The following is a 288,358-nucleotide window of genomic DNA, read 5'->3' on the forward strand; positions in this document are numbered from 1 at the left end:
CCAATGCAGCCAAAAATAAATAAATTAATCAACTAAAAAAAAAACACAGGTGTGAATTTTCATGACTTTGGATTTGGCAATGGAGTCTTAGATATAAAATCCAAAGCATGAGCAACAAAAGAAAATAAGCTAGACTTCATCAACATTAAAAAAAAAGAATAAAGTTTGGGTTTCAGCATTCATTCAATACCTCCTCTGGTGGGGAGGGAGATAAAGAAGGGTAGTTCATAGTCCCTCAAGAAGTGGTAAAGAGAGGTGCGTAAAATGAATGAATTCTAAAGCAAAGAAGAAAAGAATAAGCTTTATGGAAATCTAATGGAAATCACAGAAAAGGTGGCTTTTGAAATGGGCCCAAAGGATGTAGATTTGAGCTGTGGGTGAAGGTAGGAGGCTTTCTAGGCTGAGAAGAGCTGGTTATGGACATAAAGTGGTCACACCTACAGAGACATGTGAAAATGTATTTGGAGTTGGAATGGGAAGCATTCTAGAGCAGTTTGGGAAAAGGGCTGGAAGCATGAGGTGTGCCACCTCCTAGTGGCTTTTATAGTGTGCACAGTGGGACATTAACCCAGATCTGAGCCTGGGGTTTCAGGACAATAATTCTTGCAAGTAGATGAAGGGTGGACTGTATAAACATGTCATTGGAGGAATGGACATCCCATCAGGAGGCTTCCAGGCAGAAGATGAGCACCTGAATTTAGGCAGCAGTTGGAAAGGAGCAGCCCATTTGTCAACAACCAGTGTATAATTGCTTCTTTGTAATTCTGAAATCTAAGAAGCTGAAAACCAAAAGTTTCAAGTTTGCAGAAAATGTATTTGGTAGAAACATACGACTTAACCTGGTGTGAAGTTATGCTGTGAAGTTATTCATTGTCTTTTTTTATCCCACTTAATGGATTAAAAAATGAAAGGCCGTGGATTAAAAGCAAAGGCCACAGTCCTTTGCTGCTTCTCTCATCCAGACATGGTGTCTATTTCCCCTCTGTTTGAATCAGGCTGCCCTTATCACTGGCTTTGACCAATAGAATGTGGCAGAAATTTCAAGGCTGGATCTTAAGAGATCTGCAGCTTCTGCTTATTTTTCCCCTCTTGGAAGCCAACTACTGTGTAGAAGTCCAACTACTCTGAACCCACCATGCTATGAGGAAGCCTAATAAGCTTCATGGAGAGAGAGAGAGGCCAGGTAGAGGGGCACTGAAGTGCCAGAAAGGGAGTGAACAGAATGTGAGTGAAGGCTTTTCAGCCTTTCCACACCTGCCCTGCCACCGGCCGAAAACAGCTGAGTTAATGACTCCAACCAACACCCTGCGGAGCAGAAGACTCTGCCAGCCAAGCCCCGCCCAAATTCCTGACCCACAGATTCATGAGTAAGATGGTTGCTATTTTATTATTTTTATTTTTTTTGCGGTACGCGGGCCTCTCACTGCTGTGGCCTCTCCTGTTGCGGAGCACAGGCTCCGGACGCGCAGGCTCAGCGGCCATGGCTCACGGGCCCAGCCGCTCCGCGGCATGTGGGATCCTCCCAGACCGGGGCACGAACCCGTGTCCCCTGCATCGGCAGGCGGACTCTCAACCACTGCGCCACCAGGGAAGCCCTATATGTACATTTTTACCTTTCTAAATTAAAGATCTGAGTTTTGAAATCCATTTGGCCTCTGAGAAGGGCTTGCCCTTTGTAATACAGAAATAGAGCTGTTTCGACTTCCTTCCTGCCTTCGGTAAATGTCCTGCATGATGCCACAGACAGCTTCTCCAGCCATTCCATGTGTGTATCTTATTTCCACAGCTGCAAAATTGGTTTCTCTAAACCAGTAGCTCTCAAACTTCAGTATGTATCAGAGTCTCCTGGAAGGCTGGTTCAAAAACAGCTTCCTGGCGTCTGCCCTCAGAGTTTCTGATTCAGTGGGTCTAGGGGCTTGAGAACTTGCATTTCTGAGAGTTCCTGGTTGATACTGATGCTGCTGGTCCGGGTACCACACGTTGGGAACCGTTGCTCTCGGAGAAAGGGCTATATTTCTTATTCTCTTCACCCACCAGCCCAAGATGCTTAGCAAATGCTCATAGATGGAATTTCTCTAAATCGTCGTCTTTGTAATGCTTTTGAAGCCTTAACTTTTTACTCCCTGAGGTCCTCCTGAGTAGGCCCTAGACTAAAAGAAACGAATTCCTTGTTTTGTTTTATTAGATCGTATGCAATAGTTTTTGCTTTCTCTGCTCAGCTGATAGGACATTGTGGCAAAAAATGTCCCTTCTGATCTTTTTTAAACGTGTCTTGGGACGGATAAGACAGATGCGGTGACTCCAGAGCGACGCTTTATTTGTGAACAAGGATTATTTCCTTTCCTTTTGGGGGTTTCTGAATAAAATAGAACGTTTCTTGCCATCCTTTCACAATGCAAAAGGAGAGAGCGCCATGAAGATGCTTTTGTTGGCAAGGCGCCCATGTACGCATTTTACAGATGGCACCACTGAGGCACAGAGAGGTGGAGGCCCTTGCTCCTGGTCACACAGCTGAGAAATGCAAGTGCCGGTGTTGGAGCTCGGGTCAGCCCGACCCTCTAACAAGCTGCCTCACTGTGTGGGGCTCCCTCATCCTCTCCCGCACCCCAGGAAAATACAGCCCGTTAGTCAGAAACTTCAGTTTGCACAACACACACACCGTTCAAGCTTTCCTCCAACATTTCCTCCCGAGGGTTATGGGACACTGATTCATCATGACCAGGGATCCCAAATATCTCCCCGCTCTTATCTCCGGGCCAGGTGCCGGCCCCGAGGCTCCACGGATCCCGGCGATCGAGCCACTGCGAGCGCCAAGAAGCATCTCGCTTTCCAAACCCGGCGAAAAAGTTGGTTCCTCAAATTTGTTCCTGGCAGGAGGGGCAAGAAATCACGCCGGGCTTCGGCAGCGGAAGCGGCGGCAGGGGGAGAAGCTCTGGTTGGACCGTCCCGGCGGCCTCGCATCGATCTCGGGTCTAAGGTCCGGCCGGATCGTAATTCCAGCCGCTCTTACGCCCCTAGAGTCACCGCCCCTCCCCACACCCTCCATTCCCGGAGCCGCAGGGCCCGGAGGCCTGGCTCTCCCCGGGGTCCAAGGACCCAGGGCTGGCCGCCGCCAGGTGGAAGGAGACAGGTTAACGGCAGCCCGCCCCCGGGAGGCGGGGCCTGGCGGAGCGGCCGCGACCCCCGCCCTCCCTTCCCCCACTCCCCGCGCCCTCCCTCCCTCCCGCAACTCCCCGCGCCCTCCTGCTCCAACTCTCCGTGCAGCCTGCCGCCCCGCGCGCGCTAGCGCGCCCTCCGTCCGTGAGCCCCGCAACAGGTGAAGCGGCCGCCGCTCCTCGGCGCCTCCGCGGGGCGGTCTCTCCCCGCCACCGCGCGCCCGCCCCTCTCCACGCCCCCTCCCCTCCGCCCGGCCTTCGCCGCCTCCCTTGGCTGCTGGCGGCCTCCCCTCGCCCGGTCTCCTGCTCCGGGGCCCCCGCGCAGGCCGAGAGCCCGCGCGCCTAGGAGCAGGGGAGGCCGCGCACTCTACGGACACGCACTGCGGCCGGACGGATCCAGGCGGTGCCCCCTGCGCGCCCTGGGCCCCGCGCTGCCGCGCTCCCCTCCCCCCCCCGCCGGTGTCCCGGGCTCAGGGCCGCGCGGCCAGCCCCGACGCGCCGGGGGTCCCCGAGGCGGGGCCGGCCCGGCCGGGGCGCGACGATGGAGGAGCCGCAGCGCGCCCGCTCGCACACTGTCACCACCACCGCCAGCTCCTTCGCGGAGAACTTCTCCACCACCAGCAGCAGCTTCGCCTACGACCGCGAGTTCCTCCGCACCCTGCCCGGACTCCTCATCGTGGCGGAGATCGTGAGTGCCTCCGGGCGGGCTGGGCTGGGGGCAGGGGCGCAGGTGGGCCCCGCGCCGTGCTCCTCGCCTGGGAGCTTGTTCACATGCTCGGGAGGGCTTCGAAGGAATCATTTTTGCTCAGCCTCTTCTTCATCCCCAGGTGCCGAACTCAGAGACCCCCTCTCTGAACGAGGTCTCATCACCTTGGGCTCTTTTGGGGGAGACGGTCGTGACCCTTGGGAGGTCCGTTGGAGAGAAACTCGACTTGCTGGGTCCTCTCTGTGGTCGTGGTGTGTTCTGAGAGCAGGATGCTTGGTGGGCATTGAGTTTGTGTTAATGAGTGTCAGGGACACCTGGCGCCTCCCTTATCTGCTCTCTACCTGGGTGGCCTTTTCCCTAAAAGAAAAACTTTACGAAGATCAGAGGAGAGGAGAAGACTTTTTCTTTTTTTAAATTTATCTCCCTGGTAGTAAAATCGAGGTGAATCAGGAGACATTTACTGAATAAAATCTGAGGGTCTCCTGTCTGGTGCTCTTTGAAGACCAAAGGGTCTCCTGTTTGGTGCTGTGCACATCCTGGTTTAAGACTCAGAACGTTCCTGGGGAGGAGGCCGGACATGTGCCTTCTCCTCTCCATAGGAAGACATGGAGGCTGAGAGGTGGAGTGATCGCCCCTTAGGTCCCATCGTGGCCGAGAAAGGACGCCGGCCGTGTTAACAGCTAGTGGTTGCCACTATTGTCTTCATCCTGTGCCAGGGTCTCGCTTTAGATGCCTTCGTGCTCTCATGTACCACACAACAACCCTATCCTGTGAATGTAGCTTTAATTATTATCTCATTTTACATGTGAAGAGACTGAGACTCGTAGGTCGCACCTGGGGGTGGTGGAGGTGGGATTCAAACCCAGGCCTGCCTTACTCCAGAGTCCTGCCCTTAACTGCCAAGGGGCATCCCTTGCAGCTGTCTAAGCAGCGCCCCTTTTGCTGTATCTCGTATGCTTTCACTTAAACATTTGTGGGATTGAAATCTAGCCTATATGGGGCCATGATGGTGCCGAAGTGACTGAGGACCCCAGTGGTTCCTCTGAGAAACCTTCAGCAAAACCTGTGCACATCAAGTAGCTTGCTTGCTCCTCCGGAGCCTCAGAGCCCAACCCAGACCAACTGAATCAATCCCAGGTGTATCCAGTGCACGAGGAGTTTGAAGTGTTGGCTTAGCCCATGCCCCAGCTGGTTCCCCCAGCTGGCATTGAGGCCTTCAGGAGATCCAAAAAAAAGCTGGGTATTGGAATCACTGTGCAGGGCCTGGCTTATAGGAATTCAACAAATATTTGCTGTGTGAATGAAGGAGTTGGCAGGCTCCCCTGCTCCAGCAGAAAGAGCAGAAGCTAAAATGACAGAGATGGGGCTTCTACCCTGTGGTGGATGTGGACCAGGCTTAAAGTAAAACACCTCTTGTTTTCTGATTTATGGTCAATAAACTCCATGTTACATACTTTTTCCGAAAGTTGGAAAGTGAAAGAAAAAATGTAAATGGTCCACAATCGCGTTACTAGAAATAACCACTGTTGATATGTTGGCATGTATAATTTACGATTTCAATACTTTTTTTAAAATTTGTTTGTTTTTTGCGGTACGCGGGCCTCTCACTGTTGTGGGCTCTCCCGTTGCGGAGCACAGGCTCCGGACACGCAGGCCCAGTGGCCATGGCTCACGGGCCCAGCCGCTCCGCGGGATGTGGGATCTTCCCGGACCGGGGCACGAACCCGTGTCCCCTGCATCGGCAGGTGGACTCTCAACCACTGCGCCACCAGGGAAGCCCCTCAATACGTTTTTTGAAAAAAATGGAAAAATATGTAAGAAAAATTGTCCTTATTACTACTAGAGTTGGGTTTTTATTTATTTTTATTTTTTTATTTTTTATTTTTTTTGCGGTACGCGGGCCTCTCACTGCTGTGGCCTCTCCTGTTGAGGAGCACAGGCTCCGGACGCGCAAGCTCAGCGGCCATGGCTCACGGGCCCAGCCACTCCGCGGCATGTGGGATCTTCCCGGACCGGGGCACGAACCCGTGTCCCCAGCATCGGCAGGCGGACTCTCAACCACTGCGCCACCAGGGAAGCCCGGGTTTTTATTTTTAACACGTCTATATATGCACAAGTTTTAAAGAGTCATGGTTCTACGGGTAAAAATGTAAGTTTCCCCCACCATCGCTGGTTCTTGATTCCCCCCGCCCCCCCCAAATTGTAGATGTTATTCAGTGGCTTCCCATTCTGAAAGATGAGGCTTTAGCTCTCTTGGACCACCTCTTCCCCACCCCCATTATACATACACCTTTCCTGTCTTTGGGTTACATCACTAACCAGTGCTACCTTAGGATACAGGAAACACTGTTCACGGAGCCACTGAGTGGTCTGTGAGTGCTTTTCCTTTTCTGCCCAATTTCTTGTTTTCCCTGCAGTTTGTAATTCTATTTCCGTGTTTTAGTTCTCTAGATATTTAGACACTAACTTTACCTTAGTTGTTTGAATCCCCTCTCTGGAACCTGAGACACAGCAGGTACTCAGTCAGGGTCATCCTTCTGACCAATCCTCTCTGGGAGCTACTCACCTCCTCCCACCCAGCCTGCTCACCTGGGCACAGCTAATGGCCTGGGATCTCCTGCGTGTCACCCTGGAGATTCTCTTCCCCTCTCTCCTGGGTTGGACCCCCTCCTTCCCATGACCTGTGCCCTTCTCTGTCTTGACTCACTGCCGCTGGGGGAATACACAGCCTCTGGTAGTCTCCTGAGAAAGGATGCGTGTGTAAATCGAGATTTGCATCTTTCAAAATATCTTGATTCCACTGTTACACATAATTAATAGGTTGACTATGTAAAGAATGGTAGATTGGAAATTGTTTTCCCTCAGAATTTTGAAAGTATTCCTCTGTTATCTTCTAGCTCTTATACTTCTTTAAAAAAAATTCCAATTCTTGATCCCCACCCCCCCACCCTTTCTGGAAGCTTGTAGAATCTTCTTTCTCCCCAGAGATCTGTAACATAATGATGTGCCTTCATAGGAGGCACTAAGGACCTGGTGTGTTCTCTCAATCAGGAAAACTCATGGACGTTTAAGGAGATTTTTTTAAATTTGATTTTTTATCTTTCCATTTTCTTAGTTTTTTTTCTGAAATTCCTTTTATACTTTTTTTCCCCTACGCATGTATTTTCTTATAATTTTTCTCATGGATTTGTTAACTGCTGTGTTTACTTACCATGAACATTTTTCAGGGTCTTGGATTTCTTGCATTATTACAGTTTTCTGTCATATAGAAGTACTATATTTGATTTCCTCAGCTTTCTGTTTTAAAACTGACATGTTCTAGGTTTTACTAGTATAGCCAGTGGTGTAGCAATCTTCCCGTTTTTCCCTCTCTTTCCACACCTTTCCAGTGACTTTCTTTTCTTTTTTTTAATTAATTAATTTTATTTATGTATTTATTTTTGGCTGTGTTGGATCTTCGTTGCTGTGCACGGGCTTTCTCTAGCTGCAGCGAGCGGTTGCTACTCTTCATTGCGGTGCGTGGGCTTCTCATTGCGGTGGCTTCTCGTTGCAGAGCATGGGCTCTAGGCACGCAGGCTTCAGTAGTTGTGGCACATGGGCTCAGTAGTTGTGGCTCGCGGGCTCTAGAGTTCAGGCTCAGTAGTTGTGATGCACAGGTTAGCTGCTCCGCGGCATGTGGGATCTTCCCAGACCAGGGCTCAAACCCTTGTCCCCTGCATTGGCAGGCGGATTCTTAACCACTGTGCCACCAGGGAAACCCTCCAGTTGACTTTATTGAGGGAAAGTTCCTTAAAGTATATATTGATGTGTCAAAGGGTATACAAATTTACATATTCTGTTTTGATATATATCCTGAAGTTATCTTTCCCCAAAGCTGTATTAATTTAAACTGTCATCAGTAATGTGAGCCCATTAAACTAAAAATATTTTTTTACGTTAGAAGAACTTTTAAAATTAAAAATGCTAAGGATCACCCTAAATGGTATACTATGTTTTATTGACCCAAGATCGTTTTTTGTTCATCTTTTAATATCTGGGTCAGGATGCAGCTTACAATGGATGGTTTCTTGAACTTAGTGAAAAATTGTACCACTGCTTCTTTATCCCAGGATGGCGGCAGGGCGGTTTCAAACTATTACTCTTCCAGCCCTGAGATTAAGTTAGACCTGCCCCCAGAAGAATGCTACTTTCTGCCTTGAAAATACAAAATACTGAGACAAAGAATTGCTAAGAACCTGACTCCCTGCTTGAGCCTGGGGGAAGTAATAGAGAACAAAACACAATGTTTCCCCAAATCTGTTGTCAAAATCCCTTGCCCTGGCTTTCTCACAGGGGTGAGTGGTAATAGGTAAACCTGCTAAAATACTCTAGGCTGTGCCAATGTAGCATCGTGTAGAAACCAAATTGTAATGGTTTCCTTCCTTTTAAAGTTTTATAACAAGCTGGAAGCAATCTAGTACTTGACCTGTGACTCGTAGGACGCTGTGATCTCATAACAGTTATGAGTATATGAAGAATAAAAGTGATTTGTCAGAAGGTGAGTTAATCTCACCCTTCCTATTATTGGTGACTTCAAAATGAGTTATGTCATCCGTGTAATAATGTCAGATCGCCTTTCATTTACTTACTGTCATGAGCAAAGTTAGGGGAAGGACAAAATAGGGTTTCCCGAGAGCTGGAATCTAAATTATTCTATCCTGTTGAGTTCTTTTTAAAGAATAGTGAACATATTTTTTTCTGCTTCACAAAAACAATACCTAGTCTTGGTAGAAAAATTATAAAAATGCAGGTAAGAAAAAAAAAACACCCTTTAATTCTCACCCTCACGGTGGTTACTATCAGGCATGGTACCAACCCATGTCTGGGAGGGGGGAGGCTTTTCAAAAAGTTTTGGTTATTGTAATGCCTGAGGTTTCTATTGGTGTTTAGTGCCCTGGGGGCCAGGGAGGCTAATGTCCTAAAGTGCCTGGGGCAGTACCCAACCATGAAGAATTGCTTTGCCAGCTGCCAACAGCACCACCGTTGAGGAACTCTGGGTGAACCACTGTTTACCCCTTGGAGTAAGCCATTCTAGAGTTTCTTAAGTGGTTGTATGTTACTTATCTTTATTTTTTTTTAAATGTAGTCACTTGTAAACTACTCCTTGTTTACTGCTGTGACCATCTGTGCTGGACATCTTCCATTTGTCACTTGGATGCACTCTCCACCCGGCTCTCCACCCTGCAGGCTGACTTGCACGGATCGTGTCCAGGGTCCCCTCTGATGTCCCACTGGATTCCGATGTCCTCCGGGCACCCGCAGGAGGCTGTAAGGTGGGAGGGGAGCAGGTTCCTGGGATTCCTCCCTGCTGGGGCTCAGCAGCCTGGCTGTGTCCCTCCGTGCTGGGCGGGCCGTCTGGCAGCCCTCTGCACTCGGCTGTTTTCCCTGGCTCTGATGACTGGTCACTCCCAGCCGCTTCCTCTTGCCAGGCACTGCGCTATGGCTTGTGGTCTTCTGCACCCTGCTTTCTAAATAAGACCTTTATTAAACTCTGCTCAGATTACCCAATCTAAATGTGCCAGTTTCTGGGGAGACCTGATAAGTTACCTTTCCCCATCAGTGATTAATTTCTTCTGGCATTCTTTTTTTTTTTTTTTAATTTATTTATTTTTGGCTGATTGGGTCTTTGTTGCTGCACCGCAGACTTTCTTCTAGTTGCGGCGAGTGGGGGCTGCTCTTCATTGCGGTGCACGGGCTTCTCTTGTTGTGGAACATGGGTTGTAGGCGCGCAGGCTTCAGTAGTTGTGGCGCACGGACTTAGTTTCTCTGCGGCATGTGGGATCTTCCTGGACCAGGGCTCAAACCTGTGTCCCCTGCATTGGCAGGTGAATTCTTAACCACTGCGCCACCAGGGAAGCTCTCTTCTAGCATTCTTAAAGACCACCTAGTATTCCATAAATATCCAGGTTCCTGCTGCTCAGTTTAGGTTTCTTTCTTTTCTGTGACAGTGTTGTAACAAACATTCTTTAAGCTACATCTTTCTGGGTGGTCTTTAATATTTTCTACAGATGAGTACTTAGAATTGAGTAACAGGGTATATGAATCTTCTTTAAAGTCAAATTTATAGAGGTATACAGTAACATTTACCTTTTTTAGTGTAGAGTTCTATGAGTTTGGGCATAGCCGTGTTTAAAAAGCAGCTTTTTATTTTTCTTTTTTTTGACGATGTTGGGGGTAGGAGTTAATTAATTAATTAATTAATTAATTATTGCTGTGTTGGGTCTTCGTTTCTGTGCGAGGGCTTTCTGTAGTTGTGGCAGGCAGGGGCCACTCTTCATCGCCATGCGCGGGCCTCTCACTATCGCGGCCTCTCTTGTTTCGGAGCACAGGCTCCAGACGCGCAGGCTCAGTAGTTGTGGCTCACGGGCCTTGTGGCTCACGGGCCTAGTTGCTCCGCGGCATGTGGGATCCTCCCAGACCAGGGCTCGAACCCGTGTCCCCTGCATTAGCAGGCAGATTCTCAACCACTGCGCCACCAGGGAAGCCCTAAAAAGCAGCTTTATTGAGATATCATTCACGAAAAGTTGATCTTTTAAAAGTGTACAGTTTAGGGATTTTTAGGATATTCACATTTGTACAGCTTTCACTTCTGATTTTAGAACATTTCTGTCACTGCAAAAAGAAACCTCTACCTGTTAGCAGTCACTCCTTGGTCTCCCCTGGCCTCAGCCCTTGGTGACCACTAATCTACTTTCTACCTCTATGGATTTGTCTATCCTGGTCATTTCTTTATAAATGGAATCCTACAATATGTGGCCCTTTCTGTCTGGCTTCTTTTACTTAGCATAATGTTTTCAAGGGTCATCCAGGCTGTAGTATGTCTCGGTACTTCATTCCTTTAGTTGCCAAATAATATTTCATTGTATTATATATATATAACATTTTGTTTATTCATTTGTCAGTTGATGGACATTTGGGTTGTTTCCACATTTTGACTATTACGAATATGCTACTGTGAACCTTCACGTATAAGTTTTTCTGTGGACATAGTTTTCAGTTCTCTTGGGCATTTACCTAGGAAGGGATGGCTGGATCATATGGTAACTCTTTGTTTAATATTTCGAGGCACTGCTAGACTGCTTCCAAAGTGGCTGCACTGATTTACAATCCCAACAGCAATATGAGTGTTCCAGTTTCTCCACATCCTCACCAAGATTTAGTTTCTTTTTGATTCTAATCATCCTACAAGGTATGAAGTGGTATCTCATAGTGGTTTTGGTTTGTATTCCCAAATACAAGCCCTTGAATTTTAGTATCACGTTGCCAATTTCTGCAAAAAGGGCGGCTGGGATTTTTTTTTAACAAATTTTTCTTTTTTTATATATATAAATTTATTTTATTTATTTATTTTTGGCTGCATTGGGTCTTTGTTGCTGTGCGCGGGCTTTCTCTAGTTGTGGTGAGTGAGGGCTACTCTTTGTTGAGGTGCGTAGGCTTCTTATTGCGGTGGCTTCTCTTTTTGCGGCGCGTGGACTCTAGGCGTGCGGGCTTCAGTAGTTGTGGCACACAGGCTCAGTAGTTGTGGCTTGCAGGCTTTAGAGCACAGGCTCAGTAGTTGTGGCACACGGGCTTAGTTGCTCCGTGGCATGTGGGATCATCCCGGACCAGGGCTCAAACCCGTGTCCCCTGCATTGGCAGGCAGATTCTTAACCACTGCGCCACCAGGGAAGCCCTGGCAGCTGGGATTTTAATACAGATTGTGTTCAACCTGTAGATCAATTTGAGGAGTATTGCCGCCTTAAAAAAATTGTTTTCCGATTCATGAACATGGGATGTCTTTCCATTTATTTAGATCTTCTCTAATTTCTTTACCAATGTTTTATAGTCTTCTGCATACATGTCTTGCATTTCTTTTGTTAAATTTATTCCTAAGTATTTTATTCTTTTTGATGCTATTGAAGATGGAATTATTTTCTTAATTTCATTTTCAAATTGTTCATTGCTAGATCATAGAAATCCAACTGAGTTCTGTATCCTTGACCTTGTATCCTACAACTTTGCTGACCTCATTTATTAGTTCTAATAGTTTTGTGTGTGTTTGTGTGTGTGTAGGGGGTGGGGTGGGGTTGGCCTATGTGTGTTTAAGGCTTTTGTTATTACTGCCAAGTTGTACAGAAAGGTTTAAACTGATTTGCATTCCCTCTAGTGGTGTTTCAGTGTTTGACAGGGTTTGTTTCTGCAAATGCTCAAACTTTTAATATTTGCCCGTTTTCTTGGGGTGGGAGATGTTCAGATTCATAAAAACTGACTTGGCATAAACACCCACCAGGCAGACCATCAGCTAATATTCAGGGGAGCCCTGCACATGTGTAAAAAAGCAAACTTTAAAAAAAAATTTTATTGGAGTAGAGTTGATTTACAATGTTGTGTTAATTTCCGGTGTACAACCAAGTGAATCAGTTATACATATCTCCACTCTTTTTTAGATTCTTTTCCCATATAAGTCATTAGAGAGTATTGAGTAGAGTTGGCTGTGCTACACAGTAGGTCCTTATTAGTTACCTATTTTATATATAGTAGTGCATATATGTCAATCCTAAACTCCCAATTTATACCCCACCCCAACCATAAGTTTGTTTTCTACATCTGTGACTCTATTTCTGTTTTGTAAATAAGTTCATTTGTACTATTTTTTTAGATTCCACATATAAGTGATATCATATATTTGTCTTTGTCTGATTTCACACAGAAAGCAAATGGTTTTTGTTTGTGTTCCTGTGATTATTAAAATTGAACATTTTAAATATGCTTATTAGCCATTTATTTTTTCTTTTAGTAACTACCTGTTGTTTTTTTTTTCCTTCACCCATTTAAAAAAATAGGGCTTTTTTTTTTTTTTTTGGCCGGCTGCATGGCTTCTGGGATCTTAGTTTCCTGACCAGGGATTGAACCCAGCCCCTTGGCAGTGAAAGCCTGGAGTCCTAACTACTGGACCACCAGGGAAATCCCGGGGCTCTTTCTTTCTTTAAAAAATGTTTTTAGAGGGCTTCTCTGGTGGCACAGTTGTTGGGAGTCCGCCTGCCGATGCAGGGGACACGAGTTCGTGCCCCGGTCTGGGAGGATCCCACATGCCGCGGAGCGGCTGGGCCCGTGAGCCATGGCCGCTGAGCCTGCGCTTCCGGAGCCTGTGCTCCGCAACGGGAGAGGCCACAACAGTGAGAGGTCCGCGTACCGCAAAAAAAAAAAATGTTTTAGAGATATAAAAGGGAGCAAAGACGTTAATGAAAATTACTTCCAGGAGGGAAATAAGATTGGTTTGGGGGATGTGTTTGAATAGGGAGTTTTGCTTTTTAACTCCTTATCTTTTGTATGGTTTAAATTTTTTATAGTGAATATATTTATACATTAATGTAATTAGAGAAGCTTAAAGCAGTGTGTTCGTTGTACAAATAAATTTAAAATCATGTATCTATAGAGTGAAAACTGAATGTCTCTGGTCTCCGCTAACCTACCTCCTTCACTCCACATTTCTTTCTTTTTCTTTTTTTTCGCTGCGCCCTGCGGCGTGCAGGATCTTAGTTCCCTGACCAGGGATAGAATCCGGGCCCCCTGCAGTGGAAGCACCGAGTCCTAACCACTGGACTGCCAGGGAAGTCCCTACCATTCACATTTTTGTGTACATTTGTTCTGTACACTTGCAAATACACATGTAGTATAAAACAAATACACACGAATGAGTGTATTACATATTCTGCAATTTATTTTTCATTTAATAATATCTTGATATTTTTCCATATCGATTTTTGTTGATTTATGTTTCCTGTGTGTTATGAGTATTAATTTTCTTTAGTCATTTGTTATTAGTATCATTCATGACATTTTTCCTCAAAATAAGTTTCTAATTTGCATGAAATCTAGAGTGTTACCTTTATTTAGCCTTGCGGGGTTTAGTTTGCTTAAACACGGCTTCCTTATCCCCAGGATTATACAAATATTTGAAGAAAATATAGTTTCTTTAAATGCTAAAAATATTTACCAGTGGGAGTTCTCTGGTGCTCCAGTGGTTAGGATTCAGTGCTTTCACTGCCATGGCCTGGGTTCAATCCCTGGTTGGGGAACTGAGATCCCGCACGCCGCACAGGGTGTATTGATAAATACAAATTATACAATAAATACATAAATTAAAAAAATACTTTTTTAAAAAAGTTTCCATCTAATGCTTTAAGTTCTTTCTGTGTGGATAAGAATGTAATCTCACTGTTTTCCCCCAAATGCATAGCTAGTTGTCTCACCATTAATCATATTATATTCCCACATACGTGAAACTATTTCTTGACCCTGTTCTATTTCTGAGTCATTCCAAATTGACTATAGCTTTATCATGCATTTTAATATTCAGTAGGGTAAATCATACAAATTTTTCTCTTTCTTGCTGTGCTTGTATACTTACACTAACACTTAGAGGTGTTTTTTTTTTTAAACATCTTTATTGGGGTATAATTGCTTTACAATGGTGTGTTAGTTTCTGCTTTATAACAAAGTGAATCAGTTATACATATACATATGTTCCCATATCTCTTCCCTCTCGCGTCTCCCTCCCTCCCACCCAGAGGTGATTTTTAAAATCAGTGTTCCTTACATTCCACTACAACTTTGATTGAGATTGCATTAAATTTATAAATTAATTTGAAGAGATGTCCTTATAATATTGACTCTTATCACCTAGGGATATTGTATCTCTCTATTTATTTAAGGTCATTTTATGCTCTTGAAGTCATAAGTTTTTTCCAGATGAGTTGTATGTACTTCTTACTATATTTGATAAATAGGATTTATAAAAAATGAATTGGATTTGGCAATTTCTGACTATTTGTGGTTTGTAAGAAAGCTGTTGATTATCTTGTTTTACTCTTGTGTGTAGCCATTTTGTTTGAGTAATTAGTTCTAATAGTTTTATTATTTAATAAGTAAATTATAGTAATATCTGTGAAACAATGATGATCTTCTTTTCCTTTTTATATTTATACTTTTTTTTTTCATTATTACATAGGTTAGGACTGCCGGTGTAATGTTGAATGATTGGGATGAGATGGGTATCCTTGGTGGACTCATAACTTTAATTGTGGTGTTTCTAATGCTTTAATGATAATACAGGTTTTACTGTAGGTTCTGGTAGATATTCTTTATTGAATTAAGGAAGGTAGGTTTAACGGTGTAACTAGTTTAATCAGGAATGGTTGTTGAATTGGGGAGATAGGATTTGGCTGGGGGGGTGCCTTTTTATTAGGTGATCATATAGGTTTTTGTTTTTTTCTATTTGCTAATGGAGTGAGTTGTATTAGGAGATCTAATGTTGAATCATTCTTGTACTCCTAGGATAATCTCTATTTAGTTATAAGGTATTCTTTTAATAAACTAGTGGATTTTAAGACTTTTTTTTAACTCTTGGGTTTGATTTGTTAGTATCATATCTGAGGGTTTTGTGTCTATGTTCATATGTAAGACCAGCCTTGTAGATCACTTTGCTGTGTTCTATTTTGTCTGATTTTAATACTGCCACTCACCCCAGCTTTTTTTGGCTAGCATTTATCTGATGTGTTCTTGTCCTTTTTTAATTGAAGTGAGATTCACATAACATACCTCAGAGATATTGTGGTTTCAGACCACCACAATAAAGCAAATATCAAAGCTACTCACATGAATTCTTGGGTTTCCAAGTGCATATAAAAGTTATGTTTACATTATACTGTATGCTATTATGTGTATAACAACATTACATCTCAAAAAACAAATGTACATACCTGAACTAAAAATACCTTGTTGCTAAAAAATGCTACCCATCACCTGAGCCTTCAGTGAGTCCTAATCTTTTCGCTGGTGGAGGGTCTTGCCTGGATGTTGATGCTGCTGACTGATCAGGGCAGTGGCTGCTGAAGGTTGGGGAGGCTGCGGCAGTTTCCTAAAACAAGACAGCAGTGAAGTCTGCCACCCAAATTGACTCTTCCTTTCATGAATGATTTCTCTATAGCATGCAGTGCTGTTTGATAGCATTTGACCCACAGTAGAACTTCTTTCAAAATTGGAGTCAATCCTCACAAACACCGCCACTGCTTTATCAACTAAGTTTATGTAATATTCTAAATCCTCTGTTGTCATTTCAGCAGTCGATTAAGTTCACCATCTTACATGGACCAGGTTCATGGCGCCCCAAAGCAATTAAAATAGTATCATCAGAGATCACTGATCACAGATGACCATAACAAATGTAGTAATAATGAAAAAGATTGGGACTTCCCTGGTGGTGCAGTGGTTAAGAATATGCCTGCCAATGCAGGGGACACGGGTTCGAACCCTGGTCTGGGAAGATCCCACATGCCATGGAGCAACTAAGCCCGTGTGCCACAACTACTGAGCCTGCGCTCTAGAGCCTGCGAGCCACAACTACTGAGCCCACATGCTGCAACTACTGAAGCCTGCGTACCTACAGCCCATGCTCCACAACAAGAGAAGCCACCACAATGAGAAGTCCGCGCACTGCAATGAAGAGTATCCCCTGTTCGCCACAACTAGAAAAAAGCCCTCGCGCAGCAACAAAGATCCAATGCAGCCAAAAAAATAAAATTAATTAATTAATTAAAAAAAAAACCCAGAAAATACCCTACTTAACATAATGAAAAAGTTTGAAACATTGTGAGAATTAACAAATGTGACAGACACAAAGTGAGCAAATGCTATTAGAAAAATGGTGCCAATAAGACTTTTTTGATGCAGGGTTGCCCCAAGCCTTCAATTTGTAAAAAACACAATATCATTGAAGTGCATTAAATCAAAGTGCAATGAAATGAGGTATGTCTATAAAATTAACTATTTTAAAATGAACAATTGAATGGCATTTAGTACATTCACAATGTTGTGTGATCACTTCTTTCTAGTTCTGGAACATTTTTATCTCCTCAAAGGAAACCCTACCTTTAATTTTCTTCCTTTTTGTCATCTGGTTATATCTTCTGTATTGATCATATAACTAGATTTTAGTTCTATACTGAGTCTGAGAATTTGTCTTTCGATGTGGAAATTTTTAACACATATTTATTGTGATAACTTATTTAGAATTTTTGATTTTCCTTATTTTTTCCTCTAGTGATTGAAAGTTATAAATTCCATTTCTATTTTGTTTGGAGTTACTTTTAAAAATCTACCCAAAATATTTATACATATTTTTCTAACTACCCAGAGAATTAAGATGTGTAACCACATTCCATTCAAGAGATAACACTTAACCTATTCCTCACCATGCACTTTGTGTTAGACAATTTTTTGTTTTTTTAATAACCTTTATTGAGATATAATTCGTATACCATACAGTTTACCCACTTAAAGTGTACAACTCAGTGGCTTTTGGAATATTCACAGAGTTGTGCAACCATCACCATAATCAATTTTAGAATATTTTCATTGTCCCAGAAAGAAACCCCATACCCATTAGCAGTCATTCTCCATTTCCCCACAACTCTCCCTATGCTATCACTAATTCTGCATTCTGTCTCTATAAAATTTGCCTATTTTGGACATCTCATATAAATGGAATCCCACAATATGTGATCTTTTGTGACTCTCTTCTTTCACTTAGCCTAATATTTTCAAGGTTCATCCATGTTGAAGCATGAATCAGTACTTCATTTCTTTTTATTGCCAAATATTATTTCATTGTATGGCTACATTTTATCTATCCATTCATGAGTTCATGGACATTTGGGTTGTTTTCACCTTTTAGCTATTGGTAATGCTGTTAAGAACATTTATGTACAAGTTTTTATGTAGACATATATTTTCGTTTCTCTTGGATGTATTCCTAGGAGTGGAATTGCTGGATTGTGTGATAACTTTATATTTAACTGTACGAGGAACTACCAGACTGGTTTCCAAAGTGAATGCATCATTTTACAATCCCTGGGCTACTTTTTTAAAAAATGATTTCTTAGGAATAATTACGTGCCAGTTGTCTGAAGCTTTCCACCCATATTACCAAACAACTATTTTGACGACTACAGGTTTAATTTTTTTCATGCCGTTTTTTGTGTTATTTGCTTTCTTGGTTTATTTTTCACTTTTGAAGTACCTCCTTGAGTAATTCTTTTAGCAAGGGTTTGAAGGTGTTGAATTTTTTGAATCCTTGCACATTTAATAACATCTTTCTTTTACCTTTATACTTGAATAATTTGGTTGGTATAAAATTGTAGGTCTTAAAATTTCTTTTCATTAATTCTTTGAAGATGTTGCTTCATTGTCTTCTAGCATCCAGTGGTGTTAATAAGAGACCTGATGGTCTGGTAGTCCCTGGACAGGCCTGTAAGGTTCAGTCCCCCCCCCACCCCCCTTGGTCTCATGATTGCCATTCCCACAGATTTAGTTGCAGTACAACCTTACATGAATGATGCCTTGCACATTAAATTACCTATGAGAATGTAGAAAGCTGGTGTTGATGGTGTAGCAAGAAATTGTAGGTGGAATGTGGTTACTGTATCAGGGTGAAATGGCTCATGAAAGGCAGTTTTGCAACCATATGAGGTAATTATACTGGAGCATCAGGTTGATGTGGTTGGGAGTAAAAGATTGTTAAGCTTCCACCTGGAGTTTCCTGAGTCCTGGTGGGATCTGTGCCTGGGCAGGCTGAACGCCCTCATTCCAGCCTGGGAGAAATCAGGAAGACCTTGAAACCCCTCTCTCAGGACAGCTCTAGCCAGATGTTCCCGGCTGAGAACATGTCCTTTGCATCAGTTGCAGTAAACTGTGAGCTTTATAGTATTTAAGTCAAAGGCTTGTTTTACTAGGCTTCAAACCCACTCTTCTGGGGGAATTAGGTTCTCACTTCCTTTTTTTTTTTTTTTAATTTCCTTTTAAGTAACCAAATTAAAGAAAAAATCTCCCTGAATGCTTTTGGAATTTTCTCCCCTTCCTTAGAAATCATATGCTTTACCACTATGAATCCAGAAGGGCATTTTAAAATTCATCTTTCCCAGTACTCGTTGGGCCCTTTATAACTAATATTCAAATCTGTCTTCAGTGCAGGGAAATTCCTTGTATTTCCTGCATCTTTTTTTTTTCTGTTTTTTCTTTCAAAAAATAATCTTCATTCAAAAGAAGTTCCAGAAGAGATTAAACTGTCTTCAGTATCTCCTAACTTTTCTTTTATACTTTCCGTTTCTTTGTTCTTTTGCAGAATTCCAGGACAATAACACTTCCAGCCCAAATTCAGGTGGTTTTCAGTTGAGTATGTTCTGCTCTTCAGCCCAACTGCTGAATTTTTATTTTGGCTTTGATAGTTTTTTTTTTTTTTTTCCGGTACGCGGGCTTCTTACTGTTGTGGCCTCCCCCGTTGCGGATCACAGGCTCCGGACGCACAGGTTCAGCGGCCATGGCTCATGGGCCCAGCCACTCCGCGGCATGTGGGATCTTCCCGGACCGGGGCACGAACCCGTGTCCCCTGCATCGGCAGGCGGACTCTCAACCACTGCGCCACCAGGGAAGCCTGGCTTTGATAGTTTTAATTCCCAACATTTTGTCATTCTTTTACTTTGTAGTCTGATTGCTTTTTTACTGAACCACTTTAAGACTCGGGTATACAGTTGACCCTTGAACAACACAGGTTTGAATTGCCTGGTTCCATTTACAGGTGGGTTATTTTCAATAGCAAATACTGCAGTATCACATGATCCGAGGTTGGCTGACTATAAGTTATACTCGGATTTTCAACCGCAGAGGTTCAGAGGTGGTCCTAACCCCTGGGTTGTTCAGAGGTCAATCGTATTTAAGCTTCTCTTAGTTTACAAAGGGACCACTTCTGCTTGTTGAGTCTGTTGCTTCTATACGGCTGTTTTCCTCAGTCATTTGGTGATTCATGATTGTCGATTTGTAATTGTAGATGAGATGGTTGGAGACTGTTTGCTCAGCTTAAGTGAGAATCCCTGTGCCCCCAGCAGCGAATGCAGGTTTTCACCACATGACCTGCATCTAGTGTCTTTTTCTCAGAGGAAAGGAATTATTAATGGGGTAGAAGGGGCACTGGGGGCAGTGTGGCTGCTCGGGCTTTGTTATGAGGTGTCCACATAGCTTCTTGAAGCATCTGGAAGTCTTGAAGCTTTATCTTGGAGACTGTTTCCAGAAGTAACTGCTAGAGGGGATGTGGAGAGAATGACTGACAGCTCTCTAAGTATTTAAATTTAGTCCTTATCAGATTACCCTTGGCTCATTCCTTTTCCCACTTCTGCTGTTACCTTTAATCTTTGAATTTTTCTGAGCGTCTGCTTGGAAATTTCCCTTTTTGATGGTCCTCTGTTTTCCTCTCCAGGGCTGAAGACTGGAAAGCCCATTGCTTACCCTTAGTTTGTTCCCACATGCCTCCCAGGAATCCCTCATGGCTACAGATTGCTGCTGTTGCTCTTTGCAGCTTCTCAGCACTACTGTGTATTTTAAAATTATTTGCATGTGTGTGGTGTTTTTTGTTTTTGGTCATTTCAGTGGAATTTGGGAAGGATGGAGAGATAAACATACAGGTCTGGTCAGCTGCCTTGAGAGAGAAGTTCTGCTATTTTGTTGTTCATATAAAGGCATTTTTTATGTATATAGAGTATTGACCTCTTTTCTGTGTTGCAGACATTTTTTCTAGCTTTTCATGCCTTGACTTTATTTACACAATGTAAAGCTTATCTTTAAATTTATCCGTCATGTTTTTTCCTCATGTCTGGTTCATTAGAAAATTCTACTTCTCTAACAAAACTAAATATAATTAATTATACATTAATTTTTAACCTGTGTTTTTCTTATAGTACTTTTTAATGTTTAACCTTAATTATTTTAGCTGAAGGTAGAAAGTTGGGCTCTAACTTTGCTGTTAGATATTTTCTCGGTCGTCCCAATATGATATAATGATAATCTATAAATCTATTTTTCATTCAGTCATCTGGGTTGCTCTCTTTTTTCATTTATTTGGTTCTTGTATCGACTTGGGCTCAATTCTGTACTTTCTAGTCTATTTCCAGTCTTTGTTCCCAAGTTTTAAAATCTGTCATTCTAGGATACATTTTACCATCTGATAACGTAAATCACCCCAGCCATAAGTTTTAGAATTTTTTAAAGAGTCATTCACTGCTGTGTCCCCTCTCCTCTGTCAAATTATCTTGGCTTTTGATTGGGCTATTATGTAATACATAGATTAATTTTTGGAAAAGGGATTTATACTACTTTATAGTTCCTAAGAAGAAGACTCCTCAGCTGTTCCCTTGTCTTCTGTTACATCTTCTTATTGATTCTTAAGCTCCTCAAGGTCTTTTCCAGTCTATAATGCTGTGAGTTTTACAGTGTAAATTAATAATGCTTATCTTATTTATTCAGTCATCAAATATGTGTTGAATAGTTATTGTGTTCCAGAAGCTTTGTCTAGCATTTAAAATATAGTGGTATAGCACCTTTTTTTTTTTTTTTTTTTTTTGCGTTTCGCGGACCTCTCACTGTTGTGGCCTCTCCCGTCGCGGAGCACAGGCTCTGGACGCGCAGACTCAGTGGCCATGGCTCACGGGTCCAGCCGCTCCGCGGCATGTGGGATCTTCCCGGACCGGGGCACGAACCCGTGTCCCCTGTATCGGCAGGCGGACTCTCAACCACTGCACCACCAGGGAAGCCCGCACCTTTCTATTTTTATTTAAAGGAATGATCAATGATAGGATGTAAGACATGAAAAGAAAAATATGCTTAGGATGATATCGAAGGGTAGTTTTTTAAAAATCCTCAAATTTTCAAATTTGAGCAGAAACTCAAGAGGCATTTATTCCTTGCTGGCCTTTGGTCTTTTATTCGTCTCAAGGACTTAAATCTGAAATTTAACACATGCAGAATACAATTTATTTCCTTTTTTTGCTAAGATTTATGGCTAGAGTTATTCCCAGGAAGGTAGTAGTACTTTTCCTTAGATGAGCATTTTACCATTCATTTTCATTTAAAAGTAAATGAATTTCCATGTTTATTATCTCACTTGATATGAAGCCAGCCCCAGGTTTTGGGGAATCCGTTCTTTCATTCCCATTTCTAGTTGAGCCATGATTTGAGGAAACAGTTCTCAAATTATATGTGAATGAGTCAACCACACCTTTGTGGGATGCAAGGTGAAACAGTTCCATTGGTTGCTTCTCCCTCTTCCATACCTACCCATGAGATTCATGGTAACCAGCCCAGTGGAATCTCCCTTCTGCGGGAACGTACTATATGCACTGTCTCGGTCAAGGTTCAGTTGCAGACGACAGCATCCACTTTAGCTAGTGGGAGCATCAGGAGACTTATTATAAATCACTAGATGGCTTCCAAGGTTTTTGATAGGGCTGGGGGAGCAGGCTCTAGGCTGAGCTTCCAGCAACACCTCCCAGTATAACACCACAGAACTGGCCTATCCTAGGAAGGCAAGGAAGCAGGATCTCCTCACTGCTGCTGGATCTTGGACCTCCATTGTGACACACGGCCCCACGTGCCCCCTGACTTATCTGTCAACACTCTGAAGCTAGGGATGGGACACTGGGGTTTCAGTTACGGCTGCCACCAAAAAACAAACGCTGCCTCGGCTGCGTCTGCCAGTGGGAATGCAGAAGCTGCTGAATCCTGTCTCCTGGCCCCACGATGTGGTCTTTGGCTTCTAAATCCTGCATGGGTGTGTCTGCCAGAGCTCCATCATGTGTGGGACCTGAGCTGCAGCGGTCTGGCTTTCCAGCATCTCGTGAGAGTAAGCAGCGCTGCGAGGGGAGGGGAGGGGAGTGGAGCTGAGTGGCTCCACGTGCAGTGCTTGCTACAGCCACCTTCACTGGATTCTACCAGGGTCACTGTGTTGGAGGTGGAAGACCTCCTGTGATTTATCACACTTCTAGAAGATTCTAAGGACTTGCCCTTTTTCCATTTAGATGTGCATTTTCTTTTCTTTTTTTTTCTTTTTTTGGACATGCGGCTTGCGGGATCTTTGTTCCCCGACCAGGGATTGAACCTGTCCGTTCTGCCAGAGAATTCCCTCTAGATGTGTGTTTGATTTCTAGCTCTGTGACCTTGCATGACCAACCTAAGATTTCTTAAACTTCCATTTATAATAATGAGAAGGGTGATGATGACTTCACAGGTTAGCAGATGAAGTGAGCTAAAATATACGTAAGCCCTGTCTCAGATGGAAATATTAGTTTATTTCTTGGGTAAATGTAGGTTCATTTCTTCCCTCAGTAGGTCCAGACTCTGTAGATTAATCCTCCTTGAACAGGGCTGCGTTTAGAATGAGTGGCCGAATCTTAGTTTCTTGTGAGTTCTCATGCACCCAGCAATGAGCATGAATATAGAATTTAGCCTCTGTGGTGTGTAGTGGGGTTAGGGTTAGGATTAGAATTTTAACTAAAGAAAGCTTAAAAGTTACATTGAGAACCACAAAGACCTGCTTATTTTAACTTTCAACACAATTAGTTCATTTAGACTGTGAAAGATTAGTAGAGTGATCTAGCCACAATTATGAGTGATGCCAGGTTTGTAGGTGCAGTGGAAAGATTTCATCTATTTGTGTTCCTGTGTAGACTTTACTCAGAGAAGGTCTAAAAAGCCACGGGGCGGGTCTGTTTTCCAAAAGTCTGAGTTTAATGCGGTGTTTTGGAAAACATGCAAGGCATTGACCTTGCTTCTTCTCTTGCCTCCCCCTTTTCCTTCATCTATCCCACATCTAATTATCAGAAGTGCCACTTTCTGGGGGAAAAATAATTCAGAGGAGAAAGACATGTTTATCGTTGATTTATAACCTGCCTTGTTTCCAGAAAGGACTTGAGGCAGGACAAAAATCTTTGAATTGAGGTTTTTAAAGGATGCAACAAGAAATCTATATCAGTCATGGATTGGTAGGCATCAAAGATCACTTTAGAAAAAGAAACACTTTATCTGAAGCACTAAACTTTGAACAGACTCTAAGGGACATTCTTGAATAAGACTTTTGGAGGCACAAAGCCACTGTGTTGCCCGACACCGTGTGCGGCCGTCGAGGGGAGAAAGTATGGAAGATTTGTCAGCCAATCTTCCTTCAGCTTTAGGTTTACTTTAGGGAGAACAAAGTCTGTGTGCTTTGAGGCCCTGCCTTTCTTCGGATTTCACAGGCCCAGAAGTTTCTTTAGAGATGGATGTTTGAGGAGATCTAAAGTAGCTGTATTTAATATTCTCCTAGCTTATAGTTTGGAAGTCATGGCTAAGGTTCCTTTAACTGTGACATGAATCTTGAGCGGTTTTCCTTTTCATTCACATTTCAAATCATGAGCTGATGTTCACACTGCCCTGGGAGGCAAATGTTGGATTTTTTAACTTCCCTTTATGTGATTAGGTTGATTTAGCGACAGGTGCAAGACCAGAGCTCAGGTTAACTAGGCCACTCGTTAAGATCAGGCTGGCTTAAATGCCAGCTGTGGAACGAAGCTCGGGTGGGAGTTGGCGCTCGCATTTCCCAGCTCCCAAGGCACTTAAAAAAGGTGGAGCCACAGTCTTTTCATGGCTGACATATAATTGAGAAGTGGGGAGGTGTGTCCTCTGCAGACTTTATCATGCCCCCAGAACTAAGATTCCTTCAAACTTTTTTGTGTGAAATAACATACATCACTAAACCCATATATAATTTAAAGAATAATAAAACAAGTAATCATATGCTATCCACTCAGTGTAAGAAATAGAACATGACCTTATCGTAGAGGCTCCTGGTGTGCCCTGCCCACTTCCCCAGAGGTAACCCACCGTCCTGGCTTTGTATTCTGTAAAGTTCATGGTCCGGCCATTCTTTAGCCTTGACTTATTTTGACCGTTAACAGAATATAGTATCACGTGATATTTTCTTCTACGACTTGCTACTTTCATTCATCACTCAGCATCTTCCACGTTGCTACATGTGTATTCACTCGCTTTCCAAGTTGTAGTCCATTATATCAATGTACTGTCATCTGCCTCTTCTGTGTTGGTGGCCGCCTGGACTGCCATGTTTTAGACGGATTAAATTCTCTTTTTTGTGTTTCTCTTTTTTTTTTTCCTTTCTCCTGTTTGTTTGGAAGTTATGCTGTGTCTGTTAGTTAGGTAGATTCTCTACCTATTGCAACAAGCAGGCTTAGTCTGTCATCCAGGTTAAAATGAATCCGTATTTTCCCCTTTTTCTTACACAGAAACAGAGACCTTGGAACTCTAACTCAGATGACGTCCCTCACAATTTAAAATATGGTTTAGCCATTTAGTTCTGTCCTCTTTTCTACCTACAAGATAGGCATGACACTTGTTGTATGTAATCAACAATTTAGTTTTATCCACAGCCCACGTGGTTGCCTGACATCTTTGCTCACTGTTCCTTCTTCCATCTCAGACCTCCCATCTGTTTTTGTTTTTCTGAAAATCTTTTTCTTCCTCATTCTTGAAAGATTATTAGGCCAAATTCCAAACTGACGGTCATTTTTGTCTCAGTCCATTGAAGGTATTGTTATTTTGTCTTACTGGTTTCCATGGTTGCTGTCAGAGTTGGCAGTCAAAGCGTAATTCATCATTCCTTTTTTTTTTAAAATGAATTTATTTATTTATTTATTTTTGGCTGCGTTGGGTCTTCGTTGCTGCATGTGGGCTTTTCTCTAGCTGCGGCGAGCAGGGGCTACTCTTTGTTGTGGTGCGCAAGCTTCTCATTGCGGTGGCTTCTTTTGTTGCGGAGCACGGGATCTAGGCATGCGGGCTTCAGTACTTGTGGCACGTGGCCTCAGTAGTTGTGGCTCGTGGGCTCTAGAGCATAGGCTCCGTAGCTGTGGCACACGCACTTAGTTGCTCCGTGGCATGTGGGATCTTCCCGGACCAGGGCTCGAACCCGTGTTCCCTGCATTGGCAGGCGGATTCTTAACCACTGCGCCACCAGGGAAGTCCCCATCATTCCTTTTTAACTGAACTGCTTTTGCTTTTAAACTTGTCTTTGTATGTACAGCAATCTCATTATAATAGGTCAAGCTGAGGATTTCTTTTTATATATCTTTGGGTTTAATTGGGATTCGTGAATCCAGTGATTGATCTTTCAACAATATTGGAAAACCCTCAGCCATTATCTCTTGAAATGTTGAAAGTATTACCTTTCTCATTTTATTTCATCTCCTTCTGAAACTCTAACTAAATATGTGTTAGATCCTCAGACTCTATCTGCCATGTCTTTTATTTATTTATTTATTTTTTCTGGCCACACTGCGAGGCTTGTGGGATTTCAGTTCCCTGACCAGGGATTGAACTCAGGCCCTCGGCGGTGAGAGTGCCGAGTCCTAACCCAGGACCACCAGGGAATTCCTTGCCATGTCTTTTAAATTAATAATTTCCAACTCTGTGTTCTGATATACATATGTATCAATGTTATTGCTGTATCTTCCATTTTAATAATTCTTTCTTTAGTTTAATTCATATACTCAAATTTTAATTTCAATTCTCTTACGTTTCTAGAAATTCTTTACCTTTTTCCTATCTACTATGCCTATCACAGTCTTCACAGACTCGGACCCAACCCAAAGGAGAGACTGCATATGGCTCTAAATTGAAAGGCAGATTTTCCCCCTCTACCATTGCCAAGGGTATTGGTGAAATGGCTCAGAACCTCAGTATCCCTGTAGATGGAGCCTAAAGGCCCCCTGCCAGTGTTCTCTTGGTCTCCTGCCTCCTCCCCCATCTCCCCTGCCCTTCGTTGTTGCCCGTCTCCCGTGTCCATAAGAAGCCCACCCGCCCAAGTGCTGGGTTTTGGGCACTGACCAGTGATGGGGGCTGGAGCTTGGCCAGTGCAAACTGACCTCTGCCTCCATTCTAGTGTTCTTGTGTCACCCTTCCTTCCTGGCTTAGTCGCCCTCCTCGACTCCAAATCCGTCTGCCTCTGTTATGCATCTTAATCCGGTGAGGGCGCCACAGAACAAGGGTTCTGCAGCAAGCTAGGAACCAGCTCCCCAGAGGGCAGATGGCACTATAAATAGGAACTACTTCTTCTATAACGTGATTGGTTTTGTTTTGTTCATTGTGCTCCTTGAGCAACAGTAATGCCCTGGTATTTCTCCTGTCGTTACATCGGCTCGCGAGGATGTCACGTGGTCTGCACCTGTCTGAGCACCTTGATGGGCGTCATCGCCTCTGGGCAGTGAGAGGAGTTGCCTCTGGTTAACCGTGGACCTTTGTGTGGGTGATTCCCCTGCATTCCTGGGCAGAAGGAGGGCTCAACTGAAGTTGCGTCACCAGGAGGTTACTTTTTAGAAGGATCACTTGGGGCCCTGACCGGCACCGATACCACTCAGTTGGTGGATGAGCAGTGGATGTCATACCTTCTAGGTCTTCTGCCACCTCCCACTCCTTCTCCAGGGAGCTGTCTGTCTGGGTGAACCTGTTCGGTGAGGCTCCCAGCCCTTCCATAAGAAACTGAGGGATGCCTTTCTCACCACCTATTTTTTTTGCACAAATGGGTGACATCTCCAGACACTGCTGTCAATCCCTGTCTCATGAGAAATTGTTTAATCTTGAAAAGAAGGGGGAAGGGAGAGAAAGAAAGGGAAGCATTCACCCTGGCAGAGGCCACTGGTATCCAGGGAGGCCCTGCATGGTGGGCTGCAGGCGGCCCTGCATGGTGGGCTGCTGCTGCTGCTCTGGGGCTTGGACAGCTGGTGCTCTGGAGGCGGAGTTGCCCTGAGGCCTGTACTGAGTGATAAGAGCTTGTACGAACTCTCTTGTGTGGCCCAAACATTCAGGACTCTGAATGTCTTGTCACTGTTGTCACCCTAAATTGTTATTTATTCTAATGACAAGTCTTTGTTTCAGAGAAGCCCATGGAACAGAAATGAGCCTGTATAGTGTTGAAAATCAGAATTCATTGCCAATATGTAAAAATCAGCTATTTTAAGAAAATTTAGATTTCCCAGGACTTCCCTGGTGATCCAGTGGTTAGGACTCTGCGCTTCCACTGCAGGGGGCATGGGTTTGATCCCTGGTCGGGGCACTAAGATCCCGCATGCCACACAGCAGCATGGCCAAAAAAAGAAAGAAAGAAAAAAGGAAAAGAAAATCTAGATTTCCCTGTTCTCTTGGAAAATTGGATCAAGGCACAACCTGGGGCCTACAGCCCCTCATGGCAGTCATCCTCTGGAACCAAAAGGTGGCTGGCCTCTAAGAGTACTGGTTAAATGCATGTTTGACTGTTGTGACAAAGACCAAGATACGGAGCTTAAACCAGGCAGGAATGTGTTATTCTTGCATTCAGCAGCCAAAAGGCTAGTTTCCCAGAGCAGATAGGACGGCTCCAAGGTGCCAGGGATCCAGCTGCTTCTGTCTTGTTTTCTCCCTGCCCTGAACAGTGGGTTCATCTGTGGTCCCAGATCCTACTTTGTTTCCCACCGTCACGTCTGCACCAGGCTCCAGTAGGAGGGCAAAGTGGAGGCTGCACCCCTTCAAGACCCAACCTGGAAGTTGCATGTGTCATTTCTTCTCTGTTGGCATGTCCTGTTGGTTTAGCCACATCTGGCTGCAGCTAAGGCTGGGGAAATGTGGTTTCTGTCTCTATGGCCGTGTGAATAACTAAAACCCATTTCTTCATAAAGAGAGAAGGTGAGAGTGGGTCCTGTTTTATGCTACTGCAGGCCCTGTGTTCACCTCGATGCAGCCCTCCACCCCATCCAGATTGCTCACAGCTGAGCCCAAGAGTCATAGCTGTTCATTGCCTTATACGTCATGGGTTTCACTCATTTTGTTACCTGCTTGGTCCCAGTAGACATTTGAGGTTGCTTGCTCAGCTGTACCCTGATCATATCTTTCAACACACCTTCAGGCTTTTATACTTCCGTTACCTCTGTTTAGAGTTCCCTTCCCTCCCTTTCAGGCCTGGCAAACTCCTTCTCAGGATAACTCAACCCCTTCTTCCTTTCCCAAGTTGAGTTCTCTCTGCTTTGTCCCATCCTAATACACAAACTGCTAATTCTACACGATACCTGTTACTTACCTTTATATCCTCGATGCCTGGCAAAGCACCTAGTGCATAACAGGGTAATGATCAGTACCATTTATTGAGTGTTTACTCAGAGAAAGACACTTCGTAGAACTTGTATAAACATTTTTAATGTACCACAATGAAATAGCATGTTAATCGTGGCCTTTCTAGTTGGAGATGATGGAAACTTGACCCAAACCGACTTGAACAACAGCAGAAAGGAGAAGTGCTTATTGGTTCATGTATCTGAGAAATGGAGGTATGGGTTTAGCTTCAGGTATGGCTGGACCTAGGAGCACAAATGATAGCAGAACTCAGTCTTTCTGCATCTCTTGGCCATGCTTTTCTCTGTGTAGAATTTGTTCTCAGGAAGGCTTTCTTTACATGATGACAAAGATGCCACCCACAGTTCAGTATTATTTTTATAGTTACGGATTCCAGGGAAAAAAAAAGAACATGAATCTTTTTCTTCATAGTGGTAACCAAGTGCTGGAGGAGGTCTCGCATTGGCCTACCTTAAGTCGTATGGCCATTCCTGGTCCAGTCAGTATGGACAAGGAGATAGAACACACTGGCCACACCTGGGTCATCTGTCTACTTCTGGTACCAGGAGATGGAGTCATCCCCTCTCAAATTACATTGCAGAAAAGGTAGCTCTCCAAGGAGAGAGAAAACAGGCAAAAGCATGAGCCCACTATATCTGGAACTACCCTTATCCCGTTTCACAGTTGAGGCTAAAAGAAGTTATGGGGATCTGAGATCACAACCAGGAAGTGGCAGAAGTGGGATTCAAACCAGGTCTTTCTGACTCCAAATGGTGGGTGTCTAGTTCACTGCACCCAACTGTTTGGAGAGTGAATGACCCTGGAACTCCTGTCTTTGTTTGGGGAAAACTGAGGTTTGATGCCTTTATGTATGACTGTCAGAATATGGAATTATCTAGTATCCCCACCACAGGAGGATTTTGTGTAGAAGTACACATGTAGCTAGCTATAAGCTCTGCTTTCCCTGGAATACATCTGATGGCTATACCTGAAAACACTTTCCTTGGCTAGCAAAGAACTCATTTTACATTAATGGAAGTAGGAGGAGTCAGGTAGCTGGATTCTTCTCTTGGAACATTTTGGTTACTTTAGCACATGCATTCCCAACGGAGGCAATATTATCTGCAAGGGAGCGAAAACTGGTTCCCAGTGGGGGGGAACAAAAAAAAAATCTTACTCTTTTCATGTATAAGTGCATATATACGTACAGTACACAAATAGATATATGGTTTATCTGTGGTATTTTAAAAAATAGTTTTATTTAGGTATAATTTACATACCATAAAATTCACCTGTTTTGGGCTTCCCTGGTGGCACAGTGGTTGAGAGTCCACCTGCCGATGCAGGGGACACGGGTTCGTGCCCTGGTCCGGGAAGATCCATCCCACATGCCGCAGAGCGGCTGGGCCCGTGAGCCATGGCTGCTGAGCCTGCGCGTCCGGAGCCTGTGCTCCGCAACGGGACAGGCCACAACAGTGAGAGGCCCGCGTACCGCCAAAAAAAAATAAAATAATAAAATTCACCTGTTTTTAAGTGTACAGTTCATTGTTTTTTAGTAAATTTACAGTTTTTTAAAAATAAATATAGTTAATTTGCAGTATTGTGTTAGTTTCAGGTATACAGTAATGTGATTCGTATATGTGTGTATATATATACACATATATATATTAGATTCTGTTCCATTATAGATTATTATAAGTTATTAAATATGGCCCCCTATGCTGTACAGTAGGTCCTTGTTGGTTATCTGTTTTGTGTACAGTATATACATATGTGTATATGTTAGTCCCAAACTCCTAATTTCTCCCTGCCCCCCATTTCCCCTTTGCTTACCATAAGTTTGTTTTCTATGTCTGGGAGTGATTTGTCTGTGCTATTAAAATTGCATGAGGAGACTGTGCTCTCGTGGGACCCCTCTCGAAAACAACAGCAAATTTCTTCAAGATCATATGCACCTCGCGTTATCACTCTTTTCTCTGTTCCTCTTTGCAGTAAAACTTTCTTGCGGATCTCAGTTCCCCGACCAGGGATCAAACCCAGGCCACGGCAGTGACAGCGCTGAATACTAACCACTAGACCACTAGGGAACTCTGCAGCAAAACTTCTTGAAAGACTTGTCTTTATTTCCTAATTCCTCTCATCCCCTTTGCTCTTTTTAAAAACTGAATTATAATTGATACGCAGTATTATATTAGCTTCAGGTGTACCATAGTGATCACCACCGTAAGTCTAGTAACCATCTGTCACCGTACAAAGTTATTACATTATTATTGACTGTATTCCCTGTGCTGTACATTACATCCCTGTGCCTTATTTATTTTATAACTGGAAGTTTATACTTCTTAATCCCCTTTGCCTATTTTGCCCGTCGCCTCTGGCAACCACCAGTTTGTTCTCTGTATCTGTGAGTCTTTTTCTGTTTTGTTTTGTACGTTCATTTGTTTTGTTTGTTATTCCACATATGAGTGAAGTCATATGGCATTTGTATTTCTCTGTCTGACTTATTTCACTTAGCATAACGCTATCTAGATCCATCCATATTGTCACAAAGGGCAAGATTTCATTATTTTATTTATTTTATTTTTTATAAATTTATTTATTTTTATTATTTATTTTTGGCTGCATTGGGTCTTCGTTGCTGCGCATGGGCTTTCTTTACTTGCGGCGAGTAGGGGCTACTCTTCGTTGCAGTGCACGGGCTTCTCATTGCGGTGGCTTCTGTTGTTGTGGATCCCGGGCTCTAGGTGCTCAGGCTTCAGTAGTTGTGGCATGCGGGCTCAGTAGTTGTGGCTTGCAGGCTCTAGAGCACAGGCTCAGTAGTTGTGGCTCACGGGCTTAGTTGCTACACGGCATGTGAGATCTTCCTGGACCAGGGCTCAAACCCGTGTCCCCTGCATTGGCAGGCAGATTCTTAACCACTGTGTCACCAGGGAAGCCCTATTTTATTTTATTTTAAATTCAATTTAATTTATCGCCATGCTGCGCGGCTTGTGGGATCTCAGTTCCCAGACGAGAGGTTGAACCTGGGCCATGGCAGTGAAAGCGCCGAATCCTAACCACTAAGCCACTAGGGAACTCCCAAGATTTCATTCTTTGTATGGCTAATACTCCACTGTATATGTGTGTATATATGTATATAGACACCACATTTTCTTTATCCATTCATCTGTTGATGGACACTTAGGTTGCTTCCATATGTTGGCTATTTTTTAAAAAATCTATCTATTTATTTATGGCTGTGTTGGATCTTTGTTGCTGCTCACGGACTTTCTCTAGTTGCAGAAAGTGGAGGATACTCTTCATTGCAGTGCACGGGCTTCTTATTGCAGTGGCTTCTCTTGTTGCAGAGCACGGGCTCTAGGCGCGCAGGCTTCAGTAGTTGTGGCGTGCAGGCTCAGTAGTTGTGGTGCGCAGGCTCTAGAGTGCAGGCTCAGTAGTTGTGGCGCATGGGCTTAGTTGCTCCGCGGCATGTGAGATCTTCCTGGGCCAGGGATCGAACCCATGTCCTCTGCATTGGCAGGCAGATTCTTAACCACTGCACCAGTGAAGTCCCTATATGTTGGCTATTGCAATGAACGTAGGGGTACATATATCTTTTCTAATTAGTGTTTTTATTTTTCTTTGCTTAAATACCCATAATTTGAATGCTGGACCATGTGGTAACTCTATTTTTAATTTTTTGGGAAACCTCCATACTGTTTTCCACAGTAGCTGCACCAATTTACATTCCCACCAACAGTGCACAGGGGTTCCTTTTTCTCCATATCCTGGCCAACACTTGTTATTGCTTGTCCTTTTGATGATGGCCATTCTGACAGGTGTGAGGTGATATCTCATTGTGGTTTTGATTTGCATTTCCCTGATGGTTAGTGATGTTGAGCATCTTTTCATGTGCCTATTGGTATTCCATATGTCCTCTTTGCAAAAATGTCTATTCAGGTCTTAGCTCATTTTTAAAATTGTTTGTTTGTTTTTTTGATGTTCAGTTGTATGAGTTCTTTGTATATTTTGGGTATCAACCCCTTACTGGATACATCATTTGTAAATACCTTCTCCCATTCAGTAGATTGCCTTTCCATTTTGTTGGTGGTTTCCTGTGCTGTGCAAAAGCTTTTTAGTTCAGTTTAGACCCCCCCCCCCTTTTTTTTTTTTGTATTTTTGCTTTTGTTGTCCTTGCCTGAGGAGACATATCCAAAAAGATATTGCTAAGACTGATGTCAAAGAGCTTTATTGAGAGTTATCATAAATGGATGTTGAATTTTGTCAAATGCTTCTTCTGCATCTACTGACATGATTTTTATCCTTCATCATAATGTGGTATATCATGTTGATTGATTTGCAGATGTTAAACCATCCTTGCATCCCTGAAATGAATCCTACTAGATCATGGTGTATGATCCCTTTTGTGTATTCTTGAATTTGGTTTGCTAATATTTTATTGAGGATTTTTTGCATCTGTGTTCATCAGGGATCTTGGCCTGTACTTTTCTCATCCCATTCACTCTTGAACCCACTCCAGTCAGCCTGTCACTACCCCACCCAGCCAGCTGTGGTCACCACTGGCATCCACTTTGCCAAACCCAACAGTAAACTTTCAGTCCTCATCTTACTGAAGCTGTGTAATACATTGACACAGTTGACTACTCCTTTTTTCTTTAAATACCTTCTTTTCTTGGATTTGGGGTCATTGTCCTACATTCATTCTCTTTTATCTCCTTGGATGTGCTCCTCATCTCCCCAACTCTAAACATGGGAGTGCGGGGATTCAGGCCTTACAACATTTTTCTTGTCTGTCTGCGCTTATTGATCTCCAGAATCATGCTTTAAACGCTCTCTCTCAATGTCTGTGACTCCCACTTCCTTTTTTTCTTTTTTGGCCGCACCACGCGGCATGCAGGATCTTAGTTCCCTGACCAGGGATCAAACCCCGTGCCCCCTGCAGTGAAGCGCAGGTTCTTAACCACTGTACCGCCAGGGAAGTCCCTATGATTCCCAATTTCTGTCTCCAGCTTGGACCTCTCCCCTGAATCTTCCCAGATTTGTATAGGTCTCTTCTTGTATGTTTCATTGGCAACTCAGTGCTAAGTACCAATTTTCGGGAAATATGGGGGTCAGAGAAACATGTTAAAAGAACTCACAAGAATGCAGTTAGTGGGGGCTTCCCTGGTGGCGCAGTGGTTAAGAATCTGCCTGCCAGTGCAGGGTACACGGGTTCAATCCTTGGTCTGGGAAGATCCCACGTGCCGTGGAGCAACTAAGCCCGTCCGCCACAACTACTGAGCCTGTGCTCTAGAGCCCGCGAGCCACAACTACTGAAGCCCGCGTGCCTAGAGTCCGTGCTCCGCAACAAGAGAAGCCACCGCAATGAGAAGCTTGCGCACTGCAACGAAGAGTAGCCCCCGCTCGCCACAACTAGAGAAAGCTCGTGCGCAGCAACGAAGACCCAACGCAGCCAAAAATATACAAATAAATTAATTAATTTAAAAAAAAAAAGGGGGCTTCCCTGGTGGCACAGTGGTTGAGAATCTGCCTGCTAATGCAGGAGACATGAGTTCGAGCCCTGGTCTGGGAGGATCCCACATGCCGTGGAGCAACTAGGCCCGTGAGCCACAACTACTGAGCCTGCGTGTCTGGATCCTATGCTCCGCAACAAGAGAGCCCACGATAGTGAGAGGCCCGCGCACCGCGATGAAGAGTGGCCCCCGTTTGCCACAACTAGAGAAAGCCCTCGCACAGAAACGAAGACGCAACACGGCAAAAATAAAAATTAATTAATTAATAAACTCCTACCCCCAACATCTGAAAAAAAAAAAGAATGCAGTTAGCAAAATCCAGACTGTGTTTATAGGACAAATTACCCAATTTCTTCAAAATACAAATTTTAAAGAAAAAATAAAGTGAGTAATGGGAGAGAAACCTTATAGATTAAGAAAGACTTAAGAGGTAAATGTTCGTGAGTTACATTATAGGGACCTTATTTGGATACTGATTAAACAAGCCAATGGTAAAAACAATTATGAGATAATCAGGGATATTTGAATATTGACTGAGTATTGGTATTAAATAATCACTGTTAATTTTTTTAGCTGTGATGATGGTGATTTGGTTATACTAGAAAAGAAAGTTAAAATCTACCCAGAATGTTACCAGTTCTCCCCACCTCCAGTATTACCACCCTCAGCCAAACCAGCATCCTTTCTTGTCTTATTTTTACAGTTGCCTCTTAACTGATCTCCTTGCTTCTGCCACCCCAGCCCCAGTCTGTTTTCAGCAAAGCAGCCACGGAGATCCTGCTAAGATGTGTCATGTTATGCCCCGTCCATTTCATTTGGAGTAAGAGCCAAAATCTGTTCAGTCTACAAGACCCCACGTCCCACTCCGCTCCCGGGTCAGCCTCTCCAGCTACTCGGCTTCCTTGTACCTGCCTTATTTTTCTCCATAACATGTATCACCATCTGACGATCTGACGTACGTACTTTTGTGGGGCTGATACTCCCACTAGAATGAGCGCGATGTGAGAGTAGGGACTGTTTATATTGCTCACTGCTATACCCCCAGGGCTTGAAATATCTCGTTACACATCATAGGCACTAAATAAATGTTTGTTAAAAGAAAAATGTGTTAGGGAAAAAACGTTTACAAAGGTTCCTTGGGAATGAGGGACAATCATGAAAAAAGGTTGAGAAATGGGCCTTAGCCCAGGTCGTGGGAAAGCTCGTGATGACCTAGGAACTGCCATTACCCTCCTTACTGTATTGTTCTTTGCTCTTTTCCCATGTGGGACAATCTGTGTCATTTTATCCGTGACAGCTACATGTCATGGAGCAGAACTTGGCTCTAATTGACTCTAACAGGGAAAAGCCCACTTGAATTTCTTCTTTCTGGACTGAACCACAATCTCTTGAGCTCATCCTATGTGGCTAATGTTGACCATTGCTTGGGACTCTTCCCCCGTGATAAGATGTTTACTGCCTCTGGCTCCCAGGATTGATCTTGACACCAAAACCATCTTCAGTACATTTCACACACGTGCACATACCCCCATTTGAGAACTGGGGCACAGAGAGCCTTTGAGGAGGAATAACAAAGAAATGAGGCAATCCATGCAGAGACTCCAGTGCACTGTTAGTTTCTGGCCAGAAAATGATGCTCTGGATATTCAGAATGCCTTTGGTGTCTTCTCTGAAACTCCGTTTATAATTATCCACTGGGTATTTTATTTGTAGCCCACTTGTTTCTAAAAAGGATTTGAAGTAGCTTTAGGAGTATATATAAACCCCCACGCAAATATACACTTAAATTTAACAAAAGAAAATGGGAAAAACTCTAGCCCGGGAGAGCAGGAGGAAGCAGGTGAGTGAGCACTGTGGTGGTGGCGGGTAGGAGGGACCCACTATAGGTGGGGGTGTCACCTGCGCCCCGTGCTCTCTGCTGCCCACCCACCAGGAGCTGGGGAGGTGCGCTGCCCCCCACGACTGCCGCACTCTGCTTTGTCACTCATAATTTTTTATTCCTTTTAGTCATCATGTTGTGTTTTTAATTGAAAAATCTAAGTAACTGATTCTATAGCATCATCGAAAAAAGTGTATTTAGGACTTAGAGTAGACATTCTAGATGATTCGTGTGTGCCTCCACCTCTGGCCAAGATCACAGCTCAGAGAGGTCGTGAACTGTGCCTGTTCATCTTGGAACCCTGGTACCTGGAAAGCAGGAGGAACTCGATAAATATTTTATTGAGTAAATGAATGGTACTACAGTTCTCCTTACTGGAACAGAAGCAGCCAGTCAATTGTTTGAGCGATAGTTTGTTTGGTTGCTTGGTTTTCTTCCTGGCTCATTTTGTTTTGTTTCTCTCTTTTTATAAAATTAATTAATTTATTTATTTATTTATTTTTGGCTGCATTGGGTCTTTGTTGCTATATTTTGTCCTCTCCCGTTGCGGAGCACAGACTCCGGACGCGCAGGCTCAGCGGCCGTGGCTCACGGGCCCAGCCACTCCGCGGCATGTAGGATCTTCCCGAACCGGGGCACGAACCCGCGTCCCCTGCATCAGCAGGCGGACTCTCAACCACTGTGCCACCAGGGAAGCCCTTCTTTTCTTTTTTTAATTGAAGTATACTTGATTTACAGTGTCGTGTTAGTTTCAGGTATACAGCACAGTGATTCAGTTATACATATATATATTCTTTTTTTCAGATTCTTTCCCCTTATGAATTATTACAAAGCATTGAATATAGCTCCCTGTGCTGTACAATAAGTTCTTGTTGGTTATCTACTTTATATATACTAGTGTGTATATGTTAATCCCAAACTCCTAATTTATCCCTGCCCCCCTTCCTGGCTCTTTTTGAGAGTTCTCTCATGTGGGCAGTTATATCAGGAATGTTGAGTGGTGTCCTGGATCTTGTCCTCAGAGAAGCTTGGGAGAAACTTCTGACGCAGGGTCCATGCGGCCTTTCCTCGTAGAGGGAAGTTGCAGGTCTGGCATCACAGGGCATTTGAATGAGGGAGCGTTTCAGAGTCTCCAGCGATGCAGTCTAGGCACATCTGACCTGACCCAAGAAGGAAGCTTAGGACCCTCAGGGCACATGGAGAGCAGCCCCTAAATGTTACTGCTTCCGGGGCAGCAGCGGGTACATGCTGGAGGCGGTTCGGTTGGAAGTTAGGTAATATAGTAGTAAAAAGCAGGGACTTTGCACAGAATTATACATAAGCGTATACCCCAAAAAAGTATTTGCAGAAATGGATGAAATCCACATAATTTCTGTAGACTAGTTAAATGTATTGTGCCTGTCTCAATGTATCAGTGTCCTGGTTTTAATAAAGTACTACAGTTAATGTAAGATGGCACTATTGGGAGAAGCTGGGTGATGGGTACCCAAGACCTTTCTGTACTGTTTATGAGTCTATAATTTAAAATAAAAGGTTTGTGTTTTTGGGGTTTTTTTTTTTTGGTTTTTATAGCAGGGACTGGCAACAGAACTGGCTTCCGCCTCACACTACCCTGTGCTGATCGGTGACTTTTCCGTATCCCTTATCCCGACTGATAACTACATACTGCTCTTTGCCTTTCACCCCTTGCGAATATAAAGTCCTTGAAAGCAGAAGCTGCATCCGTTTTGTTCACTGCTAAATTCCCCCCTACTTAGCACAGTGCCTGGCACCTGTTTTTTGTACTCAAATGTTTGAATGAAGGTAGCACAGGTGACTTTGAAGTTGAGGCTGTTCTGGTTTTCTGACAAGGAGAACAATGCCACCTCCTTCGGGCATTGGGAGAATTAAATGTCTGTGATGTGGGTGGAACTCAGGGCCTGCCTGAGAGCAAACACTCAACTCAGGGCTTGGCGCACTTTCCATAAAGAGCCAGAGAAAATGTTTGGGGCTTTGCAGGCCATGCAGCTCTGCACTGCAGTGAGGCAGCCATGGGCAGCCTGTAGCTGAGTGAGCCTGCGTGTGCTCCAGTGCAATTTTATTTGCAGACATTGAAACTTGAATTTCTTTTTTTTTTTTAATTTTATTTATTTTTATTTTTGGCTGTGTTAGTCTGTTACTGTGCACAGGCTTTCTCTAGTTTTGGCGAGCAGGGGCTACTCTTCATTGTGGTGCATGGGCTTCTCATTGCGGTGGCTTCTCTTGCTGTGGAGCACAGGCTCTAGGCGCACGGGCTTCAGTAGTTGTGGCACGTGGACTCAGTAGTTGTGGCACGTGGACTCAGTAGTTGTGGCTCGTGGGCTCTAGAGCTCAGGCTCAGTAGTTGTGGTGCATGGGCTTAGTTGCTCCGCGGCATGTGGGATCTTCCCGGACCAGGGCTCGAACCTATATCCCCTGCATTGGCAGGCGGATTCTTAACCAGTGTGCCACCAGGGAAGCCCTGAAACTTGAATTTCATGTAGTTTTCACTTTATGAAGTATTTGTCTTCTTATTTTCCCCCAACCATTTAAAAATACAGAAATCACCCTTAGCTCATGGGCCTGTGGGCCCTGCCTTTTTCCCAAGCTCATTCTCCATGTCACTGGCTACAGGCACACACAGAAACTCTGGAAGCTCAAGCCTTTGGGGCAGAGTCAGTGTTCCCCCACACAAGGGGTTAAGTGTAACCGTCCCTCTCTGGGATGGGAGGAAGGCCGCTCCTGGGGCCTCAGCCTGCATTGTCCAGGAAGCCCCATTTCCCGTGTGCAGATTTCACAAAAATCCCGTCAGCCCCAGGCACCTCGCTGTGGACTGTTCTCCAGGTGAACTTGTCTCCTGGAAGGTCAGATTTGAGCTCAGCCTGCCTGAAGAGCCTCTCAGCTCCGGGAGGGCGGCAGGTCCCTCAGTCCCTCTGAAACCCAGTTGCCTCCACGTTAGAATTGGAGTTGTGATGTGCAGTGGAGTCAGATTTGTGGTGCTTCCCATCTTTTATTTTGAGCTGGCTAACATCCACTGAATCCCCTTTTCTGCTTAAGTAGTTACCCTCACCCAATAAATAACGTCAACATGTTGCTTTGAGAACTGACACACAACAATATGTAAGATCCCCAGCACGTAACCACTGTATTTTTTTTCAGTTTTAATATTTTTTTATTGAAGTAGAATTGATTTAGAATGCTGTGTTAATTTCTATTGTCCAGCAAAGTGATTTCAGTTATACGTATATACCTACATTCTTTTTTTTTCAAACAATTTCGAGTTGGGTTTTTTTTCTATTAGTGCATTTTTAAAATATTTATCTTTGCCTGTTATTTGATTTTATTATTTATTTATTTATTTATGGCTGCATTGGGTCTTTTTTGCTGTGCACGGGCTTTCTTTAGTTGCGGCAAGCAGGGGCTACTCTTCGATGCGGTGTGCGGGCTTCTCATTGCGGTGACTTCTCTTGTTGTGGAGCATGGGCTCTAGGCATGCGGGCTTCAGTAGTTGTGGCATGTGGGCTCAGTAGTTGTGGCTTGCGGGCTCTAGAGCGCAGGCTCAGTAGTTGTGGCACATGGGCTTAGTTGCTCCACGCCATGTGGGGCCTTCCCGGACCAGGGCTCGAACCCGTGTCCCCTGCATTTGCAGGCGGGTTCTTAACCACTGCACCACCAGGGAAGTCCCAACCTTCTTGTTTACTATTTTATATATATTAGTGTGTATGTGTTAATCTCAACCTCCTAATTTATCCTTCTCCCCCCACCTTTCCCCTTTAGTAACCATAAGTTTTCTAAGTCTGTTTCTGTTTTGTAAATTAGTTCATTTGAATAGATTTTTAGAAAGTGATATCATGATATTTGTCTTTGCCTGACTTTCTTCATTTAGTGTCATAATCTCTAGTTCTATCCGCGTTGCTACAAATGGCATTATTTCATTATTTTTTATGGCTGAGTACTATTCCATTGTATATAGGTACCACATCTTCTTTATCCACTCCTCTGTTGATGGACATTTGGGTTGCTTCCATGACCTGGCTATTGTAAATAGTGCTGCAGTGAACATTGGGGTGCATGTGTCCTTTTGAGTTATGTTTTTCTCAGGGTATTCGCCCAGGAGTGGGATTGCTGGATTATATGGTAATCCTATTTTTAGTTTTCTGAGGAACCTCCATACTGTTTTCCATGGTGGCTCCACCAATTTACATTCCCACCAACAACATAAGAGGGTTCCCTTTTCTCCATACCCTCTCCAGCACTTGTTATTTGTAGACTTTTTAATGATGGCCATTCTGACCAGGGTGAGGCGGTACCTCATTGTAGTTTTGATTTGCATTTCTCCAGTAATTAGCAATGTTGAGCATCTTTTCATGTGCCTGTTGGCCATCTGTTTTTCTTCTTTGAGGAAATGTCTGTTTAGGTCGTCTGCCCATTTTTTGATTGGGTTGTTTGTTTTTTTTGTCCTTGAGTTGTATGAGCTGTTTGCATATTTTAGAAATTAATCCCTTGCGCATAACTACCATTTTTATTGGGTACCTTCTGTGATATTTGAACCCAGATGAGATAAGGAAGTTCCCAGCTAGAAAGGAATACAGTAAGATTGCCACGATTTTCTTAGACACACACACACACACACACACACACACACACCTGCTCAGTTCTCTCGATTTGAAGTTTTTCTTCAATATTTTATCTTTATCAGAATTAGCATGACACATAGTCATGAATTTTTTTTTTCAAAGTTTTACTTAAACTTCCCAGATATTTTGTTCCTAACCAGGTTGAGGACCAATGTGATCATTACTTTTACTCTTAAAATCATGAAATACTTCAGCTGCTAATACTATTAAACTATTACTAGGTGAATTATTTTCTTAGTGTTCAAATAAATTTCAGTGTTAGATTTATTGGGTGCTAGTAAAGTTTTATATTTTGTCATTGTGTATGATAGGAACTACAGTTATTCTACCAAATCAGAATACACTTAAATTAGAACATTGGATTTAGTGTGATATAAGTTTAGTAGAATATATAATGCATCTTGGGAGGCTTTTAAAGGTTGATTAGATTGATAGAATCTGAATAAATACTTAAGAAAATTAGTCTTTGTATAGAAATCCTCATTGGGCTTCCCTGGTGGTGCAGTGGTTGGGAGTCCGCCTGCCGATGCGGGGGACACGGGTTCGTGCCCTGGTCCGGGAGGATCCCACATGCCGTGGAGCGGCTGGGCCTGTGAGCCATGGCCGCTGAGCCTGCACGTCCGGAGCCTGTGCTCCGCAACGGGAGAGGCCACAACAGTGAGAGGCCCCTGTACCGCAAAAAAAAAAAATCCTCATTATTTCATGTATCCTCCAACTGTATAGAGATGGCCAAGTCAATTCCATTTCTGTACACAAGCAATAAACAGTTTGCAAATATAATTTTTAAAACTTACTATGTATGACCTTTATAGAACAGAGCTATGAAAGATGAAGATCTAAAAAAATGGAAAGCTATACTGTGTTCGTGAATGGGGAAGCATCAGTATTGTACAGATGTCAACTCTTTCCCAAATAAATTCATTCAAAATAATTACAGTCCAAATCACAAAACCTTTGTGTGGGTAAGTGTAAGGTATGTGTAACTTAAGCTGCTTTTAAAATGTGTTCCTATGTGAAGCAGGATAGTCTGGGGCCAAATTTCGAGTACTTTGGTGCTAGATTATGGAGTTTAGATGTGATCTAATATGGCAGTGTTTCTTAGGCTGGAGTCAGTGTTTGTGTTTTCAGAAATTAAAAAAATGTTTGAGTAACTGTAGTGTTACAAGCAAATTCTGGACATTCTGAGTTTGCCCAAGGGTTGCCAGGCATCTTCAGGGCAGACACTTGTGTTTGTGTTTGCATCACCTTGATGCTGAGCTGTAGTCATCCATCATGGGCTAATGACAAAAGAACAAACAGACTGATTATATAGGGGTCTGATTAGACCAAGTGAGGCCAAGTAATGCCACAGTTCATGAAGGGGCTTGCAGCAGCTGGAGTAAAGTGACTGGAGAATTGTATGTCCACACAGGATATGACATGGCTAGTAAACACAAAACAACTGACACACTTTCAGTACCGTATCTCAGTTACAAAGAGTGTCTGGTTTCATAAAATGTTGCTACTGAAAAATAACTAGTGTTGTTGATTAGAAGTTTATTGGATTTATGGTTTTGTATTCTATTTAATTGCAAGTTTGGTTTGGTTTATCAGTGTGGAGGAACCTACAAGTAAAAGATGTGTGTTTGGGAATTCCCTGGCGGTCCAGTGGTTAGGACTCCATGCTGTCACTGCTGGGGCCCAGGTTCAATCCCTGGTCAGGGAACTAAAATCCTACAAGCCGCGAGGTGTGGCCAAAAAGAAATAAAAGAAAGGATGTACGATTAGTTCTCATTTATAGTGACATTACATGGCTTAGCCGTCACTGAGGGTTGTTGTAAGAATTATGTTCACTTTAAAGAGGCCCATGTACTATTGAAGATTGAGAAATACTAAAACAGGCTGAGTAGGGCTGGAATATGATGTAGATCTTATTTTCTTTCTCTGCTGGCAATCTCATGGGAGATGAGAGGCAAGGATGAGTTTGGGTGGAGAAGCGTATTTGTTGTAGGTCAACTGTTGACAAGTCTTTAGGCGTTTCACTTAATCACATGAAGAAATGGAGAAAAGTTAAGTGACTTATCGAAAGCCACGTAGCTGGAAGTGAAACAGGGAGGACACCAGTTCAGCCCGCATCCCCTTCTACCAAGCTGTCATGCAGGGATGAGTGGTGGCCTCACTGGGATGGTCACAGTTGGATCCAGGAAAGGAAGAAATCTGGAAACCTTATTTCTTGAATTTTCCTTTTCCCACCTAAAGGTCTGAGGTACCTGGCACCCACCTGGTTTGTGATGAGTTAAGCCAGTGACCTGGGCACAAGTCCTGGGCCCTACATCCTGCCCCCTTACACCTAGTTCCTCCCGTGTGAATTTATTTTTTAGAGGAGGAGGTGGCCTTTGCCGCCACTCTGTGGATGGCTAGTGGGATTTATTTTCCCAGCCTGTATGACTTGGTAATTGAACATATAGGCTATGAATTAGGTGAGATTATATCTCCTTAAATCCCTCCCATGATCTGTAGCTCTCATTTTCTTCTGTCCAGGCTTACCTCGTGGCTTGATTTTTAACAACGTGCTCTGGAAACAGAGAATGTTTCGTGTTTTTCAAGGCGATTATTGGAGAAAATATTCAGAAAAAAAGATCTGAGCATTCCTGAGTTTGAGTTTGTGTGTGGGAGAAATGTCTGCCCCGTCATTCAACCCACATCACCTTGGGTTGTGACCTCCTTGTGGTGCAGGGCAGCTTGGAATTGGAGGAGATTCCCAAGGGACGTGGAGCTCCTCTTACAGAGGTGCCTCGTTTCACAGATGAGGAGACTGGGGTGTGGCAGAGCTGGGCCCCGAGTCCCAGTGTGGAGCCTCTCTTGTTTCACACACATCACGACTTTGTGTTTCTGTTTTCTTAATTGCACTTAGTTTCCAAACAGGCATATACTAGGTAATATGTCTACATGGTTCAAAAGGCAAAATTACGAAAAGCTGTGCACAGAAATATTGCCCCACACCCCGTCATTAACCCCGCCTCTTACACAGGACAGCCTTAGGCTTCTTATTTATCCTTCTGTCATTTCTTTAGGCTGGGGTTCCTCAGCCTCAGCACTGTTGACGTCTGGGGCTGGGTAGTTCCTTGTTGGGGGGCAGGGGGCTGTCCTGTGCATATGCACTAGATGCCAGAAGCACCCACCTGCCTCATGACAATCAGGAATGTCTCCAGACGTCATCAGATGCCTCCAGGGGCAAAACTGTTTCAAAGTTGAGAACTGCTTCTTCAGGCAGATACGAGCAAGTATCTTTATTTCCCACCCCTTTTTACCTTAACAAGCTCTATGCACAGCTCCTCTTCCTGTGATATCTGTCTGCCTGTCTTTCTGTCTGTCTGCCTATTTTTACTTTTCTGTGTACAGACATCCCAGCCACCCCCCGGGTCCGCACACCTGGGCAGCTGCTCGCATCCTTGGTGGTGGCGCCGTGGTGGAGTCAGCGAGTCCCCTGTCGTTGGGCCCTGGCTTGTAGGCTGCTGCTGGTCAGCCGCTTGTTCATGGCCATGGTCCCCTTGTGCAGGTGTATCTGTGGGATAGGTCCCCAGAAGTGGGGCTCCTGGATCAGGGGTAAACTCCTCTCATTTTGGTGGCTCTTGCCAGCTTTCCCCTCCACGAGGGCCGTGCCCTTTGGCAGTCCCGTCAGCTCTTTCCCCACTGCCACACCATCGGTGTTGTAGAAGCTTCGGATTCTTGCTGGCTCTGTAGGTGAGCAACGCCACGTGTTTCCTCATCAGCCGGCATTACATCTGTTTAAAAAAATTTTTTTTTAATTTTCTATTTTTTTGGCTGCGCCGCACAGCACGTGGGATCTTAGTTCCCCGACCAGGGATGGTACACGTGCCCCCTGCAGTGGAAGCTCGGAGTGTTAACCGCTGGACCGCCAGGGAAGTCCCAACATCTATTTTAATAACCTTACTCATGTTGAACAAGGCGCTCAGTGAAATGCAGCCTCATCTGCTCTCCCGAGTGGCACGTGTCCTGCACTTGTCCATTTCTGGGTCTTTGCTCTTGCCGTTCCTCCCCCAAGAATGCTATTCCTCCTCGCTTTCAGAATTTTCACTGTCCTTTGAGGCTTCCAAACGCCATCTCCTCTGAGGTAGTTGAAGCATAGGACAGACTGTGGACGCTTGTTCTTGTGTGGCTTTATTCAACCTGGCCCAGTTGGAACCTGTTTTCCTTTGTAGGAATCTGGTTTCCCTTTGCCACTCCCTTGAGACAAGCCTCGTGTTCTGCTTCTGGCCCCATTACTGGCCCAATGACCCTGGGGAGATCACTTGTTCTTCTAGAGCATTTATTAAATGACCTGCTGGGGCTGCAGTGTTGCTTCACTCTGAGGGCTCTGTCGACGTTATTCCATGGGAATGGCGCCCGTAGGGTTGCATAATGTGCTGTGTTGCTTCAGATGTTCCTGCTGGATTTGAGATTCCGTGGGTTGCAGCCTCCGCCTTGCTTACCCAGGTTTTTCTTGGGAAGAGCAGTGCCTCATTCGACCCCAGAGGCACAGGAGGGGTGTGTGTGTGCCCACGTTTGCGTGGGTGCCTTTGTGTGTTGTTGATCCTTGGCCCCGCCGGTACAGGGCAGCAGAGCAGCCCACCTAATGTCCATGTTTTTATCATTTTAATAAGCCTCAGGAGGTTACCTTTTCAGCTCATTCCCTATGTGGTTGCTCTCAAAAGATGGTTGTTTTTCTGGGAGATGGGTGTCCTAGCCCCTGGACAAAGAATCAATCCCCGTATTACGTGTTAGTGTAAAAAGATGGTTTTAGGGAAATTGCCCTCTACTTTGGAAGAGGGATCACACCATTTCCTTGCCTTGAATGGACACAATCTGAGCTTGAACTTTTAACCAGGCTTTTCTCTTCTATGAAGCAACATTTGTGACTCAAACTCCCCTTGTGGAATAAATGGTTGCCTCACCCAGACAACCCCACAGCTGGTCTCAGCCCTGTCACTGCTGGAGTGGGTGCTCCAGGTTGCTTTGTCTGCCTGAAGTCCCAGTAGTGTCGTTACAGCATCTTGCACAAAATGGTGGTTAAAGATCACTTCTTCTATTGTTCACCGGCCTTATCTGGAGGAATATTTCATCACCAGCTTGTGGTAGTTAAAGAAAATAAAGTTCTTAAACTCAGGGGGCCTTGGCAGTTTAAGATAGGAAAAGAAGATCTGTATGTGGGAAGAATTTGGGGGATAGTTTCGGTACTAATTTAAGGACTTGGAGTGTTTGCTTATGAGGGAGCCCTGGATGAGAATAGCCAGGGAGAAGTCAGAGATGCCAAGGAACCCCAGGGCGAAGGCAAGGAGGCCTGGTCTGTGTTCCCCAGCACATTTCATGGTCATTGGCAGTGTTCCTTGTTCATAGAATCCCACACACTCTCGATAATCTCCTAACTAAACACTTTGAGTATTGGAAGATCTAAAATATGAGACATGCAATTGGCATGTGACTCATTGCTTTTTGAAATCTTTCCTTAAAAATTTTTTTCAGAATTCTTAGCCTCTTTCCAGAGAAACCTGAGCGGGAATTTTTCTTTACATCCAGCTTTGCTTATAAAATGAAAACAGTCCTGATTTTATATTTCATTTGCTGTCCCCTATCAGCCAGCCCCTCATCACATGGCTAGTTTAAACCCATCGTGGTTGGGTTCATTTTTCAAAGAGTCTGGTGTATTTCCACGGAGAATCCGAAGTCCTAGACAAACAGCCCGAGGTCAGAGGATGTTGTGGCACCATTTTCAAATGTGAGTGTCTCTTCCTTCTACTCCTCCTTTTGGAGATGTGTTCAGAAGGGAGCATTGGTTTAAATCAATGAAAACGTTGGCTTAGGTTACCCTGTATTTTGTAAACACGTTGGAGTACTTCGGTTTAACCATAAGAATGCCAGGATTCTATCTAGCTTGGCTGTTCCTACACTAGACATAGGTTTTTCTTCTACAGGAGTCATTTACTCAAGGGGAGAAACATCAAAAACTGGTGGAAAGATTTAAGAAAAATTTATCCAGAACTTAAAAATACGGCGAAAAGAGATGACCGAGTGCCCTTTCTGTATCCTACTAGAATGTTGTCTAACAAGCCTCCTGAAGATCATCTGATGTTCTAGGGCAGAAGTCAGCAATTTTTTTCTGTAAAGTGCCACATAGTAAATAGTTTAGGCTTTACAGGCTGTTTGATCTCTGTGGTAACTATTGAACTCGTTGTATTGTGAACACAGCCATAAACAATGCATTCAACTGTGTTCCAATAAACCTTTATTTATGAGTGTTGATATTTGAATTTCATGTAATTTTCATGTGTCATAAAATATTTTTCTTTTGATTTTTTTCAATCATTTGAAAATATAAAAATCATTTTTCACTCACAAGCCCTATAAAAACAGGCTGATGTTAATAAGTTGCAAATGATTTTTGTCCAATTAAGATGTGAGTGATTTCTCCCAGGTAGGAAAGGCCCATCAAGGCTAAAGCTTTATGCCCTGTAGGACATTAATCAGTTTTTGGGTTTTTTGTTTTGTTTTGTTTTGTTTGGCCACGCCACGCAACTTGTGGGATGTTAGTTCCCTGACCAGGGATCGAAACTGGGACGTCAATAGTGAAAGTACGGAGTCCTAACCACTGGACAGCCAGGGAATTTCCTAACTAGTTTTGTATCAGAATTTCTAGTCTATTCCAGAGTTCGTTTTTTCCATAGATTTTTTTCCTCCACTTCGGTTTTTGTGCCCTCCTTTGAGCCAGCTTTGTCATCCTACTGATTCCTTCATCAATGAGTTAAATCTTTGGCATGTCTCCTCTATATTTACATGAGAGGCAAGTGTTTAACTTTTCAAAAAGTATACTTTGACAGCCACATGGATAAAAAGCAGCGTGGTACCTTTTAAATAACAACGTAGAAATTTCTGTTCATTTCTGTTTAAAACTAAGAACAAGGCAATTCAATAAATCATTCAATATAAGAGTAAAAGATTTATGCCTTATCTTCCAACCTGCCAGCTGAGTGCAGGAAATGGTCAAGGTAGGGCGGAGGTGGGTGAAGAGGGGCAGAGGGGAGACACAGCTGGGGGGGGAATCTCTTGTGCCCACTTGGGCTCAGGGGAGCTGTAGCATTGCTTCTCCAGGCACAGTGGTGACATTGTACTGGAGATTCCTGACAGCTCACACAGTTTTCCAAGAATGCTTTTTGGCTCCAGCCAGAGGTTCTTATTATTGATAGTCTAAAACAAAGAAGGAGGAAAAATATTTTTTTCAGGAGGCATTAATGTGGAGAAGCCAGGTGGTATTCCAGAGAACATTGGACTGACTTTAGAGGTTCTGAGTTTTGAGTTTGTAGCCAGCTAGCTGTGTGACATTGGATAAATCAGGGTACTTTTGTTTTTGCATATCATATGTAAAATGGAAACCTGGGACTCTCTAGTCATTAATATTCCTTCTGGTGCTGAAAATTTTGTCACAAAAATAGACTCATTCCTTTGGTGGAATTAAGAGTAGTCACTAATTTCTAATTTTTTTCCTACATAAGAATAACATACTCTGTAAACAACAAGGACCTACTGTATAGCACAGGAAACTATACTCAATATCTTATAATAACGTATAATGGAAAAGAATCTGAAAAAGAATATATATGTGTGTGTGTATATATATATATATACACACACACACACATATAAAATGAATCACTTTGCTCTGAACACTTGAAACTAACACAACATTGTAAACTAACTATACTTCAATTTAAAAATCAATTAAAAAAAGAATAGCATAGTCTATTTAGAATCTAGACTTCTAGTTTAGACTTCTTATATACAGCATAAAATAATCACTTATAATAAAATAACCTATAAAAGATAAAGATAACCACTTTCAAGTTAATTCTCTCCTTGGAACAAATAATGGTGGAAAAGTACAAAGTGGAATTGTGTTGCCTTTGTTTGCTGTTCAGTTTATGGTGCCAAGTGCCTTTAACAGGATCTTTCTGTTCCCTATACCTTAGGGCCACTTCTGTGTTCAAAGTCAGTTTTTAAGTCTGAGAGCAAAGATTTCCTGGGCCAAGGGAGGAAAAGATGAAACAAAGCTTCAAAAAGGCAGTTTGGCATCCTGACAAGCCAGAACCTTGGGGAGAGAGATGGAAACAGAAAATAAGGAATCAGAGGCTCTTTTGAATTAAAAAGTACTCTTGTGGGGTGCTTGAAGCTCCTTGGGTATTTCAAGCCCAGAGAAGGGATTATAGCAGATCTCAGAAGGCGTTGGCCCTTAACCTTTTGCGGAGGTCAGGGGTCTGTGGAGAACCAGGGAAATCTAAGCTTCCTTTCCTCATAAATGTGTGCACACACACACCGAGTTTTGCCTGTAGCTTCAGGGTCTTTTGAGATCCCAGACAGGAAGATGTTGACTCGCTAAGTTTGAACAAAGGAACCAGGGCATTTGGTGCAGAAATTTGTCATCTTTGAAGAAGGAGTTGGTCTTAATATCCAAGCGGCCCTATTAAACGATTTAAAGTAAGGACTTCCCTGGTGGTCCAGGGGTTAAGACTCTGTGCTTCCACTGCAGGGGGCACGGGTTCGATCCCTGGTTGGGGAACTAAGATCCCATATCCCGTGTGCAGGGGTGCGACCAAAAAAAAAATGATTAATTTTCTCTCTCTAACCCCCAGCCCTTACAAACAACCATGTGCCCAACTGGGCAGCCTCCTCCTTTTCTCAGCAAATTGTTCTTGGTCACCATTATATGAACTCTCTACTGACTGTCCAAACTGTACGGGTCTCAGAGTCCAAAGTAAATAAATTTGGGTTGTAAATAAGTAAGGTTTTTTAAAGAAAATCTTCGTTGACTTATTCTAAGTTGCTGAGAGTGCACTGCTTGATGGGAAGTGGAGGCCTTTCCTGGCAAGATTTCTATATATTCAGTTTGTTAACATGTTACAAAGATTACTTTAATCTTTGCTTGGGATTCACAATCTTGAAGCCCATTATTGTATCCATGAGAAATTTCTAGGCTTTTTGAGAACTCTGATGCATCAAAACTACTGATTTCAGATCATTCTTTTTTTTTTTTTTTTGCGGTACGCGGGCCTCTCACTGTTGTGGCTTCTCCCATTGCGGAGCACAGGCTCCGGACGCGCAGGCTCAGCGGCCATGGCTCATGGGCCCAGCCGCTCCGCGGCATGTGGGATCTTCCCAGACCGGGGCACGAACCCGTGTCCCCTGCATCGGCAGGCGGACTCTCAACCACTGCGCCACCAGAGAAGCCCCAGATCATTCTTTTTATTTATTGATTGATTGATTGATTTCTGCATTGGGTTTTCGTTGCTGCGCGCGGGCTTTCTCTAGTTGCGGTGAGCAGGGGCTACTCTTTATTGTGGTGCATGTGCTTCTCGTTGTGGTGGCTTCTCTTGTTGTGGAGCACAGGCTCCAGGCACGCTGTAGTTGTGGCACGCATGCTCAGTAGTTGTGGCTCACGGGGCTCTAGAGTGCAGGCTCAGTAGCTGTGGCACATGGGCTTAGTTGCTCCGTGGCATGTGGGATCTTTCTAGACCAGAGATCAAACCCGTGTCCCCTGCATTGGCAGGCGGATTCTTAACCACTGCACCACCAGGGAAGTCCCTAGACTCCTTCATTTAAATTTCCCATTTAACATTTTGCCACACTTGCTGTATCTCTTTGTGTGTGTGTTTTTTTAAAAAAATACATCTTTATTGGAGTATAATTGCTTTACAATGATGTGTTAGTTTCTGCTTGTGTATTTTATTTTTTGTTCAGTCACCCTGAAGTTGCAGATACGACAGTCCCTAAATACTCCAGTGTATCTCCCAAGAACAAAGATGCTCTTTTCTATAATTGCAATCCCTTTATCACACTGAAGGAATTTAGCATCAGTTCAATACTATATAGTTAATGCAGCCCATATTCGCATTCCCAAGATGTTCTTTAATGTCCCAGTATGTCCCTCTAATGTCCTTTCCCTCCACGTTTTCTGTTCAAGGATTCAATCAGGATCACAAATTGCATTTGGTGGCCATGTCTCTTTAGTCACTTTTAATCTAGGAACGTCCTCAGCCTTTTGTTGTCTTAGGACACTGACATTTTAGGAGTCCAGGCCATTTTCTTCTGGAGTGTTCCACGGCCTGGTTTGTCTGTTTCCTCATGATAAGGTTCAGGTTAAACCGTGTGGGCAAGAATACAAGGTAGGTGGTGCTGTATGTTTCTGACCAGGTCACATCAGGAGGCACATGATCATGGCTTGTTTCCACAGCAGCGTTGCTGAGTGTGGTCTCTGGGTTACAGGGGTATCTGCCAGATCTTGTAAAATGGGGCGCTCTTGTCATAAGTCTGTAGGGGCCTCTTCTGAGACCATGTGAGTGTACTCCTCCCCAAAAGACTTTCACCCACTGATGTTCTTCTTAGCCCTGTTTGATTTGTTGTTGGAGGCTGCAAGGGAAAAAGAAGTAAAAGGAAGGGCGTCCAGTCAGATCTTTGTAGAACCATCCCTGTTGCTCCTTTATTTGTATAATTGCAAGAAATGAATGATGTGAGTGCTCTGTAGTTTCCAGATTGTTTCACTCAGTCTATATGAACAAAAGAAGCTTAGTTGAGCTCTGTCTCCCCATAGAGAGGCCTCCAAGGCAAATATTTGTCTGGAGTCAGTAGCCTGCAGTGATTTCTGAAGGTCTGGGTGAGGTTATTGAAATGCCTGGTGTTTGCCCTGGTGGCGCACACAAGACAAATGAGGCAGAATTATGTGAGCGTGGTTACGCATTGGTTTTCATGTTTAGTTAATAGGACAGAACAGGGATGTCTGCTTCAGCAGCGCTGGCTTAGATAAACAGCCTCTGCAGTGTCATGAGAAAAATCTGCAGCATCTACCGCTGGCTTAAAGGGACATTTAAACTTTGTAAATAAAAAGTTTGACTGTAAAATGGATAACCAACAAGGACCTACTGTATAGCACAGGGAACTACACTCAATATTTTGTAATAACCTATAAGGGAAAAGAATCTGAAAAAAATACGTATAACTGAATCAGTGTGCTGTACACCTAAAACTAACATGATACTATAAATCAACTATACTTTAATTAAAAAGAAAAGAAAAGGTTTGACTAAAAACTTAGAAATATTTCTGCATGGACGTGAAAACTCAAGTGCATTTTGTATTGAATATTTCATCTCTCCCCTTAGGGTAGTAAGCGAAGACACTAGTTTTGGGCTACTGGATGAGAACCATCTAAGAAGGAAAAATGTTGGCAATCTGAATCCTCCTGGAGAAGTATTCTGTAGAGTGTGGTATAATTTAGTCATCTTAGATGTTATTTATTTCAAACATGTTCACTGTTTGTAAAGTGCCGGCTCAGAATCGTAGCATCGTGTAGCCCAATCCTTTATGGCAGTGGTCCTCAACCAGGGGGTGGTTTTGATCTGTAAGGAATGTATAGCAACATCTGGAGACTTTCTTTTTTTTTTTCTTTGGCTGCACCTCATGGTTTGAGGGATCTTAGTTCCCCAACCAGGGATGGAACCTGTGCCCCCTGCATTGGGAGCGTGGAGTCTTAACCACTGGACCACCAGGGAAGTCCCTGGAGACATTTTTGATTGTCACAACCGGGAGGGTGCTATTTGGCATCTACTAAGTAGAAGCAGGGGTGCTGCTAAAATACCCTGCAGTAAACAGGACACCGTCCACCACCACACATACACACTACCAACAACAAAGAAATATCAGGTCCAAAATGTCAGTAGTACCAAGGTGGAAAAGCTCCTTTTTACAGGATAAAAGAGTTCTGTTATCAACAAATGTTTGCAGTGTGTGAGGCACTGGGTGTTCCAAGAAAATTAAGACACTGCGCTCAAAGCTGATCATCTCATTAGGAAAACAGACCAGTAGACAATCACCAAACTCTGGTAAATGCACGTTCTTAGTTTACAGGCCACCTTAACTGTTGGAGAGGAACTGGTGCATTAGGCTGAGAACAGGCGCTTCCTCCGAGCTGGAGTTTACAGGATGAGTCAGCGTGGAGGGTTGCAAAATCACTCTTCTGTTCCTACATTAGCATTGACCTCTTCGAGGCCTCTTATTGTTTCCCCTTTATCCTCCTTTTCCTCTACACCATGGCAACCATACTTAGGGTTTAAATATAAGTCTTTGATTTTGCATGTCTTCTTTTTTTGCATAAAATGCGTTTTATTGACTTGTGTGAATATCTTAACACAATTGCATTTGCACAAATCATCTCACTCACCTTTTTTTCCAGTTAGCTCTATGCTGTTAGAGTCAGTTCATTTTGCTACACACCCATCTGTTCTGTTGCTTCTAGTTGCTGCGTAGTACTGCTTGGAGTGTGTGTTATCAGTTAGTTATGCTTAGCGCCAATCCACCACAAACTTAGTGACTTGAAACAACAGTCGTTGAGTTTTCCTGAGTCTGAGTGATTGGTTGAGTGGTTTGGCTGATCTGTGCCTGGCCCTGCCCCTCTCAGCTGGGATCACTCATTCATCTGGGGTCTGCTGGGGACTGGGTAGTTTCAGAGGTCTTGGGTATATTGTGGTCGTCCTCTGTGAGGCTAGCCCAAGCTTGGTCACGTGGTGGCAGGACAGGAGTCCAAGAGAGGGAAATGCACAAGGCCTAGACTTGGAACTTGCACACACTCATTGCCATCATATTCTGTTGGCTAAACCAAGTTGCAAGTTCAACCCGTATTCAAAGTGTGGGGAAATGCTCTACCTCTTGAAGGAAGGAGCGGAAAAGTCATATTGCAAAGGGCATGGTAATAGGTTAATTGGGGCCATCAATGCGATTAGTCAACCAGAGTGTGCGTCCATTACCTTTTACCTATCCTGTCTCCCAGGGATGCTTGGCCAAGTTGCTTCCAACCCTGGATGCTGTGATAACCATCCTTGTATATGTCACCCGTGGACCTATGTGAGAATATGGGGGACACAGTCCCAGGAATAAGATTGCTGAGACACAGCATATGCCTACACTTAGTTTGACTACATGCAGACATTCTTCAAGACGCTTGCTTTAGGCCTCACTCAGACCAGCCGTGCTCAGTGTTCTTGTAGTCCCACGCTGCCGCCAACTCTTTGGAAGCACCCCAGGTTAGGCCAGCTGAGACATGATAGGACCAGATGTAAGGCCCTAGAAATGGAGAGAAGAGGTAGAATTGACCTGGCCTGGTAGCCGATTGGATGGGGAAGGTGAGGGAACAGCAGGAGTCTGCGGTGTCACCTGCCCGGCTCGTCCAGGCAGGTGGGGATGTGGTATTGGGGTATGGGAAGAAGGGACCCTGGGGGAGAGAAGAAGTCCTTGGGGTCAGTGTTAGCACACCTGCATGTGTGGATGTGCAGCTGGAAAGAAGTTGAGGTTAGAGGTGAGGATCTGGGCACACACGATGAGGGGAGGTGACTGTGGGCTGGAATTGTCGGGGGCAGCGGCTCTCAAACCTTAGGACCACCAGGAAGATCGCTAAATCTCAACTCGCTGATCCCCCCGCAGGGTTTCTGACTCAGTATGTCTGGAGTGGAGCTTCCAGGTGATGCTGCTCCTGGTCTGGGGACCGCCAGTGTAGGACAAGAGGACAAGTGGAGAAGGCCCTGGAGGACCACGTTCAGGGAATGAGCAAAGGAAAACAAAGCAGCACAAGAATCTGGCAGAGCGTAAGCTCTTAGAAGACAAGATGATACTGCTTTAAGAAGAAACCGAGGTGCAAGTTAAGGCCATTCCCGTTAGGAGCACAATGCAGAAAGAAAAGAGAAAAAAGGGAGATGGAGAGAAGCATATTTTTTTTCTTTTATTATTAGTAGTACTATTATTAACATTAGTATTATTACTATTATTATTATTCCTAATGTTACTACTTCAGGATGGAAGAGACATAAGCTTCCTTTTCAGAAAAATAGAAGAGGAGCCATGGCTCCCTCAGACTCCACCCACCGCTTGTCTCTAATTTGGCCTGGGTAGGAGGATGCCTTCAGGCTAAAGGGTCCTGCTCTCGGCAGCATCAGACAACACAGAAGCAGGTTCATGTCTACAGACTGTTAGGGACCTTAGTGATGTGAAGAAAAAAACAAGCAAGCTGCAGAGTAATCTGTTGAGTTTTCTATATGGGGAGAAACAAACGTATAAAGTTGTCTGCCCATCTCTGTGTGTATATGTGCTCGGAAGAAAACAGACGATTGGCAGGAATGCCCCTTAGCACACACCTGGGCCCCTCCACTGCCCAGGTCCTTCTCCAGAGCCTTGGAGTGTTGGGTGGGACAGTGGGAAGGACACTGATATAGGACACAAGGAGATTGGGCTCTGTCTTTGTTCACGACCTTGGCGTTACTTAACCTCTCTGTGCCTTGGTTCTCCCGTCTGCAGAGCCCGGGCCCCCTGCATTGGGAGTGTGGAGGCTTATCCGCTGTGCCACCAGGGAAATCCCCTAAGTTCAATTCTTATTTATTTATTTATTTATTTGGCTGCGTTGGGTCTTCGTTGCTGCACGCGGGCTTTCTCTAGTTGCGGCGAGCGGGAGCTACTCTTCGTTGTGGTGCTCAGGCTTCTCACTGTGGTGGCTTCTCTTGTTGTGGAGCACGGGCTCTAGGCGCACGGGCTTCAGTAGTTGTGGCTCGTGGGCTCCAGAGCGCAGGCTCAGTAGTTGTGGCGCACGGGCTTAGTTGGCTCCGCGGCATGTGGGATCTTCCTGGATCAGGGCTCAAACCCATGTCCCCTGCATTGACAGGCGATTCTTAACCACTGCGCCACTAGGGAAGTCCCAATTCTCTCTCTCTCTCTTTTTTTTTCCCCCTAAGTCATAGAATATATGGACTGCTGTGGTTTTTTTTTTTTAATGTCAAACATTTTCCATTTATAAATATTTCAGGGCTCCACGCTCAGCTCACATCCGACTGGTTGTGAGCACAGATTTGGAAGTCTGTTTGCCAATATGGTGGACATTTTCCTCTGATAAGAAAATGCTTTTGTGTATAATTTATTCCCAAAAATGCAGGACAAGCCACTGTTTGAAAACGGAACACCAGACTTACATGTTACTGTTAGAGACCTGGATATTGGGAAGTGGCCTGGAATCTGAATTTATAAGTTTTTCTAACCATCAGAGTGGTGGAGGGAGAGGTGGGGGACCCCTGACATCACCTGTCACTCCCAAGCTGTGTGACCTGGGACGGTCACTCAGTCCGGGCTTCTCTCCTCATCTGAACTGAGACTGGTGATAGAATTGACCTCAAAACTATACAGTGTCTAAGTGTGTGGGTCCACGGAAAGGGCTCGAAGCACCTCCTGGCTCTTAGGGGCTGCTCAGTAAATGTTAGCTTATTTTTTATGTAAGGACTTAAAACATAGATTAAACAGTAAGCATGGACAATTGTGATTACTTCTTTAAAGTAAACTCTTCACGTCTGGCCTGGTCCATCTCAACTGAAATGACATTTAGTAGGAAAACAAGCATTCATGTCGGAGGAAAGACAATGCTAAAGGGAAGGAGGAAAGAGATGCTCGGAACTTTGTCTGGGTTTTATTTTGAAATTCACATATTGTTGGTGGGAAAGTAACTAAAAGTAAATGGAAGTCTAACCTTTATGAAGGGCAGTTTAACAGCAGGTATTGTAAGGACAGGCACAGGTACTCTTTGACTCAGGAGTTACACTGCTGTATAAATCTACCCCACAGCGAACCCTAACACATACAAAATGGTATTTGTACAAGGTGAGCCTTTGCAGCGCTGTTTGCAGAGCAGGAGACCAGAAACAAACCGAAATGTCCACCAATATGGAACTAGCAGAGACTCTACACTCGGGAACATTATGTAGCAGTTTAATGAGACATAAGGATGCTTTCTAAGTTCTTGGAAAAGAGCTCCAAAACATATTAAGTCAGGACAGCAAGGGGAGGCGGAGGGGGAGGGTTAAGTGTAATTTCGGAAGGATGCGCAAGAAACTAATAACAACGTTTGCCTCTGGGCGGAGGGAGGGAGTGGGTGAAGCTGTGGTAGGAGAGACCCAAGAGGGATCCGGTGACCTGGAGACGCCTTGCTCTCTGACTCTTTATACTTTTCCATTTCCGAGCCATGTCAGTACATTACCTGTTTGATGAATTAAAATAATCAGAAGGAATTTCCACCACAACCTTCCACTTTTGATAAAGGTGACAGCAAACTGTTGCCGAACAGTGCTGAGACCCTGGGAATTTCTCTCCGTATTTAGGTCTCGGGAATGTGTAGTTTTATTTTAATTTTATTATGGGAAATTTCAAACTAAGGGTAATAAACTCCCATCTACCCACCGCACAGCTTCAGTCCTTTTTTTTCCTTGCTTTTTATTTATTTTATTCTTTTATACAGCAGGTTCTTATTAGTCATCCATTTTATACACATCAGTGTATACATGTCAATCCCAATCTCCCAATTCATCCCACCGCCACCCCCAGCACCCGCCACTTTCCCCACTTGATGTCCATACGTTTGTTCTCTACACCTGTGTCTCAGTTTCTGCCCTGCAAACCGGTTCATCTGTACCATTTTTCTAGGTTCCACATATATGCGTTAATATACGATATTTGTTTCTCTTTTTCTGACTTACTTCACTCTGTATGACAGTCTCTGGATCCATCCACGTCTCTACAAGTGACCCAATTTCGTTCCTTTTTATGGCTGAGTAATATTACATTGTATATAGGTACCACATCTTCTTTATCCATTCGTCTGTTGATGGGCATTTAGGTTGCTTCCATGACGTGGCTATTGTAAATAGTGCTGCAGTGAACACTGGGGTGCATGTGTCTTTTTGAATTATGGTTTTCTCTGGGTATATGCCCAGTAATGGGATTGCTGGGTCATATGGTAATTCTATTTTTAGTTTTTTAAGGAACCTCTATAGTATTCTCCATAGTGGCTGTATCAATCTACATTCCCACCAACAGTGCAAGAGGGTTCCCTTTTCTCCACACCCTCTTCAGCATTTGTTGTTTGTAGAGTTTCTGATGATGTCCATTCTAACTGGTGTGAGGTGATACCTCATTGTACTTTTGATTTGCATTTTATATAATGATTAGTGATGTTGAGCATCTTTTCATGTGCCTCTTGGCCATCTGTATATCTTCTTTGGAGAAATGTCTATTTAGGTCTTCTGCCCGTTTTTGGATTGGGTTGTTTGTTTTTTTAATATTGAGCTGCATGAACTATTTATAGATTTTCGAGATTAATCCTTTGTCCGTTGATTCATTTGCAAATATTTTCTCCCATTCTGAGGGTTTTTTCGTCTTGTTTATGGTTTCCTTTGCTGTGCAAAAGAATTTAAGTTTCATTAGGTCCCAGTTGTTTATTTTTGTTTTTATTTCCATTTCTCTAGGAGGTGGATCAAAAAATATCTTGCTGTGATTTATGTCATAGAGTGTTCTTCCTATGTTTTCCTCTAAGAGTTTTATAGTGTCCGGCCTTACATTTAGTTCTCTAATCCATTTTGAGGGTTTTTTGAGGGTTTTGGTGTTAGGGAGTGTTCTAATTTCATTCTTTTACATGTAGCTGTCCAGTTTTCCCAACACCACTTATTGAAGAGACTGTCTTTTCTCCATTGTATATCCTTGCCTCCTTTGTCATAGATTAGTTGACCATAGATGCGTGGGTTTATCTCTGGGCTTTCTATCTTGTTCCATTGATCTATATTTCTGTTTTTGTGCCAGTACCATATTGTCTTGATTACTGTAGCTTTGTAGTATAGTCTGAAGTCAGGGAGTCAGATTCCTCAAGCTCTGTTTTTTTCGCTCAAGACTGCTTTGGCTATTTGGGGTCTTTTGTGTCTGCATACAAATTTTAAGATTTTTTGTTCTAGTTCTGTAAAAAATGTCATTGGTAATTTGATAGGGATTGCATTGAATCTGTAGATTGCTTTGGGTAGTGTAGTCATTTTCACAATGTTGATTCTTCCAATCCAAGAACATGGTATATGTCTCCATCTGTTGGTATCTTTAATTTCTTTCATCACTGTCTTACAGTTTTCTGCATACAGGTCTTTTGTCTCCCTAAGTAGGTTTATTCCTAGGTATTTTATTCTTTTTGTTGCAGTGGTAAATGTTTCCTTAATTTCTCTTTCAGATTTTTCATCATTAGTGTATAGGAATGCCAGAGATTTCTGTGCATTAATTTTGTATCCTGCAACTTTACCAGATTCATTGATTAGCTCTAGTAGTTTTCTGCTGGCATCTTTCAGATTCTCTGTGTATAGTATCATGTCATCTGCAAACAGTGACAGTTTTACTTCTTCTTTTCCGATTTGGATTCCTTTTATTTCTTTTTCTTCTCTGGTTGCCGTGGTTAGGACTTCCAACACTATGTTGAATAACAGTGGTGAGAGTGGACATCTTTGTCTTGTTCCTGATCTTAGAGGAAATGCTTTCAGTTTTTCACCACTGAGAATGATGTTTGCTGTGGGTTTGTCATATATGGCCTTTATTATGTTGAGGTAGGTTCCCTCTATGCCCACTTTCTGGAGAGTTTTTATTATAAATGGGTGTTGAATTTTGTTAAAAGCTTTTTCTGCATCTATTGAGATGATCATATGGTTTTGCTTCTTCAATTTGTTAATATGGTGTATCACATTGATTGATTTGCATATACTGAAGAATCCTTGCATCCCTGGGATAAATCCCACTTGATCATGGTGTATGATCCTTTTAATGTGTTGTTGGATTCTGTTTGCTAGTATTTTGTTGAGGATTTTTGCATCTATATTCATGAGTGATGTTGGTCTGTAATTTTCTTTCTTTGTAGTATCTTTGTCTGGTTTTGGTATCAGGGTGATGGTGGCCTTATAGAATGAGTTTGGGAGTGTTCCTTCCTCTGCAATTTTTTGGAAGAGTTTGAGAAGGATGGGTGTTAGCTCTTCTCTAAATGTTTGATAGAATTCACCTGTGAAGCCATCTGGTCCTGGACTTCTGTTTGTTGGAAGATTTTGAGTCACAGTTTCAATTTCATTACTTGTGATTGGTCTGTTCCTATTTTCTATTTCTTCCTGGTTCAGTCTTGGAAGGTTATACCTCTCTACGAATTTGTCCATTTCTTCCAGGTTGTCAATTTTTTTGGCATAGAGTTGCTTGTATAGTCTCTTAGGATGCTTTTGTATTTCTGCGGTGTCTGTTGTAACTTCTTTTTCATTTCTAATTTTATTGATTTGAGTCCTCTCCCTCTTTTCTTGATGAGTCTGGCTAATGGTGTATCAATTTTGTTTGTTTCCTCAAAGAACCAGCTTTTAGTTTTATTGATCTTTGCTGTTGTTTTATTGTTTCCATTTCATTTATTTCTGCTCTGATCTCTATGATTTCTTTCCTTCTGCTAACTTTGGGTTTTGTTTGTTCTTCTTTCTCTAGTTCCTTTAGGTGTAAGGTTAGATTGTTTACTTGAGATTTTTCTTGTTTTTGAGGTAGGCTTGTATAGCTATAAACTTCCCTCTTAGAACTTTAGCTGCACTTTAGCTGCACCCCATAGGTTTGGATCATCGTGTTTTCACTGTCAATTGTCTCTAGGTATTTTTTGATTTCCTCTTTGATTTCTTCAGTGATCTCTTGGTTATTTAGTAACGTAGTGTTTAGCCTCCATGTGTTTGTGTTTTTTATGTTTTTTTCCTTGTAATTGATTTCTAATCTCATAGCATTGTCGTCAGAAAAGATGCTTGATATGATTTCAGTTTTCTTAAATTTACTGAGGCTTGATTTGTGACCCAAGATGTGATCTATCCTGGAGAATGTTCTGTGCGCACTTAAGAAGAAAGTGTAATCTGCTGTTTTGGATGGAATGTCCTATAAATATCAATTAAATCTATCTGGTCTATTATGTCATTTAAAGCTTGTGTTTCCTTGTTAATTTTCTCTCTGGATGATCTGTCCATTGGTGTAAGTGAGGTGTTAAAATCCCCCAGTATTATCATGTTACTGTCGATTTCCCCGTTTATAGCTGTTAGCAGTTGCCTTATGTATTGAGGTGCTCCTATATTGTGTGCATATATATTTAGAATTGTTATATGTTCTTCTTGGATTGATCCCTTGATCATTATGTAGTGTCCTTCCTTGTCTCTTTTAACATTCTTTATTTTAAAGTCTATTTTATCTGCTATGAGTATTGCTACTCCAGCTTTCTTTTGATATCCATTTGCATGGGATATCTTTTTCCATCCCTTTACTTTCAGTCTGCATGTGTCCCTAGGTTTGAAGTGGGTCTCTTGTAGATAGCATATATATGGGTCTTGTTTTTGTATCCATTCAGCAAGCCTGTGTCTTTTGGTTGGAGCATTTAACCCATTCACATTTAAGGTAATTATCAATATGTATGTTCCTATTACAATTTTCTTAATTGTTTTGGGTTTGTTTTTGTAGATCCTTTTCTTCTCTTGTGTTTCCCACTTAGAGAAGTTAGCATTTGTTGTAGAGCTGGTTTGGTGATGCTGATTCTCTTAGCTTGTGCTTGTCTGTAAAACTTTTGATTTCTCCATTGATTCTGAATGAGATCCTTGCTGGGTAGAGTAACCTTGGTTGTAGGTTCTTCCCTTTCATTACTTTAAGTATATCATGCCATTCCCTTCTGGGTTGTAGCGTTTCTGCTGAGAAATCAGCTGTTAACCTTATGGGAGTTCCTTGTATGTTATTTGTCATTTTTCCCTTGCTGCTTTCAGTAATTTTTCTTTGTCTTTAATTTTTGCCAATTTGATTACTGTGTGTCTTGGTGTGTTTCTCCTTGGGTTTATCCTGTATGGGACTCACTGCGCTTCCTGGACTTGGGTGGCTATTTCCTTTCCCGTGTTAGGGAAGTTTTCGAGTATAATCTCTTCATATATTTTCTCTGGTCCTTTCTCTCTCTCTTCTCCTTCTGGGACTGCTATAATGCAAATGTTTTTGTGTTTAATGTTGTCCCAGAGGTCTCTTAGGTTGTCTTCATTTCTTTTCATTCTTTTTTCTTTATTCTGTTCTGCAGCAGTGAATTCCACTATTCTGTCTTCCAGGTGTCTTATCCATTCTTCTGCCTCAGTTATTCTGCTATTGATTCCTTCTGTTTGTTTGTTCTTTAATTCTTCTAGGTCTTTGTTAAACATTTGTTGCATCTTGTCAATCTTTGACTCCATTCTTTTTCCGAGGTCCTGGATCATCTTCACTATCATTATTCTGAATTATTTTTCTGGAAGGTTGCCTATCTCCACTTCATTTAGTTGTTTTTCTGGGGTTTTATCTTGTTCCTTCATCTGGTACATAGTCCTCTGCCTTTTCATCTTGTCTGTCTTTCTGTGAATGTGGTTTTTGTTCCACAGGCTGAAGGATTGTAGTTCTTGCTTCTGCTGTCTGCCCTCTGGTGGATTAGGCTATCTAAGAAGCTTTTGCAAGTTTCCTGATGGGAGGGACTGGTGATGGGTAGAGCTGGCTGTTGCTCTGGTGGGCAGAGCTCAGTAAAACTTTAATCCTCTTGTCTGCTGATGTGTGGGGCTGGGTTCCCTCCCTGTTGGTTGTTTTGCCTGAGGCGACCCAATGCTGGAGCCTACTCGGGCTCTTTGGTGGGGCTAATGACGGACTCTGGGAGGCCATGCCAAGGAATACTTCCCAGAACTTCTGCTGCCAGTGTCTTTGTCCTTACGGTGAGACAAAGCCACCCCTTGTCTCTACAGCTGACCCTCCAACACTATCAGGTAGGTCTGGCTTATTCTCCCATGGGGTCACCACTCCTTCCCCTGGGTCCCGATGCACACACTACTCTGCGTGTACCCTCCAAGAGTGGAGTCTCTGTTTCCCCCATTCCTGTCGACGTCCTGCAATCAAATGCTGCCAGCCTTCAAAGTCTGATTCTCTAGGAATTCCTCCTCCTGTTGCCGGACCCCCAGGTTTGGAAGCCTGACGTGGGGCTCAGAACCTTCACTCCAGTGGGTGGACTTCTGTGGTATAAGTGTTCTCCAGTTTGTGAGTCACCCACCCAGATGTTATGGGATTTGATTTTATTGTGATTGCGCCCCTCCTACTGTCTCATTGTGGCTTCTCCTTTGTCTTTGGATGTGGGGTATCTTTTTTGGTGAGTTCCAGTGACTTCCTGTTGATGATTGTTCAGCAGTTAGTTGTGATTCTGGTGTTCTCGCAAGAGGGAGTGAGAACACGTCCTTCTACTCCATCAACTTGAACCAATCCCAGTCATTATTAATTTATGGTCAGTATTGTTTCCTCCGTATTCCTACCCATTCTTCCTCCAGGAAGATGTTGAAGGAAATGTCATTTCATCCATAAACATTGTGGTGAGTAGCTCTAAAAGATAGGAATTAACTCAATATTTTTTGAAAATATTATATTTTAAAATAGAAAAAAAATTTAAGTCAGCTTCTCTCTACTCCCCCACCCACCATCACAATACTGTCTCATTTGAAAATTGACCATGGTGGGGTTTTTTTGAAATGTTAATTCTCAGTCCGTACTTTAAAAGGTTTTACCACTTCACCCATCACTTCACCTTGCGTTTTAGGTGCTCTCCAGAGAGCTACTTCCAGCATTTTCTATGTGTGAAGTTTGTTCTTCTCAGTTGGATGGTCTACTGACTTCCATCCTGTGAACACATAGTTAACGATGCTGTCGCCTGCATCGGTGCTTCCACTGTTCCATTTAACACTCGCTCTAATGAGCTAAGAAGGGGAAAACGCCACAAAATATTCAGATATTGGTGCAAACTAGCTCTGCTGAGAAGGGAGGCATGGCAGAGCTGTCAAAACCATCCTCGAAAAAAACAACCCTTGGTGGAAATAGTGGTTTGTCAGTTTACGTTGGGATACTTGATATAAAAGGCTTTGGGAGCTGCAATCAGCAATGTGCAGAGTGGACTTGAAAGTCAAGGCCCCTGTGGACGTCCTCCTGCACGCGTGCTCCGCTGGAGCAGCTGTGTCGGAGAGGGAGTGCCCCGAGAAACTTCTTCTTCTCACCCGAGATCTGTGAGTCTGTTGTTGAAAACCTAAACTGACCCCAAACGGTGCCACTCCCTCAGGTCCTTAGTCGGTTTCCCTCGTACATCTGAAATCAAATCAGACTTCAAAGAAATGAAAATGTATGTCCACACAAACATTATGATAGTGAATCATAAAAGCCAAAAAGTGGAAAGAACCCAAATTTCCATCAGCTGATAAACAGACAAACACCATGTGGTGTGGTATACAATGGAATGTTATTCAGCCATTGAAAAAAATACATGCTGCAACAAGGAAGCCAGACACAAGGGCTGGGTATCGCATGATTCCATTTATATGAAATGTCCAGAGTAGGCAGCTGTGTAGAGACAGTAGATCAGTGCTTGCTCAGGGCTGAGGGTGGTGATGGTGGGAGGAAAGGGGGAGGGATTGCTGATGGGGAGGGGGTTTCTTTAGGGTGATGAAAATGTTCGAAAATGATGGTGACAGGTATACAGTTCTGTGAATACACTAAAATGCATTCATTGCATTGTGCACTTTAAATGGGTGGGGTTTATAGTGTGTAAATTACATCTCAATAAAACTGTTATTAAATAGCATTGGATTAACTTACAATGCCTCAAGATGTACCTGAACCTCTTCCTTGGCATCTGTTTTTGCTTTTTGTCCTGGACTTGGGGTGTGGTGGGTGAGATGAGGGAGGAAGGCGATGTGGTTTCCTTTCATCTCTGAAACTCCACGTAAACTTAGTTTCTCTCCCCGCAAAATCATTGGAAAACAGAAGTGACTTTATTTGACCCTGTGATCTTATTTTACTTCCCGTCCTTCATTCGGGGTTAGGACAGTGGTTCCTTTAGCAGCTAATGGCTTCCTTCCTTCTCTACCCAAGACCCCCCCAAACTTATTTTAAAGCATTGTTGTACTTCTTGGGCAATAGTCGGTGACTTTCCTTTTCTGGAGTTTTCCTATGTCGGCAGTTACTTTGGTCTTGAGAAGTCAGTGCTGGTATCGGCTAACGACCAGCTGTTTTATTTATATGACCCACAAGGAGACAGGGTTTAAATACAACACCCAAGGGGATTCCCTGGCGGTCCAGTGGTTAGGACTCTGCATTTCTCCTGCTGGGGGCCTGGGTTCAATCCCTGGTCGGGAAACTAAGATCCCGAAAGCCAAGTGGTGGGGCCAAAACATTAAAAAAATAAATATAAATAAAAGCAACACCCAAGTCAGAGGTGTATTTTCCTGCTGGTGTAAAAGCCATGCCAGCATGCCTCCCAGGGAAACGTGGCGCTATTTAAACGGCATTGGGGACCTAAGTGAGGCTTGGGTCTTGCACCAGCTTGTTCACTTGACAATCTGCTGAAAATAGAAAATTGTATGGGGAGAGGGGGAGGACCACACAGTTGGTGAAAGTGTGCCTGTGGGCCTGCGTGTGCGTGTGTGTGGACTGACTCCTCGGGCCTCCCTCCTGGGACACAAGAGGGAGAGGCACATCCTGTCCTGACATCTTCAGGGGGATGTTCTGGTGAGCAGCAGCGTGCCTCACAGGTAGGGGAGCCCCACCATAGTATCCCAAACCGCTTTTTAGGTGCAGGGAAATTGTGTCTGTCATCTGCTAGATCAGGAGTTGGCAGACTACAGCCTGGGGGCCAAATCTGTGCTGCTGCCAGTTTTCAGGAATCTTGGTTCAAACACAGCCGTGCCTATTTGTTTGCGTATCAGCTGCTCCCAGGCCTCAGCCATAGAGATGAGCTACTGCAACTGTCTGTCCTGCAAAGCCTAAAATATTTACTCTCTGGCCCTTTACAGAAAACGTTTGCTGACTTCAGTGCTCAGTGATGAATTCCCTTCCCATGGGAGTCCGGAAACAGGCCTATATCCATGGTACTTGGAACTTGAGCACTATGTGTGTTTGAGAGGAAAAACCACAGGTCCCAGAGCTAAACTACAGAAGCCAAGTTAGCAGGCAGTTCAATCCAGATTATTCTGCACGGCATGTTAGCTCTGTCTTAATCAGATGGCTCGCTCTTTTTTTTTTCCCTTGGAGTTATCAGGTAGGTCATTATTTTTGGTCATCTTGCAAGTGTTCTTTAGTGGTGGGTTTATAACTTATTAGGAGCATTTAAAGTCATTGAGGAGCTGGCATGAAGCTAATTTACATTTTGCATGACATTAAGTTTAATATTTTATCCATGAGGGTTTTAATGTCCTCGTGGATTGGTAACCCAGGTAGCTTGCTTACTGGGCCACTTTTAATGCTGTCCTGGTCCCAGACACCTGTTGAGTTCTTTGCTGACAGAGTTTCTAGGAATTTCCTTCTCTCTACAAATGGTGGCAGTGGAAGAGGCAATGGTGGCAGCCACCTCCCCCCAAACCCAGCCATGGCTACAGTTGGGTGGTCTGGGGATAGGCAGCTGACCCAAGTCGGCCCATCAGTGGTGTTGCCGGATTAGTTTTTTTAAAAAAAATATTTATTTATTTTGGTTGCGCCGGGTATTAGTCGCGGCACGCAGGATCTTCACTGCGGCATGCAAACTCTTAGTTGTGGCATGCATGAGGGATCTAGTTCCCCAACCAGGGATCGAACCCTGGCCCTCTGCATTGGGAGCGGGGAGTCTTACCCACTTGACCACCAAGGAAGTCCCTCCCCAGGAAGTTAGACTTGAGACTTGAGTTGCTGTCATCTCTCCCTAAGTGGCCAGAGCACTGACACTGGCAACATGGGTGGCCTTTTTCTTCTTCGTGGCTGGGTTACAGAGAAATCCAGAGGTGGAGACAGCAGAGGGAGCTTCTTGCCTTCCCCACGGCATCTTGGTTGATCTCGGTTCCAGTTTCTGCCAAGTGGGTGTTTTAGGGGCGGGTGGGGTTGGACCTCCTGGAGAACCACTTGAGCTCTCACCATAAACGCTGGCCCAGGTGCCAGCCCTGGGGCCTGACCTTTCCCATAAGCAGGGAGGCAGTGAGGTCCAGCATAGTGGTTGTCAAACAGCCTGAGGTTGCTGGAGCAGATTCAGGCGGTTTGGTTGGAAGAGGTTTGGTCCTCCCGACTGCACTCTGACAGCTGCTAAGCTCCCGAGGCCGGCAGGGCTGGGGGCAGAGACGGGACTGCGGGCTGGATGTTGTGGACCTGCCCAAGTTCGCTTCCTTGGGATGCATTCATGGGTTTCTGGGAGCGAGCATCAGCAGTAAAACAGCCATTTCCGCTTCTTCCCCTGACTCTCCATCTTCGTCTTAAGTCGTTTACACACACAAGCTCTATGTATAAAAAGTGTGTTTTAAAATTTACACCAGCAGGGCCAGACTTTGACTCTCAAACTTGGTCACTTTCACCCATAATGTAGCTCTGTGGTTTCTACCCCTAATAATCCTCCCACATAAATAGTTCCCTGTAGCTCCTGAACCAGAGGCCGAGTCATCACAAGCTTTTCCTAGTATCCGAGAGACTCCCAAGAGCTCTGAGGCTCTGTCACAGAGCGGTGTCTGTCATCCAAGGGGTCTGACCTGCTACATCGCTTTCCGGCTTTTTGAGCATAACTCCAAAGAGGCGGCCCAAGATCTTCTAAGTGACCACAGCCTCTAGAATCAGAAAAGCAGGTGCAGATCCTACACCTGCTGCTGGCTTTGGGCAGATTGCCATCCTCACTTCTGTTTCTGCATTTTAAAATGTGGACAAAATCACCAACATTGTCAAGTTGTTGCCTTGATAGGTGGTGATACTTAGGAATCCCCTAGCCCATAATATGGACTCAAGGAATGCTAGTTGTTTCTTTTTTTTCCCCCCGTGTAAAACGATGCAGACCCAGCCCAAGGCCGATCAGTTCTGCTAGTTGCCAACACATTTGGGTAGACGCAGCAATGAATGGCTTTGCAACTGGCCAAGTGAATTTGGGGTATTTCTGGTGAACTTTGACTCGGATGCCAGCCCCACGTTTCTACAACTCAGTTGGCTGGGCTTTATTTTGCCATCAGGGCCCTTCCCTTCATTTCTGTGTGTTCACTATGATGAGACTTTTCACTGGTGGCTTGCAACACGATCTATTGGATCATTTACTTAAGAACAGTAAAGTGTGGTGTCGGGGTCCTGGTCGTGAAGCTGTTTGCTTGTAACGTGAAAACATTTCTCCCGTCTAGGAGCCCTACCTTGTGAGTGGTGGAAACGTTCTTCCATCCACAAATACCTTCTAGTTATCCCCTGTGAAAGATGTTCTCTAGGCTCTCCTTTCCAAAAACAACATGGACTTGTTATAAATATTATAAATGCCTATTTGTTAAAATGTTCTGCCCCCAGTGGGCTGCTGCCAATTTAGTGTAATCATCTCAGGTTTATTGGCCTGTGTGTCCTCCTCTTAATGCGAAGCTCTGCCAGGCCTCTCTGCGAGAGCACAGGAAATAGCGGGTGGATGTTTTTTTCTCATTTAAGGAATTATTACTGTTAAGCTCGTCTAAGGGAAAAGGAGGCTGGGGTCTGTCACATCATCTTGCCCAGGAAGGAGCTTGGTGAACTGTTTAAAATTTCAGCTCCTTTGGCAGCAGCATCTTATTCCAGTTTTAATGGGAGCACTGGTTTGTGACCATGCCCGGTGGAGCATCGCCTGCCTAGTTAAATTGTGAAATAAACTAAGGGGTTTCTAGGTGTAACTCAGCTGCAGGGAAGAAGTTCCAGTAATAGAGATGCATTGTTATTGGCAGCCTTAAAAAAACCTCCATGGTCGCCTGTTCTTCAGAGAAAAGTCCAAGCTGAGCCACGGATAATTAGCTTCTCCCAGGGGAGGGGGGGGGCTTGTCATTTTTAGACGCTCAGTGGAAGGAAAATGTGACAGTAAGTATGCAAATTAACAAGTCTTGTTTCTATAAGCCTGGGCTTATCAAATTTTTCAACCAAAAAATCTCCCCAACCTCTGAGAGTGAACTCAGGGATCTGAGGGTGAGGCTTGATGCTGCCCAGGTGGATTTTTCTTTTTTTTTGGAGTTTTATATTGTATTTTTAAAATTCCTGTGAGCCTTCTCCTCTGTGATATTTCTGGTTTTGATTTTCAGTGAAAAGGTACTGTCTTAGTCCGTTCGGCTGCTTTAACAGCATACCGTAGACTGGGTGGCTTGTAAACCTCAGAGATTTCTCTGTCACGGTTCTGGAGGCGGGAGGTCCAAGGTCAAGGTGCTGGCAGATTTGGTGTCTGGTGAGAGCCTATTTCCTAGTTCATAATTGGCTGATTTCTCACTGTGTCCTCGATGGCAGAAGGGAAGAGGGAACTTTCTGATGACTTTTTTATTTATTTATTTATTTATATTTATTTATTTATTTATTTATTTATTTATTTTCAGTACGCGGGCCCCTCACTGCTGTGGTCTCTCCAGTTGCAGAGCACAGGCTCCGGACGCGCAGGCTCAGCAGCCATGGCTCATGGGCCCAGCCGCTCCGCGGCATGCGGGATCCTTCCGGACCGGGGCACGAACCCGTGTCCCCTGCATCGGCAGGCTGACTCTCAACCACTGCACCACCAGGGAAGCCCCCTGATGACTTTTTTAGAAGGGGCCTAACCCCATTCATGCACTGGCCTTGTGCAAGCTCCACCCTCATGACCTAATCATCTGCCAAAGGCCCCACCTCCAAATACCGTCACATTGGGGGTTAGGTTTCAGCATATGAATTTTGAGGGGACACAAACTTTCAGTCTATAGCAGGTATTAAGTTATTTATCTGTGATAGCACTTTTGCCCTAACTTACCCCCAAATCTTTGGATAAAATTGATGCTAAGATAATGTGGCTTCCCATACAACTGTGCTGCAGTGTTGTTTTCTGTTTGTTTCATCTCCCTGGCCACACTGAACGTTCTTCAAGGGAAAGAGCTGTATCTTTTTTCTTGCATGCGCTGGCCTCGTGTAAGCCCATCTCTTTGGTTGTCCTGGTGTACGGTAACCTTAGTGCCCCTCATTCAGCTGGTGGAAGAAGGAATGTGGCAAAGTGCCATGTCCTCCCCAAGATTAGTCATGTGTACAGTATTCCTGGACAGTCACAAAGGAAGTCCCCAGGGGCCAGTGGCTGACTGTAAAATGCCTGGTTGAGCATCTGAACCCACTGAATGGAGGGACATTACCCTCCCAGGAGCAGTGGTAGGTGATGTCATCACCTAGGATGCAGACACTTAATGGGAGCCGTGAATAAGCCGGCTCAGGACAGCTGGCTTAGAACCTTCCCCCAGGAACTCAGGTCTGCTCCTAAGATGAAGCAGACGCAGCCAGGTGGTGCAGAGGCCAGCCCGGCAGGGGCCCCGGCACTCCCCCGACCTGCTGGCCGTCCAGGCAACATTACGTTGAAACAGATCCTCCCAATGACGAGCCGTGCTCGATTACATGACCGGTTCACCCCATGCAGCCATTGCCAAAGGAGATTTTGAAGGTGTGCCAACTCAGAAATGCTGATGCCAGAAATATCTGTTTCCAAAAGTGCCTCTGGTCCTGTCATGCCCTCCTGGTGAATAAAATCTGAACTCCTTAACCTGCCATCCTGAACTCTCCACAGTGTGGCCCCAACCACTCTGTCCCTCCCGGTCTCTCGCTACCAACCCTCTGTTTTTGCCCACATCCTTAAAGCGGGTGGGTGCCAAGCCCCCACCTCACCACTGCCTGCCATCCTGGCCTTCCTGAGGCTGTTAGTCCTCTCCGAGCACCCAGAGTCATTTTTTGCTCCTTCTGAATGAACCTCTCAGCATTTCTTGACCTGATTGCACTTCCTAGGCCCTTACCCTGGGCTGTGCTGCAGTTGTTTTCTGTTTGTTTCATCTCCCTGGCCACACTGAGCATTCTTCAAGGGAAAGAACTGTGTCTTTTCTCTTGCATGCACTGGCCTCGTGCAAGCCCATCTCTTTGGTTGTCCTGGTGTACGGTAATATTAGTGCCCCTCCTTCAGCTGGTGGAAGGAGGAAAAAATGGAGTTTCACACAGATGTGCTATAAATAGATGCAGTCTAGGAAAACTCAAGTTTACGTGGAGTTAGAAGGTAATTATGCTCCCAAACAGAATTTTATGCATCCTCTTGTGAATGGCCCTTCTCTAAGGCTTTTAAAATAAATTTTGATTTACAGCAACTTGATAACATCTTTTAGGAAAAAAGCTAGAGTGAAGTTTGAATTTGAGACTCCGAAACAAGATTGCCAAAATAATCCCATTGCATTTTTCTTAATTACAAAATATCAGATTCAGCACATGAGGGGTTTTTGGAAGGCAATTGGAAGGGTCCATTCCAAATGACCAAATTGTATAAGCTGTGCTGCAGCCTCTCCTTGTCCTTAATGTAGAGAGAACTTTCATTTTTTATATGACAGGTCAAAAAGACTGACGTGTAGAATATACTGATAATGGAAACTGCCTGGACAGTCTTCAGTAATATGGCAAATCAGCCTCCTTCTCTGTGGATTCTTTTCTGTTGCAGTAATAGGTGAACCTTCAATCAGTGAATATTAAAACCCATGAATATATACCTATATGTGTGCTATAGAGGTATGTGATCCTCACCATCAAGAAAGAAACACTTAATTGGTTTTTTGAAAAGATTCAACAAAATTGACAAATCCTTAGGTAGGCTAACTAAGAAAAGAGAAAAAAAGACTGAAACAAAATAAGAAATGAAAGAGGAAACATTACAACTGACGCCACAGAAATTAAAATGCTCACAAGAGACTGTTGTAAACAATTATACGTCAACAGATTGGGCAATCCAGAAGAAACAGATTAATTTCTAGGAACATATAATCTTCTAAGACTGAATTGTGAAGAAATTAAAAACTTGAACAGACGTATAACTTAGAAAGAGATTAAATCAGTAATCAAAAACCTCCCAAAAAAAGAACCAAGGACAAGATGGCTTCACTGGAGAATTCTACCAAACATTTAAAAGAGAATTAACACCAGTCCTCTCAGACTTCCCAGAAATTGAAGAGGAGGGAGCACTGCCAGACTTATTCTATGAGGTGAGCTGATACCAAAATGAGACAAAGATACTATAAGAAACCTGCAGACCAATATCCCTAATGAACGTAGATGAAAAAATCCTCAACAAAATACTAAGAAACCCAATTCAATGACACATTAAAAAGATTATACATCATAATCAGGTGGAATTTATTACTGGAATGCAAGGATGGTTCACTATATGAAGGTTAATGTATAACACACCACATTAACACATGAGGGACAAAAGCTGCATGATCATTTCAATTGATGCAGAAAAAGCACGTGACAAGATTCTACACCCTTTCAAGATAAAAATGCTCAACAAACTAGGAACAAACTCAACATAAGTAAGGCTATATATGAAAGCCCATAGTTAACAATGTACTCAATGGTGAAAAACTGAAAGCTTTCCCTCTGAGATGAGGAAAAAGGCAAGATGTCCATTCTTACCACTTCTTTCAAAATAGTACTGGAAGTCCTAACCAAACTAAGTAAGCAAGAAAAAGAAATAAATGCAGATAGGAAATGAAGAAGTAAAATTCGCTCTCTTCCCAGATGATATGATCTTGTATGTAGAAAACCCTAAGTATTTCACCAAACAAAGCTCCTGTTAGAACAAGTAAATGAATTTAACAAAGTTGCAGGATACAAAATCCACACACAAAAATTAGTTGCATTTCTATACACTGGCAGTGAATAATCTGAAAAGGAAATTAAAAAACAATCCCATTTACAATAGCATCAAAAAGAATAAAATACTTTGGAATAAACTTAAGGAGGCAAAAGACTTGTACAATGGAAACTACAAAGCACTTCTGAAAGAAATTAAAGAAGACAAATAAATGGAAAGACATCTGTGTTTGTGGATTGGAAGACTTAGTGTTGTTAAAATGTCCATACTACACAGAGCAGTCTACAGATTCAATGCAATACTATCAAAATTCCAATGGCATTTTTTGCAAAAGCAGAGAAAAAAAATTTTTTTAATAACATCTTTATTGGAGTATAATTGCTTTAAAATGCTGTGTTAGTTTCTACTTTATAACAAAGTGAATCAGCTATACATATATCCCCATATCTCCTCCCTCTTGCGTCTCCCTCCCTCCCCCGCACCCTATCCCACCCCTCTAGGTGGTCACAAAGTACTGAGCTGATCACCCTATGCTATGCGGCTGCTTCCCACTAGCTATCTATTTTACATTTGGTAGTATATATAAGTCCATGCCACTCTGACTTCGTCCCAGCTTACCCTTCCCTCAAGTCCATTCTCTACGTCTGCATCTTTATTCCTGTCCTGCCCCTAGGTTCTTCAGAACCATTTTTTTTTTTTTAGATTCCATATATATGTGTTACCATATGGTATTTGTTTTTCTCTTTCTGACTTACTTCACTCTGTATGACAGACTCTGTGTCCATCCACGTCACTACAAATAACTCAATTTCATTCCTTTTTATGGCTGAGTAATATTCCATTGTATATATGTGCCACATCTTCTTTATCCATTCATCTGTCGATGGACACTTAGGTTGCTTCCATGACCTGGCTATTGTAAATAGAGCTGCAGTGAACATTGTGGTACATGACTCTTTTTGAATTATGGTTTTCCCAGGGTATATGCCCAGTAGTGGGATTGCTGGGTCATATGGTAGTTCTATTTTTTTTTAGTATTTTAAGGAACCTCCATACTGTTCTCTACAGTGGTTGTATCAATTTACATTCCCACCAACAGTGCAAAAGAGTTCCCTTTTCTCCACACCCTCTCCAGCATTTATTATTTGTAGATTTTTTGATGATGGCCATTCTGACTGGTGTGAGGTGATAACCTCATTGTAGTTTTGATTTGCATTTCTCTAATGATTAATGATGTTGAGCATTCTTTCGTGTGTTTGTTGGCAATCTGTATATCTTTGGAGAAATGTCTATTTAGGTCTTCTGCCCGTTTTTGGATTGGGTTGTTTGTTTTTTTGGTATTGAGCTGCATGAGCTGCTTGTAAATTTTGGAGATTAATCCTTTGTCCCGTTGCTTCCTTTGCAAATATTTTCTCTCATTCTGAGGGTTGTCTTTTCGTCTTGTTTATGGTTGCCTTTGCTGTGCAAAAGCTTTTAAGTTTCATTAGGTCCTGTTTGTTTATTTTTGTTTTTATTTCCATTTCTCTAGGAGGTGGGTCAAAAAGGATCTTGCTGTGATTTATGTCATAGAGTGTCCTGCCTATGTTTTCCTCTAAGAGTTTGATAGTGTCTGGCCTTACATTTAGGTCTTTAATCCATTTTGAGTTTATTTTTGTGTATGGTGTTAGAGAGTGTTCTAATTTCATTCTTTTACATGTAGCTGTCCAGTTTTCCCAGCACCAAAGCACAGAAAAATTTTAAAATTCATATAGAATTTCAGAGGATCATGAACATCCAAAAAATCTTGAGAAAGAAAAGTAAAGCTAGAGGCCTCACACTTCCTGATTTCAAAACTCGTTATAAAGTTGCAGTAATCAAAGCAGTATGGAAATGACATAAAGACAGATGTCAAGCTGAGTACCATCACTAGTTTTCAATCCCAAGGGAGGCGAACATCTTGAACTGATCACCAATCTCAGGCAGCACTTCAAACACTTCTGCCACTGCACCTTGGAATTGGAGTTACCAAGACAAACACAACTGGATGGGACATCGCTTTACCTAAGTAGAGAAGAGACATCAGTTTCAATAGTAGACATCAGTCCCTCCTCACTAGGCAGCCCCCCTGGTGGCCAACATAGGGCAGTTGGCCTGTGAACACCCTTCTTAAGCCACAGCAGAAAGCCCCCAACGCTTCCCGTTTGGAGTCTGAAAGCTGGGGACATGCCTGAGGGCCATTGTGTACATACTAAAGCAGAACAAAGGAACACTCGTTGCGATTGAAACGGGGAAAGATATTCCCACACAAGGTGATGAGCCCTGCACAGGCTCTCTTGGTAATGCTGTGTTCCAGGCCCGAGGCCCATTCTTTTCTTTAAGGGAACTTTATTTTTATTTATTTATTTATTTATTTATGGCTGTGTTGGGTCTTCATTGCTGTGCGGGCTTTCTTTAGTTGTGGTGAGTGGGGGCTACTCTTCATTGCGGTGCGTGGGCTTCTCATCAAAGTGGCTTCTCTTGTTGCGGAGCATGGGCTCTAGGCACATGGGCTTCAGCAGTTGTGGCACGAGGGCTCAGTAGTTGTGGCTCGCAGGCTCTAGAGCGCAGGCTCCATAGTTGTGGCACACAGGCTTAGTTGCTCTGTGGCATGTGAGATCTTCCTGGACCAGGGCTTGAACCCGTGTACCCTGTATTAGCAGGCGGATTCTCAACCACTGCGCTACCAGGGAAGTCCCTGCAAGACGGATTCTTAACCGCTGGACCAGCAGGGGAGCACGTCGCTGGTGCCTTTCCAGCTCCGTGGAAGCAAGACCTGACTGCTGAGGGATCCGAGCCCTCGGCTAAAGATGAAGCACAACCTTATTTCCTGCACTCAGAGTCCCTTAGACACCCAAAGGGCGCGTGGACCGAGGGAAGGACAGACTGCATAGATCAGCAGCCTGGACAGAGAGCTGCAGAGCCCCAAACGTCCAGCACATTGATCCGGCTTCCTCAATGTGAGGGTTCGGCTTTTCACACCGCAGCTGTGGGTCGAGCGCTCGGCATCTTTGGTGGAGGAAAGCGGTTCATGATCCTCCTTGCTTGGTTTTTATTACAGTGCTTTTAAGGTTGACATTAAAGAGCGGCCGTGTGACTTCTGATACTGTACTGTTTACAGTGTCTGAACTGCTTTGTCTGACCTCCTCCTTCTCCTGGTGCCTCAAGGGTGGAGGACAGAGGTGGACCCCCACCCCTGGGGGGATGTGCCCACAGGGGGCCTGCGATGCAGTAGAGTCAGTACACAGGAAGGCTCGTCCGTGTGAGATGCTTCCTTGACCTCAAGCAGAGCTGTGCTCCTGTGGGCGGTGCTGGGAGGTTCTATAGCAGAAATGAGTCCTCAGACCCGGCTTTGTAGACTGTGGATTTGGACCTGACCTTACACTGGGGAGCATGACTCTCTACACCATGCGGCTGTGTGTGGCTGAATGAGATGAGTGATGTAACTGGCAATACCATAGGCAGACACTGATGCTGATGAGAGAGCAAGACATTTACGTTGTGATGGGATGGAGGGTCTCCCCAGGTCGAAGAGGAAGGTGCTGCTTTGTAGTGATCCCCACTCCCCATAATTCCTTTTTTCTCCTCCTTCATATTGCTTCTTCCCTATAAGCCTTTCATCTCTCTTCTGTTCCTTAAAAAGTATCCCTTTTCCTTCCGCCCTTTGCCTTTTATACCCCAGCGCTTCTCCAAAACGGAAGGAAGCCAGCATTCAAAGAACGTTGCTGAAAGAAGCAAGCAGGGCTGGGAGCCGGGCCGGCGTCTGACCACAAAGGGCTCCCTCAGCCTCAGGGACTGAGGAGGCCTTTGGGTGTCACTGAACCCAATCCTTTCACCCTGAGAGTGCTGCTACCACACAGTTTGTTCTGTTTTCTTGAAGACTCTAAGCTATTTGACCAGGACTGACTGCTCCTTTGCTTACTGGTGACCCAGGACCATGAATCCAGTGTTGTTCACTGATTCATGGAGAATATTGAGATGATGTGTGTCCTTTGTGAGGCCTGAAATCTTTGATCAGGTCATTGTCACCCAAGATCCCTCGTAAGCCCCTGGTGTATGGGGTTTGGGGGAAAGGAGGGAAGGAAGGTGGGCCTTCTCAGAGCTGAGCTGCTGGAGGCTTTCAGAACACGTGGCTGGACCCCTCCCCCAGGGACGTCGATTCAGTGCTGGGTGGCCTGAGAATCTGCGTTTCTTCTTCTTTTTAAAAATATTTATTTATTTGGCTGCGCTGGGTCATAGTTGCGGCATGTGGGGTCTTTAGTTGCAGCATGCGAACTCTTAGTTGCGGCATGTGGGATCTAGTTCCCTGACCAGGGATCGAGCCCGGGCCCCCTGCATCGGGAGCGTGGAGTCTAAGCCACTGGGCCACCAGGGAAGTCCCAGAGTCTGCATTTCTAACAAGCTCCTTGGAGGTGTGCCTGTTGCTCTGGGGACCACACACTTGGAGAAGCAAGGCTCGAGGGCAGAGGTTGGCAGATGATAGCCTGCCAGCCAATCCAGCCAGCCACTTGTGTTTGTAAATAGTTTTCGTGGAACACGGTTACTCCCATCCTTTTGCATATTGTCTGTGGCTGTTTTCATGCCACAGGGGCAGAATTGAATAGTTGTGATGGAGACCATATGGCCCAGAAAGCCCGAAATACTTACTATGTGGCCCTTCACAGGAAAAGTGTGCCAGCGTGTCCTCTAGCACATCCTTAATGCCCTGAGCCCCATGGTTCTAACTACAGGAATAGACCCCACTTTATTTCTAGGACCCTTACTGCCAAGATGCCAGCTCTGCTAAGCATTGCCTCATGTTTCCTAGAGGAGAAAAGCATGAGACCAGTAATCACTGCTGTTTATGTAGCTCTTTGCAGGTCACAAAACACCTTCAGACCCTGCAGCAACCTAGATGGTGCCACGCCCATCTCATGGAGGCACAGACTGAGGCTTAGAGGGGCCAGAAAGTTAGTGACGAACTTAGGTCTTCGGTCCTCCCTCCCTACCACTCTGCCTCTTGGACACAAGCCCACATTGGATGAACTTCGTGTATTAGTCATCTATAACTGCGTAACAGATTACCCCCAAGCATAACACTTTTAAACAGCAGTAAATATGTATTGTCACTCGCAGTGTCTGTGGATCAGGAATTCAAGATCAATTTAACTGGGCATTTCTGGGTCAGGCATTTTCCTGGGGCTCAGTCAGGTGTCTTCTGGTGCTGCAGTCAGTTAAGGCTTGACTGAGCCTGGAGATCCATTTCACCAAGGCAGTCACTCGCCTGCTGGCAAGTTGGTGGGAGGGCTCTGTTCCTCTCTGTGTGGGCCTCCCCGCAAGACTGCTTGAGTGTCCTCACAAAGTGGCTGCCAGCTTCCCCAGAGCCCAGGAGAAGCTGGATCCTTTTTATGACCTAGCCTCCCAAATCACGTAGCATCATTTCTGCCGCACTCCGTTCAACAGAAATATTTGAGAGGCGCCTGTACTCAAGAGGTGTGTCAAAGAATTTGTAAATATATTTGAAAACCAGCCCAGTATGCAGATTTCCATTCAGTCGCCTGCTGGGACTATTGAGGTTCTGTGGTTTCCCTGAGAGCAGGCCTTTAATTGATCATAGATGTCACACTAAAGTTCCAAGCGAGAGCAAGGTTAAGTCACAAACTACTAGCATCACGTAGGCCTCAAGCTTTGTTCTGCTCTGCAGCACCCAAAGGTCTCCTGTAATGGTACTTGAGGAGCGGTCAAGCAGGGCCAGAGGGAGACACCCACCCTCATGATGTGTGAAAGTGGGAAGACGACCAAGAAAAAAGTGGTTTGAAATACCCCCGGGTGACTCACATATGCATCTCCCAGGTGCTGGTCCCCCGACTCCCATTTGAAAACTACTTTCCTAACTCTGTCTTCCCCATTTCCCAGATTGGGAAGCAGAGGCCTGAAGAGGCACAGTTTCTTGTTGAAGAAAGCAGCAGGTATTAAGCATACTTCAGTAAAGCTTAGTCGGGGCGCATGGATTAAATTTGCCCTTCCAAGTCTTTGTATTAATTAATCCTTATCGCAAGCCAGCCGAGTACATTTCTTGTCAGATCTGTTTCCAGGCAACATCTGGGTCTAATGGGTGGGTCCCAGACCGAGTTTATTCTTCCACATCCTGCCACCTCTGTGGAATGTGCTTCAAGTGTAGGAACTTATCCAGACAGATGGTAAACTCTGATCTCATCCCACCTTAGAGGGACCGTAGCTCCTAAATCTTTCGTAAGCAGTGTTTGGTCACCCCCTAGTGGGTAAATGGAAAAGTTCGCCATGCTTGCTGAACAGAAGCACTACTGATCTGGAAGGGGCGTGGAGGTGACTCGACAGCACTCAGCAGGTGTAGGGAGCTGTCATCTTGAGTATGATGCAGTTCCTCGGTGGTGCAGGGAAAGGGTGCAGGCTTTTTCCCTATCATCTCCTCTGGCTCAATGTGTTAATAATCTAGTTTATTTGAAACAATGCAGGAAACAAAAATATAACAACTATGTGTGCATGTGTGTATATTTCCTGATGCAGAGAGTAAGTGTGACGGTTAACAGGATTGGCTAAATTTTTTCTGTAAAGGTCCAGATAGTAGATATTTTAGGCTTTGCAGCCAAAGGCCATGCATTCTGCTGTTGTAGCATGAAAACAGCCTTAGATAACGCTTAAGTGGATGAGCATTGGCCATGTTTGTGGATGGTACATAACAGGCAGCGGGGCTGCGGGTGACCATGGCCCACAGTTGTCAACCCCCATGAAAAAGAAGGAAGTGGATTGTGTTCATCTCTCACACGAGGTGGTAGAGTCCTCAGGGGTGGGGACTCGTGCCCTGCTCACATTTGGAGCCTGAGCACCCAGCACTGTGTCTGGCTTGTAGCAGGTGCTCACGGCGTGGTTGCTGACCTGAGGTGACTCTGATGTCAACCTCTGTAATATATCAGCTTTCTTCCAGGATTTCTTGGTCTTCATTGAGTTAAAAACAGCAACTCTCTGAATCGGATGTTTAAAGCATCAGAGCAGATAGGATTTGCAGCCATCCTTGTTTTCTTTCTATTTGTCTCTATTTTAAAGGAACCAAGGTGCCACGTGAGAGGCCAGCAGATAATAGGCTTTGCAACGATGAGCTCGAGCACTGCCTGGTGGCCCAGCATCAGTGGGCAGCTCTGAGGAATTTTGTTTCGCAGAACCAGGCATGGGTTTGCATCAAGGCATCTGCTCATTTTACCAGAGCTTATTTCTGCCCAGAGACTTCTGCTTGGGAGGGGTTGGCTGGTGGCATTCTAGGTGACGCTCCGAACCAGCACAGAAAGAAAACAGAGCAGGTGCTGGCCTCTTCAGCCTTGCATGTGGCTGGCCCTCAGGGCAGGTTTGTGGTCTGCCAAACGCTCTGTTTTTGCCATTATTAATCACAATAGTAGTTATCATTTATAGAGCATCTTGTCTCATGTGAATTCTAGAAGATACATTTTATCCCTGGGTACAGATGAAGAAACTGAGGCACAGAGAAATTAACTGATTTGGGGCATGTTATTGATATTTTGTGGCAGCATAGTTAAAAGTCTGGGCTAAGTTATGTAACACTTAGTGCCTGTTTCTCCATTTGTAAAACGGTTCTGATGAAAGTTATTCAGAGGGCAGCTGTGTGGGTTAAAGCGAGGTGAGGCATGTACAGCTCTTCCTTACTCTCTAGGACGTAATATGCTATTACTGTTACCTGGGGCCTGGCCACATAGTAAGTGCTCAAAAAATATTGGTTAAAGAGAGAAATGTTATTTGCCCAGTCACACAGCTGGTAAGAATTCAAAGCCTGAATCTTTCTACCAGGCCAGATGGCCTTGGCATTGTACCATTTAACCAAATAGGAACGGAGGACATGGTAACCATGATATTGAGGGTGTCCGCACAGGCAGAGAGGACAGAGCTGAAGGGTCAAACGCTCCTGGTTCACTTAGCCTGGCATCTTGGGCATCTTGCCCATAGGAGAGGCCTCAAGTTCAGTCCATATGTCCGGGAGCTGGACATAGGTAAGACTCCTTGGCTCCATACAGGTGTAAAAATCTTGAAATATAGAGAAGAGGATACTGGGAAAGGAGGAGGGGATGGATTCCCGGGAGTCACTGTCAACCCTGATAATGATACTAGCATAATAGTAATAACTGACCCAGCACCCAGCTGATCCCAGGCACTGCTGTGCATATATTAACTCCCTTTGTCTTCCAACAACCCAATGAGGAAAGTTTCTGTATCCCCATTTTACAGATAAGGAAACAGGCTCAGGTTGGTAACTTGGCCAAGGACAGGCGGAATCTGGAGTACCTGATTTCCCCACTGAGCCAGCTCTGCTTCTCAGTCTGACGTTACCGCGAGTGCTAGCATCGCCCCAGCCAAAGAATGGGGAAGTGGAGAAGGGGAGGAAGACACCAAGATCCAATGCTACCAATTAAAATAACATCAGACTAGATGTTTGGTTCTGCTCTGACCACTAACTAGCTCTAAGCTTGTTGATCCCAAACATCTCCTGAACTTCTCTTCCAACATTCACATTCTTTGGCCCTTGAACCGCTATGGAATGAATCTTGACTTTGAGAAAAGGTGCTCTCTGGAGACTGACATCCGATGCCAAGCCATGGGTCAGTCTCCTCTGGAACTGAACTTCCATCTGACCTTCGTGTGTTAGGTCAGAGCCTGTGGGAGACTCACGTCATCAGATGGGATGTCTTTGAGATCTCAGAGTCTTGGCTTTCCCTCCATCACCCAAATGTTGCCTGGCTAACTCCCATTCACCTACTTAATCTTTTTTTTTTTTTTTTTTTTTTTTTTTTTTTTTTTGAATTATGGTTTTCTCAGGGTATATGCCCAGTAATGGGATTGCTGGGTCATATGGTAGTTCTATTTTTAGTTTTTTAAGGAAACTCCATACTGATTTTTTTTTTAATTTATTTTTGGCTGTGTTGGGTCTTTGTTGCTCTGCGCGGGCTTTCTCTAGTAGCGGCGAGCAGGGTCTCCTCTTTGCTGCGGTGCGTGGACTTCTCATTGTGGTGGCTTCTCTTGTTGCAGGGCATGGGCTCTAGGTGTGCGGGCTTCAGTAGTTGCGGCACGCAGGCTCTAGAGCGCAGGCTCAGTAGTTGTGGCGCATGGGCTTAGTTGCCCTGCGGCATGTGGGATCTTCCCGGAGCAGGGCTCGAACCCGTGTCTTCTGCATTGGCAGGCAGATTCTTAGCCACCGTGCCACCAGGGAAGCCCCACCTACTTAATCTTAAACTGCCTCTGACCATCCAGACCTGGTTGGGTCCTTGTGCTTTACATTCTTGTATCAGCCTAGTTTCCTTTCATAGGACTTAACCACAGTTCATAGTCGAATATCCATTGACGGACCTTTTCCAGAGGCAGAGACCATGTCCGTTTTCCCACATCATTGCACCACCAGTGCACACTCAGTGAGTTTCTTTTTAAATAAATTATTTATTTATTTTTGGCTGCATTGGGTCTTCGTTGCTGCTTGTGGGCTTTCTTTTTAATTGCAGCGAGCGGGGGGCTACTCTTCGTTGCGGTGCGCGGGCTTTTCTCATTGCGGTGGGCTTCTCTTGTTGCGGAGCACAGGCTCTAGGTGCGTGGGCTTCAGTAGTTGTGGCACACGGGCTTAGTAGTTGTGGCTTGCGGGTTTTAGAACGCAGGCTCAGTAGTTGTGGCGCACGGGCTTAGTTGCTCCGCGGCATGTGAGATCTTCCTGGACTAGGGCTTGAACCCCTTGTCCCCTGAGTTGGCATGAGGATTCTTAACCACTGTGCCACCAGGGAAGCCCTCAGTGAGGTTTTTGAATGTTTGAATGTTGTCACGTGTGTGTGGTATTAAACATGGCAGGAGGAGACAGCCTGGCATGGTCATATTGTTTGGTTCTCTCCTTGCAGGACACATAAGAGTAAGTCTACAGTAGCCAGTTTTCAACGCCACTTTATTGCAAGGAGTTAATATGGTCAATGATCTAAAGCCCAATGAGGTATCTTGGAGGTGCGCTGAGCTCACACCTGGATCAACACAACTCCTCCGGGGCAAAGCCAGCTGGAAACAGCTGGTGCGTTGCTCCCAGGGTAGCCTAGTTCATTGTCAGTGGTCACCTGTTTTCAAGGCTGAAGGACAGATGGTGCCCATCCCGGTTCCAGGCTATAAAGTCAGAAAGAAATCAGCTAACCCGTAGTGCCTTGAAAAAGCCCTGGCTCATAAGAGATGCTCAGTGTACATTTGAATAAATGAGACCCTTTAAACTCCTCTGAGCAGCAGAACAGCTGTCACAAAGTTCAGAGGCAGGAGAGAACTCACAGACAAACTCAGTGTGTCTTTCAGTGTGATTTTTAAAAATCTAAGGCATCTGTTTCCTTGGTCCACAGGACCCTAGAATAAGGAAGCTGCATGGGGGCATGTGCATGCGGAGGGTCCAGCAGGGCTGTTGGAATCAGCTCGCTGACGGTCTCAAGACCTTCACGGCGTTGAAGGTTTTCAGTTTTAAAAAACTTTCTTCATAGAAAAAACACAGATATCTGGTACCATTCAGGAAGTGGGGTGGGTGGGGCAATCAATCTCATTCCACAAGGCAGTTAATTGAAATATTCAGTCCATTGCATCATCCCTATTGCTTTCCTCTCCTTGTTATCATTTGTTCAGGTCAATATTCAGTATTTATTATCTCTGTGTAAATATTAGAGTCGTGTTACAGTGAACACTTAACTACAAACAGCTGCTAATAGTTTCTTCTGGAATTTAGTGACATTAATAACGTACATATTTTTTAAGAATTTGCTCACTTTTCTTTGTAGCTAATTCACCTCGTGTTTTTCTAATAGCCTTTCAGTAAAGTTTCCCACAAGCCATTCCCATCAGATAATGAGTTCTCGTTTTTATCTTGGATGCATTTCTCCTGGGGATCTCCCTTCACCTTGGAATTCCCTTTACCTTTCTGTTGGGCTGACTTTCTGGTTTCCTGGATCCCTTGTCTTCCCCTTTCTTGGCTTCCTCCCTCACTTGGGGTGAAGCAGATTCCCTAATCGACTCACCAGGTTAAGAAGGTAAAGTGACAAAAGGCACGGTGGTGATGGCCTTCACCATGCCTGTCTTTTGTTTTGGGTTTTTTTTTATTATTATTTATTTGGCTGTGCTGGGTCTTAGTTGTGGCACGCAGGATCTTTTAGTTGCGACATGGGGGGGATCTTCCCAGACCAGGGTTGGAACCGGGGCCCCCTGCATTGGGAGTGTGAAGTCTTAACCACTGGACCACCAGGGAAGTCCCTGTCTTTTGAGTCACTCGGCTCCGATCTGACCGGGTTATACCTTCTGTGCCTGGATCGTTTGTCATGCCTGGATTTCCCCTCCTTCTGGGGATTACCCTCACCCTTTCTCCCACAGCGTTCTGTTGGTTTACTCAATAGTTCCTCTTTTAGAGTTTATACCCTCATTTTGTTGGGTCATATCCTTCAGTAGATTACTGAGAGAGAATGTGTGGAAGGTGGATTCTTTTTAGATGTTGCATATCTGAAAAAAAAAAAAGTCTGCCTCTTGCTCTTCACTGATTATTTTCCTGGGTAATTTCTGGGTTAGAAACCACTTTCCAGTTTGAAGGCATTTGCCATTATTTTCTAACATTCTGTCTGCTTCTGGAAAAGGTTAAAAGCCTTTCTGTTTTCTGATCCTTGGTGGTTCTTTGATTGTTCAAAACATCTTCTCTTTGCACCTGAGGTTCTGAGATTTCTGAACCTCCGCTGGGTCTGTTTTCATCCATTATGCTGGGTACTCAGGGGAGCCCCTTCCAAAAATGTGTCACTTTTGTCTCCTTTCCTATTCATCTCATTCTGATGATAATTTTAGAAGGGTTTGGGAAAGGAACAAAGTTAGATTCATGTGTCCATTTTGACATCTTTACCTAAAAGCCTAAAATACATGCTGAAGCTACAGGAATTGGTGCTAACACAGCAGTCAACACAGATGAGTGGAATAAAGGTTCCAGAAACTGACCCAAAATGTGAGAAGTCATCAGTAAGTGATAACAGATCACCTGACCATCTGCTGGAAAAAAATAAAGTTGGACTTTCTTCACCCCATATATAGAATTCAGTTCTAGTTTGTTTAAAGATTTAAGCATACACACAAAACTATCAGAAAATACAGGAGAATATTTTTATAATCTTGTGCTGAGAAAGCCCTTCCTAAGCACATAGGAATAGAAGAAGGCTCAAAGAGCTACCAGTTAACTGTGTAAAAATGTTAAACTCCCATGTGACTAAAGACTGAATTTAAAAAAGCTGGATGGGAAAATATTGCCTCATATGTAGTTTGTTACCATCCCTGTTATGTAAAGATTTCTACAGATCAGTAAGAAAGTGATTTTTTTAAAACGTCAATAAATCAGAACTAGAAGTGGCTAATAAATATTTGAAAAGATGCTCTTCCATCCTCAGGACTGATCAGGAAAATGCAAACTAAAATAAACAAGAAGGATACAGTACATCTGTTCTTAGTGTGTGGTCCCTGAACCAGCGGCATCCCCTGGGAACTTAGAAATGCAGATTCTCAGATCCCTTCCTAGACCTACTGCTAATCACAAACTCTGGGGGGAAGCCCATCCACCTGTAGGTTAACAAGCCCTTCAGTTGATTCTGATGTTTGAGAACCATTGCTGGGCAGCTGAGAGAGTGAACAAATGACGTTCAGTGTCGTGGATGAAACTCACAATGTTGAGTGAGAGAAATCAAACATGGGAACATGGACGATAGGATTCCATGTCTCTGAAGTTCCAAAACAGGATGACAGAAACCAGGGGGGTTGGGACCCTCGGAGGAGGGAAGGAATAACTAGGCGTGATGGAACCCCCCGCTCCGCCACAGCAGTGCTAGTCATGTTCTCTTTCTTGAGTGGATGCTGGTGACACAAGTTGGTCCAGTTTGTGAAAATTCATTGAGCTGTTCACTTAGGATTTGTACACTTTTCTCTGTGCTGTACTTCAGTCAAGCAGTGAAGGGCAAAACATGAGATCTCTTTTGTTTTGTTTTTTACTCAGGTTTTTAATTATTTAAAACCTGGGCATTTAATGAGGTTGGAAGGGAAGAGCAAACATACTCAGATGAGAGGATGAGTTAGCACAAGTTTTTTGATGAGTAATTTGACATACCTCTAAAGCTTAAAATATTCTAGAAATTCCACTTCTAGAAATCTATCCTGGAATTCATGTTTGCAGAGGTATACATTATATAAGAATGTTCCCTGGGTATTTTTTGTACAAACATAAAGGAGACAACTTAAATTTTTCTCCATAGGGAACTGGTTACATGAATTATGGAAAACTGGGCAGCTGTTAAAATCGACATAGATCTGGAAAGAGGTCCTCGGTGGCATGGCTGACTGAAAGAAACAAGTTATAGGCACCATATACTGAGTGATCCGTATTTTTAAAGGAGAAAGAAAAGGATTTGCAGGTGGTAGTTATAAATGCAAGCAAAAGAAGTTAGGAAGGCTCAATGTAAAATTTTTATATTGGTTTCTCGAGAATTTACAACTGGTGTTTGTAACTTCTTTGTGTGTTTTATGTATAGTTTTTATACTGCTGTGCTTATTTTTACCTGCACTTATCACTTTCGTAAACTTTAAGTCTTAGATTTACCATTCAAAAAAAGGGTTGGCTTAAAATAATGTTTATCAGTGAAAAAACAAACTATTTTTGTAGTCTGAACAAAGATCTACTTACACACACACACACACACACAGAGCTGAGTAACATTTTTGTAGAGTGCTTTTCATCAGTATTGGTTATAGTGAGAGACAAAAAGTGTGCTTCTGGATATATTTCACTTACCTAGGAAATTCACTTAGGCAGAGTAATTCTTTTCTTGACAGTTCTTTTCCTGTGTTTGCTGGTAAGATCTTGGGTCAAGGATTCCTGTTTTTTGAGAGACAGCTCAGTTAGCAATATCATGTCTGTGTGTAAAAGATGACTGCCGCTAGCACATTAGACAGCGTCTCTGGATAGTGGACTCCGCTTGCTTTAATAATGAAAACCATTTTCACGTTCAGAGCCAAGAGCTGTTAGCTGAGCCTGTTTAGCTGGCACAGGCTTATGCCGGCAGCTCTTAAACTCTTGCACACTCCTGGAGAGACAGCTGCCACGTTGCCGTGGCTCTTCCTGTGGTTATTTCCTGTGTGAATCAACAGAGGGCCCTTCTGACCTCTTCAGTTTGAATCAGGAAGCCCTTCTTGTTGTTTCAGACCCTGCCATGCTGGATGAGGTGTGTTACCTGTCTTACTGATCCAATGGAATAGCACACCTGTGTGTGTAGATGACCTGTCAGTTGTGATGAATTCCGGACCCAAACCCCACGGGTGTTGAGGCTTGGCACTTTCTGGGATTTTATCCTGTTTTGTGCTGCTTCACTTCCAGTCAATTCCGTTGCCACAGATGTAAACACAAAAGTACATCTCCATTAAATGTTCCTTCGGAATTCGTATACGACATCAAGCAGATAAAAGAACATCAACTTTCAGCTCTAAGGAGGGGAAGCAACAGCACTTAGAGTCTGTTCCCTGTTCCCCAGCACAGACATCCAGACCTCGCCAGGGAGGTGGGTTTGTCTCAGTGAACAGTTTAAAAGTTCCCCTGGAAGCCTGTCTGAGGGCTAAGTGATCCTAACACGAAGTCTTTCCTAAAGAGGGGCCTGAACTCTTCCTCCTGGACTGTCCACTTCTAACCCCATCCTGAGGTCTCTGGCTCCCCTAGACTGGATAGGTTGTAAACTGAGCCCAGGTCAGCCCTTTAACCTGTTCCTCTTTCATCTTTCCAGCTGAGGAAGTGACACCCTAATCCACTGGGGAGTCTTTCCAGAAACCTGGGGGTAATTCCACTTTATCCTAATCTAATCTGTCAAATCTGTGAAGGTTCTGTCTCCTTCTGAAATTTCCCTTGAATCACTCACTTCCTAGTATCCACCAGCATCTTGGTGTTGGATGCATCATCTTCTTCCACTTGGATTATTACAGCAGTCTCTGAACTGTTTCCCTACCCCTACCCCCGACTCTGCTTGCCTGTTCTCGCCATGCAGTCAGAGTGATCTTGCAAAAACTTAACCTGATCTTATCATTGTCTGGCTCAGGATCCTCCTGTAGCTCTTAGGATAAAGTACAAAATCCTTAGGTGTCCTGGGCCCACGTAATCTGACCCTCCCCAAGCCCTCTAACATCTTGTACCCATGTCCTAATGTCCTCCACTCTCCTACAGGTTCTAGAAGGCCACTCCCCTGCAGCCCTCTGCCCATGCCATGCTCTCTGCCTGGGACGGTGTCTTCTGCCCGTCTTACTAGCTCCCAGAGGGTCTTCAGGCCCTTCCTCAGCACGGCCCCCTCGGACATTTGTTGTTCCTGCCTAAAAGGTCACAGCCCCTGTCACAGACCCTTGTCACACCCTTTATTTCCTTCAGAGCATTTTCACAACTGTAACTATTCAGATATTTCCCCCCATGAGACTCTAAGTCATGCATGAGCAGGTCTGTTTGGTTTCTGCCCTGCTGTATCCTCGGGGCCCGCGGAGCAGGAAGCCCAGCCTGTGGCATGTGCTCAGGGCAGGTGCTCAGGTGTCAATGCCAAATGACCAGCTTTGTGATCAGAGTCACTTTCATGTCTTGTCCCACATCCCATGGAGAGAGCTGAGACAGGAAGGCAGTCACTTGCCCCGAGTTACACAGCAGCCAGATCTGCTGCCAGAGTCCGTCCCACATGCCTGATGCTGTCTCCTGGGAATAGAGTTTCGATGCCAACTTTCCTGAGTTAGGAATAAAGTCCTCCTGGGCCCTGGAAGGCACACCTCGCCGTGGCCTCCCTCCTTGAGGACCAGAGACTCACACAGCGTAGACCAGCATCCTTCCTTCACTCAGTGGTGATGTGATGGGGCTTCGGGCTTGTCTTGCTCTGTAGCAGCAGTGAAGTTGGGCGACCGTTGTTGGAATAAATGCATGACTTATATCTTGTTCCCTTCACAGGTATCGGGAGCAGATTCCAGCCACAGATGTGTGTTGTTTTGCCCCTCTTTATTAGTGCTGACATTTAAAAATCGAGATCATCATGTACAAACTTGAGTTTCTGTGTTCTCCTGGGGGTGGGGGTGGGAGAAATACCGAGAAAACCAGCCCACAACTGGCCAGAGCTGGGCAGAGACTTACCCCGGAAACAAGGCGTGGGTTTCTTGTTTGTCCTCGTCTCTGCTCTGCCTGTTCTGTTCATTCATTTTACCTTCCTAGCATTTGCAAGAATGTGAGCTTGCGGCCAGATTACATTTGGTACATGTACCCATATATATGAGTAAAAATTGTAATTGACACTTTGTATAATTACTTTTTTCTCTGTCCCCACTTCCTCCTCCTTCTTCATTTTCCCTTCCGCCTCCCTTTTCTTTTCTCTTTTACAGGTTCTGGGACTGCTGGTATGGACACTGATCGCTGGAACTGAGTACTTCCGGGTCCCTGCGTTTGGCTGGGTCATGTTTGTAGCTGTGTTTTACTGGGTCCTCACTGTCTTCTTCCTCATCATCTACATAACGATGACCTACACCAGGATTCCCCAGGTGCCTTGGACCACGGTGGTAAGGAAACCATGGATGTTCTTCCTGTCCACTGCCCATTAGGTAGGACGGAACTTAGTCCTTCTCCAGACAATTCGGGATTGTCTCTGCCAACAAAGCAGAGGGCAAAGCCAGGGAGAACCCAGCACAGGTGTTTTAAACCTGAGTGTGAAACAGCATTGTTGGAAGGTCCAGGAATTCCTTTTAGGCAAAGTAGCAAACCGGTCCTCAGAAGACTGAATCAAGAGATACACTGCGTACACTCTTGTTTTATTAATTCCCTATGAACAGTGTCATCTAGGAACAGGTGTGTCAGGGCATAGCCCCTGCAGATCTTCTGTCCTCCAAACCCCTCCTGGGGCCGTGGCTTTAACCCTTTTTGTACCAGAGTTCTTTGATGTTGAGAGGTGAAGAGTTAGAATGAAAAATGAAAGTCACTGTTAGAGCAGCTAGGTGACCTCACATGGGGGAGCAGGAGTGATCAAGAGCGACTGGATTCTTGGGCTTCCCTGGTGGCGCAGTGGTTGAGAGTCCGCCTGCCGATGCAGGGGACACGGGTTCGTGCCCCAGTCCGGGAGGATCCCACATGCCGCAGAGCGGCTGGGCCCGTGAGCCATGGCCACTGAGCCTGCGCGTCCGGAGCTCCGCGACGGGAGAGGCCTGCATACCGCAAAAAAAAAAAAAAGAGTGACTGGATTCTTGTCCTGACTCCATGCTGGGTGCATGATTACAAAGGGAGTCACAGCCTGGGGGTGGGGCAGGGGGAATAGATAAGAAAATATGTAGATTACAGAACCTGTCTTTGTCTGCTTGGGTGCCAAAACAGAATACTCTAGACGGGAAGCTTCAATGACTGAAATTTCTCTCAGTTCTAGAGGCCAGAAGTCTAAGATCAGGTGTCAGTATAGTTGGTTTCTGGTGAAAGCTCTCCTCCTGGCTTGCAGATGCCTGCTGATCTTGCTGTGTCCATATATGGCAGAGAGACAAAGAGAGGATGTGAGCTCCCTTTCGTCTCAGAAGGGTACTAACCCTCTCGGGGGACCCCACTCTCATGAGCTCCTCTAACCCTAATTACCTCAAAGGCCCCGTATCCAAATACTATCATGTTGAGGGTTAGGGCTTCAACATATGAATTTGGGAGGACACATTCAGTCCATAATATTCTGCCCCGGGCCTCCCTGGTGGTGCAGTGGTTAAGAATCCGCCTGTCAATGCTGGGGACACGGGTTCGAGCCCTGGTCCGGGAAGATCCCACGTGCCACGGAGCAACTAAGCCCGTGTGCCACAACTACTGAGCCTGCACTCTAGAGCCCACGAGCCACAACTACTGAGCCCACGCGCCGCATCTACTGAAGCCCACGCACTCTAGAGCCTGTGCTCCTCAACAAGAGAAGCCACCACAATGAGAAGCCCGCACACCACAACGAAGAGTAGCCCCCACTTGACTCAACTAGAGAAAGCCTGTGTGCAGCAACGAAGACCCAACACAGTCAAAAATAATAAGTAAATAAAAATAAATAAATGTATAAAAAAATACTATACTAATATCAATAAAAATAATAATATATTTTTAAAAATTCTGGCCCCCCCCAATCTTGACCATCTCACATGCAAATACATTCGTTCCATCTCAACATCCCCCAAACTCATTCCAGCATCAACTAAAGTCTTGATCCAAAGTCTCCTTTAAGTATCATCTATGTCAGATATGGGTGGGGCTTGAGGTACAGTTCATCCCGAGGCAGAATTCCTCTCCAGCTATGAACCTGTGAAACCAGACAAGTTGAGTGCTTCCAAAATACAGCGGTGAGACGGGTACAGATAGACACTCCCATTTCAAAAGGGAGAAACAGGAAAGAAGGAAGGGGTGACAGGTCCCCAGCAAGCCCAAAAGTTACGAGGCAAATTCCATCTGATCTTAAGGCTCCAGAACAATCCTTTTTTTGGTTCAGTGCTCTGCCTTCCTGGTGCATTGGGGCGGCGTTGTCACCCTAGTGTCTCTGCAGGGTGGCCCTGCCCCTGGGACACTGGGTGGGGACATCCTGACTCAGAAAACCCACCCTTTGAAACTGAGGAGGAACCAGCCTGCCCACTGGGTGGCAGCCCTGATGATCTCGGAATCACCTTCGGGTGATTCATTCTTTTCCTGAAAGATAAAGCTATTTCGCAGTCAAATAGTTCTGTGGTTCATTCTGTCCCATAGAATCCAAGAAGTTCCACAGCCCTCCTTCATTTTGGCCCGTCTGCATCCCCTTCAGTTCAAACTTGTAAAGTTTCTACTGGTATAATCCCTTACGTATTCCTGGCTTCTGCTGAGACTGTCGATTAGATCTGTGGTTTGTACCTGTAATCTCTTTTTCAAAAGGCTGTTTGGCCACACCCTGAGCGTTCTCTTCTGAAAGAGCTTTCTCATTTTTCGCAATATGGCTGAGCTGAGAATTTTTCAAATCTTCAAGTTCTGGTTCTTTTTGGTTTTGTTATTTTTATTTTTTTGGCTGCGCTGCGCGGCATGTGGGATCTTAGTTCCCTGAGCAGGGATCGAACCCATACCCCCTGCATTGGAAGTGCAGAGTCTTAACCACTGGACTGCCAGGGAAGTCCCACTTCTGGTTCTTTTTTGCTTAACAATTCCTTCTTCAATTCATCTCTCTCCTTTTGCATTTTCCTCCAAGCTGTCGGGGGAACCAGGCCACTCCTTTGGCACTTTGCTAAAAAAACACTAGAACACCTTTCAGACAAGTTCTTTGCCACTTTATAGCAAGGATCACCTTTCGTCCAGTTTCCAATAACGTATATTCCTCATTTCCATCTGAGACCTCACCAGAATCTCCTTAAACATCCATGTTTCTAGCATGTGCCTCAGAACTCTGCAGCCGCTCTTCATTAGCCAGTGCCAAAGCCACTTCCATATTTTTAGCTATTTTGTGACAGTTCTGAAGGGACTCGAAGTCTTGGTCTCCTGACTGCTGGTCGGGGTTCTTATTTTGCTGACCTCTGGCCTAGAGCATCTATTAGTCTGTCTCTCCTCCAAACCTAAGCCTCCTTCATTGATTTATTACATTAAGAACTTAAAATATTGCCTTTCATGTTACTTTTTTTTTTTCTTGTTTCACACTGCTCCCTTCCGAAACTCCCTGGTTTTAAAATGCTCTGATTTGCATTTTCAGAATTTATCATCATGAGCTGTGTCCCCATTTTATAGCTAAGGAAACTGAGGTTTGGAGCCTCCTGACTTTGCACAGGTTCACGCACAATTGGGCCCATGTCTCTCGACTTCCATCCAGCAGTTTTTTCTGATGTCATCCTGCTCTGGGTGCTCCTCTGCCTGAGTAGTGAGTAGAGCCCTGGCCAGCAGTCAGGAGACCCCTCCATGTTGGGGTTCCACACTCACGCGTGTGAAGAGACCAGAAAGTCATGCAAGTGAGCGTAAACTGTTGAATCCTTGCCACCCATATGCACTGACTTAAACAACAGCAGGATATTCTTCACAGAGAAGTAAGCTGGAAATGTGCTCCCAGGATTGCTAGATCTTCTGTTGTTGTTGTTTTTTTCCCTTCCTAAGGGAATCCAGAAATCTGGGTTTCTGTGTAAACTCCCCCAGTTTTAAGATGTTTACAGACAAATTTTGAAAATTTTGCTTGCTGCTGGCAGATGCTAAACGTCAGACGCGTCTGCCTTCTGGTTGGGATATTTTATTTGCTGCTCCAACTGAGGAGCCCCTTTGCAACCCCTCAAAGCGTTGGTAAGCGAGGAAGCAGCGTGCACTGAGTACCCCCAAGGCGCCGAGGAGCTGCCTTCTCATCGCCCTTGTCCCCTGCCCCGCTCACGAGTCCAGGTGGGCCTCTTGGCACAGCCGGGGTGCGCTTCTGGCCGCTTCTGAGGTCCGGGTATGCCCGGACCTTCCCAGGCTCCCTAAACACTCTGCGCCTCTGTCTCCCAGGGTCTGTGCTTTAATGGCAGTGCCTTCGTCTTATACCTCTCAGCCGCTATTGTGGATGCGTCTTCTGTCTCCCCGGAGAGGGACAGTCACAACTTCAACAGCTGGGCAGCCTCGTCGGTGAGTGAGCATTTCATCCCCACGGTCTCCTCCTCCCTCCCCAAGGCCGGCTGAGGATCTGGGCGAGGAGGACAAAGTTATCTGCAGGGCAAAGCATCACCTGTGGGGAGGGACACCTTGGCAGTGAACTTCCTGGTTTGAGCATCATGGGGCCTCCCGATGGCCTGGAGCACAAAGAGGCTGAAAGAGTCCACTCGAGTGAAAGCCAAATGCTAGAACAAAATAAGTGTTTGAGGGAGAAAAAACATTTGAGGGATTCTAAGAATAATTCTGCTGCCTACAGTGTCAGTGGGAGAGGAGGCAGAAAATGAGCACACTAGGATTCTGTTTGTTGAAGTAGAAATGTTTATTCATGCTCTGAGGATGCCTAGGAAGATAGACACCAGCAGAGGCTCCTTCCAGGGACTGTGATGGACCATGAGGAGTGTGGGATGAGGGGCTTCTACTTTTTAATTTATGCGTTTATGTACTGTTTGCATTTTTAAACCATAAGTGTGTATTTTTCAAATTTAAAAAACTAATTTTAAAAGTTTCTCTGAGATGGGCCTTATAATATTCCATCCGCAGTAGAAGTGATGGGGGCGGGAGGCAGGTAGTTAGACAGGAAGACCAACAGTATGATGTTAAAGCTGGTGGGTGATCCATGGGTGTTCATCATATTCTTGACCTATATCTCAATATCTCTATTTAAGGGTAAAGAGCGTGGGTCCACGTGAGATTAAAAGTCACAGGGCTCAAGTTAGCACACAGCAAGGATCAGCTGGGCAGATGCAAACTAGTATATATAGGATGGATAAACAACAAGGTCCTACTGTATAGCACTGGGAACTATATTCAATATCCTGTGATAAACCATCATGGAAAAGAATATGAAAAGGAACGTACATAGATGTATAACTGAGTCACTTTGCTATACAGCAGAAATTAGCACAACACTGTAAATCAACTGGACGTCAATAAAATTTTTTTAAAAATGAAGAATCAGGTGGAACTGGGCTGTGGTTGCCCCAGGAGAGGGCCTGGCGTTTTCCCGCCTCTGCACTCACACCCCATGTGGGCCCCTGGCTTCCTTCCGCCCACTCAGCTTGTTTGTGTAAACTGAGCCTGTGACAGTGTGAGGTTAAGCTTTGGTCTAAAATCACCGATACTAAATTAGAAATACACGGGCTTTTCTCAGATGCACACCACCATATTCACCCCCACGTGAACACCCTGGGCTTATTGGAGTAAGACTACAGGCTTTCCAGATAGGTTCCGAAAAAGAAAAACAGCCTAGCCTGAAATTGTTTCAGAAGGAAGGAAATTGAACCAATAAAGCAGGTTTAGATGAGAAAGCTTGGAGTCAGGGGATGCCATAAGTGCATTATTCAGTAAAGGTGAAATGACAACTTTTGCTAATTAGGATGTGCCCTAAACCCCCTTTCTATCATGCTTTGTTTTCTCCAGTTCTTCGCCTTCCTGGTCACCATCTGCTATGCTGGAAACACATATTTCAGTTTTATAGCTTGGAGATCCAGGACCATACAGTGATTCGCCATTTTGAGAATTAAAAGGGAAAAAAAAAGGAAGAATCTCACTGTAAAAACAGCTGTAGGTATAATGTATATTTCCAGAGAATTGTATTTAACTAATGTTTTTATATACTTAGTTAAATTTGCTCACAGTGGTTTGTTATGATTAAACTGGATACTTATTTGCAAAGTGCTGTAGCTTATAATGAATCTTAAATATCTTGTTGATGTCTTCATAGACCTTATTTTCTTAGGCAATGTATTAGAAATAGATAAATTGCTAATATTAAGAACGCATCAAGTTTGTAAACCTAACTTTTAAAAATGCCAGATTCTTTTGTCATTAAATGTTTCGCAATCCAGGGTAATGTGGCGTCTGACTCAGGAAAGGAGACTTATTGCTGAAGGCTGAAGCTGGGGGCTGTGCGGAATTCTTCATCCTCATGGGGTTGCCTGGGGTGATATTGCCAGGAGACACTGTCCACAGCCCCCAGGCCAGCGTGGTCAGAGAGACCCATCTCCCCAAGTCTGGGGATCGCTGGCGGCGTGAGTCCCACATGCCAACGGGTTGGCACAGAAAGCATCTAATGAGACACTAGCCTTAGAACTTAGTAATGAGCTCGCCTTGAGTGGTGCTCTGAGCACAGTGGCTGAGGTGCTGGTGGTATTTTTTTCTAATACAGATTAAAATAAGCTCATAACCATTAAAAGGATAAATACTTGCATGTACCTTAAAAACCATCTTGCTGACCATAGAGACACAGGTACCATATTAGGTGGAACATATTGGACCAAAAGGCTCCAAATCTCCAAGCCCTAATATTTTGTAACATTGTTATTAGATATTATGAGACCATGGGAAGAACTGTGTTCCGAAGGCAGATGTGCACTTAGAGGAAGTGTTTTTAGGCAAGATGGTTCTTGCTGGAATGGCAGTGTATCTTGGGTGATTTTTCAAACTGAAAAACAAAAAACCACTGAAACGTTAGTATAGTTGATGATAGGGAGAGGGTTCAGCCGTGCACTCTGTGGACGTGGCCCCGTGGCCTCCTCTTTTCTGCTCGTGTGGCAGTGCTGTTTTCTTTCTGTTGTGTGTTGTTTGCGTTGGTTTTCCTGTTCAGCTAATTCCTTAGCCAACAAGCTCTGTTTCCCCCTATAAAGGAGAGTTGGGATTTCTTCAGTGTCTCATGACACCCACCCCAGACCTTTGAAAGGAACAATGAAGAATGTTCTTGGGTTGTGTGTCCAAAAAGGTAGGGGGGAGGGGACACCAAGAGGGAGAGGTGGGGTGGAGGGTGGGAGTGGGTGGGCGTGGGGAACACGAGAGGCCTCTTTGGGTCCCGCATGTAGCCATGAAGCTTCAGCTTCAGTGACGCAGACCTGCAGGTGACCGGGGCTGCGATCTTTCTGGAGCGGTGTTCCCAGTCATCACCCGGACAGCCTCCGACTCGCTGATTTTGCAAGAAGAGCTGAAATAACTAGTCAGGGTTTGTGTGTGCTGCCTCTCTGTCTGTCTCTCCCTTTCACACTCCCAGAAGCATGTTCACCTTGCACGCACCTGGTGGATTTTTTTTTTAATTGAAATATAGTTGATTTACAATGTTGTGTTAGTTTCAGGTGTACAGCAAAGTGATTTAGTTATATATATATGTAGGTACACATATATTCTTTTTTACATTCTCTGTCATTACCTGGTAGATTTTTAAAGTACTTTATATTGCAATCAAGTCTCCATAAGAGGCAGAAAAACTGTACCCTAAGAGGTCTGTTTCTGGAAACAGTCGTAAAGAAAGAAGCCTGCTTTTATGATTGTGTGGGGGTGTGTGTGTGTGAGTGTGATTTCTATAATCATGGACACATATATAGCAAGTAACTTCCGGAGCAAAAGATTTCATAAGCCACTTTGAAATGTCTTCCAAATAGACCACAACCAGCCATAGGCCTTTCCTGAACCGGTAGCGCCAAAGAGATCTATTTCAAGAGATCAGTGGTTCATTTGCATCCATGCGGAGGGGACTTGCTGTCGTGTTTTTATATGTGGCTTTTCAAGAGCATGACCCTTTGTGTTGCCTTAAAAGTTCACCCCAAAAAACCACCAAAAAACATTTATTTTTGGCTGAAAGGAAATTATTTCTTCTTTTGAATGCTGAGAGACTTTGTTCATGAATAATTTTTAAGTGTGTGTTTTTAGACAACAAAATGATTCTCTGTTATTCAGCTAAAGCTATAAGTTTTGAACTGGGTTTAATTTTTCTCTCGAGAAAGAAGAAAAAAAACAAAAGCAAAGCCACATGCAACACAGCCAGCATAACAAGAAGAATAGGTTTCTGGGGTTGAAAAATGTTGTTACAGGGATAGTATAGAGTGTGCTTACGCTCTGCTGTCTGTGCTCGCTGTCTGCATTCACCTCTCAGCCCTTCCAGAACCATCACGTTCTCTTTGATAGAGCCGGGTGGGTTTTAATTTGATGTATTTCCACACTCATGGCAAATCAATGAAATGCTTTAGGCATTTAATCTCTCACCATTGCTATTTCCAACTCATAGCCCCCAAAGGTAAATATTTAGCCAATATTTTAAAACTATAAGAAAATCTAGAGACAAGAATGTTCAGTGTCAGTTGCTTTTGTACATTTTTAAATTGCTCCCTTCATAGGAAAATCCCTTCAGGGTATCAGCACACAAAAGATTTTAAATACATAAAATATCTCTGCGTAGAGGACAGACATTTAAAACCACTAACTGAAGATGCAGCCCTGGGTAGAAAATCAATTTAAAAGTCTGTATTTCTGTTCCCTAGACAATTATTAAATTGAAAAGAGAGATTTTCACAGAAAAAAACAATCCAGGCATACAGGCAGACCTCATTTCATTGCGCTTCACCTTACTGCACTTCACAGATACTGTGTTTTATACAAATTGAAGGTTTGTGGCAACCCTATGTGGAGCAAGGTGCCATTTTTCCAGCAGCATTTTCTCATGTCATGCCTCTGTGTCACATTTTTGTAATTCTCCCAATATTTCAAACTTTCTCATGTTTCTTATGGTGATCTGTGATCAGTGATCTTTGATGTTACTATTGTTCATTGTTTGGGAGCATCACAGGCCATGCCCATACAAGATGACAGACTTAATCAGTAAATGTGTGTGCTCTGACTGCTCCACCAACCAGCCATTCTCCGTCTCTCTCCCTCTCCTCAGGCCTCCCTATTCCCTGAGACATAACAATGTTGAAATTAGGCCAATTAATAACCCAACAATGACCTCGAAGTGTTCAAGTGAAAGGAAGACTCACATGTCTCTCAGTTTAAATCAAAAGCTAGGAATGATTAAACTTAGTGAAGAAGGCATGTCAAAAGCCCAGACAGGCTCAAAGCTCAGCCTCTTGTGCCAAGCAGCCAAGCTGTGAATGCAAAGGAAAAGTTCTTGGAGGAAATTAAAAGTGCTCCTCCAGTGAATACACGAATGATAAGAAAGCAAAACAGACTCACTGCTGATATGTTAGAAAGTTTTAGGGGTCTGGATGAAAAGAAGATCAAACCAGCTTCAACATTTCCTTAAGCCAAAAAAAAAAAAAAAGCCTAACCTAGAGCCAGGTCCTAAATCTCAATTCTGTGATGGCTAAGGGAGATGAGGAAGGTGCAGAAGAGAAGTTTAAAGCTAGCAGAGGTTGGTTCATGAGGTTTAAAGAAAAAAGCCGTCTCAACATAAAAGTGCAAGGTGAAGCAGCAAGTGCTGATGTAGAAGCTTCAGCAAGTCGTGCAGAAGATCAGATAATTCATGAAGGTGGCTACACTAAACAATAGATTTTCAGTGTAGACAAAACAGGCTTCTGGAAGAAGATGCCATCTAGGACTTTCATAGCTAGAGAGGAGAAGTCAGTGCCTGGCTTCAAAGCTTCAAGGGACAGGCTGACTCTGTTGTTAGGGGCTAATGCAGCTGGTGATTTTAAGTTGAATCTAGTGCTCATTTACCATTCTGAAAATCCTAGGGACCTTAAGGGTTAGGCTAAGTCCACCCTGCCTGTGCTCTGTAAGTCGAACAACGAAGCCTGGATGGCAGCACATCTGTTGACAACATGGTTTACTGACTATTTTAAGCCCACTGTTGAGACCTACTGCCCAGAATAAGATTCCTTTCCAAATATTACTGCTCATTGACAAGGCACCAGATCACCCAAGAGCGCTGATGGAGATGTACAATAAGATAATGTTGTTGTCATGCCTGCTAACACGACATCCATTCTGCAGCCCATGGATAAAGGAGTCATTTCAGCTTATTATTTAAGAAATAACGTTTTTCATAAGACTTTGACTGCCATAGATAGTGACTACTCTGACGGATCTGGGCAAAGTCAATTGAAAATCTTCTGGAAGGATTGACTGTTGTAGATACCATTAAGTACATTCTTGATTTATGAGAAGAGGTAAAAAATATCAGCATTGACAGGAGTTTGCAAGAAGTTGATTCCAGCCCTCAGACTTTAGCGGAGGAAGTCACTGCAGATGTGGTGGAAACAGCAAGAGAACTAGAATTAAATATGGAGCCTGAAGATGGGAGTGAATTGCTGCATCTCCTGGTAAAACTTGAACGGAAGAGAGTTTGCTTCTTATAGATGAGCAAAGACAGTGGTTTCTTGAGATGGAGTCTGCTCCTGGTGAAGATGCTGTGAAGCTTGTTGAAATGACAACCGAGGGTTCAGACTGTTAGTTGATAAAACAGTGGCGGGGTTTGAGAGGATTGACTCCAGTTTGGAAAGAAGGTCTATGGGTCAGATGCTATCAAACAGCACTGCAGGCTGCAGAGAAGTCATTTGTGAAAGGCAGAGTCAATTGATGAAGCAGACTTCACTGTTGTCCTATTTTAAGAAACTGCCACAGACGCCCTGGCCTTCAGCAACCGCCTGATCAGCAGCATCAACATCCAGGCAAGACCCTCCACCAGCAAAAAGATTAGGACTCACTGAAGGCTCAGGTGATGGGTAGGATTTTTATTTTTTGCGGTACGCGGGCCTCTCACTGTTGTGGCCTCTCCCGTTGCGGAGCACAGGCTCCGGACGCACAGGCTCAGCGGCCATGGCTCACGGGCCCAGCCGCTCCGCGGCATGTGGGATCTTCCCGGACCGGGGTACGAACCCGTGTCCCCTGCATCGGCAGGCGGACTCTCAACCACTGCGCCACCAGGGAAGCCCTAAACAGAACTTTTATATGCACCGGGAAACCAAAAGATTTTTGTGACTCGCCTTATCGTGGTGGTCTGGGACCAGACCTGCCGTATTTCCGAGGAAAGCCCATATAAGCCTGGGGCAGACGTGTGCACACTTACGCTGAAAAAGGGCAACCTGAGAAGTATTTCCTAACTTGGCCTTACATAAATGTTCTGGCTATGTTCTTGCTGCCAGTTGTAAGCAGACAGCTGTAAAGGAAGGTGAGGTAACTGTTCCAGTGCTGATGACCTAGGATAATGGGGAAGATTAGAATATGTGTTGTTATAAGTAAACTTAGGTGTTCGGTGTATATAAAAGAGGATCAGGTTAGGGGGAAAGTGCTTGGCAATCTAGAGGTGATAATTTTTCAGAAACTTAGGAAGGTGAGTGGCAAGAAAGTTGAAGAGACATTCCATTTGGAAGGTGTGTTTTGAGAAAACTTGTGTCAATGGCAAACTTTTTTCTAGAATATTCGGAATACCTCATCCAGGATGTAGCCGACCTTGTTGCTGCCTCAGCATCCCTTCTCCCCGCCTCTTGTTATCCGACTACCCTAGTTTTTATTGCACATCCATACCACCCACTTACACCCCAGCAACTTCGGGGAAAGCCAGCTCCACTGTGCTCTAGGGATGGCCTAAGCCAGTCCCACCTCAGCCACAGCGACTGGTTCAGGCAGGGGCACGTGACCAGGCTTGCTGGGGAGTTCTGGGAAAGGAGTTCTGAGGAAATGCGTAGGCAGGAAGTTGTTGGCAAATATCTTGCGACCACGAGGAGAAGCCAGTCGCGGGATGAAGGTGACTGGAAGAGAGATGGAGGGGGAAAGAAACTTCTTAATGATGACATCATTGAGCTTCCAGCTCCTCCAGCGTAGTGGATAGAGAACATCTGTACTGTGAGGAAAGGAACCAGGTGAAAACTACATAGGCTGTAGGGATGAAGTGGTACATTTCCAGAAATCTATTTCACTATACATATGAAGAGCCTTAAAAATGATCCATTCCCTTGAACTTGGGGATGTTTCTCTTAGGAGTAAGAGAAGCTCCTTACTCCTGATTCATGCACAAAGATGCTAATCCTGGTCTTATGTATAATACGGGGGAAAAAGAACTAAATTAGCCTAAAACCCTAACAGTAGGAGAATGATTCAATAATTAATTAAATCCATTGAATGAGACTTCAGAAATGAATGCACTACAACCCAAGTTTATTCAGAGTCACCATCATTAATGGTTTAACTTTGTATTTTTAACACATTTTTCAAGCTGTGCTTGAACTGTGGTTGCTAGATTGGTTATTAAAACGAAGAGCAGTTGTTAAAGTGCTGTCTTCCTAAAAATATATAATGGAGAAAAATAAGTTGTACACACACAAAAAATCAATGCTGCCACTAAAAACCCTTTGTGAGTAATTTTTAACAGGAAATGTTTGTGGTATAACTTGCAGTTTACAAAAGGCAGAACAAACCAAACTGTAAAAGGTGGTGGGATCATGGGGTGATTTCAGTTTTCTTTGTTTTTTCTGAATTTCCCCCAATTTTCTACAATGAGCAGGAAATACCTTCATCATCAGGAAATAAATATTTTTAAAAGACAAGAGAAGGCAGTGGTTTCAGCAGGTCAAAAACAGAAAAAGGATCCTTACTATTTGTGGAAAAAATAACATCTTCAAGTTCTCTTATAAAGGTGGGCAGGTGACCAGAGCCATTGCATAAAAACCATTCAGAGGACTATGCCCATTCCTTGGTCTCCTTTTGAAGGGAAGTGTAGTCATCTTTGGTCATCATTTATGAAAGATTTCATGGATAAAGAAGGAAAAAGAGCCTCCTCTCCTCTTCTCCCTCTCCCCTTCCTTCCCTCCCCTGTCCTGATAACTTCATAGGAATACTGATGCTGATAGAAAACGTTAGCACAAAAAGCTAATTATTCCTTACATTTGTATGTTGCTTTGCTACCTTTGTTAACATTTTCAGATTCATTTGTTTGAACCTCAAAAATGAGCGCTATCAGCCCATTTCACAAATAAGAACATTGAGGTCCAGATAACTTCACTTGTGGGCAGACCAGCAACCAAAGTCCCATCTCCTCATTCCAAAGGTCAAGCAGATAAAACCAGGACCTTTATGCAGATTGCCCCACTGCTAAAGGAGTTAGGGGTCCTCCATTGCCCCACTCTTGCAAATGTACAGCCCCAAAGCATAGCAAGTCGCAGCCAGTGGAGAGCATTCACAAAGCAGATGGTCTACAGGGAGCCTACAGTCTACTTGGGGAGTCACGGCAACACACAGGAAATTATCAGAAAATGAGAGAAAATTGTCCAAGGTCAGCCCCGCTGCTGATCCATCCAGTGTCACCATGCTCTCATCAACCACTGCCAGACATCAGTCTGCAACGTGACATCCACCATATAGGGTGGGCTTTCCAGAGACACATTGGGCGGGGGGCGGGGTGGTAATTCGGGGACCACCTGTGTGAGTCAGCGCCAAATTCTCAAGTGTAGGCAGGAACCAAGTACAAACATCCTGAGCGGGGCAGCAAGCGTTAGCAATGTTTCGTGTCCCTCAGTTGTTTACAGACGTTTCTTGGGGGTATCGGAGGGACATGGTACAAGGTGTGTAAGCTGGTCAAGGTTTATGAACAAAAAGGGCAGGTCTGAACCAAGGGCAGCCCAGAGGTTTTTGCTTTGCTTGCTTGGTTTTTGCTAGGTCGTGGCTCAGAATGCTGTTTGCCCGTCTGCCAGTGCCCCAACCTGCCAGACACAGCCGTCCTCCATCCCAGCCTATTTCAGGGTCCACTAACGTGTACCAAATGCCTGAACACGTGTAATCTCATTCACTCCTCACAGCAGCCCTGTGAGTAAGCAGCGCCGCCCCCTGCTTTGCAGATCTGGAGATTCCTGCTCCGAGGCACCTGGATTCCCAGCCAGGTCTTCTAACTCTGAATCCAGTGCTCTTTCCACGCTACTCTTTTCTTGAATCTCCAGATAGGTTTCCCCCCCATTTTCAAGTAGAAGATTATTCCTTATGCACAACAAATAATGCAAAGTGAGCATTCATGTTCAGACTTAGTTTTAATTTAATAGACCAGTGAAATTGATGTGACCTGTTAGTCACACCTGATAGTCACGATTATTCTTGGGCTTCATGGCAATTAAGCATAAATAAATGGTTCTTCCACTATCAAATTGAAAAGTAATAAAGATGCACCGTTGTGTTCCAGGCATTGTGATTGGTGCCATGGATGTCAGGATAAAGGCCCAGAAGAGCCTGCACACTGTTGAGGACTTGCTATATGCCAGGCACTGTGCTGAGGACTTTCCAGGCCTTAATTTATCTAATCCTCATAGGAGTCATGGCAGGTGGTATTTTCCAAAGATGACTTGACAGTATCACCATGCAACTTCCTAATCAAATGATGGGAGCCCACCAGGGTCACCTTACCCTTACTGGGAAGTGGTGGGAAGTCAGGGAAGGCTTCCTGGAGGAGGAGGGGCCACCTCAACCACACACACTGAAGGATAAAGAGCTGTTAACCAGCCGTCAGTGAGTGGAGAAGGGAGTTCAGACAAACGCTCAGAAGCGTGATATAGCAGAGGGCGTGACGTTCATTCAGGCTTGAGCATGGGGTCCAAAGGAGTGGAAGCTGCTAGATGTGGCTGGAGAGGTGGCAAGACAAGATGGCAAAGGTGGGTGGGCCCCCTCACTCTTTTGAGTGCACCCAGCCCTGCACCCACCAAAGCCCTTCCTCCCCAGGGGGCAGCCCTTCCCGCCAAGAAGTCATCACCCCGTGTAGACACCTCCGTGTACTTGGCCGCAGGTCTGGTCTGTGGAACCTCTTCTTGCACTCCGGGCCAGCACACAGCTCTTGTGCTGCCAAGCCTCTCGCTCGGGCTTTTAAGTGATCATGATAAAATGATTAACACAGAGTGGCCACCAGCAGTGATTATTTCCGATCTAAGCTGGGTGGCACGTGGGCCAACGGCAGTCCGAGAAACCCAGCCAAGTCTCAGCTCCAGTGGACTCCGGACATGCCAGTGGTTCTCAAACTCCGTCATGCATCTGCATCACGTGGGAGGTGGAGGGCCGACCTTGCCAAAACACAGATTGCTGAGCCTCACCCCCAGAGGTTCTGATTCAGCAGGTCTGGGGCGGATGGGGGGGGTGAGGCTAAGAATTTGCATTTCTCACTAGTTCCGGGGTGATGCTGGTGCTGCTGGGCTGGGGACCATACATTGAAAATCACTGATTTAGAAGATTGCTGGAGAATTGGATGAAGGCCCCTGGAAGGAGGGGAAATTATCCACTGCTGGGTTTTTCTGCTTTCCTGAAGCCTTCACTTCAACAAAGACCCCCTGTCATCTCCATGATGGGTTCCGAAGCCTTGGAAAAGTACAAAAGTGAAGATGTAAATCTGTATGGAAAACGACATGCATCAGGAGCTGTCACAGAGCGCCTGCACGGCTATCACATTGTCACAGGAGCCCCGAGATGCAATTATCTTTGTTTTATAGAGAACGAAATGGAAGGCACCGTGACTATTATCTAAACAGAAAACAGATATTAGAGGCAATTTTTTTTGGTCATGAAAACTTTCAAATGTACACACAAGTAGAGAACATGGCATTACGATTCCTGAAATGCCTCAACTTTGGCAATGATGGTGCTCAACTTGAGTGGTCATCAGAATCACCTGGGAGACTTGTCAAAACAGAGATTGCATGATTATCTCCACATTCTGAATTATCAAGACTTTGCCACATTGACAGTCTTCTGATGACAGGACAGCAGTGGCATCCAATGATGTCATGAGGTAGATTTTTTGTGTTATTTCGAAACATTTGGAGATATGTCAAGTTTGGCCACAGGGACACTCTGCTCAGAGAGAACACTGATAACATTTCATTTCTGTAGTCCTGCTTGCTCATTTTAAAAGTAACCCGGAAGGAGTGCAATGTAGCATCTCTGACTGTTTGACAGCTTCTACTAGAAGTAAACCTGTGTTCACCTTGTGACCCAGCAAACCCACTCATTAAGTATTTTCCCGGGAGAAATGAGAGCTGCTGTCCACCAAAAAATCTCACCAGAATGTTCACCACAGCTTTATTGGGATTAATCTCGATGCATCTTGTTGAGTGAAAGAAGCCAGACACAAAAGAGAATATTCTGTATTATTTCAAGTACATCAAGTCTGAGAAGAGGCAGAACGAATCTATAGTGACAGAAAGAGGGAAGGAGCACGAGGGAACTTTTTTGGGGGTATCGGCCGGTATTTGTTGCTGTGGGCGGTGGTTACACAGGTGTACATACACATACAGAACAATTAACGGAGCTGAACACGGAAGGTTTGGGCATTTCAGTGTATGTGAGTTATACTTCAATCAAGTACCCTTAGCACATACCCGCAGCCGCACCCAAACCAGATCCCAGGAGGCTGAGACCCAGCTGTGCCCTGGCCTCGCCCATCTCGGAAAGGCCACGGCCCAGGGCGTCCGTTTCCCTCCTCCCTCCAGCCCAACTTTCGCGCCTCCCAGAGGGCGGGGGCTGCCGCCACCTTTCCGGAGAACGCGGGCCAGGCCCTCCTCCGCGCGTCCGGCGGAGGCTGGGTGGGCGTCCTCAGCGCGGGCCGGGGGCGCGGGCCCCGCCCCACCCCAGGACCCCGCCCCTGCGCCACGCCCCCGAGGCCCCACCCAGCCTCTCCGCTTCTGGCCTTCGGCCTCGGCAGCTGCAGGCTGCCGGCCGGCGAGGGCCGCGCGATGTCGCACGGGCCCGGGCTCGTCCGCACCACGTGCAGCAGCGGCAGCGCCCCGGGAGCCGGGGCCGGCGCGGGGCCGCTGGGCGCGAGCTCTTCGGAGGGGCTGCTGGACCCCGTCTACCCCCGCACCCACGCAGCGCTGCTGAAAGTGGCGCAGATGGTAAGAGAGGCCCGGGCGCGAGCCACACGGGGTGGCCGCGGAGGGGCCGCTCCCGCGGCGGGAGCATCGCGCCCCGGGCGGGGGTCTCGCCGCCCAAGTCAAGTTGGAGGGGGCTTCCTCGGGCGAGTTGCGCGTGCAGCCGCCGCGCTGGAACTCGGCGCACCCGGCAGGCCTGTTCGCGCCGCCCCCGCTCGGAGGTCCCAAGTTTTTCCAGCCACTCTGCGGAGCCTGCGAGCTGGTGACCGAAACCACGGCCAAAGTTCCTGTGTGTCTTCCTTCCTCTTCTCGGGCAGCGCCGCTTCGGACCCGGGCCGGGGGTGGAGAGCGGCCGGGCGGCGGCGCTCAGGCCGCGGAAGCCGACCTTCTCCCGCCGCCTCTTTCCCCGGACCCCGCGCCGCAGGGCTTCCTGCTCGGGGCTCACCCTCGCCCGAGCGCGGGGTCCGAAGGCCAGGCGTTCACGGGGGTAGAAAGCCCTGGGACCCTTGGGGCAGCCGTCCCCGGCCCTGCCCCTCAAGTTAGGGCGGGCCAGTTCTCGGGGCCGTTGGACGGCAGCGGTCAATGGGGAAGGCCTTTTGGGGAGCCGGTACTTATCTGGGGAGAGCGGGAGTCGCCGGAATGGGGTCACTGTGGAGCGGGCAGGACGAAGGCCTGGGCGCCGAGTGCCACCGGCGCTGCAGGGACCTCCAGCAGCGCAGACCTTGCCCGGCCTGTTCTCCTGTTCCCCACTCTTCTCTGCCTTCCCATGTTTTTCTTCCTTACAATTTTAAAATTTTAAACACCTTTCCCGTTTGTTCGGTAAGTTTTGAAACTGGGCTGGGCTCTTTGTGACTCCACTCCTTGTCATGTTTGCAGCCAGAATGGTGAGGGGGAAGTGGTAGTTTTGAAAGGGGGGTTGAAGGAAGGAATGTGGGTTAGACGCAAGGTCACAGATCCAGAGGCAGGGCCTACCAGGGTGGGCCAGCCCCAGGCCTGGACACGGGGTGAGGGCTACCCAGGCATCCACAGCTCTGTTACTCTGGGTGCTGAGTGTGTGTAGAGGGGGCTCTGGTTTCCTGCTTGGGCCAGACCTGAAGGAAAGAGGGACTTAGTTCCCTTTTCTCAAAGAAGAGCTTCTAGATGGACTAAAAATTAGGAAGTAGAGGCATTTTAGTTACTAACAAAAAAAATCATGCTGAGCTGTGTTGGTTTTGAGCAAGGCATTTTTGGGGTTCAGGCTAAGAGATCTGATCAGCCAAATAGAGGGGACCAGCCTACCTCCCCCTCCTTAAAAAAAAAATGGGTGGGAGTGGGTCAGGCCTTAACTGAGCATTGGAAAATGTTATCAAGAGCTGAATGATGAGTTTGGTGGAGAAAAATCACGGTCAGATCCTCCGTTTCGGTCCATGAGTTTAATGGACAAAGATTATGGAGAAGAGAAACCTCCGTTTCACTCTAAGCTCCTAAGCTAGCCTCTTACATCAGGCTCTTGTGCCAAGTTGCAGGTGACACTGATGGGCCGCTTGTTCCAAAGAGAACAAAGACTTGGAGGATTGCTTCTCTTTGTGCACAGAGACTCTCACATCTTCCTTCCCTGGGGACTGCCGTGTGGCTGCAGGCTGGTTTGAGCAGAGCCCCTGGGAATGAAGTTGCCCTTGCTGGATGGTCATATTACAACAGCGAGACCACTTAGGACTCTCTGCGTGGGCCCCTTGTCCATCTCTTCCCCATCCTCCTCCTTCTCCTCTTTTCTGGGAGTCTCCCCAAGTCCACTACTCGAGGAAGGAATGTCCATCTGGAACTTCACAGAGTGTAAGCTGGAGCCGGGTCTCCTGGCATCACCTGGATCCCTGAGGGGCCTGAGCTGCAGGGATCCAGAGGGCCTTGCTCAGGGCTCCACCAGCACTCCTCGTCAGTTTGTTTGTTCAGCAGACATTTGTGAGTGCCGTGTTCATCTCCATTTCTGCAGAAACAGATGGATTTGACAAAGCCCTTGCCCTCAAGGAATCTTTGGTTCTGAGGAGACACACAAGTCCCCAAACTCCCTGGTTGGGGAGATGAAAGCTCTGTGGTTGACCACATAAGGGAGGAAGGAGGGAGGGAAGACGAAGGTGACATTTGAGTTGAATCTTGAGAGATAAATGTTGGTGTGTCGGGCTGGGCGTGCCCCGTTGGCCTCTCCTTATTCAGTGTGCGTAAGTCAGAGCTGGGTGATGCTGGGGTGGTGGAAAGGAAGGAGGTAGGGCGAGACATGGGCCAGTATTGGGCAGTTCTTCCCCTTCCCACCCTGACACGTAGAAAGAGGCTTCTCTCACTTCTTGAGCATCTGCTCTCTTCTTACCTCTGTGCAAGCGAGGCATGTGGAATACAGCCGTTAACAAGATAGATCCTTTCGGCAGTGACTGGGACATTTGCAGAACCGTAATAGGGAAGGAGAATCAGTGTGTAGTTTCATAAGCAGTAAAGATGGAAATTTAACCTTCCAGGAGGTTCCTTTATTTTATTTTTATTTTTTGGCTGCACCACGGGGCTTGTGGGATCTTAGTTCCTCGACCAGGTATTGAATCCAGGCCCTTGCAGTGAGAGCATGGAGTCCTAACCACTGGACCACCGGGGAATTCCAAGAAGGTTCCTTTACTTAGTAAATATTGAGCACCTACTATATGCTAGGGCAGTGTGGAAAGCAGAGTAAACCAGACAGGTCAGCTCCTGTTCTCTTTATACTGTAATAGGGAAAGTATTAATCAAATGATTTTAAATATAAAATATAAACTGGGACAAAAGCTATGAAAGAGAGGTCCTCAGTGTCATAGAGAATTAACTAGGGGGTCTTCCCTGTCTGGGAGGTAAGGATGGGCTTCTCTGAGGAAAGGATATTTGAAGGATGAGGGAACAGTGTTACCAAAAGCAGGAAGAGCACAGACAATGGCTCTGAGGCTGGAGGAAGGAGTAGTGATAATGGTTGGAGGGAAGGAGCAAGGCTGGGAGTGATGTGGGTGAGTCTGGAGAAGTATTCCAAGACTAGACCATCTAGGGTCTGCCAGATAGTGCTGAGGATATGGTCCTTATTCTGAGACTATCCCAGAAGTAATCATGTCGATATCAACCCACCATTGAAGTGATGGTTCTCAACCTGGGGCTGTACAGCCCCCTAGGGGTCATTTTGGAACTTTGTGGAAGCTTTGTTTGGTTGTCACAGGGATTAGGCTCATATTCAGGATGCATCTTATTCATTTCAGTATAGAACGAAGGCACTGCAAGTACTTATTTTTGATTCTAAAGAGGTGAATTGTCAGAAATACGATTGAAGGAGCCTAAGTGGGTGTGTGAGTCGGGGGAGAGTGCCTGAGTTTTCTGGCCAGAGAGAGCATCCTAAAGACCTTCTAGGAGGTCGGAGCAAGTATGGTCTTCCCTTGGACATTCACAGCCGGGATTCCAAATGGAGTTAGACTTTGGAGGATCGCAGCCTCCGATATAACCGTGAATAGACCTGTGAGTGGAGAATGAGCTAGCATAGCCCAGAATGGCCCACCCCTCCGTGTTCTGTTTCAGATCATTTGGTTCCCAAATGCAGCCTGCACTCCCATGCCCTGTTTCCTGGAAGCTGCAGAGTTAAGGGCAGCAAAGAACCTCACTGTCTAGAGTCTTTGACCCCAACCCAATCCCGATCCAAGAACAAGAAACTGCTGTCCATCAATGGTCAAACAAATAAAAATAAGTTATGGGCTTTATTCCCAATAACAGAAGTAATACTTGCTCATTGTAGAAACTTTGAGAAACACAGGGAAGAAACTAGAGTCTCCCACTCCCTCTCCCCCAAGATTGATATTTAAAGTAAGATTTTCTACTATTTCATAGGAGAGAGATAATTTGTGGTTGTTGGTTTTGTTTTGGTTTTACAAAAGAAGGGTGATACTCTACAGTTTGTAAAATGCTTTTTTTGCTTAATACGTGATGAATGATTTCTCGTGTCACTTAAGATTTGTTTGCAATTAGGTTTTCAGTAGCGTTTTTATAGCCAGTCACAAATGTCCCTTAATCTGTGTGACCAGCCCCCTCCCCCTTTTTGTGGCTCAAGAAGCTTCCAGTTCTGCCCATTCACGAACAAGACAGTGATGAACTCCCCTGTAGAGAAGTTTTGGTGTGCAAAGCCGTAAATACTTCCCAGGGATAAATGGCCCTCACCTTTCACAGAGAGAGGAATGGAGCGCCTCTTGCCCTGCTGGGCATGCTGGCATTAAACAACTGTCTAGACTTGTTAACATCTAGAAATCAGTGGTTGTTCCTTTATAGCCAAATGTGATAGTAGTAACATTTTAAGTCATAGTAGTATTTTTGGTGTCTGATGGTTTGGAAAAGGAACAGTGACATGGGTGGACTGGGAAATTTCGTAATGCTTTTATTTTATTTTTTTAGAGGTTAATAAGAAAAGATTTATTTCTTCAGAGTTTATATCAGTCATTGGTTGCTGGTGTGAAAATATATCTTTTTCACAAGTCACATGGTGCAAGGCTGATGGAGTCACCACTGTGACTTTGGGACACCTTCTATGACACATGCCTTCTTCAACTGAAATCAAAGAAGATAATAAGCACATAAGGATCTTACAGGTTCTCTTTTATTCTTTGGCTCAAAGGTGATACCATTGGTCAGAAGCAGCCGCATGTCCTTTCCAAAAGCAAGGGGTCTTGGAGAAATCATCTTCTGTATGTCCAGTATGAAATGAGAACTGTATAACGTCTACTGCAGCCTTTCTTTTCATCAAACACTTTTTTTTTTTTTTGTGGTACGCGGGCCTCTCACTGTTGTGGCCTCTCCCGTTGCGGAGCACAGGCTCCAGACTCGCAGGCTCAGCGGCCATGGCTCACGGGCCCAGCCGCTCCACGGCATGTGGGATCTTCCCAGACCGGGGCACGAACCCGTGTCCCCTGCATCGGCAGGCGGACTCTCAACCACTGCGCCACCAGGGAAGCCCATCATCAAACACTTTTAAAGGCACTTGTATTTAAGCTATGATAATAGCCACGTACACCGGAAGGATGATAGTACCACGCGGGTATGAGGCATTATTTATTCAGGCTGCAGAGTATGTGGATTTCCTAACTGCTGGCAAGAATTCCCCTCCAGGGCACCCCAAATAACTGCCTGTCCCCTCCACCCCCGATTGGGAACCACTGGCCAGAGAAGATGGTCCTGATGCAAACAGCAGCTGAGGGTCCATGAGGCTGGGGGACCAGGGTGGGGATGGGGCTGGTGCATGGTCCCGCATGAGTCTGGACAGAGTTGCACAGGGTTTCTGGTATTACAGTGCGTCCTGGAGACCCTCCAGGACATTGCGAGGCCTCCCTGTGTGGGTCAGTGCATTGATTTCAGTTCTGTACCAGGGAAGGCCTTCTCTCTGCTCCCTTCCTCCCATCCCTCATCCCCCACTCTCAGTGCTGGCGCTTCCTGCCCGGGCCCCTGGCTGTCCATCTGTTTCCTCCCCCTGCCATCTGCCCGAGGTGCTGCCCCAGGCCTGCTGCCTGGGAGCCTCCCTCTGACCCGCCGCCTGCCAGATGCTCTCCTTCTTTGTCACCAGTTTGGCTCAGCAGTTCCTTTGCCCACTGCTCACTCCCGGGCATTCCTCTCTGGGGTCCTTAGCAACTCCTGGCATCTGTGGCCTGGCTCAGGGCCTGGTGCTGGCGGCTGGTCCTCCAGCCCCGGGTCTTCCTGAGAGATGAGGGCTGGCAAGGAGAACAGGGCCTCTCCCCAGCGCAGCCCTGTCCTGCTCCCTGGCGGAAATCAGCACCGTGAAGCTTCTCAGCGTCCTGCTGAGAAAGCCTTTCACCTGGTTTGTGTTTTACTTCGCAGCGGCAGTGACAAGGCTCTTCCTTTCCCTTGAACAGCCTTTTACTTTACATAAATAGAAGGATAGATTGATTGATAGAGAAAGAGAAATTGTCTATAAAATGATTGCCACACATTACTCACGGAAGGGGTTGCTGTGAAATTTAAGAGTAAAGAGGGTGTCATTTTCATTTTTTAGAGATGGAGAAAGTGAAGGGAATTCAGAAGGGAATGAGAAGGAGGGGGGAGAAATTAAAGGCTTTCGGGTACAGAGTAAATTGGACCTTCTGGAAGGCAGAGGGAGCGATTAAATATAGCATGACCCTCCATATCTCTTTACTCACTTCTTCCTCTTAGGTTTTCTTTATTCCCCTAAGGAGGTGGCAACAATGCTAATATTGTTTATAAAGAAGTCTTTTTTAAACTTTTCCTCTCCAATGATGAAAGTGATACTTAACTAATTGTAATAGCATCTATCACACATTGAGTTCCTGTTAGGTGACAGCCACTGGGCTAGGTGTTTTACATGTGTGACCTCATTTAATCCTCATGATAGGTAGGTCCGATCATTATCTGCACCTTACAGATGAGGAAACACAGAGAAATTAGGTAACTTGCCCAAAGTCACAAAGCCATAAATAGCGAAGCAGTTTGAGTCCAAATCTTGAGCTCATAAAAGGACAATTTGGGGTTATTTTTTTTATTATCAATATGCCATGAGAATTTTTCCATGTGATTAAACCTTATTTGAAAAGGATGCTGTGATAACTACACATGGTAGTTGGTCGGACCATAACTTATCCATTTGTCTCCTCATTGGTGGGCAGACGGTAGCAGAGCTAAAAGGAGGTGCTCTGAGATGTGACAGCAGGTACTAATGACAGTTTCACCTTTTGCCAGAGATGAACTCAGCCAGAGTGGGGAAAACCCCTCACTGGGGTATAGGCCAGACAGTGGGCGTCGTATTTTATAAAGCGTTTCACATGTTACTCTCTGGGCTGCTGGAAGGCTTAAGAGGAAGCCATTAGTATCATCTTTGTGTTTAAGTCCTAAGTTCCTCCTGAGAGGAGAACTAAGGTTCGGGTGTCTGCTTCATTATGTCAGGCAATTTTACATGCAGTTTCCCTTTGTTTAACCCTTAATGACTATTATTTATTTTCCCTTTCTGTTGGTTGAATGAAGGCTGAGAGGGTTTGTAACTTGCCCAAGTTTCAAAAATTCCATTAAATTCTGGAGCCAGCATTTGAGCCTAGGTGTGGCCAAGGCCCAACCCTTCCCCCAATGGTGTGCTGTCTGTCTGTCTGTCTGTGTATGGCAGACAGGCTCCCAGGCTAGCCCACTGTGGCAGACACACCCTAGGGGGACCCCCAATGAGTCACAACCTTATGTAATTCCATCCTCTTGAGTGTGGGCAGGACCTGTGACTTGTTCTAACCAGTAAGAAATAGCAAAGATGATGGGATGTCATTCCCATGGTTATGTCATATGCCAAGGTGAAGGGATGCTGCAGATGTAATTAAGGTTCTAAATCACATGATTCTGAGTTGATCAAAAGGACATTATCTCCAGGTAGGCCTGATCTAATCAGGTGACAGCCCTCAAAAGAGGTACAGTTAAGTCCCCCACATATGAACGAATTCCATTCCGAAAGTGCGTTCGTAAGTCCAGTTTGTTCGTAAGTCCAACAAAGTTAGCCTAGGTACCCAACTAACACAGTCGGCTATATAGTACTATAATGTAATAGGTTTATAATACTTTTCACACAAATAATACATAAAAAACAAACACAAAAAACAAAGAAAACATTTTTAATCTTACAGTCCAGTACCTTGAAAAGTACAGTAGTACAGTACAAGAGCTGGTATACAGGGGCTGGCATCAGGTGAACAGGCAAGAAGAGTTACTGACTGGAGGAGGGAGAGGAGGTGGGAGATGGTAGAGCTGAGGGATCGTCACCAATAGGAGGAGGGCAAGCTGCAGTTTCACTCACGCCTGACATTGATGGCACAGGTTCTGGTTCCTTGCTGGATTCAATTCTATCTACCCTCTTGAAAAATGATCCAGTGATAGTAGTAGCTATCACTGCTAGTAGCTCCTTTTGTCTCGTCATGGATGACACGGTAGCACTGGATTGCATTTTGAATGGCCGCTGCAACCTTTATGTACCATTCTATGTTCAGGTCCTGTGCTTCAAAAACTAACAGTGCCTCCTCAAATAAAGAAAATCCCCTTGCCATTTCCTGCATTGTGAATCTCTGTGGGTATCCTGGGCTTGAATTAAAGATACTGTACTACTGTACTCTCTACAGTACTGTATAGTAAAGTACACAAAAGCACAACCACTTGTAGAGGATGCACGCACGTGTACGCCAGACATGTGAACTAACTTACGTGATTGGACTTGCGAACACACGTTCGCATCTTTGAAAGTTCGCAACTTGAAGGTTCGTACATAGGGGACCTGCTGTACTGGTTTCTTCCCAAAGGAGAGATGCTCCGGCTGGCCCTGGAGAAGTAAACTGCCTTGCTGGGAGATGGCCTGGCAGAGGAGCACGTGGCGAGCATCTGTAGGTTCTGTCTAGAAGCTGAGAACAGCCCTCTGCTGACAGCCAGCCAGAAAACAGGGACCTCATTCCTATAGCTGCAGTAGCATATGAGCTTGGGTGAGGACCCCAAGCCTCAGATGAAACCCCAGTCTGGCCACCACCTACACTGCAGCCTTGAGCAGAAGTCTCTTGCCAGGGCTCCTGACTGGTGGGAACTGTGAGATGATAAGTGAGTACTGTTTTAAGCTACCAACTTGGGATAATGTGTTATGCAGCCGTAGACATCTCACACACCCACAGAAGCCCGGGCCTCCTGCATCAAATCCGGTGGTCTCACGGCTGCTCCTTAGCAAGAAAACATGGGGCAACAGCTGTGCAGGAGACAGGAGGTACAGTGGCCATTTTTACAATAACAGTTATACAAGTTTTTATCTGGGCTGGGGTCACATGTCATTGAATTCCTGTGGAGTAAATCTTTTGGCTGAGTTCTTGCTCTTGGCATTATGCTGAATGCTTTAAATGCAAGAACTCACTCGTCATTACAACATCCCTCAGAGGTGTCAGTACTTCCACTTTACAGATGAGGAAACCGTGTGGGGAATTTAAATACCTTCTGTGCAACTACTAGACATGTTAGAACGGCCTCTACCGCCCAGTGGTCCCACTGTCCTCCAGGGTCACTTCCCAGAGCCACTCTAAAAAATAAAATCCTGATGCAAACAGTAATTATGGTTGTACAGTTGTTAAAATTGTATTTGGTTTTTTTGAACAGATAACATTCACATGATCAAGATTTTAAAAGTTCAAAAAGTCCTCCAATTCTTGCTTTCCCTTCCTGGAGGCTACCAGTGATACTGGTTTCTTGTATATCCTTCAGGAGTTATTTTATGTTTTGATGTGTGTGTGTGTGTTTGTGTGTTTGTCCATCTTCTTTCCATCTTGGGGATAATTCCGTACGTGTTCAGTGTATTCTCATTCTCCTCATTTTCCTTAACAGCTGCGTTGTGTTCCAGAGAATAGATGTACCATAATTTATTTAATCAGTCCCCTCTCAACAGGCATTTAGGTTATTTCCCATCTTTTGTTATGTCGTAGTGCTGTTGTGGATACCCTTGTACATATCATAGTTCTGTGTGTGTACAAGGTAATCAGAAGGAGAAACTCCTAAAAGTAGAATTCCTGGACCAGATGTTGCCTGCTCTTGGAAATTTGTTCATCTGTCCTGTAATTTAGATTCTCACACATCTCCTGTGATCTTCTCCCAGAGGGTTTCAGGGGTCTTCCACATTCATTGCCATTGAGAGACTCTACTTCGTGTTCAGGGTTCAGAGTTCCACTGCTCTAGACTCCCACTGAACTTTATTTAAGATGTTAAGAACCAGAAAAGTCTAGGGAACAAGAAGACCTGCGTGACCAGCATTTTTCTTAGAATTTCCCAACATCCATCACAGGGAGTGTTGAAGTCAGCTTCCCTAAAAGGAGATCTAGAGACGGGCATTCTTGTGCATCTGGTCCTTGAGTGAGGGCAGCAGTCAAGGGCAAGAGGAGGACTAGACAGATGGGTTTGAGAAGTCTCGCCTCAGCCTGATCCTGCAGGGAGCTCTGGAGAGTGAGGTGCACCACAGAGATGCTCCTCTAGCCGTTAGCGAGTCATAATCTTTTGGCTGGTGGAGGGTCTGGCCTTGGTGTTTGATGGCTGCTGACTGATCAGGGTGGTGAATGCTGGAGGTCGGGGCTGCTGTGGCAATTTCTTAAAATAGGACAACTGAAGTTTGCCGCATAGATCGACTCTTCCTTTCGCAAATGATTTCTCTGCGGCCTGCAGTGCTGTTTGATAGCATTTGACCCAGTGGAGAACTTCTTTCAAAATTGGAGTCAATCTTCTCAAACCCTGCTGCCGCTTTATCAACCCAAGTTTTTGTAATATTCTAAATCCTTCGTTGTCATTTCAACACGCTTTATAGCATCTTCACCAGGAGCAGATTCCATCTTAAGAAACAACTTTTTTGCTCATCCATAAGAAGTGACCTCTGTTCTGTTCTAGTTTTATCAGGAGATGCAGCAATTCAGTCCCATCTTCAGGCTTCACGTCTGATTCTAGTTCTCTTGCTGTTTCCACCACATCTGCAGTGACTTCCTCCACTGAAGTCTTGAACCCCTCAAGGTCATCCATGAGGGCTGGAATCAACTTCTTTCAAACTCCTGTTAATGTTGCTATTTTGACCTCCTCCCATGAATCATGAATGTTCTTCATGGCAGCTAGAATGGTGAATCCTTTGCAGAGGTTTTCAGTTGACTTTGCCCAGATCCATCAGAGGAATTCCTATCTATGGCAGCTATATAGTCTTAACAAAATGTATTTCTTAAATAATAAGACTTGAAGTCAAAATGACTCCTTGATCCACAGGCTGCAGAATGTTGTGTTAGCAGGCTTAAAAACAACATTCACTTCGTACATCTCCGTCAGAGATGTTGGGCGACCACGTGCCTTGTCAACGAGTGGTCATATTTTGAAAGGAATCTTTTTTTCTGAGCAATAGGTCTTACCAGTGGGCTTAACGTGTTCAGTAAACCATGTTGTAAACAGATGTGCTGTCATCCAGGCTTTGTTGTTCCATTTAGAGAGCATAGGCAGGGTAGATTTAGCATAGTTCTTAAGGGCCCAGGATTTTCGGAATGTAAGTGAGTATTGGCTTCAACTTAACGTTGCAGTAGCCCCAAACAAGAAAATCAGCCTGTCCTTTGAAGCTTTGAAGCCAGGCATTGACTTCTCTCCAGCTATGAAAGTCCTGGATGGCATCTTCTTCCAATAGAAGGTTGTTTTGTCTGCATTGAAAATCTGTGGTTTAGCGTAGCCACCTTCGTGAATTATCTTAGTTAGATCTTTTCCATAACTTGCTGCAGCTTCTACATCAGCACTTGCTGCTTCACCTTGCACTTTGATGTTATGGACACAGCTTCTTTCCTTAAACCTCATGAACCAACCTCTGCTCGTTTCAGACTTTTCTTCTGCAGCTTCCTCATCTCACTCAGCCTTCATAGAATTGAAGAGAGTTAGGACCTGGATCTGGATTAGGTTTTGACTTAAGGGAATGTTGAGGCTGGTTTGATCCTCTAACCAGGCCCCTAAAACTTCCTGTATATCAGCATTAAGTCTGTTTTGCTTTCTTATCATTCGTGTATTCACTGGAGGAGCACTTTTAATTTCCTCCAAGAACTTTTCCTTTGCATTCACAGCTTGGCTGCTTGGCACAAGAGGCCGAGCTTTCAGCCTGTTGGGGCTTTCGACATGCCTTGCTCACTAAGTTTAATCATTTCTAGCTTTTGATTTAAACTGAGAGACATGTGAGTCTTCCTTTCACTTGAACACTTAGAGGTCGTTGTAGGGTTATTAATTGGCCTAATTTTAATACTGTTGTGTCTCAGAGAATAGGGACACTAGAGAAGAGGGAGAGAGATGGGGAACAGCTGGTCAGTGGAGCAGTCAGAACACACACAACAGGGACTTCCCTGGTGGTCCAGTGGTTAAGTCTCCACGTTTCTGCTGCAGGGGGCATGGGGTCAATCCTGGTCGGGAAACTAAAATCCCACATGCTGTGGGGTGCGGCCAAAAAAACCCCCAGCAAACAAACAAAACCCCACAACACTTACTGGTTAAGCTCACCATCTTTTTTTTATTATTATTATTTATCTATTTTTGGCTGTGTTGGGTCTTCGTTGCTGCGTGCGGGCTTTCTCTGGTGTGGCGAGCGGGGGCTACTCTTCGTTGTGGTGCGTGGGCTTCTCATTGTGGCGGCTTCTCTTGTTGCAGAGCACGGGCTCTAGGTGTACAGGCTTTGGTAGTTGTGGCATGCAGGCTCAGTAGTTGTGGCGCACGGGCTCAGTTGCTCCACGGCATGTGGGATCTTCCCGGACCGGGGCTTGAATCTATGTCCCCTGCATTGGCAGGCGGATTCTTAACCTCTGCGCCACCAGGAAACTCCCAGGCTCACCGTCTTTCACGGGCATGGTTTGTGGTGCCCTGAAAGAATTGCGATAGTAACATCACTGATCACTGATCACAGATCACTATAACAAATATAATAATAATGAAAAAGTTTGAAATACTGCAAGGATTACCAAAGTGTGACACAGACATGACATGAGCAAATGCTGCAGGCACCAATAGATACTCCAGGAGGTCAGTGACGCCAGTGCTATTGTAAAAAATGCAATAAAGCAAAATGCAGTAAAACAAGATATGCCTGTATTTAGCGCTGTGATCACCATTTCAACATATAATTGTCTTAGTGTCATTTAGGGATAAAAAATTGATTTCCAGATGTAGTGGGTCATCTGGTCCCCCTCCCCTCAAATTTATATCCCCGTCCTAAACCCAGGGAGCTGTGAATGTTACCTTATTTGGAACAAGGGTCTTTCCAGATTTAATCACGTTAAGGGTCTTTAAATGATTATCTAGATTTTCTGGGTGGGCCCTACATCCCACGACAAGTGTTTTTATAAGAGACTCAACAGCAGGGTTGTGGGGAAGGCGATGGTGATGTGAAGGTGGGGCAGAGCTTGAGTGATGCAGCCATGAGCCAGGACGGCCAGAGCAGCCGTGGAAGCTGGGAGAAGTAAGGAACACACCCTCCTGAAGTCTCCAGAGAGAGCTCAGCCCCGCCAACTCCTTGATTGCAGCCCAGTGATACTGATTTTGGACTTCTGGTCTCCAGAACTGTGAAAGAATACATTTCTGTTGTTCTAAGCCACCAATTCTGTGGTAACTTGTAACAGCAGCCACAGGACACTAATAAACCAATGAAAGGCTGTCAGTTGTGGGCAGACTTTTCAGAGTTTGTCCTTTTAATTGATTATTTATTTTTAATATTTATTTATTTGGCTGTGCCGGGTCTTAGTTACAGCACATAGGATCTTTAGTTGCGGCATGCGTGTGGGATCTAGTTCCCCGACCAGGGATCGAACCCAGGCCCCCTGCATTGGGAGTGTGGAGCCTCAGCCGCTGAACCACCAGGGAAGTCCCTAGTTTGTCCTTTTAGAAGCATGAAGTTTTGGAGAGGTGATGGCCACCCTCTGCCGCTCTGGCTGGCAGTTACGCCTCCATCTTCTTTATTTCAGCACATTTTTTTCCTTAATAGCTTCTTCAGAGAGAGAAGCGGTCCTTGAATTTTTGCTGAGAAAAGCAGAACCATAAAGACAGAGCAGACTTGAAGGGAGAGAGCATGAGAGTCATTCTCAGATGGCAGGGTGGAGGCAAAAGATGAAAAGTGGGTTCCAGAGATGTGCTGTCTGGCCTTCCACAGACAATAAATGAAGTGTCCCCAATTCCCGCAAACTGTTAGAATGCCAAATAAATTTTACCGCATTCTAGTAGAATCTTTACAGATAAGAGACTGCAGCTCAAATACATCTTAAAATGGTCGAGTGAACCCTGCTTAATTTACTGCTTGTGAAATAGTTGCTGTTTTAAATGTTTGTTGAAGTGCCCAATGATTTGTCTCTAAACTATATATGCTTTTGTAACTTTTTATTTATAAACAATTCCAGATATACAGAAACTTTGCAGGAACAGCACAAGGAACTCCCCACATACCCTTCCCTCAGGTTCTCCGGTCGTTAACATTTTGCCACATTTGTTTAATCATTTTTAATTTATATACACGTTATTACTTTTCTCTGGACCATTTGAGAGTAAGTTGCAGACATGATGCCCTTTTGTCCCCAGTGCTTCAGTGAGCATTTCCTAAGAAGGACCTTCTCTTACAAACTGCATTATGGCTCCCTCCATCTGGAGATCAGTGACACCAGTGCTGTCGTGTCTAATCTATCAGCCTTATTCGGGTTTCACCAGTTGACCCACTAACGTCCTTTTTCTGGTCTAATGTTGCCTTCGGTGGTTGTGTCTCTGTAATCTCTTCAACCTGGAAAGGTCTCTCTTATCTTTCGTGACTTTGACATTTGTGAAGAGTCCAGGACAGAGCAGCCCCAGCATTGGATATTGAAGTTGGTTTGGAGGGACCCTCTGATTCTCCGTGTTTTGTGGCTACAGCAGAGGGAAAAGAGAAAGAAAGGAAAGAAAAGTGTTTGGATCATGGTGACTTATCTCCCTTTTAGTGCTTTTGTTTTCACAAAAGTCCCTTTTGCAGACTTCCTATCTGGAGGTAATAGCTCAAGTTGAGCTTAACTGCATGTCCTGTTAATAAAAAGAAAAAACAAAAATGGCTTAGCTCAAAGGTAACATCCTTAGGGGACTCCCCTGGTGGTCTAGTGGTTAAGATTCCACGCTTCCACTTCAGGGGGCACAGGTTCGATCCCTGGTTGGGAAACTAAGATCCTGCATGCCGCATGGCTTGACCAAAAAAAAAAAAAAAAAGGTAATATCCTTGGGACAACAGCTAAAATTGCTTGGGGGATTCCTCACAACAGCCTCTATCATTTAGTTACTGTTATTTTCCTTTCTTTTTTTTTTTTTTTTGCCATGCACCCTAGTTCACAGTAATTTATGCCATCAGATACAGAGTTCAGCTGAAGTATTTAGCTGTTGACCAAAAACCTGTGCTCCCTCTCCCAGGGTGCAGGCTTGTTTCTAGTGGACAGCTGTGCAGCCATGCAGCTAGTTCCCACCCATGGAATGAGCGTAGAAGTGTTATTTGTTGCTTCCTGTTTGAGGCTTTTAAGAGGCAGGATTCTCTACTCTTTTTTCTGTCAGCTGTGTGCAGAGGACTCCAAGGCCGTATTTTTCATATTTATGGTTTTGTTTTGTTTTTTTTGGGCCACGCCACACGGCTTACAGGATCTTTGTTCCCCGACCAGAGATCAAACCTGGGCCCTCGGCAGTGAAAGCGCTGGGTCCTAACCACTGGACCGTGTGGTTTTCCCCTTTTTTTCCTATTTAAAGATAAGGAAACAGAAACAATCCCAGGTCTAGAGACTGCCTGCTTCCCCGTTCTGCCTCTGAAGGACCCCCCCATCTAAAGTAGTCCCCCACAACTCCACCCAGCCACCCCCCCATCACCCTGTTCTGTTGCCCAGTTCTGCTTTCTTCCCAGCACCTCTTTAGCTGAAATCCCCTTGCTCACACCTTCATTACCTGTTGGTGGTGGGTCTTCTCTACCAGGACCTGAACCTGCGTAGGGGCAGTGACCGTCCTGTCTGGGTTCACCACAGGGTGCCTGGAATTTAGAAAGCACTCAGGATCTTTTTTTCTTGTTGTCGTTTTTGTTTGTTTTTGCTTTTTTTAAAATTTATTTTTTATTGAATGTGGTTGATTTACAGTGCTGTGTTAATTACTGCTGTACAGCAGAATGATTCAATTATACATATATATATATATATATATATATATATATATATATATATATATATATATATATATATACGTTCTTTTTAAAAAATATTCTTTTCCATTATGGTTTATCACAGGATACTGAATATAGTTCCCTGTGCTATACAGTAGGACCTTGTTGTTTATCCATTCTGTGTATAATAGTTTGCATCTGCTAACCCCAGCCTCCCTCTCCATCCTTACCCCCGACCCCCTCCCCCTTGGCAACCACCAGTCTATTCTCTGTGTCCGTGCAGAATCTTTTTTTTTTTTTTTTTTTGAATGAAATGAAAGATTTTCTTTGCCAAAGCCTCTGGTAACAGCACTCCTTTCAGAAAAGTCAGCTTGGGTGAAGTGCTTGAGAGACGTGGACCTCCTCAGAAGACCCAGTAATGATAATTATTAATCATGGTCATTAATAGGGATAATGAGGGAGAGGGGAGTGGCCCAGCTGTGGAAGGGCCCGGGGCAGTCGCTTCAGGCCTGCAGGCCAGGAGGCAGGAGCCTGCGGGGAGAAGCTGGATGCTCAATTTTATTTAATTGGGTCAACAGCTTTCCACTGACTTACACACGCAAAACGGGGTTCCAACGCCAAAGCAAGCAGAGATGAGCTGAGGGATGAGAGAAGTGTCTGCTGGTTTGTCAAGCTGTCAGGACGGGGCTCCTAATTTAAAGCAACACCAGCAAACACTGAACAATGGCATCGCTGTAGTGGATTAAAGGCTGAGAGAATAGAAGACCTGACGCAGCCAGCTCACTTTCAGATTTCTAGTTCTGGCTCGAGTGATAAACCTTCGTGTGGTCCTAGTCGTGGCTCTTTGTCGGGCAGAGGCTCTGCTTCAGGTCAGTGCACCAGGTATTTATTTGATGCTTCCTCTGTCCCAGCCCTGTGCCAGATGTTGAGGGGGACAGCGGTGAACAAGGCTGATCAGACCTTTCCCCTTGGGCAGAAGATCTGGACACTATACAGGTGTTGTGTTTCATCACCTCCAAGGCCACATTGTTTTAGGCACTGCTAGGAAAGGAAGCCAATGTTAACTATATGAGGATGCAAATCTCTTATCATTTAGAAATTTTATTTTATGCTCCTTGAAAGAGTTCCTTTAGACTTAACTAAATGGAGATTTTATATATTCTTGTGAATACATAAAAAGGAAACTTGATGAAGGAAAATAAATTGGTTAAGATATTCCTAAAGTGGCCCCCTTCTAAATTTCTTTTTTTTTTTTAAGGACTCTTTTTAAAGAAATCCTTTTTAAATATCTTTGCATACTCGGGTCCTCTGTGCCATCCAAAGTGTGAGCAGTGCAGCATTCTTTAGAAGAATCCATGAAAGAACTAACAGCTACTGGTGCTGGGCTCGTAAGCTGGCTTTTGACTCCTGCTTCTGGAAATGATGCTAAATGTGCCTGTTTCACCATCTCAGCGCCACAACCTCTGGTTCCCAGGGCTTCGAAGAGTGCTCCACTCTGGCCTCTGGGATTTTCTTCCACGTGCTGACATCCATTCGCAAGTTTTGATGCTGGCACGTGGCAGGCAATGGCAACTGCTCCACAGGTGCCGTCTGGGCTGGCCAGCAGCAGGCGTAGCTCCGCCTCCGGCTGGAGGGAAGGGATGGTGTGAAAAGACGGGGTGTCTTTGAATCCTTGACGTGTGATTAGCATAGGGACCCAGGGTTTTGCAGGAGGGGGCAGAGGGTGCTCTGGGTCCTCCCAGCCTGTGCTCAGACCTTGCCGGCAAAGGCGCCTCCAGGCTGAGACTTGAGCGTGGGATGATGGCGAGGCAGGAGGTAAAGGCGGGAAGAGCGTTCTGGAGGAGGGAACGGCCTGTGCAAAGGCGTAGAGTTTGGAAGAATTCTTGATTGGTTCACAGAATGGGCGTTTTGGTAGTGGTGAGGTATGGAAGCGCTGTCAGCCATAGAAATCAGTTTGCCATGGTTCTGTTAGGCTTTGACAGCTTCCCCATCAACTCCCCCTTGTCAACTGCCTCATCAAAATTGCTGGGGGAATTAATCAAGCAGTGAGGGTGTTAATCTACCTGTTTCATCTGGGTCTTTCGTTGAAAGTCTAAACGGGATAAACTGGGAAAAAGTTTCTTGACACCTCTGTTCAGCTGCCACCCTTCCCTGGTCGCAGCATTATTTCCATGGTTCGGGTCTACTCACAGTTCTCTGTACGTTGCTTTTTAAAGTTTTTATAATGGGGAATTTTCAACGTAAAAATATTGAGAATATTATAATGACCCTGCATCCATCATCCAACTAAAACAATTATCAACACACCGTCAATCTTGTTTTATGTCTGTCTCCCATCTATCCCATGGATTGTCTTGAAGCTAATCCTAGATTCCATATTTCAGTATGTATACTTTTTAATAGTGACCACCATTACTATATTATATTGTTATATTACTGTTGTCATAGCTTAAAAGACAAGCAATATCAAATATCCAGTCTGTTCAGGTTTCCCCAGTTATGTGTGTATGTGTTTAAACAGTTGGTTTGTTCAAATCAGGATCCAGATAAAAGCCACACACTGTATTTTGTTCATGTGTCTCTCAAGTCTCTTTTAATCTACGGCTTCCTCCTCTTCCTTCTTTTTCATTACAATTTATTTCTTGAATAAAGCTGTTCATTCATTCCTGTGGTTCACTCCCATTGAGTAGATGCGTCTGAGTGCATCCCTGCAGTGTCCTTAACAAGTTCTTCAGTCCCCAGTATTTCCTACCAGTTGGCAGTTAGATCTGCAGGTTCAGTTGATTGTGGTATTGATCTTGAAACCTGTGACATTGCTAAACCCATTTATTAGTTCTAGAATCCTTTTCTGTAGATTCTGTTGGCATTTTCCACATAAATAATCATGTTGTTTACAAATAAAGAAGTTTTGTTTCTTCCTTTTCAATCTACATGCCTTTTATTTCCTTTTCTTACTGCAACCTTGGGAAATACGTTGAATAAGCGTGGTGAGAGAGGACATCCTTGTTCCCTATTTTAGGGGGAAACATGCAGTCTCTCATTACTAAGTACATTGTTAGCTTTAGATTATTTCGTAGATGCCTTTTATCAGGTTAAGGAAGTTCCCTGCTATCCTAGTTTGCTGAAAGCTTTTATCATAAATGGATATTGAATTTTGTCAAATGCTTTTTCTGTATCAGTTGATATGAGTATTTGGGTTTTCTTCTTCTGTCTGTTAATACGGTACATACATTGATTTTCAAATGTTGAACCAGCCGTGCATTCCTGGGACAAACTTTAGTTAATTCTTGAGCATTTATGTTTTTTTATAGATTGTTGGATTCAATATGCCAATATTTTGTTGAGGGTTTTGATAGCCTGGAAAGAGTTGATCCAGCAGCTTACTAATGACCCAGCCCACTTCCAGACCTTCTCTTTGAGACATTCACATACTGATAAGCCAGCGCGGGTTGTTCTGAATCCTTGTCTCTCATTCCTCTTCCTGTGGTTGCTGCTCTTTTGGGCTTTAGCTGTGTCTCACTTCTGCCCACGTGTTAGAACAGCATAATGTAGTGAAACTCAATTCAGAAACAGGATGTAAAAAGAAGCATTTGATTCCAGATCCAAGGTGACTTGTCTCACCTTACTGAGGTCCTGCTCTGTGCCCAGCCCCAGTGCAGCCCTGGGGACAGTGTATTTGTGCTGCATTTATCTGAGTGGTCTGGTTCCTTCTTAGCAGGTGCACGAGAGGGGGCTTTGTTTAGGATGAACTTTATGTCCGTGTCTCTGTCCTTCCTGCTTCCTCCACAGGCATCTAGACCAGGGCAGAGGCAGGGCTGCTCCGTGGGGACCGAAAGGCCCTGTGTCTTACCACCAGGCAGGTTTTACAGCAGCCAGGAGGCTCAGGGTGACCCTGCAGGCCTGGTGAGGGGAAGTGTAGGGAGGGGCCACGTTCTAGCCTTACCCGTTATTTTGTAAGTGAAGGTCAAGGGGGTGGGGAACTTTCTGAAGGAAAGTCTTTGTTTTCACCGGGCACACAGGTGACTCGAAAGTGAGAGAGCAAAGGAGAGCGAGGCATCAGAGAAGGGCCTGCTTTTGGGAGTGATGTCACTGAAGCTAGGGGCGCAGGTCACAGTAACTGTGCCCTTGAACCGAGGACATGGTGGCTGGAGAGGGAAGAAGACAGGGGCGAGGTGTCCATGCCAGCCCCATGGTCTTGTCCTCTCTGGGGAGTTGTTCTCTAGAATTGGGCCAGAGAGCAAGAGAGGGGGCACTGGTGGCCCGCAGGAGGGGGAGCCTGGCACATTTTTCTTTCATGAGTGGCTTTGTGCCAAGGTCTGGACAGATGGGACTGCCGGCTCATTTGGAGCCTGTGGTCAGCAGTCAGGAATCCGAGGCAGCCCCCTCCCGAATGGGCTCGCAGGGGGAGTTTCCTGTTGGCCTCCGCCTGCTGTGATGCGGGGGCTGCTCCCCACGCCACCCCCAAGGGTCCCCGGAACATCTGTGCCGCCTGCCGTCCCCCTGCCACCCACCTTCCCTGCCCACTCCTCTGGCTGAATGTCTGCTTCCGCTCCTTGTCCCCTGCAAGGATGGACAGCCTCCTCCTAACTGACCCCGCACCCCTTCTCCCCCAGCTCCACTAGATTCGTTTTCCAAGCCTGCAGTTCTGTTGTGGTTCTTCCCTGCTCAGTAACCTTCACTGGCTCCCCATTGCCTGCCCGGAATATCTACTTCCTCAGCTTGGAATCAGACGCCCCCCACGCCCCTGCCAGCTTTGCTCCCGTCGCGCACATGTGCGGTTTGCTTACAATGGAGAACAACTCACCTGTCCCCAAATACGCCCCGTGCTTTTCCACCCTACGCCTTCCCACCAGGTTCCCTCAGCTGGAAGCCTCCTTTTCCTTTCCCTGTGTGTTCAGATCCTGCCTCCCGTGGGTCCATGCTGGGCCACACCCGTTCTTCACAGAGGACGTCCCTGGCCTTCCTCTCCTCCAGCATCCTTCCTCACAAATGGTACCTCCCTGATGGCATTCGTCCCCTATTTTCTTTTTAGGTACCTGTGTCTGGGTCTGAGGCTCCTCGCCCTTTGGACAGCATGGATGTCTAAACTGTCCTTACGTTGTGCTCATCTCCTGGTGACAACTGGCTGCACTTAGATGAACCACCATTTAAGTGCTGCTCTGTGCTAAGAGCTTCTTAAACATCATCCTGTTTATTCTTCCCAAAATACCTCTGCAAGGACTTTTTAAAAATTAATTAATTTATTTATTTCTGGCTGCGTTGGGTCTTCATTGCTGCGCGCAGGCTTTCTCTGGTTGGGTGAGCGGGGGCTACTCTTTCTTGTGGTGCGCGGGCTTCTCATTGCAGTGGCTTGTTGCAGAGCAGGGCTCTAGGCGCACAAGCTTCAGTAGTTGTGGCACACAGACTCAGTAGGTGTGGCTTGCGGGCTCTAGAGTGCAGGCTCAGTAGTCACGGCGCACAGGCTTAGTCGCTCTGCGGCATGTGGGATCTTCCCAGACCGGGGCTCGAACCCATGTCCCCTGCATTGGCAGGCAGATTCTTAACCACTGCACCACCAGGGAAACCCTATCCCCATTTTAAAGATGAGGAAACTGAGGCCCAGCGAGGTTAACTGGCTCATTAGTAATTGTGTTTGTTAAGTGACTATTTGACCTATCATGGTTGCTGGCCGTTCTTTACTGTTCTCCTTCAGCTTCACTCGTTCTGATTGGAGGTGGCCTTTGGCCAACACTCAGGCGTCCTTCTCCACTCCTCACAGGATACCAGACGACAATCATGCATCCTTAACCACTGTGGTTTTCCATCAGTGACACATGCTTACAATCCTTTAATGGTGCTTAGGTACTTGCTTTGTCATTTTTTAGCCCAGACTAATTTCTTTTTCCCCCAGGCTGGCACTGATTTGGCATCATGCTGCCTGGGTTTTTAATCAAGGTGTCCCACACCCACATTCTCAAATTCAGCAGGCGCTTACTTCTGGCACGTGCCCAGGGCTGGATACCAGGCCTCCTGCTGGGGCCGGCCGCACAGCTTCTTCAAATATTTACTTCCCCAGGATCTGGCCAAAGTACTGAGTGGCATAACCCTTTCTTCTGCATCAAGGTTTCCGTAGGATTGTCTTTGGCAAAGTGGAAACCAGTGTAGCCTTGTGTCCCTCAGCAGGGCTGGGAACATGGTTAGGACTCAATAAATAATCACTGAAAAAATAATTTATTCTTCTTTCCACTTTAAAAACGGGGGTTGCCTGAATGGGAAACCAGGGAAATTCTGAAAACAGATGCATCGGTTAGCTTTTGCTGCATGACAAACAGTCATAAAATCTTGGTGGCATCAACAATGAGTGTTTGTTGCTCACATGACGGAGGTCAGCTGGGGTTGACCCTGCTAATCATGACCCGGGCTGGCTTGCATGTCTCGAGGTTAGTTTCTAGTCTGATCTGAGCTGGGTTCAGCACTATCCACGTGTCTGTCACCCTCTGGGAGCCTAGCAGCTTGAGTCTCGTGACATGGTGGGAGGTGGCGTTGTCACAGAGCTCATGGTGGGCAGTACCCGCTCCCCAGACTTAAGGAGCTGCCTGTGCTCAGCACTGTGTAGACAGTTGCCGCCCTGCATTTAAAGAAAATGAATACGTAGATGTATTTGGTAGGAGGATCTTCTTTTCAAGTGAAATCTTACCAGGAAGCATAAATAAGTGGTTCTCACCAGCTGAGCCACTCGGGGTGGGCCGAGGGGATGCTAAGGCAGCTGTCCTGGGCTCCTGCTTCTCCCTCTTAGATGCCACGGCTGCAGGGAAGCCCAGACCGAGAGCTCGAGGATGTGGCCTCTGACTGTCACTGGTATTTTTCATTTTTCTCAATCGAACCTGGAGCCTCCAGGCCCAGCAGTTTTTGCCCCATCAGAGCCTCTCGTCGAGGACGATCCAGGACAAGCATCCTCTCAGATGCGATGTGGGATGGCGGTGGGGATCTATCGAGCCATCCTCTGCCGTCCTCTTTACAGCGGCTTCGTTATGTAATAGTCAGTGACAACGTTCTCGGAGGCGACAGCTGCCTTCCAGCTGAGCTGCCCCAAGAGCATCTCCACAGAGGGGACGTGTCTAAGCCAGAGTGCCAGGTGCGAGACGCAGATGTGATCTCTCACCTGGGCACACCACTGCCCTCTGAGCGGACCTCAACTTCCCCTTGCAAAGAATCAAAACACGAAACTCAGAACAATGCATATGCAACTTTCAAAACAGACCAAGCGGGACCTTTTTTTTTGTTTAAGCGCCTGCTCCAGCTGCTGTGCTTGCACAGCAAATCACGCCCAAGGTTAGTAGCTGTAAAACAGCCACTTACTACGCTCACAGAGTCTGTGGGTCAGGAGCTTGGGCAGGATGCAGTGAACAGGGCTTGTCTTTGCTCCAGGATGACTGGGCTGCATCTGGGAGACCTCGAGAGCTGGGGCTGGAATGACTTGAAGACTAGCTTTCTCACGTGTGGTGGTTGACACTGGCTGGTGACCAGCCCTTAGCTAGGGTTTTGGCCAGACGCCCACCCGTGACCTCACCAAGTGACCTCTGGTGGGAGAGTTCCAGGGATGCGTCTGCATATGGGGGGGCCACAGGGAAGCTATGTCGGGGCCCCTAACCCAGCTGTGGGAGGCCTGCCCTGTCAATCCCACCACATGCCAGGCGGTGCCAAGGCTGCCCAGATTCAAGGGGAGCGGTTGGATTCTGCTTCTTGGTGGGGAGCAGCAAGGTTCTGGAAGAGCACAGGAGCCTGGAAATGTTGCTGTGGCCGTTTTTGGAAAACATAGTCAGCCACAGTGTGCTAACGGGGGGTCGGATGTTCCCTTTACCCGGCACTGCTGAGGCCGAAGGAATCAGAATATCTGGTTGTAGAGAGTTTAAGCTTCTTGTGCAGCCCGGTCCGGTCCGGTCCCGTCTCCTACCACAGCCTGTTGAGTCTTCAGGGAAAGCTTTACAGTTCAAGCTTTGCTGATGAAGTCATCTGCCCAGTCCCACAGCTTGGGGGAAAAAAAACACATAGAAGAGGCAGGAAGCAGGGTACTGTGGTTAAGAACCGCATTTGGGAACCAGATGGAAAAGACTGAATCCCATCTCTGTGCAAATAGCTCTATGGCCCGGGGCAGGCACCTCTCCACATCTGTTTCCTCATCTGTAGAAGGGGAGTCATAATAGCACAACCCTGTGCCGGGCACGTGGGAGGTACCTAATGAGTAGTAGCCATTCGTGAGAATAATCATCATTATTTCAGCACTTTGTAAAAAGCTCATGTCCCAGCAAGGGCTGTGGACCCTGCCCCTGCTCCCCCTGTCCTGGAGAAGATTCTTGTCAGTCACCCTCTTTTATTTTATTTTTATTATTCATCAGGGAACCTCTGGGAAACACTGGCTCCTACTGAGTCGGACCCTGGCTGCACACAGGGGTCTCATCATCTGATTTTATCCTGATCTTAGAATCTTAAAAAAGAGCATTTAATGTATTTTCTATGTTTCCCCCTGTCCTAAATTAATATTGTGTTTCCTCAATTGAAAACCCACCACTGGGGAATTCCCTGGCGGTGCAATGGTAAGGACTCAGCGCTTTCACTGCCGAGGCCCGGGTTCAGTCCCTGGTTGGGGAACTAAGATTCTGCAAGACTAGAAGACAAACAAAAAAAAACCCACCACTGTTTCAATAGGATAATTTACTAGAGATGGCATTACTGGGTCAAAGAATACGCACTTTAAAAGATATTTGACGATTTGGTGTTGAGCCCAGCAGTGCCTCCCAAGCCCATGCTCAGTTTGTTTTTTTTTTAATTAATTAATTTTTGGCTACGTCGGGTCTTCGTTGCGGTGCGTGGGCTTCGCATTGCGGTGGCTTCTCCTGTTGCGGAGCACGGGCTCTAGGCGCGCGGGCTTCAGTAGTTGTGGCTCACAGGCTCAGTAATTGTGATGCATGGGCTTAGTTGCTCTGCGGCATGTGGGATCTTCCCGGACCAGGGCTCGAACCCATGTCCCCTGCATTGGCAGGCAGATTCTTAACCACTGCGCCACCAGGGAAGTCCCGCATGCTCAATATTAACTCTCACATGTTAGTTCACTGTTAATATTATTTCATGGTTCATTGCATACTTATTTGGGGTGAAGCACCAGGACTTTCCATGTGTTAACTGAAGTTCCTCATCGCATCCTTAGAGGGTGTACTGTCACCTTCATCACCTGCTGTAACAGTCACCAATTCATGCCCAGTGCCCCTTGAAATACATCCTCATCCCCTTACTCTTCCCATGTTATTTTTAACAGCTTTATTGAGGCATAATGTACATATTGTAAAAGCTACTCGTTTTAAGCATACTATTACGTGATTTTGAGTAAACTGACAGGGTTGTGCAGCCATCACCGTAATCCAGTTTTAGAACATTTCCATCATCCCCCAGAGACCCCTCATGCCCACTTGCTCCCATATTATTGTGAAGCAGCTCCTATACTATGTTTTGGCTCATCCATAAATATTTCAGGGTGTGTCTCAATTGCTGGGCACTCCATCTGCTTGTTGTGGTGGCCCCTGCTAAGGCAGCCCCCCTCCTGCTTGTGCCCCCAAAGCAAACCCCTGCGTCCAGTGCTGCCTCCTGTAACCTGAGGGCCAAGGGGACGTGATTGCGGAGCAGAGGCTGCAGTCCACCCACAGGCCATGTTTACTACGGGGTCCCGGTGAGAATCCAGTTTCACCCCAAATGCAGTTCTGCACACGGCACTGAAGGCCTCCTCTGTGCTGGGCCCTGGGAGTACAGCAGGGAATTCGCTCTGGGCCCTGCCCGTGTGCCCACAGCTGACCCATCTCCAATGAGGAACGCAGTGGCCAGCGGTGGCCTCGGCTGGGGTGGCCAGCTTGTCAACGCGTCACTCTGGCCTGATCCACACCTGAACGTGTGCATGTGTATTTTGCACAGCTTCCCTGGTGACCCCTTGCTTCTGGGGTTAAAGCTCGCAGTTGTTTCAGATGCACAGGAGAACCGCAAACGTACTGGTCTCCTCCCGCGCGTAAAAGGCAGGGCCTGTCCAGGGCGATGCTTTTTCCTTTCTCTATCCCCCTCTCAGCACGAGGCAGCAGGAGCGTGGCCTTGCCCAGTGCCTGGAACGTGGAAAGCCTCAGGGGTGCACCGTAAACTATATTCATTCATTCCAGCCACAAATAACTATGGAGAACCCACGCACCATTCAGGGTTCCTGGCTCTGGGGCAACAACAGTGAGCAAAACAGAGCAAAGCCCCCATCATCGGGGGCTCATGTTCGGGAGGTGACAACAAAAATAAACAGGTGAAATACACAGCTTGCTGCGGCTCTAAAGCAGAATAACCGAGTGAGGAGAGACTACAAATGATAAGATCCTTAATCTTTTTACAAAGCAGAGTATAAAACTGTATAGCATGTAATCCAATCTTCAAAAAGGAAAAATAATACATATGTGCTCATAACATCCATATGTGGAAAGAAATACCCCGAAATACCAGGGGTGGTGGTTACCTCTGAGAAGTGGGATTATTGGTGATTTTTGTTTTCTTAAATAGACACCTGTATGAATTAATTTTCTATACTGAATAAGTATTGATTATGTAATTAGAGTAACCCTGTTGTTTGAGCAGGACACTTGACATGACCGCCATTTTTAACGGGCCCACCTTTCTGAGTTGGAGCCCCAGAGCCCTGCCTCCGAGTGTGTGGGACTCTGAATCAGGGTAGGATTCCCTTCTTTTATCCGGGGTCCCACAGGCTGTTCCGTGCCCGCCCCTAGTGGGAACTGGACAGAGAGTTCAAGCCCCTGGCTGAAAACAGAGGCAAGAGCCAGGAAACGGTCCTGGAGAGAAACAAACAGGTCCTGTAGGCAGGGCAGCAGCATGGTGGGGAGCAAGGACATGCAATCGCATGCCGGGGGCCCAGCGGGCTCTACTTCCCTGCTGTGTGACTTTCAGCAAGTCAGTTAACCTTTCTGTGCCTCATTTTCCTTGTAAAATGATGACAGTAGTATTTACCTTCTAGGACTGCTGTGTGAGGATGAACTTGGTTAAAAATTGTAGAGCACTTAGCCCTGGGCTTGGGTATAGTAAGTGCTCACGAAGGGCTGTCCTTTGTGGAGCATCAAGTCAAGGAGGGCCAGTGTGACAGAAAGGAAATCCACATGTGAAACAAGAGACCGGATGGCAGCTAGGCATTTTGCAGGGCAGCCCCCCACGACAGTGCATCCTCCTGGTCAGTGTCAGTGGTGCCAAGGTTGAGAGACCCTGAGTCCAGTGAAGCCGCAGCTGATTAAAAGGAAAGGGTAGATCTATATATGTGCCATTAAAGAGCTCCAAGACGTGTCATAAGGTGCTTTTTACAACTTGACATGTGATCTTTGTATACAAGAAAGCAAAATAAGTGGATTTTAATAACCAATGAACAATCCTGTGGCACGTGGCTGTTCATGAGATTGCACGGGGCCATTTCCTGGTCCCTAGAGGGGGCTTCACCAGCAGACAGGTGCGTCTCCCCGTGCCCCAGGGCAGAGCTCAGCTGGAACACTGCAGAGTCTCCTGCCTGCCTGCCTGCTGCCAAGCAGAGTCACTAGGGGCCTGCTCGAATCTACAAATGCAGTTTCCCAGCCCTGCATCATCGTCCACATCTCTGACTTTTTGAACAAGCTTGGCTTTCATCTCCTGGGCTTTTCCAGAAAAGCCTCTTAGAGTTGGTCTGAGGCCTTTTGATGTTGCCTTTTATCAGTTACTTTCTCTCCTCCTGCCTGTGTCTCTCACTGAGACATTATCCCAAGGTCAGAATAAAAACGCTGCGAGAGGGTGGGGTGGGTGACCTGCTGGCATCCAGCTCCGGGCTCTCAAACAAAGGTGTCTGGTGCCATCTGCAGCCAGACACAGGCACACTCAGTGCCCCAGACGTGGCAGGGCATCGGGGGACAGGCCTGCCGAGGGAGTGTCCCTGGGCACAGGCAGCCGGGACCCTGAGACCACCAGAGGTCATCTCCTGAGCACTGCCTCTGGAGGCTTCTCCAGAACTTGTCCATCTTAGACTTCAAAATTCCATTTCCTCCTTGAGGGAGACCCACCCAGGCCTGGGCCTGCTGCCTGGCACCTGGCCGTGGACTTAGGAACCAGCCTGTTTTAGTTCCAAAATTCTCAGGGGTCGATCGTCTCTTTCAGGTAACATTCAGTGTGCTTCGTCTGCTGTGAAATTGAAACACACTGCTGCTTTCACAAAAATTTTCTCTTCCTTTCACAAAAATTATCTCTTCTTTCTGGTAAGAATTCTGATAGCATGGAGTCAGAAAGGACACAGTTTGAGGGAGAGGAAGTGGTTTCTAGTCTGAGGGAAAGCCAGTGTCTGTAGACAGCGCCACGGGGCGTCTGAGACCCGGCTTTGAGTTGAGGGTTCTTGCAACATGACTTTTAAACCCCTGGACATTTATGTTAGATACCTTATCTTCAACTTTCATGACAGTTCATTATAAAAGAACAGACCTGGGGCTTCCCTGATGGTCCAGTGGTTAAGACTCCTCACTTCCACTGCAGGGGGCATGGGTTTGATCCCTGGTCGGGGCACTAAGCTCCTACAGGCCGCGCAGTGAGGCCAAAAATGATAATAATAAATAAAAAAAGAACAGACCTTTATGAGAGGAGCTAGGAAGCACCCAGAGAAACAATTGAGTCCTTTTAGGTGGTATCACACTGACGTTACTCTAAACAGAGCCAGAACTTCCTTGGTGGTCCAGTGGGTAAGACTCCATGCTCCCAAATGCAGGGGGCTCGGCTTCGATCCCGCATGCATGCTGCAACTAAGAAATCTGCATGCCGCAACTAAAAGATCCCACATGCCACAACGAGGATCCTGAGTACCTCAACGAAGACCCAGCACAGCCAAAAACTAATAATAAATTTTTAAGAAAAAATAAATGAATAAACAGAACCGTATGTGTCTTCCAAAAGCCTCCCAGCCTTCTTCACTTCAGTTTCTCTGAATTCAGGCTTTTCTCACTGAGAACAAGAAAAGGTCCTAATAGATAAACAACAGTGTCCTACTGTACAGCACAGGGAACTATATTCAATGTCTTGTAATATTGAATAATAGAAAAAGAATCTGAAAAAGAACATATATGTATAACTGATATATAGATATGTATACACACATACACACACACACACACATAACTGAATTATTTTGCTGTACACCTGAAACTAACACAATATTGTAAATCAACTCTACTTCAAATTTTTAAAAAGGGTGGGGGAAGAAGAGGTCATGAGAGGGCTGGTTGCAGGGGGCGGGGCAGTCACCCACATCCCAGGCCTTTTCTCTCCATTGTCTGTTCTTTCTTCTGCTTCACCTTCCTGGCTGCCCCCTGAGTATTGATCTAGAGGATTCAGGGCACTTGCAGAGGTTACCCACTGGCCCTGGAGGAGTTCTTGGAAAGTTTAGAGTCAATCAAGTCTCTTTTTTTCTTAAGTGCACTAGCTAAGATGCTGGCTAGCTAACGTAGTAATAAATGACTGCTTCGGCAAAAGGGACACTTTTGGTAATGTGCACAAGTACACAGCATCCGCTGTCTAAACGAGATTGTCCAAAATTGGGCTCTGCTGGAGAAGAGCACGTGGTAGGCGGCCTGAGACCCAGGGGTCAGAATTCAGGAAGTCTTATTTCACAGTCAGATTTCCCAGAGAGGTCTGAGACAGTTTGGGGTAGAGCAATAATGTACTTCCTGCTGCACGGCGCTCAGCCCCGGGGCTCGGAGGGGAAGACCTGCCCGGGCCCCTTTCGTTGGTTGGGGAAACTCTCACCCACGTGTCTGCAGACTTTGTCACAGATGAAGACTTATAAAAATTATTCTAAGTCTTTGAATCAGGTGCAAAACAGCTTCTCCACCTAGAAATCCACTGCATAATCCTGGGTTATTTGCATTTTAAGGCAGGCCTTGAATTAAAATGCCCCAGTGTGTGTGAGAGGGTCAGTGAAAGGCTGGGGAGACCCCCCAGACTCCCCAGAGAGACGAGGCCTGGAAATGGGGGCTTATAGGGCAGCAGAGCTCTGACCGTCATGCTCACTCCTGAGTGAAGCAAAGCCTCCCTTTGAGGCTTTAAAACAACCTCAAGGTGTGAATCATTGTATCACTGTGGCCGGCTGGCTGGAGAGGAACTGAGAAAATGAAAATCCTCATGCTGCTCATTAGCAAAGGGAAATACGCAAATGTTGAGGGTCCCTGTGTGTCAGGGCCACAGTCTTCTGCTTTGATCTGTTGAGCAGAACACTCTTCACGCCCACTTTAGGCTTAAGCTCAGTGTTCTTTGCTAGCTGGTGTCCCTGTACCCGAGGACCTTGGTAGAATGCTAGCAATGAGGGGCTTTGGAAAATAGAGTTTTTAGCGTTAGCCTCTTTAACCAGCGTTAGATGCATTTCGTGATCTAATTCTCATTGTAGACTCAATTTTCTACAGCGGGGTTTCTCCACAGTAGGACAGTAGTTTGAAGGCTACACTTGAGGCCAGATAGTTCTGTTTTACGGGGCCTGTCCTGTGCATTGTGGAGGGTGGGTAGCATCCCCCCTGCAACTGTGACAACCAGGAGTGTCTCCAGACATTGCCAAATGTCCCATAGGACACGAAATCACACACACACACACCCTTGGAGAATCAGTGTTCTGTAGGAAAGAGGCAGTGTGAAATATTTAACCTTTGTCCTAAATTAGTTGTGCTTTTAAAATAGACCCTGAGACTTTACATACGTTTAACACCTGTGTGTTATTGGTTTATCCCCTGTGTGGGGTGAACAAGACTTTGTTCTCTGTGAGTGGCCTTCCCAGAAACTCAGAATCTTCTCTCCCCTCTTCCAGTCTGCCCTTCCATGGTATTCTTATGTTGCTAATAATTGACCTGATCGTTCGTTCATTACTAGGTGATTAGTTTATTAATTCTGCACACTCATTCATTCATGTAACAGTATGCTTAGCAAGCTCTCACCGCAGGCCCAGGGGGGAGCAAGCACCACCTTGTAGCCAGGATTCCCACACATTTGATGGCGCATCTGACGTGGAGGAACACGATCCCTGGAATCAGATAGACTAAGGTTCAAATCGTGCCTCCGCAGCTTACCGTGGACGTAGCCTTAAGCTGATTATGGAGGCTTGTGTGCCTCCATTTCCCCTTATGAGCATGGGGGTGATCTTGTTGACCTGGCAGAGTTGTGGGGAGTCTCAAGGAGATCATGTACATCAAGCATCAGTAAGTGGTAACGACGAGGAAAATCGTAAATTTTCTATGGCAGGACAAACAAACAGAAAAAAACAAACGAAACAGCAACAACAAATGACATGCCCCCTTTGTGGTAGGCCTTACCCCATGGGCAGTGTGCATCTGCATTACACATTAACCAGACCTCCTCAAAGCAGGAGGATGAGATCAACCTTTGAGAAAAAGTTGGCCCCTTTCTTCACATGCCAGCATTGTAATTCTATGATGAATATATTTCTTTTTCATCTTCTATAAGGGGTTGCATTGACTAAAAAGATTGTCTCTACATGCATAATTGAAAAAAAAACAAACACTTGAGGAACTGTGTACACAATGCTAACCTGTCAATATGATACATAATTTCTTTGTCTCAAAAATATATAAAACTGGGACTTTCCTGGTGGCACAGTGGTTAAGAATCCGCCTGCCAATGCAGGGGACACAGGTTCGAGCCCTGGTCCGGGAAGATCCCACATGCTGTGGAGCAACTAAGCCCGTGCGCCACAACTACTGAGCCTGCACGCCTAGAGCCCATGCTCCGCGGCAAGAGAAGCCACCGCAGTGAGAAGCCCACGCACTGCAACGAAGAGTAGCCCCCGCTCGCCACAACTAGAGAAAGCCCATGGGCAGCAACGAAGACCCAATGCAGCCAAAAATAAATAAATAAATTTATTTAAAATATATATAAAACTGCATTTCTAACGCCTGATCAATGGAGCAGTTCTCAGAGCTTCTGATAATTTGTTTCCCAGGTTATAGTACTCAGTTTGGCGCGAATACAATTCTCTTTTCTTTCTTCTTAGCTTGCTGGTTATTTGATTTTTCGTTGACAGTAACTTACTGTCTGCCAGCTGGTAGGTTATACGTATGAACTGACATCTTGGTGGGTCAAAAACAATCAAATATTGGCAACTTCCTTCAGTTCAACCTAACATGGAAACCTGGGGTTCAATATCACGCTGACTCAGTGGAGGTCCAGCAAATAAGGGAGGTGGTCCTGCCTGGTTATTTCCAGAATTCCTGCCCTCTCCCTGAGCATGCATCCTGCCGGCACATGGACCTCAGAGAACAGAGAGAACAGACCACTCCCTGCCGTCCTCAGCGTTCACAATGGCTTGTGTTTCAAAAGCTTGTACTGTGGGAAATTGCACTGTTCCAGCCAGTTTGTGATGGGGTAACCTGGATTGTGGCAGCTCCTCGGTCCCCTGTGGTTGTCTGTGTTTCTGTTGTGGTGTTCGTTCCCTGGGTGCCCATCTTGGGTGGGCATTTCTCTGATGTCTCTGTGTTCACGTCCCAGGTCTCGCTGCTGATTGCCTTCATCTGCGTGAGGAGCTCTCTGTGGACCAGCTACAGTGCCTACAGCTACTTTGAAGTGGTCACCATTTGCAACTTGATCATGATTCTCGCCTTTTACCTGGTCCACCTCTTCCGCCTGTACCGCGTGCTCACCTGTATCAGCTGGCCCCTGTCGGTAAGGGAGTGGCCGGGCCTGCTCTCGGCTTGCACGAGTCAGGATGCAGGCTGGGCACTGAGACCTGACGGAGTCCTTCCTGTCTGCCTACCCCGCCTCCTGCACCATCCTTGGCTGCTTCAGCTCTGAATTTCCCACTGTTGGGTGCACGTCTATGCCTCATGTCCCACTGGTTTCTAAAACTCACCTTCCAGCTACTAGAAGGCTGTGCCTCTCACCTCAGTGCTTGTTTTCTCAAGTGACAGAAAATGGGCTGTGTGTGTGTGTGACTTGGAGGAGGAACATAGAAGGAAGAAGCTGATAGGGGTAATGGGTATTTACACTGTGTGAGTATTGATAAGATTTGTCAGCTAAAGTGGACTGGCAGAGTCTGAGGAAACATGTCAGAAGTTGCTAGGGTTTTTTCTTCCCACTATGTTCTTTTTAAAAACAGCTTTATTGATATATAGTTCACATGTCATACAATTACCCATTGAAGTGTACAATTCAATGAATTTTAGTGTATTCCCAGACTTGTGTAACCATTACCTCAGTTATTTTTAGAATGTTTTCATCACCTCAAAAAGAAACTCTGTACCCTTTAGCCGTTACCTACTATCCCTCATCACCTCCAGCCCTGAGCAACTACTAATTGGCTTCCTGCCTCTGTAACTTTTCCTGTTCTGGACATATCATATAAATGGACTCATATATTTGGTCTTCTGTGACTAGCTTCTTTCATTTAGTAGAGGGTTTTCATGGTTGATCTATGTTGTAGCATATATCAGTACTTCATTTCTTTTTATAGCTAATATTTCATGGAAAGGATATACCACATTTTGTTTATTCATTCATCATTGATGGACATGTGGCAATTATGAATTTCCACCTTTTGTCAATTATGAATCATGTTGCTATGAACATTTTGTGTACAAATTTTGTGTGTGGACATATTTTCATTTTGCTTGGGAATATACCTAAGAGTGGAATTGCTGGGTCACATGGTAACTATGTTTAATTGTTTGAGGAACTGCCAGACTGTTTTCCAAAGTGGATGTACCACTTTACATTCCTAGCAGTGGTGTATAAAGGTTCGAATTTTTCCACATCCTTGTCAACATTTGTTATTTCTGACTTTGAGATTTTATTCCAGTGAGTGTGAAGTTACAGCTTGTGGTTTTGATTTGCATTTCTCTGATGACTAACGGTGTTAGTCATCTTTTCATGTGCTTTTTGGCCATTTGTATATTTTCTTTAGAGAAATGTCTTTTCAGATCCTTTGCCAATTTTTTGATTAAGTTGTCTTTTTATTATTGAGTTGTAAGAGTTCTTTGTATATTCTAGTTAAATGTCCTTTATCAGATATTTTCTCCCATAATTTTTTCTTTTTCTTTTCTTTTTGTCTTTACTTTCTTGATAGTATCTGTTAAAGGACAAGTTTTTTATTTTGATGAAATCTAATTTATATTTTTCTTTTGTTATTTATGGTTTTGGTATAATATCTAAAAAGCCATTGCCAATTCAAGATCATGAAGATTCACCTCTGTGTTTTCTTTTAAGCCTTCCATACTTTTAACTCTTACATTTAGGTGTTGGATCCATTTTGAGTTAATTTTTGCGTATAGTATGAAGCAAGGATTCAGCTTCATTCTTTTGCATGTGAATATCCTGTTGTCCCAGTTATCTGTTGGGAAGGCTGTTCTTTCTCCCGTTGAGTGGTCTTGGCAGCTTGTTGAAAATTAGTTGGCCATAAACGCATGGATTTATTCTTGGACTCTCAACTCTGTTGCACTGATCTTATTATACCACCTTGATCACTATGGATTTGCAGTAAGTTTTGAAATTAGGAAGTGTGACTCTTCCCATTTGTCCTCTTTTTTCAGGATTGTTTTGGATTTTTGCCATTCCATATGAACTTTAGAATCAGCTTTTCAGTTTCTACAAAGAAGTCACCTGGGATTCTAATACGAATTGCATTGAATCGGTAGATAAGTTTGGAGAGTATTACCATTTTAACAATATTAAGTCATGATCCATGAACATGGGAGGTTTTCCCATTTGTTTAGATCTTTTAAAATTTCTTGGGCTTCCCTGGTGGCGCAGTGGTTGAGAGTCCGCCTGCCGATGCAGGGGAAGCGAGTTTGTGCCCCGGTCCGGGAAGATCCCACATGCCGTGGAGCGGCTGGGCCCGTGAGCCATGGCCGCTGAGCCTGCGCGTCCGGAGCCTGTGCTCCGCAACGGGAGAGGCCGCAACAGTGAGAGGCCCGCGTACCGCAAAAAAAAAAAAAAAAAAAAAAGAAAAATTCTTTCAACAATGTTTTGTAGTTTTCAGAGTATGAGTTTTATACTATTTTTGTTTAGTGTGTTCCTAAGTATCTTATCCTTTTTATACTATTTCAACTGTAATTACTAATTTCATTTTTGGAGTGTTCATTGCAAGTGGATAGAAATACAATTGATTTCTGTATGTTGATCTTGTAGCCTCAATCTTGTTGAAATCATTTATTAGATCTAATAGATTGTTAGTGGATTCCTTAGGATTTTCAAATCTATCTATAAGAGCATACCATCTGTGAATGGAGACAGTTTTACATTCCTTTCCAATCTAGATGCTTTTTGCTTCATTTTCTTGGCTCATTGCAAGAAATTAGTTGAATGTTGCATTAAAGTGGCAAGAGCAGATATCATTATCTTGTTCCTGATTTTAGGAGGAAAGCACTCATCTTTTATCATTAAATATGATGTTAGGTGGGGGTTTTGTAGGAGGTTTATCAAATAGAAAAACTTACCTTCTAGTCCTACTTTGTTGTTTCCATCATGAAAGGGTGTTAGAATCTGTCAAAGGCTTTTTCTTTGTCTATTGAGATAGTCATGTAGGTTTTCCCCCCAGGATTCTGTTAATATGGCATATTACATTGATATTCACATGTGTAACTAACTTTGCATTCCCGGGACAAATTCTGATTGGCTGTGGTGTATAATTCAGTTTATGTGTAGCTGGATTTGGTTTGCTAGGATTTTTGCGTTTGTATTCATAAGATATATTATTGGTCTTTAGTTTTCCTGTGATGTCTTTGGTTTTGTTACTAGGGTAATATTGCCCTCATAGAATGATCTGGGAAGTGTTCCCTCCTCTTGTGTTCTTTAGAAGAGTTTGGGAAGAGTTGGAATTGATTCTTCTCTAAATGTTTGGTAGAATTCTGCAGTGAAGCCACCTGGTCCTGAGCTTTTCTTGTGGGTAGTGTTTTTATTATTAATTCAAATTCTACTTATTATAAATTTTATTCAGATTATTCCTACTTGAGTCATTTTCAGTAGCATGTCTTTCTAGGAATATCTCCATTTCATCTAAGTTATCTAACTTATTGGCATATGATTGATCATAATATTCTTTTAAAATCCTTTTTATCTCTAACACCAGTAGTGATGTCCCCGCTTTTATTTATTTATTTATTTATTTGTGGCCACACCTCTTTGCTTGTGGGACCTTAGTTTTGAGATCAGGGATTGAACCCAGGCCCCAGCAGTGAAAGCACTGAGTCCTAACCACTGGATCACCAGGGGATTCCCGTCTGTCTTTCATTTCTGATTCTGGTCATTTGAATGTTTTCTTTTTTTTTCTTGATCAGTCTAGCTAAAGGTTTCTCTATTCTGTTGACCTTTTCAACGAACCAGCTATTGATTTCATTCATTTCCTCTATTTTTCTTCCGTTCTCTGTATCATTCATTTCTGCTCCAATCTTTATTTCCTTCTTTCTTCTTGCTTTAGGTTTAGTTTGCTTTCCTTTTTCCAGTGTCTTAAGGTAAAGGTTAGGTTATTAATTTGAAACCTTTCTTCATTTTTAATATAAGCCTTGACAGCTATAAATTTCTCTCGGGGGCGCACCCCACTGTCAGTGGCCCTAAGCCCCAGTTCTCCTCTGATCTGGCGTTCGTGGGGAGGGGAAAGGATGAGGCGAAGCATTCCTTTGTTGTCGAATGATAGAGGCCTCGCCTCATCCAGGGCCTGCAAAGACCCCATTTTATCATGGAGAGTGAATGGGGCAGAAATGGATGCCCCTGTGGACCCAAGGGAAGCAAAGGCAGCATCAGCCCTTCCTGCAGACCCCTCAGCAGTCTGGCCTGAGGGCACACTTCCAACAGAAAAGAAGAGGGAAGACAGAATGAGGACAAAACTGGGAGGACTTTTGTTCACGGAATGGGGAGACCCTCCAGGCAGCCACCAAAACCAGCACATTGCTAGCCCAGAACTTTCTCTGAAGCAGAAGAAAGGCACACATCTTTTTAAGGGGCTTTGCTTCTCAGAGCTGGAGCTTCATTTAAACTCTCCATCCTTGGAGTTAGAAGCAGCTCATTTGCTTGTTAGTAGCTTCGGCCGGAGGTCAAGGTACCGTGGACAGATTGACCTCAGGAGTGGAGTGGTCCTTAGGGGACATCTCTCCTCACCCGAGAAGCATCCTTTCTCTTTGTCGCCTCTCTTCCTGCCTGCCTGGCGTCTTTTCTCTCTTGTGTGGCCTCATCCTGGCTGGCCTTCCTTTCTCGTTGCCAGTGAGCTTCGCTGCTCCTGTCAGGGTGTTACAGGGAGAAGGGGAAGTGTCACTCCCTCCCCTCCATTCATCTCTCCTAACGCCCAGGTGCTTCTGAGAACCGGGAATGGAGCTCCCTACCCACTGCTCTGCTTTGTTTTTGCCCCCAGGAACTCCTGCACTATTTAATCGGTACCCTGCTTCTCCTAATCGCGTCCATCGTGGCAGCTTCCAAGAGTTACAACCAGAGCCGACTGGTGGCTGGAGCGGTGAGGACATTCTCCGGGAAGCGGCAGGAGTGAATTCCTGTTCCGAATGCTCATTTTCTTCCTCTCAGGGCAGCAAAGGGGTTGTTCTCTGGGGCCTTTCTTTCTCAGAATCAGTCCGGACCTTGATCCACCAGCAGTGGTCTCCAAATAGCCTTAAACTTGGGCCCACGGTGGAGGGTGTCAGAAGGTGGATGGGCAGGGCTGTTACGAACTCAAATGGCCCCAGCGGCCCAGGCCTCTTTCTCTTACAGCCACTCCTTAAATCACGGGCAAGTAGGTTTTAATTCTCATGTTCACGCTGGTCATTTGCTCATGGCTGTCTCAGCCCCGTTCAGGGAAAGGTTCTGAGGCCTTTTTCCAGCCCAGGGGAACATTTTTGTGATCAGCTAGTGATAATCTGCCGTGAGTCCTAGCTTTGCCCTTCCTGACTTTTAACAGTATTCAGGCCAGGAAATAACACTCCTATACCTTTCATAGGTGAAAATTGACCCATCTGCTAACATGAATAGAAGTAGCATGGAAATGGACAAAACATAGTGCTATGGGAGCTATATATATTTATCACACAGATACACATATGTGTATATACATTATTGTAAAAAGATCTATAGATTGCTGTCATCTGATTTCTGATTTAGCTAATTGTTTACAGTTTGGAAGTCTGTAGGCCAGAACTGATTTGCCTCACTTTTCAAATGAGTTTTAAGAAAAGCTCTCTGTGTGGTAGTCACTCACTTCCGCACGGTACCAAAATTCTCTGGACTTTGGGCCAAGAGTGGGTGAGTGCCTGGAATTCCACGGAGGGGTGGAGTCTGCATGGGGCAGAAGGTCACCGCGGAGGGGCAGCCAAACCCCTGAGCACTCTTGCCCCCTAAGCACCTTCCCCCCCTCCCCAGGCAGTTTCCAAGAAGAGGAATGGTTGCCCCCTGCCCAGCTGCAGGCAGGCTGGTGGAGGGGGGGACAGAAGAGCTTGGCGCCCGCTGTGTTTCAGGACCACGCGGGGAGATTCCCACTGGGTTTCCTCATTGAGGTGGCACATGACAATGTTAGCCCCGGAATCCCAGTAAACCCCATTTGTCGTACACGATCTCTGTGCCTAGGACCAAGCATGGGCCGGGCGAGGGGCCAGGAGAAATGAAAAGACATGGTCCCTGCTGATGAGAAAGTGGTGATCTAGCTTAGGAGGCCAGGGCACATGAAACAATGAGCACACAAGGCACTGTCATCCAGAGGAGCATTGTGTAGCCTGATAATAAACTGTTCAGTTATGCAGTGTGGACAGTTGGAGACTGGGATGGTGTATAATGTGCTAATTGTGCGGAACAGACAATGAGAGGCCAGGACAGGCTCTAATAGGCTGATTATGTGGTGCAGACAATTGGTACAAAAGGAGGCACGGCAGTGGACGGGGTCGGGGGTGGGGTGACGGGCAGCCATGTGTGGAAACCAGCAGCTAGGTTGGATGATCCCGCGCTTGGTCTGGCTGCTCCTGGGCTGGACCTCAGGGAGCTCCCAGCCGTGCACTTGGAGGGCCCGAGGACACCTGGGCAACAGGCAAGCAGAGGTGGACTCTGGGCTCAGATCTCTGGTCTGGCCCTTGCTGGCTCCACATTCCTGGGCTGAAGAGTTGACCTCCTGTCCCTGGTTTCTTGAGCTGAAAAATGAGGGGGGGAGAGGTAACAGCCGTGCCCACCTGGCAGAGCTGTGCGGGTTCCTTTAAAGGGCTTAGAACACTGCCTGGTACGAAGTAAGTGCTCAGTCAGTGTTAGCTGCTGCAGCTGCCAGTGTTGTTGACAAGTCAGGAGAGGCTGCAGGCTTCCAAGTTCCAGGCAGAGACACCTGAGTCCCTGTCTGCTTCTTGCTCCATCATTTAATGAGCCACCGTGAGGCCCTTTCCTTATCACAGATGAGGCGGCTGCTCTGGGCTAGGTGCTCACAGCTGAGCACAGAAAGGAAAGGAGCGCTGCCTGAACTTATTTCAGCCTAATGTTACTTAAATACATGCAAACCTAAGACTAGGTATTGGGGTCTCAGCTTCTGGCTCCGACACAGCTGTAAAGCCAGACAGACAGAAAGCCTTTCTGGATGAAGTGCAGATGATGCTACCACACCCAAGAAAATCCATTTGAACGTTAATGTGTTAAAAACCCAAATTAAAATGTACCGTTCCTCCTTTTTCTGTCTTATTAGCCCAGGATAATTAAAGTCCGGTGGCTTGGCCCCAGCTCGGTTGTAAACATAAATCCGAGCGTGGGCAGGTAGCTGCCTAGAGAAGAGGCGAGGGGTGGCGACCGGAGGCCTGACTGTGTCCCAGCTGTGGGCCCGGCCAGGGCCCAGGCGTCACCTCCACACCTGAGCGAGGACAGGTGGCCGGGTCACTTGAGTCCCTGAGCTCCCTCCCAGCCACAGCTGGTGTAGGAAACAGGCCCAGGGATGAGCAGGGTGATGAAGGGTGACTGCCCGAGTGACTGCCCTTGGCCTGGGCGCCCGCTGCCCCCTTTCTCCCGTGCAGATCTTCGGCTTCCTGGCCACCTTCCTCTGCCTGGCGAGTGTGTGGCTGTCCTACAAGATCTCGTGCGTGACCCAGTCAACAGGTGAGTTCTGGTCTGAAAACAGATGACCAAGAAGGTTCCCTCTGCTCAGGCACGGGAGGACACAGGCTCTGGAGGTCGGCAGTAGGGGACCACCCTGCTGCAGAGGACCCTCTGCTCCGTCTCGTCTCCACAGCGCCCAGGGGCACCCTGACATCTACGTCTCTGATGGACAAGCGTTTTCTTTAAATGAGTTTCCTAATGACAAAAATAAAATGTAGTACATTTAGAAAATCGAAATAAGAAAAAGAAATTTAAAAAAATAAAAACCATTATCACAGTACCCAGAAATAGCACCTGCTGGGTGTCTCTCCCTCCTGCATTTCCTCTCTGAGTATATATATATAGAGAGAGAGAGATGTGCTTGTTTTGTTTGTTTGGCTGCCCCGTGCGGCTGGCAGGATCTTAGTTCCCCCACCAGGGAGCGAAACCATGCTCCCTGCAGTGGAAGCACGGAGTCTTAACCACTGGACCTCCAGGGAAGTCCCAACACCTGTGCATTTATTAAAGGATCAGAGTTCATGTATTATTTTGTAACCTTCTCTTCTGCTCCTACCTAGCCTCCTGTCAGGCACTTTCCCCACATCATTAGGTGTCCTTCTCTGGCATCCTTCGTGGCTCCACGGTGTTGCACTGGCTCCATTGCATGTCAGTGCCGTAGTTTACTTGTCTCCTATTTGGGGGCATTATGCTTGTTTTTTTATTTTTTTTTAAAATTCTTTCCTACTAAACAGTGCTGTAATGAATATCCTTGTAAATATATGCCTATACACACACTTAATATATTTTATCTTTAGAATAAATTTCTAGAAATAGAACTGCTGAAAATCAAACCAGCTATTTCAGTTAATTTACTTCTTTCTTTGATCCAGCACTTCCTTTCTTCTTTTTCTTTGTTTTTTAAAAATACATTTAAAATATCGAAGCACCTTACCTTGCCCAGCAGAGAGGTTGCCAACAGCAGCGCTTCAATCTTAATGGTCCCACTGGCAAAAAGCTAACAGAAGGCTAGGTGAAAGGAGCCGGTCACCAAAGACCGCATATTGTAGGATTCCATTTAGGAAAAATGTCCAAAATAGACAAATCCACAGAGACAGAGAGTAGGGTAGTGGTTGCTTAGGGCTGGCGGGAGGGTATACAGGGGTGACTGCGCATGCCTGTGGTGCTTCTTTTGGAAGTGATGAGAATGTTCTAAAATTGGGGTAGCTGCACAATTCTGTGAATATAGGGCAAACGGCGGAATTGAACACTTTAAATGGGTGAACTGTATGGTATATGAATTATATGTCTGTGAAGCTGTTTAAGAAAAAGTGAATGATGAAAAAAGAATGCGAAAAAGTTAATAGGTAATGTCTAAAAGTAATCTGTAAGTATACATATACTAGGTAAAATTACGGAGGAAGAGCCAAAACAAACAGCTGAAGAAGTTACAGTACCTCTGAGGAAGAGGCCTGGGGTGGAGAGGAGCAGGGAGAGGAATCATCGTTCCCACGGGAAGTGGTGCGGACGGGGGGGGCGGGGGGGGAGGCAGCGCATGCGCAGCCGTGGGGCGAGCTCTCCCAACTCTGCCGCTTCCTTCCCCAGATGCCGCCGTCTGATGCCCTAACAGCCCGCCAGCCCTGTAGGAGGCGCTGCAGGACGTGTGACCCACGCTGATGGAGGGGCTTGAGCCGGCGGCCGCAGGAGAGACCGGGGTTTGGGTCCCTGGGCCGGTGGGTGCGGGACGGGCCCTTCCTCCGGCTCCTGAGCGGGTCCAGCCTCTCTCGCCAGCCTTCTTCACTTCCTCAGAGAATATTCCTCCCCTTCCGGGAAAGAAAAGCAGCCTCCAGGGAAATCTGATCTCTCCCTCCTGCTTTAGAACAGCCTCAGGGACTGATGCCCCCCTCCCCCCGTTAAGGTGAAGGGGTGGTGTTTGAATACTCTGCCGAACCCTTCCCCTCTCCCCAGACCTCCAAGGGGCGTCTTGTGAAAACACAGCCACCTCCTAATTTATCTCGCTTGGAAATCTGGTCTTGAAGGTACCCTCTTTCTTAAAGTGAGGCTTACGGGAACACCATGCTGTCAGCCTGTCCCCAAATAGGAGATCTTGGCTCCCTTCCTGTTGTTACCATTGTGTACGTGTTTATGTGTTTTTAAATAAAATGTTGACTTGGCTAATTGCAGAAGGATTTCTTATTAAGTTAGAAGAAGGCTGTGAAGTGAGCGCTACCTGGAGGCCCACTGGAGGTAAGAGGAGCAGAGGGTGCAGATGGTCCTGGCCTCTCAAGATTTGAGTATTTTCTTTCTTTTTTTATAAATTATTTAATTTTGGCTGCGTTGGGTCTTCGTTGCTGGGCGCGGGCTTCCTCTAGTTGCGGAGAGCAGGGGCTACTCTTCCATGCGGTGCGCGGGCTTCTCGTTGCGGTGGCTTCTCTTGTTGCGGAGCACTGGCTCTAGGCGCGCAGGCTTCGGTAGTTGTGGCTCACAGGCTTAATTGCTCCGCGGCATGTGGGATCTTCCCGGACCAGGGGTCGAACCTGTGTCCCCTGCATTGGCACGCGGATTCTTAACCACTGCGCCACTAGGGAAGTCCTTGTGTATTTTCAAAGTAAATTGATATAAAGGGTGGAAGCCAGTACTGTTTACACAAGACTCAAAAGCAACACAGGCAGCCTTTAAAAAGAGGGCAGTTCTGACACATGCTACCCCATGGATGAATAAGCCAGACATAAAAGGACAAATACTGTATGATTTTAGTTACACGAGGTGCATACCGTAGGCAGAATTCAGAGAGACAGGAAGTAAAATGGTGGTTGGTTGCCAGGGTCTGGAGGGAGGGGGCCCTGGTGTGAATGTTTAATGCGTACAGTTTCCATTTGGGAAGATGAAAACATTCTGGTTGGGACTTCCATGGTGGTCCAGTGGTTAGGACTCTGTGCTTCCACTGCAGGGGATACAGGTTTGATCCCTGGTCGGGGAACTAAGATCCCACATGCCGAGAAGCCAAAAAAAAAAACAAAGCATTCTGGAGATGGACGGTGGTGATGGCTGCACAATAATCTAAATGTAATTAACGCCACTGCGCTGTATAACTAAAAATTGTTAAAACGGTTAACTTTTATGTTACGTATATTTTACCACAATTTTTTCTTTTTTTAAAGCAATGCAGGACCTTCTGTGTAAGGCACCTAAGTAGCTGCAAAGCTACTTGGGAAATGGAGGAAGGCAGAGGTCCAATTACGCACACCCCACAGCAGGCACCACAGTCCAGCAGAGGCCAGCGCCGTGTTCTAACAGCTAAGCGTCGCAGGTCTAAAGGATACAGGCTGCAGGACGTGTGTGTCTTCTCTACACCAGGTGCTCTCTGGGGCTGCTCACCCAGGGGGAGTGCCCAGGCGTAAGCCAAACTCTGTCCCAGCACGGGGAGGTGACCCACTGAGCAGACGGCTGGGCAGGACCAAGCCAAGGTGTGAGAGGAGGGAAGACTGGACCCATGGGGGGAGGATGGGAGTCAGGTACCTGCCCCAAGGACCAAGAGCCAGCCTTGGCTCGTTGTGGCCACCGCAGGCCCAGGATAGGGTGTTGGCACCTGGGGCACTTGGGACACTGGGAGATGAGACCAGAGTGGGTCTGCCCACATCATCTCCCACGAGCGGGCAGCTCCTGGCCAGCAGAGACCTGGGTAGGAGGGCTGGACAGTGAGCTTGGTGCCCTTTGTCCTGCAGGCCTCTGCACAGGCGTTTTCTCACTACCCACAAGAAAGACTGCTGCTCAGAGAGGCTCTGGAAAACAGCTTAGCTGTGCTTCTCTCTGCAGGAGGTGGCGTGCAGCCATAGTACTGCCTCTTTCTCTGAGGGCCCCTCTAGGAAGCACATCTATCCTGAAGGTCGGGCCGTGGAGTAGGGTGACCCAAGGAGACAGCCGAGGGGAAGTGAGGTTAGGGCTAGAGCTGGGATTTGAGTCCAGGTCCTCTGGGGGGGCAGGCAGGGCGGGGCCAGAGCCAGCCTGTGCCAGCTGGTTTCCTCCACAGGCGGGTAGCCCTGGTGTCTGCAGGAGGCCCAGAGAAGGAAACAAGTGTGTTCTTTTTTTTTTTAAAATAAATTTATTTATTTATTTTTGGCTGTGTTGGGTCTTTGTTTCTGTGCGAGGGCTTTCTCTAGTTGCGGCGAGCGGGGGCCACTCTTCATCGCGGTGCGCGGGCCTCTCACTATCGTGGCCTCTCTTGTTGCAGAGCACAGGCTCCAGATACGCAGGCTCAGTAGTTGTGGCTCACGGGCCCAGTTGTTCCACGGCATGTGGGATCTTCCCAGGCCAGGGCTCGAACCCGTGTCCCCTGCATTGGCAGGCGGATTCTCAACCACTGCGCCGCCAGGGAAGCCCCACAAGTGTGTTCTTGACGGAGGCCCTGGCCTGACACAGCCCTTGTGCTGCAGTGGGCCTGGCGGCTTCTCTTCCAGACATGGTGACCTGCTCGGCCCTTAGCCTGGGCCTCCAGCCAGGATGCTCAGGTGACCCAGAGCTGTCCCACTCCCTGTGCCACCACCTCCCAGGCCTCTTCCTTAGCAAGGATAGCTAACTTCTGTTGCCATGGAGACACCGCAGACCTTTGGGCCCCTTCTCAGTCCCATCTTTTCCCCACTGTAGTGGTTTCTGAACTGCAGCCTGTGAACTCTCACAGGTGCTCCGAGGAGCTCACAGATGTCGATTTTATGTGCAAAATAATGTTAACATCTTAAAACGCACACTCTTCGTTATCAGTGGCAAACACTGAAAGGTGGGAACCCCTGGGCCGGCCGTGCTCCAGCACAGACTTCCTGGTTTCATGCAGCCCTCGGGGAAGGCTGGCCTTGCACCTGGACTGGTCCAGGGAGACGCCAGGAGTGGGAGGTGAGTGGCTGAGAACCTTCCACGACGTCCTGGGCGAGCCAGGCTTCCTCCAACTCCTGCCACCAGCACCAAGCAGTGGAATGAATGGAAGATGAGGCTACAGCCCCAGTTAGCTCCTTCCTCCAAATCATACGCTTTTCAAATTAATCCCATTACTCTTCTAGACTCACTTCATAATAAGTCAATGTTACAAACGTAAATGAGTAATTTATATGAACACTATATTTCCTGTTTTATATAGTGGAATTTCATGGGGGATTTTGATTGAGAAAGGGGATTTCTCTGCTTTAAAAAAGAAAAAAAAGTCAGGCACCCCCTGCACTGAAGGGAGCTGCTAGGCTGCCCACGGGGCACCAGACAAATGGACACAGCGACCGGCCCAGGTTGGAGGGGGCAGGACACCGGGAGAAACTTCCTCAGGAGACTGCGGTGAGAATACCTGGTGCCTCTGGACCTTGTAAGGAGACTGAGGCCACTGGTGGCTTGTTGAGGATTTACTGTAATTTTCTGTATAGATAAGTAATTATGCCCAAAAAAAGACCATGATTAATATATAAAATTGTGCAAAAGAGGAAATGCTATGGTATGAAGCGTTGCGCAGGGCTCAGTTCTGAAGAGTGATAGCCGCCAGGAAAATGGGCACTCTATTGATCTGACCAAAACTGTAAAAAGGAAAAAGAAACCCTCATGCTCCAAGTGACTGAGCGAAGTGGAAATCTGGATTTTTAGGCCAAACAAAACTTGCGTGGGGCTGGCTGCGGCCTGCGGGCCCCAGGTTTACTACCCCGCCCCGGGGCGGCGGTGCTGGGGCGGGTGGGCGCGGGGGGCGGGGCGGGGGGAGACGCAGGAAGTCAGCTGCTTCCTCCCGACCGCTGGGCCGGGGCGGGTCCTCCCCGGGGAGCGGGAGCGGGGTCCCCAGCCCGAGGCGCGCTGCCCGGCGCCGCCGCGGCTCCCCGGGGGCTCGGCCTGCCTTTCAACGGGAAACTCACCGGGCCCCGCAGGTGGCCGCCCGCGCCCGCAGCGCCGCCTTTTGGTGGCCGCGGGGAGCCCAGTTCGTCCGACTCCAGGGTTCGGGAACAGAAGCACAACTTGCACGTTTTATTTGGACTTCAGGCGCTCAGATGAATCATAATCCTCTGGTTCGTGACCGCAGCCTCCATTTAACTGTAACTACACGCTTCCCATTCCCCCGCCCTGGTCCTCTTCTCTTCCGAATCTACCATCCACCACACCTTTGCTTTTCTTATTACGTAATTCTAGCGTCGCTTGCCTAAGAAGTGCAGCTAAGCATGGCATTTATGAAACCCCAAGCTGTATGTCATCCTTCACGCAGTGTTGCTGTAACAGACACCGCCTTTTAGGAAGCACTGGACATCCTCTTGCCCCCCCATCTCTTAATCCCCCCTGCGTGCCTGCCCTGCAAGAGCTGTGACCAGTTTCACTCCAGCGCAACCACGGAGCTGGGCTGCACGCTTCACTGACAGTTCTTGACTGTCACACCAGAGCTTTACTGTGGTCGCCGCCAGGGGTGTCCAGCCCGCAGGTGCAGGAGTTCCTGCCCCGTGGGGTGATGCTGGCTAATGGGACATAGGAGTCAGTGGATACATTTGTCCTCCTTCTCTCCCGGGACAGACTGTCCTGAGGCAGGTTTTATACAGTGTCTCCAAGGACAGTCCCGTGGGACCATGCAAATGATCACACAGGGTGGTCCACTCGGCAGCGCATCCTCCTACTGGCTGGTTCTCTCTCCTTCCCGGCTTCACTGCCCGCGTAGATGGTTCATCTGGATCTGTGGTTACAAGCCGACAATATGCGGCAGCTGCACCGACAGCCTTACTCAGGGGCAGCCTCAGAAGGCGGTAGTGGAGATTGGCGGCCCCAGTGGCCAGAGCTCTGAGCATCTGACTCATCCAAGGAAAGAAAATACACAGCCTCAAGGGGGCAGTGAACGGCCAGGGACCCCAAGAAGTGGGTGGACAGAAAGCCACTAAGATTCTCAGATGATCGAGTCGTTTGAACAAGAGGTGAGTCACCTACCAAATAAAAATCCTGGGTAATGAGGCCACTGAATGCCGGGAAGAAGGCAGCCCAGGAAAACTCCTGCACAGATGCATCTATTTTACGACTAAAAGCCAAGTCAGGTGATTGACAGCCTTAAAGGGGCGGGCGGAGCGGACCAGCAGAGGCAGAAACCTGGAGCGAGCCCACGGCTCCTGTGCAGCAAAGAACTACTCAGCGGATAAACTATCTCAGGCCGGATAAACTACAGCCACGAGACAAGCAGGGACAAGACTCAGGTACAGGATCGGGTGGCGGGATTCATCCCCACCCAAGGGGAAGCCCTACTATTCCTAAACTCTATTATAGATACTGCCTGTAGTTTCGTGGGGTTTTGGTTGGTTGGTTTGGGTCTGGACTGTGCTTGCTGCTCTTCTGTAAGAACCTGCTCACGGGATCCGTTCATTGCATCCACTGTTGGTGGCTCATGTAAGGGGGTCAGAGGCAGAGCCGAGGACAGGGTTTCCCCATCAAGCTCGCCGAGCATTTGAAACAGTGCCTTTTCCTGGGAGAAGAAAAGGTACAAGGTCTTTTCACCCAAGGTTTCGGATGGCCAGGGGTGCTTCGCGTAGCTTCCAAGCTTCCTTAGAAGTTGCACCCTGCTGTCTGGCCGATGGAAGCTGGGAGTTTTACTGTGGACTCTGGGCGCTTAAATAAGAAGGTGGCCAATTTCATTTCCACAGTGCCCGACGTCTCCAAGGTGGATGGAGGTGCTGCTGCCATCATACCTGGCCCTTAGTTTGCAGCCTGGGGTACTGCTAACACTTTATTTTTTAAATGGGGGTGTTGGGGGTGAGGGACAGATGGAATCAGTTTGCCTTCACCTAGCACAGCACACAGCAGCACACTTATTGCCCTGAATTCTCCAGTGAGAGAGCATCAGTGGTTTGGACACACCTGGTATCATGTGAACTGTTGGTGGGTATGCAGGCATTGTAATGGCCCCACAGAGAAAACTACTTTGCTGCATCACCCAAGCACAGCTGATGAAAGACAGGTGGGCCTCTCAATGAGGACCAAATCCAAGTGACCTGCCTTCCAACTAACCATCTTGGGAGCTGCGTCACAGCCAAAGAGACATTTCACAATCAATTAAGGACAAACTTTGTCGTAGCCACTGCTTACCAAAAAAGGGGCCCCACCCCCAAACTGGCCACTCTGCATATTGGCTGTTGGAGACAGTAGTACATCCCCAACCTGGAAATATTCCCACAGCCTCCACCCCAAGTCGTCAGACATGTGGCCACCTTTGAATGAGGGCCCCAAATAAGCAACAATCTTGGAAGCCGTTTGGGCAGCAATGAAAGACGCCTTACCCTAGCACCTCTGTCTCCTTCAGACCTAGAGGAAGTACAGGTGTCTGTGACCAGCCGCACAGCTGAAGGGGGCCTTTGGTAATGCCCACTCCTCCAGTTCTCCTGGGACTCTGAGCTTTTGAACTTGAGAACTTTCTCCTACCGCTGAGAAGTGCCTGTGAGAATGACTGAGCTCTAATCAAAACAGCCTCCAACTTGACATCCTGCAATTCTGAACTAAATTCCATAGGTGGGAAAGTTCTATCATGAAAATATCATGGATCTTCCAATGAAGGCCGGCCCCTAAGCCTTTAACTAACTTTACAAACAGGTGTCTTCCCTACTGGGCTGCTGGTTTCATGAAGGCCAGCTGACAAGAATCAGTGACAAAGGAGCCCACCGACCTCCAAGGTGAGCAGGTCCTCTATGATGCTAGAGCCTTTCAGTGAGAGCAAACGGCCGATGGCCCACAGCAATGGATGCCCCTTGTGATGAGCTGAACTTAAGGTAGGACTTCTAGCCAGAGGGCACCCCCCCAGGATTTAATGAACAGTATCTGTATATAAGCTCATGGGCTGTCACTAATGGCCTAGCTGTAATGGTCAGGTCTTTGGGCCACCCAGGACTGGACTTGTAAAGACATACCACATATTGGGCGCATCCCCCTTGGAAACATAACTAATTACAGACTCAATATTTACATTATATATATGCTTAGATGAAGCAACCACATCTAGAGAAAAGTGTTGAGACAAACATACGTGGAAAAAGCCAACATGTGTGGCCATCACCTCCACCACAGACCAGTGGACTGTGCTCAAGTCCACCATGAGTAAGCAACCACCATAAAGCTTGAGATGCCCAGTGAGAAATCATGCAAGCAACTCTTCACTGCAAAGACTTGTATTATTTGCCAACTATACCAGAGTCCTCAGTGATGACTTCCCCAGGGTCAGCTGGTCTGCTTCACCTATTTACAACTTGCACAAGGTGATTGCCGCCTCTGTCTACCTGAGCTCCTAGGTACTCAAGGACTTTTGCGCCTGCTTTGACCTCAACAGATGAATGGGTGGATGTTTCATTTCATTCAAATCTATGTAGACAAACTTGGACACTTTGTCCCAGGTATTCTATGGCCACCTTCCTCTGCCCACTGTCTACTTACATTGGAAAATGGCAACTCCTGAGTCCAGAAAGGAGGAGGATGTGGCTCATCCCTGACGGGGGATGACAGATCTCAACTGATCAGGTGTGAACATGTCTGACCCCAGAAATACACGGAGGCCAAGGGGACATGAGTAACTTTTTTTTTGCCCCCTTTTACAAGTATGAACCAACAGTTTAAAATGTCCTTCCCCTAATCTTCTAGTTCTCGTGATGTTGAATATGTCACCCTCATCTAACCCAGCTGCAGGGCCCCAGGGCCAGGGGTGGATTAAGACAAATTTGGATGGCCCTGGAGGTTCGCTTCCTCCCTCATTTTGGTAGCTTATTGGAGAGATGACTCTAAAGGTCTGAGTTAGCCCAGTGGAAAAACATACTGATTCCAGCCTTTGAGTTTTTTTTTTTTAATTTTTATTGGAGTATAGTTGTTTTACAATGTTCTGTTAGTTTCTGCTGTGCAGCAAAGTGAATCAGTTATACATTTACATATATCCACTCTCTTCTAGATTTCCTTCCCATTTAGGTCACCACAGAGCACTGAGTTACCTGTGCTATACAGTAGTTTCTTATTAGTTATCTATTTTATACATAGTAGTGTATATATGTCAAGCCCAATCTCCCAGTTCATCCCACCTCCCCTTCCCCACTTGGTAACCATAAGTTTGTTTTCTACATCTGTGATTCTTTCTGCTTTGCAAATAAGTTCATTTGTACCATTTTTCTAGATTCCACATATAAGTGATATTATACGATGTTTGTCTTTCTCTTTCTGACTTACTTTGTATGACAATCTCTAGGTCCATCCATGTCACTGCAAATGGCATTATTTTGTTCTTTTTTATGGCTGAGTAATATTCCATTGTATATACCACACCTTCTTTATCCATTCCTCTGTCAATGGACATTTAGGTTGCTTCCATATCCTGGCTATTGTAAATAGCTGCAATGAACATAGGGGTGCATGCATCCTTTTGAATTATGGTTTTCTCTGGATATATGCCCAGGAGTGGGATTGTCCAGCCCCTGAGCTCTTGAGGGTCTCCTTTTCCAATAAGGCCGCTCTTCCAGAGAGCTTCCATTCTTTGAGAGTTGAATGATTACTCGAGTGCTCCCTGTACCTTCTGTACATACACATGGGAGCACTGTGGGGTGGGGTCCCCCTCTGCCTGTAGTCTGTTCATGTCCCAAACAAACTATAGGCTAATGAAAGCTTAGGGAACTGCACACACTCAACTTCTAACCTGCTTGATCCCCCCCAATATGCCTTACTTATATCTGTACCAAGAGGCACAGTGTCATATTAAATTGGATATCTTTCCATATCAGTAGAGAATTTCTGTATTCCATTCAGTGAACGTATTCCCCTGTAGATTCACATTTGAGGGAAAATAGCTTTTAATCAGAGGATGCCCATCAGGGTGGCAGCTACCATTCTTCGTTGTGAGGGCCTGTGCCCAAGGAAGTAGAGACATGGGTGGGATGTTAAAACAGGATAAAACAGAGACCTGAAAAGCACTTTCCCTTTGGGGCTTGTCCCTCTTGCTTCTCCCACTGCCATGAGAACATGTTTGGGCCAGCCTGCTGGCAGGATGTGAGAGGCACATGGAGGAGGACCGGTTTCCCCTGTTGACAGGGAGATGACCCAGAAGCATGAGCTTCCAGCCAACAGCAAGCCTATGCCCAGACTTCAAGTCAGCCCTGCCAAGGAAAGAAAAGCCACGCAACCTAAACTATGACCCACAGACTCATGAGCTAAATACATAGTGTTAAGTCACTAAATTTGGGAGTTACTTAGTATGCATTATTATTTGTGGAGATAGTTACAGAAGGCACCAAGGCGGGGTTTAGAACTTCAGGGTCTCCAACTATACCTCCTGCTCCATAGAGGCTGGTTTTATTAAGAGCTGGCTTCTGGGAATTCCCTGTTGGTCCAGTGATTAGGGCTCCGGGTTTCCACTGCAGGGGGCATGGGTTCGATCCCTGATCAGAGAACTAATATCCCACATGCCTTGCAGTGTGGCCAAAAAAAAAGATCTGGCTTCTTCTCTGTTGCCCATGTAGATTTTAGGTTAAACCCTAACTTGAGAGGATTTCAAAGGCAGAAGCAATGGGTTGACATTGGTTTGTCCAGAGCCAGGATTAGGTTCCAACTGGCTACTGGCTTCTGGTGGAACAATCTTTTTGTAGCTGTTAAATATTCTGACTGTGAGGGAAGGGGGGTAACTGGTGGCTGGGAAAGGTATTCAGAACCTAGGCCAAGTGTACAGGTGGTTGAGTCGAACTTGAGGATCAAATAAAAAGGGCTGAGCCATTGGAAACCTAGAGTTTGCACTTCCAAAGGATACAGTGGAACCAATGTGAGGAAGATTCAGTAAGTCCAACAAATAGGAGAATTAGCATCAAAAGAACTTAGCATCTTTGTAGAATAATCTGAAAGAAAATAAAGTAAATGAAGTTAAAAACTCAATGGAGCTGCTATACTGTAACTTAGAGTTAAAATTCAAAGAATAAGTGAAGTACAGCTTAAGAAAAATATTAGTGTTTGAGGCTACCATCCAGAATGTAGCACAGAGAGATAAAGAATTAGAAAATATTAAAGAGTTCATTGTTATAGAAGATGGGACTTCCCTGGTGGTCCAGTGGTTAAGAATACATCTTGCAATGCAGGGGACGCTGGTTCAATCCCTGGTTGGGGCACTAAGATCCCACACGCCATGGGGCAACTAAGCCCACACGCCACAACTAGAGGGCCTGTGTGCCGCAACTACAGAGCCCATGCACTCTGGAGCCTGCACGCCACAACTAGAGAGAAGCCCACACACTGCAACGAAGAGCCCATGTGCTGCAACTAAGACCCGATGCAGCCAAAAAATAAATATATTTTTTAAAAACCCACACATTTCTCAAAAAAAAAAATTTACAGAGGATGGAATGAGAAGGTCCCACACATGTCTGATGCAGAATCTAATCCAGAGGGAGAATAAGGAGAGCTTCTTTCAAAGTGGAAAACAAATGAGAATTTTCTAGAAATGAAGAACATCAATCCTCAGACTAAGGAAGCATACCACATCCCTCTCAAGTTACATGAAAATAAATCCACCTAGATGTCTTCCAGTGAAACTCAATACCAAATGCAAAGATAAAATCTTAGAAGAACCAAAGATGACCTACTATCAATGTAGGCTCACAGCAGATTTTTTTTTGCAATGTTAGAGCCCAGATGACAATGGAATAATATCTCTGAAGGATTGAGATTTTAAAAAAAACAAAAACTGTCAATCTAGAATTCACCATCCAGCTTAGCTATTTTTTAAGTGTAAGGGCACTCTTGCTGAAAGGACAACTAACCCTTGAGTCAGAAGAAAATGGAATCCAAAAATAAGTAGAATGTAAAGAGGCAACGGTGAGGAAAAAATAAAATATATTGGCAAGTCTAAAAAAGCAATGGTTGCATAAAACAACAATAATAGCTAACTTGAGGGAGATGTTAAAACAAGATAAATTTAAACGACTAGGCAACAACAATGCAGTAGATGGGAAGAACTGATGGGCATTCATTCTAAGGTCAGTTTTGTTTGGGAGATGGGTAGGAACACTGATTAAATTTATACGTTTGTATAAAATCAAATATGCATTCTAAAAATGTAACAGTATTACTGAAGAATTTTAGTTAATAAAAGTGGCAGGAATTACAGAATTATAAAGTCACCATTTTGCAACCCTTACTAAAATAACAGATTTAGACAAAGGTCAATGGATGAAACTTTTCAGCTGAAAAGGTGATGGGAAACTTTGCGGTGGGAGGAGTCAGGCTGTCAGCACCTGAACCCACTGATTAAGTGTGCATTAAGAGTGGCACTGCGTCAGGGTACACACTGCCTTTTGAAGTACACAGCATCACCTACAAGAAACGCTTAAAACAAGAAGCAGCCTAACCTGAATTTAAGCAAGACTTTAGAGCTTGCTTTCTGTTTTGAGGAAATATTAGGAATAGAGGAACAAGATAAATTACACAAGAACACAAACAGATAAATCCAGAATGTGAGATGTCTTACAGGAATCCAAATTATTAGAGGGAAAAAAGATGCCAGCAACATTGCTGAATACAAAGTAATCAAAATTAACCCCATCCTTGTTCCACAATTCTAATCAGAATATGTAATTTTTAAATAAAGATCCCATTCTGGGGAATTTCCTGGTGGTCCAGGGGTTAGGATTCTGTACTCTCACTGCCGAGGGCCCAGGTTCAATCCCCGGTCAGGGAACTAAGATCCCACAAGCCGCATTGCACAGCCAAAAAAAGAAAAAGATCCCATTCTGGGTAGCTACAAAAATTAGGATGAACCTGACGGAATATGGGCAAGACTTTTATGAAGAAAACCATGAAACTGTACTGAAAATCAATACAGGACCTAAATCAGTGAAGATCCTATGTTCGTGACTGTGAGGTTCAATAATAAATCATTTTTCCACAAATGAATCTATTAATGCAATTCCAAGAAAAAAATCAAGAAGGTTTTTTTCATTTTTTAATGAAACTTGCCAAATCTGTCTTAAGAATTCATAATAAAAACTAAAGTGCCTCTGTAATCTTCCTCTCCGTTTCATTGTAAACCATAACTTCTCTAAAAAGTCTTTAAAATTAAAAAAAGTGCCAAGAATAAAACAATTTAGAACTTGCCATATCAGATATTAAGATGTTTATCAAGACTGTGGTATGAGCAAGCGGAAAATTAGCCCAAGAAAGTTAGCACGAGACCCAGGCATATACTTAAACCTGGTAAATGACAAGGGCAATATTGTGTATTAGAGGAGCAGAGTCACTCACTGAAATAATAATCAGAGGGAATGAGAGGCGCATACCACACACAAAAATCAAGGCAGAAGCAAGTACTAAATATAAGATGCAAATCCTTAAACATTTTAGAAAGTAGAGAACATCTCTGGCCTTGAGGTAACTACAGAAGCAAAGTTAAAATATAATTCATAGAATATGAGAAGATATTTCCAAGGCATGTTACAAAGGGTAATATCTATAATATGTCAAGAACTCTCAAATGAAGAAAAAGGCAAAGGAACACTGCTATATATAAAGTAGGTAACTAATAAGGACCTACTGGAACTCTATTCAGTATGCTGTAATGACGTATATGGGAAAAGAATCTAAAAAAGAGTAGATATATGTATATGTATAACTGATTCACTTTGCTGTACAGTAGAAAGTAATGCAACATTGTAAATCAACTATACTTCAATAAACTTTTTTTTTTAAAAACGATGAGGCTGATTTTTGGCTCACTGATAAATTTAAGTATGGTGAGAGGCAGTGCATGAGAGTTGGAAAATATCCTAAGAGGTGAGAGAATTTGAAGAGGTTTGAAGGATAATTCAATTTTAGATTTTGTGTAGTCAGGTTGATTTCAAGGGCCAGAATAAAACCTGACACAGTCACGGCCGGGGCAGTTCATTTCCAATAATGAGGCATAGTTATTTGTGGAATTGTTGGTGGGGGAATATTGTTGGAGAGAAGGAATCCAGTGAAGTTGCTTCTGGCTAATAGACATTTGATGGAATTGATTAAGAGCGGGTGTTTTCACTGATGAGAATTAATGTAGAGAAGCGAGGTTGCCCTGGGAGCTGGAAGAAAAGAATTCCAGTGCTGTAGACAGCTGGGAGCGATGCGGTGATGAGAGTGACTAACAGGGCTCAGGCGTTGGTATATGACGCGTCAGGAGTTTCCATCATTAGGTCTTTGGAATGAAAACCTGTGAGGCAGGGTCTTCCTGTTCCCGCGAGGCTTCCGATGACCAGAGATGTTGCGGTAAAAGATACGGCTTTCCATAAACTTCCTATTGTTCGAATGTCTTGTTCATCGTTTGAATTGTGGATCATGGATCCGGAGCATAGAAACAATATGGCTTTGAAGAAGGCGCGTGTACAAATGTGCAGGAAGGCTCAATGAAGTTGATTCATGCCATTGTTACTATGATGAGGCCTATTTGGCTGGAAGTGGAGAAAACAACCATTTTTTGGATGTCGTTTTGGGTGAGAACACCCGTTGCTGTAAAGGGTGTGGTGATTGCTCCTAAGCGTAATGCTGTTGTTTGAAGGAACTTGTTATTTTCTACTAGGGGGTAAACGTGAATAAGTAGAAAAATGCTGTTACCAGTCTTGCGTTTTCGTACTTGAGTGGAGTAGGGCTGGGGCGGGGGAGGGGGTGGGAGGGGTAGGTCCTTTGCTTGCTGAGGGAATTCAAGGGGGGAGGCCAAATAGGGCGGGTTTTTCAGTTGCAGCTGGAAAAGAAGTCCTATGAAGGGTAAGTTTGGGTAGTCTAGGTTATGTATAAAAATTTGTTGTAGGGCTTCCCTGGTGGCGCAGTGGTTGAGAGTCTGCCTGCCGATGCAGGGGACACGGGTTCGTGCCCCGGTCCGGGAAGATCCCACATGCCGCGGAGCGGCTGGGCCCGTGAGCCATGGCCGCTGAGCCTGAGCGTCCGGAGCCTGTGCTTCGCAACGGGAGAGGCCACAGCAGTGAGAGGTCCGCGTACCGCAAAAAAAAAAAAAAAAGGTTGTAAATCCCATGCATTTAAGTTGAATAAGAATCATGCTATCGATATAAGAAATCCAGTATCTCCCATGCGGTTATAAAAGATTGCTTGGGGTGGGGGGAGTTCCCTGGTGGCCTAGTGGTTAGGATTCCATGCTTTCACTGACAGGGCTGCTTGGATCCCTTGGTGGGGAACTAAGATCCCATGAGCTCCACGGCATGGCCGCAGGAAAAAAAAATTGTTTGAAGGGCAGCTGGATTTGCAGCTGCTCGGCCATGTCATCATCCAATCAGTAAAAAAAGATATAATTCCAACTCCTCCTCTGATGAAAAGTTGGAAAAGATTGTTGGCAGTACCAAGAATTAGTATCGTAATTAGAAAGAGGAGTAAGTATTTGAAAAATCAGTTAATATTCAGGTCTGTGTATATATATATCACATTGAGAATTCTCTAATAGATCATGTAACAAATAGTGCTACTGGTACAAATATTACTGAGAAGTCATCTATTTTGAAGCTAACTGATCATTTGAAGGTTTGGGGGGTGACTCAATGTCAGTTTGAAATCATTATTTCTTGGCTTGAGTGAATGAATAGTATTGTGGGGATTAGACTGGTAATACAGCCTCTGAGATAGTGGTTTTTATGTAGGATGGATATATGTTACTTTCATAGATGTTAGAGTTTGTCGTTATAATTGGTGGTGTTAAAATAAATCATGTAACTAGTGTGAAAGAGGCAAATAAGTTTATTCCATTTATTTGGAGTTGCACCACTGTTCTGGCTCCTAAGATCAAGGGATGACTACTATCCTTTAAAAGTCTGAAAAAGCCATCATGTTAGGTATGGAGGAGTGAATTAGCAGTTCTTGCATGCTTTTTTGGTAAATAAGAAGGTTTGAGCTTCTGTTACTAGATGCACAATCTAGTGGGGTTTTTAAAACTATATTTACGGTAGAGGGGCCCCCAAATAATTTTGGGATTAAGTGACAGGAGTAAAAGAGGTAAGAGGTGGAGAGTTATAAGGGCATTTTCTCATATCGGTGATGGTTTGATGTTATTAACGTAATGTATATATTTACCTCGTTGTGTTATGATTAGCATTTATAGGGAGTCTAAAGCAGTCATTACTATTTTAATTCCTATGAGGATAATGGTAATGTTTGATCATGAGAAAGATGACATTACTACAAATAGTACTCTGGGAACCCTCCTACACTGTTGGTAGGAATGTAAATTGGTACAAGCACTATGGAGAACAGTATGGAGGTTCCTTAAAAAACTAAAAATAGAATTACCATATGATCCAGCAATCCCACTCCTGGTCATGTATCTGGAGAAAACCATAATCCAAAAGGATACATGCACCCCAGTGTTCAGTGCAGCACTACTTACAATAGCTAACATGGAAGCAACCAAAATGTCCATCAATGGAGGAATGGATAAAGATATATATTTATGTACCATTATATATACCAATATATATAATGGAATATTATATATATATTATGGAATATATATAATAATGTATATTATAATATATATTATATAATATATACATAATTATATATAATATATAATATATATTATATTATAATGTATTATATATAATATATATTTTATATACATTATTATAATATATAATTATATATATTATATATAATTATATATATACATTATATAATTATATATATACACATAATAATATATATTATGGAATATTACTCAGCCATAAAAAAGAATAAAATAATGCCATCTGCAGCAACATGGATGGACCTAGAGATGATCATACTAAGTGAAGTAAGTCAGACAAAGACAAACATCATATGATATCACTTATATGTGGAATCTAAAAAAAGGTACACATGAACTTATTTACAAAACAGAAATAGAGTCACAGATGTAGAAAATAAATTTTTGGTTACCGGAGGATAAATTGGGAGATTGGGATTGACATATACACACTACTATATATAAAATAGATAACTAATAAGGACCTACTGGATAGCACAGGGAACTCTACTCAATACTCTGTAATGATCTATATGGGAAAAGAATCTAAAAAGAGTGGACATATGTATAACTGATTCACTTGGCTGCACAGCAGAAACTAACACAACATTGTAAATCAACTATAGTCCAATTAAAAAAATTCTCCAATTAGAATGAGAGTTGGGGGTAGGGCTAAATCTGTAAGGCTTGCTGGTCGTCATCATGTTGCTGTGAATGGGAGGAGTGTTTGTGGGCCTCTGTGCTGGGACGATTGTTTGGCTGTGAATGCGTTGGTGGTGTGAGTTTGCTGGGAGAAGAGTATACATGATGTGAGGCGGTGGTAATTGTTAGGGCGGCAGCTCCTCTATAGCTTCAAAGAGTTTGCATGAGAATGGCTACGACGACTGGTCCTGTGCAGCTGACTGATGAATATGTGGTGAGTGACCGTAAGTCTGTTTGTGTGAAGAAATGGAGCGAGTGAGAACTATTCCTCGTCAGGAAAGGATGAGAAAGGGATATGCTCTGAAATCTGTGCGTGGATTTAGAATTGTTGTGACCATAGCACGCTGTAGCCTCCACGTGTTGGTAGTACGGCTGCAAGGACTACGGATCCTGCACTGGGGGCTTCTACCTTCTACTATGGATCCTGTACTTTGGGCGATCAGAGGTGAAGGCTGTCGAGAAGTACTTTTACATTGAAGGCTATTATGCCTGCTAGTCCCATGAAAATGTTAGATCAGGAGTCGGGTATTATTTGTGTTTGATGTTGAATTATTAAGAAGTTTAAAAAAATTTTTTAATTGAAGTATAGTTGATTTACAGTGTTGTATTACCTTCTGCTGTACAGCAAAGTGACTCAGTTATGCATATATATACATTCTTTTTTATATTCTTTTCCATTATGGTTTGTCACAGGATATTGAATATAGTTCTCTGTATTATACAGTAGGACCTTGTTGCTTATCCATTCTGTATGTAAAAGCTTACATCTGCTAATCCCAGCCTCCCTCTCCATCCCTCCCCCACCCCCCTCCTCCACCCCCTCCCCCTTGGCAACCACCTGTCTGTTCTCTGTGTCCGTGAATTATTAAGAATTATTAAGTTTAATGAGCCTGTAGTACTGTGGATGTGTCCTAGTGCTGCTAAGAGTGGGTGGGATCCTGCTAGCGTGCAGAATGAGAAAGTCCTGTGTGAAGTCGTTCTGTTTCATTATCTCATTGGGTAATGACAGTGAGTGTTGGAACTAGTGTTGCTTCAAATAAAATATAAACTAGGATTCCTCCTACAGCAGGCAATGTTATGTAGAAATATTTGTAGTATTACTAGTATGGTGATGTAGAGGTTTTTTTTTTCAGATTAGGGATTCTTGGACAGGTGGGATTGGCTGGCTAGAAGTAGGAGTGGCAAAAGTCGTGTTGTTAAAACGAATAGTGGTGCTGATATGGAGTCAGAGAAAAAAACTAGTGAAGAGTTGAGGCTATTATCATTAAATTGGCTGAGAAGAAGTAGGCTTATTCAACTAATCAGTAAGCTGTGGGCTATAGGGTTAATTCAGATTATATTATTCTTTGAAAATCCTGTTAGTGGTATTAATGTACTTGTAGGGATAATGATTTTTGACATTGGAGAAGGTTAAGATTTTGTACCTAGTTGGTTCCATACATGTTTGATTATTATTATTACTCTTATTATTAGATCCCTATTATTACGAACAGGGATAATCCAAGTGCAGCTTTGTAAGCTGCAAATACTAGTAGGAAAATGGGTATTCTGCTGGCTAGAGTGAAATGTGTGTTTAGAATTATTAGGGTTGCTATCATGAATTGTAATAATATTATTCCTTCTCATCATAATATCTAGTGAGGATATTAGGTGAGATTAGTATATTAATAATCCTACAAGAGATACTGTACATGCTAAAATAATATTTATACATACTAAAGGCACTTGCTAATTATGAACTTAATCATAATCTAGTGAGTTAAAATCATTCATTTTAGCTTAAACTAATGATCATATTCAGTTAATTCTAGTCCTTTTTAGATTCATTCATAGGCCAGGCTTGTCGCTAGTAGTATGATTAGAAACAGAGCTAAAATGAGCATTAAAAAAAAATTGGGGGGCTTCCCTGGTGGCGCAGTGTTTGAGAGTCCGCCTGCCGATGCAGGGGACACGGGTTCGTGCCCCGGTCCGGGAAGATCCCACATGCCGCGGAGCGGCTGGGCCTGTGAGCCATGGCCGCTGAGCCTGCGCGTCCGGAGCCTGTGCTCCACAACGGGAGAGGCCACAACAGTGAGAGGCCCGCGTACCACCAAAAAAAAAAAAAAAAAAAATTTATTGGAGTAGAGTTGATTTACAATGTTGTTTCAGGTGTACAGGAAAGTGATTCCAGTTATTCATATACATATATTCATTCTTTTCCAGATTTTTTTTATCATATAGGTTATCACAGAATATTGAGTAGAGTTCCCTTTGCTATACGGTAGGTCCTTGTTGGTTATCTATCTTATATATAGCAGTGTGTGTATGTTAATCCCAAACTCCTGATTTGTCCCTCCCCGAACATTTCTCCTTTGGTAACTAAAAGTTTGCTTTCGGTATCTGTAAATCTGTTTCTGTTTTGTAAATAAGTTCATTTGTGTCCGTTTTTTAAAAAATTAGATTCCACGTATGAGTGATATATGATATTTGTCTTTGTCTGACTTCACTTAGTATGATCATCTCTAGGTCCATCCATGTTGCTGCACATGGCATTATTTCATTCTTTTTTATGGCTAATATTCCATTGTATGTATGTACCACATCTTCTTTATCCATTCCACCGTTGATGGACATTTAGGTTGCTTCCATGTCCTCGCTATTGTAAATAGTGCTGCAGTGAACATTGGGGTGCATGTATCTTTTCGAATTATGGTTTTCTCTAGGTATATACCCAGGAATGGGATTGCTGGATCATATGGTAGCTCTGTTTATAGTATTTTAAGGAACCTCCATACTGTTCTCCATAATGGTTGTACCAATTTACATTCCCACCAACTATGTAAGAGGGTTCCCTTTTCTCCACACCTTATTGTTTGTAAACTTTTTTAAAAAATTTATTTATTTTTGGCTGTGTTGGGTCTTTGTTGCTGTGAGCGGGCTTTCTCTAGTTGTGGCGAGCGGGGGCTACTCTTCGTTGCGGTGCGCGGGCTTCTCAATGCGGTGGCTTCTCTTGTTGCAGAGCACGGGCTCTAGGTGCACAGGCTTCAGTAGCTGTGGCTCGCGGGCTCTAGAGCGCAGCCTCAGTAGTTGTGGCGCATGGGTTTAGTTGCTCCACAGCATGTGGGATCTTCCCGGACCAGGGCTCAAACCCGTGTTGCCTGCATTGGCAGGCAGATTCTTAACCACTGCGCCACCAGGGAAGCCCACTGTTTGTAGACTTTTTGATGATGGCCATTCTGACTGGTGTGAGGCGATACCGCATTGTAGCTTTGATTTGCATCTCTCTGGTAATTAGTGATGTTGAACATCTTTTCGTGGAGCATTGTCTTTAGGCTATTTGTTTGGGATGCTCAGGGTAAAGGTACAATAAAAGGAGAGCAAACTCTAAGTTGAAGAGAAGAAATATCATAGCCACTAAGAAATTTTATGGAACACGGTAAGCGTGCCAGTCCTATGGGGTCAAATCCGCAGTGATAGACACTTGTTTTTTCTGTGTAAATATTTAATGGAGGGGGTCAGAATGCGATATATACAAGTAGTGAGGCTAGTGCTCTATTTGTGATTCATGTCAGTATAAGATTTCTTCTTTTTTGAATTATACTGACACTGATTGGAAGTCAGTTGTACAATTTAATACTAAGAGTAAGATCCTCAATAATAAATAGATACGCAAAGGAATGGTCATACTATGTCTACAGAATGTCAGTATCAGGCCGCAAAGTCTAAGTGCTGATTGGATGTAAAGTGAAATTTTAATTGGTGTAAGAAGCAGACGATTAGGAAAGTAGAATCAATCATTCCATGTCGGCCATGGAATCCTGTAGCCATGAAGAAAGTTGATCCATATACCCCATCTAAATTGTAAAAGACGTTTCGTACTATTCTGAGGCTTGTAGAAGTGTGAAGTAAACACGCAACGCAATTGTCATAGAAAGGGCTTGGAGCGTATGTGTTTGGTTTCCTTCTATGAGGTTGTGGCAGGCTCAGGTGATGGGTACCCCGGAGGCTAATAGGACTGAGGTGTTGAGGAGTGCTCCTTCTAGTGGGTTTAGAGGGCAGATGCCTGGGATGGTCAGCATCCGCCTAGTTCAGGGGTGGGGTGAGGCTCGAGTGATGGAAGGCTCAGAAAAAGCTGGTAAGAAAGAGGGCTTCTGAAATCATGAAGAGAATGAGTCCATATCGAAGTCTTTTTTTGAACAATTGGTAACAGGATGACCTTGGAAGATGCTTTCTCAGATGATGTTTCATCATCACTGATATATTATTAGAGTATTAGTAAGCTTTGTGCTATCAATAATATTGAATTAAACTGAAATCCTGTGATGAGGCCAGATGTTATTAGGAGGGCTGGAAGAGCTCCTGTAAGGGGTCAGGGACTAGGATTTACTCGATGACATGCAGGGGTTTGGTGGGTCTGTGTGTTGTCATTTAAGTGGAGACTTAAAGTCAGTACTTACTTAAAGTAAGTCCCCTACATACGGACCTCCAAGTTGCGAACTTTCAAAGATGCGAATGTGCAATTTGCATTTGCATGTCCAATCACGTAAGTTAGTTCACATGTCTGGCGTACACTGTCACATGCCTGCATCCTCTACAGTTGTGTTTTTGTGTACTTTACTGTACAGTAATGTATAGAGTACAGCAGTACAGTATCTTTATTTCAAGCCCAGGATGTCTGGAAGCAAGAGGGTGGGTAGAGTTGAATCCAGCAAGGAACCAGAACCTATGCCATCAATGTCAGGCGTGAGTGAAATTGCAGCTTGCCCTCCTCCTATTGGTGACGATCCCTCAGCTCTACCATCTCCCACCTCCTCTCCCTCCTCCAGTCAGTAACTCTTCTTGCCTGTTCACTCGATGCCAGCCCCTGTATGCCAGCTGTTTTACTGTACTACTGTACTTTTCAAGGTACTGGACTGTAAGATTAAAAATGTTTTCTTTATTTTCTGTGTTTGTTTTTTATGTATTATTTGTGTGAAAAGTATTACAAACATATTACAGTACTGTATAGCCGATTGTGTTAGTTGGGTACCAAGGCTAACTTTGGACTTATGAACAAATTGAACTTACGAACGTGCTCCTGGATCAGAACTTGTTCATATGTAGGGGACTAACTGTACTATTAGGGTGAATATGTAAGCTTGAATTACGGGGAGAGCAAATTCGAGGATCGTGAGATAAGAATAATGACTGTCGGGCTTCCCTGGTGGCGCAGTGGTTGAGAGTCCGCCTGCCGATGCAGGGGACGCGAGTTTGTGCCCCCGTCCGGGAAGATCCCACATGCCGCGGAGCGGCTAGGCCCGTGAGCCATGGCCACTGAGCCTGTGCGTCCGGAGCCTGTGCTCCGCAATGGGAGAGGCCACAACAGTGAGAGTCCCGCGTATTGCAAAAAAAAAAAAAAAAAAAAAAGAATAATGACTGTCATAAGGGCTCTGGTGGTCCTAATATGAAATACTGCTAGAGTTGCCCCTCTGATTCAATGAATTATTAAGTGACCTGCTTTAATATTGGCTGTTACATATGGCTAAGGCTATTGGTTGCCTAAATAGGCTTATAGTTTTGATGATGACTAGCACAGGTATAAGAGGCACTGGGGATTCCTTGTGGTAGAAAATAGGGAAGGGGACTTCCCTGGTAGCTCAGTGGTTAAGAATCTGCCTGCCGAAGCAGGGGACATGGGTTGGATCCCTGGTCCGCGAAGATCCCACATGCTGCAGAGCAGCTAAGCCAATGCGCCACAACTACCGAGCCTGTACTCTAAAGCCCGTGAGCCACAACTACTGAGCCTGGGTGCCACAACTACTGAAGCCCGTGTGCCTAGAATCCGTGCCCTGCAACAAGAGAAGCCACCGCAATGAGAAGCCCGTGCCACAACGAAGACCCAACGCAGCCATACATACATACATAAATAAATTAATTAATTTAATTTTTTAAAAAGAAAAGAAAATAGGCCAAGGATGCTTTTGTTTTGTGGGGAAAACAAGTCATTACATTTCCTGCTCATAGAGGGATTGCTAGACCTGAATGCATTGAGAATTGTGTCATGGGTATAAATGAAGGTGGTAGGGGTCTTAGTGAATTTGTTGACCCAATAAATAGAATAAGTGATCAAATGATTTGTGTTCAGGTCTGTCCACTGTGATTATGAATGTCTGTTATTTGTTTCGATGTTCATTGGACTCGTCACTGTTGAGTAGAAATTATGCGGTTGGGCTTCCCTGGTGGTACAGTGGTTAAGAATCCGCCTGCCAATGCAGGGGACATGGGTTCAAGCCCTGGCCCGTGAAGATTCCACATGCTGCGGAGCAACTAAGCCCGTGCACCATAACTACTGAGGCTGCGCTCTAGAGCCCGTGCGCCTAGAGACCGTGCTCTGCAACAAGAGGAGCCACCACAATGAGAAGCCCGCACACTGCAACGAAGAGTAGCCCCTGCTTACTGCAACTAGAGAAAGCCCACGTGCAGCAATCAGGACCCAACGCAGCCTAAAAAAATAAATTAAATAAATAAATTTGTAGTTAAAAAAAAATGATGCGGTTGTGGATTCGTGGGTTAGGAGTGAGGAATAAAATGCTTGGGACTAGAGCAATGAAGATAGCAATAGGAAGTCCTGTTATTCTTGGGGTAATGAAAGAGGCCAATACATTTTCATTCATTTTGTTTCTCAAGGGATGGATTGTTTTTGTATTTTTTTTTACATCTTTATTGAGGTATAATTGTTTTACAATGGTGTGTTAGTTTCTGCTTTATAACAAAGTGAATTAATTATACATATACATATGTTCCCATATCTCTTCCCTCTTGCGTCTCCCTCACTCCCATCCTCCCTATCCCACCCCTCTAGGTGGTCACAAAGCACCGAGTTGATCTCCCTGTGCTATGCGGCTGCTTCCCACTAGCTATCTACCTTACGTTTGGTAGTGTATATGTGTCCATGCCATTCTCTTGCTTTGTCACAGCTTACCCTTCCCCCTCCCCATATCCTCAAGTCCATTCTCTAGTAGGTCTGTGTGTTTATTCTTGTTAACCCTAGATTCTTCATGACATTTTTTTTCTTAGATTCCCTATATATGTGTTAGCATACGGTATTTGTCTTTGTCTTTCTGACTTACTTCACTCTGTATGACAGACTCTAGGTCCATCCACCTCATTACAAATAGCTCAATTTCGTTTATTTTTATGGCTGAGTAATATTCCATTGTATACATGTGCCACATCTTCTTTATCCATACATCCGATGATGGACACTTAGGTTGTTTCCGTCTCCTGGCTATTGTAAATAGAGCTGCAGTGAACATTGTGGTACATGACTCTTTTTTGAATTTTGGTTTCCTCAGTGTATATGCCCAGTAGTGGGATTGCTGGGTCATATGGTAGTTCTATTTGTAGTTTTTTAAGGAACCTCCATACTGTTCTCCATAGTGGCTGAACCAATTCACATTCCCACCTGCAAGGCAAGAGTGTTCCCTTTTCTCCACACCCTCTCCAGCATTTATTGTTTCTAGATTTTTTGATGATGGCCATTCTGACTGGTGTGAGATGATATCTCATTGTAGTTTTGATTTGCATTTCTCTAATGATTAATGATGTTGAGCATTCTTGCATGTGTTTGTTGGCAGTCTGTATATCTTCTTTGGAGAAATGTCTATTTCGGTCCTCTGCCCATTTTTGGATTGGGTTGTTTGTTTTTTTGATATTGAGCTGCATGAGCTGCTTGTAAATTTTGGAAATTAATCCTTTGTCAGTTGCTTCATTTGCAAATATTTTCTCCCATTCTGAGGGTTGTCTTTTCGTCTTGTTTATGGTTTCCTTTGCTGTGCAAAGCTTTGAAGTTTCATTAGGTCCCATTTGTTTATTTTTGTTTTTAATTTCCATTTCTCTAGGAGGTGGGTCAAAAAGGATCTTGCTGTGATTTATGTCATAGAGTGTTCTGCCTATGTTTCCCTCTAAGAGTTTGCTAGTTTCTGGCCTTACATTTAGGTCTTTAATCCATTTTGAGCTTATTTTTGTGTATGGTGTTAGGGAGTGATCTAATCTCATACTTTTACATGCACCTGTCCAGTTTTCCCAGCACCACTTATTGAAGAGGCTGTCCTTTCTCCACTGTACATTCCTGCCTCCTTTATCAAAGATAAGGTGACCATATGTGCATGGATTTATCTCTGGGCTTTCTATCCTGTTCCATTGATCTCTATTTCTGTTTTTGTGCCAATACCATACTGTCTTGATTACTGTAGTTTTGTAGTATAGTCTGAAGTCAGGGAGCCTGATTCCTCCAGCTCTGTTTTTCGTTCTCAAGATTGCTTTGGCTATTCGGGGTCTTTTGTGTTTCCATACAAATTGTGGAATTTTTTGTTCTAGTTCTGTGAAAAACGCCAGTGGTAGTTTGATAGGGATTGCATTGAATCTGTAGATTGCTTTCGGTAGTAGAGTCATTTTCACAATGTTGGTTCTTCCAATCCAAGAACATGGTATATCTCTCCATCTATTTGTATCATATTTAATTTCTTTCATCAGTGGCTTATAATTTTCTGCATATAGGTCTTTTGTTCTCTTTGGTAGGTTTATTCCTAGATATTTTATTCTTTTTGTTGCAGTGGTAAATGGGAACATTTTCTTGATTTCACTTTCAAATTTTTCATCATTAGTGTATAGGGATGCCAGAGATTTCTGTGCATTAATTTTGTATCCTGCTACTTTACCAAATTCATTGATTAGCTCTAGCAGTTTTCTGGTAGCATCTTTAGGATTCTCTATGTATAGTATCATGTCATCTGCAAACAGTGACAGCTTTACTTCTTTGCTGATTTGGATTCCTTTTATTTCCTTTTCTTCTCTGATTGCTGTGGCTAAAACTTCCAAAACTACATTGAATAAGAGTGGGCAACCTTGTCTGTTCCTGATCTTAGTGGAAATGCTTTCAGTTTTTCACCATTGAGGATGATGTTGGCTGTGGGCTTGTCATATAAGGCCTTTATTATGTTGAGGAAAGTTCCCTCTATGCCTACTTTCTGCAGGGTTTTTATCATAAATTGGTGTTGAATTTTGTCGAAAGCTTTCTCTGCATCTATTGAGATGATCATATGTTTTTTCTCCTTCAATTTGTTAATATGGTGTATAATGTTGATAGATTTGCGTATATTGAAGAATCCTTGCATTCCTGGAATAAACCCCACTTGTTCATGGTGTATGATCCTTTTAGTGTACTGTTGGATTCTGTTTGCTAGTATTTTGTTGAGGATTTTTGCATCTATGTTCATCAGTGATATTGGCCTGCAGTTTTCTTTCTTTGTGACATCCTTGTCTTGTTTTGGTATCAGGGTGATGGTGGCCTCGTAGAAGGAGTTTGGGAGTGTTCCTCCCTCTGCTGTATTTTGGAAGAGTTTGAGAAGGATAGGTGTTAGCTCTTCTCTAAATGTTTGATAGAATTCGCCTGTGAAGCCATCTGGTCCTGGGCTTTTGTTTATTGGAAGATATTTAATTACAGTTTCAATTTCAGTGCTTGTGATTAGTCTGTTCATATTTTCTATTTCTTCCTGATTCAGTCTTGGCAGGTTGTGCATTTCTAAGTATTTCTCCATTTCTTCCAGGTTGTCCATTTTATTGGCATAGAGTTTCTTGTAGTATCTCTCATGATCTTTTGTACTTCTGCAGTGTCAGTTGTTACCTCTCCTTTTTCATTTCTAATTCTATTGATTTGAGTCTTCTCCCTTTTTTTCTTGATGAGTCTGGCTAATGCTTTACCTATTTTGTTTATCTTCTCAAAGAACCAGCTTTTAGTGTTATTGATCTTTGCTATCGTTTCCTTCCTTCATTTCTTTTTCATTTATTTCTGATCTGATTTTTATGATTTCTTTCCTTCTGCTAACTTGGGGGTTTTCTTGTTCTTCTTTCTCTAATTGCTTTAGGTGCAAGGTTAGCTTGTTTATTCGAGATGTTTCCTGTTTCTTAAGGTAGGATTGTATTGCTATAAACTTCCCTCTTAGAACTGCTTTTGCTGCATCCCATAGATTTTGGGTCGTCGTGTCTCCATTGTCATTTGTTTCTAGGTGTTTTTTAAATTTCCTCTTTGATTTCTTCAGTGATCACTTCGTTATTAAGTAGTGTATTGTTTAGCCTCCATGTGTTTGTATTTTTTAACAGATCTTTTCCTGTAATTGATATCTAGTCTCATGGCATTGTGGTTGGAAAAGATACTTGATACTATTTCAGTTTTCTTAAATTTACCGAGGCTTGCTTTGTGACCCAAGATATGATCTATCCTGGAGAATGTTCCATGAGCACTTGAGAAAAATGTGTATTCTGTTGTTTTTGAATGGAATGTCCTAGAAATATCAATTAAGTTCATCTTGTTTAATGTATCATTTAAAGCTTGTGTTTCCTTATTTATTTTCATTTTGGATGATCTGTCCATTGGTGAAAGTGGGGTGTTAAATTCCCCTAATATAGAAAGTGTTACTGTCGACTTCCCCTTTTATGGCTGTTAGTATTTGCCTTATGTATTGAGGTGCTCCTATGTTGGGTGCATAAATATTTACAATTGTTATATCTTCTTCTTGGATCGATCCCTTGATCATTATGTAGTTTCCTTCTTTGTCTCTTCTAATAGTCTTTATTTTAAAGTCTATTTTGTCTGATATGAGAATTGCTGCTCCAGCTTTCTTTTGGTTTCCCTTTGCGTGGAATATCTTTTTCCATCCCCTTACTTATAGTCTGTATGTGCCTCTAGGTCTGAAGTGGGTCTCTTGTAGACAGCATATATATGGGTCTTGTTTTTGTATCCATTCAGCCAATCTGTGTCTTTTGGTGGGAGCATTTAGTCCATTTACATTTAAGGTAATTATCGATATGTATGTTCCTATTCCCATTTTCTTAATTGTTTTGGGTTTGTTATTGTAGGTCTTTTCCTTCTCTTGTGTTTCTTGCCTGGAGAAGTTCCTTTAGTATTTGTTGTAAAGCTTGTTTGGTGGTGCTGAACTCTGTCAGCTTTTGTTTTCTGTAAAGCTTTTAATTTCTCCATCAAATCTGAATGAGATCCTTGCTGGGTAGAGTAATCTTGGTTGCAGGTTTTTCTCCTTCATCACTTTCAATATGTTCTGCCAGTCCCTTCTGGCTTGCAGAGTTTCAGCTGAAAGATCAGGTGTTATCCTTATGGGGTTTTCCTTGTGTGTTATTTGTTGTTTTTCCCTTGCTGCTTTTAATATGTTTTCTTTGTATTTAATTTTTTTTTTTTTTTGGTACACGGGCCTCTCACTGTTGTGGCCTCTCCCATTGCAGAGCACAGGCTCCGGACGCCCAGGCCCAGCGGCCATGGCTCACGGGCCCAGCCGCTCCGCGGCATATGGGATCCTCCCGGGCCAGGGCACGAACCCATGCCCCCTGCATTGTCAGGCGGACTCTCAACCACTGTGCCACCAGGGAAGCCCTGTATTTAATTTTTGACAGTTTGATTAATATGTGTCTTGACATGTTTCTCCTTGAATTTATCCTGTATGGGACTCTCTGTGCTTCCTGGACTTGATTAACTATTTCCTTTCCCATATAAGGGAAGTTTTCAACTATAATCTCTTCAAATATTTTCTCAGTCCCTTTCTTTTTATCTTCTTCTTCTGGGATGCCTATAATTCGAATGTTGGTGCATTTAATGTTGTCCCAGAGGTCTCTGAGACTGTCCTCAGTTCTTTTCATTCTTTTTTCTTTATTCTGCTCTGCAGTAGTTATTTCCACTATTTTATCTTCTAGGTCACTTATCCGTTCTTCTGCCTCAGTTATTCTGCTATTGATCCCATCTAGAGTATTTTTAATTTCTTTTATTGTGTTGTTCATCATTGTTTGTTTCATCTGTAGTTCTTCTAGGTCCTTGTTAAATGTTTCTTGCATTTTGTCTCTTCTGTTTCCAAGATTTTGGATGATCTTTACTATCATTATTCTGAATTCTTTTTCAGGTAGACTGCCTATTTCATTTTCATTTGTTAGGTCTGGTGGGTTTTTATCTTGCTCCTTCATCTGCTGTGTGTTTTTCTGTCTTCTCTTTTTGCTTATCTTACTGTGTTTGGGGTCTCCTTTTTGCAGGTTGCAGGTTCGTAGTTCCCATTGTTTTTGGTGTCTGTCCCCAGTGGCTAAAGGTGGTTCAGTGGGTTGTGTAGTCTTCCTGATGGGGGGGACTAGTGCCTGTGTTCTGGTGGATGAGGGTGGATCTTGTCTTTCTGGTGGGCAGGTCCACGTCTGGTGGTGTGTTTTGGCGTGTCTGTGGAGTTATTGTGATTTTAGGCAGCCTCTCTGCTAATGGGTGGGTCTGTGTTCCTGTCTTGCTAGTTGTTTGGCATAGGGTGTCCAGCACTGTAGCTTGCTGGTCGTTGAGTGAAGCTGGGTGCTGGTGTTGAGATGGAGATCTCTGGGAGATTTTCACCGTTTGATATTATGTGGAGCTGGGAGGTCTCTTGTGGACCAGTGTCCTGAAGTTGGCTCTCCCACCTCAGAGACACAGCACTGACTCCTGGCTACAGCACCAAGAGCCTTTCATCCACACGGCTCAGAATAAAAGGGAGAAAACGTAGAAAGAAAGAATTAGTAGAAGTAGAAATAAAGAAAGAAAGAAAGAAGGGAGCAAGAGAGGGAGGAAGGAAGGAAGCAAGGAGGGAAGGAAGGAAAAAAAGAAAGAAGATAAAGTAAAATAAAATAAAGTAAGATCAAATATAATAAAGTTTTTAAAATAAAAAATAATTATTAAGAAAAAAACGGATAGAACCCTAGGACAAATGGTGGAAGCAAAGCTATACAGACAAAATCTCACACAGAAGCATACACATACACACTCACAAAAAGAGGAAAAGGGGAAAAAAAATCATAAATCTTGCTCTCAAGGTCCACCTCCTCAATTTGGGATGATTCCTTGTCTATTCATGTGTTCCTTAGATGCAGGGTACATCAAGTTGATTGTGGAGCTTTAATCCGCTGCTTCTGAGGCTGCTGGGAGAGATTTCCCTTTCTCTTCTTTGTTACCACAGCTCCCAGGGGCTCAGCTTTGCATTTGGCCCCGCCTCTGAGTGTAGGTCGCCGGAAGGCGTCTGTTCTTCTCTCAGACAGGACCGGGTTAAAGGAGCCACTGATTCGGGGGCTCTGGCTCACTCAGGCCAGGGGGAGGGAGCGGCATGGAGTGCGGGGCGCACCTGCAGCGGCAGAGGCCAGTGTGACATTGCACTAGCCTGAGGCACTCCGTGCGCTCTCCCGGGGAAGTTGTCCCTGGATCCCGGGACCCTGGCAGTGGCGGGCTGCACAGGCTCCCCGGAAGGGCGGTGTGGATAGTGACCTGTGCTCGCACACAGGCTTCTTGGTGGCAGCAGCAGCAGCCTTAGCGTCTCATGCACAGCTCTAGGGTCCGTGCTTTTAGCCGTGGCTCACGCCTGTCTCTGGAGCTCCTTTTAGCAGCGTTCTTAATCCCCTCTCCTCTCGCACCAGGAAACAAAGAGGGAAGAAAAAGTCTCTTGCCTCTTCGGCAGGTCCAGACTTTTCCCCAGACTCCCTCCCGGCTAGCCGTGGTGTACTAACCCCTTGCAGGTGTGTTCACGCCGCCAACACCAGTCCTCTCCCTGCGCTCCGACGGAAGCCCGAGCCTCAGCTCCCGGCACCGCCCGCCCCAGCGGGTGAGCAGACAAGCCTCTTGGGCTGGTGAGTGCCGGTCAGCACCGATCCTCTGTGCGGGAATCTCTCCTCTTTGCCCTCCGCACCCCTGTTGCTGTGCTCTCCTTCGCGGTCCCGAAGCTCTCCCCATCCGCCACCCGCAGTCTCTGCCCGCGAAGGGGCTTCCTAGTGGGTGGAAACGTTTCTTCCTTCACAGCTCCCTCCCACAGGTGCAGGTCCTGTCCCTATTCTTTTGTCTCTGTTTATTCTTTTTTCTTGTGCCCTACCCAGGTACGTGGGGACTTTCTTGCCTTTTGGGAGGTCTGAGGTCTTCTGCCAGCATTCAGTAGGTGTTCTGTAGGAGTTGTTCCACATGTAGATTTATTTCTGGTGTATCTGTGGGGAGGAAGGTGATCTCCGCGTCTTACTCTTCTGCCATCTTCCCAATCCCCCGTTTTTGTGTTTGAGTGAGTTTTAGTTCTGGGTTTAAGTGATAAACATAGTTTGAAATGTTTTATTGAAATATAATAAATACAGCTAGAATGATTGATGAAATAGTAATGAATCATGCTTATGTCTCTAGTTGTAGCGTATCATTAAGGGGAGGTTTAAACTCCCGTCTTTAACTTAAAAGTTTCATGCAGTTTAGCTTCTTAATGAATTTATGATATTGTTGCAAGTTAATTTCTTGAAATACTTTAGTGGAAGTAATTCGAAGATGATAGGTATGAAGGTATGATTTGCTTCACAGATTCCTGAGCACTGTCTGGCTGTGTTGATATAAGGGTTGTTTGGTTTCAGCATCCTGGAGTAGCATCTCTTTTTAGGCCCAATGAAGGGCCAGCTCATGAGTGTAAAACCTCTTCAGAAGAGGTTAATGTTCGCATTGTCACTTCTATGGGTAGAACTACTCGGTTATCTCCTTCTAACAATCGCAGTTCTCCTGGCTTTAGGTCTGAAGCAGGGATTACAGAGGAGTCAGAATTTAAAGCTTCATAATCTGTGTAGTCGTAACTCCAGTCTCATTGGTGCCCTAGAGTTTTTACAGTCAGAGAAGGATGATTGATGTAAAGAAGTCATAAGGATGTGAAGGCAATTAAGATTGTGACGATGGCTGTTAAATTATTCAGATTGTTTTGACTTCTTGTGCATCTCTTGTGTTTGTATGTGTTAGTTTAGTCGTTAGTATGAGTGAAATAATATAAAGAACCAAAGAGCCAATGAAAAATATGATGATTTGGGACTTCCGTGGTGGTCCAGTGGCCAAGACTCAGCACTCCCAATGCTGACGGCTGGGGTTCGATCCCTGGTCAGGGAACTAGATCCCGCATGCTACAACCAAGAAGTCCGCATGCCGCAACTAATGTCCTGAATGCCGCAAGTAACATCCCGCATGCAACAACTAAGACTCGGTGCAGCCTATGTAAATAAGTAAATTAAAAAAAAAAGATGATTCATGTGTGATCATGGAAATGTAGGAAGCTCTTCTATCATGGGTGATGTTGCATCTTGAAAGCCTAGTTGAAAAGGATATGCCATGGAGAGGGATAGGGCTTTCACCTATAATTTAACTTGGACAAAGTTATGTACTTTTTATTAATATCTCATTTATTGAGAAAGACATAATGGTTATGGTATTGGCTTGAAACAGTATAAGAGGGTTTGGTTCCTTCCTTTCCTAGTTTTTTCTTTTCTTTTCTTTTCTTTCTGGGTGCATTGGGTCTTAGTTGCAGCACACGCGATCTTTGAGGCATGTGGGATCTTTTCATTATGGTGCGCGGTATGCTCAGGTTTCTCTCTAGTTGTGGCATGTGGGTTTTCTCTTCTCTAGTTGTGGTGCGCAGGCTCCAGAGCGCATGGGCTCTGTAGTCCGCGGCACACAGGCTCTCTCGTTGAGGCTCGCGAGCTAAATAGCTGTGGCTTAGTTGCCCCGGGGCATGTGGGATCTTAGTTCCCCAACCGGGGATTGAACCCGTGTCCCCTGCACTGGAAGGTGGATTCTTTATCACTGGACCACCAGGGGAGTCCCCTAGTTACTTTATTTATTTGGCCGTGCCATACATCATGTGGGATCTTAGTTCCCCAACCAGGGATCAAACCCGCACCCCCTGCATCGGAAGGGCAGAGTCTTGACCACTGGACTGCCAGGGAAGTCCTTTTCCTACTTATTTTAGACTGACATAAGTGGGTTCTTCAAATGTGTGATATGGTGGAGGGCATCCATGTAATCACTCTAAGTTTGCAGTGGTTACATCTACTGCTGAGACCGCTCTTTGTGATGCAAGTGCTTCTCAGATGATGAAAAGTATTAGTATGACTGCTGTACCTGAAATGCAGGAACCTATTGATGAAATGGTATTTCACGTCGTATATGCGTCAGGGTAGTCAGTATATCATTGTGGTATTCCAGATAAACCGAGGAAATGTTGTGGGCAGAAGGTTATATTTATGCCTACAAATATAAGTACACAATGGATTTTTGCTCCTGCTGAATTGAGTGTATAAGCTGAGAATAGTGGGAATCAGTTGCACAAAGCCTCCTATGGTGGTGAAGACCGCTCTTAATGCACAGTGGAAAAGTGCAACTCCGTAGTGTGTGTCAAGAAGGACAGTATCTAGGGATGAGTGGGCTCTAACAATTCCTGTTAAACCACCTGTAAAAGGAAAAGAAATCCTAGGGCTCATAATATAGCGGGGGATCATTTGATGTTACCTCCGTGAAGAGTGGCTAATCAGCTAAATTCTTTTACTCCTGTGGGAATAGCGATAATTGAAGTAGCTGATGTAAAGTATGATCGTGTATCAGCATCTGTACCTACTGGTATAGATGGGCTCATGACCTAAAAGGTCAACAAACATATTAAAAGATGCTCAAGCTTGGGCTTCCCTGGTGGCACAGTGGTTGAGAGTCGGCCTGCCGATGCAGGGGACATGGGTTCGTGCCCCGGTCTGGGAAGATCCCACATGCCGCGGAGTGGCTGGGCCCGTGAGCCATGGCCGCTGAGCCTGCGCATCCAGAGCCTGTGCTCTGCAACAGGAGAGACCACAACAGTGAGAGGCACATGTACCGCAAAAAAAAAAAAAAAAAAAAGATGCTGAAGCTCAAATGTACATGTATTTGACTGTGTTAGGGCCTCAGATGCCATAGCTGAGGTGAAGCATCCCCCAAATTTAAAAAATAATGGGGGGACTTCCCTGGTGGTCCAGTGGTTAGGACTCAGCACTTTCACTGTCGTGCCACAGGTTCAGTCCCTGGTCGGGGAACTAAGATCCCACAAGCTGCAAGGTGTGGCCAAAAAAAAAAAAAACTAAAGTGGGAGGGATCCTACTAGTGTGTAGAATAAGAAATAAAGTCCTGCATCAGTCGTTCTGTTGGGCTATATAATCGGGTAATGATAATAAGTGTTGCAACTAGTGTTTCAAATAAAATGTAAACTAGGATTCGTTCTATGGCAGTCATTTTTTTTTCTTCTAGGAAACATTTTATATTATTAATTTTTATTGCAGTACAGTTGCTTTACAATGTTGTGTTAGTTTCTACTGTACAGCAAAGTGAATCTGCTATAGGTATACATATATCCCCTCTTTTTTGGATTTCCTTCCCATTTAGGTCACCACAGAGCATTGAGTAGAGAGAGTTCCCTGTGCTATACAATACATTCTCATTAGTTATCTATTTTATACATAGTATCAGTAGTATGTATATGTCAATCCCAATCTCCCAATTCATCCCACCCCTCCTTCCCCCTTGGTATCCATGTTTGTTCTCTACATCTGTGTCTCTATTTCTGCTTTGCAAATAAGACCATCTATACCATTTTTCTAGATTCCACATATATGCATTAATATATATTTGTTTTTCTCTCTCTGACTTACTTCATTCTGTATGACAGTCTATAGGTACAACCACATCTCTACAAATGACCCAATTTCATTCCTTTTTACAGTTGAGTAATATTCCATTGTATATATGTACCACACCTTCTTTATCCATTCCTCTGCTGATGGACATTTAAGTTGCTTCCATGTCCTGGCTATTGTAAATAGTGCTGCAGTGAACATCGGGTGCATGTGTCTTTTTGAATTGTTTTTCTCTGGTTATATGACCAGTAGTGGGATTGGTGGGTCATATGGTAGTTCTGTTTTTAGTTTTTTAAGGAACCTCCATAGTGGCTGTATCAATTTACATTCCCACCAACAGTACAAAAGGGTTCCCTTTTCTCCACACCCTCTCCAGCATTTATTGCCTGTAGATTTTTTGATGGTGGCCATTTGACCGGTGTGAGGCGATACCTCATAGTTTTGATTTGCATTTCTCTAATAATTAGTGATGTTGAGCATCTTTTCATGTGTTTGTTGGCTATCTGTATGTCTTCTTTGAAGAAATGTCTATTTAGGTCTTCCACCCATTTTTTGATTGGATTGTTTGTTTTTTTGATATTGAGCTGCATGAGCTGTTTGTATATATTTGGAGATTAGTCCTTTGTCAGTTGCTTCGTTTGCAAATGTTTTCTCCCATTCTGAGGGTTGTCTTTTCATCTTGTTTATGGTTTCCTTTGCTTTGCAGAAGCTTTTAAGTTTAATTAGGTCCCATTTGTTTATTTTTGTTTTTATTTTCATTATTCTAGGAGGTGGGTCAAAAAAGATCTTGCTGTGATTTATGTCGAAGAGTGTTCTATGTTTTCCTCTAAGAGTATTATAGTGTCTGGTCTTATATTTAGGTTGTTAATCCATTTTGAGTTTATTTCTGTGTATGGTGTTAGAGAGTGTTCTAATTTCATTCTTTTACATGTAGCTGTCCAGTTTTCCCAGCACCACTTATTGAAGAGGCTGTCTTTTCTCCATTGTATATTCTTGTCACCTTTGTCATAGATTGGGTGACCATAGGTGTGTGGGTTTATCTCTGGGCTTTCTATCCTGTTCCATTGATCTATGCTTCTGTTTTTGTGCCAGTACCATACTCTCTTGATTACTGTAGCTTTGTAGTATAGTCTGAAGTTGGGCAGCCTTATTCCTCTAGCTCTGTTTTTCTTTCTCAAGATTGCTTTGGCTATTCAGGGTCTTTTGTGTTTCCATATATGGTAGTCAATGTTAAGATTAGAAATATTTGTCATTTTACTAGTATGGTGATGTACAGTTTTTTCTGGGTTAGGGATTCTTTGGACAGGTGGAATTGGCTGGCTAGAAGTATGAGTGGCAAAAGTTGTGTTGGTAAAGCTAATGGTGGTGCTGATAGGGAGTCAGAGAAAAAAACTAGTAAAGAGTTGAGGCTATAATCATTAAATTGGCTGAGTAGGCTTATTCAACTAATCAGAAAGCTATGGGCTATAGGGTTACTTCCTATTCTATTATTCTTTGATAATCCTGTTAGTGGTATTAATATAATTGTAAGGATAATGATTTTTGACACTGGAAAACGTTAAGATTTTGTACCTCGTCAGTGCCATGTATGTGTGATACTATTACTAATAGGGATAGTCCAAGTGCAGCTTTGTAAGCTGCAAATACTAGTAGCACAATGGGTATTCTGCTAGAGTGAAATGTGTTTAGAATTATTAGTGTTGCAAATAATTATTAGGTTGCTATAATGAATAGTGATAATATATTCCTTCTTGGCATAGTATCTAGTGAGGATATTAGGTAATATTGGTACATTAGTAATCCTACAAGAGATACTGAACATGCTATAATAATATATATATTAAAGGCACTTGATAATTATGAACTTAATCATAATCTAATGAGTTTAAGTCCTTTATTGTAGCTTAAACTAATGATCATTTTCAGTTCATTCTAGTGCTTTTTGGGTTCATTCATAGGCCAGCCTTGTTGCTAGTAGTAAGGTTAGAAACAGAGCTATAATGAGCATTGTTTTTTAGGTTGTTTAGATGCTCAGGGTAAAGGTAAAAGGAGAGCAATCTCTAAGTCGAAGAGAAGAAACGTCAGAGCCACTAAGAAAACCTTTCTGGAACAGGGTAAGCGTGCCGACCATATGGGGTCAAATCCACGCTCGTAGAGACTTGTTTTTTCTAAATATTTAATGGAAGGAGTCAGAATGTGATACATACAAGCAGTGAGGATAGTACTCTATTTGTGATTAATATCAGTATAAGATTTATTATTTTTCAGATTATATCAACAGTAATTGATTGAAAGTCAATTTACGATTTAATACTAAAGAAAAAGATCCTCATCAATAAATAGATATGTAAAGGAATCGTCATACTATGTCTACGAAATGTCAATATCAGGCTGCAAAGTCCAAGTGGTGACTGGATGTAAAGTGAAATTTTAATTGGTGTAAGAAGCAGACGATTAGGAAAGTAGAATCAATCATTCCATGTCGGCCGTGGAATCCTGTAGCCATGAAGAAAGTTGATCCATATACCCCATCTAAATTGTAAAAGACGTTTCGTACTATTCTGAGGCTTGTAGAAGTGTGAAGTAAACACGCAACGCAATTGTCATAGAAAGGGCTTGGAGCGTATGTGTTTGGTTTCCTTCTATGAGGTTGTGGCAGGCTCAGGTGATGGGTACCCCGGAGGCTAATAGGACTGAGGTGTTGAGAAGTGGTCCTTCTAGTGGGTTTAGAGGGCAGATGCCTGGGATGGTCAGCATCCGCCTAGTTCAGGGGTGGGGTGAGGCTCGAGTGATGGAAGGCTCAGAAAAAGCTGGTAAGAAAGAGGGCTTCTGAAATCATGAAAAGAATGAGTTCATATTGAAGTCCTTCTTGAACAACTGGTACAGGATGGCCTTGGAAGGTGCTTTCTTGGATGATGTCTTGTCATCACTGTTATATTGAGTATTAGTAAGCCTGGTGCTAATAATAGTACTGAATTAAACTGAAATCCTATGACAAGGCCGGATGTTATTAGGAGGGCTGGAAGAGCTCCTGTAAGGGGTCAGGGACTAGGATTTACTCTGACATGCAGGGGTTTCGTGGGTCTTTGTGCGTTGTCATATACGTAGAGACTTACTAGTAGGGTGAATATTTAAGTGTGAATTAGGGGGACAGCGAATTCGAAGATTGTGAGTAGGATAAGAATAATGACTGTCAGGACGTCCCTGGTGGTCCAGTGGTTAAGAATCCTCCTTTCAATTCAGGGGACGCAGGTTTGATCCCTGGTCAGGGAACTAAGATCTGACATGCCGAGGGGCGACTAAACCTGCGAGCTCTAGAGCCTGCATGCCGCAACTAAGACCCGATGCAGCCAAATAAATATTAAAAAAAAAAAGAATAATGACTGTCATAAGGGCTGTGGCGGTACTAATATGTAGTAGTGCTAGAGTTGCCCCTCCGATTCAATGAATTAATCAGTGACCTGCTCTAATACTGGCTGTTAATCGAATGGCTAAGGCTATTGGTTGACTAAATAGTCTCATAGTTTCAATGATGACTAGCACAGGGATAAGAGACACTGGGGTCCTTGTGGTAGAAAATAGGCCAAGGATGCTTTTGTTTTGTGGGAAAAACCAGTCATTACAGTTCCTGCTCATAGAGGGATTGCTAGACCTGAATGCATTGAGAGTTGTGTGGTGGGTATAAATGAAGGTGGTAGGGGTCTTAGTAAATTTGTTGACCCAGTAAATAGAATGAGTGCTTGAAGTATTCGTATTCAGGTCTGTCCTCTGTGATTATGAATGGCCATTATTTGTTTTGATGTGCATTGGACTCATCACTGTTGAGTAAAAATGATGCGGTTGTGGATTCGTGGGCTAGGAGTGGGGAATACAATGCTTGGGACTAGAGCAATGAAGATAGCAATAGGAAGTCCTGTTATTGTTGGGGTAATGAAAGAGGCCAATAAATTTTCATTCATTTTGTTTCTCAAAGGGTGGATTGTTTTTGCATTTGAGTTTTAATTCTGGGTTTAAGTGATAAACATAGTTTGAAATTTTTCATTGGACTATAATAAGTAGGGCTAGAATGATTGATGAAATAGTAATGAATCTTGTTTATGTCTCTGGTTGTGCCATATCATTAAGGGGAGATTTAAACTCCCATTTTCTTTTTTTTTTTTTAATTTTTGGCTGCATTGGGTCTTCGTTGCTGTGCGTGGGCTTTTCTCTGGTTGTGGCAAGTGGGGCCTACTCTTCGCTGTGGTGCGCGGGCTTCTCATTGCGGTGGCTTCTCTTGTTGCAGAGCGTGGGTTCTAGGCACGTGGGCTTCAGTAGTTCTGGCACGCAGGCTCAGTAGTTGTGGCTCGCAGGCTCTAGAGCACAGGCTCAGTAGTTGTGGCGCACGGGCTTAGTGGGAACATACGGTATTTCTCTGTGTCAGACTTATTTCACTTAGCACAATGCCCTCATGGTCCATGCTGTCACAAAAGGCAGGATCTCCTTCTTTTTATGGTTGAATTATATAAATAAATATTCCACATTTTCTTTATCCATTTGTCTTTTAATGGATACCTAGGTTGTTTCCATATCTTTCTATCTATTGTGAATAATGCTGCAATGAACATGAGTTGCAGATATCTCTTCAAGACAGTGGTTTCATTTCCTTTGGAGTTATACTCAGAAATGGAATTGTTGGATAATATTATATATTAGTTCTACTTTTAATTTTTTGAGGAAAGTCCATACTATTTTCCATAATGGTTGTACCAGTTCACATTCCCATCAACAGTGCACAGGGATTCCCTTTTCTCCACATCTTTACCAACTCTTGTTATCACTTGTCTTTTTGATAGCCATTCTAACCGGTGTGACCCATAGTGGTTCTTTAATGAATAATTTGACTGCGTCCACAATAGGTTGTAATCGGCCATATGGTCCAATGATGTTTGGTCCTTTTCAAAGTTGTATATAACCTAGTACTTTTTGTTCAATTAATGTAAGGAATGCTACGGCTAGAAGAATTGCAATGAGTATTAAGATATTAATTATAAACATTGTGTTAGGGAGAGGAGTGGAACCTCTGATTATAAAGGTTTAAGTTTTATGAAGTTACCGGGCTCTGTCACCCTAACAAACCCTTTTCTTGAGTAATTAGGAATTATTATATAATTTTTTTTTTTTTTTTTTTTGGGCTGTGCCACACAGCATGTGGGATCTTAGTTCCCTAACCAGGGATCAAACCCATGCCCCCTGCACTGGAAGCACAGTGTTAACCACTGGACCACCAGGGAAGTCCCTATATCATTAATTATTTTAAGGCATTTTTATAAAGTAGGCTTTATTTCTCTTGCCCTTTCAAACTGGGAAAAATATAGAGTAGATAGAAACCGACCTGGATGACTCCTGTCTGAACTGGGATCAAGTAGGACTTTAATCGTTGAACAAACAAATCTTTAATAGAGGTTACACAATTGGGGTGTCCTGATCCAACATCGAGGTTGTAAACCCTGTTGTCGATATGAACCCTAGAATAGGGTTGTGCTGTTAGCCCTAGGGTTACTTGTTCTATTGATCAATATTTTTGGATCAATAAATGATAAATTATTTTGACTAGCAGGTCTAGATTTTAATCACTCGGAGGTTGTTTTGTTCTCTGAGGTCACCCGGACCAAAATTGTTAACCCACATGAAATTTTTGTTGTCCCTTAATCGTTTATATTTTGGGTTAATTAATTAAAGCTCCATAGGGTCGTCTCATCTTATTTTGTCATTGCCACCTCTTCACGGGAAGGTCAATTTCACTGATCGAAAGTAAGTGACAATAAAACCCTCGTGTGGTCATTCATACAAGTCCTCATTTAGAGAACAAATGGTGATGTTACCTTTGCATGGTCAGGATACCTCGATCGTTTAACAGATGTCACTGGGCAGGCAGTGCCTCTAATACTTCTTATGCTAGAGGTGATGTTTTTGGTAAATAGGTGGGGTTTGTGTTTGCAGAGTTCCTTTTACTTTTTAAAAATCTTCCTTAGGTGCATAACTGTATAAAGGTTAACGGTGTATTTGATAAATAGTTTATCGTTGGTTTTGTTTATTTACTGTCAATTATCAGTATAGCATTGGTCACTGATGTAAGCTTATGCAAGGAGAAATATTTCTTGTTACTCATTAACATTACTGCTTCTATTAATAAGTCCAGTATTAAACTAGGAGTTAATTTGTTGTTGGTATTAAGATAATTATTTTGTTGGTAATTCCATGGCAGTCCAGTGGTTAGGACTCTGCGCTTCCACTGCAAGGGGCACGGGTTCAATCCCTGGTCGGGGAACTAAGATCCTGCAAGCCACATGGTGTGGCCAAAAAACAAAACAAAAAAAAAAGAGAGAAGATAATTATATTGTTGAGCTTGAATGCCTTCTTAATTGGTGGCTGCTTTTATATTTACTCTCTAGATAAGGTTGTATCCTGTTTCTAAAAAGCTGTACCTTTTTAGATGAACATTTAGAAATACATTAAAATTTATAGTTTTTTTGGTAATTTTTAAAGTTGAACTAAGTTTCTGGACAACCAGCTATCACCAGGCTCATTAGGCTTATCACCTCTACTTATAAATCTTCTCACTGTTTTGCTACATAGGTGAGTTTATTCTGGTAAACTGTTCGTAAGTAGCTCGTCTGGCTTTGGGATATTTAACTTAAATTCTCTTTGTTAAATATTTACTAGTTAAATCACTATGCAAAAGGTAAAAGGGATAACCTTTGCTTTTTATTACTTTTAATATTTCTTTCATCATTACCTTATGGTACTTTATAATGTCAAAAAATTTTGGGGGGACTTCCCTGGTGCTGCAGTGGTTAAGAATCTGTGTGGCAATGCAGGGGACATGGGTTTGAGCCCTGGTCCGGGAAGCTTCCACATGCCGCAGAGCAACTAAGGCCGTGCACCACAACTACTGAGCCTGTGCTCTAGAGCCCACGAGCCACAACTGCTGAGCCTGCGTGCCACAACTACTGAAACCTGAGTGCCTCGAGCCCATGCTCTGCAATGAGAAGCCACCGCAATGAGAAGCCTGCACACCACAACGAAGAGTAGCCCCTGCTCACCTCAACTAGAGAAGGCCTGCGCACAGCAACAAAGACCCAATGCAGCCAAAAATAATAAATAAAATTTAAAAAATACTACTGACTAAAAAAAGCAAACTATACCACGCTGTACATTGTTTATGGATACATCTATATATATGTCAGCCAAGAAAAACAGGAAAGATATCCACCAAATTCAAGACAGTGTTTACCTTTGGAAAAGGAAAGAGAATAAGATTAGAGGTGGTGGTACTTTAAAAGTATAACTTCATTTTCTCTTTAAACAAGGGCCCTTAAAGCAAATACAGCAAAATGTTATGATCCACTAAAGCTGGGTGGTATCTACAACAAGCATTATCCTCTGTACTTCCAGTGCTTGACATATTTCAAAAATTTTTGAAGTAGCTAAATGCAAAGATATCAGGGGAAGAACAATACTTCCCACTTTTGTTAAACCAATTTTCTATGGTAGACGTTATTTGTAGAATTATAATTTAGTGTAAGAAATAAAACAAGTTTTTCTATTTTAAATTGTTTTGGGGTAGTCAGGCCTACAGAAATTTTTTGCTTTTAATTTTAATTGAAGTACAGTTGACTTACAATGTTGTAGGAATTTCTTAAACTGGAAATTTTATTTCTCCTAGCTAGGTCACAATCCTTTACATGCTTATGACAGACACTGTTGATCCCTAACCCATGACGCTTTCTCTTGCTAACAGACCAATTTTGTTCAGGTATCAGAAGGCTATAGGCTTCAAAGGATATTCACAACCTAAGGGGAGGAATCTTGATTACTTTAAGCCAATCACAGCAATTCTAGTCTCCATGTTAAAAATTGATTTGGAAACAGGCATTTAATATCTCCTAGTAAGATAAGTAGGTGAAGTCCACCAAGGGGCTTCTGTGAAAAAGGAACACCTTGAAAGGACATGGAAGAATCAACAACCTCTTCTGGCCTTTGGACATTGTTGTACAAGCAGATGATGCCTGGAGATGTTGCCACCATCTTGCGAAACCATAAAGGGTCAATCCAGAAGACAAAAACTCTCACAGCAGAAGGTGGATGGACAAGGACCTCCCTGGTGGCCCAGGGGAAAGACTCCGTGCTGCCAATGCAGGGGGCCTGGGTTTGATCCCCAGTCGGGGAACTAGATCCCACATGCATGCCACAACTATGACCCAGCATGGCCAAAATAAATAATAAATTAAAAAAAAAAAAAAAAGGTGGATGGGCAGAAAAACATGGAAAGAGCCTGGGTCCCTGGTGAGCCACTGAATTTACCAGTTGTGGAACTGCCCTACCCAGACTTCTTGTGAAATAAATTTTCCTTACTGTTTAAGACCCACTTACTTAATTAGGTTTCTGCTCCTTGCAGTTGACTGCACATTGATAAAATCACACTCTTTATCAAAAGGAAACACAAAACTGAAGAATGTACAAATTCCAGTGAGTTCTTGACGACTATAAAGACCTTGTTATTCTGTATGTCTGGAGGCAGGAATTTTGCAAACTACACAAATAGTTGTAGCTTTACCAGAACCACCACCTCAGTTTTGCTTCACACTTTCCCAATCATTGAACAGCTTGAGAGAGAATGTACCTATTTTGTTTTTAGGATTGTTGGCCACACTGAGAAATGTGATCGAGTCCAAATTTGCTTCTTTGGGAGTATTTAAAGCCATATTTAGTCCATAACATTCCTTTGTAACTCTTTTTTTTTTTTTTTTTTTTGGCGGTACGCGGGCCTCTCACTGTTGTGGCCTCTCCCGTTGCGGAGTACAGGCTCCAGACGCACAGGCTCAGCGGCCACGGCTCACGGGCCCAGCCGCTCCGCGGCATGTGGGATCTTCCCAGACTGGGGCACGAACCCGTGTCCCCTGCATCGGCAGGTGGACTCTCAACCACGTGGCGCCACCAGGTAAGCCCATTTCTTTGTAACTCTTCACACAGGGCTCCCTAAAAACGTTGTTTCAATGTGTATTCCAACTTTCCAAGAAGAGGGTCAGCCCATGGGTAGGAGTTGGACGTGTTTCTTTTCTACCCATGCCCCACGCCCAAGCAGATCCAAAGTCCAGTATTCTTACCAAGGTTGTAGAGCCAACTCCTAGAACTCTGGAGAAAGCTTTCATTTAAACACCATGTTTTTATAATAATTAAACAAACAACTGCAAAGGTGTGAACAATAAAGTGGGTTTATTTAAAAAGAAGACTACAAAATTTGACACAGATATATAAAAGACTCAGGATTTAAAATTATTAAATACAAAAATGATTGGCTATAAACAATGTAAAAAATACATTTCCCAGTCCCCAAACAGAAGTATAGCAATTATAAAATTTTTGTACTGTATGTGCATTTCCCTTATCATTTTTAAGAACCATTCTTTCTAAACAGTCTATTTGTGTAAATATAAATTTACCATAAATGTTAATAAAAAATTATTTTACATTTTAATTTACTGAGTGTGCCCTTTTCTGTAAGTAACAGTATCTTTGGTTTCAAGTTCACCTTGAAATTTTTATTTACCACAAAGACCTTTTTACTCCTAACTCCTTCTACAATAGAAGACGTAGGCTAATCAGTCATGGGTCCTGTAAAAAACAATGTGAAGAAAGGTTCTAGAGTGACCCAAAATACCAGTGAAGATATTACCTTTTGGGGGCCAGCTAAGAGGTCCATTCTGCGCCAATGAAACAAATGGAAGTGAAACCTCAAAACAAGCAGAGCTTAAGTTCCACGCCAACATGCTGTGGATGTGAGGCCAGCAGAGGACATTCCATCAAACTCAACTGAGCCCAGTGCATGACTGGGGACCCTGAGGTAGCCCAGATGGTCTGCTCTGAATCCCAGCTGGGTACAGATGATACTTAAAAGGACAACGGTATAGCTGGATGTGAAATTTGAGAACCTGCCTATCATAAGCTGGTTATCTTTGAACCCAAGACCCAGGCTATTTCTCCTCTCTCAGACAGCACACCTAGTAAAAACAGCATCCAAGATTGGTTTCATTATCTCCCAAGCAGGTAGTGGTGACATCACCTCTAGCACTAGCATCCAAGCTCTGATACAAATGGATAAGGTTCTAAGTCAGTAAGAGCAGAAGCTGTGTCCGGCCATCTGCGTCTGAAAACCATCTACAACACACAATTGGCAGATGAGAAATTTAAAAAGGATGAGGTCATTAAACTGTCTCACTGGAAACATGATTCCACTCTTTCAGACAGAAAACCGACTAGCCCAGGAGACTTTCGCCAAAGTACTGAAGGATCTGATGCATGGGCTCATTGCCTGAGCCCTACAGTCTTGAGTCAAAAAAATCTACCAGGAGGACAAGAAAGGTCTAGTCTGTGAACCACTTGGTCAGAAAGGTCCCGTTTTAAAAAAAAAAAAAAAAAAGGACCCACTTTAAGAAAGGTCTTGCTCAAAGTGCCCTGGCTGGCTGGCTCTAAGACAGACTGCCAGCAACAGACAGTTCTTCCAAATTATCAGAACTGGGTATGAAGTGTCTTCTGAGAATGGTTTGACTACTCCCTTACACCATCAGCAGTATTAAACTGGGCAGGAATCTCTGGATATTCACTTTCTTAAGAAGGTCTCCTGGGCTTCCCTGGTGGCACAGTGGTTGAGAGTCCGCCTGCCGGTGCAGGGGACACGGGTTCGTGCCCTGGTCTGGGAGGATCCCACATGCCATGGAGTGGCGGGACCCGTGAGCCATGGCTGCTGAGCCTGCGCGTCCGGAGCCTGTGCTCTGCAGCGGGAGAGGCCACAACAGTGAGAGGCCCGTGTACCGCAAAAAAAAAAAAAAAGAAAAAGAAGGTCTCCTTTGAAGAGAAACCAGAGCAATGCCTATGTGGGAACAAGAACCCTAAAGATCCTGCTCTATACTCTATGCAATTAAAAGGGCCCAAGATTCCGGAGAATCTGCCATCAAGGAAGCCAGAGCCAGAGGCCCAGCTATGCCTGATGAAGTAGTACATGGACCATTCTTATAAGGAGACAGAAGAGGGAGGCTCTCAAATCAAAAATCAAAGATCGGGGTTTTAAAAGAAGATTGGCTCCAAAGAAAACACTGAACAGAACCTGCAGAGCTGTATTAACTTCAGTAGAAATAATCATATGGCAAAAGGGAGCAAACCATTTTCTGTCTTCTAGTATGAACTCATCTCTTCAGGCATCTGGAAGTGGTTGAGGCCTACTTTTATAACTACTTTCACTGCATTGTGCAAAAGTGTATCTTATCTTTCTTTGGTCCTTAGTCATGATAGCAGTTTCTTCCATTTTTCTATCTTTCTATATAAAGATCTTTTTTTTACAAGATATTGACAAGCAAAGTACAGTATGAACATGGGGTTACTGATGCTATTGCTTTTGTAACATGTAAAATATCAACATCTCCCATACATTTTCTATTAGGCTATAAAAGGTCTCAGAAAGAGTCAATTATTATTATCCTAAAATGTTACAGTATAATTTTAAGTCTGAGTGAGATACAGTAAAGACTGGGTTTTACATTTTAAGGAAAAAAACCTAGACCAACATTTAAAATATTGATCTCTTAAATATACATTAAATTTTATCAAGTCATCGAAAAGCAAAGTTATAGTTAAGCAAGTTAATTTAAAAATGAAACCATTTCTAAATGGATAAACTTAATCATGCTGCTTATACAGCTATAAAGCATAATTTGAAAGCTAAGCCTAGTAACAATGACAGAATAATTTATCATCAGTTGAGCTATGTGATTTAAACAAACGATTGCCCTCACCTCCAAACAAAACTTCATCTGACAGAAGTTTCAACTGTTACCAAAAAATATACACGTATTTTTTAAAACAAAAAGCCCTCTGGCCCAATTTGTGGTGACTGACACACAGTCCAATCAATACTGATCAAACTGCCTTTCTGCCTTGCGCTCCAAAAGAAGTGGTTTAATGATGACAGACTCTACAAGAGCTTCTGCCAGGGCTCAGGCACCACGCAGTGGCAACATAACACCTGTTCCCTAGAGTCCCTGAGCATTAAGTGGTTCATTAACAGTAGCCTCAGGTTTTCTTGGCTGGGGCTCCTTACGTTTTTCATAGACCATAAGGAAAAAGTCAGACAGGAACACAAAACTTGCTAGAAATCCAAACACCTGAGGAGGGAAAAGGGGCAAAGATTATATGAGGAATGCTGCAATATACTCTCACATTTCCTACTTGGCTCTGATCGTGTTTTATACAAGCAAGACAATTCATCAATTTATCTTATACACATCATTCTTAACATCAGTGGTTAAAAATCTTTTAAGATCAAAAAATGGAAAGAAGTTACAAAAAAAGAATTCCAGAATAATGGCCATTAGTCAAGGTCACAATATATTAATGTCCTGTCTTGTGTGTGTGTGTATGTGTGAGGTGCCAATCTATGAAGCTAAGGTTAATAGATGAAAAACAAAATCCTATAACATGACACAAAACACTGGATTGTTAGCAATGGTTTAGACTGACAGATGAGAAGAGCAGGCAGCCACGCCTAGGTAAAAATGGAAAAGGTTATTTGTATCAAAACAGAAATTCTATTTTGAAGATACTTTTAGGTTAAATGGTTCAATTACCTAAAAAATATTTTCCAGCTCACTGTCACACTGTAATGACACAGCAACATGACGCCACTACCTACTACCTCTTCCTTAAATCACTTCCTCATTATACTCTTCTAACATCTAATCAAACATTCTGAGAATTCTGTCAAGAGACAGAAGCCCATGGTGCAAATTCAGCTTCTTCACTAGAAAAACCCTTAAGGAAGGGGGCCAAAGAAGTGCTCTGTAAAAAGAGAAAATCGATGTAGGTTACGGCTAAAGTCCCAATTCTAAGGCTCCAGCTCCATGAAGTTTAACATTTTGTTGTCATTTGCTGCAGTCTCTTGCCCTTCACACCCCATCCCTCTATTCTGCCTCATTTCACTGTAAAGCAAACGGAGCTCCCTATTCATTAATTCACCTGGATGTCCCCAACACATCCAACCAAAATGTAATTATCAATTCCACCCCTCGAAACCCAAGTCCCTTCTCCACTCTGGAGTCTGTATTTTGGCTTGATGGCATCTGTCCCCTTATTTGACTGGCAAATTTATTTGACACTTTAAAGGCAGATCAGATGTCATCTTGTCTACGAAGACATCTCTGACCACCTTAGAAAGCTCTGGTCCGTACAGGACCCTCTATGCATATAACCCAAATGATCTTCTAGCTCTTCTGCTCACATCACAATTTTTAAAAAAATGGACTCCTCACCCATTTCAGTCTGTATAACTTTCATAATTTAAATAGTTGCAAAAGGTTAATTTCCAGCAGATTATAAATACTGAGCTTTTAAACCACCAGTCACTCTTAAATATATCTAATGAAATCTGAATACTGTAACATTCTGACATACCACCTAATTAAAACACATAAATAAGCTTTTTTTTAATAGCTGGTAATTTTAGGACATGCTTTCTTTCCCCCCACGAACTCAACATTTCCTCAACTTTATTTTACTTCCTCCACAGGATTTTACAGCAATACATTTTTATACTAGAAAGTATTTTACTGATTCACCCTATCATACTCTTCTGCAACAAAAATATGATTACAAACAAATTAAGCATAAGGCTTTTTTTCTCTTCAACTGGTTCATGTATCCATGACTAAATATTACTTATTGCTAGAATGCATCAAGGTTCGGCATTAATTTTATTGTTTTGTTTTTATACATGTAAGTACTAAGAAACCGTGTTCACATAAATAGGTAGATACGTTATAGCCATCTAATTCTCTGAACTCCTTTTGAGTTGTTCTATCATAAAAAGCAGTTTTAATGATCTATTAGCCGACAGTTCAATTAATTACAACTTCAATTTTCTTATGAACAAAGCATTAATTGGAAATCAGCTGACTAGTAAGAGGACTTGTTAACCAGTTGTTAGTTGTTCATGTTCACAGCACTGGCACCAATTAAGTCCATGATCCTTGATTTGCAATTCTGAAGTCCAAAAAGCAACAAAAACTCGAAGTTTCATGATTTACTTGGCTGAAAATTGACACAAGGTAAAACTCTTAACAGTCTTTATCTATCTCTTTAACTGTGAATATTCAGATGCTTCAGAAAAATTAATATGTTGGATTACAAGGTGCTGCCCAGGCCCTCTGAAGGTGTGTAATACAGTATATGCACAGTATTACCTTTCTAAAGTGCAGAATATTCTGAATTCTAAAAAACATTTGGTCCCTCAAGGATTTCAGATAAAAACATTTACTTATCTATCTCTTATACTAGGCTGAACTTTGGGGTCATTTCTCCTGTCTATTCTCTACACCTAAAACAGCATGTGATATGTAGGTGTGTTTCTGTTGAACCAAAAAGGGGAGAAATATAAGATAATCAAGTCAATTTTACCACTTCCATTAGCAATAAAGTTCATATGTGGCTTCAATGGATTTTTGTTAACAAAACTCAAATTCTAAAGACAGGTTCTAGGTTTTTAAGGCTATCATATTTATTTGCTTTTAGGCCTCTAATCAAATTACACTAAAAAATAAGTTAAAAGACAAACCACTCTCCCTTATTGTATAACCTGTCAAGTACTTTCCAAATTCCATATTTCTAAGCAAATAAAAATAAGCGAAGATAAAAGGTACTTACAATTGCAGCAAGTTCAGCCGGGGTACTGTCATGTGTCAAAGCGAATAAGATGGATGCCACCAAAAACACCAATCCTGTTCCCACAGTAATATAAAAATCCTATACATACACATAAAACATAAGGAATACAGCATGGTTAGGGTGGCTGAAAACAAATGTTTTAATTTTTAACTTTTAAAAAACTTCAGTGACTTTTTTTCTTGACTCAAACTTACATACTTTAACTTCTAACTTTTCAATAAGCCTGGTATTTGATAAATACCCTGTAAAGGAACACTATGCACACTCTGGACAGGGCATATTCAGAGAGTACATCACAAGATAATGTTTTAATAAAAATAGTTCTCCATTATTACTTATTTGTGGAATCTAAAAAGTAAACAAATGAGTAACAAAGACCCACAGACACAGAGAATAAACTAGTGGTGACCAGTGGGGAAAGGGAAAGGGGAGGGGCAAGATAGGGGAAGGGGATTAAGAAGTACCAACTATCATGTATAAAATAAATAAGCAACAAGGATATATTGTACAGCACAGGAAAATCTAGCCGTTATTTGCTAATGAACTTTAAATGGAGTATAATCTATAAAAATATTGAATTGCTACGTTGTTCACCTGAAACTAATACAATATTGTAAAATCAATTATATTCTATTACAAATAAATAAAAATGAAATAAAATAAAAACAGTTCCCCAAAGGTCATGCATGTGTGTGCTTATCTTTTTCTCTAGGATGTATTAATTTTTAAAAAATATTCATTTATTTATTTAGCTGCGCTGGGTCTTAGTTGCAGCACGTGGGGACTTCGTTGCTGCGTGCAGGATCTTTAGTTGTGGCATGTGGGATCTAGTTCCCTGACCAGGGATCGAACCCAGGTCCCCTGCATTGGGAACACGGAGTCTTAGCCACTGGACCACCAGGGAAGTCCCCTTTCTAGGACATATTAAGATCAAAGCCAAAGGATTTATTAAATCCCACATTACTTCCAGCAAAGAACAGCATTTTTCTTCCCTTTCAACATAATCCATGCTAGGATGGCCTCTCTGAGAGTACTTCAGTGCTTTTAAAGCACTTTGGAAAAGAGAGACTCAAAAGGATCACCCATCATTAACTAAAGACACTTAGGCTTTCTTGGAATAGCATGTTGTTTTTCAATTGTGCCAAGTGGGTAATCAAACATGAGCTTGTATGATGAGATTATCTACTACATAAAAGCATCCACATCTCATCATAGTGCAGCTTACAGCAATGGAATTCTTCATCGTTTCCAAGTGTTCTCTCAGGCATCAACTCATGAGGCTCGCTCTCAAATGCCAAGTGAAAACAGAGCTTGACATATACATACTTGATTCAGAGGAGAAATGGGAAAAATGATAGCCACTCCAAAGTGTTTTAAGTTTGATATTTTTTGAGTTTTCTTAAATGCAACCTCCACTAAACCTACTATCAGTAAAACTACCCAAAACAGAATTAACTATTTTGTTAGTTCACTTAACACTTATAAGAAATTTCAGAGATTTCCTCTTTGCTTCTAAAAGAGGTGTTTTTCTGCAGCACTTTCTCTTTTTTTCTATTCCTTTGAAATGAATATTATTTAAATCTCTTACATACAAATATAAAACTCTATTTACTAATATTTGGAGTACACTCAAGGAGGTATTAAAACAAGACAATCATTTTGAGACAGAACAATGTAGTATTCAATAAACATGGGTTCTAGAGCGAGACTACCTGAGTTCACATTCCAGTAATATTACTTCTTAGCTACATGATTGAATTAGTTACCTAATGTCTGTGTGCCTTTGTTTCTTCATCTGCAAAATGAGAGTAGTAACAATATCGTATTCATAGGTGATTCTATAGATTAGAGTTAATCCATGGAAAGTGCTCAGATCAGTGCCAGAAACACAATAAATGTTCCATAAACATTGGCTATTGTTATTCTTGATACAATGGGACCTGCAAGAGCATGGGATAGAAAAGATTCTCTTTCCAAAAAGATTACTGTTCCTCCCTAGACACTACCACCACCACACACTCAAAACATTTTCTCTAAAACAGAAAACTCCTTACATAAAGATTTTTTTAATTTAAGTATATTAATAAGCAGACAGTAAAAGTAATTTTTAAACCATTCAAACAAACATGACTTCCTTACGATGTTAGGTGAAAAGTAGAACATACATACTCTACAATTACAACTATGTTTAAAACTTTCTATAAGACCCAAAAGGCATACAGTAAAATATTTACAAAAGCTATTTTAGGATGAAATGACTAATTTTTCTTTTTTTCCCCAGTATTTTTTTGTTTTTGTTTTTTTTTGCGGTATGCGGGCCTCTCACTGTTGTGGCCTCTCGCGTTGCGGAGCACAGGCTCCGGACGCGCAGGCTCAGCAGCCATGGCTCACGGGCCCAGCCGCTCAGTGGCATGTGGGATCTTCCCAGACTGGGGCACGAACCCGTGTCCCCTGCATCAGCAGGCGGACTCTCAACCACTGTGCCACCAGGGAAGCCCTCCTCAGTATTTTAAAATTAGTATTTACTCTAAAATAACTTTTTAAATGCTCAAGTTTGATGTAATAAGTGCTTTACATTTTGCTTAGTTTGACCATTATACTAAACTGGAAAATATTATATTGTTTCTTGTCAAAAAGATCAATGTTCTTAAACACTACAGATGCAGCACTAAAAAACTATAAACATTTCTAAAAATATTTTTATGGACAGTAGTGCTATTTGCTGTTGAGATAAGAAATGAAAAAAATATTTTCAATCTTTAATGTTTAAAATATAAATTTACACATTCAAGCTACAAATCAACCAGCTCAGATGCTAGTGAATTTTTCCCTTGTTCAAATCTTATCACATACTAATCTGTAAAAAGGACTTTTCAAAGATTAAAAATATAATTAACAAAAATTCTAAGATATTCTCTGCATCCTCTTCTTAATACGTATTTCATAAAACAAATGGGTTCTGTTGTCATTGCTATACAAAGACTCTTGTGGTGACGATATTTGCCATGATAGCATCTAAAGTTACTAGGGCAGTGGTTCTAGCAGCATTCTGCCTAGGCCACATGATAGACTGCAGAGTGTGAGAACTTTCCTGGGTTCAAATCTGTTTATTTTCACCCTCACTGTGTAACTTTGGACAAGTTACTTAACCACTCTCAACCTAAGTTTCTTCAACAGAAAAATGGAGCACTGAGGTGTGAAGATTCTAAATCACAGCACATAAAGTGCCTGGCACACAGTAAACACTGACAGCAGCTATTATCGGGTAAGATAACGGGAACTGTCATATATTGGCCATACCAAGAACTGCACGTATGTGTTCATCAAAGGCTTAATGGATTTGATTCAGACTCTACCTGTTTTTCAAAGTTATTTTTTTAGCTGTTTGGTATCAACTTTTTGTTTTTTAATTTTTCAAACTTAAAAGAATCATTATATATATATGTATTTTTTATTAAAGTACAGTTGATTTACAATATTGTGTTAGCTTCAGGTGTACAGCAAAGTGATTCAGTTATATTTTTTCAGATTATATTCATTATAGGTTATTACAAGATATTGAATATTGTTCCCTGTGCTACACAGTAATTCCTTTTTGCTTATCTATTTTATGTATAGTAGTTTGTATCTGTTAATCCCACAACCCTAATTTGTCCCCTCCTCCCTTCCCTCTCCACTTTGGTAACCATAAGTTTGTTTTCTATGTCTGTTAAGTCTGTTTCTGTTTTGTATACAGATTCTTTTTTAAGATTCCACATATAAGTGATATCATATAGTATTTGTCTTTCTCTGACTTACTTCACTAAGTTTAATATTCTCTAGGTCCAGTAACTAACATATTACTGCAAATGGCAATATTTCATGCTTAAAGAATTAAAAGAAGGGGATAGGAGCTCCAGTCAAGACAGCAGAGTAGAAGGATGTGGAACTCACATCCTCCCACAAATACACCAAAAATACCCCTACAAATGGAACAGTTCCCACAGAACACCTACTGAACACCAGCAGAAGACCTCAAACACCTGAAAGGACAGGAAAAATCTCCATGTGACCAGGTAGGACGAAAGGGAAAAAAAAAAAGGGAAAGCAGGACGGGATCTGCGGCCATGGGAGGGAGCTGGAAAAAGGAAAGGTTCCCACACCGTGGGATACCCCCTCACTGGCAGGGAGATCAACCAGGACAGAAAGGGAGCTTCAGGTCTGTGGCAGGCAGAACAAACAGAGACCTGCACAGACAGCCGTGCCACCGCCCTGCGCATTCCAGCCTGAGATGCACATCTGCTGGTAGGGGAAGGGGCTGGGTACTGAAACTCAGCGTTTAGAGGACAGAACAGGGAGAGGGCTGCTGTTGGCTGTGTGGAAACAGCCTGAAGGGGCTGGAATGTGGTGTGGTCGCAACTGGGGATGTTTGCGGAAGAAGCCCAGGCCCGTCACAGAAGTGAAGCGCCATCGTTAAGTGGCGTATGAGGAGGCAATGGAGGCCGCCATAGTAGCCTCTTTCTCACGTGCCAGCCCCCACCTTGGCAGGCTCCAGGCGAGCGCACCCCAGCCACCGCCTTGGGGGCTCCTGCCTTGACAGGCTCCGGTGAACCAGCCGCTGCCTCGGCGGGCTCCGGGAGCAAACGCCAGTGGGTTGCCCACACACAGAGGCAGAGCTGAAACCACAGCTGGACCCCAGCGGCCACGAGACTTAGGAGGTAGGGCTGAAATCTCTCCCTGCAGCTGTGCAAGCCTCAGACTTACACCTCCACTGCCAGCCGTGTAAGTTCAGCACCTGCAGGACATCCGAGGGACAACGGGTCCTCCCATGGCTTGGACAGATCTGGCCTTAGCAGCTGTGGGCTTTGTGGGCACATGCATGTGGGGACTGGGCTGGGCCAGGGTCTGAGCTGCCTCTATAGCCCCCATAGCGGGTCCAGGTGCACAACTACTATAGTCCTGGAACCTGACTTCAGTGGATCTGCGTTGGTGGCCTTGTGAAAACAAGGCCAGGGGGACACCAGGGCTGACTGATGGCATTCCCAAGGTTGAGACAGGGGCAAGGGCAGTGCCAGCAGCAGTGTACTTTGTGAGCCTGCACAACGGGTGACAGGTGAGCACACTCACATGTGAACAGATCTAGCAGAGAAATAGTCAGTGGCTCCTCTCCCAATGGGAGCACGCCAATCCCACCTACCTTGCACCATCACTCAGAAATGCATCTGGGGGCTTCTACTCCAACAGCTAGGGAACAAACCCAGCCTCTGATAGAGCAGTGAAAACCACAGAGCAAGGAGGAGGCCCCACTCAATATCCAGTGCAGGTTCTGGTCACCACAACACCAGTCACACCTAGCAAGGGGATAATAACAGCTAGCATACACCGAGGAAAGAGGTGGCAGGCATCCAAGCTAAAAACAGCCCTCACACCAAAGAATATCAAACCCACAAAGGCTACACAGGAACACCCCCACATAAAAACAGCCCTCCAAACCACAGTAGATAATTGTTTGTCCTCAACTCATAAAGAGAAATATAAGTAAAATGAAAAAGCAGAGGAACCATTCCCAATTAAAAGATCAAGAGAATTCCCCTGAAAGAACAAACAAATCAGACCTCTTCAGTCTAATAGACATCAAGTTCAAAAAGGAGATAATGAAAACACTGAAGAAGTTAAGGAGTATTGATAGAAATGCAGATTACTATAAAAAGGAACCAAGAAAAATTAGAGAACTCATTCACTGAAAGTTGAGCTAAAGGCAATGAATAGTAGAACGAATAATGCAGAAGAACAAGTGACCTGGAAGATAGAATAATGGAAATCACCCAATCAGAACAGCAGACAGAAAGGCAAATGAAAGAACAAAATGAAAGCAACATAAGAGACCTGTGGGATAATACAAAGCATGCCAATCTATGCATAACTGGGATCCTAGAAGGAGAAGAAAGAGAAAAGGGAATTGAAGATGTGATGGCTGAAAACTTCCCAAACCTAGAGAAGATAGCAGATATCCCAGTACAGGAAGCACAGAGAGTCCAGAACAAGATAAACCCAAACAGACCTACACCAAGACATATATCTCTACAGAAATGTTGCAGGCCAGGGACTTCCCTGGTGGTCCAATGGTAAAGAATCTGCCTTCCAATGCAGGAGACACAGGTTTGATCCCTGGTCGGGGAACTAAGATCCCACATGCTGTGGGGCAACTAAGCCTATGCACCACAACTACTGAGCCCATGCACCTCAACTAGAGAGAGAAAACTCGCACACCACAACTAGAGAGAAGCCCATGCACTGCAACGAAGAGCCCACACACTACAACAAAAGAAGATCCTGCATGCCGCAATGAAGATCCCACAGGCCACAACGAAGACCCAATGTAGCCTCCCCCGCCCCCCCCAAAAAAGGTGCCTATGGAAAAAAAACAAAGAAATGTTGCAGGCCAGAAGGAAGTGGCAAGATACATTCAAAGTCCTGAGAGGGAAAAATCTGCAACCTAGGATACTCTACCCAGCAAGATTATCATTTAGAATAGAAGGAGAGATAAAGAATTTCTCAGACAAGCAAAAACTAAAAGAATACAGCAATACCAAACCCATCCTAAGGGAAATATTGAAAGGTCTTCTCTAAATAGAAAAGAAAAATCTATAGAAAAGAGAAAATCCTAATCAGAAAGTAAATCACTTAAGTAAGCTCATATATAGATTTAAAAAAAGACAATCAAAAATTTCTGTGGAAGTGATGATAACCACAATGAACAGCAAAAGGAAGAACATGAAGATGTAAAAGAAGACATCAAAATCATCAAATGTGGGGGAGGAGAGTAAGAAAATGTAATTTCCTAGAATGTGTTCGAACCCATATGATTATCAGTCTAAAGCAAGTGGGAAGGGTTAATATACTTGAAAAACAGGGCAACCACAAATCAAAAACACACAATAGGTTCACAAACACCAAAAAGAAGAGAACATAAGCATAATACCAAAGAAAGTCTTCAAACCACAAAAGGAAAAACAAAAAGGGACAAAAAAGATATATAAAATCAACGGGAAAACAAGGTTTAAAATGGCAATAAATACATATCTATCAATAATTACTTTAAATGTCAATGGACTAAATGCTCCAATCAAAAGACACAGAGTGGCAGACTGGATGAAACGAGCCTACATACACTATGCTACCTACAAGAGACCAACTTTAGGGACTTCCCTGGTGGTGCAGTGGTTAAGAATCCACCTGCCAATGCAGGGGACCGGGTTCGAGCCCTGGTCCAGGAAGATCCCAGATGCTGCGAAGCAACTAAGCCTGTGTGCCACAACTACTGAGCCTACACTCTAGAGCCTGCAAGCCACAACTACTGAGCCTGTGTGCTACAACAACTGAAGCCCATGTACCTAGAGCCTGTGCTCCGCAACCAAAGAAGCCACTGCAATGAGAAGCCCACGCACCGCAACAAAGAGTAGCCCCCGCTTGCCGCAACTAGAGAAAGCCCATGCACAGCAACGAAGACCTAACACAGCCCCCAAAAATAAATAAATAATTAAAAAACCAAAAAAGACCCACTTTAGGACAAAGGCCACATATAGATTTAGAGTGAGGAGTTGGAAAAAGATGTTTCATGCAAACAAAAACGACAAGTGGGGGTCGCAATACTCCTATCAGACAAAATAGACTTTAAAACAAAGGCTATAAAGAAAGATAAAGAACACTATATAATAACAGGATCAACACAAGGAGAGGATATTACACTTGTCAACATGTATGTACCCAATATAGGAGCACCCAAATACATAAAACAAACACACACATAAAGGGAGAAACTGACAGGAGTACAGTAATAGTAGATTTTAACACCCCACTCACATCAATGGACAGATCTTCTACACAGAAAATCAATAAGGCAACAGAGATCCTAAGTGATACAACAGAACAGACTTAGTTGATATTTTCAGGACATTACACCCCCAAAAAGCAGAATACATATTCTTTTCAAGCGCACATGGAACGTTCTCTAGGATTGACCACATACTAGGGCACAAAACAAGCCTCAACAAATTTAAGGGTATAGGAATTATTTCAAGCATCATTTCTGACCACAACAGCATGAAACCAGAAATCAACAACAGAAAAAGAAACAAGAAAAAAACCAATTACATGGAGACTAAACAACGTGCTCCTAAAATAACCAATGGGTCAATGGTGAAATCAAAGAAGAAATTAAAAAATACCTCGAGGCAAATGACAATGAAAACACAACCATACAAAATCTATGGGGAAATTCCCTGGTGGTCCAGTGATTAGGACTCCATGCTCTCACTGCTGAGGGTCCGGGTTCAATCCCTGATCAGGGAAGTAAGATCCCACAAGTCATGTAGCGCAGCCAAAAAAGATAAACAACATCTATGGGATGCAACAAAAGCAGTTCTTAGAAGGAAGTTCATAGTGACACAGGCCTTCTTTAGGAAACAAGAAAAATCTCAAGTAACTTAACCCACCACCTAAAATAATCAGAAAAAGAAGAACAAACAAAACCTAAAGTCAGCAGAAGAAAGGAGATAATAATGATCAGAGAGGAAATAAATAAAATAGAGATTAAAAAAATAGGAAAAAAAATCAATAAAACCAAGAGTTGGTTCTTTAAAAGGGTAAACAGAATTGATAAGCCTCTGGCCAGGTGCACCAAGAAGAAAAGAGACAAGACCCAAATAAGCAAAATAAGAAATGAAAGGGGAAAAATCACAACTGATACTGCAGAAATACAAAAAAAAAAACGTAAGAGAATACTGTGAACAATTATATGCCAACATATTTGACAATCTAGAAGAAATGGACAACTTTCTAGAAACATACAGCCCACCAAAATTGAATCAAGAAGAAATAATTTGAACAGACCAATCACCAGAAGTGAAACAGAATCTATAGTAAAAAAAAAAAAAAATCAAACCAAAAAAACTCCCTACAGGGACTTCCCTGGCTGTCCAGTGGTTAAGACTCCATGCTTCCAATGCAAGGGGCAAGAGCTTGATCCCTGGTCAGGGAACTAAGATCCCATATGCTGCATGGTGTGATCAAAAAAAAGAAACCAAAACTCCCTACAAACAGAAGTCCAGGACCAGATGACTTCACAGGCAAATTCTACCAAACATACAAAGAAGAACTTCTACCAATTCTTCTCAAACTCTTCCAAAAGACTGAAGACGAGGGAACACTCGCAAAGACATTCTATGAAGACACCATCACTCTGATACCAAAATCAAACAAAGATACCACCAAGAAAGAAAATTACAGGCCAATATCTTTGATAAATATAGAGGCAAAAATTATCAACAAAATATTAGCAAACTGAATCCAACAACACATAAAAAAGATCATACACCATGACCAAGTGGGATTCATCCCAAGTTCACAAGGATGGTTCAACATATGCATATCAATGTAATACACATTAACAAAAGTCAAAAACCACATGGTCGGGCTTCCCTGGAGGCGCAGTGGTTAAGAATCCGCCTGCCAACGCAGGGGACACGGGTTCAAGCCCTGGTCCGGGAAGATGCCACATGCCACAGGGCAACTAAGCCCATGTGACACAACTACTGGGCCTGTGCTCTAGAGCCCAAGAGCCACAACTACTGAGCCCTCATGCTACAATTACTTAAGTCCATGCTCCTAGAGCCTGTGCTCCACAACAAGAGAAGCCACCACAATGAGAAGCCCGTGCACCACAACTAAGGGTAGCCTCCACTCACTGCAACTAGAGAAAGCCCACGTGCAGTAGGCTTTATAATATAGCCAAAAATAAATAAAATAAATCAATTAAAAAAAAGAGAAAAAATAACATGATCATCTCAATAGATGAGAAAAAGCATTTGACAAAATTCAACATCCATTCATGATAAAAACTCTTACCAAAGTGGATATACAGGAACATATCTCATCATAATGAAAGCTGTTTATGACAAACCCACAGCCAATATAATACCCAACAGTGAAAAGCTGAAAGTCTTCCTGCTAACATCTGGAATAAGGATGCCCATTCTCACCACTTCTATTCAACACGGTATTGGGAAGTCCTAGCCACAGCAATCAGACAAGAAAAATAAATAAAAGGTATCCAAATTGGAAGGAAAGAGGTAAAATTTTCACTATATGTAGATGACATGATACTAAACATAGAAAACCCTAAGGACGCCACACAAAAACTACTAGATCTAATACATGAATTCAGCAAAGTAGGCAGGATACAAGATTAGTATTTAGAAAACAGTTGCGTTTCTTTACACTAACAATGAAATATCAGACAGGGAATGTAAAAAAACAATACCTTTTAAAATAGCACCACTACCAACAACAACAACAAAAAAACCCCTAGGAATAAACCTGACTAAGGAAGTGACACACTTACATGCTGAGAACTATAAAACATTAATAAAGGAAATTAAAGAGGATTCAAGGAAATGGAAAGATATCCCATGCTCTTGGATTGGGAGAATACTGTTAAAATGGCCATGCTACCCAAAGCAATCTACAGATTTAATGCAATCGCTATAAAATTATCCATGACATTTTTCACAGAACTAGGACAAATAATCCTAAAATTTATATGGAACCATAAAAGACCCAGAATTGCCAAAGCAATCCTTAGGAAAAAGAACAAAGCAGGAGGTATAATCCCCCTAGACGTCAGACAATACTACAAAGCTACAATAATCAAAACAGCATGGTTGGGCTTCCCTGGTGGTGCAGTGGTTAAGAGTCCGCCTGCCAATGCAGGGGACACAGGTTCAAGCCCTGGTCTGGGAAGATCCCACATGCCACGGAGCAACTAAGCCACAACTACTGAGCCTGTGCTCTAGAGCCCATGAGCCACAACTACTGAGTCCATGTGCCACAACTACTGAAGCCCACGTGCCTAGAGCCTGTGCTCCACAACAAGAGAAGCCACCACAATGAAGAGTAGCTCCCGCTTGCAGCAACCAGAGAAAGCCTGCGCGCAGCAGTTAAGACCCAACAAGAGCCATAAATAAATAAATAAATAAATTTTTTAAAAATTAAAAAAACAGCATGGTTTTGGCCCCAAAACATGTGGATCAATGGAACAGAGTGGAGAGCCCAGAAATAAACCCAAACACCTATGGACAATTAATCTTCAACAAAGGAGGCAAGAATATACAATGGGGAAAAGACACTCTCTTTAGCAAGTGGTATTGGAAAAGTTGGACAGCCACATGCAAATCAATGAAGTTAGAACACACCATCACACCATACACAAAAATAAATCCAAAATGGCTTAAACACTTAAATATGAGACATGACACCATAAAACTCCTTGAACATAGACAAAACATTCTCTGACATAAGTTGTACCAATCATACCAGTCACCCAAGGCAATAGAAATAAAAGCAAAAATAAACATATGGGACCTAATCAAACTTATAAGCTTTTGTAAAGCAAAGGAAACCATAAACAAAACGAAAAGACTATACCTATGGACTGGGAGAAAATATCTGCAAATGATGCGACTGACAAGGGCTTAATTTCCAAAATATACAAACAACTCAAACAACTCAATAACAAAAAAAGCCCAATTAAAAAATGGTCAGAAGACCTAAATAGACATTTCTGCAAAGAAGATATACAGATGGCCAATAGGCACAAGAAAACATGCTCATCATCGCTAATTATTAGAGAAACGCAAATCGAAACTACAATGAGGTACACCACCTCACAATGGTCAAAATAACCATCATTAAAAAGTCTACAAATAATAAATGTTGGAGTAGGTGTGAAAAAAAGGGAACCCTCTTACATTGCTGGTGGGAATGTAAATTGGTATAGCCACTATGCAAAACAGTATGGAGGCTCCTCAAAAAACTAAAAATAGAGTCACCATATGATCCAGCAATTCCACTCCTGGGAATATACCCAGACAAAACTGTAATTCAAAAATATACATGCACCCCAATATTCACAGCAGCACTATTTCCAAAAGCCAAGACATGGAAACTACCTAAATGTCCATCAACAAATGACTGGATAAAGAAAATGTGGTGCAGGGAGCCTGATTCCTCTACCTCCATTTTTCTTTCTGAAGATTGCTTTGGCTACTCAGGGTCTCTTGTGTTGCCATACAAATTGTGAAATTTTCTGTTCTACTTCTGTGAAAAATGCCATTGGTAGTTTGATAGGGATTCCACTGAATCTGTAGATTGCTTGGGGTAGTATAGTCCTTTCCGCAAAGTTGATTCCTCCAATCCAAGAACACGGTATATCTCTCAATCTGTTTGTATCACCTTTAATTTCTTTCATCAGTGTCTTATAGTTTTCTGCATACAGGTCTTTTGTCTCCTTAGGTAGGTTTATTCCTAGGTATTTTATTCTTTTTGTTGCAATAGTAAATGGGAGTGTTTCCTTAATTTCTCCTTCTGATCTTTCGTTCTTAGTGTATAGGAATGCAAGAGATTTCTGTGCATTAATTTTGTATCCTGCTACTTTACCAAATTCATTGATTAGCTCTAGCAGTTTTCTGGTAGATACTTTAGGATTCTCTATGGATAGCATCACGTCATCTGCAAAGAGTGACAGCTTTACTTCTTTTCCGATTTGAATTCCTTTTATTTCTTTTTCTTCTCTGACTGCCGTGGCTAAAACTTCCAAAACTATGTTGAATAATAGTGGTGAGGGGCTTCCCTGGTCGCGCAGTGGTTAAGAATCTGCCTGCCAATGCAGGGGACACGGGTTCGAGCCCTGGTCCAGGAAGATCCCACATGCCGTGGAGCTACTAAGCCTGTGAGCCCGTGCGCCACAACTAGTGAGCCTGCGCTCTAGAGCCTGTGAGCCACAACTACTGAGCCCACGAGCCACAACTACTAAAACCCGCATGCCTAAAGCCCAGGCTCTGCAACAAGAGAAGCCACCGCAATGAGAAGCCCGCGCACCGCAACGAAGAGTAGACCCCACTTGCCGCAATTAGAGAAAGCCCGCGTGCAAGAACAAAGACCTAATTCAGCCACAGATAAATAAATTTTTAAAAATAAATAAATAATAATGGTGAGAGTGCACAACCTTGTCTTGTTCCTGATCTTAGTGGAAATGGTTTCAGTTGTTCACCGTTGAGAATGATGCTGGCTGTGGCTTTGTCATATATGGCCTTTATTATGTAGAGGTAAGTTCCCTCTATGCCTACTTCTGGAGGGTTTTTATCATAAATGGGGATTGAATTTTGTCAAAAGCTTTTTCTGCATCTATTGAGATGATAATTTGGTAACATGGTGTATCACATTGATTGGTTTGCGTATATTGAAGAATCCTCGCGTTCCCACTTGATCATGGTGTATGATCCTTTCAATGTGCTGTTGGATTCTGTTTCCTAGTATTTTGTTGAGGAGTTTTGCATCTACGTTAATCAGTGATATTGGCCTGTAGTTTTCTTTCTTTGTGACATCTTTGTCTGGTTTTGGTATCAGGGTGATGGTGGCCTCGTAGAATAAGTTTGGGAGTGTTCCCCCCTCTGCTATATTTTGGAAGAGTGTGAGAAGGCTAGGTGTTAGCTCTTCTCTAAATGTTTGATAGAATTCGCTTGTGAAGCCATCTGGTCCTGGGCTTTTGTTTGTTGGAAGATTTTTAATCACAGTTTCAATTTCAGTGCTTGTGACTGGTCTGTTTGTATTTTCTATTTTTTCCAGGTTCAGTATCGGAAGGTTGTGCTTTTCTAAGAATTTGTCCATTTCTTCCAGGTTGTCTGTATTGGCATATAGTTGCTTGTAGTAATCTCTCATGGACCTTTGTGTTTCTGCGGTGTCAGTTGTTACTTCTTTTTCATTTCTAATTCTATTGATTTGAGTCTTCTCCCTTTTTTTCTTGATGAGTCTGGCTAATGGTTCATCAATTTTGTTTATCTTCTCAAAGAACCAGCTTTTAGTTTTATTGATCTTTGCTATCATTTCCTTCATTTCTTTTTCATTTATTTCTGATCTGATTTTTATGATTTCTTTCTTTCTGCTACTTTGGGGCTCTTTTGTTCTTCTTTCTCTAATTGCTTTAGGTGTAAGGTTAGGTTGTTTGAGATGTTTCTTCTTTCTTGAGGTAGGATTGTATTGCTATAAAGTTCCCTCTTAGAACTGCTTTTGTTGCATCCCATAGGTTTTGGGGCGTCGTGTTTTCATTGTCATTTGTTTCTAGGTATTTTTTGATTTCCTCTTTGATTTCTTCAGTGATATCTTGGTTATTAAGTAGTGTACTGTTTAGCCTCCACGTGCTTGTATTTTTAACAGAGTTTTTCCTGTAATTGATATCTAATAGAGCATTGTGGTCGGAAAAGATACTTGATATGATTTCAATTTTCTTAAATTTATCGAGGCTTGACTGGTGACCCAAGATATGATCTATCCTGGAAAATGTTCCATGAGCACTTGAGAGAAATGTGTATTCTGTTGTTTTTGGATGGAATGTCCTATAAATGTCAATAAAGTCCATCTTGTTTAATGTATCATTTAAAGCTTGTGTTTCCTTATTTATTTTCATTTTGGATGATCTGTCCATTGGTGAAAGTGGGGTGTTAAAGTCCCCTACTATGATTGTATTACTGTCGATTTCCCCTTTTATGGCTGTTAGCATTTGCCTTATGTTTTGAGGTGCTCCTATGTTGGGTGCATAAATATTTACAATTGTTATATCTTCTTCTTGGATTGATCCCTTGGTGTCCTTCTTTGTCTCCTATAATAGTCTTTATTTTAAAGTCTATTTCGTCTGATATGAGAATTGCTACTTCAGCTTTCTTTTGATTTCCATTTGCATGATGTATCTTTTTCCATCCCCTCACTTTCAGTCTGTATGTGTCCCAAGGTCTGAAGTGGGTCTCTTGTAGACAGCATATAGATGGGTCTTGTTTATGTATGCATTCAGCCAGTGTATGTCTTTTCATGGGAGCATTTAATCCTTTATATTTAAGGTAGTTATCAATATGTATGTTCCTATTACCATTTTCTTAATTGTTTAGGGTTTGTTATTGTAGGTCTTTTCCTTCTCTTGTGTTTCCTGCCTAGAGAAGTTCCTTTAGAATTTGTTGTAAAGCTGGTTTGGTAGTGCTGAATTCTCTTAGCTTTCGCTTCTCTGTCAAGGTTTTAATTTCTCTGTCTAATCTGAGTGAGATCCTTGCTGGGTAGACTAATCTTGGTTGTAGGTTTTTCCCTTTCATCCCTTTAAATATGTCCTGCCATTCCCTTCTGGCTTGCAGAGTTTCTGCCGAAAGATCAGCTGTTAACCTTATGGGGATTCCCTTGTATGTTATTTTTCCCTCGCTGCTTTTAGTATTTTTTCTGTGTATTTAATTTTTGATAGTTTGATTAATATGTGTCTTGGTGTGTTTCTCATTGGATTTATCCTGTATGGGAATCTCTACTCTTCCTGGACTTTATTAACTATTTCCTTTCCCATATTAGGGAAGTTTTCAACTATAATCTCTTCACATATTTTCTCAGTCCCTTTCTTTTTCTCTTCCTCTTCTGGGACCCCTATAATTCCAATGTTGGTGCATTTACTGTTACCTCGTAGGTCTCTAAGACTGTCCTCAATTCTTTTCATTCTTTTTTCTTTATTCTGCTCTGCAGTAGTTATTTCCAATAATTTATCTTCCAGGTCACTTATCCGTTCTTCTGTCTCAGTCATTCTACTATGGGATTCCTTCTAGAGAAGTTTTAATTTCATTTTTTGTGTTGTTCATCATTGTTTCTTTGCTCTTTAGTTCTACTAGGTCCTTGTTAAACGTTTCTTATATTTTCTCCATTCTAGTTCCAAGATTTGGGATCATCTTCACTATCATTACTCTGAATTCTTTTTCAGGTAGACTGCCTATTTCCTCTTCAATTGTTTGGTCTGCTGGGTTTTTACTTTGCTCCTTCATCTGCTGTGTGTTTCTCTGCTTATCATTTTGCCTAATTTACTGTGTTTGGGGTCTCCTTTTCACAGGCTGCAGTATGTAGTTCCCGTTGTTTTTGGTGTCTGCCTCCAGTGGCTAAGGTTGGTTCAGTGGGTTGTGTAGGCTTCCTGGGGGAGGGGACTAGCGCCTGTGTTCTGGTGGATGAGGCTGGATCTTGTCTTTCTGGTGGGCAGGACCGTGTCCGGTGGTGTGTTTGGGGGTGTCTGTGACCTTATTATGATTTTAGGCAGCCTCTCTGCTAATGGGTGGGGTTGTGTTCCTGTCTTCCTAGTTGTTTGACATAGGGTGTCCAGCACTGTAGGTTGCTGGTTGTTGAGTGGAGCTGGGTCTTAGCGTTGAGATGGAGATATCTGTGAGAGCTTTCGCCGTTTGATATTACGTGGAGCTGGGAGGTCTCTGGTGGACCAGTGTCCTGAAGTTGGCTCTCCCACCTCAGAGGAATAGGCCTGACACCCGGCCTGAGCACCAAGATCCTGTCAGCCATAGGGCTCCATCTGTTATTTCTCTCTTTTTTCTGTTTTTTTCCTCAAGAAAAAACCCTCTTCCTCCTGTTTTCTGTTTATCTCCTGTCTTCTTTGTACATTTTTTCTTGATTGATCTCCCTTTCACTTTCACCCTGTAGCTCTCTCTGGGCTTCTATTTCTACAGCAACAATGGGACTCTGGATGTTGTGGGCCACTTTTTTTGCCAATTGGCCGAGGAGAAGTGTTTGTAGGCGGATTGTTAACCACTGTGCCACCAGGAAAGTCCCTCTCTTTTTTTAATAGTTAAAATTTACCTTAATTTTGATCTCTTCCCTCAAAACTGTGAATTCTTTCATAAAGCAACCCTGATAGTTACAATTCCTCATAAACCACTCCTGATAACTTGAATGCTATTGAAGAAGTAAACTGCTCAATTCTTTCTTTCTTAAATGCAGTAACTATATAAATTATCTCATCTGTTATCTCAAAAATCCATATTATACTCAAATAAAAAGAGGGTCAGCAGACTAAGTCTTTAGAAAGTTATACATCTCTAATTTTGTGAGTATAAAATTCTCACATAGACTTTTATTAAAAGGGAAATTTTTGCACAATGAATTTAACAAATACCTTCTAAATTCACTTATAGAGAACTTTCTTTCATAAAATAAAATCAAAACAAAATAGGTAGAATTACATGCTCTTTTGTTTAGAAGCTTTAGAAATATCAATATATCACATTAGTTCATTACTCCATCTCTTACGTCCGGCATAACACCTGGCCTACAACAGGCACACAGTGAATAACTGTAGAACCAGTGAGTGACAGTCTGAAATGTGAGAAATCAAAAGTGACAAAATCCTAGTTTTTACAAAATACCTCATGTGAATTAGATTAAACCACCAATAACTGTAAATTATCAGCAGTGTCTGTCACTCTCATTCTAATTTCACCTTCCCCCTCTACCATACCATCTGGCAGGGAAAAACTGAGTTGCTTAGAGGCAGAGCTGGAACAATGGATAGAGTCTTTTCCTGTTACTGAGTTATGAAAGCATTACTACTGTGAACAATACAACTATACAAGATCCAAAAATATATAAATTCTTGTTATAGGGATTATATTTTTTCATGCTTACCGATGACTTGACTTTTGCGGGATCAACTTTATCATAAACTGGAGTGCAGTACACAATCAGCGTAAGGAGACTCAGCAGAAAGGCACTGCAGCTTACAAATTCGAAAAAGTAAAGGCCTCCACACAAAGTACATTGTGACACAACTTCCTCACAGATAAAGGCCAACAGAGACAGCACCTACAAAAGAAACAAAACATTTTGCTTAAGTGTTTTTCAGGGAAACCTATAGTATTCAGAAAACACCACCTGTTCACTCAAATATTTATCAAGTGGAGACTCGGCAAACAAGATTACTGAATGAACCTGATCTACACATAATTTACACTCCAGTTGCCTTGAAGGGAATATAGGTACACAGATAATTAACTACCTACTGTGTGCTAAATGCTAGAATACGAGAAATCTGGGGTGTTGTTATAAAAGCACACAGAAAAAGCACTCAATCTGGAGGTTGGGAAAGGCTTCCTGAAGGAAAGCTGAGACCAGAAGGACAGTAGAGTCAGTTGTGGGGTGAAAGATAGGGGAAAAAGTTCCAGGCAGAGAAGCAGTGCACAGAAAGACCTAGAAGTGAGAGAGCTCGGTACCTTCCCACGCCAACCACACACAGATATCCCACAAGCCCCACTCAACTGTGAAAGTGAGTTGAGTCAACATGGCTAACATGTCAGAGGGGAGGGGATGGCAGCACTGAAATCATGAAATGAGACCAGAGAGGTAATAAGCAGAGGCCAGATCTAAATGCCTCCTTTTACTAGTTTAAGGAATCTGGATTTTAAGCGTTTTTAAGGCAAAGAGGTAGGGACTTCCCTGGTGGCGCAGTGGTTAAGAATCCGCCTGCCAATGCAAGAGACATGGGTTTGAGCCCTGGTCTGGGAAGATCCCACATGCCATGGAGCAACTAAGCCTGAGCGCCACAACTACTGAGCCTGTGCTCTGGAGCCCGCGAGCCACAACGAGTGTGCCCAGGTGCCACAAGTACTGACGCCCGCGCGCCTAGAGCCCGTGCTCTGCAACAAAGAGAAGTCACTGCAATGAGAAGCCCGCGCACTGCAACGAAGAGTAGCCCCCGCTCGTCGCAACTAGAGAAAGCCTGCATGCAGCAATGAAGACCCAATGCAGCCAAAAATAAATTTTAAAATAATAATAAATAAATAAGTGTATAAAGCAAAGGGGTAACATGATCAGGTTTATGCTTTTAGTAGTTCTTTATAGCTACAATATAAAGAAGGGATGGGGAGGAGAGCCGGGGTGGGGCTGGAGACGGGGAGGGGGAGACAGTGGGGGAGGGCAAAACTGGGGCTGGACATCCAGTTGGGGAAGCTGATGTCAGAAATCAGAGGAAAGACAGTGAGCAGGGTAGTAGTAATGGACAAGAGTGAAATCACTGGAAGATGCAGTAGAAGCCCTCATCAGACAGGATGAATACAAATGGAATAGGAAAGAAGCTAATACATATATGCTTAAACCATTTTATTTTCATTTAAAACAAAAGGCACATTTATTTATTCAGTCTTTTGAAGTGGGCCTTTTCTTTGAGAATGCACCTGACTGGAATTCCTCATCATGTTTTCTGCATTAATCACTTCCATCATTTATGACTACCACTTCCAGACTGATGTTATTTGAAGTGGAGCAAGATCTGGGACACCTGAGAAGCAGCGCACAGAATCCTTCTAGAGTCGGACTAGTTTTACTAGCCTTTCACAGTTGCCTTGCTCTTACTTAATTCCACTGCAAGTATTTTAGTAGTTTTTTTCGTCTTTCCAAAGCATTCAATTTATTTTCATAGAAACAATTCCTTTTCACATTCAATTTTAGTCTTGCAGTTATTTAACTGGCCATAAAAAGTATAATTTTGGGGAGTTCCCTGGTGGTCCAGTGGCTAAGACTGCACTCCCAATGCAGGGGGCCGGGGTTCAATCCCTAGTCAGGGAACTAGATCCCCCATACTGCAACTAAGAGTTTGCATGCTGCAATGAAGATCCCGTACGTGGCAGTGAAGATCCCACGTGCCACAACTACGACGCGGCGCAGCTAAATAAATAATTTTTTTTAAGTATAATTTTTATGCATTTGTATTTAATGGAGAACAGTTATCTCTGGCTAATTTGGCAACTCAATTAAATGCAGGTGGTTTTAACAGCGCTCCCACTGTTGTGTGATGTGGTATTAACACACTGGTGCCTCACTGAAGAAAGAAGAGTTTTTCTTCTTCTTTTTAAGAGGCAAGGGTGCTGGGAAGAGAATAAATTCCAGAAGAGTTAGGTGGAGCTGGCTAGGAGGCAAAAGGATACATGGGTCTGGAGCTCAGGGGACAGGTCTGAGGTGGAGACTAAGATGTGGGAGATTACCCAGAATGAGGAAAGTCGGCCCTCTGCAGAACTGTGAGGAACCCCAAGATTTAAGGGATGAGCAGAGGGGGAGACAACAGCAAAGGACAATTAGGAGCAGCAGTCCAAGGGGTAGTCGATCAAGAAAAAAGTATTTCTACTCAGAGCAAGTAATCAAGAGTGCTGAATGCTACTCACAGTACTGAAACGCTTACATGAGACTGAGCTACAGGGTTGCTGGTGACATCAACAGGACCATTTCAGTGTGCTCAGGGAGGCAACCTAGATTACTATACTGTACACTGGAAGTGAGGGCTGGACAAGGCAGTGCAATAGAGACAGCCCAGTCACCCAGTGCAGCTTTGAGTGGCCAGATAAAGGGTAGTAGTGGATGAGGTCAAAGGGAAAGGAATTTCAAGACAGGAGAGAACTGAGCATGTTTAAATGCTTAGACAGAAACCTGTAAGATGTCTAAAGACAGAGAAAGAAAAGAGGATCTCTAAAGGCAAGATTCAGGGCTCAAGGTGTGAGGCTAACTCTTCTCTAGAAATAGGAAGGAAGAGAGAGAAGAGATTCACTTGTGCAGTTTGTGTGGGTTTTGTAGAAGCTAAGGGAATTTCCTTCTGGGTATTAAACCATCAAAATGACTGATGACCCAAGTCAAAGCCTTTTGGGAAATGCCGTCTCACACAAGTCAGGCCAGCAGGAGCCACCAGATATATTAATGGCAATAAAACTGCTACCAAAATCAACACATACGTTAAGTAGGCAATCAAAATTTTATCCTACGAAACACTTTCATCAAATCAGAGGTCAATGGTACAGCCACTCTGGAAAACAGTTTAGCAGTTTCTTTAAAAACTAAGCATGCAACTGCCATATGACCCAGCAACTGCATTCCTACATTCTGTATATGACCAAGAGAAATGAAAACTTACGTTCCTGCAAAAACTGATACATGAAAGTTCGTAACATTTTACTCATCAGAGACCCAAACTCTAAACACTACAGATGTCCTTCAATGGTTATACAAACTGTGGTAATCCATACCATGGAATACTACTTAGCAATAAAAAGGAACAAACTTGGTATATGCAACAATCTGGATGAGTCTCCAGAGAACTATGCAAAGTGAAAAAAATCCAATCTCCAAAGGTTACATACTGCATGACTCCATTTATATAATAACAACGCTTATAGAGATAGAGAACTAATTAGTGGTGGCCAGGGGAGAGGGGAGAGGTGTGGCTATAAAGGGGTGGCACGAGGGAACCACATGGTGATGGAACAGTTTTGTTTTTTCTTTTTTAATTTTTATTCATTTATTTATTTATTTTTTGGCTGCAATATTTCTTCGTTGCCGTGTGTGGGTTTTCTCTAGTGGCAGCGAGCAGGGGTTACTCTTCATTGCGGTGTGCAGGCTTCTCGTTGCGGTGGCTTCTCGTTGCGAAGCATGGGCTCTAGGTGCGCGGGCTCACTAGCTGTGGTGCACGGGCTTAGTTGCTCCGCGGCATGTGGGATCTTCCCGGACCAGGAATTGAACCCATGTCCCCTGCACTGGCAGGTGGATTCTTAACCACTGCGCCACCAGGGAAGTCTGATGGAAAAGTTCTGATTCTTGATTGCAGCAGTGATTAAGGAAGCTACACTTGATAAAAGAGCATAGAGGTACACACACACACACACACACACACACACACACACACACACGGATGCAAAGGACCTCCCTTTACATTTTGTTCTTGCAAGTTCCTGTGATTCTATAATTATTTCAAAATAAAAAGTTAAAAAAGTCAAATCCAAATTGGCATCTAAACCTCTAAGGGATTTCCCCCTTCCTGTTGGCAATACAAAATTCATATATTCCCACAACTGAAAAAGAATGCATGTAAGGACGAAAATAGGTCCTATTGCTGTGATTTCCTGTAAGTTAATGAGGCATAAAATGGTCCAGAATATCCCAAACAACTTCCTCACATCAGACAGATGTTAGGCGAGGCGTTCCCAGTCACCGCACCACAGGATAAAGCGACACACCAAGCCAAGTCCCAAAAGGTCATTGTGTAAAAGTACTTCTTCACCTGTAATTATAATTACAAGAGGAGTTTTTATAAGTCTACAGTATAATAAGATACCAAATGTCTTAATATTCCATTTGCTTTATTCTTGACTCTATGTTAAATCTTGTCCAAGTTTTAGGAGTTTCTCTATGAGACATTTGCAAAATACACCTGAGGTGTATGAAAGTCAATTAACTATGAGAAGATATGAGCCTAAAACTCTAATAGGGGTGTGAGAATAGTTGATCTTGAACCATTCTTCTCTACAATAATGAGATTATGAGGAACACTCATCAGTGCAGGCTATAAGACAATAAAATCTTATCTGTAGTAGAGACACAGACTGCTTATCTACTCTCCCTAAGAAAAGGGCAGGATCCAGCTGGGCCAGAAGCAATCAGTGACAAGTCATTACAAGACCTATTCCAAACTTATTAAAGGAATCATTCTTACTGACCTTAAGCCCTAAAGCAGTATCAAGAGGAGGGTTCTGCATGGACATCTTAGAGAATGAAGGGGTAGTAGATCAAGTTTGGAATTTACTAGTTCCTATTCCCAGATAAAGGCCATGAAATTAACACGACAAGCTATATTCAGTATGAAAATTTCTCTTGACTCCCCATCTCTGATGCTACTAACCTTCCTTTAAAATCTCCCACAGCACTGTACAGTCTCTAATACCAAATAAAGGGATCATTTCACAATATATACAAATATCACATTATTATGTTGTACATCTGAAACTGTTACATGTCAATTATACCTCAATTTAAAAAATAAGTTAGAGGGAGACCTTCAAGATGGCAGAGGAGTAAGATGTGGAGATCACCATCCTCCCCACAAATACATCAGAAATACATCTACATGTGGAACAACTCCTACAGAACACCTACTGAACTCTGGCAGAAGACCTCAGACCTCCCAAAAGGGTGCACGAGGAGAGGGGATTCAGAGCACTGCCTAAAGGAGCTCCAGAGATGGGCGTGAGCCATGGCTATCAGCACGGACACCAGAGACGGGCATGAAACGTTAAGGCTGCTGCTGCAGCCACCAAAAGGCCTGTGTGCAAGCACAGGTCACTCTCCACACCTCCCCTCCCGGGAGCCTGTGCAGCCCGCCACTGCCGGGGTCCTGTGATTCAGGGACAACTTCCCTGGGAGAACACACGTGCAACTCAGGGACTGTTGCAATGTCACGCCAGCCTCTTGCTGCTGCAGGCTCACCCCACATTCCACACCCCTCCTTCCCCCCGGCCTGAGACAGCCAAAGCCCCCTAATCAGCTGCTACTTTAACCCCATCCCATCTTGGTAGGGAACAGACGCCCTCAGGCGACCTACACGCAGAGGTGGGCCCAAATCTAAAGCTGAACCCCAGGAGCTGTGCGAACAGAGAAGAGAAAGGGAAACCTCTCCCAGCAGCCTCATGAGCAGTGGATTAAATCTCCACAATCAACTTAATGTACGCTACATCTCTGGAATACCTGAATAGACAACAAATCATCCCAAAATTGAGGCGGTGGACTTTGGGAGCAACTGTAGACTTGAGGTTTGCTTTCTGCATCAGATTTATTTCTGGTTTTATGTTTATCTTAGTTTAGTGTTTAGAGTTTGTTATCATCGGTAGATTTGTTTATTGATTTGGTAGCTCTCTTCCTCCTTTTTTTTTGAGATATATTTTTTTCCTTTTTCTCTTTTTGAGAGTGTGTACGTGTATGCTTCTTTGTGTGATTCTGTCTGAATAGCTTTGCTTTTACCATTTGTCCTACGGATCTGCCAGTCCGTTTTTTGTTTTTGTTTTTTTTTAGTATACTTTTTAGCACTTGTTATCATTGGTGGATTTGTTTTTTTGGTCTGGTTGCTCTCTTCTTTCTTTTTTTTTTTTTCGTGTTTTACTACTTTTTAACTTTTTAAATAATTTATTTACTATTATCATTTTTTTGCAGTATGCGGGCCTCTCACTGTTGTGGCCTCTCCCATTGCAGAGCACAGGCTCCAGACGCACAGGCTTCAGCGGCCATGCGCACGGGCCAGCCAGTACGCGGCATGTGGGATCTTCCCGGACAGGGGCACGATCCCATGTCCCCTGCATCGGCAGGCGGACTCTCAACCACTGCGCCACCAGGGAAGCACAATAATTATTTTTAATTTTAGTAACTTTATTTTATTTATTTTTTCTTTCTTCCTTTCTTTTTTTCCTCCCTTTTCTTCTGATCCATGTGGCTGACAGGGTCTTGGTGCTCCGGTCAGGTGTCAGGCCGGTACCTGTGAGGTGGGACAGCCAAGTTCAGGACACTGGTCCACCAGAGACCTCCCGGCTCCATGTAATATCAAACGGCGAAAGCTCTCACAGATATCTCCATCTCAACGCTAAGACCCAGCTCCACTCAACAACCAGCAACCTACAGTGCAGGACACCCTATGCCAAACAACTAGCAAGACAGGAACACAACCCCACCCATTAGCAGAGAGGCTGCCTAAAATCATAATAAGGTCACAGACACCCCCAAACACACCACCAGACACGGTCCTGCCCACCAGAAAGACAAGATCCAGCCTCATCCACCAGAACACAGGCACTAGTCCCCTCCACAAGGAAGCCTACACAACCCACTGAACCAAACTTAGCCACTGGAGGCAGACACCAAAAACAACGGGAACTAGGATCCTGCAGCCTGCAAAAAGGAGACCCCATACACAGTAAGATAAGCAAAATGAGAAGACAGAAAAACACACAGCAGATGAAGGAGCAAGGTAAAAACCCAGCAGACCAAACAATTGAAGAGGAAATAGGCAGTCTACCTGAAAAAGAATTCAGAGTAATGATAGTGAAGATGATCCCAAATCTTGGAACTAGAATGGAGAAAATGTAAGAAACGTTTAACAAAGACCTAGAACAACTAAAGAGCAAACAAACAATGATGAACAACACAATAAATGAAATTTAAAAGTCTCTAGAAGGAATCCACAGCAGAAAAACTGAGGCAGAGGAACGGAGAAGTGACCTGGAAGACAAAATATTGGAAATAACTACTGCAGAGCAGAATAAAGAAAAAAGAATTGAGGACAGTCTTAGAGACCTCTGGGACAACAGTAGACGCACCAACACTGGAATTATAGGGGTTCCAGAAGAAGAAGAGAAAAAGAAAGGGACTGAGAAAGTATTTGAAGAGATTATAGTTGAAAACTTCCCTAACATGGGAAAGGAAAAGTTAATTCAAGTCCAGGAAGTGCAGAGAGTCCCATACAGTATAAATCCAAAGAGAAACACGCCAAGCCACATATTAATCAAACTATCAAAAATTAAATATAAAGAAAAAATATTAAAAGCACAAGGGAAAAACAACAAATAACATACAAGGGAACCCCGTAACGTTAACAGCTGATCTTTCAGCAGAAACTCTGCAAACCAGAAGAGAGTGGCAGGACATACTTAAAGTGATGAAAGGGAAAAACCTACAACCAAGATTAGTCTACCCAGCAAGGATCTCACTCAGATTAGACAGAGAAATTAAAACCTTTACAGAAAAGCAAAAGCTAAGAGAATTCAGCACTACCAAACCAGCTTTACAACAAATGCTAAAAAAACTTTTCTAGGCAGGAAACACAAGGAAAAGACCTACAATAACAAACCCCAAACAATTAGGAAAATGGTAATAGGAAAATACATATCGATAATTACCTTAAATGTAAATGGATTAAATGCTCCCACCAAAAGACACAGACTGGCTGAATGGATACAAAAACAAGACCCACCAACATGCTGTCTACAAGAGATCCACTTCAGATGTAGGGACACATTCAGACTGAAAGTGAGGGGATGGAAAAAGATACATCATGCTAATGGAAATCAAAAGAAAGCTGGAGTAGCAATTCTCATATCAGACAAAATAGACTTTAAAATAAAGACGATTACAGGAGACAAAAAGGACACTACATAATGATCAAGGGATCAATCCAAGAAAAAGATACAACAATTTTAAATATTTATGCACCCAACAGATGAGCACCTCAATACATAAGGCAAATGCTAACAGCCATAAAAGGGGAAATAGACAGTAACACAATCATAGTAGGGGACTTTAACACCCCACTTTCACCAATGGACAGATCATCCAAAGTAAAAATAAATAAGAAAACACAAACTTTAAATGATACATTAAACAAGATGGACTTAATTCATATTTATAGGACATTCCATCCAAAAACAACAGAATACACTTTCTTCCCAAGTGCTCATGGAACATTCTCCAGGATAGATCATATCTTGGGTCACAAATCAAGCCTCAGTAAATTCAAGAAAATTGAAATCGTATCAAGTATCTTTTCCGACCACAACGCTATGAGACTAGATATCAATTACAGGAAAAACTCTAAAAAAAAAAAAAAACACATGGAGGCTAAACAATACACTACTTAATAACCAAGCTATCACTGAAGAAATCAAAGAGGAAATTAAAAAATACCTAGAAACAAACGACAATGAAAACACGATGACCCAAAACCTATGGGATGCAGTAAAAGTAGTTCTAAGAGGGAGTTTACAGCAATACAATCCTACCTCAAGAAACAAGAAATATCTCAAGCAACCAAAAGTTACACCTAAAGCAATTAAAGAAAGAAGAACAAAAAAGCCCAAAATTAGCAGAAAGAAAGAAAGAAATAAAGATCAGATAAGAAATAAATGAAAAAGAAATGAAGGAAACAATAGCAAAGATCAACAAAACTAAAAGCTGGTTCTTAGAGAAGATAAACAAAATTGATAAACCATTAGCCAGACTCATCAAGAAAAAAGGGAGAAGACCCAAATCAATAGAATTAGAAATGAAAAAGGATAAGCAACAATTGACACTGCAGAAATACAAAGGATCATGAGAGATTACTATAAGCAACTATATGCCAATAAAACGGACAACCTGGAAGAAATGGACAAATTCTTAGAAAAGCACAACCTTCCGAGACTGAACCAGGAAGAAACAGAACATATAAACAGACCAGTCACAAGCACTGAAATTGAAACTGTGATTAACAATCTTCCAACAAACAAAAGCCCAGGACCAGATGGCTTCACAGGTGAATTCTATCAAACATTTAGAGAAGAGCTAACACCTAGCCTTCTCAAACTCTTCCAAAATATAGCAGAGGGAGGAACACTCCCAAACTCATTCTATGAGGCCACCATCACCCTGACACCAAAACGAGACAAAGACGTCACAAAGAAAACTACAGGCCAGGGACGTCCCTGGTGGCGCAGTGGTTAAGAATCCGATTGCCAATGCAGCTGACACGGGTTTGAGCCCTGGACTGGGAAGATCCCACATGCCACAGAGCAACTAAGCCCATGCACCACAACTACTGAGCCTGTGCTCTAGAGCCTGTAAGCCACAACTCTTGAGCCCACGAGCCACTACTGAGCCCACATGCTACAACTACTGAAGCCCACGAGCCTAGAGCCCGTGCTCTGCAATAAGAGAATCCACCACAATGAGAAGCCTGAGCACCACAAGGAAGAGTAGCCCCTGCTTGCCATGACTAGAGAAAGCCCACAGGCAGCAACAAAAACCCAATGCAGCCAAAAAAGAAAAAAGAAAAGTACAGGCCAACATCACTGATGAAAACAAAGGCAAAAATCCTCAACAAAATACTAGGAAACAGAATCCAACAGCACATTAAAAAGATCATACACCATGATCAAATGGGGTTTATCCCAGGAATGCAAGGATTCTTCAATATACACAAATCAATCAATGTGAAAAACCATATTAACAAACTGAAAGAGAAACACCATATGATAATCTCAACAGATGCAGAAAAAGCTTGTAACATTATTCAACCCCCATTTATGATAAAAACACTACAGAAAGTAGGCATAGAGGGAACTTACCTCAACATAATAAAGGCCATATATGACAAAACTACAGCCAACATCATTCTGAATGGTGAACAACTGAAACCATTTCCACTAAGATCAGCAACAAGACAAGGTTGCCCACTCTCACCACTATTATTCAACATAGTTTTGGAGGTTTCAGCCACGGCAGTCAGAGAAGAAAAAGAAATATAAGGAATCCAAATCGGAACAGAAATAAAGCTGTCACTGTTTGCAGATGACATGATACTACACACAAAGACTCCAAAAGATGCTACCAGAAAACTACTAGACCTAATCAATGAATTTGGTAAAGTTGCAGGATACAAAATTAATGCACAGAAATCTCTTGCATCCCTATACACTAAGAATGAAAGATCAGAAAGAGAAATTAAGGAAACAACAAAAAGAAAAAAATACCTAGGAATAAACCTACCTAAGGAGACAAAAGACCTGTATGCAGAAAACTGTAAGACACTGATGAAAGAAATTAAAGGTGATACAAACAGATGGAGAGATATAACATGTTCTTGGATTGGAGGAATCAACATTGTGAAAATGACTATACTACCCCAAGCAATCTACAGATTCAGTGGAATCCCTATCAAACTACCAATGGCATTTTTCACAGAAGTAGAACAGAAAATTTCACAATTTGTATGGAAACACAAAAGACCCTGAGTAGCCAAAGCAATCTTCAGAAAGAAAAATGGAGGTAGAGGAATCAGGCTCCCTGCCTTCAGAATATACTACAAGGCTACAGTAATCAACAGTATGGTACTGACACAAAAACAGAAATACAGATCAATGGAACAGGATAGAAAGCCCAGAGATAAACCCACGCACATATGGTCACCTTATTTTGATAAAGGAGGCAAGACTATACAGTGGAGAAAAGACATCCTCTTCAGTAAGTGGTGCTGGGAAAACTGGACAGCTACATGTAAAAAAATGAAATTAGAACACTCCCTAACACCATACACAAAAATAAACTCAAAAAGGATTAAAGACCTAAATGTAAGACTGGAAACTATAAAACTCCTAGAGGAAAACACAGAAAGGACATTCCCTGACATAAATCACAGCAAGATTGTTTTTGACCCACCTCCTAGAGAAATGGAAATAAAAATAAAAATAAACAAATGGGGGCTTTGCTGGTGGCGTAGTGGCTGAGAGTACGCCTGCCGATGCAGGGGACACGGGTTCGTGTCCCGGTCCGGGAAGATCCCACATGCCGCAGAGCAGCTAGGCCCGTGAGCCATGGCCGCTGAGCCTGCGCGTCCAGAGCCTCTGCTCCGCAACGGGAGAGGCCAGAACAGTGAGAGGCCCGCGTACCGCAAAAAAACAAACAAACAAAAAACAAATGGGACGTAATGAAACTTCAAAGCTCCTGCACAGCAAAGGAAACCATAAACAAGATGAAAAGACAACTTTCAGAATGGGAGAAAATACTTGCAAATGAAGCAACTGACAAAGGATTAATCTCCAAAATTAACAAGCAGCTCATGCAGCTCAATATCAAAAAAACAAACAACCCAAGAATGGGCAGAAGACCTAAATAAACATTTCTCCAAAGAAGATATACAGACAGCCAAGAAACACATGAAAGCATGTTCAACATCACTAATCATTAGAGAAATGCAAATCAAAACTACAATAAGGTATCACCTCACACCAGTTAGAACGGCTATCTTCAAAAAATTTACAAACAAATGCTGGAGAGGGTGTGGAGAAAAGGGAACCCTCTTGCACTGTTGATGGGAATGTAAATTGATGCAGCCACTATGGAGAACAGTATGGAGGTTCCTTACAAAACTAAAAATAGAACTACCATATGACCCAGCAATCCCACTACTGGGCATATACCCTAAGAAAACCGTAATTCAAAAAGAGTCATGGGGATGAGGGGAAGATGGTGGAAGAGTAAGACGTGGAGATGACCTTCCTCCCCACAGCTACACCAGAAATACATCTACACGTGGAACAACTCCTACAGAACACCTACTGAATGCTGGCAGAAGACCTCAGACGCCCAAAAGGCAAGAAAGTCCCCACGTACCTGGGTAGGGCAAAAGAAAAAAGAATAAACAGAGACAAAAGGATAGGGATGGGCCCTGCACCAGTGGGAGGGAGCTGTGAAAGAGGAAAGGTTTCCACCCACTAGGAAGCCCCTTCACGGGCAGAGACTGCGAGTGGCGGACGGGGAAAGCTTCGGGGCCGCGAAGGAGAGCACAGCAACAGGGGTGCAGAGGGCAAAGCAGAGAGATTCCCGCACAGAGGATCAGTGCCAACCGGCACTCACCAGCCCAAGAGGATTGTCTGCTCACACGCAGGGGCGGGCGGTGCTGGGAGCTGAGGCTTGGGCTTCGGTCGGAGCGCAGGGAGAGGACTGGGGTTGGTGGCGTGAACACACCTGCAAGGGGTTAGTACACCACGGCTAGCCGGGAGGGAGTCCGGGGAAAAGTCTGGACCTGCCGAAGAGGCAAGAGACTTTCTCTTCCCTCTTTGTTTCCTGGTGTGCGAGGAGAGGGGATTAAGAGCGCTGCTTAAAGGAGCTCCAGAGACGGGCGTGAGCCGCGGCTAAAAGCACGGACCCAAGAGATGGGCATGAGACGCTAAGGCTGCTGCTGCCGCCACCAAGAAGCCTGTGTGTGAGCACAGGTCACTATCCACACCCCCCTTCCGGGGAGCCTGTGCAGCCCGCCACTGTCAGGGTCCCGGGATCCAGCAACAACTTCCCCAGGAGAACGCACGGCGCACCTCAGGCTGCTGCAATGACACGCCGGCCTCTGCCGCCACAGGTGTGCCCCGCACTCCATGCCGCTCCCTCCCCCTGGCCTGAGTGAGCCACAGCCCCCGAATCAGTGGCTCCTTTAACCCGGTCCTGTCTGAGAGAAGGACAGACGCCCTCCGGTGACCTACACTCAGAGGCGGGGCGAAATTCAAAGCTGAGCCCCGGGAGATGTGAGAACAAAGAAGAGAAAGGGAAATCTCTCCCAGCAGCCTCAGGAGCAGCAGATTAAAGCTCCACAATCAACTTATGTACCCTGCATCTGTGGAATACATGAATAGACAATGAATCATCCCAAATTGAGGAGGTGGACTTTGAGAGCAAGATTTATGATTTTTTCCCCTTTTCCTCTTTTTGTGAGTGTGTATGCTTCTGTGTGAGATTTTGTCTGTAGAGCTTTGCTTTCACCATTTGTCCTAGGGTTCTATCCGTCTTGTTGTTTTTTCTTTTTTAAAAAAATTTTTTTTCTTAATAATTATTTTATCTTACTTTACCTTCTTTCTTTCTTTCTTTCTTTCCTTCCCTCCTTCCATCCTCCCTCCCTCCCTCCCTCCCTTTCTTCCTTCCTTCCTTTCTTTCTTTTTCTACTTTTTCTCCCTTTTATTCTGCACTGTGTGGATGAAAGGCTCTTGGTGCTGCAGCCAGGAGTCAGTGCTGTGCCTCTGAGGTGGGAGAGCCAACTTCAGGACACTGGTCAACAAGAGACCTCCCAGCTCCACATAATATCAAATGGCGAAAATATCTCCCAGAGACTTCCATCTCAACACCAGCACCCAGCTTCACTCAACGACCAGCAAGCTACAGTGCTGGACACCCTATGCCAAACAACTAGCAAGACAGGAACACAACCCCACCCGTTAGCAGAGAGGCTGCCTAAAATCATAATAAGTTCACAGACACCCCAAAACACACAACCAGACGTGGACCTGCCCAACAGAAAGACAAGATCCAGCCTCATCCACCAGAACCAGGCACTAGTCCCCTCCACCAGGAAGCCTACACAACCCACTGAACCACCTTCAGACACTGGGGACAGACACCAAAAACAGCGGGAACTACAAACCTGCAGCCTGCAAAAAGGAGACCCCATACACAGTAAGATAAGCAAAAGGAGAAGACAGAAAAACACACAGCAGATGAAGGAGCAAGATAAAAACCCACCAGACCTAACAAATGAAGAGGAAATAGGCAGTCCACCTGAAAAAGAATTCAGAATAATGATAGTAAAGATCATCCAAAATCTTGGAAATAGACAAAATGCAAGAAACATTTAACAAGGACCGAGAAGAACTAAAGATGAAACAAGCAATGATGAACAACACAATAAATGAAATTAAAAATACTCTAGATGGGATCAATAGCAGAATAACTGAGGCAGAAGAACGGATAAGTGACCTGGAAGATAAAATAGTGGAAGTAACTACTGCAGAGCAGAATAAAGAAAAAATAATGAAAAGAACTGAGGACAGTCTCAGAGACCTCGGGGACAACATTAAACGCACCAACATTCGAATTATAGGGGTTCCAGAAGACGAAGAGAAAAAGAAAGGGACTGAGAAAATATTTGAAGAGATTATACTTGAAAACTTCCCTAATACGGGGAAGGAAATAGTTAATCAAGTCCAGGAAGCACAGAGAGTCCCATACAGGATAAATCCAAGGAGAAATACGCCAAGACACATATTCATCAAACTATCAAAAATTAAAAACACAGAAAACATATTAAAAGCCACAAAGGAAAAAAAACAAATAACACAAGGGAATCCCCATAAGGTTAACAGCTGATCTTTCAGCAGAAACTCTGCAAGCCAGAAGGAACTGGCAGGACATATTTATAGTGATGAAGGAGAAAAACCTGCAACCAAGATTACTATACCCAGCAAGGATCTCATTCAGATTTGATGGAGAAATTAAAACCTTTACAGACAAGCAAAAGCTGAGAGAGTTCAGCACCACCAAACCAGCTTTACAACAAATGCTAAAGGAACTTCTCTAGGCAAGAAACACAAGAGAAGGAAAAGACCTACAATAACAAACCCAAAACAATTAAGAAAATGGGAATAGGAACATACATATCGATAATTACCTTAACTGTAAACGGACTAAATGCTCCCACCGAAAGAGACAGATTGGCTGAATGGATACAAAAACAAGACCCATATATATGCTGTCTACAAGAGACCCACTTCAGACCTAGAGACACATACAGACCGAAAGTAAGGGGATGGAAAAAGATATTCCATGCAAACGGAAACCAAAAGAAAGCTGAAGTAGCAATTCTCATATCAGACAAAACAGACTTTAAAATAAGGACTATTACAAGAGACAAAGAAGGACACTACATAATGATCAAGGGATCAATTCAAGAAGAAGATATAACAATTGTAAATATTTATGCACCCAACATAGGAGCACCTCAATACATAAGGCAAATACTAACAGCCATAAAAGGGGATATCAACAGTAACACATTCATAGTAGGGGACTTTAACACCCCACTTTCACCAATGGACAGATCATCCAAAATGAAAATAAATAAGGAAACACAAGCTTTAAATGATACATTAAACAAGATGGACTTAATTGATATTTATAGAACATTCCATCCAAAAACAACAGAATACACATTTTTCTCAAGTGCTCATGGAACATTCTCCAGGATAGATCATATCTTGGGTCACAAATCAAGCCTTGGTAAATTTAAAAAAATCGAAATTGTATCAAGTATCTTTTCCGACCACAATGCTATCAGACTAGATATCAATTACAGGAAAAGATCTGTAAAAAATACAAACATATGGAGGCTAAACAATACACTACTTAATAACGAAGTGATGACTGAAGAAATCAAAGAGGAAATTAAAAAATACCTAGAAACAAATGACAATGGAGACATGACAACCCAAAATCTATGGGATGCAGCAAAAGCAGTTCTAAGAGGGAACTTTATAGCAGTACAACCCTACCTTAAGAAACAGGAAGCATCTCGAATAAACAACCTAACCTTGCACCTAAAGCAATTAGAGAAAGAAGAACAAAAAACCCCCAAAGTTAGCAGAAGGAAAGAAATCATAAAAATCAGATCAGAAATAAATGAAAAAGAAATGAAGGAAACGATAGCAAAGATCAATAACACTAAAAGCTGGTTCTTTGAGAAGATAAACAAAATAGATAAACCATTAGCCAGACTCATCAAGAAAAAAAGGGAGAAGACTCAAATCAATAGAATTAGAAATGAAAAAGGAGAAATAACAACTGACACTGCAGAAATACCAAAGATCATGAGAGATTACTACAAGCAACTCTATGCCAATAAAATGGACAACCTGGAAGAAATGGACAAATTCTTAGAAATGCACAACCTGCCAAGACTGAATCAGGAAGAAACAGAAATATGAACAGACCAATTACAAGCACTGAAATTGAAACTGTGATTAAAAACCTTCCAACAGGACTTCCCTGGTGGCGCAGTGGTTGGGAGTCCGCCTGCCGTTGCAGGGGACACGGGTTCGTGCCCCGGTCCGGGAGGATCCCACATGCCACGAAGCAGCTGGGCCCATGAGACATGGCTGCTGGGCCTGCGTGTCCGGAGCCTGTGCTCCCCAATGGGAGAGGCCGCAACAGTGAGAGGCCCGTGTACCGCAAAAAAAAAAAAAAAAAAAATTCTTCCAGCAAACAAAAGCCCAGTACCAGATGGCTTCACAGGGGAATTCTATCAAACATTTAGAGAAGAGCTAACACCTAGCCTTCTCAAATTCTTCCAAAATATAGCAGAGGGAGGAACACTCCCAAACTCATTCTACGAGGCCACAATCACCCTGATACCAAAACCAGACAAGGATGTCACAAAGAAAGAAAAATACAGGCCAATATCACTGATGAACACAGATGCAATAATCCTCAACAAAATACTAGCAAACAGAATCCGACAGCACATTAAACGGATCATACACCATGATCAAGTGGGGTTTATTCCAGGAATGCAAGGATTCTTCAATATACGCAAATCAATCAACGTGATACACCATATTAACAAAGTGAAGGAGAAAAACCACATGATCATCTCAATAGATGCAGAGAAAGCTTTCGACAAAATTCAACACCCATTTATGATAAAAACCCTGCAGAAAGTAGGCATAGAGGGAACTTTCCTCAACATAATCAAGGCCATATATGACAAACCCACAGCCAACATCGTCCTCAGTGAAAAACTGAAAGCATTTGCACTAAGATCAGGAACAAGACAAGGTTGCCCACACTCACCACTCCTATTCAACATAGTTTTGGAAGTTTTAGCCACAAAAATCAGAAGAAGAGGAAATAAAGGGAATCCAAATCGGAAAAGAAGAAGTAAAGCTGTCACTGTTTGCAGATGACATGATACTATACATAGCAAATCCTAAAGATGCTACCAGAAAACTGCTAGAGCTAATCGATGAATCTGGTAAAGTAGCAGGATACAAAATTAATGCACAGAAATCTCTGGCATTCCTATACACTAATGATGAAAAATCTGAAAGTGAAATCAAGAAAACACTCCCATTTACCATTGCAACAAGAATAAAATATCTAGGAATAAACCTAACTAAGGAGACAAAAGACCTGTATGCAGAAAATTATAAGCCACTGATGAAAGAAATTAAAGATGATACAAATAGATGGAGAGATATACCATGTTCTTGGATGGGAAGAATCAACATTGTGAAAATGACTCTACTACCAAAAGCAATCTACAGATTCAATGCAATCCCTATCAAACTACCACTGGCATTTTTCACAGAACTAGAACAAAAAATTTCACAATTTGTATGGAAACACAAAAGACCCTGAGTAGCAAAGCAATCTTGAGAAAGAAAAACGGAGCTGGAGGAATCAGGCTCCCTGACTTCAGACTATACTACAAAACTACAGTAATCAAGACAGTATGGTACTGGCAAAAAAACAGAAAGATAGATCAATGGAACAGGATAGAAAGCCCAGAGATAAACCCATGCACATATGGTCACCTTATCTTTGATAAAGGAGGCAGGAATGTACAGTGGAGAAAAGACAGCCTCTTCAATAAGTGGTGCTGGGAAAACTGGACAGGTACATGTAAAAGTATGAAATTAGATCACTCCCTAACACCATACACAAAAATAAGCTCAAAATGGATTAAAGACCTAAATGTAAGGCCAGAAACTATCAAACTCTTAGAGGAAAACATAGGCAGGACACTCTATGACATAAATCACAGCAAGATCCTTTTTGACCCACCTCCTAGAGAAATGGAAATAAAAACAAAAATAAACAAATGGGACCTAATGAAACTTCAAAGCTTTGCACAGCAAAGGAAACCATAAACAAGACGAAAAGACAACCCTCAGAATGGGAGAAAATATTTGCAAATGAAGCAACTGACAAAGAATTAATCTCCAAAATTTATAAGCAGCTCATGCAGCCTAATAACAAAAAAACAAACAACCCAATCCAAAAATGGGCAGAAGACCTAAATAGACATTTCTCCAAAGAAGATATACAGACTACCAACAAACACATGAAAGAATGCTCAACATCACTAATCATTAGAGAAATGCAAATCAAAACTACAATGAGGTTATCACCTCACACCAGTCAGAATGGCCATCATCAAAAAATCTACAAATAATAGATGCTGGAGAGGGTGTGGAGAAAAGGGAACCCTTTTGCACTGTTGGTGGGAATGTAAATTGATACAGCCACTGTGGAGAACAGTATGGAGGTTCCTTAAAATACTAAAAAAAAAATAGAACTACCATATGACCCAGCAATCCCACTACTGGGCATATACCCTGAGAAAACCATAATTCAAAAAGAGTCATGTACCAAAATGTTCACTGCAGCTCTATTTACAATAGCCCAGAGATGGAAACAACCTAAGTGTCCATCATCAGATGAATGGATAAAGAAGATGTGGCACATATATACAATGGAATATTACTCAGCCATAAAAAGAAACTAAATTGAGCTATTTGTAATGAGGTGGATAGACCTAGAGTCTGTCATACAGAGTGAAGTAAGTCAGAAAGAGAAAGACAAATACCGTATGCTAACACATACATATGGAATTTAAGAAAAAAAAATGTCATGAAGAATCTAGGAGTAAGACAGGAATAAAGACACAGACCTACTAGAGAATGGACTTGAGGATATGGGGAGGGGGAAGGGTAAGCTGTGACAAAGCGAGAGAGTGGCATGGACATATATACACTACCAAACATAAAATAGATAGCTAGTGGGAAGCAGCCGCATAGCACAGGGAGATCAGCTCGGTGCTTTGTGACCACCTAGAGGGGTGGGATAGGGAGGGTGGGAGGGAGGGAGACGCCAGAGGGAAGAGATATGGGATCATATGTATATGTATAACTGATTCACTTTGTTATAAAGCAGAAACTAACACACCATTGTAAAGCAATTATACTCCAATAAAGATGTAAAAAAGAGTCATGTACCACAATGTTCACTGCAGCTCTATTTACAATAGCCAGGACATGGAAGCAATGTAAGTGTCCACTGACAGATGAATGGATAAAGAAGATGTGGCACATATATACAGTGGAATATTACTCAGCCATAAAAAGAAATGAAATTGAGTTATTTGTAGTGAGGTGGATGGACCTAGAATCTGTCATGCAGATTGAAGTAAGTCAGAAAGATAAAAACAAATACCATATGCTAACACATGTATGTGGAATTAAAAAAAAAAAATGTTTCTGAAGAACCTAGGGCCAGCACAGGAATAAAGACGCAGAGATAGAGAATGGACTTGAGGACACAGGGAGGGGGAAGGGTAAGCTGGGACTAAGTGAGAGAGTGGCATGGACTTATATATACTACCGAATGTAAAATAGATAGCTAGTGGGAAGCAGCTACATAGCACAGGGAGATCAGCTCGGTGCTTTGTGACCACCTATAGGGGTGGGATAGGGAGGGTGGGAGGGAGACGCGAGAGGGAGGAGATATGGGGATATATGTATATGTATAGCCGATTCACTTTGTTATGCAGCACAAACTAACACACCACTGTAAAGCAATTATACTCCAATAGGGCTTCCCTGGTGGCGCAGTGGCTAAGAATCTGCCTGCCAACGCAGCAGACACGGGTTCGAGCCCTGGTCGGGAAGATCCCACATGCCGTGGGAGCAACTAAGCCCATGCGCCACAACTACTGAGCCTGCGCTCTGGAGCCCATGAGCCACAACTACTGAAGCCCACGCTCCTAGAGCCTGTGCTCCGCAACAAGAGAAGCCACCGCAATGAGAAGCCCACATGCCGCAACTGGAGAAAAGCCCTCACGCAGCGATGAAAACCCAATATAGCCATAAATAAATAAATAAATAAAAATTTTAAACAAAATTATACTCCAATAAAGATGCTGGAAAAAAAAGTTAAAAAAATACAGTGTATTGAGTATTATGTATCCAACATTGTAATATATATAGGAATATGTAATAACAGAGCAACAAGATCAATGTATAAGAAAACAATAATTTTATATCTCATAATTGAGCATTTGTTATACATAAATTCAGGAAATATCAGGAAAATGTTCAGATCCACCTGCACTAATAATAGCTGGAGAAAGATGAGTGGGAAAGCAAGACTCAAATCAGGGCCAAGAGACACACAGGATCAGGATAGGCAGAGGGCATTCCAGGTGCAGCACAAAAGGAACAGATTCATGCCAGCAAGGATTTGCACAGTAGCCCAAAAGGGATAATAAGGCAACCAACCTAACTGGATGGGAAATGATGAGGAAAATGGTTAAGGAGTTGAGTGACAGTGATGATCGTGTCAGGGAGTATGGACTTCTAGATGCAGGCACTGCCTGTCTGGTTTAGTTGGTTAGCAGACAGGAGGAGCGGAGGTCCGGATGAGGCCTGAAGGAACATCAACAGTTCAAGGGGAGGAGAGAACAGGGCAACTTGCACCAGACAAGCAAGTCACAGGAAGTTTAACACTTCTTTCCTAAACTGCTTAAGAAGCAAGGACTTCCGGGACTTCCCTGGTGGCGCAGTGGTTAAGAATCCACCTGCCAATGCAGGGAACATGGATTCGATCCCTGGTCCGGGAAGATCCCACATGCCACGGAGCAACTAAGCCCGTGTGCCACAACTACTGAGCTGCGCACCTAGAGCCCGTGCTCCACAATGAGAAGCCCGCGCACCACAACGAAGAGTAGCCCCCGCTCGCCGCAACTAGAGAAAATCCGTATGCAGCAACAAAGACCCAATGCAGCCATAAGTAAATAAACAAACAAATAAATTCAAAAAATTTTAAAAGCAAGGACTTCACTGGTGGTCCAACGGTTGGGACTCCGCGTTTCCGATGTAGGGGGCTGCACGGTGCAGCCAAAAAAAAGAAAGGAAGTAAACACACTCCTCCAAATTGTAAATCTAACAATGATGCTGCGGAGTGTGTGAGTGGTGTGAGGGCTGAAATGTGGCTTATTTTATTAATCATATATATGTAAGTAATCGTATATATTTATGTTTATATTTGTAAGCAGACACTTTTTTGTATTAAAAAAGAAAAAAGATGTGAAAGTTAAGGGAAGAAGTTTGAGAAATGTGTGGTCACCAGCATTAAATACCAAAGTGGTTAAAGATTGGAAAAGAGATAAAGTCACTGAATTGCATAAGGAAATAATGGTGAATGCAACCCATAAATTTAGAGGCTCACTGATTACTTTCTGGCAAACAGTTTTGCTCTCAATGGCATGAAGGCATGTACTAAAGATTGCTTACTGGATATTAGGCTAAGTATCTAACAACAGTACGTACACCCAATGCGGCTCCTTCTAATGACGAAATTTTACCCAAACATAATTAAGGGAATTATCAAGCTCTTAGAGTTGGGAGAGCCCTTGGAGAGCACAGTCTCCCAGCCTCATGCTTACAGTTGATGGACTTAATCTCTGACAGACTAAATCCCAAGTGAGCCAGGCACAGACAAGAACCCGGGTCTCCTAACTCCTACTCTGTACTTGTTTCCCCCCATAAAGCACTGTTTGTTAAGTTCATTTTACGACTATGTATGTTTGTGTAGGTTTTCCCTGTAAGTTGGGTTTTTGAAGTTACAACCATAGTTTTGTGCATTTCCCCTTTTGCTGGTAAATCATACATTAAAACCAATGTGCTAGGGTCAACACATTTGGGAAGTCTTAGTGACTAAAGATGGTCTTACACTTCTGGTGACTTAAATATTCAGATAATGACTGCCCTGTGTCTCCATTTCAGTTTCACTACCTTTTCTGAAACTTCAGTCTTCCCTAAAATTAACAGTCATCATACTACATACTAATTCTCCATCATTTAGCAGTCTACCACCAAAAAACTTCCCATGAAAAGAACTTTTTAACATTTGCTATTGATTATAAGGCTCCATCTACACAATTATATTAGTCTGTGAATTTCTGAATTTGCTATTAAAAACCTTGTAGTGATACATAAGGTTCAAGTAAACAAATCAGTCAGCCTGAAATCAGGTAAGCCTCCCTTGCCTTTGGCAAACATTTATTCTCCCAAACATTCGAAGATATAATTTGCTGACATTACAGATCTTCTTCAAGGTAAAAACAGAGCATTTCAATTTAGTACCTAACAGTTTTCACATTTAAATCATGAAAAGAGCACCAACATAATACAAACTGTTTCTAAGTGATCTGTTTCTTGGCACTTACAGAGTAACAATATTTATAATTTAATAAATTTAAATGACTGGTGAATTCTAAATCAAACTGCTTGCCTGAAGAGCCATTATGGGGACTTCCCTGGTGTCGCAGTGGTTAAGAATCCACCTGCCAATGCAGGGGACGTGGGTTCAATCCCTGGTCCAGGAAGACCCCACATGCCACGAAGCAACTAAGCCCGTGCACTGCAACTACTGAGCCTGCGCTCTACAGCCCGCGAGCCACAGCTACTGAGCCCACGTGCCACAAATACCGAAGACCGCGCACTCTAGGGCCCACCTGCCGCAACTACTAAGCCAGCATGCCCCAACCACTGAAGCCCACGTGCCTAGAGCCTGCCCACCGCAATGAGAAGCCCTGGCTCGCCGCAACTAGAGAAAGCTCGTGCTCAGCAACGAAGACCCAACACAGCCAAAAAAAAAAAGAAGTCATTATAATCATAGTACTATGCAACCTTCAGGACATTCAATTGGTACCATAAACACAATGCTGGCTTGTGGCAGAGAGAATATCACACATACTTAGATGACTGCACCAGTTTACTAGCAAGGAATTAGGTTGCCAAAGGTCAGTTCTTCCCTTAAAACAAAAACAAACTCCCTCAAAAATAACAATAACAAAAACGTCACAAAATAAAATATGGGCATAAGGACCAGTCTAAGGGTACAATAAATAAAGTGTATCAATTTAGACCTGCAATGACTCCTTATGGTAAATTCTCAGCTGAGTCTCTATTTTTTCTTCAGCTCTGGAAGGGTGCATGGACAAGCCTTTGAAAAAATTAAGGTCACATCTGAATGGTAGACAGAGCCATGTGACTCCCAGAGTATGTTAACTCAAGAACTGGTTATTCTCTTTTCTCTCTAACCTCCCCTTCTGTTTGCAGGCTCTGTTCTCTGTCTACCCTTTGGTGTTCAGCTCTGTACCAGCAAGCACATCCCACAGAGCCTCAGAGATTTCTAAAAATCTTAAGAGTGGAAAGAACCTCAGAGGAAATCCAATGCAACTTCCTAGGACTCTAAGAATTTCCTAAGTACACAGTGTTTTTTAAGTTTTAGAATAAGATTCATTTCCCTTTTGGGGTCTTTGAGAATCTGATAAGATTTATGGGTCTAGAATAATGTACCCAAACACAGAAATGCACTATATTTTGAATAAAATGTCATAGGGCTTGCAGGTCTCTTATTAAAGTACCTCCTCTTTTTTTTTTTTTTTTTTTTTTTTTTCCGGTACGCGGGCCTCTCACTGCTGTGGCCTCTCCCGTTGCGGAGCACAGGCTCCGGACGCGCAGGTTCAGCGGCCATGGCTCACGGGCCCAGCCGCTCTGTGGCATGTGGGATCTTCCCAGACCGGGGCACGAACCCGTGTCCCCGCATCGGCAGGCAGACTGTCAACCACTGCGCCACCAGGGAAGCCCAAAGTACCTCATCTTTTGATTATGGGTTTCTCCACTATGGTTGTTTCCTTCTTGGAGCTTTCCAATTCTATTTAATTAAAAAATAAGTTATCTAAAGTAAAACAACTTAAAGGCAGAGTTTGAGTTAAGGCAAAGAAGACTTTGCCTGTTGCCCCTGGCTGGATGACAGTTTTCATTTATTCTATATATAACTTCCTTGGGACTTTCTGGGTAACTCCTATAATATACTGTTGTGAAGAGGCAAGACATTAAAACAGACAAAGCAGGAACAAAAAGAAAACCATCAAAATGAAAGGCAATAATGAAATATTTTTTTAATCTATATTAAAGAAAGTGTTCTTGTAACATTACAAGTTCCCCATAAACAGAGGGAATTCCCTGGCGGTCCAGTGGTTAGGACTCCGAGCTTTCACTGCAGAGGGCACAGGTTCGATCCCGACTCAGGAAACTAAGATCCCGCAAGCTGTGCAGTGGCAGTTTTTATTCTCTCACTCTTTCTCCTACGGATGATGGAGAACAAGCAGGAATAGTCTAACAACCCTCGAAAGGCAAACTCATCTTCCTCTCCTCTCCACATCCAAGTAAAAAGTCTATCCAAACTTCTGGCTGTATTCTATTCTGAAGATATGGAACTACAGTTTACTAAACTATAAACAAGGTAATGGGAAATTTTACTTTAGATTTGCCAGTTCTGATTAGAAAGGAAACATAAAGGCAACTAAAAGCAGATTTAATGGGCAACAGACCAGAATTGATGATGTCTTTTGAGCAGCAAGAGTGCTTCAGATGAATATTACCCCTTTTCTGTTCTAAAGAGTTCTATTTATGTAGAAACATTTTAGCTCTAAGGCAGAGAAACATGGCTGATATCTAAAAGTCAAGTGAGAGCTGACAAGAGGAAGAGCAGAAGGAAGCCCTTCTGGGTTGAAGGAACCGCCCATGCAAAGGAACAATGGCAGGAGGGAGCTGATGACACCTGGTAAGAACAGAAAGGTTGCCAGTATGGAATTAAAAGGAGACAGAGCCAGACCCTTGGGTTCCACAGGCCACAGTGTCACTTGCTTCCAAATGACTCCCCAATTATTCTCAGAAGTGATCTTTTTGGTGGCTAAAAAGTACTGTTTGTTTTCTGACTACTATTTTTCTATCCAATAAAAGCAGGTCATCTGAGTTCTAAGAATACAAGTTCTGGTTACCTGATTTCTAAGAACTTAAGATTTTTCCAAGGAAACTAACTGGCTATTTTCACTTGGTTGGTTCAAAAAACCAACCCAACCCATAAACACTCTATAAACAGTCTGAGTTTTCCTCTTGCAGAAAATGTTACCCATCATTGGTTAAAACAAAACATAGGAACTTAATATGTGTGTAATCTGAATTAAAATTTAAATCTCAAAGATGTTTTGATATTTTCAGTAATAGGTTTAAGGTCCTTAACCAATGCCCAAAGTAAACTGAAACTCAGCGACATTGAAAAATAATGCCCTCGCTCTGCTACGTACACATAACACACACAAAAAGCTGTCCTTTTGACTTCGTATTTGGTACACACATATTGCTCATTCAGAAGTAATTCTTTTCCAGTCAATATAAAACTTTTGGGAGACAATTTATTGGACACACACATCTCTATGCCTCGTGTAGTATCGGAAGACTTTGTCCAACAAATTAAACTGCCCCCTTGGGCTCGCACCAGGAAACCCGCAAGAACCAGAGAAAGATAAACAAAAAGCGTTTCATAGTCTAAATACAGGCACTTTGGGAGATAATGCAGAGTTACAGCTGGGAGAAGAGCCGAAGTCCTACAGAGGAGGAGAGAAAGTCTACGCGGCTGACTTGGGTCTCTGACGCATTTCCTGCGCCCGCCAAACACGCTCGGTGGTCCTAGGTAGCCGTCGGGGACCCAGCGGGGGAGGGAGCCGGGATGAGGGGGCGCCGGCAGGAAGGGGGAGCCCCGAGGGGAACGGACCCTCCCCAGGCGGAGAGGGAAGGAACTGGAGATGTGGAAACGGCCGCCTCTTAACTGCCAGCTGAGAGCCGCTCGACTGTCTCCTCTCGCCCGGGAGCCCCGGCCGCGGACTCACCAGCTGAAGGAGTTTGATGATTAGCCGGGTCCCCTTGAGCCGGCGCAGGTTGAAGTAGGCGACGAGGCCGCTCCGGGCGCCTCTGGCGGGCCCCGGGTGCGCCTCGGTCGTGGATCTGTAGACCGCTCCGTTCTCCATCGCCCACGGTCCGGGAACGCAAGGCCGCAACTGGCGTCGCAGACTTCGCCGCCTCCGCTACCAGGACCTTCACTTCCTGGGCCTCCGCCCCACTTCCGGCCGACTCCGCCCCTGCCCCGCCTCCTCCAGAGCCCCGCCCCCTGCCGCGAGGCCTTACCTCTTTTCTAACTTGTAAAGATCTGCGGAGAGACCCAAGGAAAGGGAACAGCAGGTGCAAATGTCCTGAGGATCCAATGAGCTCGGGTCCTTATGAAACGGCTGGTGTGGCTAGGTTAAATAAGGGAGAAAGAGAGGCGGTGAAGTTGGAGATGTAGGCAGAGGCCAGATAATGTAGGGGCCTTGCAGAGCAAGGGAAAAAATTGGATTTCATTTTAAGTGCTATGGGTTTTCTTGAAGGACTTTCAGGATTTCTCCCTCCTGCTTCTCTCTGAATTCCTTCTAGGCTTAACTATCAAAATTGTTTCATTTACTTGTCTCTTTTTTGTTCACCAGCTGCTACAGCCCTATATGTTAATTTTGTGTGAACTTAAAGATACTCATCAAGGAAGGTAATTATATTTTAGCAACCGAAGTTGATCAAGTTACATGCTAGGCACACATATTTTCTCCACAACAATATAATGTAGGTACTGTAATTACTTTCATTTTACAGATGAGAAAACTGAGGCTGGAACCCAGTCCTCCCAGGTACAAAAGCCCCTCCATGTCCCCCAGTTCTTGTTTTTAATAAAAGGCTTTAGTCTTCCTAGGCCTTCCCTGAGTTCCCAAGAGCAGAGTCAAGCAATTACTAATTATGGAAGTGAGGAATGCAGAAACAAAAGAAAAGCAGTCAAGAAATGATAGCTCAGGGATTAAACAGAGTCCTAGTTCTTCCTCAGGGGATATATACACATAATCTGACCACAGATCTTTGAGTTGTTCTGCAGGAACTAAGACCCCCATGCTGGTGGAGGATAGTGACTACATGCTGACCACAAGCACATAGACCCCAGACTGGTTGGAACCAGAAGGTTGGTGATTAATATTCCTGAAACAGAGCTTCCCTGGTGGCGCAGTGGTTGAGAGTCCGCCTGCCGATGCAGGGGACATGGGTTCGTGCTCCGGTCCAGGAAGATCCCACATGCCGCAGAGCGGCTGGGCCCATGAGCCTGCGCGTCCGGAGCCTGTGCTCCGTAGCGGGAGAGGCCACAACAGTGAGAGGCCCGTATACCACAAAAAAAATATATTCCTGAAACACCACCCTGTTACCTCAACACCAACCAATCAGAAGAAAGTCATGCCCTCTGCAACTCTCACCCCAAATGTTGCCTTTAAGACCCTTCCCTGAAAACCATCAAGGAGCTCGGGTCTTTTGAGCATGAGCTGTCCATTCTCCTTGCTGGGTCCTCCGATAAATGCAGTACTTTCCTTTACTACAACCCAGTGTCAGTAAACTGGCTTTGCTGCATGCTGGGCAAGAGGACCCAAGTTCAGTTCAGAAACAAGACCAAGAGGCTGAGTATCACATCCGAGGTCGAACACCCAGGGACAAGTAGAATGTAGGCCTAGGCAGTATGACTCATGGCCTTGCTGCTAACCACTAAGCCAGCAACCTCAGCCTGTAACCCATCTCTCCATTAGGGCCTTGAAACAGTGTTAAAGGGAGGGGTTACTGCTGCCCTCTGCTTTCACATTTATCTTCTGTTCTCCACAGCCCCAAACCTCCCTTTCTTCTCCCAGTAACAAAACAAAAGCTCCCATTCAAATGAATAGAGACAAACAGAAACTACTCTGCTGCAGGGGATGAGGGTGGCAGGCAGGGAGATAATCTACAGTCAGCCCAAACTATCCTTCTGTCTTTGATTAAACACATTCTTAACCTCTTGCTGAGGTCAAGCAGCCACCAATCCTGGCCAATAAAGCCACTGTGCTTTCACAAGGGCTACAAGAATTCATTGCCTTGTTATTCTTCAAGTCAGCATCATCCCAAATTAGATACTACCTCTGTCTGAAATTTACTTTGAAATTCATGAAAAAAAAAAAAGATGAGTTGATGAATAGAGAGATGGATGAAAGGAGAGATTTGTGATAAAGCAACTGTGATAACATGTTAATGGTGTAGTACATAGGTGTCCACTGCACAATTATTTCAACTTCTGTGTTTGGATATTTTCAAAATAAAATATTAAGGGAAAGTTACAAAGAAGGACACTTAGAGAGAGGAGAAAAAATGGACGACTCTCAACGCTCTTGGTTTGTTTACGGTGCACTTGGGAAAGTCTAAAAAGGTTCTCTGCTTCTCTTTGAACTTAGAAGAGGATAGAATGTAGCCTGTGATTCGCAAACTTCAGGGTGCCGAAGAATCATCTGCGAAGTTAAAAATAAAGCTCCTTGGGGCTTCCCTGGTGGCACAGTGGTTGAGAGTCCGCCTGCCGATGCAGGGGACACGGGTTCGTGCCCCAGTCCGGGAAGATCCCACATGCCGCGGAGCGGCTGGGCCCGTGAGCCATGGCCGCTGAGCCTGTGCGTCCGGAGCCTGTGCTCCACAATGGGAGAGGCCACAACAGTGAGAGGCCCACGTACCACAAAAAAAATAAAAAATAAAATAAAATAAAGCTCCTTGGAGATCCAGCCCCAAAGTGTCTGGATTTGGGTGGGTCTTGGGAATATAATTTTGTAAGAAGCTCTCCAGATACTACCGGTGAGAAATCCATCCAAATGTGGAGGAACACTGTTTCATAACACGATGGGAATGAAAGCTATTAGGTAGGAGACAGCAGATGTGCCATAACCTCCTTTGCTCTGATTGATTTGGGGGTGCCTAGCATTTGGACACTAATACCCTGCCAGTTTAAAAAAATGTGCATTGCTTATTGTTTCTTAATAAATTAAAAGACCAACTGAAGATTTTAGGTCTTCATGAACAAACACTTGTACAGTTGGCCGTCTGTATCCATGGGTTCTGCATCTGCAGACTCAACCAACCACAGATAGAAAATACTTTTTTAAAATTCCATAAAGTTCCATAAAGCAAAACTTGAATTTGCTGTATGTCAGCAACTACTTACATAGCATTTACATTGTATTAGGTATTATAAATTATCTAGAAATGATTTAAAATGTATGGGAGGATGTGCATATGTTATATACAAATACATGTTTTTATATAAAGGACTAGAGCATCTGAGGATCTTGGTATCCAGGGAGGGTCCTGGAACCAGTCCCCCCGCCGGACACCATAGGATGACTGTACTAGGGAGTCTTTTGGATGTAGAAACGGCAGCCACATAGGAAACTTTCGCTTCATTAATGAATAAAGAACACTGGATAGTTAAATGCTGGGACTTGCTGCATTGAAATGAGAAATCTTATTTATAGAGAAAAGATACACTAAATAGAAGAAAGGAAGATTCATTTACGTTTTGGAGAGTATTCAGTTTTCTCCTTTAATATAGTTAATATTTTTTAAATGAAGGAAAGAAAACATTCACAAAAAGAGATAGTTTGGGAAAATATAATTTGAGGAGATTTTCAACATTAAAAAAATAATTTGGTGCTACCTTTTCAGTTGAAATTTTAAGTTTCCAGCAGCTCCTACTGAAAAAACTTCATGGCTCTCTTACCTATGTTAGCACAGTTAGGCAGTAATGTGGATACAAATTTGGACCACAGACACTGTCCTACAAAGAGGCCACAGAAGGCTTCCCTGGTGGCACAGTGGTTGAGAGTCTGCCTGCTGATGTAGGGGACACGGGTTCATGCCCCGGTCCGGGAAGATCCACATGCCACGGAGCGGCTGGGCCCGTGAGCCATGGCCGCTGAGCCTGCGCGTCCGGAGCCTGTGCTCCGCAACGGGAGAGGCCACACAGTGAGAGGCCCGCGAATCGCAAAAAAAAAAACAACAAAGAGGCCACAGAAACAAGAAACATACATAACAGACCAGGTCACAAAACAAAGTGTATGTGCCATAAAAGAGATACAAAGTAAATGTTTTGGGAACTCAGAGTAGAGGGAAATGACTTTCAGCTAAAAGGATCTACGTGGTAGAGCTTCAAGCTGGGGGTTAAAGAATACTGAGCTTTGGACATGCAGAAAGAGGACAGAGGGCACTGCAGGCAGAGGGGCAACGGGATGGAAAGCAAAGAGACTGCACATAGAACAGAGGTTGGAAGGACAAAGGGTTGTCAAGGAGGATAAACTGAGGGTCAGATTTTGGAGGGCCTTAGAAATCAGGCTAAGGAACTAGGGCTTTCCTTTACTGTTGAACAATGAGGAACCACCAAAGTAGGGAAGTGAAATGACCAGAGCTCTTGCTTGAGGATATTTTTCTAGCAGCCTTGTGTAGACTGGGCTGGTTACAAACAGCCAGGTAGGGGCTGTTGTAGAAGTTCTGGAAGTAGGAAGGAGAGGCTCAAATTCAGACAGTGGTCATGGAAAGAGAGCAGAAGCGGTGGCTTGAAAAGACCCTGCGGGAGGGAAAACCAGAGCAATTTGGCGATTGATGTGTTTGAAGAAAAAGGGAGGAATTGGAACAGGTGCTAAAATTTCAAGCCATATAACAAAGATTGACAGAGACAAGGAACATGGGAGGAATTAACTCTTGTCAGGATCAAAGTATAAACTTCAAAAAGTGAAAAACATGACGGTCCTCCAAGTATGTCAGCATGCTTCAAAGAATTATTTAACTTACTAGCAATCAAAAGAATGCAAAATGGTTCAGAGAATTATATGAAAGATCGTGGTATGTGTGTATATGTCTGTGAGTGTGTCTATGTATGAAAAAAAGCTGGAATAAGATTACTAGGTTAGATCCGAAACTGGCTAATGTTTAGCCATTAGCTAAATGGCTAATTTGTAATAATCACAAATTATTGCCTTTGTGATTAACTCTAGCAGAGAAATCATTTTCACTTCTATCAGAAAAGAGTGAAGTAAGTCAGACAAAGACAAACATCATATCATTTATAGGTAGAATCTAAAAATGGACACAAATGAACTAATTTATAAAACAGAAACAGACTCACAGACAGAAAACAAACTTATGGTTGCCAAAGGCGAAAGGTGGGGGGGAGGGATAAATTAGGAGATTGGGATTAACATAGACACACTAATATATATAAAATAATCAACAGGGATAACTGGATACTGGATAACACAGGGAACTCTACTCAACGCTCTGTAATAACCTATATGGGAAAAGAATCCGAAAAATAATAGATATATGTCTATGTATAACTGAATCAAGTCGCTGAGACTTGAGACTTACACAACACTGTAAATCAACAATACCCCAATATAAAATAAAAATTAAATTTAAATTAAAAGAAAAAAAAAGAAACACCTACTATATTCCCCTCAGGCCTTGGTGACCCAAGCTGGTGTCCCATCCCTGGAGCCTGAGTAGGCTTGGGTCTCAAGGCTGGACTACCCTGGGATTCAGGGAATTAGAAAGGATGTACCATCAAATAAGCCCCCCTTGCCCCTCTAGTGCCTGGTCCCCTCTGGGTGGGACCACAATCTCCAGATTCAGGCGGGCCCTCTTACAGCTAAACCAAGCCCAGTGCACACAAAGAAGGGTGGACCCTCTGGGCTGGAAGAGTTTTGAAAACTCACCTGGTCTCCACGTCTCCTGGTGGTGGGGTTCTCACCTCCAGCCTCCTTCCTTAGAATCGCCCCACCTCCAGACGAAAGCACCCTCAGTGTAGCGGTTTTCTAGGGGTTGGGGTTTGTCTGGGGAAAGGTGAAAAGTAAAGGGTAAGAAGTAATGAGACACAAGTCCTTGGGCCTTTGTTCTGGCACATTCCACTCTAACTGACAACCCAGGAACACCACTTTCGCTAAGGCTCTGGTTGCCTGAGTAATCAGACCTGGGCATGAAGAAATCCTGCCACCTTGTGGCTATTTCCCACAACAACAACTTTAAAACCTCGACTTACGGGCACTTCCATCTTCACAAGGCCTGAGGGGCTGTATATGACACCTGCCCTCAAGAAATGTCCTGGGGTAGGTCATCAAAAAACAATTCAAGGGACATCCCTTGTGGTCCAGTGGCTAAGACTCCAAGCTCCCAATGCAGGGGACCTGAGTTCGGGCCCCGGTCAGTGAACTAGACCCTACATGCCACAACTAAGAGTTCGCATGCCGTTAACTAAAAGATTCTGCATCCTGAAACTAAAAAAAAAATCTCACATACTGCAACTAAAGATCCCGCACCGGCAACAAAGATCCCACGTGCCGCAACTAAGACCCGGCACAGCCAAATAAATAAATAAATATTTTTAAAAAAAGAAAAAAAAATTCAAAACCGGGCACTTTCAAGAGGTAAATTTTACTCACACTGTTTAAAAAGAGAAAACCACACAAAAAGATGTTCAACATTGCTAATTAGAGAAACGCAAATCAAAAATACAACGAGGTATCACCTCGCACCAGTCAGAATGGCCAACCATCAAAAAGTCTACAAACGATAAGTGCAGGAGAGGGCATGGAGAAAAGGGAACCCTCCTATACCGTTTGGTGGGAATGTAAATTGGTAATGGCCACTATGGAGAACCCTATGGAGGTTCCTTAAAAAACTGAAAATAGAGCTACCACATAATCCAGCAATCCCACTCCTGGGCATATATCAGGATAAACCATAATTCGAAAAGACACATGCACCCCAATGTTCACTGCAGCACTAGTTACATGGAAGCAACCACAATGTCCATCAACAGATGAATGGATAAAGAAGATGTGGTACATATACACAATGGAATATTACTCAGCCATAAAAAGGAATTAAATAATGCCATTTGCAGCAACACAGATGGACCTAGAGATTATCATACTAAGGGAAGTAAGTCAGACAGAGAAAGACAAATATAATGGTATCACTTACAGGTGGAATCTAAAAACTGATACAAATGAACTAGTTTACAAAACAGAAAGAGACTCACAGACTTAGAAAACAAACTTATGGTTGCCAAAGGTGAAAGGTAGGGGTGGAGAGATAAATTAGCAATTGGGATTAACATAGACACACTAATATATATAAAATAGATCAGGGGTCCCCAAGCCCCGGGCCACGGACCCGTGCTGGTCCCAGCCTGTTAGGAACTGGGTCGCACAGCAGGAGGTGAGTGGTGGGCAAAAGAGTGAAGCTTCATCTGCTGCTCCCCATCACTCACATTACCACCTGAACCATACCCCCTCGCCCGCCCCGTGGGTCACTGGCGGCAGGGGGGAGGTCAGTGGAAAAATTGTCTTCCATGAACCTGGTCCCTGGTGCCAAAAAGGTTGGGGACCACTGAAATAGGTAATCAACAAGGGCTTATTGGATAGCACAGGGAACTCAACACTGTAATAACCTATATGGGGAAAAGAATCTGAAAAAAATTGATATACGTCTCACTGATCAAGTTGCTGTATACCTGAAACTAACACAATGTAAATCAACTATACTTCAATGTTTAAAATTAAAATAAATAAAGACAAAAAATTATTTGTAGCTTATACATCTTCTATAATTAACACCTAACGTTATAGACTCTGGGCCCAATTCAATAATAAATAGTAAGTAAAATTATCTTTCCCTAGACCACTGATGACCCTTCAGAGGGTATGGGGGACAATGCTGTAGTTTAGGGGTTTGTAAACTTTTTTCTGTAAAGGGCCAGATGGTAAATGTCTTAGGCCATGAGGGCAATGCAGTCTCTGTCGTAAGTACTCAATTCTGTTGTTGTAGAGTGAAAGCAGCCATAAATGATACATAAATAAATGCTATATTGCAACCATATCCCCATAAAACTTTATAAAAACAGGCACTGGGCCGGATTGGCCCACAAGCCACAGTCTGACAATCCCACTCTAGTTCAGTAGTTCTTACCTCAGATTCTCAGCAGAATCACCAGGAATGCCTGTTGAATCACAGATTTCTAGGGCTCCACCCCGACAGTTTCTGACTCAGGAGATCTTGAGTGGAACTTGGGAGTTTGTATTTATATCAAGTTCCAACGTGCTGCTGCTGCTGCTAGCCCAGGGCCACCTTTTGAAAAGCACTGCTCTAGTCTGATATATGGCATCGAAAGGGCACTTGGTAATCCTTCGGCCTTATTTTCAGGTTTTGGATCTTTTGTCTAAACAAAGCCAAGGTGAAGAACTCAGACTAGGACACACCAAGGTTTCCGTGCCAGAAGTAAGTTCAAGTGGAGTTCTTAGTACCTAGTTTCAAATATGGATCTGGAGGAGATAAAACATTTGGGAAACTCATCAAACTGACAGAACTGTACAAATGTTCAAGGAAAGGGAGTTCCCTGGTGGCCTAATGGTTAGGATTCCGGGCTCTCATTGCCATGGCCTGGGTTCAATCCCTGGTCAGGGAACTGAGATCCCCCAAGCTGCACGGCCAGAAAAAAAAAAAAAGAAAAAAAATTCAAGGGAAGAACCTACAGAGAGAAGGATTTAGGCTAGGACTTTGGCAGGAGTGCGAGAGAAGGTGAACAGAAGTCGCAGAAATAAAGGCATGTTTAGAGAGCAGGAGAACACAGAAGTAGTGTCACAGAGGCAAAGAAAAAGGTCTCAAGTTTTCCTCGTCAATGTTTCCAAACACTTCAGTGTTTGGTGCTGTGTTGTGCCAAGTAAGCAAAGAAACGTTTGGATCAGAAATCTCCTAGGGATGATAGTTTATCAACAAGATTAGAGGATAAGCAAGTAACTTCCTCAATCTCCACATTTTATGTATACCAGCAGAGGGCTGCGATGGCAAAGGAATGCTAGTGATGCCTTTCGTTCTGGGCTTTCTGCACTCCTGTGTGCGGAGTTAATTCCTCAGAGGTATTTGGGGGAAAAGACTCTAGATAACTTAGCCTCCTTCCTTAATATCAGTTGGGTATTTTACTTCAGGACAGTCTGATTGCTTGGGTGGGAGATGTGATGGAGCAAGGTGGAATCTTTTGACTGCTTTGGGAAAAGAGGGTGGGGTCCAGTTTGGGATTTAGATTACAGGGTGTCTCTGTCATTAGAAGGCCACTCTTAACACAGGGTGCCTCACACTGAGCGTCATTAAAGATTCCAGAAAACAATCTGTTTTCCCTTCATCATCGATTAAGTATTAGTGTTTGAAAATGTGAAGCATAAACAAAAGTTCCATAAGTAAAAACATACAAGAAGGTACACTTAGGTGTTCAGTCTATCTGTTCTGTCTCATTTTGCTCAATCACCCTCTGCAGGTAACATTTTGTTTGCTTCTGGTTATCTCCCCTGTGTTTCTTTAGTGGAAAGAGACATACACTGTTCTGAAGTTCCTGCATGTCAGTTCATAGAAATCAGCTTCGTTTTTTGGTTTTGTTTTTTTTTTGAATAATTACATTGAGTGGCCATACCTCAGTTTATTCACCCAATTTCCTATGAATAGGCATTTAGCTTGTTTCCAATATTTTGCAATTACAAATAATGTCACAATGAATAACTGTGTGAATATTATTTTTGTATTGTCAGATATGTATCTTTGGGGTAAATTCCTAGGTAGGTGAGTATTAAGTTTGTGTAGTTGTGTTAAATACTGTGAATTGCCCTTGCGAGAGGTTACACTGTTTTGCACTCCCAGGAATAGTGAACACAGCTGTTTCTCCAACATCTCCACATCTCCTACAAAGTGTAGAATCAAGCTTTGAATTTTCTTCGTTCAGATGGGGAGAAATAGTATTTTGGTGTAATTTTAATTTGCACTTCTCCCTGAGGAAAACTGAACATACTTACATATGTTCAAGGGCTATTTTTATGTTTTACTTGTCTGTTCAGTTTTTTGCCTATTTATATTCTATAAGGATTTTAGTTCCCCCACCTCTATTTTAAGAGTTCTTCAAATATTAGGTACATCAGCTCTTTATCTGTGATACAACTACTATCTCTCAAACTTTTTGCTTGTCTTTTGGCTCTGCTTACGGTGCTTTTTGCCATCATGCTTTTTTTTCCCCAATTATTTTTAGGTAGGTGAATATAAAATTTTTCTTTCATTGCATGTGCATTGAGTTAAAGTTAGAAAGCCTTTCCCCACTCAGACACAAAACAATTTTATGTCTTCGTTTAGTAATTCTATGGTTTCATATTTTATATTTAGGTCTGATACATTTGGAGTTGATTCCTGTGACTGATGTCAGGTATGGATCTAATTTTATCTTTACAAATAGCTATCAGTTGGTATAATCCCATTTTATACATATATGTATAAATATATACACACATGTATAAATATATATATGTGTGTATATATATAACTTTTCTTATAGAAACAAGCATACAAGGCAGTAGGTGTTTCAGAAGTGGTCTAATTACACAAATATATTTAGAGCAGATAGCTAAACATACTTGAATAATCATGGGACTAGTATTTAAGGAATTTATGTAAATTAAAACTCCTTCCCGGCGGCTATGAAAATTTTATCTGTGCAACGATTCAGTTTAGAAAGGACTCCACAGCCTCAATTTCATTTACCACGTTTGTAACTCTACACCTAAGCAGGTTGTCCTTGACACCACACAGACAATGGAACTAAGGCTACGGAACAATAAATGACTTACAGAGTCAAGGGATTAATAAATGGAGTAATCCAGCTCTTCTGCCTCTTTCCACGGTCTTCCATAGCATCCTGGCACCGCAGTTCTTGCATATGAAGTTAAAGAGCAGCAAAAGCTTTGGGAGTACAGCAAAAGATGTGGCCATCCCCAGCAATTCCACTCCTGGGTGCATACCCGAAAAAAATAAAAACACTAATTCGGAAAGATACATGCACCCAAATGTTCATAGCAGCATTATTTACAATTGCCAGATATGGAAGCAACCTAAGAATCCATCAACAGATGAATGGATAAAGATGATGTGGTACATATATACAATGGACTACTACTTAGCCATTAAAAAGAACGAAATTTTGACCTTTGCAGCAACGTGGATGGACTTGGAGGGCATTATGCTTAGTGAAATAAGTCAGACAGAGAAAGACAAATACTAGGGGATTAACCAGGGGGAATTCAAGGAGAGTGGACCAGGGCAGCACACAGACACAGGGAGACAGGAACACAAGGTGCAGGTGGCTGCTCCAGGCTCAGATATGATATCATTTATATGTGGAATCTAAAAAATACAACAAACTAGTGAATATAACCAAAAATGAGGCAGACTCATAAATATAGAGAACTAATGGTTACAGGGGTTGGGGAGTGGGAGGCACAAACTTCTGGGTGTAAGATAAGCTCAAGAATACACTGTACAACATGGGGAATAGAGCCAATATTTTGTAATCACTATTAATGGAAAGTAACCTTTAAAAATTGTATAAAATTTGGTTATCACCTTTTTTTTTTTTTTTTGCGGTACGCGGGCCTCTCACTATTGTGGCCTCTCCCATTGCAGAGCACAGGCTCCGGATGTGCAGGCTCAGTGGCCATGGCTCACGGGCCCAGCCACTTCGCGTCATGTGGGATCTTCCTGGACCGGGGCACGAACCCATGTCCCCTGCATCGGCAGGCGGACTCTCAACCACTGTGCCACCAGGGAAGCCCTCACCTGTCATTTTAATAGTATTTCCCATCTGAGTAGAACTTGAAAAGACCAGAGTGCACATGCACAAAACACAGAATAATAGGAGACTAACCCAGGTAACTATTGGCAAAGTTGTAGCATTAAAGACAGAACACACTTTAATAGAAAATGTTTAGAAGAGTCACATCCTACAGGACGTCAACCAAAATTTCTGAACCAAAGCCTTGTTTTAAATTCTAAGGCAACACAGGACAAAATCAAATGACTGATTTTGGCTACTGGGTTATAATGGCAGTTCTGAGTGTGCTCAGAGGACCCCTAGAGGTCTTGAGAACTTTTCTGGGATTCCATAAAGTCAAAACTATTCTCATACAACTACTAAGAGGTCATCTGCCTTTTTCACTGTGTGAACATTTGTTTGCACCGCAGGTGGAGTAAAACTGCTAGCACTCTAGCACAAGGCAAGGCAGTGGCACCAAACTGAACTTGTAGTCAGCGTATTCTTCACCACTCTACCACTCTGTGGGAAAATATAAAGCCAAGTTCACTTAAGAATTCCCTTGATGAAGTAAAAATTAATTTCACTAAGTTGCAACCATTTAGTACCAGTTCTTCTAAAATTCTGTGTGAGGAAATGGAAGGACACGTGTACCACTTCTGCTGCTTACAGAAGTGTTTTTGTGCTATTGAGTGGTAAGCTGAACTGGCCACTTCTTCCACCAGGCTTACTTGAAAGAACTACTTGCAGCCCAACTGGTTTTTCAGATGTATTTGGCAGACATTTTCTCAGAAATAAGCGAAGTGAGCCTGTCAGTACAAGGAATAAAACTGACAGTATCTGTTACACTGATAAAAGTTGAACTTTCAAAAAATCAGAATCTTGGAAAATTTGTATCCATCACTCAGCCTGACAGTTTCCCACCACTTAATCTTTTCTAATGAGATCTGATAATAACTAAAAATATGTGATTTGGGGAGACATTTTATAGTGGGACATGTCAATATTTGGAAGAACCCTGTAGTTCAGTGAACTGATATTTTCTAAACCCAGTGAATACTGTTACAAAATCACATAGGGGTAAAAATCCACTCAAAGGGCAAGAAAGACCAATGGATTCCACACTGCAATTAACCTTTAAAAAACTAACACTTGTCAAGCTTTAGTATCAGAAAAGGAAATTCACAATTATCTGGAAAAGCTATTAAAATACTCCTCCTTTTTCCACCTATGTATTTGTGAGGCTGGATTTTCTTCCTGGAATTCAAATAGCACATCAGATCAGACGGAATATAGCAGATGACAGAACCCAGTTGTCTTCCATTAAGCCAGGCATCAGAGCTTGTAAAAATGTAAAACAACAGTACCCTTCTACATACTTTTAGTTTTGTAAAGTTGTTTTCTATAAAAAGTTACTTTAACATGTAATGGAATTACTATTGTTATTTATAAATGAATATTTTAAAATTTTCAGCTTTTATTTATTACATGGCAAATACAGATAAGTGACCACATTAACAATAATTCTTTGGGGTTCTTAATAAGTACAAATATAAAGGAGTCTTGGGAATTCCCTGGTGGTCCAGTGGTTAGGACTCAGCACTTTCACTGCTGAGGTCCCAGGTTCAATCCCTGGTTGGGGAACTAAGACCCCCCCCCCCAAGCCTCACGCAGGGGGTGGGGGAAGGAGTCTTGTGACCAAAAGTTTTAAGAATCACCCATATTTGAATTTTAGAAAAAAATCTTAACCCAACATAAGACAGAAAAGAATTGTCACCAACTAATTCTAAACAGATTTTGGTGATACAATGAGATCAAGGTACTACTCTGCCCCAAACGTGTGTGTCTGTATATATTACTCTCCCTCCCTCTCTCTCTATATATATAGTCATATTTTGAGAAATTGGAAGCATCATTTTATGGTTATTTCTCAAAGTATAACTCTATCCATATATTCTCTAATTACCTGATTGAGAAATACCTTTTAAAAATCCTTGAATTTGGGCTTCCCTGGTGGTGCAGTGGTTGGGAGTCTGCCTGCTGATGCAGGGGACGCGGGTTCGTGCCCCGGTCCGGGAGGATCCCACATGCTGTGGAGCGGCTGGGCCCGTGAGCCATGGCCGCTGAGCCTGCGCGCCCAGAGCCTGTGCTCTGCAACAGGAGAGGCCACAGCAGTGAGAGGCCCGCGTAGCACTAAAATAAATAAATAAATCCTTGAATTTCATATACCTCTTCACATTAATTACTTCATGTATTTTTTATTGTATGTATGGACTACAATTTTTCCTATAAGTCTCTGAAGTGATCATGATCACAGGATAACTCTTACACATATAGTGAGAATTCCCTGATATCATTGTCTACAATCCTATTTCAGCATGGGGAACCACTATTTGATAAAGACATTAATAAGGTGCTACATGAAAGAGGAATTCCCGTATTCTGGCATTTTACCAGTTTAAAAAGCAAGTACTTTCTCTAAAACGAAAGCCCACATACGAAAACTGTAACAGATATTACCATTTGGGCTACTGTTAAGTTCCACAACAGGCCTTATAAATTGATATCTGATAGTTTTAAAGAAGCAAAACTAACAAGTATTACACCAATCTTACACAAACTGTTTGTTTGTTTTAATATTTATTTATTTATTTGGCTGAGCCGGGTGTTAGCTGTGGCATGTGGGATCTAGTTCCGTGACCAGGGATCGAACCAGTGCATTAGGAGAGCAGAGTCTTCGCCACTGGACCACCAGGGAAGTCCCACAAACTCTTTACAAAGAGGGAATACTTTCCAACTTGATTTATGATTTCAACATAATCTTGATATCAAACACTGACAAAACCATGAAAATTACAGGACAATTTTTCTCAGGAGCATGATGTAAAATCCTAATAAAATATTAGCAAACCAAATCCAGCAATATAATAAAATACATCAAGATCAAGTTAATTTCAGGGATACAAAGTTGGCTTAATATTCCTAAAAGGTAATGTAACTGATACCATTAACAGAAAAATTATCTAATAAAAAACATTTTATAAAATTCAACACCCATTCATAAAACTTATGATATAAAGTAACTAGGAAAGAAGAGAACTTTCTTTCTGATAGAGTATCTACAAAAAGCATGCAGCAAATATACTCAATAGTGAAATTTAAAGCTTTCATTCTGAGATGGGGAACAAGATAAAGATGCTTCCTCTCTTCGGTTCTATAGAATCCTATACTGGAGCATAGGCGTCACAAAGCAAGATAACACTAGAAAAGACTAAAACTCGTTATTTGCAGATGACATAATTATATGTAGAAAAATATAAAATAAATTACAGATGGTGCACCTTTCAATAGCTCAGCTGGGAGAGCAGAGGACTGTAGACAGGACACATGTAAAATAAACTACGGATGAACATTAACAAATGAATCTGAGTAAGGTTGCTGGATAAGATCAATATGAAAAAAGTGTATTTCTACATACCAGCAACAAAGAAAATAACATTTTAAAAGGATGCCATTTAAAACAGCATCAAAAAGGGAGTTCCCTGGTGGTCCAGTGGTTAGAACGCTGAGCTTTCACTGCTGAGAGCCCGGGTTTAATCCCTGGTCAGGGAACCAAGATCCCGAAAGCTGCACGGCGTGGCCAAAAAAATAAATAAATAATAAAATAGCCTAAAAAAATTAGCTGGAAAAAAATCTACCAAAAGAAGGTGCAAGATGATACACTGAAAAATACAAACACTGCGAGGAGAGACTGAAGGCCTATCTAAATGGAAGGATATTCCTGTGCATAGTTTGGAAGATACTGTAAATATGATAATTATCCCCAAATTGATCCATAAATTCAATCTCAATCAAAAGGCCACTTCTGGGCTTTCCTGGTGGCACAGTGGTTGAGAGCCCACCTGTCAAGGCAGGGGACATGGGTTCGTGCCCTGGTCCGGGAAGATCCCATATGCCGCGGAGCGGCTGGGCCCCGTGAGCCATGGTCGCTGAGCCTGCACATCCGGAGCCTGTGCTCCGCAACGGGAGAGGCCACAACAGGGAGAGGCCCGCAAACCGCAAAAAGGCCACTTCTTTGGTGTGGCAACTGACCACTTGCTTCTAAAGTTTATATGGAAATGCAAAGGGTCAAGAATAGCAAAAACAATCTTAAGGAAAAACAATAGGGGAGGGCTTAGGCTGCCAGATAAAGGCTTTTTTTTTTTTTAACTACAGAAATTGAGACTGTAGTACTGGTACAGGGTAGAGAAACTGGCAAATGGAAAAGAACAAAAAGTCCAGAAACAGATGCATGCATAAATGGACAAATTATGACCCAGGTGACACTGCAGTTCAGAAGGATGATACCCCCCCCCCCAACAGAGTGGTAATGAATTAATTGAACACCACACTAAAAAAAAAAAAAAAAACCTTTATCCCCTATTTCATACCATGCACAGAAATCAATCCCAGATGAATTGATGAATTGTAGAAAAGTAAAACAATAAAGCTTCTAGAAAAAAAAAAACTTAGACTATCTTCATGACCTTGAGAGCAAGCAAAGACTTCTTCAAAACAGGTAAAAAAAAAAAAATCAATAACCATAAAGAAAAGCTAGCAAATGGAACATTAAAATCAATTTCTATTCATCAAAAGATAGCAATGAGAGTGAAAAGGCCAAACCACAGAATGAGAGAAGATATTTGCAATACGTATCTGACAAGGACTAGTATTCTGAACACGTAAAGAATGAGATAGTAAGAAAAAGTCAAATATCTCCCTATTTTTCTGAGGGGGATAAAAAAAAAGAAGACTCTTAAGATTCTTAAACAGGTACTTTATAAAAGAGGATATCCAAATGGCCAATAAACATGAAACATGCTTAATTGCATTAGTTATTAGGGAAATACAATTAAAACCACAATGAGATCCTATTGTATAAATAAAAAACCTGCCAGAATGATAGACAATAGCAAGTGTATGCAAAGATGCAGAGCAACTGGAACACATATACTGCTGGTAGTAATGCGAATTCCTTTTAAAAAATTGATATGTAATTCACCCTTTTGAAGCGACGTCAAGTTTTTAGTATATTCACAAGACTGTGCACTGTATAATTCCAGAACATTTTCATCACCCTCAAAAGAAACCCTATACCTATTAGCAGTCACTCCTCATTGCCCTCTCCTCTTGCAACCACTAATTTACTTTATGTCTCAACGCATTTGCCTATTCTGGACATTCCATATAAATGGAATCATACATTCTGACTTTTTGACTAGCTTCTTTCACTTAACATGCTTTCAAAGTACATCCATGTTGTAGCATGTATCAATACTTCACTCCTTTTTCTTTTTTGGCCACGCTGTGTGGCTTGCAGGATCCTAGTTCCCTCGGCAGTGAAGCAGAGTCCTAACCACTAGACCACCAGGGAACTCCCATTCCTTTTTATAGCTGAAAAATACTCCATTGTATGGATATGTCACATTCTGTTTACCCATTTGTCTGCTGATGGATGTTTTGTTTGTTTCCACCTTTTAGCTATTATACATAATGCTGCTATAAACATTTGTATACAAGTTTCTGTGAGGACATACGTTCTCATTTCTGTTGGGTATATATCCAGGAGTGGAAATGCTAGGTCATGTGGTAACTATATGTTTAACCATACTGTTTTCCAAAGTGGTTGCACCATTTTACATTCCCACCAGCAATGTACAGGAGTTCTCATTTCTTCACATCTTCACCAACACTTATTTTTTATTTCAGCTGTGAAGTGGTATCTCATTGTGGCTTTGACTTGCATTTCACCAATTACTAATGACATCAAGCAACTTTTCATGTGCTTGTCATTCATATATCTCCTCTGAATTAATATCTATTCAAATACTTTGTCCATTTCAACATTGGGCTGTCTTCCTATTGTTTTAAGAGTTTTTATATATTCTGAATACCATACTCTTATCAGATATAAAATTTGCAAATATTTTCTCCCAGGAATGGGACCTCTTATAACTTTGGAAAAACTTTTGCTAAACATTTAACACCTGCTAATGCTGAATATACACATAGCCTTTGAAGCCAGCAATCCATGTCTACATATACACCCAACAGAGAGGAGAACATGTTTTCCACAAGACACATTCAAGACTGTTCATAACAACACAATTAGTAACAGCAATTGGAAAACTGAAACCACCCAAACATCTTGTGGTAGGTTGACTATTGGCCCCCCAAGGATGTCCACATCCTAATCCCTGGAACCTGTGAATGCTACCTTATTCGGCAAAGGGACTCTGCAGGTGTGATTAGGATTTTGAGAGGGGGAAATTAGACTTTGGGATTCTGGTCCACCAAGTAAGGAGTTTGGAAGTCATCTCTCCATCCTAACAAGTAAAAAGCTGAACTGAAAAATCAACACTTCTTCTTAGATCTGTCAGAGGAGTGAGGTCACAGGGCCAACTGCAGTCCTTCATATTGGAGAGGCAGGCAGGTGGACACAGAGAACCACAACTTACTGAAGCAGAAACTTCCAAGCAGAAACCTCTAAGGGAGACAGTGCTGGGGTAAGAAAGCTGGAACTGTAACTGACAAATTGCTAGAGGCTCAGAGTAGACAAGTCTGAGTTAAAAACCTCCAGTTAGAAGGGGATCCCCACTGCTTTGTGAGTTTTACCTCCTGGAGCCCTACCAGGGTCTCAAAGGGAAAATCAGAGAAAAATCCCCTGGTGCTTCCAGTAGGGGAAGGAAGAAAGTAACCGTCTTGAAATAAGTCAGAGTATTCTGTTCTTAACAAGGCCTGTCCTCAAGAGAAGCCATTTTATCAGAGCCTCCTTAATTGGGGTTTATCAGAGCCTAAACAACCTGGTAGAAGGGAAATACCCAGCTCCAGCTCCCTCTAGCCATCCTGTCTCACCTATGGTGTGTAAGGGGGCAGGGGGGATGGAGAAGCACTTATGAAGTTCACAGCCCAGGGACACAGGTTCACTGAGACCTAATTATAGGACTACAGAATGCCTCCCCTCCCCAACACCTCACCACCACAGTGCTAAAAGGTCTATTCACTGGAGTTCCTTTTACCTAGTACATCATGTCCAGCTATCAACAGAAAGTTACAAGGCATAAGTAAAAGGCAAAAAAACACAGTTTGAAGAGACAGAGCAAGCATCAGATTCAGACACGGCAGAGATGTTGGAATTATCAGACCATGAATTTAAAACAACTCTGATTAATATGTTAAGGGCTTTAACAGAAAAAGTAGACACACCAAAACAGATGGCTAATGTAAGCAGAGAGATGGAAATTCTAAGAAATAATTCTTTTTTTTTGCGGTACGCGGGCCTCTCACTGTTGTGGCCTCTCCCGTTGCGGAGCACAGGCTCCGGACGCACAGGCTCAGCGGCCATGGCTCACGGGCCCAGCCGCTCCGCGGCATGTGGGATCCTCCCAGCCCGGGGCACGAACCCATGACCCCTGCATCGGCAGGCGGACTCTCCACCACTGCGCCACCAGGGAAACCCGAAATAATTCTTTTTTAAAGGTAGAGATTAAAAAAAAACCTAACAAATGATGCATGCTTTCCATGGGCTCATTAGTTGATTAGACATGGCTAAGGAAAGCATCTCTGAGGCTGGAGGACCTGTCAACAGAAACTTCCAAAACTAAGAAGCAAAGAGAAAAAAGACTGGGGAAGAAAAAGAGGGAACAGAATACCCAACAACTGTGAGACAACTACAAAAGCTGTAACATATACATGAAAATGCCTGAGAGAAGACAGAAAATGACAGAAAAAGTATGTGAAGCAATAATGACCGAGAATTTCCCCCAAGTTAATGTCAGATACTAAACCACAGATCCAGGAAGTTCAGAGAACACTAAGAAGGATAACCACCTCCCCAAAAAAACTACACCTAGGCATATCATATTCAAACTGCATAAAATCAAAGACTTAAAAAATCTTAAAAGAAGCCAAAGGGAAAAAACACCTATGGAGGAGCAAAGGTTAAGAATAACATCCAATTTCTTTACAGAAACCATGCAAGCAAGACGAGTGACGTGCTGAGGGAGCTTATACTGGATTACTTACGTGGGCCAAAGTTTAATCCCATGGATCCTGATACGCGGGAAGCAGCAGGGTCAGAGTGAGAAGCAATGTGATGGAAGCAGAGAGTAAAAGATGCTATGCTGTTGGCTTTGAAGATGGAGAGGGGGCCAGGAACCAAGGAATTCAGGCAGCCCCTAGAAGCTGGAAAGGAAGGAAACAGATGCTCCCTGGAGCCTCCAAAAGAAACCAGCCCTGCTGACAGTTTAATTTAACCTAGTACAGCTGATTTTGGATTTCTGACCTCGAGAATGGTATGATAATAAAACTGTATTAAGCCACTAAAATTTGGTAAATTGTTACAGCAGCAATAGGAAACTAATATACACCCATCAATAGCAAACTGCAAAAATTACAGTGTATTTGCACAATGAAATACTATGGTGCAATGAGAATGGGTAACTACTGCTATAGGCAACAAAATGGAGGAACCACAGAATACTAAGAAGCCTGACACAAAAGAATATAAATGTTAAGATTCCATTTATATAAAGCTTAAAAATAAGTAAAACTTATCTACAGCTTTGGAAAAAAGGGCAGTAGTTACTTGGTGGGTGGGAGGACTGACAAGGGGCACAAGGGAAGCGCCTGGGGTGCAAATAACACCGTCTTTCTTGATCCTGATGCTGGTTATATGTGGTCACTTTGTGATATTTCAAACCATACACCTGTAACTTGTACACTTTTCTGTACTGTATACTTCAATAAAAAGTGCTAAAAAAAACAAACAAAAAAGATTAAGTAGTTTAAAAACAAATTTCCTTGCAAAAATAGGGACAGGGCTTCCCTGGTGGCACAGTGGTTGAGAGTCCGCCTGCTGATGCAGGGGACACGGGTTCGTGCCCCGGTCCGGGAAGATCCCACATGCCGCGGAGCGCCTAGGCCCGTGAGCCATGGCCGCTCAGCCTGTGCGTCCAGAGCCTGTGCTCTGCAACGGGAGAGGCCACAACAGTGAGAGGCCCTCATACCGCAAAAAAAAAAAAAAAAAAAAAATAGGGACAAAAATAGGTTTAAACGCAGTAAACACAAGATTTTTGATTAGTTAAAACTGAATCCCATATAAAGTGAACAATTACAATTACTTCAGGTAACAATGTAATTCTGAGGATTTTCTAGTACATCTCCAATGTCACACAGAAAAAAACATGAGTTGGTCTAGACATGCAAACACAGGAGACATACCAAAGTATACCATAATGCACAGTCTGCAATGCTCTTCATTAGTTTCACTTACTTCATCAAGTACTACTAGTTTAGAAAAACTGGTCTTTACAACACCAGGACTGCAGAACCCCTTCCGGACTGAAGATTTTATCAATGGCATTTTTCATCTCATATTTTATTAAACAAAATGTTTTTGCAAATTAATTTTTCCATGCCCACAAACATCCTAAGTTTTTCCCACACTGAAACAAATTATAACCCTCTCATATATTTTTAGTATTTACATTCAACCATTAGGAGCCAAATACTATTATAAAACCAAACAGATTTTAAAGTTCTAATGAAAGAATTATGTTTGATAGTAGAGGTACTGTCCTCAAATATTTTGTTGAAAAAAAAATCTTTGGAATATATATTTTAAAGTTATAACAAAGATCAATGCAAATGGTAGTAACCATTGTCCCCCAATTATCTGAAATTACACAATAGGTCAAATGTACATGTGTTCTTTAGTTGAACTTCAGTAGGAAAATCAAACTGTTCTCATGAAGGTTCCAAAACAAGGACTAAAATCTGAGTATTGAAAAGGTGGAACTATTACCAGGTGATCTCACCTGTAAGGGAGTAGCTATGTTTCAGTGCACTTGCCAAACTTTTAAAACAGCTTGTGTCCATTAAATAATGATATAAGGCTCTATTTTTACTACTAGGAATGCTGATGTAAGATTCTGTAGTTCAAGACATGTTTATGGGGAAGATGTACTGATCAAGGTAAATTCCTTTGACAAGGCAGTGAATCTCATGTACTCATCTCTTAGAAAGAAGATCAGAAAGCTTAATAATCCTATTAAGTCAAAACACTTTAAAATACTAACAAATCTTATTCATTATATGATAAATACAAATTTAAATATAAGAGAATGCAACAAGTTATTTGAACCTGAATGCAGAGAATAAATACTTTATTAACTGATTATAGTTGAAAGTCACAAACAAAAAAGGGGTATATTAAGGCAGAGCCATATATATATATATCAATATATATAGATATATAGATATAGATATATATATATATGTAGATATATATATATATAGACAAATCCAAAGACTGTTACCTCTTTACATTTTAACAACCTCTGCATTTTTCTTTTACACATTTAGGCAGTGTGCTTTCTTTTCTTCTCAGTTAAAGAAACAAATCTTGACCAATATTTCTAAATCATATTTTGATGACAACTTACAGGATCATGGATTGAGACAATGACTAGTGTATGAAATGCTATCTGATCATTTTCTCAGCATATTCCATGTGTGGTGGTATATTTACGTTGGTGTGGAAAATCTGACAACTGATCTTCTTTTCCAGCAAAACTAACACATAATTTTTTTTAATGATTTTTTAATAGTCTTAACTAAAGTAAGCTTGGACTTCCTTCCAAGTAAGTCGAATGCCCAAAGCATATTATTTTCTGCCCTTCTCAAACCCTCCTATATGTTTTAAGTAGCCTTTAGAATATGATCACATGGCTGTATTTCAGATCTATAAATTTGAGTTTTTCAAAATCCAAAATTACTTCCTTACGCAAAGTGGCAATGCAAATAGCAATCCTACATAGTGTAGGATAATTTTTCTTCTGTATACTTCCCTTTTATAAAATGGGCAACCACATACACAAAAAAGACATGAATTTATTAGTCCATCTGAAAAAGCACTCCAGCTCCCTAATTCCACTTTTGAAGGAGAAGGCAGAGGCAAGTTTACATTATCCCAGAAAACTGAATAAATGGCTTTATTTGGTATCTTCAAGAAGCTTCTCCTTCCGTAGGAGATGCGGGTGTTGCAGGAGAAGCTGTAACTGGTTTTCGTGCAATTCTGTCTAGTTCCGCGTGAACATCTGATAGGACAGGCTTCTGGCCTATTTAAAGGAAAAGAAACCAAGATTTAGACATAAGTCAAAATATCCTTAACACCAATGTGTCTTCATTTAACAATTGCCAACAGTTTCATTAACTTTATCTAAAACACAGTTATATAAACATCCTTAATTTAAAAATAAATTCCCTTTTTTTTTTTCTTTTTTGGCCTCACCACGCAACATGCAGGATCTTAGTTCCCTGACTAGGGAGCGAACCTGCACCCCCTGCAGTGGAAGCACAGTCTTAACCACTGGACTGCCAGGGAAGCCCCTAAATTCCCTCATTTTAAATTGTGGGGTCTGTTATCAAATAGAAGTAAAACTAGCACCTACCATTTAATCTCATAAAGGTATACTTTTTTAAAGGCATAGAATAAGAACAGTAAAAGAGAAAAATAGCAACAAAATTTCAGAATTTGGAAAGATGAGTGAGTGGTAATTAAATCAGCAGTACTGAGAAAGGTAATCTTCAATACTGAGAGTGTGAGAAGCCAGAAAATAATTCAATTTATACCCAGAAACCTGTAAAATGTTCAAAAATGGTAGCTGCAGGTACTTGTGAAAAAGGTGGCAAGAAGGTGTGATTAAAAAAGGAGAATGGGTTAAAAAGTCTGCTTGAGGAGCAATTATAAAAACAACAAAAGGAAAAGACTTCATCAAAATTCAAAACTTTTGTGCTTCATAGGACACTCAAGAAAGTGAAGGGATAACCAACACGGGGAGAAAACATTTGCAAATTCTATATCTGATAAGGGTCTAGTAAAGAGAATATATAAAAAACACTTAGAACTCAACAATAAGAGAAATAACCCGATTTTAAAATGGGCAAAGGATTTGAATAGACATTTCACCAAAGAAGATATACAAATGGTTATTAAACACATGAAAAGATTCTCAACATAATTAACTATCAGGGAAATGCAAATCAAAACCACAATGAGATACAACTTCACAGCCAAAATGATGGCTCTAACCAAAAAGATGGACTAGTGGTGATCATTTTATAATGTATAAAAATATCAAATCACTGTGTTGTACACCTGAAACTAATATATTATAAATCAATTATATTTCAATTAAAACACACACACACACACACACACACACACACACACACACACAAATAGAGAGACATTTTTGACTTGGTTAAGCAAAACCAAAAAAACAAAACAACTAAAACACAAAGATGAACAATAACAACTCTTGGAAGGGATGGAGAAAAACTGGGGCCCTCATAAACTGCTGGTGGGAATGTAGAATGGTATAGCATTTTGGAAAACACTTTGGCGTTTCTTTAAAAATTTAAACGTAGAGTTACCACATGACCCAGCAATTCCACTCCTAGATATATACCCAGGAGAAATGAAAACATATGTCCATCAACTGATAAATGGATAAATAAAGTATGTATGCATATCTATACAATGGAATTTTTTCAGCAGTAAAAAAAAACAAAATATTGATACATATGCTACAACATGGATGAACCTCGGAAACATTATTTTAAAGAAGGCATATACTATATGACTCCATTTATATGAACTCTCCAGATAGGCAAATACAAAGAGACAGAAAACATTGTTTGTTGCCTAGGAGGACTTCAGGGGAGGGAAGAATAACTGCTAATAGGCTGGACGTTAGGCAAGGATAACTGCTAATAGGTTGGATGTTTCTTTTTAGTGAGAAGAAAATGTTCTAAAATTAGATTATGGTAATGGTTTACGTATGTCTGTAAATATACTAAAACTTTGAATTGTACACTTTAAATGAGCAAAGTTCATGGTATGTAAATTATATCTCAATAAAACTGTTTTAAAAAAAAAAAGCTCCAGGTAACTATACCTGACTTTTTGGCAGATGGTGGCAAACCACTGCTTCCACCTCCAGCCCCACCTCCAGGGCTACCACCACCAACACCAGGGCCTCCTGGGGAACCAGTCTTTTTACTCAGCAAACTATTGAAGAAATTTGCCAGGACACCTTCACTTGTAGCTCCAGCTACAAAAAAAAAAGGTTAAGATAAAAAACTTGTACTCAAAGCATTCAACTTTTCTATAAATTATTATTGTAGAATTATACACAGAAAATGTTCCAAATTCAAGTTTAATCTTTTGAGGCTGGGTAACTTCTCTAATCTACTCATATATAAAACAAAATATGAGTGTTAAGAGCGTAAGATAATTATTAAAAAATTAGAGAGTTATTTTTAAAAGGCAAAAGGCATTTAAAACAGATTGTTAGATGCAAATATATCTCTCTTTTGAAAGGCGTTCTTCAAAAATATAACTGTTGAGAAATATTTCCTTCAAGTATTACAAAAAGTTACCCAATGCTATATGAAAACCAGTAGGAGTTCTAAGATATTAATGGGCAAAGGATAGCAATAAACAATTCACACAAGAAAAATACAAACAGAAAGGAAATACTAGGGGGGAAAGCTCTTATTAGTTAGTACTTAGAGAATGCTGATTAGATTGTGGGCAAACTGCAACACTCAATGTTGATGACATGTAAATTGAAAAATCCATTTGAGAAACATCACCAAAAGGCATAAAAAGGTACAAACTCTCACCTACTAATCCCACTTATGGCAATTATTCCTATAGAAATAACTATAATGCATATAGTTTTTTCCTTTATGTTAACTGCAGATAACCCATTATAGGAAAAACATGAATTTCTTCAATGACCTACCATAGCAGAATGATTAAATATAACACAAAGCTTTCATAAAGCTCACAGCACAGAGCTGATATGTTAAGACTACACCATAAAATGGTTCACAGTCTGACTGACTATGAGATTGTATTGACAGACACAAAGATTAGAAGCTATTGAATAAAAATGAAAATAGCTAAAGCAAAATGTGGAATGACTCTAGGTAGATTTCTATTGTTAAATGTATTGTGTTGCTTTCTCTAAGAAAGAGAGAAATGTACCTTTCATGTTTGGATCAATTTTTTTTGACCCAGCAGGGATGGGTGACACACTGGCAACATTGGACGACACAGATCTATTTGGTGTTCGAGGGGAGCCTCCTGGGACTCTTGGCGAGGCATCCTAAGTAAAAATAGGAAAGCCATAATTACAGAACCCTGGAACTTTCAACTTCACAGAAATTATCACAAAAAGAAACTACTTTGCAACTGTCCCCCATATCTTCTACTGGTCCCTTTACGCTGCAAGCCCTGGGCAGAAGTGTTTAGCAATTGTGCCTTCATTATTAGAATACCAGAGACCCACTGCATTTTTAGAATACTAACTTTCCCTTCAACGGAAAAAGAAGAACATATTGAATATGAGGTGTGGTTATGAGTATAAGCTTGGGAGTCAGATCTGGACTCCAATCTGGACTTGCATCCCATCCCACCAGCTGTAAAACCTCAGGCAAGCCATGATGTCCTCCAAAGCCTCCATTTCCCCACCAGCAAAATGGGGGACCTGCCTCATCTGGCTGTTGTGAGGATTTATAAAATAGCACATATAAACGGTTTGGCACAGTAACTCATGTGGGACAAATGTTGCAAAATAGATATTTATGATTTCAATATTCTAAAGGGAGTGAAGTTTTATCTTTTAAAATCTCACAAATTCCAGGAGAATCCTTAATTCAAGCTTATATCAAAGCATACCCATTTGAGACAGGTATATAATTAAGAAAAAAAGAACTAAAACAATATGCACTGCATTTTAGTAATTTTGTCAAAATCTGTAATACTGACCACAGGCCTTCCAGCTGCAGTTGGTGGTTGCTTTGCTAAAAGGGACTGAAAAACACACAAAAACTCTAGGTTAGATATTCAGGCATGTATTGCTGTATTTTTAAAGAAAATATGTACAAGAATAGTTTAACCATTAATCATACTAAGTCTGTTTCTGATGTAATTTCATACCTGTAGCTTCATAAGAAACACTTGGTCATCTTCTGCCACAATTTCCTTCTCATGCACAAACTGAAATGAGCAACGCATAAATGAGCAAGTCTCAATATATTATGTTAATGTCATTCACAACTTACTCTCTAGATTAGAATAATTTTTTTAAAAAACACCAAGAATATGAACATTACCTAAACCATATTTACATGGGTGAGCTGCCCTCCCCAAGGCCCTACAGCAGAGTTGTCCGATACCTATCTGCAATAATATAAATATCCTATATCTGTGCTGTGCAATACGTTAGCCTGTAGCTACTGAGCAGCTGAAATGTGGCTACTGTAACTGAGAAACTGAATTTTTAATTTTATTTAGTTTTACTTAATTTATATTTAAAAGCTGTATGTGACTAGTAGCTACTGTATTAGACAGCACAACCTGAGAGCCACAGGCATATCAGTCATGCTTATAAAATCTGCTAAGCAACAGTTAGGTGTTTTAAAAGGGCCAATAATATCCCAGCTGAGTGAAAATCAACTTGTCCCTGGTTTCCCTGAAATAAAAACATAATGCCTCTTCTACCGGCTGAATAATAAGAAAAAAAAAGGAGTTGCAAATGTCTCCTGCTCCTCCTATTTCTGTACAAGGCACGCCATAGTCTATTTTCCACCCAGTAGCCAGAGCGATCCTTTGAAAGGTTAGGTCAGATTATATCACTCCTGTGCTCAAACTCGCCCCCCCACCCCCATCACTTTCCATCCCACTCAGCATGAAATCCAAAGTCCTGACTGCGGCCTAATGATGAGGCCTTTCTCTCCTACCACTCTGGCCCTCTGGGGCTCTTTTCCAGCCTCTCTGGCCCCCTCACACACTCCTGCCTCAGGGCATGTGCACTTCCTGCTCCCTGTGCCTTCAACATTCTCCCCTCTCATCAGAGACATGCCCTCATCATTTCTAAAACTGCAGCCCTCCCCACCTCGGTCCTCTCATTCACCCTTCCCTCACTCGGCTTCATTTCCATAGCACTGATCACCACTTGAGAGGTGGCATATATACTGATTCACTACTGCATCACCCTCCTATTCAGCACCTAGTGCCTAAACAGCGGCTCAATAAATATTTGCAAAATGAATAAAAGACAACTTAGAGCACAATTTTGCTGGTAAAAGAGAGAATGGGAAAAATTGGGTTTTTTTTTTTGATGTGTGCATTTCTTTTAACAGACATCCAAACCAAGTAACACACCAACTGATTTTTCATTTGACATTACTTTTCTTATTTCTAACTACTTAATGTAAATATTTGAGTTCTTAATTAAGAACTTTATTATATGTTAAATCAAAATTACTTTTTCCTGAAACACGTTCAAATTAGCCAGTGAGAAGTACTACATGCAAACGCTCATTTTTATACAACTTTTCATAAGCATCTATACTATCTAACCATAAATCACCATATACTGCTTAGCAAAATCAAGATATATAAAAGAAGAATACCTCCTGAAACGAGATTTAATAGTTATAAGAATGACATGTAACAGTAAAGACTAAAATTAAATCTAGGAACCTGGCAGCCCCTGGACAGCTGTGGGCTAGTATGAATAACTAATGACCATGAAGATGCAAGATCTGCCTAGACAGACAGAAGCCAATACAATTATTCTAACAAGGTATTCTCGGCTTTTGGTTGAGCTCTAGGTTGTAAAGTACACAACTTGATAGAAAAGGACCCCCTTACCTTTCTACCTACAATCTTAAAATTATGGACTTCCCTCTCAGTTTAAAAGCCTAAATATTAAGACTACATACTAAAACTGTTACCTTTCGGACAGGTGGTTTAGTTATGATGTCTTCAAAATTATCTTCTGCTTTTAACATTTGAAAATTTTCATGTAATATTCCTATCTTCTTATCATTATCCCACCCTGCTGGACTAGAAAGAAATGCACATGACAAATTCTCAAGCGTTTATATAGTCATTCTTTCATTCAATCCATGATCATATTAAGGGGAATATTTTTATGAAGTTAAATTTGACAAATTATGGAAAATTAATCAGTTTTATTATAATACTCAAGTTTACTAATTTCTACTTAAAATTATTATCAATCTTCCTGATTTTAAAACTGTCATTACAGGTTTCTTGGGGAGAAGGTGGTAATTATTTTTACCTCCCAATTTATTCAGATAACTTTTCAAAGCATGTCTAGATTATACATTGGGTCCTTTATGTATCATAACCAATTAGTGAGTAGATACATTGATATATGCACCCGATAGTTTAGTTATAATAGCAAGCCTTTCAAAAGGGTTCAGGCCAGCAGTAAAACTAAAAGGCAAAGATAAATAAATCAAGGCAGGTTATAAATAAAACAATCTAGGAACAGATTCTCACCTACTCATCATGGAAAAGTCTACTGGTCTCACTTCAAATGAAAATGAGATGATGATGATGATACACCATCGAACTGGAGCAACAACACATGATAAAACAATACATTTAAGAGTATACTTACATAAATACTGCATCTTTTTCCACAACAATAGCAGGAATCTTATAGGGAAATCCATAGAGTTTCTGAACAATGTATTTATATACTAAATCTATATTTTTGTTTTCTTTTACTGAAGTGTAAATAAGTGCTGCACCATCTGAATGAACACCGTTAAAGAAATTTTTGGACAAACTCCATCAACAGGTACCATAAAATTTTGTGTTCTCAGCTTAGCATTTATACATATTGGTTTCAAAAATAATTTCCAAAGGTATAATTACATGGTAATCAAGGCTTTCAAAACTATAAAATACTTATATACAGTCTAAGATGCAAATAAAACTATCTCTACATAATTGATTTAACTTAGGAGGGCAAAAATCTCATTAGCCAAGAAAGTAAAGGTAAATTTAATAACTGACACCACTACTACCTCTACATTTAAAGCATATGAAGAGGCAATGTATTTTTGTCTTTAACCTTCCTAAACTTCATGAAGGAGGGATATTATTTATCAAAAACTGTTTTGCCTTTTCAACAAAAGTGGTTTGCACTAGTGTCTCTTATAGTTTTTACTAGTCCAGGAATTAGGACTTTGGGGAGAAAGCTCAGGAGATCCACTGAACAGAGAAGATGAACCATCAAGAACCATCAGGAAGCTTTCAGGAACAATCCAAGGCAAAAGTAGACTTCATGACCAAAATGCTAGCACTAGCCATTGGGTCTCAAGAGAGATGGTGACTCAGGCCAAGAGGAAATGATGAGACTAGTCTAACTTCTGAATTAGGATACTCATATTTTCTAGGACACAAACCAAGGCTTATGAACCTTAAAATGGTATTGGCTAAATACTACTTGTCGTAATTTGGTAAAAACAAACATCATAATCTTAAGTAAATGCTTAATTGTGTGAACTTTTCATGAATGATCTTTCTCACAAGAGCCAATTTATAATTTGGAAGATTTACACAGCTGGAAATTTTACAATGCAATTAAAATTTTTTAATTTTTAAAATACAGATGATTTTGAATTGTTGTCCTCACTGACACACACACACACACACACACACACAACCCTCTCACTATCTTTTTTTTTTTTTAACTTATTTATTTATTTTTGGCTGTGTTGGGTCTTTGTTGTTGCATACAGGCTTTCTCTAGTTGTGGTGAGCTGGGGGCTACTCTTCGTTGCAGTGCACAGGCTTCTCACTGCAGTGGCCTCTCTTGTTGCAGAACATGGGCTCTATGCGCATGGGCTTCAGTAGTTGTGGCTCACAGGCTCTAGAGTGCAGGCTCAGTAGTTGTGGCGCATGGGCTTAGTTGCTCCACGGCATGTGGGATCTTCCTGGCAGGGCTTGAACCCATGTCCCCTGCATTGGCAGGCGGATTCTTAACCACTGCGCCACCAGGGCAGCCCCCCTCTCACTATCTTGAAGTGATTTCTTGTTTTGTATTCTTTTAAAATCAACCAGCTCTACTAAAGGTCTGTAATTATTGTAGTGGACAGTCTCCTTCCTGATTACATCTCTATATGTACATTTCCAAGTGTAGCTTTAAATAAATGTTTAAAGAGACTGTTTGTTCTCAAATTTTCTAATCTGCAAAGATAACAAAAAGGGCTATCAACACCTATTTCAATTATTTCTTTTTGTTTTCTTTTGCAGACAAATGCCCTTTAATTCAATCCAACTAATCATTATGTGACATGAGAAGAGAAAGTGCCATGGAGGACAAAGTACTGAAGGAAAAAGGGAAAAGGGAAACTCCCAGTGTCAAGTGATCTTATTCATTATTCAACGAGGCTCTTGCCAAGTGGTCCTTAAATTAAACGTCCATTAATGACGATGAAAAACTACAGATACTATAAACATGTGTACATTACTTATTCCTGTCTACTCCTACTATCTATCATTTCTTCACTTTTCAGACCCAAAAGCTTTGATTGGTGAATGCAACTGCAAAACATCTGATCCAAGGGGGCAAGTGAGAACACCTCTCTTTGGTGCTCTCAAGCTGTCTGAAGTTTTCAACACGAAATTCTCTTAAAAGCATTCACTCATTTTATCCTTTGTTTAGTTGTAAATGTTATTCACTGGCTCATATAATCCTTGCAACCTAGACTACACAAGATTCCTTATGCTAGGTTTTTTAACCTTGTGATCATCAGAATTACCCAGAAAGCTTTTTTAAAATTCAGCATAGATTCTCCAGCCTCCCCTTGGAATGTTCCAATTCAGTAAGTCTTAGATGGGCACCGCCAGATTTAAAAACCATTGCATTAGACTATAGTGGAGATAACAGTAAACAAATTAAAAACAAGAACACACAAACCCAAATATTGATCTTTCCCTACCACCCACCCCCAAGAAATGAATACCAGTTTTCTGCGAGAATGTTTTCAATGCCAACTCATTAGAATTTTCTACATAAGTCTGATCATTATTTTTCTTAATCACAGTAGTTTAAAAACAGCAAATCAAAGTTACATATTTCAATACTTGCTTTTATATCATTAAAAACAAGAACACACAAACCCAAATATTGATCTTTCCCTACCACCCACCCCCAAGAAATGAATACCAGTTTTCTGCGAGAATGTTTTCAATGCCAACTCATTAGAATTTTCTACATAAGTCTGATCATTATTTTTCTTAATCACAGTAGTTTAAAAACAGCAAATCAAAGTTACATATTTCAATACTTGCTTTTATATCTCAAAATACCTAGATATAAATGATTTGGGAATTGAAATTTCCAACCAGAGGCAGGAGGAAAAAAGTTTATGGAATTTCTGAAGTCATCGATTTATTCCTTTACTTAAACAAACAAACAAGCAAACAGCTAAGGAACACTGCACCAATCAATGTATTAAAAGGATACACTGTAAACAAAACTTCCGGATATGAGACTGAATAAAATCGAAATGCTCATCTCTGTAGTCATGTTCTTTCTCCAACACACTAATGGCATCACACTAATGGGTTAAAATAATTTAAAAAACAATATTAACTTTAAATAATAATATAATGATTTAAACAGTTCAATGTTGGGTGAGGGAATATCACAAAACTACCACTCTGATACAGTGACTCATCAGTAGAACCTAGAATATTAATTACTCCTATATGTCTAGAGACTTTTAGTTGGAGTCGTAAGACTAATGAATACTTTTATTTCTTTAAAAAGCTCTGATTTCTATGATATATTGAATGAGATGAGAACACCAAAGAGAAAGTTTTAGTACATAAAGGAATGAAGAATAACAGGACAAGCTTATGGGCGGTCATACTTGCTAACTCAACGACTTATGTCCTAGAACAAAGTTTTTAAGATCTAAAATCTATTCTAGTTCTATAAAACACTCTGTATATCCAGGGAGTCTGCACCTCTCACTATTTCCCCTTTGTTCCTCTGCTTATTTGATAGCTCTTAATTGACTTTTATTTCTTTTCTGGTGCTTTTATTCACTCTCACTTCAATTTCACCAACAGCAAAAAAGGGGAATTACAGGCTATTTCTGAAATGTCACCTGTACAATCAATGAAACAATTCTGAATTCTGCTTGCTACAAAAAAAATGTTAGGAAAAAAATTAAGGCATGTTCAAACATCATGATATCCAAATAACTTCATCAAAACTTTTGTGAATTGAAGGTTATGAAATTTAAAAATAAACAATGTCCATCATACCTAATATTAGTTTGGGGGCAAATTTGATGTCATTTTTTTTGATATGTAATTTTTTGTTATGCATATATATAACATAGGACAGTCTCCTTAAATAAACATGATATAGCATACTGTCTATGCTATAGAACACTGAGTAATTATTTCAAAGTATTAAAGATACTTATATTATTATATTGTTGACTTATGACATTTTTGGTGAAGCATGATAGTTTAGTAAACTTTTTAAAACATTTTTAACTGAAATATGAGGATCTGGCAAGAAACCTAGTCTCTCTGTCTCAATTTCAAGCGTCTTTAAACTGAGTTGAACTACCATTCTTCATCTACCCTGAGACACACATTCCCCCATCCCCCCACACACTTTAAAAGCTCTTAAACTGAAGCAGAACTGACAGTGTCTTTGATTCTGTGAAATACTGTAGATGATCTCTTTTGGCTTGAAAATTTTAAGAATCTATGACTCATCTGATACTGATTCAGGTCCCCTGAAAGCTTGACATTTTTTCTTTGAAAAATAAAGGGCTTTTTATAAGGCAAGTTGTGGTGTAAAAACAGGAAAATATCTGCCAATAAACAGCTCTTTGCCAAACAAAATAAAACCCAAACAAACCACAGACAAAAGGATTCTATTGTAAGAGTTTAAGCACAATTTTATGCAAAAGATATAAGTAACAATTAACTACACCTGAATCACCATTTGAAAAGCAGACAATAGACTTTGACTTAATTATTTTAAATGCTCCCCCCACATTCCTTTGTTATTGATAATTTTTGTAGTGTTTAAAGTAAAACTTAAGCTATATTTAAAACTTTTTATATTTTTATTCCAAAGGTGAACAAATTCCACACCCTCCTTCACTCAGTTGTGAAAATTTTACATTACAAAAAGCATAATAATTTTAGATCTCAAAAGCGTTTATATGTTCTGTAATTATCTTAACTATTCCATGGCTTACACAGTAAAGACATACTACTTAGGACCAAATAGGAAGAAGGTGAACTTTAAATTATTTTTTAAAGGAAATTTGATTGTATTATAAAGTGTATACAGTGACAGAACTAAATTAACAGAATTTTTATAATAGTAATCCTACCAGAATCTCTTAAATAAAGGCCTTTGATAACTGCATATCAACTTTACATAATGAGTATTGATACATCTTTAAAATTAAGTCTATTTTAAGTACATTTTCTAATATCAAGATATTAGTATATAAAACTTACTGTGGAAAAATATTTTATTTTATGAAGTTGATAGTTTTCATCTTACCTGTAACTATCTCTACTAAACTGACTATACAATTTGAAGTCTAACTGGAATTAGGAAAATGAAATTTGATCACAAATTTTAGAATATCTGAAGTAACATTTTCTTTCAAAGAAAACTATGATTAAGTTCACAAAACAAACATGTGAATATCATTCAATATTTTAAACTATTATATCTTCTTATTAAGAAAAGTTACCTAGGAAAACTAATGTGTCAACTCCAAAAGGAGCCTAGAAAATAAAACAGTTGTTCATCCTTGGTTAGTATCAGTAGTAGAATCTGTAGGAAGCAAACTAACCTTTGTGCAAACTACTAGTACTGGAATGCCCAAGTTCTGTGTAAGTGTATCTGCACCCAGAGGTAAAACCACACTGTCGTCTTTGTCTTCCTGTGATGCGGTAGTTCTTCTCTGAGGAGAAGCTGGGAAATCTTCTCCTGGCTCTACATATTCTTGAAAGTCTCTAATCACTGAAAATCAAAGTAAATAATTTAATACATAGTTTAGAAATGGCTTTTCATTTCGGCAGGTAGCTTTTCTGCCGTCTAAATACATATGTTACTAGAGTTCACACTTAGTCTTGTGTAAGAAACAAAAAGGTTTTGAGAAATCCAATTCAAAGACAGTACAGAAACTCTGGACCCACATTAATTATCAGGAGGCAGAATAAAACACTGAGTGGCTCCAAAGAGTGGGGTTCAATGCAGGCCTAGTTCAATCTGTGCAAATTACTGTGGGCAAGTCACAACTGAGCTCTGTCCCTCTACCCTCTCTAATTCACAAAGAGCACTGAAAGGATAGAAGAAAAAATAAATACGTGGGGGAGGGAAGGTTTCCACAATCTAAAAGAGAGTTCCAGATGGCTTTCTAATATTAACTTCCTTTCTCAAAACCCTTTATTCAGGTCTCCTCCTCTTTACCTAGGTGCAATCTTGAGCCATGTTTACCCTATAACCCCCATAAAAACTAGGGAGATATTATCAATACTAGTAAGTTTTTAGAAATCGTTTGCAAAATTGTCAAAACCTTCACTTAAAAAAAGTTAATGTGGGAGAGGAACCAAGATGGCAGAGTAGAAGGACGTGCTCTCACTCCCTCTTGCAAGAACACCAGAATCACGACTAGCTGCTGTACAATCATCGACAGGAAGGCACTGGAACTCACCAAAAAAGATACCCCACATCCAAAGACAAAGAAGAAGCCACAATGAGACGGTAGGAGGGGCCCAATCACAGTAAAATCAAACCCCATAACTGCTGGGTGGGTGACTCACAGACTGGAGAACACTTATACCACAGAAGTCCACCCACTGGAGTGAAGGTTCTGAGCCCCACATCAGGCTTCCCAACCTGGCGGCCCGGCAATGGGAGGAGGAATTCCTAGAGAATCAGACTTTGAAGCCTAGTGGGAATTGATGGCAGGACTTCGAAGGACTGGGGGAAACAGAGACTCCACTCTTGGAGGGCACACACAAAGTAGTGTGTGCATCAGGACCCAGGGGAAGGAGCAGTGACCCCAGGGGAGACTGAACCAGACCTACCTGCTAGTGTTGGAGGGTCTCCTGCAGAGGCAGAGGGTGGCTGTGGCTCACTGTGGGGACAAGGACACTGGCAGCAGAAGTTCTGGGAAGTACTCCTTGGCGTGAGCCCTTCCAGAGTCTGGCATTAGCCCCACCAAAGAGCCCAGGTAGGCTCCAGTGTTTGGTTGCCTCGGGCCAAACAACCAACAGGGAGGGAACCCAGCCCGACCTATCAACACTCAAGTGGATTAAAGTTTTACTGAGCTCTGCCCACCAGAGCAAGAGTCAGCTCTACCCACCACCAGTCCCTCCCATCAAGCCTCTTAGATAGCCTCATCCACCAGAGGGCAGACAGCAGAAGTAAGAAGAACTACAATCCTTCAGCCTGTGGAACAAAAACCACATTCACAGAAAGATAGACAAGATGAAAAGGCAGAGGGCTATGTACCAGATGAAGGAACAAGATAAAACCCCAGAAAAACAACTAAATGAAGTGGAGATAGGCAACCTTCCAGAAAAAGAATTCAGAATAATGATAGTGAAGATGATCCAGGAACTTGGAAAAAGAATGGAGGCAAAGATCAAGAAGATGCAAGAAATGTTTAATAAAGATCTAGAAGAATTAAGGAACAAACAGAGATTAACAATACAATAACTGAAATGAAAACTACACTAGAAGGAACCAACAGCAGGATAACTGAGGCAGAAGAACAGATAAGTGACCTGGAAGACAGAATAGTGGAATTCACTGCTGCGGAACAGAATAAAGAAAAAGAATGAAAATAAATGAAGACAGCCTAAGAGACCTCTGGGACAACATTAAACGCAACAACATTCGCATTATAGGGTTCCCAGAAGGAGAAGAGAAACAGAAAGGAGCAGAGAAAATATCTGAAGAGATTATAGTCAACAACTTCCCTAACATGGGAAAAGAAATAGCCACCCAAGTCCAGGAAGCACAGCAAGTCCCATACAGGATAAACTCAAGGAGAAAAATGCCGAGACACATAGTAATCAAATTGGCAAAAATTAAAGACAAAGAAAATTATTGAAAGCAGCAAGGGAAAAATGAAAAATAACATACAAGGGAACTCCCATAAGGTTAACAGCTGATTTCTCGGCAGAAACTCTACAAGCCAGAAGGGAGTGGCATTATATACTTAAAGTGATGAAAGGCAAGAACCTACAACCAAGATTACTCTACCTGGCAAGGATCTCATTCAGATTTGATGGAGAAATCAAAAGCTTTACAGACAACCAAAAGCTAAGAGAATTCAGCACCACCAAACCAGCTCTACAAGAAATGCTAAAAGAACTTCTCTAAGTGGGAAACACAAGAGAAGAAAAGGATCTACAAAAACAAACCCAAAACAATTAAGAAAATGGTCATAGGAACATACATATCGATAACTATGTTAAACGTGAATGGATTAAATGCCCCAACCAAAAGACACAGGCTCGCTGAATGGATACAAAAACAAGAGCCATCTATATGCTGTCTACAAGAGACCCACTTCAGACCTAGGGACACATACAGACTGAAAGTGACGGGATGGCAAAAGATATTCCATGCAAATGGAAATCAAAAGAAAGCTGGACTAGCAACACTCATATCAGATATAATAGACTTTAAAATAAAGAATGTTACAAGAGACAAGGAAGGACACTGCATAATGATCAAGGGATCAATCCAAGAAGAAGATATAACAATTATAAATATATATGCACCCAACATAGGAACACCTCAATACATAAGGCAACTGCTAACAGCTATAAAAGAGGAAATAGACAGTAGCACAATAATAGTGGGGGACTTTAACACCTCACTTACACCAGATCATCCAAAATGAAAATAAATAAGGAAACACAAGCTTTAAATGACACAAGAGACCAGATAGATTTAATTGACATTTATAGGACATTCCATCCAAAAACAGCAGATTACACTTTCTTCTCAAGTGCGCACGGAACATTCTCCAGGATAGATCACATCTTGGGTCACAAATCAAGCCTCAGTAAATTTAAGAGAATTGAAATCATATCAAGCATCTTTTCTGACCACAACACTATGAGATGAGAAATGAATTACAAGGAAAAAAACGTAAACAATACAAACACATGGAGGCTAAACAATACGTTACTAAACAACCAAGAGATCACTGAAGAAATCAAACAGGAAATCAAAAAATACCTAGAGACAAATGACAATGAAAACACGATAATCCAAAACCTATGGGATGCAGCAAAAGCAGTTCTAACAGGGAAGTTTATAGCTATACAAGCTTACCTCAAGAAACAAGAAAAATCTCAAATAAACAATCTAACCTTACACCTAAAGGAACTAGAGAAAGAAGAATAAACAAAACCCAAAGTTGGCAGAAGGAAAGAAATCATAAAGATCAGAGCAGAAATAAATGAAATAGAAACAAAGAAAACAATAGCAAAGATCAACAAAACTAAAAGCTGGTTCTTTGAGAAGATAAACAAAATTGATAAACAATTAGCCAGACTCATCAAGAAAAAGAGGGAGAGGACTCAAATCAATAAAATTAGAAATGAAAAAGGAGAAGTTACAACAGACACCGCAGAACTAAAAAGCATCCTAAGAGACTACTAAAAGCAACTCTATGCCAATAAAATGGACAACCTGGAAGAAATGGACAAATTCTTAGAAAGGTATAACCTTCCAAGACTGAACCAGGAAGAAACAGAAAATATGACAGACCAATCACAAGGAATGAAATTGAAACTGGGATTAAAAATCTTCCAAAAAATAAAAGTCCAGGACCAGATGGCTTCACAGGTGAATTCTATCAAACATTTAGAGAAGAGCTAACACCCGTCCTTCTCAAACTCTTCCAAAAATTGCAGAGGAAGGAACACTCCCAAACTCATTCTTTGAGGCCACAATCACCCTGATACCAAAACCAGACAAACATACTACAAAAAAAGAAAATTACAGACCAATATCACTGATGAATATAGAGGCAAAAATCCTTCACAAAATACTAGCAAACAGAATCCAACAACACATTAAAAGGATCATACACCATGATCAAGTGGGATTTATCCCAGGGATGCAAGGATTCTTCAATATATGCAAATCAATCAATGTGATACACCATATTAACAAACTGAAGAATAAAAACCATATGATCATCTCAACAGATGCAGAAAAAGCTTTTGAAAAAATTCAACACCCATTTATGATAAAAACTCTGGAGGAAGTGGGCATAGAGGGAACCTACCTCAACACAATAAAGGCCATATACAACAAAGCCACAGCCAACATCATTCTCAATAGTGAAAAACTGAAAGCATTTCCTCTAATATCAGGAATGAGACAAGGATGTCCACTCTCACCACTATTATTCAACATAGTTTTGGAAGTCCTAGCCATGGCAATCAGAGAAGAAAACGAAATAAAAGGAATATAAATTGGAAAGGAAGAAGGAAAACTGTCACTGTTTGTAGATGACATGATACTACACATAGAGAATCCTAAAAATGCCACCAGAAAACTACTAGAGGTAATCAATGAATTTGGTAAAGATGCAGAATACAAAATTAATGAACAGAAATCTCTTGTGTTCCTATACACTAATGATGAAAAATTTGAAAGAGAAATTATGGGAACACTCCCATTTACCACTGCAACAAAAAGAATAAAATACCTAGCAATAAACCTACCTAGGGGAGCAAAAGACCTGTATGCAGAAAACTATAAGACACTCATAAAAGAAAGTAATGATGATACCAACAGTTGGAGAGATATACCATGTTCTTGGATTGGAAGAATCAATATTGTGAAAATGACTATACTACCCAAAGCAATCTACAGAGTCAATGCAATCCCTATCAAATTAACAATGGCATATTTTACAGAACTAGAACAAATCATCTTAAAATTTGTATGGAGGGCTTCCCTGGTGGCGCAGTGGTTGAGAGTCCGCCTGCCGATGCGGGGGACGCGGGTTCGTGCCCCGGTCCGGGAGGATCCCGCATGCCGTGAAGCGGCTAGGCCCGTGAGCCATGGCCGCTGGGCCTGGGTGTCCGGAGCCTGTGCTCCGCAACGGGAGAGGCCACGGCGGTGAGAGGCCCGCGTACCGCAAAAAAAAAAAAAAAAAAACAAAAACAAAATTTGTATGGAGACACAAAAGACCCCGAATAGCCAAAGCAGTCTTGAGGGAAAAAAACAGAGCTGGAGGAATCAGACTCCCTGACTTCAGACTATACTACAAAGCTACAGTAATCAAGACAATATGGTACTGGCACAAAAACAGAAACACAGATCAATGGAACAAGATAGAAAGTCCAGAGATTAACCCACGCACCTATGGTCAACTAATCTATGACAAAGAAGGCAAAGATATTCAATGGAGAAAAGACAGTCTCTTCAATAAGCGGTGCTGGGAAAACTGGACAGCTACATGTAAAAGAATGAAATTAGAACACTCCCTAACACCACACACAAAAATAAACTCAAGAGATGGATTTGAGACCTAAATGTAAGACCGGACACTATAAAACTCTTAGAGGAAAACATAGGAAGAACACTCTTTGACAAAAATCACAGCAAGATCTTTTTTGATCCACCTCCTAGAGTTATGGAAATAAAAACAAAAATAAACAAATGGGACCTAATGAAACTTCAAAGCTTTTGCACAGCAAAGGAAACCATAAACAAGATGAAAAGAGAACCCTCAGAATGGGAGAAAATATTCGCAACGAATCCACGGACAAAGGATTAATCTCCAAAATATATAAACAGCTCATGCAGCTCAATATTAAAGAAACAAACAACCCAATCCAAAAATGGGCAGAAGACCTAAATAGACATTTCTCCTAAGAAGACATAAAGATGGCCAAGAAACACATGAAAAGCTGCTCAACATCACTAATAATTAGAGAAATGCAAATCAAAACTACAATGAGGTATCACCTCACACCAGTTAGAATGGGCATCATCAGAAAATCTACAAACAACAAATGCTGGAGAGGGTGTGGAGAAAAGGGAACCCTCTTGCACTGTTGGTGGGAATGTAATTGATACAGCCACTATGGAGAACAGTATGGAGGTTCCTTAAAAAACTAAAAATAAGGCTTCCCTGGTGGCGCAGTGGTTGAGAGTTCGCCTGCCGATGCAGGGGACACGGGTTCATGCCCCGGTCCGGGAAGATCCCACAGGCCACGGAGCAGCTGGGCCCGTGAGCCATGGCCGCTGAGCCTGCGTATCCAGAGCCTGTGCTCCGCAACGGGAGAGGCCACAACAGTGAGAGGTCCGTGTACCGCCAAAAAAAAAAAAAAAAAACTAAAAATAGAATTACCATATGATCCAGCAATCCCACTACTGGGCATATACCCAGAGAAAACCATAATTCAAAAAGACACATGTACCCCAATGTTCATTGCAGCACTATTTACAACAGCCAGGTCATAGAAGCAACCTAAATACCAAATGGATAAAGAAGATGTGGTACATATATACAATGGAATATTACATATATACAATGGTACATATATACAATGGAATATTACTCAGCCATAAAAAGAACGAAATTGAGTCATTTGTTGAGACGTGGATGGATCTAGAGACTGTCATACAGAGTGAAGTAAGTCAGAAAGAGAAAAACAAATATTGTATATTAACGCATGTATGTGGAACCTAGAAAGACGGTACAGATGAACTGGTTTGCAGGGCAGAAGTTGAGACACAGATGTAGAGAACAAACGTATGGACACCGAGGGGGGAAAACCACGGTGGGTGGGGATGGTGGTGTGCTGAATTGGGCGATTGGGATTGACATGTATACACTGATGTGTATAAAATTGATGACTAATAAGAACCTGCAGTATAAAAAACCAAAAACAAACAAAAAAACTAACACTAAACTTTCTTTGGGTTATTTGTATGGAAATATGTTAATATAAATGTTTCAGACACTACATGAAATTTCTAAAAATCTTATATGTTCTGGTATAATGTTATAAGTCATAATTCTAGTTATTTAAAATGTATATCTCAGAAATAACTGAATTTCCTTGTCAATTGCATTATTATGAACTTTCATCAAATCTTTTTTTTTCTTTTTTTTCTTTTTAAGGATCCTCCAGTAGGAGCTGGGGCCTCAAGGATGCCTGCCTCTTTCAGAGTTTTGTTGTCTAGGGGATTGTCAGCCTCATGACTGCTCCTCTTTTTTTTTTTGGCAGTACGCGGGCCTCTCACTGCTGTGGCCTCTCCCGTTGCGGAGCACAGGCTCTGGATGCACAGGCTTAGCGGCCATGGCTCACAGGCCCAGCCGCTCTGTGGCATGTGGGATCTTCCCGGACCGGGGCACGAACCCACATCCCCTGCATCGGCAGGCGGACTCTCAACCACTACGCCACCAGGGAAGCCCTCATCAAATCTTTAACCGTGGTCATTTTTAAGTCTTTTGTCATTTACGGAGAGTTCCGGGTGTACTCTGATGCTTTTGCAAAAATGTTCTTATAAAAGGGTTTCATCTTCAAGGAATTCATGGAAAAGACTCTGACAATACAGGTTTCTGGTAACTGACTATACTGCTGAACTGAATGAATAAGCATTTTCAGAACTCTAATGGAAAACTGATGGATTCATAAAAGTGCTAACAAAAGATCAAGATGAAAAAAAATTAATTACATGGGACTGAGTGAACTGATGAGGATGATTATAATTTTTGTGATTTTCTGTTTGAATAAAAAAAAGTTAATGTGAATACACCAAGAGCGTTAACAATGTATACTTTGATTTAGTAATTACTCTTCAAGGAATTCTTAAGGGACCAGTGACAGATACACACACACAGCGATTTCCATACAACTGATTTTCATGTTTAAAGGCAAAACAACCAATTTGGAAACAAATTATCCACAGCACAGGATTAAAACAGTATATGGGGGAATATTATACAGAGCCACAAAGAAGGAAAACTGTCCTGAACTTACATGGGGTCAGGAGGAGGGAATCTTGAACAGTTGAGCATGATTCCACCAGGAACAGAGGGGCATGCGTATATCTTTAGCAGCTCTGGTAGCTATTACCCTTCAAATTAGAGGCTGAAATCTAATTGGTTCTCAAGTTACAGCATGCACCAGATTTCAGCAGTTTCTGACGCAGCAGTCTGGGAAAGGGCCTGAGAATGTGTATTTCTCACAAGCTCTCAACTGTACTGATACTGATGCTGCTGGTCTTAGGACCACACACTGAAAACCACTAACTGCTATAGAATAAATTTTGAGAGGGGGGAGAAAAGCCCCAGAGGTAATGGCCAACAAGGAAAAAAAGGTATAGATTAAAAGCAGTTAGACATCCTTTTCAATAATTTAGGACATACATTCTCTTAAGTTTTTACTGTTTCCGTGCATATAAATTCCAGTAAGCTGTCAAATTTCCCCTAAAAGTTATCAGCTAACAATAGCAAAGAACAGCAGCATACCATCTGTATATTTTCTTAAGCAAAGTGCAACACTGACATATGAAGAGCTCTCAGTGAAATTAAGAACTGTGACAAGTGGCTTACAACTTGTTAGAAATGACCCGTATCATTTTCATAATTTCCATGAAAATTTCCAACTTACATGGGCACGTACAAAATATATTATGTACTTTGTAAATCATAAAACCAGCTTAACATCTTTATATTTATGTTGTTACTCAACATCTTTATGGACATACTTCATTTTGACAAGGTTAATAAAGATTGCTCTACTTATCAAGAAACGAGACTACTGAAAATGAGCAGCTGAAGAAAGATTCAGATTTTTTTATCCTGAAAACCCGCTTTCCAAAATGAACACATACGGCCTTTTGGCAAAGAAGAAAAGGCGCCTCTACTAAAGAGTCTGCCGTTATGTGTATGTTTCCAATGTAAAACTATATTAAAACAGCACATCATTCAAACTGAATTTCAAAAGCAGTACTCTCACTGAGTTTCCTTCATTAAACCTTATTCAAAGTCAAAAGTTCCTGACAATTCTGATAGTCAGCTAGGATATTTTGTCTTTGAAATCTATTTTCTAGACTACTCACACTTTTGTTCCATTTCTTTCATTTCTTCAGGAGGAATTTTCAATTTGTCAATATGTTCTCTAACAACACTTGCCCATTTCTGTAAAGAATCCAAAGCAGTCCAAGGCTTTGACATATCAACAACCAACGTAACTAGAGTGTCCTTCAGAGAAATGGCATCCAGTGAAAATTTAAGGAGGCCTTTGTGATACGGGTCTCCATCCAAGATCCATACATTACATCTTGTTTGATCTACAACAGACAAAAGAAAGTTACCAAGGCAACAGGATAAAGTCATTTCATCATCCAACTAACAATACTACTTGGTATTTTAAGGCATCTCCACAGGAGATGTCTCCTTTGGCAAGGTTCACCTACTTGGGTTACATCTACCAATTCAGTAAAGTCCTAATGAATACTCAAGAAAATGATTTAACTGCCAACACAGAAAATCAGCATCCTCTACTTCATATTTCTCAATCCCAAACCACAGACTGAATAACATGTTTCTATTCTTACCATCAGCAGATAGAGCCATGCATATTCAAGATATTATATACGAAAATGAGAAGGCAAGTGATCTATAGAAGAAAAAAATGGCTGATCAGATAAGAAAAGCTGGGGAGTAAATGACACTTTCATGTCGAAAAATGAGACGATGGTAAAAAGAGGGCAAAACAATCATAGGATACTACTATTTCACTATCGGAGGGAAAATGAACTGAAAATTTGAGATTCTTCAAGGTTAGCAAGAAAGCTAAAGTCTGCACACCAATACCTTAAGACGTTTAAAAATACCACTATATGAATCCCAATCTCAAACCAATAAAAGTATGCCCTAACATAACTATTTACTGACTGGCATGACACAGTAGGTCTCCTAGTAAAAAATGACACACTAAGAAAAGTCAAAGACTAATATTAATATGGACAGCAGTGCAACTTGGAAAGACTTCAGTAAACTTACATTACAAATAAACGACACTCACCATCCCTGTCTTCATCATGAACATTTAAGTACAAATATTCCAATCCTCTTCCTTTCTTGTACTCCTCTATTCCCTGAATTTTTCTTATTAAGCTTGTTTTTCCAGCTCCATCTTCACCTGTAAAAAAGGACAAATCTTTAAAATTATAATATGGATTATTAAAGAATGCTTTCTAGTGTGCCAAGAGAAAACCCAACTGGAACGAGCTTCAACCAAAAGGGTAATTTGCTGGAAAATAACTAGGTAATTATACAGGTGAAGATGCAGACTTCACCTCCAGGATTCTCTCTCCCTTGGTATCTCTGCTCCTCTTGTTAAGTCTCATTTTATCCTATTACAAATGGCTTCCTCTATGGGTATTTTTCAGGAGGCTCAACTCTTGTGCCATCCTCATTTAATCTACAAGGAACAAAAGACTCTCTGTCAGTTTTCAGTCTGAAGACTCTCAGGTAAAGACTCTTAGTTGGCCCAGCTGGGGTTACGTGAATACCTAAGGGCCACTCATGGAGGAAGGATAATACATAAAAACTGACCTGGGCAGGGAACTGTGACTGTAGCCTCACCAAAACCATGAAGCCGTAAGAAATATGCGCAAAGGAGAGGAGTGAGGATTGGGGATAGTGAGTTGGGCAAAAACAAGGGCAGAGAGAATGCAGAATAGACAAAAATAAAATGTAGACTTAAAAAATATTAATAGCAAGAAATCATGTGATTTAAACTTGGCACAAATTTTAAAAGTTTAAAACTAGGCTAGCTAGTCAATGTTTTGGTGAGTTTCTTTTACATTGTGAATTTATTTAAATACTACATGTTACTATTTCATGGACTTATTTTGTTATTGGCAATATTGTGTTATTGGTACTTAATAAAGATGAGTTTCTTGGATCTAAGGACTTATTTCTGAAGACTCATGAGTTCTCTGAGAATTTAAAAGTTATTTTCATTTTCATGTTAAGCACTTAAAAAATTCTATATGTCCTGGATCTTCTGAATAACTATCTTTATATCTAAACGCTGTCAGAAAATTGCAGTACCCACCTCTGCAATGGTGTTTATCAACCTTCTGGTACCAAGCTGAGGCCAAGTGATGCAGACGGAACAGAGAAGAGAGTGGCCACATAGGTATGCCAAACTCAAAAGAAAGTGTCCCAGAGCAGTCAGTGCTATTTTCAACTGTACTGGTCAGAATGGTTCTGAACCATTTCCAACATTTCACAGCAGTAAGTATAGACTTAACTAAGCAATAAAGAACTTGCCATTAAATGAGTATTTACTTTTCAGTACTATTTTTGCAGTGAACCATTAAAATGGTCCATCAAAATACAGACTGGGTTGAAAACAGGAATATCTATGATAATGACATGAGTTCCATTATGATCATGCTTAAAATGGACATCATAAGGTTAACCAGTGAAAAATAAAATACATAAATACTTTTTTTTAATTCATTTTATTTATTCATTTAGGCTGCGTTGGGTCTTCGTTGCTGCGCATGAGCTTTCTCTAGTTGTGGCAAGTGGGGGCTACTCTTTGATGCGGTGCGCGGGCTTTTCACCGTGGTGGAAACTCCTCCCCAGTGAATGCTGACCATCATTCATTTCACTGGAGTAATGGTTCTCAAAAATGCATCAGGAGGGCTTCCCTGGTGGCGCAGTGGTTGAGAGTCCGCCTGCCGATGCAGGGGACACGGGTTCGTGCCCCGGTCCGGGAAGATCCCACATGCCGCGGAGCGGCTGGGCCCGTGAGCCATGGCCACTGAGCCTGCGTGTCCGGAGCCTGTGCTCTGCAACCGGAGAGGCCACAACAGTGAGAGGCCTGCGTACCGCAAAAAAAAAAAAAAAAAAAAAAAGCATCAGGATAACCTGGGGGGCTTGTTAAAACACACTGCTGGGCCTCACCTCCTGGCTTTCTGAGTCAGTAAATCTGGGGTGGGGCCCATGCATCTGCATTTCTAACAAGTTTCCGGTGTTGCTGATGCAGCTGGTCCAAGGACCACACTTTGAGAACTCAGACGTTTAGATGTCACTTAGACGTTTACTACACTAAGCCAAGCGCTAGGATTACAAAGACCCACGGGTCAAAGTTGCTGTCCTAGGAGCTCATAAATTGGAGAGGGAAAACAAACAGAAGACAATTTCAAGATACTGTCATTAGGACTGCACTAGAGATGTGCAACAAGCAGGAAACCAGACCAAAGGGAAGATCCTGGATTTGCTTGGAAGTCAAAAAGGGCTTTGCACAGAAAGTGACACTTCAGCCAGATCTTGTAGTGTTAATGAACCACAGACAGTTAGTCATTCCAGGAAGTAGGAAAGCATATACAGAGGCCTGGAGACAAAGAAGTGTCCTTCTAGAAGGGACAGATAATTTGAATGCATGAAATTTAGAATGTAAGGGGGAAAAGGAGCCAGAAAGTGAGAATAAAAAGGGAATGCCAGATCACAAAGGGCATCCTATGCCAGGCTGAGATGGTTAGGCTTTATCCTGAAGAGTCACTGGCAGTAGTTAGGTATTTTAGGAAGATTGCTATCACAGAGGTGTGGAAGAGTGACTGACAAGGGTAGGTTTGGGAGTAAGGAGACTAGATAATAGACAATTACTGGAGTCCTAGCAAGAAATGAGGTAGGCCTTAACTAAAGTATTAGTGGTGTGATGCGACAGCTGAACTCAAAGGCTGATTTGGCTGGGAGCTGGCAGCGAGGTTAAGGGAAACACAGAGGGCAGAGAAGACCCTCCCTTGCCACAGCTACAGTCGCGCCACCCCTCCTGTTCTACCACTTACCTTTAGGTGGTTGGTCCTAAGTCTTCCTTGCAAGCTTCCACCCCCACCCCCAACATTTGTGTCTCCCAGGGTTCCTTCTTCAGACCTCTATTCTTCTCGCTCTACATATAATTCTAGGGGAATCTCCACACAAGACTTCAATACCACCTATAATCTGGTGACTCACAGACTTCTTTCCAGCCTCAGTCTCTCCTGAACTACTTACTAGTCGTCATTATTTGGATGTCCCATAAATAACTCACATTTCAATATGCACAGAAGTATTAATATCATTATCTTGCATTTTCCCCCCAAACATTCACTTACATAATTATTAATAAAAGAGTCCCACATCAAGGCCCTTATCCACTGTTCCCTCTATTTAGAACATACTCTTCTATGTGTTACCTAAGCTTCTTCGTAACTTCCCTCAAATATCACTTCCTCAGGTAGGCTGTTGTCCCTAATCACCTCATTTAAAATCACAACCTCAGTCAATCAATCAATAAAATCACAACCTCCCAACACCCCTACTGCTTCTTGTTTTTTCTCCATTGAACTTACTAACATAATACGGCTTTTTCTTTTTTTTGCTTAGTCACTCCCTACCCCCCAAAACTCCAGAGGAACAGGCATTTTTGTGTTTTGATAACTGCTGCATCTCCAGTGCCTATTAACTCTTCATAGTGAAAAGTATATTCCTAATCCTCCTACACAGTAGCCACTGATAGATGTCTCAAACAACAAAAAAATATGCCAAGATATTAATACAAGTTTCACAAATCCCTGAATGAACAAATACAAATTCTGTCCCCTTACCCACTTAGGGAGGGTTCTTTTTTTTTTTTTTGGCCGTGCCCTGCGGCATACGGGATCTTAGTTCCCCGATCAGGGGTTAAACCCATGCCCCCTGCAGTGGAAGCACGGAGTCTTTTTTTTTTTTAATAAATTTTATTTATTTATTTATTTTTGGCTGCGTTGGTCCTTTGTTGCTGCACGTGGGCTTTCTCTAGTTGCAGCGAGCAGGAGCCACTCTTCGTTGCAGCGCACGGGCTTCTCTTGTTGTGGAGCATGGGTTCTAGGCGCACATGCTTCAGTAGTTGTGGCATGTGGGCTCAGTAGTTGTGGCTCGTGGGCTCTAGAGTGCAGGCTCAGCAGCTGTGGCACACAGGTTTAGCTGCTCCATGGCATGTGGGATCTTTCCAGACCAGGGCTAGAACCCGTGTCCCCTGCACTGGCAGGCGGGTTCTTAACCACTGTGCCACCAGGGAAGTCCCAGCACGGAGTCTTAAGCACTGGACTGCTAGGGAAGTCCTGGGAGGGTTTTTAAACTTTAGTGTGCATTAATGCAAAAGCCTCAGAAGTCAGGACAGAAAAGGGATGAAATTT

General features: G+C 43.0%; 4 protein-coding genes across 8 annotated transcripts in view; 2 read left to right on the forward strand and 2 right to left on the reverse strand.

Moving 5' to 3' along the window:
* The first annotated feature begins 3,238 nt into the window (after positions 1-3,238).
* On the forward strand, positions 3,239-94,936 carry CMTM8 (CKLF like MARVEL transmembrane domain containing 8). The gene is made up of 4 exons (XM_079935438.1): positions 3,239-3,843; positions 88,852-89,025; positions 92,945-93,061; positions 94,508-94,936. The coding sequence occupies exons 1-4, from the start codon at positions 3,697-3,699 to the stop codon at positions 94,589-94,591; spliced, it is 522 nt and encodes a 173-aa protein (XP_079791564.1). The 5' UTR covers positions 3,239-3,696; the 3' UTR covers positions 94,592-94,936.
* Positions 94,937-105,250: 10,314 nt separating this feature from the next.
* Positions 105,251-149,752, forward strand: CMTM7 (CKLF like MARVEL transmembrane domain containing 7). 4 transcript variants are annotated; one of them, XM_079932872.1, is made up of 7 exons: positions 105,252-105,687; positions 137,888-138,061; positions 142,737-142,835; positions 145,348-145,429; positions 146,812-146,926; positions 147,011-147,652; positions 148,567-148,672. In XM_079932872.1, coding segments are annotated over exons 1-6 (630 nt in total). In that variant the 5' UTR covers positions 105,252-105,528; the 3' UTR covers positions 147,012-147,652; positions 148,567-148,672. The 4 variants fall into 4 exon arrangements, with proteins under 4 accessions (XP_079789000.1, XP_079788998.1, XP_079788999.1 ...); XM_079932873.1 differs by lacking the exon at positions 148,567-148,672 and having other exon boundaries at positions 147,011-147,682; XM_079932875.1 differs by lacking the exon at positions 146,812-146,926 and having other exon boundaries at positions 105,265-105,687.
* Positions 149,753-190,261: 40,509 nt separating this feature from the next.
* CMTM6 (CKLF like MARVEL transmembrane domain containing 6) lies at positions 190,262-239,778 on the reverse strand. Its single transcript, XM_079934179.1, has 4 exons — positions 239,551-239,778; positions 213,294-213,470; positions 195,756-195,854; positions 190,262-193,222 (listed from the first exon to the last, which is right to left on the reverse strand). The coding sequence occupies exons 1-4, from the start codon at positions 239,686-239,688 to the stop codon at positions 193,091-193,093; spliced, it is 546 nt and encodes a 181-aa protein (XP_079790305.1). The 5' UTR covers positions 239,689-239,778; the 3' UTR covers positions 190,262-193,090.
* DYNC1LI1 (dynein cytoplasmic 1 light intermediate chain 1) overlaps positions 213,332-288,358 on the reverse strand; it is a 94,338-nt gene continuing 19,311 nt past the window's right edge. The window contains exons 3-18 of one of the 2 annotated variants that reach the window (XM_079934177.1): positions 284,209-284,325; positions 283,241-283,471; positions 273,972-274,141; positions 271,595-271,688; positions 268,736-268,871; positions 268,041-268,152; positions 266,239-266,298; positions 266,068-266,112; positions 265,285-265,405; positions 264,188-264,343; positions 259,251-262,345; positions 250,228-250,386; positions 245,281-245,397; positions 239,846-239,955; positions 217,601-217,704; positions 213,332-213,470 (exon numbers count right to left, since the gene is read on the reverse strand). In XM_079934177.1, coding sequence (XP_079790303.1) covers positions 262,233-262,345; positions 264,188-264,343; positions 265,285-265,405; positions 266,068-266,112; positions 266,239-266,298; positions 268,041-268,152; positions 268,736-268,871; positions 271,595-271,688; positions 273,972-274,141; positions 283,241-283,471; positions 284,209-284,325 — 1,355 coding nt within the window. In that variant the 3' untranslated portion in view covers positions 213,332-213,470; positions 217,601-217,704; positions 239,846-239,955; ... (1 more) ...; positions 250,228-250,386; positions 259,251-262,232. The remainder of the gene's footprint in view (positions 213,471-217,600; positions 217,705-239,845; positions 239,956-245,280; positions 245,398-250,227; positions 250,387-259,250; positions 262,346-264,187; positions 264,344-265,284; positions 265,406-266,067; positions 266,113-266,238; positions 266,299-268,040; positions 268,153-268,735; positions 268,872-271,594; positions 271,689-273,971; positions 274,142-283,240; positions 283,472-284,208; positions 284,326-288,358) is intronic. The other variant, XM_079934178.1, reaches the window with a different exon arrangement.

This window comes from Stenella coeruleoalba (genome assembly GCF_951394435.1).
Source record: "Stenella coeruleoalba genome assembly, chromosome: 10".
Taxonomy (NCBI): Eukaryota; Metazoa; Chordata; class Mammalia; order Artiodactyla; family Delphinidae; genus Stenella; species Stenella coeruleoalba.

Bases quoted from the DNA above. Each gene is read 5' to 3' on its own strand.
- CMTM8 (XM_079935438.1), top strand. From the start codon at position 3,697: ATGGAGGAGCCGCAGCGCGCCCGCTCGCACACTGTCACCACCACCGCC. The intron at 3,844-88,851 runs GTGAGTGCCTCC...TCTCTTTTACAG, and splicing joins TCCTCATCGTGGCGGAGATC to GTTCTGGGACTGCTGGTATG. The intron at 93,062-94,507 runs GTGAGTGAGCAT...TGTTTTCTCCAG, and splicing joins ACAGCTGGGCAGCCTCGTCG to TTCTTCGCCTTCCTGGTCAC.
- CMTM7 (XM_079932872.1), top strand. From the start codon at position 105,529: ATGTCGCACGGGCCCGGGCTCGTCCGCACCACGTGCAGCAGCGGCAGC. The intron at 105,688-137,887 runs GTAAGAGAGGCC...TTCACGTCCCAG, and splicing joins TGCTGAAAGTGGCGCAGATG to GTCTCGCTGCTGATTGCCTT. The intron at 138,062-142,736 runs GTAAGGGAGTGG...TTTTGCCCCCAG, and splicing joins GTATCAGCTGGCCCCTGTCG to GAACTCCTGCACTATTTAAT.
- CMTM6 (XM_079934179.1), bottom strand. From the start codon at position 239,688: ATGGAGAACGGAGCGGTCTACAGATCCACGACCGAGGCGCACCCGGGG. The intron at 213,471-239,550 runs GTGAGTCCGCGG...TTTCTTTTGTAG, and splicing joins TCATCAAACTCCTTCAGCTG to GTGCTGTCTCTGTTGGCCTT. The intron at 195,855-213,293 runs GTAAGCATGAAA...GTGTATGTATAG, and splicing joins CCGCAAAAGTCAAGTCATCG to GATTTTTATATTACTGTGGG.